The sequence below is a fragment of the Artemia franciscana genome, chromosome 1 (assembly GCF_032884065.1).
Source record: "Artemia franciscana chromosome 1, ASM3288406v1, whole genome shotgun sequence".
Lineage (NCBI taxonomy): Eukaryota > Metazoa > Arthropoda > Branchiopoda > Anostraca > Artemiidae > Artemia > Artemia franciscana.
The window spans coordinates 49,344,348-49,632,705 of record NC_088863.1 but is presented as its reverse complement, the minus strand read 5'-3'; the positions used below and the strand labels follow the sequence as shown (position 1 = coordinate 49,632,705).

Below are 288,358 nucleotides of genomic sequence, written 5' to 3'. Positions count from 1 at the left end.
AAAAATACCCCTTCCAGCTAGCCCTTCTTTGTCTAATGTATTAATCCCGTGGAATATTTTTGAATCTAGACCTTCAGGTGACAATAAAGAGCAATATCAAATCTAAAAATCGTATAAACCTTGCTTTTGGGTGGCTTACGAGCTTGCCGTCCTGGCCAAGTGGGTTGGTGCGCTGGATTCGGGATCCCTTGTCTGAGAGGACGCGGGTTCGAATCCCAGTGTACCCAATCCTGCAGTTTGGGACGGGGGTCAGTGGCACGACTCTGTCAGCTTAGCCAGAGTCGACCCAGCTCTAAATGGGTACCTGGAGAAATCTGGGAAAGGTAAACAGGAAGGGTGTGCCTAAGCACAGGATGGCTGGCCCCAAACCCCCCATTGCACTTCCTGGCTGAAGGGCCAAGAAACGTAGATCAGCACCGCCGGTCCGGACTGTAAAGTCTAATGCTGTTTCCTTTACCTTACCTCCTCTTTTTTTTACGAGCTTGACCCTTAAGGCGCATCTTATTAATTTTTTGTTCTGAACATTCAATTTTTAGACATAATTTTTTGGGATTTAGAAAATGTAAGAAAAACTGAATTTATCATCTCTCTTTTGTGTGTATGTATGTGTATGTGTTTGTTTTATTAAAAATGATTATGCATGTATATCAGTTAATATGAAAATAAACATTATTATAAAAATTTCAGCTTTATAAAACCGTGCCATTCCAAAAAGGTAATAGCTAATCATTCATTTTCCAGATTGCACTTGAAAAGTCCTATAACGCAAACAGACAGACAAACATATGCACACACACCTAAACACACAAACACCATCAAAATATTCTTTTTTTGGTTAATAAGAAACAATTTCAAAAAGAAAATAATTTCTCATTCTGTTTTTAGGTTAACCTAGTGACATTGTCGCCACCATCAAGCCAGGGGGCCAGCATCCTCTTTACTTAACTCCTTGCATCATCTCTACCGTTCAAAATGAAGGTTATGGTGGACAAAGTGGCGTGGGACAAGAAATTTATGTAAGCCCCCGTGTTTTGCCAGACTTTTATTTAACCTACTCTGCCTTGCACAATGTATATGTTTATAGGGCAGAGTTTGGGGATACATTCAATTCAGTTACGGCAAGAAGCATCATGCCAGATCCGTTAGACATAGTACACTCCTATGCAGGAAAGATTTGAACCCTTTGTGAAGGACTAATTCGAGAAGGGGGTGAGAGGGATATCATTAAGGCATCCGTCGCGCAAAATATTACGCATCTAAATGAAAAGTCAGATGAGGTGTATTTGCATTGTGTGCAAACTGAAATGCAAGCACTTCATTCGGACTTGCAAAATTTTGAGGCTCTATTTATGGATAGTATTATAAAGAAACTGGATAAGTATAGTGAGAGGGGTAGTGGGTCAATGGTGTTACGTATTGAGAATTTGGTTGTTAATATGGGTAAATTTAAAAAGAATTTTATTTTAAGAGATGGGAGAGGAAGGCAAATTTTATGAAATATGATAAAGATTTAAGGGGGCGTTGAGGTACATAATATTTTCGCTTTCATACAGGACTTCAGTGCTTCAAACATGCATTTCTCATGGCAGCTCACAAACCCTTGAAGATCAATGCTATTATTAAGACACATTTAGACGGTTTGGCAATGGCGTGGGGGTAGGGAAACACTTCTACAGTAGATTTTAATTGTTTAAATGGTCATATCCGGTAACACTTACAGAGATAGTTAGCTTTGAGTGGAATAATGAACATTTTAAGGTTGGTGTTATTGCTTTACAATATGATATAGAATTTGAGGAGGGTTACCGCAAAGATAATAATGGGATATGATATCCAGTGAAGTTTCTGTCCATTGAATTAGGGAAACACTGGGTATGGCTTCTTTATTAGCCTGCCACTGAACCCAATTCAGTTGAACGTTTTTTCCAATATCAGATATTAGTCGAGTTTCTGATCAGGAGACGAAGGAATATTCCCGCCATTATTGTCCAATATGTCTTTCTAGATTCTATCCCAAGTTTAAGTTTTTAGACTCCTATAGTTTAATCCCCAAATCTCTAAGTCAATTAATTCAAGTACAGAAAAGTGACGATTTCAATAATTTTTCTCTCCTGAAAGAGCGCTTTCTAGATAATTTTTTATTAATATGCAAGGGAATATACCGGTATGAATACTACAACTTCAAGGCTTCGTGGCTTCATGAGAGGAAATTATCGTCCATTGAATCACTTTATGATTCACTTCACAAGCATCAATGAACTACTGATGACTATGAATTTGCTAAGTGGACTTGGGCTAAGGGAGGTTGTAAAATTGGGGAGGATATATCTGGCAAGTAATATATCGACGTTGCAAGATATTGTATGTAAAAACACGGTTGAAATCTGTGAGGAATTTTGGTTGGATTTAGGTTTATTATATTTGAATCCTTTTCTTGTATTGGATCTAATTCTTAAAATCATTTAATAAGAAATATGCTTGATCACCGACAAAGATCTGCATCTATCTTTAGAGAGATCAATGAGGGGTGGGTATGTTTTCCATGGAAATTGTATCCTGAAAACTGACCCGACTGGACAAACCACCAGATGCAGTTTTTCTGTATATAAGCTCTCTTTATCTGTTGGCAATATCTTGTTACTTTCTGCCGCGTTGTAATTACAAATGGCTTAAAAATCCTTGTGTTTGAAATTCATCCGATATTACCACTGCTGAGGAGACTGGATCGCAAAAATAGTTTTTTTTTAATGATGGTGATATACCAGTGGAACTTCATGACTTTTTATAGGATTTTGTTTTCACTTGCATAAGAAGACCGGTGACAAAGGGTTCCTCAAATCTCACATAATATTTCTTTGGTTGAGGATGGGTGTGTGCAATGTACACCTTCAAAACAAAAATTTATTACCGGTCTTCATCCGAAACAGAATATTGTTTGTATATCATGTTCTTTTAAGATGGATGTTAGCCAAGAGTTTCAAGGTGACAACGATACACAGAGCCTTCCAATTCGACCAAAAGCAATATTTGAAAACGTTTATTGACACCTCTGTCAGTGAACGTTTAGAAGCAAAATCTAAGGTTGAAGAAAACTATAAACACAATTTAAATTCAGTGTTCTGTAAAATGTGTAATATGTAAGTGCAATAGGAGTCTTTGTGACGATGTAACTGACCAAAAAGAATCTGTTCGAATTTTTTTCAATTTAAACTTCACATCATTTACCATCATAGACTTCAAAATGGCTCTTTTTAGTTGGTAAAAAAATTTATTTCAAATAAAAGTATTGCCGTGGTAGCGCAATTATAGAAATCTTGAAAAACTCATATTTGAATTCTTTTAAAATGTGTCTAGGCACCTATGGCAGAGGGACGGACAAGTTCAAGTATATTAAAGGGATACCGTTTCAGTTTTGCTAAAAGTAAACCTAAAATTTATTTGAAGATTTGGAAAAATGTATGCATATTAGCTCTTTAATAGACTTTACCAACTGGGATGAGTAAGTTTACCCGGAGCAAGTGAAGCACCAGACCCAAATAAATTATTGGTATTATTAGAATTTGAGTCGAGGAGTCACTTGATTTATGGTGGTGTGCTGGCAGGCCCAAAGGTTTACTGTCTGCAAACACACAATATGAGGAAATCAAAAATATATACAAAGAGGTTCCTAGACACTATGTGGAAGAAAATTTTCATGTGATTGTTTATAGAAACTCTGTGGAAAGTCATCTAGTTCCAAGAGCGAAAGGCGTGGTGATTCGCTCTTTAAAATTAAAAAGACTACACAGTTAGATTTGTAAAAAATGCCATGTCACCTGTATCGGATAGAGTCTATGTATATATTAGTGGTGTGACGGTGCTACCCCATTGACATTATATACATTCAGACCGAGATGTATGTCCAGAATATATAGACATCATATTGATCTGGTAAAAAAATGAATAGATGATGGGTGGAGGAGGGATCCGTTTTTATATCCTTAGGTGGGAGGGGGTCCTTCTTGCTCATATAAGCTGTGTTTTTTTTTAATTTCTTCAGCGATTTAGGGCTGTTGTATGTCAGTGTTTTTGGTATGTAGTTGAATGAAGGGTAGTAAAGTAAATGTGATAAGGGTAGTTTTTTTTAAATAATCTTTTGTAGTTCTTTTATTGTAAATAAAGAAAAACATGAATTATTTTTAGTTCTGTTTTCTGTTCTCGGACATAGGAAATTATTATTTATTCAATGGATAGATGCATTCCACAGATAGTTGTATTTTGATATTGGAGCAGTATTTATCAGTTTAAAGCTTCATTCAGATCGTTTCTTTGTAGGCCGTGAACGTCTGGCAAAACTGTGATTTTAACAAAAATAATTCAAAATCGTTATAAAATATTTTTAGAAAATCCAAAAAACATTTCCCATTGCAAACAATGTGTCCTGTAAGATTCCTAATCAAACTCTGGGCTGATCATTGATGGTTTAGCTCAGTTTATTGAAGAATGGACCCAGGAGATGTTACAACTGTTCACTCTCCGATCTCATCATGATTTTTATAACCCTATTTCTACACAATCTGTTTAATTAGAGCCAAAATACGAGGATACTTGCTTTGAATTGTACTTACTGTATCATCTACAGGGTTATTCGTTATTCAAGTCCCCTTATGACTCTAAACAGTCAAATATATCCCAGTGAACCGAAATTTCTACTCTTGGCAAACAATCAAGCTACAAATAAATATCATGGTTATATTCTATTGGATATCAATCAGAACAGACCCGAGGATTTACGTGTAGTCACTGATATTTTTGACAAGGAAATTACCTTATGTTTTCTAGCGAACGGTAAAAAAGGCTGGTAGTTACCATCATGACAATGAAATATAAAAACAGACATCTATTGTTTGTCCTGGATAATTAAAAAAAGTGGCTTAGAGAGGCCAAACTCAAATATATTATATCAGAGATTTGTATAAATTTAACTGAAGGCAAAGTTTGACTACCCAAAGTAGTTAAGGAACAGATTAAGCAATATTATTCCTTTATAAGTGCCCTAGCAGTAGCAGCCAAAATAAAGGACACGATTGTAATAGAAAACGCTATCTTCCAGCGGCTGGTAGCTTCTTTACACCTTTACTGCTGATAGTTGCAGGACATGCAAACAGTTTTTCTAGAAAAAAAACTACGAAACCCAACAAATTGACTCCAAAAAAACCCTCCCTTTTGCCAAAGGAGCATTTCGAGGACAGTCTCCGTAAATTCATTAACAATAAGACAATTTCCAACGATGAAAAATTAATTTTGCTTCAAAATGCACTTCGATCAATCGACAAACATAAACCCTCCCGTGGCAGACCACTCAATGTAAATGTCATTGATCACAAAAAGGAAATGACTGAAAATTCTGACATTTCACTGCCAGTAACACCAGCACCAAAAGAAGATTCATCATTGACTAAAAATTTGACAATTGTTGCAGACCTGTTGCCTCATTCCTATCGTGAGGACTGTAAAAGACTCTAGACTTATCTCGTAGAGAGTGAATGTGTTCAAATTGATGCTACTAGGAATCAAGTTATAATCCAAGGCAAGACCTACATTCTATTTGATTTTGACAAGTTTGATCAAACGAAATGTTGAAGATAAATTTTGACGAGGAACGTATAATACAAGAGGTTTGTAGCCCATATATTTTAATTGTACAGTCACTTGCATAAATTTTGAAACTCGTCAAACTTCCCAAAGAGTCTTATTGGCAATAAGCATATTTAAAAACGATTAATGGAATTTAGTCAAATATCAAAGAGATTTTAAATCATTTTGGGAAAATACTAGCACACCAAGTAATAATGAGGATTTGACGAGAAACGGGGACTCAAGCGAAGGCACCATAACATCACTGAATCATCCTTACATGTCACTACGCATAAAGCCAGTGGACACTTCACTACGTGTTTACGTTCAAAATGGTTTAAGTTTTGAAATATGTTTATGGGAATATTTGTGAAGTGGGAAGTTCAAATTCACCTACCACACTTGGTCAACTGGACTTGAAAAAAAGCTAGCGGTATTGTATTTACAAAATGGATAAGGTTACACCCTACAGCGTAATTATAGTTCTCAGTAGTCAATACTGAAAAACTAAAGCTTTCGAACTAAAGCTTCCCCCTTGCAAATATTACAAGCAGATCTATTGACTCTAGATTAGATCCAGCGGTGTTGAAATGAGCCATTCAAGTATTGTCTGCTTACAATCATTGTTTTTAGTTGCTATCCATATGCTATTCCGTTGCGGTAAAAGAGAGGTAATGAGGTTTCTATAGCTCTCGAATCCATCATGTGTGAAAGCACAGGATGGTTGGTCCCTAGCCCCCTATTGAATTTCCTGGCTGAAGGGCCAAGAAACGGAGATCAGAACCGCCGGTAGGGACTGTAAAGTCTAATGCCGTATCCGTTACCTTATTTTTTTACCAAACGGATTGGGGTAGTAAGTTTGCTCTTCTTCCTGTAAAGAAAGCTTTTATTGAAATATATGCTCTAAGAGAAGTGGTGGTTATCGTAGTTACTGATGGTCAAAAAGAAGTGATGAAGTTGAAAAAGCTCTTGAATCCATTATTGAAGAAGATTGTTATAGGGATATTCAAACGGAGAGAGGAGGTGAATTCGTTAATCAATATGTTGAGAAAGTTTTATTGAAGTATAATACAATGTTCTATACTAGTTGTAGCTCAACAAAGGCAGCATTGACTGAACGGTTGATACAAACTATTCAAGTTTTAATTTCAAAATATTGCGTATTGAAAAATACTGCTGCTTTAATTGTTGATTTGTAAAATATACAACTCAACCTCTCTGTAGCGATTTTGAGAAAATATTCTTGACATTTTTCTGAAACAATATTCCATCGATGGGAGGGAAGTGAAAAAAGTTACAATCCAATTATGGTGATGCTGTTCGAATCCACCAAACTACTAATGTTTTTTGTCCACTAAAATTTTTACCAGAATTATAGAAGCTAAACCCATAACATATCGTCTACGTAAAATGAAAGATGAATTTTTTGAAACATGAATGGTTTTCGAAACATGAAGCATGAATGTTTTTGCAAAGGGGAACTACTTATCGTCCAACTGAACTTCTTAAAGTGTCCTGAGTCATATAAACTAAACCATAAAATAACGTCTACTTGACGTTAAACATGGTGAGATTCTTGGTGGTATTACGATTACGAATTACAAAAAGTTAAAGACAGTGGAACTTATCAGATTGAAAAGATATTAAAGAGGCGTACTCAAAGGGGTAAGATACAGGTGCTTGTTCGTTGGCTAGGATACAACTCTGATTTTGATCCTGCTGAAGATGTACTCTGATATCTGCTTGTACTCTGAGATGTACTCTGATCAACTCTGATTTGATATCTGCTGAAGATGTACACGATGCCGAATAATTTCTATGTGACACTTCCATCCAATTTCTTTGATTCCCTTCACAATAATTTGAATAAGACAAGGAATTTTTCGACAAAATTTCCCCCATTATCACATTTAAGAGAGGGGAAGTATGACGTTGCTTTTGTCGAATCCATTCTCAAAATACATATGCTATCCTGAAAAAGACTGCATAAATGAGATACAAATTAGAACACGCAATTGGTCATTCTTTTTTTTTTACTATGAATGGATAGAAGCACTCAAATCTTGTGAATAAATCTATATAACACTAAAATACAAAGAATTTGGTAGTATGACTGATTTGTGTCTTAGAATCTATAGAAATGTCTCTCCTTGTAAGAATGGTGCATTCCAATCTAACTATTCAATGGAACATAGCAAGCTTTGCAATAGGTTATCCATTGACAATGAAATGATTCATCTCAATGAGCCTGAGAGATGCTCTTGGTTTCAAACAGAATATAATCAATCGTAAAAATTCTGGAACTATCACCGGGATTGATTGTGTTATTCTTGCACACTATGCAGACTTTTTTGAGACATCGAGAGTTGACAATAGCAATGTCCCCGAAAAAACAACCACGGAAATGTTCATCACTACAATATAAGGAAGCTGCAGTATGTTCCTGTAAATACTTCGTATTTGGAACTCTGCCAGTTCTCATTAAGACAGGAATTAGGGGATTCCTTGGCTATAAAAAAGGTCTAGCTGAGATTACATGTAGTTTTTGAATCATTCAACAACGAGATAGATAATAGAAAAAATACTTTTGTTTGTCAGGATGTGGATTATTATGCTACTGCTCTCAGCCACGACAATTGAGTCATGAAATGGATTATTACAAAGGTCGTTCGTCAGTGTCGGGATATGGTTTTGGCAGTTGGTTTGCTCAGTTGTTTCGCTCTGCACTACCCCATGGATAAAAAATATATTGCTCCGGTTGCCGCAGATTTTGTATCCTCTATACTACACAATTTGGGGGCTGGCAAAGATTTTAAAGAAAATGTATTACAAAATCTCAGCTCCAGCACACGATCCCTTGGCGAGCGATTGAAGTAACGACCAATGAAAAAGGTTTAAAAGGTCGGGAAACACCTCATCGCTCATCAGTCTCTACTCAGGTCAGACACGAAAGACATCACTCTTGTCAAAGAAAAAACGAAGCCAAGAGAGAGAAAAAAGAGAGAAAACATTTATTATTAAACAACAACAAAACAGTAATAACAGCAACCCCAAAAAGTAAAAAACTTGTCCGAAGGGGTGGCAAAAATAAATTAGAAAATATTACAGGACAAAGAAAAAAAACATTATAAAACCAATAGTACGACCTAATCGACACCAAAAGCCTTTCAACAAAAAAATTCAACAATACTAATAGAATCATACCCCTTGAGGCAAGAACAAATTACTAAATTTTTTATTTGCAACACCCCACTCCAAAAACAAAAGAACTAAAATTCATACTTAGTAGAAAGTATTTCTTTTATTTCTCTCTTGAAAATAATATCACTATAATCTTTTAAACTCTGATCAAGATTATTCGAACTTCTAGTCCCCCTATGAAGATCAGAAAACGTCGACCGAGTCAAAACAGTCAATGGAATATTAATCTCCCCAGAATACCGAGTGTCATAATTATGGCTCATGGATCTCAAATTAAATAAAGTGTCAAAAAATTAAAGATTTTCACCCTGATGTAGCCCAAAAATAAAGAAAAGTGTATGTAACTCTCGTATTTCTGAGGCTGGTAGTATTCTTATTCGCTCGTAGACGTTCCACACCGAATCCCGGGGTTGAAGGCCAACCAACAAACGAAGAGCATTGTTTTAAAGAGCTTTGATGGGCCGGACAACGGAAGCAAATGTACCAAGTCGAACGCTACTACAATACAGAATATACGGACGGACTATGGAAAAGTAAAGGACACATAGGAAATATGCAGGGAAAAAATGCTTAATTTTTCTCATATACCTAAGTTACAAGACAAAATTTTGCTCACACAGTGTACATGAGATTTGAAGATAAAATCTCATCAATATAAACTCCCAGGTACTTAATCGACAAAGCACGCTTTAAAATCTCGCAATGCGTTGGAATTTTCATTAATCCAAGAACAAAAACAGGAGATCGAGAAAAAATGACAAATTTTCACTTACCAAGATTAGTCTTAAGTCTTTTTACCCTTAACCAAGAATGTAACCTATACACGTTATCTTTCAAAGGTGTCAGGAGTAATTCTCCAGTCTTTGTAGCACTGATAGCCACTGTGTAATCCGGAAATAATTACACAGTTTCATTCTGGAGACTTTTAGTCATGTCACTAACGCTGAAACAACAATTATGGATACAATTAGGCACATCATTAATAAACAAAATGAAAAAATCGGGCAAATAACATATCCCTTTGAGACACCACAACTGACAGGGCGTAATTCAAATCTTAAGTAGGTCATCTCTACAAACTGGTACCGGCTACTCAGGAAACTCCATACAAAAATTAAGAGCTTTACCTTGGATCCCATAAAACTCCCACTTCTACAAGAGTAGACTATGGTCAACTGTATCAAAAGCCTTCATTAGGGCTAGAAATACTGCACCCACCTTCCATCCTTTGTCTAAAACCATACTAATAATACTTGTCAAACATATCAATGCATCTTCCGTCTTCCTATTCTTATGGAATCAAAACTGACTAATTTTCAAAATATGAAACTTCACAAAAAATGTTGTGAACCGAGAACTAAAACATTCTTCAATCAGACGAGAAATAACTGGCAAAACTGATATTGGGCGATAATTACTAAAATCATTTCTTTCACCACCTTTATAAACCGATGTCACTCTTGCATACTTTAAGCAATCTGGAAACTTACCTTGTCTGAAACAATCATTAATTAAAGATGTTAAAATACTAGATACAGATGAAAAAATACATTTCAAATTTTTTAAACTCGACAAGTCACTACCAGACGAACTATTATTCATGGCATACGTGGTATCCCTTATCTCGTCCACGGTAATCAACTTTAGATGCAATAATAAATCTATAGAGAGCGGTAAAGTGGATCCAAAAGGTGAGTCTTCCGGAAATGGGGAAAACGTATCGGCTATTTTTAAACCTACTGAAATAAAATGATTTGGAAACAAAATTGTAAAATCATCTGTAGCTATGGTCTCATTTACTATCACCTCAGATTGTAGTATATTAGGAGTCTGACCTATAACACTGCAGATTATTTGCCAGGTCTTCAATGATTTTCCTTCAGCTTCCTTAAATTTAAAACTAAAATACCTCTTTTTAGCCTCGTGAAAAAAGCTATTCAAAGCATTACGGAAAACACGGTATTGCTCTTTATTTTCATCGGTAGACTGTGCGTCTTGTAAATTAAACAATATATCTCTTAAATTTGTTTTCTGAAGAAGATCTTGTGTTATCCATGGCTTCTCTCCATTATTTTTTCGCCCTTTCATATTCTTAACAACTCTCACTTCCTTAGCGTTTTCCAATAACTTACCATAAAAAGCGTCAATTCACAATTTGCATCATTTTCCTCTCTAAGCAGGGACATCCAATCAACTTGAACTAAATTATTATTGAGTTTTACAAGGGCATTTTTATCAAAAACTACAGACCTTTTACTCAAGTCAAACTTTAGTCGGTTATTAGTAAATACCTCAAAATCAGCATAAACACCAGAATAATCAGATTCAACTTTTATAACAACTCTTGGGGACCTAAATGGTACATTTGAAAATATTTTTCCAAAAGTGCAGTGGAAGTCCTGGAAAATCTAGTCAGAATGTTAATTGTAGGTACTAAATCAAAAGACAGGCATAGATTCAAAAGTTTAGTAGTCACCGAAGACTCGATATCTAACATGCTGATGTTGAAATCTTTCAAAAAGGAAAAAAGGTTTATTGCTAGATTGCACTTTCGATCGTTGTTCATGTAAAATCTCAAAGAATTCTTGAATTGAACTAGAGTGAGACCTATACACAATTACTAAATATGCATCAACATTATTTAATCTAGCTTCTAGGACTAGTGTTTCACACACCATTTCGTTTTATTTGCGCTGATCATCATGGATTTTAACGTGCTAATCTTCACGTACACAGGCGGCAAGTCCCCCGTGCTGACGTAGCTCCCAGTTCTGTGTTATTAAAATGTACCCCAGTATATCCAGAAAAGCAGAGTTATGATCATAAAGCAAAGTCTCCATTAAATCTAGAACATGGAAGAAATTAGGAGTAGCTAACCCAACTAAAATATCAAAAGTTGGGTTAAGGCCTTGGAAGTTCAAATAAAAACCTTAAAATCATTTGATCCACCATGCTGACACCTAAGATCATTAAAATCATGATTAAATATAAATCTAGTATCTTCAGGGGATTCAGAAGACAGAACAATAAAATCCAGATTTTTATTAATACATTCATTAAAATAATCATAAAAGTTTACCCTCTGATTTTCCAAATTAACTATGCTATGACCCCCAAGAGGAATAAGAAGTTCTCTAACCACTATCTAATAAGGAACTAAATGGTCTGTGATGTCGAATAGGGTGAATACCAGTCGCAATTAAATACACGCTCTCAACTCTCGTAATTACATATTACAAAAATAATCCAAAACGAATCACCAATCCCTTTTAGCAGCACCTAACCAAGCTAAATATTACGAAAAAATTAAATTAAGTTACGACCGGGAAAGATAAAAAGAAAGAAAAGAAAATAAATATCATATCATTCGAACTCACACTTAAAAAACAGTATAAAAAACACTAAATATCACATCTGATAGTACTACAATAAATAAAAAAAATAAATAAATGACCAAATAAAGATACAAAAAAACAACCAACATTGTTCACAAAATAATTCACTCATCCTCATACTTTACTACCCTCATACATGCTTTCACAATTTATAGGCTATTCTGGCATCAACATATCTTTACTACTTATCATTATGTTTCTTAAAAATCTATCTGGAAAATGCTCAGACATATACTTTTCCACGGGAGCGTTTACATGACGCCGAATGCACAGAAGAGGGAGTACCGACTTTGAAACCGAAATGGCTGATTCACAGATTTGGCAGTCCATAATTTTCTTTTTAACTGCCAATAATTTCCGACGAGTCTCTCTAACAGAAAGTGGCCTATCATCTGTCAAATAGATATTAGAAAGGTTTATCATAACTTTTATATATAAATTTTTATCGTTTTTCAGAAATGTCAATCGAATCTCTGCATTATGTGTCTAAACTTTCATATATTCTTTTTCCTTTCCATATTCCAAAACTGAGTAATCTCAAATAAGTTCATAGCCTAACCCATCTTTGATGACCTTTTCGAACACCACTTTTGCTGATGCCGCGTCACTCGCCAAAACGTTTCACAAAATCACATTCTTACGCGTTTTTATACTTTCTACCAGCTGGAGCTTTTGCTTAACTTTAGACAACTCTGTTGTTATCTTCACATTTTCACTAGCCAAAACCGAGGTTTACAACTTCAGATTTGACGCTTCATCTTCTACGGCAGAAAGTTGCGGCTTCAATTCAGAAATTTCCTTATTTGAATCTTTCACTGATTTTTCAACTTCTGTTAATCAGTTTTCTACTGCTTTCATACTAACCGCTAGACCCTGTAAAGCAGTTGAACTGCCCTTTACGGTTGCTAAAATTATAGCTATGCTGTCAGCTAACGATTTTATTGACATTTCTTAAACCGATAGACCTGGAGACATTTGAAATGTTAGAACTGTCAAGCTCCAGCTGCTCCTTAGGTTTTTTTTTTGTCATTCCAAACGAACATCTCAAATAAATTCAAAATAAATAATCAAAAGAAAACGATCACCTAGAAAGCTCTTTTTTACCCACATGGAGCAGGACATGCAATTTGCTTTATGGGGCGTTAATTGAGCTACTGCGAGCAGCTAAATTTACAAACAATCGGCCCTTAATTTGTAACTTCTCCTCTACAATAAACGATTATCTTGACATTATTAACCGATTTTCCCATCTCTTCTCCCTCCTCATAAACACCAGGCAAAACTTAATAACTAGGTTTGGATGCAAGTAAAGCTACCTGTTCGAATACATTCAAGAAATTAATAAGAGTCTCAAAAGTGAAATGTCTAAAGCCTTGATAAAACCAGTCAGACAAGTTTTACACTAATCTGACTTACACTTTTTCAATAAATATTGTTCTGTCCAAATAAAACTTTCAATAAGTCCAAATGAGGTGTTATCGCACTGAAGCTTGAATCGTTACTCAACAAGTTAGATCGAAAAAAATCTCCTTTCCTAGACTGAAATGACGTATCTACTCCCTTTGGAATCCAATCCCACAGTGTAGATCCTCGGTGTAAAAGATGACTACAACGAACAATTCTTCCCACATTAACCACTCTCTGAAAACATATATTTTCAAATGGATTTCAATTAAGGCTATTTCATAGATTTATCGGCCAAGTTTGTTGATTCAAAAGTTGTGGTGAGGAAAAAGTTTTCTAATAAACGTCCATCGCTACCGACGGATTATCCTTGAAAATCTTATCGTACACAATCTGTTTGTCTACATAAATAAAACATTGGTGAGCACTACCAACAATCTATCAAATTATGCAAGCTACATACAATTTATCTTGATGAATCAAAAGTCCATAAGAAATTGAGAGGTCTGGCGATGGGCTATGATTATAGATTGAATGCTGATACTGATGGTGAACTCACTTGGGCTTTGAGCAAGGAGTATCATTTAGTTGTAAAAGCTAAACCTTGAAACATTTAACATATCTCAATGGATGTCCCTAATGTCAAGACTGGCATAAAGTTATAACTCTTCCCGTCCAATTTCATTTTTAGAAAAACACTCAATGCAGCATCCAATGCTAATGTCAGTCTCACCTCGGCAATACAAAAAGTTACCAGTTCTGCTGCTTTGGCAATTGAAAAATTAAGAGCCAGTGGAAATAATATCAAACTTCTCGTTCCTCACACTAACACAAATTATCAACATATTGCCACTAGTTTAAGTGCCTGCACCGAGTCATTTTTTTTATCAACGGTGAAATGCTTTTAAAAATTACTTTGTCATTTGTAAAAAGTGCCAGTATCGTTGGACGATGGACGAGTTTTCCGCATGAATTTGAGATATTTGGACTCTCCTCTGTTGTGTGTAAAGTAAATGGAATTCCTCTCTACAATTTACTCTTTGGTAAATCCTATAGGACCCTCATTTTACTAAGCTTGTCTGGTCCTCAATATATGGGTATTGTCTGAACGGGCACTGTAAGTTTAGAGTGCAGCTTTGCCGAACCATTGACGTAGAGTGTAGCATTAATCTCACTGAATCAATTTGAAACCTATTGGGAAATTCAAAAACCCCTGATGGTAGTGTTCTATTAGACTTGGCGCCATGAACATAAATCAAATAATAGATGTATTTAACTTGTATCCATATATATCTAAATATAAATTCTATTGCATACCATCAGAGTTTATTGAACATATTCATAGTGCTATCAATACCATTATCATTATTAATAGTAGTCCGTCGACCGTTTAGACAGGGCATTGATTGTGAATATTTCAAACGGCGAAGAATATAGAAGTTTTTGATCCTTTATGTCTACTAAATGCCTTCTACACACCTCACAACAAAAACTTCCTTGAAAGAAGTGGGAAATCTATTTTTCCAAATTGGAAGCAAGTACCAGATTTATCAACCAAAAGCTATGGTTCTCATGCATTCCTATATTTTATTTTTCAATGTCACTACAATATTTACAATGAATTTCTCAAAACTTCTGTAGACAATCTTCGATTGAATGACTTTATAGTAGAAAATACCCTGTCCTACCTGTATAACATTGATATCATTGCCCTAAGAATGTTGTTTTTTAATAATATATGTAAATTTGTTTATTAATAAAACATATATGTTAAATAAATACTCTTCATCTTTTAGTCTTCATCTGTTAGATTTCTTCTTCTTCTTTGTCATTTAGGTGGTCATCAAAAACGATTAGTGGTGACAGGTCATTGGGACTCAACTTGTGCTGATCTTGGTGTGCATAGTCAGGGTCCCATTTTCTACAATATAATGTAACTTCGTTTGTATTATACCCCTTTGTGAAGTCAACGATACTACTATGATTAATATTGTAAAATTCACATGTTTCAACTTGCTTATTTGAAGTAATTTCACACACGGTATTCTCATATGAGGAAACACTTTCTGTAATAGCCAAATAAAAGCCAGAAGGTTTATAATCAGGACTTTGATTATCCTCACAATGTTGACGTAGGAGCCACACTCTCTGTGTGGCCAAATTCTGGAGAGTGGCCAAATTTTCCTTCCCAGAATAAACTTAATAAACTCTTAAAAATAAACGGAAATCACGTTTAGGGTTTTTAACAAGCATACCATGGTAAGCAATTCCCCATTGATCACAATTAACATAATGACAATTAGTGACTGACACTGATTGACACTGACCACGTAAAATAACACCTGACAAGCAATATTTCCAAGAAATATTCTTATAGCCAGAAGCTCAGATAACATTGTTTGTCACAGGAGTTGTGGGATATTTGTGTCACAAGTATGGTGGGATATGTTTGTTATAAGAATGGTGGGATATGTGTGTCAAAGGAATGGTTTGATATGTTTGTCGCAGGAGCCATTGAAGGAATACAAGAGGATAGTAACACCAATAGTACACTGGGAAAGGGCTGTCATCGGATCCAAAAGGCCATACTACTGATGCTAAAAGTAAAGATCACCATCTAGTAGTATGTACGGTTGATTTAAATAAGAAATTTAGGAGTGGTGACTACTTTCTGGTTATGGTGTTATGACGTCAAGTTATGACGTTTGTAGACTCCAGGCTGAAAATTTGAGAGCTCCTTTCCAGGAACAGTCGAACTCTAAGCTGGAGAATTGAAAATTTGACAATGTGAAATATGGATGGAATTGTTTTCTGAAAACAGTTTGTGAAGTCACTGATGGTGTCTTAAGGAAAAAAGCTAAAACACAGCTAGGAATATTAGTCAAAATATCTTATGTTTAATAGAGAGGAGGAGGGGCTAGTAGAAGATTTATTTGAGTGATGGATTATACGAAAATAAGAGGAATGTAGAGGAACTAGAGAAAATATTAAAATATGAATTAAGAAGGGGTTGAATGGAGGCTATGGATAAAATTACCGAAGATCTGAAATATCCAGCCAGATGACATAACAGTAAAATACTGTTCTGACGTGTTAATAAATTGAGTGGCAGTCGTCAATCTGAATTATCTCATTAAAAGATGGGAACGGGGTTACAATTAATTGTTAGGAAGGTGTTAAACCAACATGGGCTTAACAGCATGAGAATGTGCTAAACCTTGATAAAGTTACAGGAAAAGATGTAGAGAAGAATGAAAACGTTTGTGACACTTCGGACGTGAAGAAAGATTTATTTTTATGAGAAAATTTAGTGGCAGTATTAAAGGGATTAAAAATAATAAGGTCCCAGATGCTGATAGTGCAATAATTTATTTTTTTAAATATGGTGGATGTGAGGCTTGAGGAAAGCTGCAGAAGATTATGAATTATGGATATGATTTATGAAAAAGCCAACTCATAAAACCTATCAATTTGGGAAAAAATTTCTCCCCCCCCCTAAGAAAGGTGGTAAAGAGTGAGTGTGGTAGTTATAGAGGCATTAGCTTGGTTTCCTTAGGAAGCAAATTACTTAGTATAATGATACTTTTGAGACTTAAAGATAACGTAGACAAAATTCTAAGAAAAGAACAGTTTGGTCTTAAGAAGGGGAAATGATTAATTAATATAATTTTCGCTCTTAGACTAATAATTGAGAATGTCGTGAGTCATCAAACCTTTTACTCCTTAGTTTTATAGATCATGAGCAAGCGTTTGATTCAGCTGATAAAAAAGCTTTAGCGATGGTCCTTTCTTTGTACTGTGTACCAGGTGAAAATAATAAAATGATTAGTGTTATATAAGAGAATAACATTGCTACGGTTAAGGTAGGAAATGACGTTAGTAGCTGGTTTCGTATTAAATCAGGGATTATGTCGGGTTATATAACAAATAATCTATATATGTAGGGTTATATAACAAATAATTCTTAAAAAAAAGAGAGCTTTAAGATAAGAATTTCCTTTTCTATGAAAGGCTGGAGATACGCAATAAAATATTCTGAATAAACACCGCCAAAAAAAGAAGAAGGTTGTAGGAAGCGGAAATATTTGAAATGGCAGCAAAACTTGTCGAATATCAGATATGACGGGAAAAAACAAGCGAAACTCTTTTGTGAGGATCTGAGAAAAATTATTCCCCCTTCCTCGCGCATAGAACTTCATGTTGTCTTACTCCTTTCTAAAAAACTATCTCTGAAAGTTTCAACACCCATTGTGCTAACTGTGCTTTTTTGTTTCTTTTACATGTTTAATATATTTATAAGTAAAAATAAACTAAAGTTTCCAATAAACTAGTGCTCTTTAGAGTTACAGACACTTGCCAATTAAATTGGCATATAGGCCAATAGATGAAAACAGTCATAAAAAACAACCGAGTCACGCCTCAGAAAGAATCTTATAGAAAATATCTTGGCTTCCGGTTGAAGCTTCTCGCCTATTTTTTTGCCGGAATTTTTGCAGATAATAAAACACGAAACAAACTCTAAGTTTTCAATTGAGATTACCCATATCACATTGGAGTTTTAAAGTCTTGCTAATTGCTGTCTCAATGAAGAGTTTCTTTATTTATTATTCTAATTTTGCCGAGCAAAACTTTCTCTCACGGTCTTCTGATCTCACGCCATGCACCCATAAATATTTTCATCTTAAGATTCCAAACTGATGAAAATCGAAGAGTTTGTGCACACATGTAAACTCCATGTTTCATATTCTTCTAATGATGTGATGTTTATGTCTTTTACAAATTGAAACATGGTAGCTTTCAATAAGTGTAATCAAACGCGGAAAATATTCTTTTTTTCTTTTATTCTTTTTTTTTTACTGCGACTGTTTGGTTGATGTCTCTGTGCCAAGGTGCGATTTTCGGGTTCTAAGTGACTGTTGCACATGGCTGCTCATCATTTTCCTTTATAGGTCAGTTCGTTTTTCCACTTTTGTTTCTTTTATGTTTCTCCCTGCACTCCCGTTTATAGAGTTTTACAGGGGGGGGGGGTATATGATAGCGTATATGCTTTGATTATTTAATGTTGTTTGACTATCATATAGGGATAAATATCTATCTAATAAATCAAATAAAGAGAGTTAATGAGTGAAATAATGTAACTTGCTGTCATTGTTTAGAGAAATTAAGTATATCTCAATAATAACTTTATAAAAAGCAATAGCCGTCAAATCATATTAAATTAAAATTTGTCATGAGAAAACAACAGGAAAACAAAGAGCTCAACTGTAAAAATATTGCGACTAAAATAACTTATTTTTCTCTTTTTTGGCTTAAGATATCATAATAAAGAACCAATCAGGTGTTGCGGTCATTTCAGTGGCTTAAAATTTGAGATAGAAACGACAAGTAAAGAGGCAGGGTTATTTGACTCCTTTTCTAGCATATACTTAAGCAATAATATGATTAGCCTTAAAATTTACGTCACAAAAAAAAATAATCAAACTCACAAGACAAAAACAGTTCTTAGAATAGATGCATTAGTGACTTTTAGTTCTAATTTAACATTCTAAAAGGCACTGTTTTGTCCACTATCTCTCCTTTCGCTTCCACTTCTTGACAAAGTTCAGAAAATTAATGCCTTAACTTTTGAAATACCAATTGATTATTTTTAAGATAAAAGCCTAATTAGCTGAAGCAATATTTTTAACCGGTAAATCAATAAATGAATCGCCAATTTATTTTCCTTATATTCGAAAGCATTGGATTAAAAAAAAGACTGAAAAATATGATTGCATATTACGCCGACGAAACTAAATTCATCTTTCCAAATAGTGCACCATATAAGAGGAATATCCTAGAAATTTAAGTTGCATATATTTTTCTAGTGATATAGTGAAAAAGGTATAAAGGATTGAACAGTGTATTTTGTTTTTAGTGAAGTACAAATAACACATTGTCTTTTATGGGATTTAAAAGGGAGGTTCCACCTCTTGAAGTGTCTTTTGCTTTGTTTTGACATGATTATTTTTCTCAATTACAGATAGTTTTAATCGTTTTATTTTTTCCTTTTATATTAAATTCTTTTTGTCCCGATTTTGATTTATTGCATGACTTTATTATTGTTTGTTTATGGGGATAGCATTGATTTTTGGCCTTCTTTGTATTTTTCGAAATTTATTTAAGAAATATTATATTAAAAAATAATGAATTGAAATCCATTTAACATTATCGTAACTTCAGAATATGTCAAAGAGTTGCGAACCTCAACTTCGTCCCGAAAGGATGGATTTTGATTTATATCATTTTTATGATGTTGTTACTTTAGCAATGCACCAACTGATGAAGGTTCAGACATTCAAAATATCATCATGTTGACTATTTTATAGTATTCTACTCATCAGCTAAGTACATACTTCTCTTTTCACTTTGGCTGTTTCTTGGAAATTTGATTTATTGAGACGTCTTTTTCGGCATCTTTCAACGTTTCTCAATTCCACCCGCATACGTTAACGAGGTGCGTCGAGACAAGTGTCGTCATTAAAGTCAAGCCCAAAACAAAGGGCTGCAGATTTTTGGCGGACTTTCCACCTGTTTCAATTTCCAAAGGGTTATTGAAGAAAAACTCATTTTGCTTGATGGATTTTAGACATGGAAAAATAATTCTGACGGAAAAAGAGTGAAAAAAACCTAATGATGTTCAAATTGACATGTGGCTGTCTTCAACGGCGCTGAGAGAAGATAAAAAATACCGACGTTCCAATTTTGCTTCCACAACAAAATAGCGATTTATATTCTGAGCATAGGTCTGAACAAAAAGGTGCTCACAATACTAATAATGCCAAAAATTGCTAACTTTTATGTCACGCTCACTTGCCCCCCTCCTCCGAAATTTATCCACAGGGGGTGGGATTATTCAAAAATGAAAAATAAAGGGAGCCACATTTAAATAATTCTGTAATTGTAAAGGTATTCGTAATTTTCGGAAAGACCTGAGTCTTAGGGCCTGAAATGTTTTGTCTTAATTTAATCTTTGTTTAAGTTAGGCTTAAATCGAAGGTGTTCTACTTAACAGCCCCAAGTTCGAAACGGTTAAACTAATGTAATTGGAGAACCACGTTGACGATAAGCAAGATTGATAAAACCCTTTAGACACATTTTGGAGCATTGTATTTTGCCAGACATGTTCATGGAAGCAAAGAGTATTGGTAACTCATAAGAATGGAAACTGGAGCTAGTGTAAAAAAAACACCTTTTAAGCATAAGGCATTTTTAAGCCTAATTAATTTGCCATGATTTGTCCTCATCAATCCTAGGCCTACTAATAATTAGGCCTAGTAATATGTAGTACGCCTAATTATATTAACAAGGCAATTAGGCATAACCCTTTGCCATCATAGATAAATAGGCTATGCCTTATATATGTCTTTTAAACAGTAGATTAGCCTACCCTAAACAGCCAAATACTTGATTTTTAGGACTTACACAGAAACTTCACCTTTGAGTGATATAAATATACATGTCAGGCCCAAAGAGCATGGGACTCAATAGGGACTCAGGAGTTTTCAATACTACTTGTTTAGGCTTTTTCCAATTATCCAGTTCGACTTCAATTTTTAATACTTATTTATAGACATTTTATTGATTTCACCAGCCATTACACTGTGTCTGGCGCTTGTAGTTTTCAACTCCTATCTTTCATGTTAAATCGCCGAAGTTTCTACTCTTTCAGTTTCCCATGCTCTTTGCACGGAAGTTGAAATCATGGTTGCAATGGTAGCTGCAACCTAGTGAAAAGAGTACAACAGCCCATAGTAACTCAAAGTTAAAAAACTCGTTTTGGAAAAAACCTGCCTAGAGAAAAAATTTTCCTCTTACACTGATTCAGGGACGGTAACTATTATTTCGGTTCGTCTTAAAAGTAAAAGTTTATTGCAAAAAGAAAATTTATGGTGATTTTGAAAAAAATAGCCTGAAACCTATCAAAAGCGGTGTCAGATCAAACTAAAAAGTATACCATTAGAATCAGCTTGGTCGAATACATATTAGAGGAAAATTACAGTCCCCCTCCTTGAACAACCAGGAAAATTGCTCTTTTGTATCTTTAGCACTGATGTGTCTCCCGGTTGTTGTTTTTTTTTCAGGCCTAGCGGGTTATAAGAACATCATAGAGAGATACTTAATGGCTCATTCAAAAGCTATTTCTCATATCTAAGTGCTTTTTACAAATTCCACCACCTGCAAGTGCCATGTGGCACTAAAATGGTTATTTCTCAAGGGGTGGTACTAGCAAGATACCATAGCTGCCTAAGTAAATGACGATGTGTACACAATGTATTATTTATCATTACTATTTTTTGGGGTGTATTTTATACCAGGGCACTTCATATAAAAGGAGTTGCTCATTCAATTAGTAATTGCGAGTTCTAGTGTCCTTTTCAAAAGTCAAAATGGATCGGAGGGCAACCAACTCACCCTGCGCTCATTATTTACCAAAATATGTCCAATCAAAATTTAGAGATAGCCATTTTGTTCAAAGTAGTTGAAGGGTCCAGTGATTATGTGCCTGAAGATGATAAGACCTCCGGAACCCTCAGGGCAAGGTTTGTAAGTTGTGCCCCCGTGCGTATAAGGTTCATACGGAAAGGCTGGTCGTATAAATTTTGGGGATGCTCATTGGAATGAAAATTAGGAGTTCTAGCGCATTTATAAGGAATTGAAGTGGTCGGAGGGTAACTAGTCCCCCCCCCCTTACAACCTATTTTCCTTAAATGTATCCGATAGAAATTTTGAGATAGCCCTTTATTTAAAAACAGTTCGAAGGTCACATAACAAGTCCATTGGGGCTGACACAACCCCCAGAGTCTTCAGTCAAGGGCTCTAAGTTATGCCCTTAAGGTTTTTATGGAAGGGTTGGTTGTGAGAACTTTAGAGGAGGCTTATTTGATTAGAATTTTGAACTTCTAGCTCCCTTTTGAGAGGCAAAAATGATGAGGGGCAACTAGCCTCCCCCCTTTTTTGACACCCTCTTTTACCCAAATGCATCCGATCAAAATTATGAGATAGTAATTCTGTTCACAATAGTCCAAAGAGCATATAACCATGACTTCAAAGCGGACGCAGCCCCCCAGATCCCAGGAGAAGGGGTTTCAAGTAATACCCCAGTGCATAACATTTGTATGCTACCACTACTACTACAAATAAGACTTTTATATATTAATTCTATCACTATATATTAATTCTACCACAAATGCTACTACCACGACACTACTCCATTTGCAATATTGAGGGAAAATTTGAACTAAATCAAAAGACGCTATGTGCATGTACATTGTATAAAGAGCGTATCTCAAGAATGATTTGGGTGTTAAGTTGAGACTTTCAGAGAATGCTAAAAGAAGAATATCCTCTGACCAAAAGGCAATATCAATACTACTATCACTGATACATTTACTACTACTACCACTACTTCAACTACTACTTCTATTGCAATTACTTGTAAAGGCAATATATTAGTACCTCTGCTGCTACTAGTACTACTGCTATTACTATTAATACTACTACTAGCAATACCAGTATCACTAATGTAACTCATATTACAACTATGCCTAAGGGTATGATGGAGAAACTTTCAAGGAGTTTGGGGAGGGGTAAACTTAATCACAGCCAGAACATGATTTGCACTTTACTGAAAAAAGAAAACAACAAATGAAATTGGATTGTCCGTTTAATATACATGTACTAATATATATTCCTTAAATTTCTTATTGTTTTTATTTATTAAAGACAAAAATATGAAAATATTCAAGATGTGTTTTGTTTTCAGTAAAGTTCAATTTATGTTCTGGCTTTGAGAAGACATGGGAGTTGTAAGCTAAACCCATGTCAATTTTGCTCGTTTTGAGTTCGGGCTCGGTTCTGATTGTTTTGGGTTTCATTTATTCATTGATGCTGTTTTGTAATAGTCTTAGGCTTTGTAGACTATTTGACTTTACTTCCGCTAATTTTTTGTTTAATGGAGCTCTTTACTTTCCTTGGAAAAAACATATCCCGTGGAATATGTTTTTTAATTAATGATATAAAAAAAAATCTGTAAGAAGAACCGTGGTATAATCCGCAGTACGTACATCCAGGCTTAACCCAAATGAAGGGAGGCTACTGACTAGTTTTTACTTCCCTGCTCCTCGGGCCATCTTCTATGTTTGGCAGAAGAATCACAGAACTTTAGAAAATTTTGACGTAAAAATATGTTCTTTGAAGCAACACTTCCCCACCTACGAAACGGCCCATGGCCTTTCCCCATATAATAGTTAATTCATTATTTTACTTCATTGTGCATATTTTCATCAAATTTAGTCTGAGTCAACTTCCAGCCAGCTTCAAAATAGTCGTATACGTATACGTTTTTGTATGTATATTTTTAACAACAATGAAACAACGTATATAAATAGTAAATGAGAAACATTTTCATTAAAAATCGCTAAAAACAAAGCTCCTAGAATGACTTATACCCCTCTCCATGAAATTTTCAGGTGAGTTTCTTGATACCCCTGTCGTCTTTTTCACTCCTGGGCCGATAAGCATGCGAAAGAAACATTTCATGCCAAATAGAAGAAGATTGTCGCAGCATGACAACTGCACTTTTACCCCCTTCCCTCGGCATAAATAATAAAAGCGTAGATTAAAAATATTCACGGGAATCAAGATGGATTAGATTTCACTTTCACCTCTATAATAGTTAGTGCACAAATTTTATATCACTGAACACATAAAATTCATTGAAACAACTTAGAGATGTCCCAGAGTGTGGCTTTTCTTACTCTGCAGCCAGGAATTTCAATATATAGTTTCTTTTTACTGTTAAATCAATTGGCTATCTCAGAACTGTCAGTCGATGGCAACTTGACTTTTTGGCAAAATCTTTGTCTGGTGCCACAAAATGGCATATAATACCATATTCCCGTGGCAAAATCATTTGGTAATTCAAAAAAGAAAGCAGAACTTTTGATGGTCATTCAAATGAGCCTTCCCAAAGAGTCAAAAGATCATTGGCTCGATACGATCACTCCGGTAAAAACAAGAAACCAAACTCAGTGATCCATGATCTACTCCAAACCCTTCGACATGGCACATGTTCATTTATGTAAGTTAGAAACCTCAACAAAAGTGAATTTCTGATATGCGGAATCTAATAGTGTGATTTTCGTTAATATCACATGTCTGTTTGCAGTTGTTCTCCCCCCCCCTTTTTCCGAGAATCAGACAAACTTTTGCAGGCTTGTAGCTTTTGATGGGTAACTTTAGAGTTAATGAATTAATGTATTTCAAACCAGCATAAAAATTCAAATTGTAACGCATGCACTCTTATCAAGTTGTTTTTTTTATACCTTTAGTTACTGTTGATTCAAGTGGCTCCTTCATTTTTTACCGCAAAATGAAAATATTCATTTGATAGCTAATTACATAGGTGCAATCAGGACTAGGGGAGCCTGGGTGTCACATTTTTCAAAAAGAATAACATCATACAATAACATCTTACAAAAAATTTAAAATTTACAGCAGACTTGGGAGGAATAAAAAAAACTTTAGCCCCCCAAAAAAAGAAGAAGAACAAACTAACTCAGATAATACATTTGAATATACCTTTGGTTTATTTCTTGATTCCTGGTTTAAGCTTTAACATAGAGTGGTAAAAACTTGAAAAAATATCTTGGTACAATATTTTAAATTAAAGAAAAAAAATAATTGCCTCTCCTTTTCTGTGAACAATAACAGCTATATTTTCTAGAGAAATCAAATTGAATTCTTCCTGGCCTGAAACCCAATAGCTATTAGCTAGTCAGTCATTTTTCCCATTGAATCTAATGTTTTTTTTTTCTGAAAGTTGCAGTCGCCCTGGCATGAAATGACATGGTATATGTGGCGTAAGAAATAGTTCCTGTTTGTAAATTTAATATCAATTTTGGCCGGAATTTAAGCTCATAAAAATATTCAGAGGCAAAAATAGATATTGAACAGGATTAAAAGGGACTGGCTATGACGCAAAGCAACGAGAACTTAAGTGAGGGTGGGCTCGACGTCTCCTGAGATACTAAATTTTCAAAGTTTCGGCGTACTTATTATCTAAATTATCGGTAAAAATTGTTTTTATTTCCCCCGCCCCCTGGAAAAAATGTCTGTGTAAGTGCATTAGCAGTTCTTATAACATGTGGTATTCCACATATTATTACTTTACCATGGCACTGTTGTGTATACAGGTGCTCTGTTTGGGCTGGAAAAGGGGGAGAAGGGTTGAAGTAAAATGAAAAGTAGGTAAACTCAATGAAAAGTTAGGGAAGCATATAACATATTTTTTTGCTATGTTTCCTATCAAAAGTTTTGTTTAAAAAAAGTCATGTGATGTAAGAGCTAACAATTTTACCAAATCTAATATATAGGTTTTCCTTAGTTTGCTATAGCCAAGAAAAAGAGAGAAATTTCTCTCCCCTAGGGTTGAGAATCAAACGAGAGATTTTTTGCGTCCTGTGTAATTCTGTTTTTCATTAATGAATACTTTTCAATGTGCGCTGTTCATCCAAGCCTTAAATATTGCCTCAGTCTAAATTACAATATTTGTAAGAAAAGAGTGTGTCTACAATACATATATGGACGTGCACAAGAGCGTATGCTGAATCCATGAAATATGCAAATCATGATTAATATCCATAAATCGTCATATACAATTTACCATTACCGAGGATGTAGTTGGCTATTTTCATGAAACATCATGTACTGATTTATTTATTTCAAAAAAATGATGACCTCAGAGATAAACTGCTATTATAATCGAGATATGAAAACCATTTGCTTTAAATCAAATCGTTTTTTTTTCCTATCTGCATATCAAAATTTTAGGAGCGTCTTTTTGAGCCATAATTAGTTTATGAATACGGTCTACGGTATTAGTGATTCTTTTTTTATTTTAGCTAATTATTGAGTGTAAAACTCACGACTAAATATTCTCAATATCACCAGGGCCAGAATAAAGACGGGATTCTACACTTGAAGTTTACAGCACGAAAAATTGCCTTTAGATCCTTAGAAAGGGGGTTCCTGGAGCGGTTCACTACACGAAAATTAGGAATAAGCACAGTGGTTCTGACATTACAAAAAAACTCCAATTCCTTTAGGACTATTTATCGTCGATTCGTATCAAATAGTTCATGGTAACGAACTGTAGTAAGGAGCGACCCGGCTCAATAGTAAACGAAACCCTAAATTACGGAATTTGATGCTAAAATATACATCAAAAGAATCGGATTTTCATGCTGATTTTAAATATATTAAATAAAAAAAAACAGTTTTTTTTAACTGAAAGTAAGGAGCGACGTTAAAACTTAAAACGAACAGAAATTACTTCGTATATGAAAGAGGCTGCTTCCTCATCAACGCCCCGCTCTTTACGCTAAAGTTTGACTCTGTCTCTCAATTCTTCTTTTTAAAACAGTAAAAAACTTTAGCGTTTTAGAGAAAGCCATTTAGCCAAAAAAGGAATTAAAATTTAAATTTCATTTTAATAATTTATGTGTGGAGAGCCAAAATCAAACATGCATTAATTCAAAAACGTTCAGAAATTACATTAAAAAAAAACTAGTTTTTCTAAATGAAAGTAAGGAGCGACATTAAAACTTAAAACGAACAGAAATTACTCCGTATATGAAATGGGTTGTCCCCTCCGCAATCCTTCGCTCTTTACGCTAAAGTTTGACTCTTTACCACAATTCTGCTTTTTAAAACAATTAAAAGCTTTAGCATAAAGAGCGAGGGATTGCGGAGGGGACAACCCATTTCATATACGGAGTAATTTCTGTTCGTTTTAAGTTTTAATGTCGCTCCTTACTTTCAGTTAGAAAAACTAGTTTTTTTATGTAATCTGTATATAGAGAAGCACTTAGTATTACGATAGCATCTTAGAAGGAAGCGAACACCGTAATAGCAGCTTGTAATACATCTAGTCATTGGTTAAAATCCAAAGACTCGTAATGGAATCGCTACCAATTTTAACAGTAAAAAATTCCTAAGGTTCCCATTGCTTTTTGCAGACTCCATTTTTTTCTCTTTAATATTCGAGCCCACCTTCATATCAAGAGAGATATGAGAGTTTCAAGAGAGATATGAGATCTATGAGTTTCTCGACAATGCTAAATTAGGAAAATTCTTAGGTGTCTGAGTAGTTTTTCAAGTTTTATCTATGGTAGATTAAACCTAAAGTATGTTCAGTTGACCCGTGTCACAACCACATATTTTTCATTTCCGCAGGACTCCAATTCTTCGATTGTTTTGGTTTCTTCATCCTCTTCTACAAGCATTGCATTATTTTCGTCGGGTTTGTCATAACAGTTTGTCTTCACTTGTCAAGTTTTTGAACTAGAATTAGAAAGGTCATCTGAATTGTTTTCATCAACTGTTTCGACGTCTTCAGCCCCATCAGAAGATTCAAAGCAACCCTCCAAGAATGTTTATAATGGACGATGGATATACCGTGCAAAACTTACGTCTAAAAGTTGCTCCTTGTCTATGAGCTTTATTCCCAGTATTATTCCCCGAGCCATTCGCAACGCAGAAATCCTTTCCTGTCAGAAAAAACCCCTTGAATGTAGCTTGGAATGCTGAAAGAGTTTTAGTTTATTATGTTTTTATTCCCAGAGACACTTCATATGGAAGAAGTGATCGTATAAAACTTCAAATGGGTTTGTTTGATTGGAAATCGAAAGTTCTACTGCCTTTTTTAAGAGTCAAATGTAATTGGAGGGTAATCAGACCCGACTCCAATGCCCTTTTCCAAAAAATATATCCGACCACAATTTTTTAAAAAGGCATCTTGTTCAAAATAGTCCAAAAATGCAAATAACCATGGCTTCAGGGTCGGCAAAACCACCCACCACCCTAGCGGCAAGGATTGTAAGTTATGCAAGTTGCTCATTGTTAATATATTAGATTTTATACTGGGAAAAGAGGACATATTTAATCCTGCATCCCTAAAAAGCTTAAGGCCTTAGGGCGAAACTTTAAGAAAATGTTTAGAGGAATTCCAAACACAATCAAACAACACTATGTGCTTTCTGGTCGTCAAAAGGGAATATCAACAATGTCTAAGGAATGGCCGAGCATATCGAGTTCAAGCTTTTAAGGTATGTTGAGGGAATATTGAAGAGTGAATTAAGGTCATCCTTCGCCCACCCTGCTTTGTTTATTTTCCCCTCTCGTCAAAACTTATCAAAATTTTGAAATCGTTATGTTGTTCAAATTAGTCAAAAAGGTCTAATAACTATGCTTCCAGGGATGGCATACCCCCCTAGCCCCAAGCCAAGGATTGTAAATTATGCAATTCGCCCATTATTTACATACAGGATTGGTCATTAGGTAAAGTGAAAAATGTTTGATTTCGGGTATATCCAAAACGGCTAAAGGTATTATTAGAAAAAGGGGGGATCTGAAGTAGAAACTTCAGAGAATCTTGAGAGTATGTTGAACTATACCCAAAGGCACTATGTACATCCTGCTTATCAACTAGGTGGATCTGTAATATCTTGCTAATGGCTGAGGATATTGAGTGGAAACTTTCAGGTTATGTTGAGGGAGATGTTGAAAAGTGTTTAGAGGCCCCCTCCCATGCTTCTTTTAGCTCCCCTGCTTTCAAAAATAAATTTTGAAATGCCCATCTTGCTACAAATAGTCTCAAGGTCAGATAACTGTGTCTATAGATATTATCCGAGCCCCAAAGCTTTTGAGAAGGATCCTGAACACATTGGTTTCAAATACTTAAGGGGTCTAGTAACTATGCCTCCGGGGGATGCAATTCCTCCCACACCCTCAGGGCAAGGACTTCAATTTATGTAATTTTTTCCCGATAATTAATTTAAACATGCAATTTTTCCTTTGCAGGATTTATCATTAGAAAAGGGGGAATTTTTTATTCTGGGTGTGTTCGAAAATCATGGGAGCCGACCCCTGGCCCTTCCTCCATGACCTGACCCCAGAAAAAATTATTGACGGTATGTTATTCCAAAAATCAAGGGAGATAACCCCTGCCCCCCACCCCCTCATTGGCCAGCCACCCCCCGCACACACAAATGTATTAACTATAAATTATTCCAAAAATCATGGGAGCTGAATCCTGGGCTTCCCTTCATTGTCCGACTTCCCTCACTTACCTAAACACAAAAAAATTATTAAGTATATTTTATTCCAAAATCATTGAAGCTAGCCCCTGGCCCTACCACCATGCCCTAGCCCCCCTAAAAACAACAATAACAAATAACCTAACTAACAATATTTTATTCCATATATCATGGGATCCGACCGCTCCCCCTCTCTCCATGGCCTGACCCCCCCTCCCAACTTAAAATAACGATACTTCATTACAAAAAAAAATCATGGGAATTCACTTTAATTTTATTAACTCTTGGCATGACAGCTAATTTATTTTGGAATGAAAAATTACTTCGAAATACGGGATTTTGAAAAATTTGAAAATTTGGCAATAAAATGAACCGAAATTAATTAAAAAAGCTTTCCAAATTAGAAATCTTTTAAAGAAAAGTACAAGCCATCTTAAACTTAAGATCAGAAGAGACAGAAACCTACAATAACTCAAACTTCAAAAGACCACAAATTGCTATTACAGAATAATTAAAACCCAAAACGAACAGAAATTGAATAAACAGTCATAGCAAAAAACATACAACAGGTACTAATATAAACGAATAAACAAATATTAAAACGAGTAAAGCTTAAATTGAATATGCAAATTAAGTATAAAATGAACAAAAATATTTCGCTATAGAAGCATAAATGAAACCAAAAACAAACAGAAATTAAATAAACAATCATGGCAAACAAATATACCATATGTGCTAATATAAATGAATAAATAAATCCTAAAATGAGTGAAACTTAAATTGAATATGCAAATCAAGCTTGGAACGAACAAAATTCAATACAAACAATGGTTTGGTCTTTGCCTCCTTCTCTCAGTAAAAGGTCTAAATCCCACTGCGTTGTTGGCGCTTTGCTGGAAACTATATGTGTCTTGAACAGTCTTGAAAAGTACAAATACAAATAATTAATTTATCTGAAGCATTGTGGCTACATGCAGTTTAGCTTGATCTCTTCAAAATGAATTTTCTTTGGCAAAACCAGAAGGAGATTTGCACTCTACTGGAATTTTATTTTGAGCAACTTGTTTTTGTTTCTCATTGCATTAAAAAAAAATCAGATAACCAAGAAACTAATAGCCAACTAATAACCAAACATAATAACAAAGAAAACCGAAGAGAACAAATGAATTTGAATTTAAAGTAAAATGCATGTTGGTATTCATTTCTGAAATTCCCAAAATTTTGAACTTATTAAAATTATAAGCTACATTTAGACAAATAAAAAATATGAAGAAAAGAAGGGACTACGGAAATTCTACCAATATTTTGACATACATGTAGAATATATAGTGTAGAATCAAACAGTTTTTGGCAAAGATCTATAAGTCAGTAGTGAATTAGGCGAAGAGTAACCAAAGTCTAGAAAAAATTAACATTAATTAATACATCAAAAGACTTGGCTTTTATGCTGATTCCATGCATATGAAGCTGATTAAGTTTAATGTTACGCATCAAACACGACAAACCTGACAAAATTTGCTTGATTTTTGAAAAATGGGGAAAACTTCCCCGAGAAAAAAGCGATCGTAATGAAAATTACACTGTTAGGTTCAGCAAATTAAGCTCCTTTCTACAAAAATGTGGAATTTCGCTTTTTTTGCCAAAAGGAATATCACAGATTTATTTATTTTCACGGGGGAATTAAATATGTTTTATCCCCAATCCCTTATGTTCCAGCAGTTGTTCTTCAATAATGTTGATAAAATTTCAAACTTTAACGTAAAGAGGGATGGGTAAGGTGGGGGGCGCTATTCCCCTGCCTTTGAAATTTACGTTCGTCTCTGATTTTTATGCTGGGCCTTGCTTTCCGGAAGCGTCTTTTTAAAGTAACTTCATTTTTTTCTAAATTAAAACTCACCTGGAGTTTCAGGGTGGGGTCAATTGGGCCTTAAATTTTAAATTGATGTAAGGTCCTGTGGATTTTCTGTCTTTGAACGAATTATTTCAAAGTTTAAGTTTTGGTAAGTATCCACTGCTTTATCTCACTACTGCGTAGGCTATCGAGCTAATACTTTCGGGGGCATTTTTTTTTGGGAGTTGGGGGCGAGGTTGACTTCAAATTTATTGTTATACCTTTCATTCCAAAATTTTCTGTAAACTTATTAATATTTCCTCTCAGTCGTGTTGAAGATAGATACATTTGATGATCCATTTCACAGGTCTATTAAAAATCTAAACATGTAGGATGCATTGCCCAAAAGTTTTGCTATTTGTCTTGAAATATAAGTTTATTATTTGGTGTCGGAAACAGGTTCGTAGCTTATGAGAGGGGCGTAAATTACAAAAGAGTAAAATTATCTGCCTCAGTTTATCAGTTTATCCGTTACAGAGTTCCTTTGGACAAGCCTCAGTGATAATCCCTCCCTATCCCACCCTAGGGGGAAGAGGGGTATGGTGCTACTGGTGATTTTATTCTGTGTCGCATATCCAAAAGTACCCCAGATTAAACGTACACATTTCATATGAATAGGGCATCCATCTCCATCATGGGAAAATGTAACCCTTTTTGCTAAGAGACTAGGTGTTACACATTTTCGAGAAAAAAATTTGCATTTCAGGAGGCCCCACGTCTCCTGAAATACAAATTAAAATTTTTAACTAGCCCAGTCTTGCATAAGGAAAACAGATATTTGAATACGAAAAGGCAGGATTAATTGGATGCAAAACTGCTGAATTGAAGTTTGAAAGAGTGAGAGAAAAAAAAGAAAGAGATACATGTTCCATCTGCCGTAGGTTTTAATACTTTCTTCGCATATGCAAATTATATGGAAAAATATATTTTGCTTCCAGCGTGCTATGGATCTTACTCAAAATAATAGAAGCGATAGATGTCTTTTGTGTGTAACCCCTTTTTTAAATGAAATGGACCCCAAGTTATTTATGGGTTATCAAAGAAATAAAAATTATAAATAGAACGTTGAGTTTGTTCATCATAAATTATTTTAGGAACACAAAACTATCATCAGCGAATTAAATCTATTCTGTAAAGGCTGCTTCTAACTTTTCATGTTTAAGAGTTTCTTCTATCTAGAAAATATTTCCGATGATGAAGAGGGGCTACTCACTTACTGGGAACCACTAGTTTAATTCTTGATTAAATATTGTCACTCATTAGACAATTGTGCCTGTGTAACAGGGATCCCAGGGTTTGATCCCATTTGCCATAGGGCCGACGCAAGTCCCTTTGTAGTCAATGAGTGTCTGTAATCCATACACAAGACACAACCCTATAACGAGAAAAAAGTTTGGTTTATATTTTGCTTATCAAGACCCAAAATTTGTCTTGATTCAAACATTATAAAAAACATAAGATATTTCATTTTTCTTGCTCTGAAAGCTGATTTTGAAACTTTTTTTTTAGCAAGACTATGCATTTAAAAAATTCAAATCTTGTAGACCTACAATAATCTTTTAATGATAGTTGAGAGAATAGAAGTATTTGAGGTACCCTAAAAATTATGAGAACTGGTGTACAACAATCATGAATACATTACTTATCTCATTCCTCAAAGTCGTGCTTCAAACGGATAAATGTCTTGTCCATTTTTTCTGTTGCTACTTTGTAATACGAGAATACAACTCTTTTATTCGCCACTTGAATAGCGTTCGCTGTTGTAAAATGTCAAGCATTCCTTATTCGACATCGTAGAATATAATAAATATACATAAAATGGGCGATGTATTTATCCATAAGGGTGAAGGGGACAAAGTAAAGCAATGCGACTTTAGGAGTGAAGTAAGTAAAGTATCTATGATTGTTCTAATGTAATTTGCTGGATATTTTGGGATCTCCTACAAATTATATCATTATCTTAACTATGATTAAGCATTTTTCATGGAAAACGGGCTCTTCAGAAATATGTGCTTGACGGGGCTTTTCTCTACTTAAACAGAACGGGGAAACCAATATTTTCAAAAACACATATTTAAAAAAAAATTATGGTGCGTGCCAGCGAAGTTCGAGGTCAATTGGCTCAAAATTATGTGTCTAGCAAAAGACATCTACTATCTTATTTTATTGTACTGTAAGATGCAGTAAAAAATATTCCTCCTTTATGTTGACTTGACAATCATATATGATTGCTCTTAATAGCAGTTAACCCGGAACATAGTTACAACTGCATAACTATTATCTTTTGATTAAGTCCGGTTTTCAGTAAAAACAACCTGGTAAGAAATTTCAATCTAAATACAATGTTATATAAAGATACGTTTTTAAATGAGAAATTCCATTACCAACACGGAAAGCTCTCATTGTGCAACGAAAATTACGTAGTTTTTAGCTCATCAATAAGCATTTCAAATGCGTTGGTATGATTGATCGGTTTAATTTCTGTTGTTGGCTATCAATTTTGTCGGAATACCTCATGTTTTTCCCTCAAGATAGTAACAATGTATCTTTTCTTCTTTTTGTTAGCTATTCTGGTCTAGCGGAAACGAAATTAGATTTATATCCAACACATTTTTGTTTTTGTTTCAGCTCCGTAAATATGTACCAATTTAAAAAGGATTGCTGTTAATGGTAGGGCAAAATGAGCAACATTGTCAAACTACATCTACGAAAATTGTGCTAATTATTAAGGTATTCAATTGGAGATTCTTATTTTTTTTTTCATCAAAGTAAAAAAGAATGCAAATTCTTTTCATCGACACAACAAATACACGAGGTTTTGTGTGCACTGGATCCGTTAAAATGAAGTTGATGCAAATATTTTACTACCGAGTATAAACGAAGTTTAAAATAATACTGAAAAGGTATGTATAATTAATAGCATAGCTTTAATTGATAGACAAGCTTTTTGTTAGGTTTAGACTAAAGTTCAGTTCCACCACTCTACGTATTCTAACTGTAAGAGTCATTCTATCTGTAAAAGAAGAGAGTTCTAGAGAGGATATTGAACTAGCAGCATTTCAGGAGGGATTATTGGAGAGAAGGTCGATCAGGAGGGATTTTAGGTTTATTGGCATTTTCTTTCTAGCATTGTTTTTGGAATTTCCTGGGAAAATATGATGAAAATTCTAAGATGTATAGCCTACATTTGGGATAATTATATAACATTTTCAGAGTAAAGTATTCAACAAGCAACTCACCCTTGAGCCCGATCTGGTTTTCCTTGTGTGAATTTCACTTTAAATTTGGGTCCCAGTGTCGAAAACGACAATCAATTAAGAAATAAACTTTCCTCAAAGTTTTGCATTCCGATGTGCCAGAAAATTACTCACAAGTTTTGAAATTTATCGCTTACCCATTCGACATAGTTGTCTGTTATGATTTTGTTTAAAATGGATTTATACCGCTGAACTCGCACATTCCCAAACTTCGGTGGTGTGCCGAAAACTGTTCACCTCCGAATCTCATAAATTTGGATAATTCCCTCTTTTTCTGCAGAGACAAATGTCGATGGATATGATTTAATAGAGTTTCGCTTCATTCTGGGTCAATCGTGCCAAATATAAAGCGTACGTGACAGTTTCCCTTAAATTATACCTGTCACAAAATTCAGTTATTCTTACTTCTTTCCAAATCAACTTAATCTTGCTAAATTATGTTTGAGGGGCCCTTCACTACGTTGCTTTTTGTGTACCAGAGGCTTGGAAATAAGGACATGGTGGTTGAAGTAGAGCCAAAAGGGTGGCAGGAGGAAAATAAATTAGGACGGGAGGCAAGACTTTATGTGTAGATTACGATTGACTGTGAACATCCCCATTCTGTAGTGTCTATGTATTTGGACGTACTCCTTTCTTTCGTAAATCTAAAAGACCAAGTTTTAAACTAGAAATTTTAGATGCTGTTTGACGTAATATTCGTAAATAATAAAAAAAGCGAGAATTCGTGTCTGCTCTAATTTTTGGCAGATTTTAATGGATCCAAAAAATAAATTTCAACAGGTGCCATTTATTTAATTGAAATACTACATTTAAAAAGAACACACGAGTAAACCAACAAACTAAATCAATCTCGTAAGCTAAAAAAGGGATTGACTGTTCAAAGACACAAGCCTGCGCATCTACTGAAATGAAGACATTTTTGGAACCTCTCTCAATAACTGTATCCTTAAGAGTGGTGAATGTACGTTATTTTTATCGTTTATATAATATTAAATTTTATTTAAACCCTCTTAAGAGGGTTTCTGACATAACCTAGAGATATTGATTTATATTTATCCTGGAAGATTTGGCGTTCCAGGATAAATAAAATCATTATCACATTTAATACAACCCTCTTAAGAGGGTTTAAAATCTAATAGAGCTATAAACTTATTTGTAGCATTTTTTGTCCTAACACTAGTTATTAAATAAACACTAAGTTATTAAATAAAAATAGTTTTTTTCTACTGGAAGGAAGGAGCAAAAATAAAACTTAAAACGAAAAAATATATTCCATATATGAGGGGGGCTTTCCCCTCCTCAACACGCCTCTGTTTATGCCAAGGACTTTTTTTGTTTAATTTCCAACTGTTTTTTAGGTTATGGCAGAATCCTCCCTGTCTTGGAAATTTGTCCTGGAAATCCCCCATGATAATTCCCCCACGGAGAATATCTTCCATGGGAAATTCCCCCTCCTTAGTAAAAATACCCCACACAAATTTAAATTCCGTTGAAAGTTCCCCCCTGACAATGCCCCAGAGCATCTCCACATATAAAATGGAAATGTTAACGAATAAATAAGACTAATAAAACTTATTTCGTATATGAATTCTGGCAAATTCGCCCTGTGTAAAATTTTCCCCTGGAAAGACCAGGCTTCGAAATTGGCATCCCAATGGGACATTGTCCCCGTAGAAAGTCCATCCCCAGAAAATCCCTCCCTGAAAAATGTCAGAATCGTTTCCAGTAGCAAACATCATATATAAACAATGGGCACATTTCATAATGTATGGCCTTTGCTCCGGGGGCTTTGCGGGGGAGGGGGTCAAGTCATCTCCAAAGACGTAATTGTTGGACCTTTCAACTATCGTAAACAAAATGACTATCTCAAATATTGTTCGGACGACTTTTGGGAAAAAGGGCGTGGTAGGAGGGCTAGTTCCGCAACAAATTTTTCAGTCACTTAAAAAGGGCATCAGAACGTTTACTTTCCATTCAAATGAGCCATCTCTTAATCTTTTAGGACCATTGGCTTGATAAGATGTCTCCTTGGAAGAGCAACAAAAAAGGAAAAAAACAACAGAAAACAATAAGAAATGCGTTTAAGAAAATCCGTGACCTTTCTCCTGGCAAAAAATACAAAATTCTACATTTTTTAGGCGGGGTTTGAAAACTACAGTGGGGTTTTCTGATACTTTGAATCTGGCGGTGCAATTTTCATGATTCCATGACTTTTGGATGATGTTTCCCCCTTTTTTGAAAAGCAAGAAAATTTCTCAGGCTCCTTTCTTTTAATGGGTAATATTAATATTGATGAATCCTATGTATTTGGAATTAGCATAAAAATCCAATTCTTTTGATGTATGTATTGTTATCCAAATTTCATTTTTAAGAGTTTTAAGCATTATTGGGTAGAGTCGCCCCTTACTGACAGTTTGTTACCACTAAATTGTTACTACTGTTACAGTTTGTTATCACTGAATTCATAATATTTTTATTTTTTTTTATTTTATATAATAAGTTAATTCAGTAACTGCAACTATTATTTCGATTAATCTTAATAGTAAAAGTTTATTTTGAAAACAATTGTAAAGGAATTTTGACAGAACCTGAAGCCCCATGAAAATGACATTGGATTGAAATAAAAGGAACACCGTTAGAATCGCTATTGTCGAAAATCTCTTACAGAAAAATTGGCAAGAAATTAGTGGGTCAAATTTCTGACTTTAACAGCTTTATTTAAAATTTGAAATCCTAGTTTAAAACTAAATTTAAGTCTTATTGTCTAATTTTCCTGTTTCTTTTTCGATCTATATAATCATTCAATGATAATTCGTTACTGAATATTTGGCTGAAAGGCTTATTTAACACTTGATCAAAATTGTTTATATGAACATTTTTGTCTCTTAAAAAGAAAGTCTCAATTTTTCCTTATCATGGCTGCAGCAATACTTTCAACCTACTAAGGAGCAAACCAAAGCCCCCACACGGCACAGCATTAACAAAGGAGCATTCACAAAATGGCATTCACAAAAAATTCAAAAACAAGTTTTTTTTTGGAAAATTGTCTAGCGAGCAAAACTTGATATTTTTAGTTAATTCAGTAACTGCAAGTATTATTTCCATTAATCTTAATAATAAAATGTTATTTTGAAAGCAATTGTAAAGGAATTTTGAACAGAACATGAAGCCCCTTGAAATAGCATCGGATCAAAATGACAAGAACACCGTTAGAATCGCTATTGTCGAAAATCTCTGACAGAAAAATTGAAAAGTTCCAAAATAGTGACGGGAATTTATTAACCCAAGAAATTAGCGGGTCAAATATCTGACTTTTAACAGCTTCACTTAAAATTTGAAATCCTAATTTAAAACTAAATTTAAGTCTTATTGTCTTATTTTCCTGTTTCTTTTTCGATCTATACAATCATTCAACAATAATTCGTTACTGAATATTTGGCTGAAAGGCATATTTAACACTTGATCAAAATTATTTATATGAACTTTGTCTCTTAAAAAGAAAGTCTCATTTTTTGTTTACCATGGCTGCAGCAATAGTTTCAACTTACTAAGGAGCAGACCAAGGTCCCCACACGGCAGGGCATTAACAAAGGAACTTACTTACTTACTTGTACTTGGGTCACGTTCAAGCCTTGTCCAGGCCCATCGTGGCATCCAGAATTTGTCGACATGCCTCTCTCCATTGCTCTCTTTCAAGTGCGATTGGCTCGATCAACTGGATCCATTGTCTATTCCATCGGTGCCCGTGCTTCTTGAAACCTCCCATTGGCTCGAGGTCGGCTCTAACTGTTGATAACCATGTCTTTTTTTGTCCTCCAGGCTTTTTCTTCCAGTGCGCAAGGGGTTGGCATTTCAAGCACTGTTTGCTGAACGAGTCATCCGGTCGGCGCAGTGTATGCCCGAACCATCGTAGACGTCTCGCTTTGACAACATCAGAGACAAGTGGTATATCACCACATCTTCTTCTAATGACATCGTTACGGACGCGGTCAGAGAGACGCAGGCCAAGAATACAGCGAAGACACTTGTGGTGGAAGACATTCAGGTTATTAGCTTCCCCCGCTCTGAAGGGCCACGTTTCGCAACCATAAAGAAGCACAGAGAGGACCAAAGCGTTATATATCCGGAGCTTTGTTCGAAGGGAGATTTCATTTCGTAGCCAGAGGCACTTCCGAAGCTGGATGAATGCTGCCCAGGCTGCGGAGATGCGGCTTTGTATTTCGCTTAGAGCTTCGCCCTTGGGATTTATTAGGGAGCCTAGATATTTGAAATTCTGGACGTCCTCGATTGGGATGCCATTCAATGTGATTGGAGTTTCATCTAGCCCAGAGGTGCGCATCGATTTTGTTTTCGATTGGCTGATCTTTAGTCCAGTAGCAAGGGATCTAGCAGCAATGTCGTCTATCATGAGCTGTGCTTCTATTATCGACTCAGCCAAGATATCCACATCATCAGCGTAATCAAGGTCTGTTATTGATAGTGCTGGACTGATTGTCACACCTTTGTATTTGTCAAGAGTCTTCATGATCTGGTCAATGACAAAGTTAAATAAAATAGGCGATAAGGCACAACCCTGTCGCACTCCTTTGTCAATTGATATTTCTTTTGAGATTTCTCCGTCAGCTCTTATAAATGCCCTCGTTCCCACGTAATACGCCTTAATTAAACGGACTATCTTTTCGGGCACTCCATCATCCCTCATTGCATCCCAGATGGCAATTCTCTTTACCGAGTCAAAAGCCGTTACAAAGTCGATAAAGACTTGTATTGTTTCCTGCTGGTGTATAAGGCGGTGTTCCAGGATCTGTCTCAGGCTAAAAATATGATCGCAACATCCCATACCAGGTCTGAATCCTGCTTGATTTGGCCTCGTCCGATCATTTCTAATATTTCTGAACCTATTTAATACTATTATTATGAAAACTTTTGCAGAAATGGGTATCAGGGAAATTCCTCTATAATTTTTACAATCGGCTCGATCCCCTTTCTTAAATACAGGAATTATTATAGAGGTCCTCCACTCTTCAGGAATGTATTCGTTGACCCAGACATCCGTGAGTAAGTTGTGGAGCTCGTCGATAGCCGCTTCCGGAAGAGCCTTGAGAAGTTCAGCTGGTAATTCGTCAATGCCAGGGCTTTTATTATTTTTTAATAGTTTTACGGCATGAATAATTTCTTCTCTGCTTGGAGGGGCGATATTGCAATCCTTATACACGAATGGTGACTCAGAACTGCTGTGGGATGGAATGGGTTGGCTGTGGTCATTTTCTGATGGGTGAAGAAGCTCCTGGAAGTGAGCACGCCATCGTTCGATGCGATCTTCTTTGCTCGTGAGAAGCTTGTTCTCCTTACTAAGTAGCGTGGGGGTAGATCTTTGCTTCTTTTTCCCGGTTGATTCTCCTAGGAGCTGGTAGAGTTTCCGTGAATCATTGCGTGCAGCAGCTTTTTCCATTTCACAGGCTACATTAGACCAATATGCTTGTTTGTCTGCCTTAGCAGATTTGTGACATTCTTGGCGGAGTGCTTTAAAAGAGGCAGAGTGTTTATCAGTCATTTGTTTCTTCCTTAAAGAGAGTTCTATTGTCTTCTGAGAAATCCATCTTTTGGATTTTTTGTCCCTTACTCCGAGAATTTCTGTAGCTGCCTCTTTCACTTGATTTCGGAACTTGATCCAGCGCTTTTCTATATTTAGTGATGGGTTAAAATTATCTTGCTCGGTCATGGCACTTGTCTCGGTCTCAGAAATTGCTTGATTGGTCTTAAATTCTCGGTCATTATCTTGCAACGCCGTGAAACGGTTTGTAAGTTCGAGCATAAAGGTCTCTTTGATTTCAGGGAGTTTGAGTTTCGTTGTGTCTAGGATGCGTCTAGGTGCAGATACTTTTTTGGAGCTGAGTCTGAATCTAACTTTTGATTTTAGTAATAAATGGTCGGATCCACTTTTTGATCCAGTGTCCGCCCCTCTGTATGCTCTCGAGTCTTTAATCATTGACTTCCAGCGACGAGAAACGAGTAAATAGTCAATTTGGGCGTGGGTTCTACCATCTCGGGATCTCCAAGTGTAAGTGTGGCAAGGTTTGTGTTTAAACCATGTATTAGCCACACTGAGATTATTCAGCATAGTAAACACGAGAAGTCTAACTCCGTTAATGCACCGGTCGCCCAAACCGTGGATGCCAATGGCCCATTCAGAATCGTTTAGTCTCGTGCCAATCCTGGCATTGAAGTCACCACCGATCACGAGGATGTCCTTACGAGGAATTTTATTCATAGTCAGTTGAAGGTCAGCATAGAATTTGTCTTTCAAGTGGTCAGGGGCGTCACGAATAGGGGCATATACAGATAGTATTGTCAGGTTATTACTCTGACCTTTTAAACGGGCCATCACAATTCTGTCAGACACTGCTTCATAGTCAAGGAGTCCCGATGCGATCTTGGGTGTTATGATTATTCCCACTCCTGCAAGGCCGGATCCATCCATTGGGCCAGAATTGAATAGTATGGCCTTTTTACCCGAAGGGGCTATTAGGTCAAGTGTCGTTTGTCCATTTAATCTTGTCTCTGAAACACAGAGTATGTCCAGGCTATATAAATAAAATTCTTCAGCTACGAAGGCTTGCGTTAGTGAACATTTGATGGAACAGAGGTTCCAGCAGCCGATATTCAGGCCATGTCTCCTTGATAGTATGGTAGCTAGCTCACTTTTCGACGAGGTCGCCAGCCTCGACGCATCGCTTAATGCCGGGAATTCCGTAGCCAAATTCGCTCTCATATTAGACATATTCAACATAATTCTGGATGTTTCTTGGGTATGATTAACCGCAGGGGCCCCAGTCCTGCGGGTCACCCGGAGCACGTTGGCCGTCACTTCGCTTGGCTTGAAGCTAGGTGACGTTTACACCCTCTCACCGCTTTAACAAAGCGGCGAACCGCATTAACAAAGGAGCATTCACATAACAGCAGTAACAAAAAATTCAAAACTAAATTTTTTTTTTAAATTGTCTAGCGAGAAAAAGTTGATATTTTTAGTTAATTCAGTAACTGCAACTATTATTTCAATTAATTTTAATAACAAAATGTTATTTTGAATACAATTGTAAAAGAATTCCGACAGAACCTGAATCCCCTTGAAAATGGCTCCTGATCAAAATGAAACATGTTTCAAACATGTCCAGGCTCAGAGGTGTACTCACGGGTTGGGGGTGGATGCCACACATACCTTTCACTTCACATTGACATTATCAAATTCTGAATTCAAATTCTGAGCACTTCACATTGACACTATCAAAAAAAATTTATGTACTATTGCCCCCCCCCCCCAAAAAAAAAAGGTTCAGGATTACGTGACAGACTAGAATATCTAAAAAGAAGTAGTTCTTTCCTGTTAATTGTGCTTTAAAATACAAGTACAAAATCAAATGTTTTTGTTTAGAGTAAGGACTTGAGTTTAAGAATTCAACTGAAGAAGCGTTTTTTAATGTTCCAAGTTCTCTGTTTTTCTAAGTAGTAAGATAAATCTTTCTTTGACACCAGTTCCGAAGCTCTACATTTATTCAAGCTTAGGCTTGTAATCAGAGGTACCAATTTACAAAAATGGAGATAGAGACAAGCGTTTATTTTTTTTTTTTTTTTAGTGAAAATATAAAAAAAAGATATTTCGCAAAATCTGGGATGAGGGCAATATTGTTGTTTCAGTAAAAATACTAAAACATTTAATACTAAAACATAAATAACAAATAAAAATACCAAAACACTTATTTTTGAAATCTAGGGAGGCAGTTGCCCCAGCCCCCAATATTCACCCCCTGCTTACTGTCCGAAAGAAATCCATCTAATGAAAATTTATTGGGTTATTCTGATTTTAAGATTTTAAGTATTTCCAAAAACTGGTATTTCTCTTTTAGACACCCTACCCTATGACCCAAGATGTGACCCGTTTTCTGTAGTGGAGACTCGGCTGATTGAAAAATCATTAACCAGATGCGCTGAGTCGACCTGGGACTGACTAAACATCTGAAGGCTAACACTCTCCGATCATGTATTAAAAATCAAGGTTTAAGATAGGAGTCTATTACCAAGTGCTAGAAGCCATACCTCCAGTTCATTCGAGGGATCTCGAAGGCTTCGGGTTGTCGAGCTGCTATAACCCAAACTAAGCGCTTTGTACAGAAAATATAAATTGTTAATGGTGTCTCCTCTGCACCAAAGAGTAGGGAAAGCTTATAAAATGGAAACTAGTACTAATGACGAGGAGAAATATCGCCAGTGCCGTCTAGCGTTTGACGACTTCATTTGACAAAAAACTGCTACGTTCTTGTCTTACCAGGTCTTTTAAAATGTAGTGGAAGGTACTGAAAGTAGAATCCTGCTCCCAGTAGGCCTGGCATTTTGAGTCAACTAACCTGCTTACCTTGTCAGAATATCCAAAGCTAACCTAGGCCAATTTCAGACAGACTGAAACTATAAGTTTAAATAGTTCGTGAAAAAGAAATGTATATTAATCATCACTTTCGGTAGAATTCTAGCTTTAATCCTACTGCACTGAAGATGCATCTTAGAAATTTCCAATTTTATTTAAAATTGTTTGCTTTTTAAGGCTGTTATTCAGACAGCACGCTATAATTAGCGCTTAAAGTGTTTAGCACTTATCATCTCATTTAAATAGCAGCAGTATCCCCTCACTGCAGATATATTTTGTGAGAGGTCAGATGTTCACTAAAACGATATTCGGATGTGAGGAAGTATTGAGGTTCCTAGACTTGCTTCTAGTAGGTCGTCTTTTTCTCTTGTTTATAGAGCTTCCAAGCTTTGGAACAAACTTAGTAAGGATATAAAGGATAATGGTAATTTTAACCAGTATAAATCTGATTCACGTATGGAGTTGCTCGGTAAGTATGCCTTCGAAACAGATTAACAATATTTTTCAGTGGGTCATTTTTCTATATTTTTCAATGTGTTGTTTTGGGGTTTTATATTGTAGTGTTTTGTTTGTTCTTTGTTGTTTTCGGTAAATGGTCTCATGCTCCATACTCTCTTTCTTTTCTTTTTTCGTCTTTTTTTATTTTAGCACATCTTCGCAAGCTCCGCTTTTGTTGTGCTATTATATAAAATTACTAGCTGTTGGGGTGGTGCTTCGCGCCACCCCAACACCTAGTTGGTGGGGGTGCTTCGCGCCCCCCTGTGCGTGTAAGTCTTTACGCGCCATATTAGTTGCGCGCCATTGTAGTTGTGTCCCTGTGTCCCACCTGTGAACATATATATATATATATATATATATATATATATATATATATATATATATATATATATATATATATATATATATATATATATATATATATATATATATATATATATATATATATATATATATATATATATATATATATAAATATATCTATATATATATATATATATATATATATATATATATATATATATATGTACATATATATATATATATATATATATATATATATATATATATATATATATATATATATATATACATATATACATATATATATATATATATATATATATATATATATATATATATATATATATATATATATATATATATATATATATATATATATATATATATATATATATATATATATATATATATATATATATATATATATATATATATATATATATATATATATATATATATATATATATATATATATATATATATATATATATATATATATATATATATATATATATATATATATATATATATATATATATATATATATATATATATATATATATATATATATATATATATATATATATATATATATATATATACTAGCTGTTGGGGTGGCGCGAAGCGCCACCCCAACACCTAGTTGGTGGGGGCGCTTCGCGCCCCCCCCCAAGCCCCCCCGCGCGCGTAAGTCGTTACGCGCCATATTAGTTACGCGCCATTGTAGTTGTGTCCCTATGTCCCACCTGTGAATATAGAATGATATATATATATATATATATATATATATATATATATATATATATATATATATATATATATATATATATATATATATATATATATATATATATATATATATATATATATATATATATATATATATATATATATATATATATATATATATATATATATATATATATATATATATATTATATATATATATATATATATATATATATATATATATATATATATATATATATATATATATATATATATATATATATATATATATATATATATATATATATATATATATATATATATGTTTTTAACTACGTAAAACTTGCGAATATACAACATTCTTTGCTGTCCCATTGTCTGTGCATATAAATAGATTGTCAGGTTTACCGACTCTTGAACATGCAACATATAATGGTCCATGGGAAAACAATCCGTATTCAGATCTATACCTCATGATTCTAATGATTGCCCTTGAGCTTTGTTGATGGTGATTGCTAATCGACCATTCCCTGAGTCGCCATCGTCATTTATATATCCCCCTGTGCACCCCGGCGTCCCCTTTGTAGTTATGTCCCTGTGTCCCGGTCGTCATTTATATTCCCTGTGTCCCGGTCGTCATTTGTGTCCCGGTGTTCCAGTCTGTGATTTCTCTGAGTGTCCCGGGCGTCATTTATATTCCTTGTGTCCCGGTGTCCTGGTCGTCATTTATATCCCCCTGTGCCCCCCGGCGTCCCCATTGTAGTTGTGTCCCTGTGTCCCGGTCGTCATTTATATTCCCTGTGTCCCGGTCGTCATTTGTATCCCGGTGTCCCGGTCTGTATATACATTCGTTTTTTAGTTTTGTTTTTCTCCTTTATTTTTTTCCTTTTTTCTTTTTTTTTTCTTTTTTAGTTTATTTAGATTTTTAGATTTTTTAGTTTTTTTTATTAGTTTTTAGTTTTTTTGTAGTTTTTACCATTTTTTTAGTTTTTTTAGTGTTTTTTTTTACTTATGTCCTGGTCGTCATTTATACTCCCTGTGTCCCGGTCGTCATTTGTGTCTCGGTGCTTTGTTGATTGCTAATTTATATTATATTTATATTTATATTTTTTATATTTATTAATATTTTTTTAGTTTTCTTTTTCTCTTATTTTTCAGTTGTTTCCTTTTTTTTAGTTTTTTCTTTTTTAGTTTTTAGTTTTTTTTTGTTTTTTACCTTTTTTTAGTTTCTTTAGTTTTTTTAGTTTTTTAGCTTTTTTAGTTTTTTTATTAGTTTTTAGTTTTTTTTTAGTTTTTGCCTTTTTATATTTTTTTCAGTTTTTTTTAGTTTTTAGTTTTTTACCTTTTTTTAGTTTTTTTTTAGTTTTTTAGCTTTTTTAGTTTTTTTCTTTTTAGTTTTTTTTGTAGTTTTTACCTTTTTTAGTTTTTTTTCTTCTTTTGTATTAGTGTGAAATAATTCAGTAGTTTTTGTTAGTTTTTTAGCTTTTTTAGTTTTTTTATTAGTTTTTATTTTTTTTGTAGTTTTTGCCTTTTTTTATTTTTTTCAGTTTTTTTTAGTTTTTAGATTTTTACCTTTTTTTAGTTTTTTTTTAGTTTTTTAGCTTTTTTAGTTTTTTTTCTTTTTAGTTTTTTTTGTAGTTTTTACCTTTTTTAGTTTTCTTCTTCTTTTGTATTAGTGTGAAATAATTCAGACGTCATATGCGAACAAACATGACGTCACCTGATCCACAGATCCACACACAGACAACTTATTTTTATATATATAGTTTCTTTTTTAGTTTTTAGTTTTTTTTTAGTTTTTTACCTTTTTTAGTTTTTTTTTATTTTTTTAGTTTTTTAGCTTTTTTAGTTTTTTATTAGTTTTTATTTTTTTTGTAGTTTTTGCCTTTTTTTATTTTTTTCAGTTTTTTTAGTTATTAGATTTTTACCTTTTTTTAGTTTTTTTAGTTTTTTAGCTTTTTTAGTTTTTTTTTCTTTTTAGTTTTTTTTTGTAGTTTTACCTTTTTTAGTTTTTTTCTTCTTTTGTATTAGTGTGAAATAATTCAGACGTCATATGCGGACAAACATGACGTCACCTGATCCATCCACAGATCCACACACAGACAACTTATTTTTATATATATAGATATATATATATATATATATATATATATATATATTTATATATATATATATATATATATATATATATATATATATATATATATATATATATATATATATATACATATATATATATATATATATGTTTTTAACTACGTAAAACATGCGAATATACAACATTCTTCGCTGTCCCATTGTCTGTGCATATAAATAGATTGTCGGGTTACCCGACTCTTGAACATGCAATATATAATTTTCCATCGGAAAAACAATCCGTATTCAGATTTATACCTCATTATTCTAATGATTGCCCTTGAGCTTTGTTGATGGTGATTGCTAATCGAACATTCCCAGTCTCCCCGTCGTCATTTATATATCCCCCTGTGCCCCCCGGCGACCCCGTTGTAGTTGTGTCCCTGTGTCCCGGTCGTCATTTATATTCCCTGTGTCCCGGTCGTCATTTGTGTCCCGGTGTTTTTTTCTTATTAGTTTTTTACTTTTTTCTCCTTTTTTTTAAGTTTTTTCTTTTTAGGTTTTTTCTTTTTTTCAGCTTTTTTTGCGCCATATTGGTTAAGTGCCATTGTAGTTGTTTCCCTGTGTCCCACCTGTGAATATATATATATATATATATATATATATATATATATATATATATATATATATATATATATATATATATATATATATATATATATATATATATATGTTTGTAAAACTTGCGAATATACAACATATTTCGCTGTCCCATTGTCTGTGTATATAAATAGATTGTCAGGTTTACCGACTCTTGAACATGCAACATATAATTGCTCATGGGAAAAACAATCCGTATTCAGATCCATACCTCATTTTTATAATGATTGCCCTTGAGCTTTGTTGATGGTGATTGCTAATCGAACATTCCCTGTGTCCCGGTGGTTATTTATATATCCCCCCTTTGCCCCCTTGCGTCTCCGTTGTAGTTGTGTCCCTGTGTCCCGGTCGTCATTTATATTCCCTGTGTCCTGGTGTCCCAGTCTGTAATTTTGTCAGTCGACAAACATGACGTCAGTCAACCAGCAACTTCATGACGACATAAAGCTCAATCCATATAATGACGTCAGTCGACGCACAAACTTGACGTCAGTCAACAGACAAACAACTTATTTATATATATATATATATATACATATATATATATATATATATATATATATATATATATATATATATATATATATATATATATATATATATATATATATATATATATATATATATATATATATATATATATATATATATACTAGCTGTTGGGGTGGCGCTTCGCGCCACCCCAACACCTAGTTGGTGGGGGCGCTTCGCGCCCCCCCCAAGCCCCCCCGCGCGCGTAAGTCGTTACGCGCCATAATAGTTACGCGCCATTGTAGTTGTGTCCCTATGTCCCACCTGTGAATATAGATATATATATATATATATGGTTTTAACTACGTAAAACTTGCGAATATACAACATTCTTTGCTGTCCCATTGTCTTTGCATATAAATAGATTGTCAGGTTATCCCCCTGTTTCCCCCGGTGTCCCCGTTGTAGTTGTGTCCCTGTGTCCCGGTCGTTATTTATATTCCCTGTGTCCCGGTCGTCATTTGTATCCCGGTGTACCGGTCTGTATATACATTCGTTTTTTAGTTTTGTTTTTCTCCTTTATTTTTTTCCTTTTTTTTTCTTTTTTAGTTTATTTAGATTTTTAGATTTTTTAGTTTTTTTATTAGTTTTTAGTTTTTTTTCTTTTTAGTTTTTTTGTAGTTTTTACCTTCTTTTTAGTTTTGTTAATTTTTTTTTTTACTTGTGTCCTGGTCGTCATTTATACTCCCTGTGTCCCGGTGCTTTGTTGATTGCTAATCGAACATTCCTTTTGTCCTGGTCGCTTTCTCTTTGAGTGTCGTCATTTATTTTTTTCTTTTTTAGTTCTTTTAGTTTTTACCTTTTTTAGTTTTTTTTTAGTTTTTAGTTTTTTTAGTTTTTTACCTTTTTTTAGTTTTTTTAGTTTTTTAGCTTTTTTATTTTTTTTATTAGTTTTTAGTTTTTTTGTAGTTTTTGCCTTTTTTTTTAGTTTTTTGTCCTGGTCGCTTTCTCTTTGAGTGTCGTCATTTATTAGTTTTTTCCTTTTTTTTTTAGTTTTTTATTGGTTTTTACCTTTATTTTAGCTTATTTTTCAGTTTTTTCCTTTTTTTTAGTTTTTTTTTATTTTTTATTTTTTTTAGTTTTTTACCTTTTTTTAGTTTTTTTAGTTTTTTTAGTTTTTTAGCTTTTTTACTTTTTTTATTAGTTTTTAGTTTTTTTTTGTAGTTTTTGCCTTTTTTTAGTTTTTTCAGTTTTTTTTTTAGTTTTTTATTGGTTTTTACCTTTATAGTTTTTTTAGTTTTTTAGCTTTTTTATTTTTTTTATTAGTTTTTAGTTTTTTTTGTAGTTTTTGCCTTTTTTTAGTTTTTTCAGTTTTGACGTCACCTAATCCAGTTTTTTCAGGTGACGTCACCTGACACATCCATCCACACATCCATCCACACATCCACAGACAGACAACTTATTTTTATATATATAGATATATATATATATATTTATTGTTTTCTATAAATTGTTCTACTACTACTACTACTACTACTGCGACTGATTTAAAGGGAACCCTATCCCTACTTTTAACAAAATCCCTATCTCTGCTTTAAAAATATACCTACCCCTTCATTCCACAGCATCCCTATCCCTGGATTCCTAGACAGCCCTAATTTTAACGACAGCAGCAGAAGCCCTCGATTCCATGACAGCCCTATCATTGGTTTTAAAGTGAACCCTATCCCAGCTTTTAACAACATCCCTATCCCTTGATTCTACGACAGTCCTAATCCTGAAGTTCACGACAGCCCTATTTTTAAAGCATCCCTATCCCATAATTCCGCCAAAGACCAGCAGGTGAATGTTACGTCATAGACATCATAGGTAATTCTTGGTTTTGCTTTGTTACATCATAAAAAAAGTTTTCTAAGTGACAGACGTGTTAAATCTTTAGAGAACGTAGGAGGGGACCCACCAAATCAGGGTTGCCTAAGATTATTACTTAACAGAGAGTCCTTATAAACCTTAAACGTCCCGGCCAAATCAGGTTTCATTTGGTTGTTATGTAATAGTTTTTTTTTTAAACTTTTGAGGACAAGGGCTTGTTTACTTCATAATTTCTAAAACTGATCCTTAAAAAAACCTTCAGAACTTCTTTACTCCCAGGATTTCTTTAAATGTTCTTTCTAAAAACCTTCAAGCCCCCAATCAAATCATGATTTCTTTTTAAAAATCTTCGGCAGGCCACCCCTTAAGCAAGTGCACTGTTCATACATCATCCCAACATATTCATCCATATAAGCTATTCTGTTATAGTAAATTCTCCGCCATTTTCTGCATAAAGAACCGTTATAGAGACTGTTGATTTTATGGAACAATGGGCCCCGTTATTTCCCGGAAAACAGAAACCTCATCTACCAATAGTCTAACGGGGAACCTAAAATTCCATTGTCACTGGTGGGTATAAAAACGGCTATTACAACGGAAATTTTATTAATCTTGCTTAAGATTCTGAAAGTGTCACACCTTATCTTTTAAGAACGGAAATGTCTAAAAGATACCAACAGGTAAGCCTCTCAGTCTATATATACCGCACCAAAAAAGGTTGTCCATACCCAAATTTGAGCTACTATAATTCTCTATATTAGACGAACATCTAAAAACCAAATCCCCCTCCTGCTATTGCAGAGTTCGCATGATGATAGAATAGCCTTATTTTATCGCAAAATCCATTAAAAGCACATTCAAACAAGTTGATGAGAAATACATAAGTTGTGTTGAATCCTCAATAGTTTAAAGTACTATTTTCTGCCTGTAGATCATAAATTTCAGATCATAAATATTGTAGATCATAAATATTCAGGTAGATCATAAATAATTACCTTATGACAAGTATCAAACATACCGTCAAATAATTGCTGAACATAGACTCGCTTTTATACCATCTGTTTTCTTCTGGAAAATATTACCCTAAATTCTTAGATAAATATATTTTATTATTGGAAGGAGTGGATAATACTCCTTCATTATACTAAAAGGAAGCAAACAAGGGTCCTTTTCCGACAATAATAATGAGCCTGAAGCTTAGTGATTGTCAGGCGTATTCTATAATACATATTTCTCCTAAAATTCTAGTTTAGCTACTTTTTGATATCTTAAAAATGGGGCTATAAAAATGAGACGGGGATCTACATACTTGCGCTGAGAAGGTATTTCGAGGTGCATAGTAGAAACTATTTTATCACCCTTTTTATAAATAAACACTAAAATTCTCAGACGGAAGGACAATGGCAAATTCGTAAAAAGGCGTTCTTTGAGAAACTACGTGCACGACCATTGAAGCTGGATAATAGATATAGATTTGACAATGATAAAGAAGAGGGGTATGTCTAAAAGTTTAAAAGACGTTGTATGAAGATTTTGTAACTATATTATAGCAGGAATAAAAGCAAAGAAATTTAATTGAGTGATTAAAAATAATCAAGTAGATTGAATTCATTAATTTTCTTTAAAAAGTCTCTTTTATCATCGCGGGCCGTGAAAACTATGTTTTTTTAGCATTGGTATAGAAGAGTGGGGTGCAATTGAGTTAAAGTTAAATGGTTACATGTTGAAAATAAGATTACTTTTTTACTGCACGAAAAATCCCCCCTTAGACCAATGTTCCCCTCCCCAAAAAAGGGCAAAGGTATGCTATGTGACAACAACCGCCCTGCACTTTCTGGAGCCAGACCCTATACAAGGGAAAATTGGGGTCCCTCAATCACTCTCACGAGACCTTCAGTCATTGTCTATTCCGGACCTTCGAAGCCCCACATGCAAGGAAATGATGCGCCCCTTTGAACCCCCCAGCCCAATACCAGTGAAGCTGTCGACGCTTCTACGCTCCCCCATAAAAATACTGCCAATGGGTCTTCTACTCCCGGCTAAGATTGAGCTGTCGACCTCAGTTGGGGTGGATTAGTTTTATTGTCCCCATCCTAAAAATAATCCTTTCTGACAAGAGCGTTTGCTAAACACTAATAACTTTTTGCTAGCCCCTCCCCTCATCTTCTTAATAAGTAACTCATTCCTTTTAGTTTACTATAGGGCCCCCTTTGGTCTTGAAAGAAATGGACTTTTCACCATGCTTTTAGCTATTAGTAGCGTATAGAAAATTAAGTGTTATTAAGATAATGAATTCTACTGTTGAAAAGCGTTTTAAGGAGGAGATTTAGTGACGCTGTCCAATAGGTTTCCTTTTTTTTCATCTTAATTATGAGAGAAATTATTAGGGGCCCTCACTGTAGTTTTGAGGGATGACCCCCAGGGAAATAATTAAAAATAACATAAAAATTTTCAGGTTGATAACTAGGATCTTTGGGCTTAAAAAATAATACATTCTAGTTTTGAAAACTTTTTAAAGAAGAGATTTGTAAGTCCTTAGATTAATATAACTTTTTCACAAAAATAACAGGACCTAACCCGTTAGTTCTGAAGGCTTTGATTAGCTTTTGATAAGTATTACCTTAATTAATTAATTACCTTAATTTGCACTTCGGAGCAAATTAAGATCTGTAGATCTGTTGAATGCTCCTGAGTTGAGTCGGTGATGTCTCATAGCAGGTATGAGCAGGACGGAATGTCCCACTCATACTTCCAGTCTTTCGTGGCCCACTCTTTATCCAGTGCCTTCTTGAATGCTTCGGGGGTGGGGGCTGAGACAGTTGCTTCACACAGTTCATTCCAGGGGTTGACGACTCTGTTGGTGAAGAAACTTTTTCTGGCCCTGGTTCTGACTGACTGCTTGAACAGCTTCTTTGAGTGTCCTCTGGTGCACTGTGGGGGGCCTGGGTGGATGGGCAGGATCTTGGCATATGATGAGTTCAGCAATTTGCGGGTCATCATCATATCGCTACGGTTGCGCCTGTACACGAGGGTAGGGAGGTTGAGAGCCCGTAAACGATCTTGATAAGGTTTGTCTCCAAGGTTTGTGATGGCCTTGGTTGCTCTCCTCTGGACTCCCTCAATTAGCCTGACATCTCCTTTGTATGTTGGGAAGGCAGCGCACATGCCAAAATCCAAAACGGGTCTGACTAGTGCCTTGTAAAGTTTCAGGAAAACTAGTGGGGATCTGCTGGTAACTGTTCTTTTGATCAGACCTAAGTTTGTGTTGGCCTGGGACACGCTCTTGATGGTGTTGGCATGGAACTTGAGAAGGCTGTCAACGATGACCCCAAGGTCGCGTTCCTCTGTGCTGGTCTTGATGGGTGGATCGGAGTTGGAGGTATGTTCATGCATATGGTATTGGGCGCATGGGTTTGAGGATCCAAAGTGTAGCGTGCTGCACTTGCTTATATTGAACGATAAGAGCCATTTGTCTGCCCACAGCTGGATTTTCTGGACGTCTGTTTGCAGGGATTTTACATTCACTGCTCCAAATAGCTTTGAGTCGTCAGCATAGAGAGACAATTTGTTTTCCACCTCGCTGAATATATCATTGATGTAGATGTTGAACAGTGTAGGACCAAGAACAGTTCCCTGCGGTACTCCACTGATGACATCACAGGGCTCGGAAAAGACCTTTTCACCTCCAGCACCAAATAGCCTGACTCTCTGGGTTCGTCCTGACAGGAAGTCCATAAGCCAATTAACCAGGTTGGGGTGTAACTGGGCAGCAGTAAGCTTTTCTCTTAGCCTTTTGTGTGGGACTTTATCAAAGGCCTTAGCAAAGTCTAGTAAAACTAGGTCCACTGGCAATCCTTTGTCAAGCAAATCTGTAATGATGTCATATGTTTCCAGTAAATTTGTTTCAACTGACTTTCCTGGTTGAAACCCATGCTGATTAGGGGATAGGATATTGTTGACTTTCAGATGTTCCAGTATTGTATCATTGACCACTCTTTCAAGGATTTTTGCGACTACTGATGTGAGACTTATAGGTCTGTAGTTTTCTGCTTTAAGTCTGCTGCCTTTTTTGAATATTGGGGTCACAAAAGCAGTTTTCCAATCAGATGGGACAGATTTGGCATTAATAGACTTTTGGAATAGGTCAGACAGTGGTCCTGCGATGATGGTTGCCAGTTCCTTCAGCAGTCTTGGGTGTAAGTGATCTGGTCCAGCCGATTTATTCGTGTCAAGATTTTGAAGCCGTTTGAGGATGTTGGAGGGGTCGATGCTGACTTGCTCCATCGTTGTGGGGGCTTCATAGCCCGGGCAGTTTGGCAGGGGGCCTTCCGGTTCACAGGTGAAAACTGAAGCAAAGTGCCTATTTAGTTCGTTTGCTACATCAGTTATGTTGGTTACGGTAGTGCTACAGGGTTTCACCAGTCTGGAGATAGTTCGACGGGAGTGGTTCTTGCTAGAGACATAATTCCAGAATTTTTTAGGATTTGTCTTACTTTCTTTGGCAAGATTGGACTCCAGATTTTCGTAGAGTTTTCTGGTGAGGTTTCTCAGCTTGTTTCGTGCCTTGGTGAATTTTGTGTGTTGCTGCAGGTCTCCTGACTGCCTGAACTTTTTCCATGACCTCTTTTTCCTGTTTATTTCTCTTTTGATGTCTTTTGTCATGTAGGGGAGGGATCTAGGTTTTGGTTTGAAACTGGTCTTTGTGTGGGCATCCTGAGCTTTCAGTAAAACACCCTTGAATTTGGTCCATTGTTCGTCAACTGTGCCACTTAGTACATTCGGCCAGTCTGTAGTGGATAATTCATTTCGAATAGCAATGTAGTCGACAAACACTTTTTTGACTAGCTTGTTCTTAAGTACCTTCACTTTCAGCATGAGCTCTATAGTTAGGTGATCGCTTTTACCAAGGGGTGGTGAGTAATCAATACTTTGAACTAAGCTTTTGTCATTCAAGATAACCAGGTCAAGTATTGTTGGGCGCTGAAACAATCTGTATCTAGTTGGTTGGTCAACTATCTGGTGTAGGGAGAATTCACTGAGGCAATTTAGGAAAGGCTGTTGCTTGTCTTGTTCGGTTGGAGTGGCACCATATCCAAAACCGTTTATCCAGTTTATAGATGGAAGATTGAAATCGCCGGTAATAAGCAGATGTCCTTTGAGGTTCGAATTTAGTGTGCATATTATTTCTGCTATTGCTTGTTCGGTTACAAATTGGGATGGGGCTGAGGGACTTCTGTAGATGCATCCGATTCTGACTGTCTCTGACACATGGCTCCCTGGCACACATAGATCAAAGCAAACTGCCTCAACAAAGGGGCAAAGGAGAGGAACATCAATTATCTTTGTATTGTATCCTGCTTTAGCGAGGGCTAGTGTTCCTCTTTTGCAACCCTGGGACGAGAGATTTGAGAGAACTTGGTAACCCGGGATTTTCACATGGGAATCGTGAAGTTTGTTACTACTGTTTTTAGGGCAGACTTCAGTCAGTAAGATCACATCGAACTTTTTTGAGTCAATTAGGGTTTTTAGTTCATCAATTTTGTTGGGCAACTGGTCAACATTAGTAACACATACACTAAAGTCAGAACTTACGGTTGCTGGTTCTGGTTGGCTTCTGTCCAGTATGGTTTGTCTGTTGTTATTTTCACCAGAGTCACTTTCTTCCTCAACAGAAACAAAGCTCAAGTCTTCTTCTTCTTCCTGGGAAGCCTCCGCAGTTACAAACGAGTCTGACGAATTGTCACTAATAGTGTCACTAAGGGTTACATCAACATTTTTATTTTTACCAGGAAAAGCAGAACTAATTACACTATACACTAATGGTGGGGTGAAAATTGGAATCACACCACCATTGCTTCCGGGTTTTTTTGGACGATTTTGTTGCCCCTGATAACCAGATCGAGTTCACCGTTGGAGACACGATCACGCAGTTCTGCCAATAGTAATTTTCTACTGTCCCTGTCAGCTTTAACTTTGTCGTGGCGGAACTGTACAGCGTCTTTGTTATTTCTTCTTTCGTAAGACGTGTTCACAATTTTCCTGGGCAACGAAGGGTTGTTAACCGTGAAGACAGTTGGTACCGTGGTTTTGGGCGGATCTTGAGCAGACGCTGAAGAAGGTCGCTTATTCAGCCTCCTTACATTTGTGACAGTAACAAGCATGCCGTATTCTTTCTGTAGGAATTCCTCGATGAAGGCTTTATCGGCTGTGTTTTGCGCTTCAACTGACAGAGAAGGGTTGATTGGGACCCCGAATGCGATAAGATTGTTTTTGCGCCTTTGTCTTTCTCTGTCAGTTTGTAGCGCTTCGGCTACCTTCTTATCTATTTCACTGGCTAGTGTCTTTGAGATAGCTTGCAGGCCGTCGTCTAACTGCTTTTTTACTTCAGTCCGCATGTCATCCGTTGTGCAGAGTTTATCCATTTCTCTTTCAATGTCCCAAACTCGTTTTGTAAGACCAGACAGCATGTCTTCCATGTCGCTTTTGATATCCTCCTTGAGTTGCTTGGTTGAGTTTGCAACTATGGTACTGACAATGCTGGCAACGTCCTCCTTGCTTATGCCTCGCTTTTGGCGTGGGTCAAGTTCACATAGAGGACAGAGCCAGTGGAACTCGTTTCCCTCGCTAAGGTTATTGATAAGCTTGTATTTAGTCATTGGCATCTCGATACACTGAGTACACAACCACTTCGAACAATTGTCACAGTTCAAGGCGGTGGATTCTGGCGTAAGTGCTACCTTACAGGAGGCACAAATGTCCTCTCCGCTTTTCCGTGGCGAGATCATTTTACGTTTCGCTACACGGTACTGTTCTGCCATCTTCCGGAGGATTTCCGAGTTCGGTGAACAATAGGGATTTTCTCAAGTCCAAAATCACGGCTCGCGCCTAATTCAAAAATCAAAAGCAAACGTGGGTGCGCAAGATCCAGTGCGCATGCGCAGATGAGAGTGTCAAGTTTGTGGGCACGGATTCAGAACTTGGGGGACCTGTGGGAAGCGCGGATACTCAAATCACCTATCCCCAGCAGTTTAAGGATGGATATCCCGCCGGTACCAATACGGCTCTTCGTGTTTGTTTTCGCTCTCTTCTGCACAGGTTTCCCCAAATGCAGAAAATAAACGATTCAACTTACGTAATCTGTGGCTTTATCAAAAAAAATAAATACTTCGCAAATGTATTGTGGCAACACTGTATAGGTAGATAAGGAAGAACGGGAAGATGCGCAATTCCCTGGAGAATTGAAAACAAAATGAATTGCCCAAAAGTCTAAATATATCAGTCACAGCACTGAGGTAAGTCCCTTGAATCAACACCTAGGGTAACACAAGACCAAGGAAAATGCAAAAAACAAAGAAAAACAGTTTTATCTCACAGTTTAATACATATATATCCAGGGTTCAAATTTATTCAGCCACATGGATTTGTTATTGTTGTCATAATGATTTCCATATAATTACAGAGCCCTGACCCGTTAGTTATGTAGGAGATTTGAGGGTCCTAAGATAATAATTCCTTTTCACTACTTAAAATCATTAATACTTCAAAGGGATTAAAACTTTTTATTCTTTTCCCAAACCGCACCCAGAAAAGGATTTCAATTGCATTACTGATGATTTTGTACACTGACCTCTTTGGGACCAGAGTGGAGCAAACCCTAACAATGGACACCAGCAACCACTCAGTAAAGTCTTTTGAGATAATTTAGAACATTATAATATATGAAAAGTAAGTAGGGACAGCTTACGGGGTAATTATTGGTCATTAAATTTATAGCTCATAGTGTGGTGGGCTATGGAGCCGAAGGATCCATGTATAGAATAATTTTGGTCATTACACCTACAGGTAGTATGGTCTCAATGCATCCGAAGTCAACTTATGTGATAATTTCTGGTCATTAAATTCTTAACTGGAAGTGTGGTCTCTACACCCGAAGGGTCACTCTTAACTATTCTCTTTCAACCTAATATAAATTCTTTTACTGGATGGAATCAAGAGTGGTTCAATAAGCCAATAGACACTTATTATTTTCTAGGTTCACATACCAGCATTAACACCGCAATTTCATGACAGTACATGAACGCTCCATGAGAATAGTTAACATGATTTGGATTATAGTGGGGGGATGAACCAAGCTATTGTAACTTTTTGTAAATATTTTTGTAAATTTTGCGAGAGACCTTGACCTCTATAAAGACTATGAATGGGTTGAAAAGCTACCAGCAAGTGAACTTAAGAAAATACCTGCCCCATAAAGTGACGAGGAGGGAGTATGATAAAGTGGTGCTGGCTCACCCCCTGTATTGCTTGATTTGTATTTAGCCAATACAGATTTAAGCGATATTCATGTTTTTAGAGCTGATTTGGAGATCCCTTCAACACTCTTACAAGTCATAGTATCCATACGGATCTGTTGGATATAGCACACTTATATGTTAGCAAGACTTGGGCAGTTCTTCAAGATCACATTCGGAGAGCGTGAAAACATCCCTCGCTCAAAAAATTTTTTAATGAAAAGACGGGTAATGTCTACTCGATTTACTTGCGAACGGAGCTGTGGAAACTTACCTTAGACTTTTATAATTTTGAGGCTGTGTTTTCGATTGGATGGATAGTATTTATAATAGGAGAGAAATTTGTAATGAAGAGGGGAGTGGGTCAATGATTTTATTTACTGAGAACTTAGAGTTAAATGCAACGAAATTTAAGAAAGAATTTTTAAAGGATAGCGTAGGGAAGAAAAAACTTAGAAAATATAATTCAGATTTATTGAGTTGTAGAGGTGTATAATACTTCTATTTTGATATGGGTTTAGAGTGCTTCAAGTATTTAGTCCTCTTCACTGGGCATGGGCCCCGGAGAGATGATGTTAGTCAGACGTATTTTGAAAATTTGGCAGTTAAAGGGGGTGAGGAGCGGGCAGAGTTTACTAAAGTCAATTTTAGTTTCTTAAAGAAGGAATGTCATTTAACACTTAAGAAGATAGACATTTTTTGAGAAGATAAATTAACATTTGAAGTTTGGGGTTTCTGTGTGAGAAAACGATACAGAATATGAAGAGGATGAACTTAAAGATAAACAAAGAGGTAATATATTCAGTAAGGGCTCCGTCCATTGAACCGTTGAAACACTGGGTATTACTTCTTTATGCGCCTGCCAGTGAAACTGATGCAATTGGACATTTCTTTCTATTTCCACATATTATTCAGGTTTTAAGTGAGGTTTCAAAATATAATAAAGGGGGGCTTGCTGCTATTGTCCGACGTGTCTTTCAAGATTCCAAATAGAATTAAATCGAAAAAACACTCGAGGCACTGCAAGCGTAATGTGTACAAGTCCACGGAGATGGTTTCGGGTGACAATACCATCTTGCAATTCCAGAATTTCTGGAATTCACTCTTGCAGACTGACAAGGTTGAATTGGATATCGAGACCAAACTCCTGGATGTGTGCGATTCACCAAATTTCAATCATGTCAAAGAACCTTAAACCGTTGTCGTCTCTTTTGCTAACGGGCAAAGAGACTCGAGTAATACCATACAATTGATAGAGGTATTTCATCTATTAGGTGGGAAGATTGTGTGGGCGCAGCTATGGTTGTACTTTTTAAAACAGGAAATAAAGCAATTTCACGGCTGCGCAATACAAATTATCCAATGACTCTATAACCAAAGGTGAGTTTGCAAATAACTATAAAGATATGTGTTGGTTCTGCCAGAGAAAATTTTGATGAAGGTAGTGGGGATATTGCAGCCCATGAGTACGATCACTTAAGTAATCCTGTTTTATTAAGAGGGAGTAATTTTTTGGGGTGGCATATAAATCTTTAATGTAAATGTTAGACACCAATACTTTCTACTGGTTTCTATGCACAATTCCAATTATGTTTTGAAATTCATATTACCGGCGTTGGCACAATAGAAGAAAGGTAAAACTGTAGATGGCGTATGGGTAGATGGATCTTTTTCTTATAATATCTTACCCAAATCATCTGAGAAATTGCTGCTCTTAAAATTCAAATGGAAAATTTTAGAAAATGGTAATATGTACTTGAATAAAATCATTTTTTTATATTCCTATAGTTCCTTCCCCAAATCTTGAAGTCAGCTTATTCAAGTACAAAAAAGCAGCAATTTCAATAGCTTCACCCTACTCAAACAGCACTTTGCAGATGATGAAATGTATTATTTATTAACGTGCAAGGGCATATACCATGCTGATCATACGTTTGCTTAAAAAGTTGGGGCCAAAGGACATCCAACATATTTGAATTAAAATGAAATAGTTGTATTGAGGTTCTTTCAGGCTATTTCGGATTTGCAGATATATTGGTAAATCATCCAATATATTTGCTAGTGGTAAATATATTGTCCGATATATTTGATAGTTGGGAAATATATTGAATAGTACATCGGGAGAGTTGGAAAGTTCCAAAATATTTTGGAAAGTTGGACTTATTCTGCAAAATGGATTGAAATGTGTTTTTCCTAGGGTGGCTGTATCGAACCTGTAACGACAGCATGACAGCCAGAAAACACTCAAATTGTCTGCGGTTAGAAAACAGGTGACAATGAGAATCCATATAAAAAATCCCTCTGCTTACCGAGTGCCGGGGCCCAGCGGCTAAGCTGCCGAAATATATATACCACAGATTACGAACTTTCGAAATATTTCTCTGTGGTGCAAAGACTTTATGTGTTTATTTCATGCAGAAACACTTAGCCTGAACTATTCAGGGAATCCCTGTGCTTCAACGGGCAAAAGGTCTTGGAGCTTGAGATGACCGTTCAGACTCGCCGATTTTACGCATGCCACTCAATTTCCAAGGTGAAGGCCAGATTTTATTGTATTGTTGCTGTGCTAGCTGCAGTCTCTGATATATCTAGCAGAAAGGCAGCGAGTGAAGCAAAACGAACACTGGAATAAATCAACATGGCTTCTTTTGTCTCAACTTTGCATATAATGGTAAAAGTGTTAGACATTGTAAATTGTTTATCTGAACAACTTCAAATTGAAATTTGGATGATTCCTAAGGCACTTGCATTGATTTCTGGGACATGCGAGATACTGCAAAAGTGAAGAAATGATAACGAAAAAAAACTTTAGCAGAAATATAACCGAACTTTTGGCTTCACACGATATCGAGGAATCAAAGTCTCCTAAATACGAAACCAGTGATCGGAACAGGAGAAGTCGAGCCATTTCCTCTCGTCTCAAAGACTCTTTCAAATTCCACAACTGATAAATGCAACATCAATCAGCCAATCCAATCTGACTCCAGTATATTTCTGTACTTCGAGGTGATAGACCACTTTCCGAGCGAGATGGACTGGCGTTGAGGCAAAATATTTTGCGTCACAAAAGATGAGAAGTAGAGCCATTTCCCCTCGTCTCAAAGACAATTTCAAATCCAACAACTGGTAAACGCAACATCAGACAACCAGTCCAATCAGAATCTGGTAAATTTCTGTACTTCGAGGTGATAATCCGGTTCACGAAAAAGATGGAAAACCGTAAATATACTTCTTCTCGATACCTTATCTGCCTTCAACTCTTCAAGTTCTGATTTTTTTGAATCTTTGAAAGTTGAAAGAGTACTGTGGCCTTGTAAATTGATTCTCGATATCGATGACTATGTCCTACAATCCCAGATTCCTCTAGCAAAGTTATATCTTTGAAAATGTCACACTTTAAAAATTTTTTGATCTCCCAATTGGCTATTCTGCAGTGCTAAATTTGATGAAGCTAGCTGCTACCTCACCTTTGACCACTGCCAGTAATTAACGATTATTGTCGGCATTAGGGCATATGAAGCATTTATCTGCGATGGACAATAGAAAATGACAGACTCAGTAATCTCATAGTCATGGCCGCTGAAAAAGAAAAGAAACTGGACTTGGATCGATAAGTCGACGATTTATCCATACAGCAAAGTCACCGCTATCCGCTGTTTTAAGTATTTTTGCTCAACCTTGTTCTACTTTTTTTTTTATCTTCGTTCAAAAATGGAAAAAAATACTTGTAACTCCCTCTACATTTTCGTGAATTGGTGCCTCTAAAAGACCACCAACTTGGTATCTTTATTTTTGATCTTGCTCTAAGAATATATTTTATAATAATGAAAAATTTTGTCTGAATACAACACCTTTTTAATGTACAACGTCATTGCAATGACATCATGTATCGTTGTTTCTCTTTAAATGCATTTGAGTGTGATAGCACTCACATGAAAAAGGTTTTTTCTAAATGAAGGCTCTAAGGTATAGTCAGCTGAATGGTACACGTCTTGCCCGTGACTCTCCAAAATATTGCCATGCTCCATGGACGGTGCATGGGCCCCATGCTGGGAATCACAAATCTAAACAACTGAGATAGTATACCAAGCGTCCTTTTAGCTTCAAATATAGTATCTCACTAATTCAAATTGCAGTTCCTAGATAACTAAGAAACTTGATTCCCGGTAAAAATTTCCCCACTCTTGTCAAACTGGTTTGGCTTCTGAGTGAATATTCTCGGACTCATGAATTTGTTTCGACATGTATATGGATTAAAGATTTTTCTTTGTGTGTAGCAATGCAATCCAGGTTACTGTATTTACTGCATTCTCTTTTTAAAGCCTTTTTTTTTAATAAAGTCTTTCAATAAATATAATTTCCCAGAGCAGGAAATTTTTTGAATCTAATATTAATTTTTTGTTTCTTTCCGTTGCAGCTCTTCTCCTTCATATTCACGGTTGTATGATTTGTTATAGGTGTTTTGAGAGATCCCTAGTTCTAAATAAGTTTAGTAAAACCTTGAAATTCCGTGGCTTTATGTATTAGCAAAGTATTTCACCCACTTCAAATATTTTGGAAAGAAACAACAAAATTTCCCAATAACATCTTTCTAAGTAGAGTTAAACACAACGTCAATGTATTTCACCTCATTGTTACTTTTCTTGATTTATGTGATTATTCATTTGTATTTACTTATTATCTTTGAGAATGATTCCTTCCCCACCCAAACAAGTTTAGCAATGTACAAATCCTTATCATTCCTTAACTTGACCTTCACTCCTTCCAACAGGCGCGGTTTGAAGCGGCAACATTCTGAACAAAAGACAAGCTTTAATCCACCATGCTGTCGAAAGGATTTATTATTTTGATTTTTCTAAAACAAGGCTCCAATAATTTTTATTAAAGGATTATAATGGCAATGCTTGACACTTTTGCATTGAATAATTTTGAATCGAAGTACAGACTAGGCTTGTCTTTCTATCTTTGGGAATGATTTCTTCCCTATCAAACCGAGCTTAGGAATGAGAGCATAAATCATTATTATTCCTTTGCTTGAACCTGTTGCAGAATAGTGGATTGATGCCCTTCTTGGAAATACAGAGCACCCGGGTTCAATTCCCGCTGCAGCAGGGTTTGGCGACAGACTTGCTACTTGTTCCTGTAAAAAACACCCGGTAACTGTAACGTCGAATCGACACTCTATGCACCAGTAATGGATCAGGAGGCTCTTTTTCCTTTTATGCCATCCTTAGCTTGACTTTTACCTCTTGCGAAAGGAGGCTTTGAGCCGGCAACCCTTTGGACAAAAAACATGCTTTCATACACTATAATGTCGCAAGGTACTTATTAGTTTGATTTTTCTACAAATCTGTTCAAATAACATCGATAAAGGGATTATAATGGTAATCTTTGACACTTTTGAATTGACACATCATGAATCTTAGTACTACTACTACTACTAATACTACTGATAATAACTCACTGTAGAATCAAGCCATCTGAGGCCAACACAGCTACACACGCTCCTCTTCCAACCTAATCTATTCAAGGCCTCCCTCTTTACACCATCCCAGGAAGTTCCCTTTTCCCTTAAATCTTTTTTATAACATCCTCCCAACCCAGACAAGGAAGACTTGCTTTTCTCGTAGGCCCAGACGGTTGGCCAAAAAGGAAAATCTTCGGCAATCTGTCATCCTTCCTCCGCAGAATGTGGCCTAGTCATCTCAACCTTTCTTTCATTATAGCCCTAGAGAGCGGGATTGAACCCTATTTTTCATACAACATACTGCTTGAAATACTGTCAGTCAGCCGGTTGTCCAGAACAATCCGTAGGCAATTTCTCTGGAAAACATCTAGTAAATTTTCATCTGCTTTTCGGAGTACCCATGCTTCAGAGCCATACTTGACCGTTGTCATCACTGTAGCTTTCAGTATTCTGATCTTGGTTTGCAGACTTATCTTTCTATTCTTCCAAACTTTTTTTTTAACTGTGAAAGAATACCCTGAGCCTTAGCTATTCTACTTTTAACATCTTCACTGCTCCCACCGTCTTTACTAATAATACTACCAAAGTAAGTGAAGCTGCCAACCTGATCAATCTTTTCGTTACCCAACGTTACCGTTTAATATTCACTTATTCCTAGCCTTAGTGACTTAGTCTTCTTAACATTAATTTTCAAGCCTAATCTAGGAACCTGGATTCAGTACAGACTAAACTATGTTTTTAATTACAAAGAGAAAGAAGCCTGTGGTTTTTTTTAGTTGGAATATTAAGATAAGGTCCTCAATAGGGTACTATACGAATATGGCACCATACGATTATACAATCTACAATTATGACGTCATTCATCAAGCTTGTACATGAAAATGTGTTTTTTGTAAAAATCTATTCCATTTTAAAAATAAATTTTTAATTACACTAGATGTAGCAATTTCATTTAAAATCATCCATTAAACAGCTCTCTATTATTTTCCAGTGCCCTGCTAGCTGCCGAGAGGGAAAAAACGAAAAAAAATATGCCGTCGTTGCAGAATATCGTACTTGGAGCCACTTTTGTTTTTCAAGCCAATGAATTGTCCTTGTTATTCAAGCAAAGTTGCCTATATAAGAGTACTATCGGGGGTCCAGTGGCTTCGCCGCCGAGCCCCAGCTCGGCACGTGGCAGGCTTCTATGTATGGATTGTCATTGTCCCTGGTGTCCTATTGTAGTTTTTTTGAAAGATATTTGATCATTAAAGCAAGTCCAATTTCTAACAATGATATTTACTAAGCTTCAAAGTTTTGGTTTTCTTTTTTAAGGTTTTTGAATTCTTGTAATCCCTTGTTTTTTAATATTAATTTTTAATTTTTTTTTCTTTTTTAGTTTTCTTTTTAGTTTTATATTTTTTTTTTTTTTCTTTTCTTTTTTTCTTTTTATTTTTTTGTTGTTGTTTACCTTTTTTCAGTTTTTTTCTTCTTTTTTTATTTTCGTTTTCTTCTTTATTTTTAAGTTGTTTTTTTCGCGACGTGCCCCAGCAACACGTGTGCAAGGTGCTAATTTTTAACTGCATAAACTTGGGGATATACACCTGGTAATTCCTCTGATATACTCTGGTGATTCCTCGACACGCATTCTTTTTTACTTTCTTTTTCAGCCGCAAGCCTGGTGTCGTGTTGCTCTTGTAATACATCGAAACGCTTTCTTTTGGTAATTTATCTCTGAGCCGCAAGCCTACCCCCCCCCCTTAAAGCATCACGTACGCAAGTCGCTAATTTTTAACTGCGTAAAACTTGTGAATAAACAATATTCTCTCAGCCCCATTGTTTGTGCATATAAATAGATTGTCCTGTTTATCGACTCTTGAGCATGCAACATATAATTGTCCATGGGAAATACAATCCGTATTAAGATCTATACCGCAATTTTCTAATGACCTCGTCATGGAAAGGCAGTGTGGTCTTCGAAGTTATCTACGTCGAATATTCCCTGTGTCCCCGTCGCCATTTATATATCCTTTTTGACAGCCTGAATGGACTAAATGTCTTTTGGTTTAGTTCAGCCTCCACCTTCACATACCCAGAATTTTCAACTTTAATACGCTTAGTCGTTCCCACGATAGTATAGATACTTTCTTTTGGCGACCTTGATACACGTAAGGTGATTTGGTGCAGTCTAATTATCCTCAAAATTACCAGAGGGTTTCAGGAAATGTTTCTCTGCATACTATAGTATCAATAGTATCTCACTAAGTCTCTCTGCATAGGGTATACATGTGTCTTTAGTTTAGTTGTAACTCAACATCCTTGATAACATCATTTGAAAGCTTCAACTTAATAACAAAAAATAGAACATTTACCTAAATTTTTTTTTGTTTAAACATTTTTGCAGACCACGATTGTTAATAAAACGAAGTGCTAAAGAAAAGTGTAATCTTATCATATTTTTAGATCAACTGACACAGGCTGCGCCCATTTTAGGAGCTAAACGGCTAATTGTCCATAAAAAGAGTTTGATAATCAAATCCAAAAGGCTTTTTATTGTGATAAAATGAGTAGAACTAATCAAGAGACAAAAGACGAGCACGGCTTGAACTAAAAATACTCATTTGCATATCTTATTAAAATGCGCGTTCTCTTCATAAATTAAATCACTTCTAAATGGCATAATATGTTGTGGGTGTAAAACGCATCATAAATTGTGATCTTGACATTTTGGTTTCAAGTTGAATAAAGGTGGTGTAAACAGAATTTAATTATTCTTTACCATTAAATACTATTTTACACTTATAGCCAGTGTCGTTCGCTTACAATGTAAATCTAGTATTCTAGGCGAAAAGGTTTACCTCAGAAATTTTTTAAGAAGTTCTATTTTCTTTTTTTTGTACTTATGTCATATACCAAACACACTCAAGAAGTAAAGTTAAGTTAATCATGACAAAATATACCAAAACATGATGAAAATTTGATACTTTCATTTATGTAATAATATAGTTTGGTTTATAGATTTGCACATTAGGAGGGTGGGTAAAGTAACCCAACCTAAACTTACCCCTACCCCCTAAGGTGAAAATATATGCCCCAAATTATACAAGTCCAATACATTCTTTTATCAGAAAATAGTTTGAAAAATCTGGCTGTAAATTTGGAACATGTTGTTTTCTCGGAAGTTTTCAAATGGAAATGTGCAGAAAAGGCTTATTATTTGTTTATGGATATATTTTTAGCTGAGTTTGGTAAATGTTGCCCCTTAAAGAAAGTTAAAAAGAAAAAAAATAACCTTAGGAAAGTATGGATGACGACTGGTATCCTTGTTACTGTAAAAATGAAGAATAGACTGTATAAAGATTATTTAAAAGACCCCACGAATGAAAAACTCCTGACTTTCAGAAATCGGCTGAATAAAATTAAACGTTACGCTGAAAGATCTTATTATGAAAAAGAGTTTGAACAGATAAATGGAAACAAGAAGCGGACTTGGATTAAAATCAATGAGTCACTGGGGCATAAAAAGGAAAAGGACCAGATTAAAATGATGAATTTCAGTGAAAGAATTGTCAATGATCCAAAAGAAATTGCGGAAAATCTATGCAAGTATTTTTCAGAGGAAGGTTCTAAGCTGTGCCATGAAGCAGTTAAAAGATCAAAAAGTCCACCAGTCCCCAAATTTAAACCTCGTCATGTTACTTCTGAATTCCTTTTCAAAATATGGTAATTCCAATGGTGGCTATATAAAAAGTGAAGGATCGCTCTAAGTTCGGAATAAAGCGCTAAGAAAAGTGAGTAAAGCGCGAAGTAGAAGAGCCAATCCCATATAATACCAAAACAGGCAAAAAGTAGTTCAGAGTACTAAAAGTCCGAAGACTACAAGAAGTAGCTCAAGTCCGCAGGTCGAAGCGCAAACTTGCGCCCTCAACAGCGTGCAAAAAGCGCAAAACTGATGGAAAGTTTGAAGAAACTCCGGAAAAATTGGTAATGTAGTGCAAAGTATGTAGTATGGAGCTCAGTGTGGAGCTTAAATAGAGTCACTTGAAAATCGTATTGCAAAAATGGAAGGTAGACTTGATGAATATCAACAAGAAGCTCAGCTTGATTCCCTTGTATTTGTAGGGGTCTACTCCCCCCCTATGGATATTTTTTTATATTCTGTCTGTCCCCGTATTGCAAACAAATTTATTCATATAGGTTAACCTTGCGTTTATAGTCATTCGAAAACTGATTATTTCCATATTATCTGTCTGACCAGTTGAATGGCATGAATCGGTTGCGTCAGTTTGAATCTGACCCTTTTCGACTGAAAGATACACTTCGCGATGGAGTAGCAAATGATTATTTTGTAATTGATTTTGATTGCAAAAGATCGAGTAAATATATTCCAGTTACGTCGTCGTTATGGAAAAAAAGTGAGAATATTCTTAGTGTATGTCATTGGAATTGTCATCTAACTTTAAGTTATAATGATATCTTGCATTTGCTAGATCTGACTAATAGCTACTTCGATGCTATACGTTTTTGCGAGACTTTTTTTTACTTCTGAGCACTTTCTGCCTTTTTGCAATTTCCAGGTTATCAATTGTTTGTGAAAAAGTGTGAGCTGATGGATAGGGGAGGTCTAGCATTCCTGGTGAAAAATGGGATACTTTGCCGTCCAAGCGGGGATGTTGATGTTTGGATAGAGGGTAAGGTTGAATCGCTTACTCTTGAACTGGCTATTAATTAAAAAAAAAAATATTGTAAGTGAGGTTTATAAACCACCAAGTGCTCGTTTGGAGGATTCCACGGAAGTATTTGATATTTTAATGAGAGCTGTGGCATCTAGCCAGTTGGATTTTATTTGTATGGGAGATTTTAATTTTGATTTGTATGGCTTACATGCTGATGGCTGATGGTTACATATGATGGTTTCAAGTGATTTATTTTCCCTTGTTGGGGTCCCGACACGCATAACTAGTCATTCAACAACTATAATAGATAACATTTTTGTGAGTTCGAAGTACCTGAAATCTGGTGCTGCTGATGTTCTGGTATTCCCATGTTTGAATCATCTCCCAGTTTTAGCTCCTGTGCCACTATAAATGCCAAGGAGAAAAGATAGAAAAAAAGCAAATGCGGCAATTGAGGAAGCAGAATATTGAAAAACCTTGCTGAAGAAATTATTACGGTGTCAGGGAAACCAGTTTTTGATGAGACAGTTGATGCATCCCATGCATTTGATATTTTTATGAATATTCTCCAGCCCATATATGATAAAACATGTCCACTAAAAGTGTTGAGGAAAACGAGGGAATCACTGAGAAAGTCTTGGATTACATCGGGACTTATTTAGATGATTAAGAAGAGGAATCTACCGTATCAGAATATATGTTTGAAGAGTTCAAAAAAATAAGAAATTAAGTGAATACCTTACCTTGATCTTGTGTCAAGAGTTATTATGAATCGAAACTAGGGGCAACAAAGGGGGACTCAAGGGGAACATGGAAGATTTTAAGGTAAGTGTTGGGTAGTTAAAAAAGAAAAATACGCCAATTTCACTAATTGTGGATGGAAAAGTCTACGAAGGCAAACAGAGCATTTTGAATCACATTGGTGCCCACTTCTCGACGATTGGTGAAGTGATTCAAAAGGGAGACCAGCCACTCAGTCAAAGAACAAGTGAGGAAGCTTTCATTGATGATAGAGGCCTGGAACTAATAATGGAGGCCAGAGAAACGAATAACCAGGAGTTGAAAGAAATTGTAAATAGTATTAAGTCAAACTCTTCAGGTAATGACGGTAGTAGCCTTAAGACCTTCAAGCTTATTATGGTTTATCTCTTACCATGCCTTGTTTACTTGATTAATTTATCACTAAAATTGGAAGAAATCCCGAAAAAACTTAAGGAGGAGCGAGTGATTCCTCTACACAAAAGTGGCTCAAAGACTGTTACGACTAACTGGAGACAGATTTCTCTTCTGTCGGTTTTCTCGAATTTATATAAGAAATTATACATAAAAGGCTTTATGCACATTTAAAAAAACATGGTTTTTTAAGTGATGGTCAGTTCGGATTCAGGAAAGCACATTCTACTGTTAATGATTTGCAGCATTTTTTGATTTTCTGAATGCATCAATGGAAAATTGTGAAATGACTTAATCGGCTTTTATAGATTTTAAAAAAGTGTTTGAGACGGTTGATTTTGAAATTTTAATTGATAGGCTAAGGTCGCTTGGAGTCAAAGGTAGTATTTTAAAGTGGTTTGAATCTTATTTGATAGGGAGGTCGATACGTGTATGTTTTGATAATGTTATATCTAAGAATTTTCTATAAATTGTGGTGTTCCGCAAGGTTCTGTTTTGGGTCCTTTAATATATCTTGCATATTTAGATACTATGCAGTTTTATGTTCCGGGCGTTGTTAATATTTCTGTCGCTGATGACACGGTATTGTCAGCTGCTGCAATAAATACTGATGATATTGTGGAGAAAATTAATCAAGCTTTAAGTCGTCTTTTAATTTTTACAAAGATTAGCTGTTTATCAGTGAACGTTTTAAAAACTAATTTTATATTCTTTAGTAGGAAAGGAAGTCTAGTTGATTTAAATGGAAAAATATTTCTTTGTAATGGGCCATTGAAACAAGTAGCTGTGGTGAGATGCCTTGGTTTCCAGCTGGATCAAAATATGAGTTGGAAAGCACATGGTGATCAGGTGGCAGCTAGGGTATCTAGAGGGCTTGGTCTGATTCGGAGTTTGAGAAATCAATTACCTCGTTCTTTCCCTTTTAAATCTTTGTCATTTTATTGTCATGCCTTATATCTTTTACGGTTGTGTGATATGGGCCGGTGAGATTTTATACAAGTTTTAAACGTGTTCAGGTTTTACAAAACAAAGTTATTAGACTGTTAGGAAATTATATCCATGTTGAAAATGATAGAGTTAATTGTTATAGGAAACTCATGATCTTTAATGTTAGCCAACTCCATGATTATCAACTTGCTATATTTGTATTTCAGAGTATTTATGGTTTGTCCCCTGAAATTTTTTGTCAAATGTTTACAAGGAATTCTTCATATCGAAGTTATAAGACTAGAAATATGGATGATTTGGTATATGAGTGTTGCAGCTCTCAGAGGGGAAGTTTTGGTCCCTGGTTTGCTTGACCAGCAGTGTGGAATTCTTTACCAATGAGTATAATGTTATCTGAAAATGTTAGCCAGTTTAAGAGTAGACTGATGAACCATCTTCTGGGAAGAGATTAAGTAAATAATTTAATTGGGATGGCTTATTCAGTTGTTTTTTAAGTATGATTTTTTTCTCCTTCTCTCTCTTCTTATGCTTTGTTTTCCTGTTGTTTTCTTGTTCCCACTTTTTTATTTCATTTTGTTTCATTTTTGTTGTTGTTAATGTTGTCAGTATTGCTGCTCATTAATGTTTAACAGCCACTACTAACAAGTGTTTGACTTTCTAAAGTGGCTGATGTGGTTCTTTTGTACATTGATGATATATGTATAATAAAAAGTGTCTCTCTAAGGAAGTCGAGCGATCGCTTGTAGCACCTTTGCAATCGCTGAAAAGTGCGCTAAAAGTATAAAACTCATGTGCTTGTTACAAAAAGTTCAGACTTGGTAGAAACATGATTTGAAATACCTAGGATTGAGTAGTTTTAAAAAGAAAATAAATCTGTAAGCCAGAATCCAGTCCTGGCGTGTCTTAATTCCTGATTCAAGTGCGAAAGTAGAAAAATTAACAAAATATTAGTTTCTTAAAACAAGCGATAATTCAAAATAATATGAAATATGCAATACGAACCAGAATTAGAGCGTTTAGCAGAGCCCACGACGCTTAATGACACGAAGAGAATGAAAAATTTTGAACAAACATAGAGACCTACATGGCACTTTTTTGAAGATGCACAACCAAAAAAGCAATTTCTGTTTTTCTACTTTAGCTAACTTGTCTTGATTGTTATTGGTATTGGAAAAGGAAACACAAATAAGCAATAACTATCAACTAGTATGGGACTTCGCTGAGTTATCAGATCACAAGCTGAACAACCGAGATTACAAGACAGGCTTAAACCTTAAAAGGTACATTAAAATACATAATACATAAAAATTCATTGCACTTGGCAGGACAGACTGGGGATAGAACATGGGGTAGGGCTGACCATCCTCATCCCTTGGGCAATGGGTCCAAAGCCCATTGCTAGTCCTGGGATGGGTTGGCAGGGTCCTAGTCCAAAGCGCATCCTGGGTTGGTGAAAGTCTGTCCATGGACGATCCTTATTTTGTGAACTGATACTTCCTCAACGTGTTTACCGACTCTTTCCCACTGGATGTGTCATATACAAGCACAATGAACTTTTTAATCTGTGCAAATTTGCTTTCAGTGAGCTCTTGAGGAGGAGAAGACAGGTGGTTGAAGACAGTTTTGTGGCACTGTGTGCTTCCCATGCCTTCCAAAACCCTCCTTTACCATGCCACAGGAATGCGGACACATGGTCTCAGCCACTTAGATTATGAAAAAAAAAATAATGACTGCACCTTTTCCTCGCCAAGTACATTTGTTAGGTCATGAATAGGAATGTAGCAGAAACTCTTCCCTTGGCTGTAGGCTACGTACTGTTGCTCAACCCAAAAGAAAGTACTTTGCGATGAGCAGAACAACTACGTCTGAATCAACTGTTCTGACAGTTACGAATTTCATGTTGCAGTGCGGTTGATGAAGGAAGCGTAGAACTATCCTGCTATCTCCCTCCTCGTGTTTGATATAATGAATTTTATCCAAGTTAGTTGGAATAGTACTGCTTGCAATCATTTGTTACCAAATGATTGGTAACAGTGTCGCATATTTTGTTTACCATGAACTCAAATAGACTCTGCTTGTTGTCTGAGCACTAAAGGAAACTAGTCCATTTTCGGAATTGGCGTTCTTTCTTCAACTTTTGCCCAATACATAGTCTTACTGCGTTTTTCTCGAGTAAAAGTTTTCAGGCTGTCGGACTAGAAAACGTCAAAGATGACTTCATCTCACTGTTTTTCATTTGTGCTTACAAAATTATTGGCAGATTTCTCCTGTGACATATTCACCAAATGTCTTGATTTTTGGTTTTATAGGGAGCACCATCAACATTCTTGGAATCGACGTGAGGTTTCTCGGTCACAACTTAGAAGATCAAGCTGTGTGCAGAGTCACAATATCGGACTTCGTGGCAAATCTCAGATTACTCTGATCAAAGATTGAAAGAGGGAAAGGCTGGTGCTTGCGTTTGAAAAACTCTTCCAAGTCAGTGCCTCTCGTGTTGCAGCCAGTATAGAGTTTTGCAAATAGAGCAGAATCTGTCTTCGTGATCTGAAGGATCGATTTTGAATTCGGTATCAATGATCGAATAGGATTTGAAAATAATGGCATCTTGTTTTGACGTATCGATGCCTCAATAGGCTTTGTACGTTTTACAAAACGTTCTTCCACAAAAGTATCATGCTAGGATTTGTCAACAATTTTAGAGCAATCGCATGACTTCCTACCCATTATCATTTACGTGCTTTTGAAACGCATACTCGAGCTGCTTTTTGTAAATGTAAGACTTCTAGTATTCTAAAATATGTTTTCGTCAGTTTTTTTATTCCATGGAATTTGCGCTTCCATTTGGCGCTTTACACGCTTTCATTAGCATTCTAGCGCATACTTCAGAGTGATCCTTTGCTTTTTGTAAGGCCACCATTGGCATTGCCATATCTTACATATTGCCACAACGTATTTACAGAAATTTTGATGCTTTTGTAGGGAGGCTGGTAAACTTACGCTTTTTTAGCCCTTCGGGTGCTTTATAGGGGGGCTATAGAGCAATTGTTGAACTTCATACCAGTCACCATTGGGTTCCCATATTCCTTACTATATTTCTACTTTTTCTAAAGTTTCTCAAAACGTTCCATCAGTCTTGCGCTTTTAGAACGCATTTGAGCACGAAAATACGTGCTTGGACAAATAAACTCGAGCTGTTCTTTTAACAGTCGAACTTCTAGTACTCTAAACTATGTGTTTTTTCAGTTTTGGTATTCCGTGGAATAGGTGCTTCCATTTTGCACTTTACTCACCTCTTTGGTTTTCAGCCAAAATCTTTTTAGCTTTTGGCTGAATAAAAAGCAAAGGAGTGCTTCAGAGCAATCCTTTGCTTTTTATTCAGCCAAAATTGAAATCTTCATATTTTAAAACGTATTGTTAGAAGTTTTGATGTGTCTATATAGAGACTGGTAAACTTACACATTTTTTTTAGTGCTTTTGGTGCTCGTAAGAGTGCTTTCGAGACTCCGTTTGACGTGTTTCCCGTCACCATTAGATTTCCCGTGCTTTAATCTATAGCTCCACCAACTTTGGTGTTTTTTTGCAGGAAGTGCACGATTCTGGTGGTATTTTCCACTATTAGAAATATTTAGTTTTAAACAGTTCAATTATATGGAACAATCCAGTTCTGTGTCAAAGGGGATGTATTTTGCGCAATTTACTTTTTAAGGTGCTGTTTGTCTATTGTTTATCATAGTGCTGGTGTTAAATGTAATCAATTTCAGTTTTTTCTACTAAAAATTGATGAAAAAGGCTACTGTGACAAAAGATGGGTAGAAGGACATATGGCGGGGGGGGGGGGGGGGCTCAGGGCGTGGCCTCCCAGATATTTTAACCTATTTTACATTTCTCGACAATATCTATTCAAGCTATCTAAGGAATTTGATGCCATTATCCCCCCTCCTAAAAATAAATATATTGTCAGTGCGTAGTGATAGGAGATAAGGCTGATTAATTTTATATTTTAAAAGCAAATTATGATTGTCAATAGGCAAGTTCTAATAAAAACACTATCCTAGTACAAACACCAAAATAAAATGAATAATCATTCTTTTTTAATCCAAAATTTTAGCGTCACGATCATTAATTGAGCCCTTCGATTGCGAAGAATTTGGCAGACATATAAAAAAAAGACATTGTTGAGCAATCTGAAGTGTCTGGCTGATAAGAAGTGACTAGGTTTTAAGCTTTAATATAAAAAGTGGACATAGGTTGTTCCTTGCATGTCCAGGCAAAACTGGAAGTGCATTATCCAGACAAATAACAATCTGCCGGTTTTTCGATATAATCTATGCTCCTTTCCTTAACCAGTACCGTATTCATATTGCGTATATTTTCAAGGCCAATAAATGAACTCCGGGGTGCCAATATATTTTAAGATTCTATTTGTAGAACCTTGCTTAAAGTTAAAAAAAGCTTTCATATTGACTGTCATTCAGTAAGGTATGGATCAATTTAAAGATGCTATGTCAAACAGATCAAAGCTAATTGGTATGGAAGAAGAAAAGAAAAAGATAAAAAAAAAATTTTCCGAAATTTCAGTTCCCACAACGGTTGTTATTTTTATATGAATTCTACTAAAGATTTAAGAAAAAAACATATTTCTATCTGGATATTGTTAAATCCTTTGAAAACCAAACTTATTAAACCATTTGACAGTCTGGACAGTCAGGAAAGGTTCTAAGGAATCAGGACCACCCGTATTCATCATGCCTCTTTATAGGGTGAGTTAATCATGAATTCCGTCATCCAACAAACATCGGAAATAACAAAGTTACATTTTCAGTTAACTCTCCAAATTTAGTGTTCAACAGTAATTTTCAAATTTAAAAATACTATCGTTATTTTACATACGGGTGAAATTTTCCGTCGGGGGACGGAGGATGAGTACCATGGAGGGGGAAATTTCCCATATTAAAATAAATTTGATTCGCATACGTTTTCCCGACTCTTTGCGTATAAAATTAAAATAAACTATTTAGGTAATCTATATAAATGCATATTAAACGACAACCTCAACCTGGGATTAGGGTTGTTATGAAAACATGACGGTTGAAAAAAATTGATTCGTATCTATCAAACCTTACTTAATAATGTCTTTCGATTGAAGGACCCAATTCCAAAATAAAGGAGATATGGTAAGGGTAGCTTTCCAAGGTGGAGGGGGGGGGCTTTCCGCAGGAGGAGGGGAATTCTCGCGAAGGGTGAGATTCTTAGGAGGAGAATGGTGCGCGGGAATAATATTCCAGGAGAAATTTTCACATACTTATATTTTTGAAAATGCGGCCTTTATTAATACGTGGGGTAGTTTTCTGCGTGGGAGAATTTTTTGGAGGAATTCTTTCCTCGGGGGCATTTAACTTAGAGGTGTATTTTTCTGCAGCAAGAAAATGTTTCGGGGATGAGAAGGATATTCATGGATGTCTTCTCTTTTAAGATAGCAGCAAAGCGTAAAGGGTAAGCTAGTGATCTTGTAAAGTCTAATCTGTACTATATATCTGTCACTGACTCTTAAGAATTAAATTAGTGCTGCTACACTTACTAAAATAATTGTGAAACTTCTTTGTTGATGCACATTTGAATTTGAATTGCTACGTAACACGATGATAAAAAAATTTTCCTTACTCTGAAAAGGTAAAAACGCATTTTGAAAAAACTGCCTCGTGGAAAATCTCCCTTCAAAACCAATCAGCGATTGAAACGTCCATTTAGAATTAAACCCCTCAGATGACGATAGAAATTAATCGTCCGTAGTCTAATTTTTTGGACACGAAATGGCCTCTTAGATTTGGTATTTGGAATGTACGGACAATGTGGCAGCTCACCAAAACCGAGCAGGTCCTGCAAGAAGTAGCTGCCTATAGTACTGGCATAGTAGTACTGTCAGAAATGAGATGGACTGTTTTCTGGAAAGAAACACTCGATAATGGCCAAAAAATAATCTATAGTGGATCCGAAAAGAAAGGATAAGCAGGAGTAGCAATGTTAACGTCCCGAAAGGCAGCGAAATCCCTAATCAGCTGGACTCCTGTCAATGATAGGGTAATGCTTGCAAGGCTCCAGAAACACCACATTAAAGTGACTGAAGTTGCCTGTTATGCACCAACGAATGATTCTGAAGAGGTGGTTAGATAGCGTTTATATGCCATTCTTAACTCAGTCTACAAGGATATAGCATGTCATGATATGGTTATATTTGCCAGACACTTCAACGCCAAAGTAGACAATGATAGATCCTACTGCCCAAAAGTACTTGGCCCACATGTTTTTGGCGACCGAAATGAAAATGGAGCTGTACTTATGATTGGTGGAACACAGTTTCGTCACAAGAATATCCACAAGTACTTTTGGGCCTCCCCTGACGGCAAAACAAGAAATCAGATTGACCACTTTCTTATAAACAGAAATGGCGATCAGGTCTCCAAGACATAAGGACACTCAGAGGAGCTGACGCTAGCTCAGGCCACAGTATCTGTATTGCAAAAATTTTTCTCAACCTAAAGACCCCAAAAAAGAAGACATACCCGTTGATGCCCCTATATGACTCTGATAAGCTTGCTGAACCAGATGATAGGAGGAAATTCTTTTTTAGTCTCCACAACATGTTTGAGGCTCTTAGGCATCTTGATGGAGGAGAGAGACGTGGCCACTGTATGGAGTAGATCAGTAATACTATCAATGATGTTGAAGAGGAAGTAATTGGACATAAAAAGAGACAAAAAGACCGGTGGATCTCTGATAAAACTTGGAACTTGACCCGTGAAAGAAAAACTCTACTGCTTAGCACGATATGGTTCGCTGAGGTTGTTCCGAAAGAGAGGATACGCAGTGCCCTTGTGAAACTGTTCAAAATAGGTTATGGTGTGTGAAAACTGGAGAAGAATCAGTTTGATCTCTATTCCGGGTAAGCTTCTTGTCCTCACAATTCATGCACCGTATCCAGCCAATGATCTACAGGCATTTAAGGGGCGAGCAGATCTCATTTTTGCAATACGAATAATGTTATAAGAGACGAACAAGTGGATACAGAAGCTATATCTAATTTTCAGTGACTTCTGGAAAGCTTTTGATTCTGTCCAATGAGATGCAATCTGGAAAATCCTCAAGTACTACGGTGTCACTGACAAACTCGTAAGGCTATTTATGGCCCTGAATGAGAGCACAGAGTGTTGCATATAGATCAGTGAAGACCCAATCGAGATATTTCAGGATGATCTCAGTATTAAAGCAAGGATGTGTCCTTTACGCTTTTTTCTTCACACTTGTGATAGATTACATCCTCCGCATGTAAAAATTACGGAATCCCAATCAAAAGTGAAAAGAGGATTGCAAATATAGATTTTGCATACGATATTAGTCTTCTCAAATCAGACAAGCAGAAACTCAAACAGTTCTAGGATGTCGTGAGAATAAATGCACTACAGTTCGGCCTCAAGATAAATGCATCAAAAACTAAAGTTATGGCTGTCACGTGATCCCCCTTAATACATAAAGTGCAGCAACGAGGATGTAGAAACAATTTTTCAGTTTAAATGTTTAGAAATCACAGTGGAGAACACAGGGGCAACAGACAAAAAGATCCATTCTCGCATCGGACAGGCTATTAACTCGTTTACCAGGCTTAAACAGATTTGGCGCCCACAGAAGTTCTCAAACCGGCTAAAACGTAGAGTTTTCAACAGTAATTTTCTCTCAGTTATGCTATGTGGAAGCGAATGCAGGAAGTTAAATCAGCAGGAAGAGAAGAGACTCCAAGCCTTTGAGAACAATTGACTGCGAAGAATCCTCAACATAAACTGGACACAAGGGAAAACCGAAGAACACGCTACGCCGAATATACCAGAGGGACCTTTTCAACACGAATACATCCATAAATATCCATTGGGTAGACGTTATGGCAGCAGTCAATTTGAGGGACGACAGATTTCTCCTTGCGGATGTCCTGGGTGCCTCTGGAGGCACAGGAGGGTCTAAGGTAAGGTAGATTGGGCAATTGTGAACAATTGTTCTGGAGTTCTTTGTTTACACTGAGCACATTCTTGGTAAGATTCTTTTCTACCTTTCACTCTCCCCTTCCGTGTGATGTATCCAATAAAAAAGGTACTTATGTATTATACCAGGCACATGCAAGAAGTTTGCTGAATGTAAGATCTCAGAAAACCAATTTCATAGCCATAAAGACAATATACAGGAGACAGAATTCAATTCAACTCAATTCAATCATATATATTTAAACAAAAACATATAGTAACATGTACATAATCTGCCAGGAAAGCACAAAAGTGCTTGACTATGGCAGGAACTTAACTAAAGAATAATAAAAAAATCAACTAACAGAAACAACGTATCAACTGGATTTATCAAAAAAAGAAAAAAAGAAAAAAAAAGGGGGGTGAAGAAGAGAAAGAACAGAAAAAAATAAAAGAAAAGAAAAAGACAGAAAAGAGGAGGACCGCACGATAGTCAAATCTAAACAGTTTTTCTGTAACAACCCTTCACTGCTCGCTTGAAGGCAATAAGGTTATTTGAGTTCCGGATTTCCAAGGGGATTGAATTCCAGATAGCTGGTGCAAAAAATCTAACTGAAAAAGAAGCTCTTTTTGTTGACGGTGTCTCGTGGACAATGTCACATGAATTTCACGTTTCATAAGCATGCACATCTCGATTTAAAGTGAATAAATTTTCAATTGACGATGGAAGGAGGTTGTTAAAATGTTTAAAATAAAAAGTTGCAATCTGAAAAATCCCTAGTCGTTGACACATCAAATATTTTAGTAAGTTTGAAATGGAGGTTAATGTTATCTGAATGCTGAAGAGGTGATATAATTTCAATGGCTTTATTTTGAATGATTTGGAATCTCTTATAAAATGAGGTGAAGTTGCTTGCCCATATAGAGCATCCATAAGACAAATGGGTGTGAAAAATAGAATGATAAATCATTTTCAGGTTTTTTTTAGGGAAACGGAATTTAAGACGGCGGAAAACTCCAAGGGACCTGGAAAGTTTGTTACCAATCAATTTAGTATGTTCATTCCACGAAATATTCTCATCAATAATAAATCCAAGATATCTACAGGTTTTTAGTCTATTTTTAATATTATTTTTACAATTAAATTGAGGTCTGTTTGGACTGATCCAGTTCTAGAAAATAAAATATAGTTTGTTTTACCATAATTTAGTGTCAAATACTGTGAATCAGCCCACGATATAAATTCAGTCAGAGCAATTTCCATTTTTTTAGATAAAGAAGGTAGATTTTCACATGCAACAGAAAGAAGTGTGTCATCTGCAAATATTATGAAATTAGCTTCGGATAAATAACGTTTTAAATAGTCAATATAAATGCGAAAAAGCAGTGGTCCCGTCATTGAATCTTGTGGCACTCCAAACGGTAAAAGATGGCACTCTGATGTTGCATTTGCATTTTGTACAACTTGAGCTCTATTAATAAGATACGAACGAAACATTTTAAAGCCACATTATGTACACCAAAGGAGTTAAGAATTTGGAGTAATTTATCATGATCAACAGCGTCAAATGCCTTTTTAATGTCTAAAAGTAAAGCTGTGGGTAATAGGCCTTTATCAAATGCATCATTCACCCAGTCAACCAATTTAAGAATTGCAAGGTCCGCAGAAAGTACTTTGAGAAAGCCAAATTGGGTATCACATAGAAGATTCTGCTCCTGGAGGTAATGATATATCAAACAGTTTGTGGTAACGAACTGTAGTAAGGAGCGAACCGGCTCAATAGTAAACGAAACTCTAAAAAACGGAGCTTTGATGCTAAAAAATATATCAAAAGAATCGGATTTTTATGCTGATTTTAAAAATATAAGTTTCATCAAATTTAATCTTTGTCATCAAAAGTTACGAGCCTGAGAAAATTTGTCTTATTTCATAAAATAGGGGGAAACACCTCCTAAAACTCATAGGATCTTAACGAAAATCACACCATCGTAAAAAATGTCAAGGTCCAATCTACAAAAATATGGAATTTCGTATTTTTTGCCAGAAGACAGATCACGGGTGCGTGTTAATTTGTTTGTTTGTTTGTTGTTTTTTTTTTCCAGGGGTCATCGTATTCACCAAGTGGTCCTAGAGTGTTGCAAGAGGGCTCATTCTAATGGAAATGAAAAGTTCTAGTGCCATTTGTAAGTGACCATAAAAACTGGAGGGCACCTAGGCCCCCTCCCACGTTCATTTTTTCACAAAGTCAATGGATCAAAATTTTGAGATAGCCATTTTGTTCTGCATAGTCAAAAACCATAATAACTATGTCTTTGGGGATGACTTAATCCTCCACAGTCCCTGGGGGAGGGGCTGCAAGTTACAAACTTTGACCAATGTTTACATACACTAATGGTTATTGGGAAGTGTACCGACGTTTTCAGGGGGATTTTTTTGGTTTGGGGTGTGGGATTGATGGGAGGGGGCTATGTGGGAGGATCTTTCCTTGGAGGAATATTTCATGAGGGGAAAGAAATTCAATAAAAAGGGCGCAGGATTTTCTAGCATTACTATTAAAAAAAAACTATGAAAAAAAACTATGAAAATATATACATAAAAAATTTTTTTCAATTGAAAGTAAGGAGTAGCATTAAAACTTAAAACGAACAGTGATTATTACGCATATGAGGGGCTCTAAAAATATTTTAGCATAAAGAGCGAGGTATTTAGGATTACATAAATATTTCGCTCTTTATGCTAAAGTATTTTTAGTAATTTCAACTATTTATTCTACGGCCTTTCTGATTCAGGGGTCATTCTTAAAGAAATGGGACAAAACTTAAGATATAGTGTGAAGAGTGAGGTATTAACGAGGGGACAAACCCCCTCATATATATAATCAAAAATATAAGAATATAAAAGTTTGTTACGTAAGTTAATTCTTAAGTTACGTATATTTTTTTACTAACAAAAACGTTCTTTGAAAATTAAAAGTTCTAGTTGCCTTTTTAAGTAACCAAAAAATTGGAGGGCAACTAGGCCTCCTTCCCCACCCCTTATTTCTCAAAATCGTCTGATCAAAACTAAGAGTAAGCCATTTAGCCAAAAAAAGAATTAATATGCAAATTTCATTTTAATTATTTATGTACGGAGAGCCAAAATCAAACATGCATTAATTCAAAAACATTCAGAAATTAAATAAAAAATACTAGTTTTTTTTAACTGAAAGTAAGGAGCGACATTAAAACTTAAAACGAACAGAAATTACCTCGTATATGAAATGGGTTGTCCCCTCAGCAATCCCTCCCTCTTTACACTAAAGTTTGACTCTTTGCCACAATTCTGCTTTTTAAAACAATTAAAAACTTTAGATCAAAGAGCGAGGGATTGCGGAGGGGACAACCCATTTCCTATATTTCTGTTCGTTTTAAGTTTTAATGTCGCTCCTTACTTTCAGTTAAAAAAACTAGTTTTTTTTATTTAATTCTTTTATGGACTACTTTCTCATAAATCTTCGAAAAGAAAGGTAAAATAGAAATGGGTCGGTAATTACAAGGTTCATTTTTTGATTTCCCTTTGTGAAGGGGTAGCACTCGGGCTAATTTAAGTCTTTCTGGAAAAGTTCCCTCTTCAAGTGATAAATTAATCAGATGAGTCAAAATAGGAATAACCACTGTTTTGTTGCTATAACATCTTTTAACGATTTTTCATCTACTCCACAGGAGTGTGATTTCACACTCATAATTATTTTATTTACTTCATTTTCATCACAATTTGTAAAAAGGAACTCAGAAGTAACATGACGAGGTTTAAATTTGGGGACTGGTGGACTTTTCATCTTTTAACTGCTTCATGGCACAGCTTAGAACCTTCCTCTGAAAAATACTTGCCTAGATTTTCCTCAATTTCTTTTGGATCATTGACAATGCTTTCACTGAAATTCATCATTTTAATCTGGTCCTTTTCCTTTTTATGCCCCAGTGACTCATTGATTTTAATCCAAGTCCGCTTCATATTTCCATTTATCTGTTCAAACTGTTTTTCGCAATAAGCTCTTTAAGCGTAACGTTTAATTTTATTTAGCCGATTTCTATACTCTTTGAAAGTCCGGAGTTTCTCATTCGTGGGCTCTTTTAAATAATCTTTATACAGTCTATTCTTCATTTTTACAGTAAGAAGGATACCAGTCGTCATCCACACTTTCCTAAGGTTATTTTTTTCTTTTTAACTTACTTTAAGGGGCAGCATTTATCAAACTCAGCTAAAATTATATCCATAACAAATAATAAGCCTTTTCTGCACATTTCCATTTGAGAACTTCCAAAAAATCAACATGTTCCAAATTTAAAGCCAGATTTTTCAAACTATTTTCTGATAAAAGAATGTATTGGACTTGTATAATTTGGGCCATATATTTTCACCTTGAGGGGGGGGGAGTAGGGGTAAGTTTAGGTTGGGTTACTTTACCCACCCTCCTAATGTGCAAATCTATAAACCAAATTATATAATTACATAATTGAAAGTATCATATTTTCATCATGTTTTGGTGTATTTTGTCATGATTAACTTAACTTTACCTCCTGAGTGTGTTTGGTATGTGACATAAGTACCAAAAAAAGAAAATGGAACTTCTTTAAGAATTTCTGAGGTAAACCTTTTCGCCTAGATTTACATTGTAAGCGAACGACACTGCCTATAAGTGTAAAATAGTATTTTATGGTAAAGATAATTAAATTCTGTTTACACCACCTCTTTTCAACTTGAAACCAAAATGTCAAGATCACAATTTATCATGCGTTTTACACCCACAACATTTTATGCCATTTAGAAGTGATTTAATTTATGAAGAAAACGTGTATTTTAATAGGATATGCAAAATGGGTATTTTTAGTTCAAGCCGTGCTCGTCTTTTGTCTCTTGATTAGTTCTACTCATTTTAGCACAATAAAAAGCCTTTTAGATTTGATTATCAAACCCTTTTTATGGACAATTTTTATTTTAGCTCCTAAAATGGGCGAAGCCTGTGTCAGTTGATCTAAAAATATGATAAGATTGCATTTTTCTTTAGCACTTTGTTTTATTAACAATCATGGTCTGCAGAAATGTTTAAACAAAACAAAATTTAGGTAAATGTTCTATTTTTGTTATTAAGTTGAAGCTTTCAAATGATGTTATCAAGGATGTTGAGTTACAACTAAACTAAAGACACTATGTATACCCTATGCAGAGAGACTTAGTGAGACACTATTGATACTATAGTATGCAGAGAAACATTTTCTGAAACCCTCTGGTAATTTTGAGGATAATTAGACTGCACCAAATCACCTTACGTGTATCAAGGTCGCCAAAAGAACGTATCTATACTATCGCAGGAACGATTAAGCGTTTTAAAGTTGAAAATTCTGGGTATGTGAAGGTGGAGGCCGAACTAAACCAAAAGACATTTAGTCCATTCAGGCCGTAAAAAAGGCGTAGCTGCCATATTTCAGGAATGCTAAAGGTATTCAGTTGAAACTTATGTGGAATCTGGGAATGTTGAACTAATTCAAAAGATACTATATGCATCCATGTTTTTAAAAGGGTGCATCTGCAATATCACTGGGACGGCTATGGGTTGAAACTATCAGTCGAAACTATCATTATAGTTGAATCTATCATGGAAAGCTGACTAGGTTGTTAAACTAAATTAAAAGAAACTATTGTATCCGGATTGTCAAACGGACGTACCTGCAATATCTCAGGAACAGTTAAAGATAAAAAGAACTGTCTTTAATAAATAGGCTCAAAATGAATTTGTTTATCAAATGGGCACCAATTATTGTCAGTATTGTTGTAAAATTGATCGATCAATATTAGTTTTCATTCAAGGTTACAACCAGATGGGGTAGTAGGGGGAGGGAGTGGGTCTGAGTAGCTTCAATCCTTTACAAGTTCAACTAACTTTCAATCCATTTGAACAATATTCGCTTCCCTCTCTCCATACATCCAAAATATTACTATAAATGTACTACTTAATTTTTTTGAAAAACTCTGCCCAAATTGCGAATAGCAATCCAAAATCTTAGTTCTTGAGCCTCATATTGGAAATACTGACAAGATTTTCCTTTATCATTCAACCAAACAAACTCAGTCAATGTATGAATCTCGGTTTAATCTGTAATATTTGAATTTGAATTTGATCTCTGAATCAAGCCTAAATAAACATTGTACAATAAGTTCAAGGGGCCTTTTAAATAGTCTAAAGTTTTCTTCAATTTTTAGATTAAATTTAAAAAATAAGATATAATATGAAAAATTATTTATCAATTTTCTGTTCCTATACCAAAAAGGAAGATAAAGAAAATATGTACAAAAACTGGAATAAGCCATCCGAATATCACTAAAATCTTTATTCCTAAGCATAGGATAAAGCCCAGAAAGGTAAAGAGCAGAATGATCGGAAAAAGTAGAATACAGGTTTCCAGGGACAATGCGATTATATTTGCCTCGATTAGCTACAATTTTAGAGTAACCACCCTGGATCTCTGTTTTAGCATCCCGGACGGCACATTCACGAAAGGTTTCTCACTCCAAAACGCAGTGTTGCAAGAAAAAACTTATCGCTTGAAAAAATAAAAAAGAGAAAAAACATGGCGTACAAATTAAAATATCTTTCAGATATAGCCTATAACTTCCAGCTTTACTACTGCTGAAATAATTACAGTGGAAATCCCCTTGAGAATGGCACAGCTGCAGACACTACTCTTCTGCCCCAAAGGAAGGAAGATATCACATTCAAGGGAGGATTCCAGGGTGCAAAACTGAAACACCAGGTTGTATATTATTTGCTCTACTTCTCTTCCAACTTTAGATATTGTAAAAAAAACAACAACAACAAAAAACAGAAAAGAACACGAACAATAAGAAAGAAATACAAATCTAATGTTAACACTATAGAAAAAAAAACACACAAAATGCTATATTTAATTTGGTTTATATATTTGCACATTATGGGGGTGGGTAAAGTAACCCAACCTAAACTTACGTTTACCAATGTTCATAGAACCCTTTCTGTGTTTAAATTTTACCAGATAGCAGAGCGCAATTTGTCTCAAAACTAGTTGCTTAAAATAGATTTTATCCATCGTAATACCTATGATTTGAATTTAAATATTATTTTAATACTGTTCACTGGATTATGCTCAACATAAAACTCAACTCAAGCTTGGACGACAGATTTTATGTTATTTGTTATATGCTCGTTCGTTTTTGGGTATTTTAAAAAATAACAGCCAGAAAACTTGATTAAACAAGAATAATAAAAAGAAATCTAACGTCAACGCCATAAAAAAAAAAAAAAAAAAATAACTCAAAATGTTATTTCGGAAACCTTCGTGAGAGAGATTTATATTTATTAAACAAAAACAAATTAACATGAGTGTTAACGGCCACCCCGAGAGGTAAAAACAATTAACAACAGGGTTAAACAAATTATAAAACGAGTAATACAAAAAGCACATCCTAATCGGCACGACAAACCTCACAACTGGACAAATTCAATTGTACTATTAAAATCATACACCAATAGGCCATAATAAGAAATTCAATTATTTATTCACCCCTCCCCCCGAAAAAAACAACTAAATAGCTAAAATTCATTCATAATAAAAGGGATTACTTTACTTTATCTATTAAAAAAAAATATCACTATTATTTTTAATACTTCGATCTAGATTATTCCAACGTCTAATACCCCAATGAAGCACAGAAAACGTCGACTGGGTCAGAATAATCAATGGAGTTTTAATCTCTCCAGAAGATCAAGTATAATAATTGTAGATCATGGATCTCAAATTAACTAAACTTTCAAAACATGATAGATTTTTACTACATTGTAACCTAAAAATAAACAAAATATAGCTCAATATAACTCTCGTATTCCAGAAGCTGTCAACACCCTTATTCACTTGTAGACGTTCTGTACCGAATCCTGGGATTGTAAGCCAGCCAACAGTCGAACAGCGTTATTTTGAAGAACTCGTACTGGCTGAACAATGGAAGCAATTTTACCCAGCCATACGTTACTAGAGTAAAGTATAGATGGATGGACAAGGGAAAAATAAAGGAAGCTTAAGACACAAGCAGGGAAAAATAATTGAGTTTTCTTATTATAACTAGGTTACGAGACAAAATTTTACTCACAGACTGTACATGGCACTTGAATGATAAAATTACGTCAAAATGAGCCCCAGGTACTTAATCGATGAAGCACGCGTTAAAATTCCACAATGTGTTGTAACTCCATGAATCCAAGGATAAAAAACAGAAAACGAAAAAAAATGACAAAGTTTGACTTACCAAGGTTGATCTTAGGGCAATTTAACGTCAACCGATAACTTATCCTATCCATATCATCCTTTATCGATGTCAGGAGTAATTCTTCCGTCTATTCAATGCTGATAACTACAGTGTCATCCGCATATAATAAGACAATTTTATTCTGGAGACTTTTAGTCATATCACTAACACTATAACAACAATCTTTCATACAGTTAGGTAAAACTAGATTTACGTTGCATGGGTATCATAAGGTATTGCGGCAACGTTTCTTCGGCTTCACCTTTGTTTCCTCGCTTCGATTAAAATCTGAAGTTGTTAATCTGTAAGGATCTTAAAATTGGATCTTATATCTTATTAAATATCAAAATTGCATCTTAGGATCTTAACATAAATACTAGGTATACCAACTCGCAAAAGTTACAAGCCCTTCATTGCAACTAGCAAAAGTAGCAAAACCCTCATCACTGAAGAAGATTGTAGCCTAACAACCGATTATTACTTACAAGTCCCCTGCATGTCTTGCCACTGGAACCAAATTGGTCTTACCATCAAACACACCGGAAACAAATAATAGGCACACCAACTAGAAAAAGCTGCAAGCCCCTCATTGCCGAAGATGATTATGAGCTAACAGCCGATTGTTCCTTAAAACTCCCTTATATGTCTCACAATTGGTATAGGCCTATTTTTGTTTTCAGTGTGTACCTTACTACTGAAATTTTCAACCCCTTTAAACTTTCAAACTGGTACATCTCGTGAAGGAATTTATATACCAAAAAAGGGATGCCATATACTTTGATCAGCTCATCAACAGCTATTGAATACCGTCGAAAAAATCTATTGTTATTGATTCAAAAGTTGACATTTTTGCCATAGGCCAAGTTTCTAACATCATCAGTTAGAAATGAGCAAAGGATAAACTGTAATTTCCTTAGCAATGAGAGAACTTTTAAAATTTAAGAGGCATATCTGGTACAATTTCTCTACTGCAATCCCAAGTGTGAAAAAACGAATGATAAAGTCAGCTGAAACCACGAACAGAAATGTGTAGAAAGAATAGATGGCAGCACTTTCGAACCCGTGGGAAAATGCCCCTTTTTTGTTTCTGTAAATTTTTCTATTTATCACTCAAAGAAGATATATTGGCTGTGGGGCCGGGTAACTGCCAAATATACTTAACACTCATAGATTTTAGTCCATCTCCAATTTGAAACTGGTGCCTGCCTGCTTGCCTGCTAGAATGGAGATTTCCACTCGAAAGTAGAAACATGGTTCGATGAAACGAAAGCTTAATTGCATAACTTCAGATAGTTCTCTCTTACATAGGCAATAAAACTCCACTTCACTTCACAGACTATTGGCTCTGGCTCAAGGACAAGCAAAAACCATCCTTTTTGGTCCCAGGCAAGAGTTCTACGAAACTTTCCAAAATGCAAAGTCATATTCATCAATCCGGCCTAAGGTTCATACTTTCCGCAAATACTAAAGAGGCTAGATCCTTACCACTTTCTAGGAATAAGCTAAAATCGGGGTGCAAGGAAAAAAAAAACACGACAAAACCAAGGTATTGCTCTCACAACACAATGAAGATATAAAGAAAAAATTAACATGCTTAAGTGGATTTTGTCTCCAACGTAATGAGTTTGATATTAAATTTAAGGCCGTGATTAAGTGAACTTGAAAACATCGAAGTTCAAAATTAAAGCTAGGGTAGCCTTCTGTCTCTCAATTCTCTAGAGACCGTCGATTGTCAAAATCCCTTGAAATAGCACTTATTCATTGGCGGATATAGCAGGTTAATTATACCAGCTTGACAATCCGGTCTCTAGGGTGATCTGAAACGATTCTTTCTGGCAAAAATCTTACAAAAATTTCAGGTAGCTGAAAATATTCAATGGGACCGTTCGAAAACAGGAAAATACATCGAAAAATGGTTGCAATGATCTTACAGGTTATTGTCTTCTGCTCATGATAGTACCGATTTTGTTCTAAAAGCAATATCCTTCATAGAATACACTTTTGAAAAGGAGCTAGATATTTTCTAAGATTTCTAATCAATTAGAGTAAATAAAGCAATATCCTAGCAAACAGCTTACAGCATCTTCAAAAAGCTACGGCCTGATATTAAAAGCGGTATCTTCCGCCCATGAATACTTGAGTACTTTTTGAATATAAATTTTCAATTTTAACATGACATTTTCGAGTTCCATCAGTTCTCTTAATCACGGCCTTAAATATCATTTCAAAAATATTCACAATTTGGGTCTTAATCTGGACTTGTTATTCAGTTTTAGATGAAGGTTTTTACTACCTTGAAAATCGGTTGTTTTCTATAAACGTAAACATGAGCTAAAGGTCGATTTTGAAGACCCCAAAGAATACAAAGAAGACAAGTCACATCTTAATCTGTCTTTCCATAGATAGATTTTTACATAGATCGAAGATCTACCTTAGCTTTGGCAACAGGCTTAAACTCGGTTTGGTTCGCAGGCTACTTTTCATTGACTTTCAGACTTTTCGATAAGGACCTACACCAACCTTTTCCCAGTGCTGAAAATAAAAGAAGAAAAAAAAAATCAGCCTTTTGATTTGAAGTATGGTTTTTGATTTAAAACATAATGTTTAGCCAGTGCAGTTTTAGGACGTACTTTATGTTTCGAAAACAAAATTCCACAGTCTCGAGTAGTATTTTAATCCGTTGCAGGAAATTTGATTTCAAAATTAGGAAATAATTTCAGAAGATTCTTCAGAAATCTTTATGAATCAGTACTAAGTTCCGGTATGAGATTCAAAGAGCCATCCTTAAGCCCTATCTTACCATGTCCTGCTTTTCGGAGGGGAAAATGTGGGCGTAGTTTCCGGATCGCCCCAGGGTAAAGTGTAGGTTCTGATACTGTTCCTAGAAGATTTATTCAAAGGAACCCAGGATTTCTTCATACATAAACTTGGTGTAAATGTATATTATTTTAAGCTTTTAAATGCTTTTTTTATTACAGGTTTTACCTTGTAAAATTTTTTTCCATATTTTGCCTCTTAATTCTATTAAGGAAATGTAAAAGACAAATCAATAATATTGCCATCACCTCTAAAGGTCGTCTCTGGCATTTTCACACTTCTGTATTTCACTACCATATTCACATGTTCTGGAAAGTTTATTCTTCGCTCCCCTACCCCAAAGTTCCTGTGTTTTTATGACACTCTTTAATTTAATCTTTTCTAAAAAATGAATAATATAATATTTTACTTTTTGTACATAAATAGTGAGATTTAAGTTTAAAACAATGTAAATAAAAATAGGAGATATAACTTTTAAGAAAAAAAAACTGTACGTCAATGTTTTTCACTGATGATTCTTCTTCCCCAAAAATGTTGTGTTACGCTTGAAGCAAGTATTCCGAAAGAAGAACACATACAAGAATCAAGGTAAAAGTAGCCAAAATCAAGCTTGCCAGTCTTCCAAGAAGAAATGACGATAATGCAGAATCCTTAGAAATTACCCAGTACAAACAGATATAGTCCAGATAGATATCGATACAGCTATAGACCCAAAGAAGAGAAGCAGTATAAAAGCCAGAATAGGTGAAATAGAAAAACAACATTTATTATTATTTTGGTAAACCTTATCATTATGCTATCAAAATATCTTACCAGGGTACGAAATAAAGGCTTAAGTTAGCCAAAAGAAAATAATTTTCGACCACAGAACATACAATTTTTTGAAAGCCATAAACACACTAATAGGTGGCAAGCAATATCTGACACAAAACATCTTACAGGAAGGGGAAAATCTTTCTTAATTTCTACACCCTTTCTAAAATTTAGTATAGGAAATACAGAATTTGTTATCGGGGCAATTCTATCTAGGAAGGCACTCGTATCCAAGCTTAGTAAATAATCAGGTTTTATTCAATGGATAGTAAACCTAAAACAATTGATGCTATAATAGCATTTTATCGTCAGTCGGGTGTCAAAAGGCCATATCTCCGTAAATTGAAAATTTTCCGGAGAGCAAAAGAATTTGACACCTTTATTTCCCCTCCTATAACCGCAAAACAAAAGAGGAATGAAATGTAAAAATATATTCTGTCAATAACGGGCTAATCGAAAGCAAAATTTCAGTCCGAACAATTGGGAAGTGAGAAAGGACCTTGCAAATCTAGAAAAAAAAGGAGATACGTCATTTTGGACCGTTCGAAATATCATAAAATATTACAAAACTTCTTGTTTTGATTAAAAAATGCTTAAGGATATTAAAAAAAATTGAAAACAATTGACACTCACCACATATGCTCGACTTCCTTGCCAGTTATGCGCTCATAGTAAGACCATGACACAGGAGGCACTTCATGGTGCAATTAAAGGTCAAAGTCAAATATATTCCGTGTTTTCACTACCATAACGGAGCTTTCTTAGGTCCTGTACCTCAGGATCGCCGGCTTTTCTTCTTGGTCTAATGGACCTAATCAAATTGAGAGTCTTGTAATCATTAAAAAATTCATGACTAATTAGCTTGCAGTCGTATTGAGAAAAAAACAACATAATTTTTGAAACATTTAATTCAGCTCATTTATCCGAAGATATAAGAAATCAAATGGGAAATATTTTCCCGGAGCATACATGGATCTTAATAAGGAATTAAATAAAAAAAACTAATTTTTTTAGCTGAAAGTAAGGAGCGACATTAAAACTTAAAACGAACAGAAATTACTCCGTATATAAAATGGGTTGTCCCCTCCGCAATCCCTCGCTCTTTACGCTAAAGCTTTTAATTGTTTTAAAAAGTAGAATTGTGGCAAAGAGTCAAACTTTAGCGTAAAGAGCGAGGGATTGCGGAGGGGACAACCCATTTAATATACGGAGTAATTTCTGTTCGTTTTAAGTTTTAATGTCGCTCCTTACTTTCAGCTAAAAAAAATAGTTTTTTTTTATTTAATTTCTGAACGTTTTTGAATTAATACATGTTTGGTTTTGGCTCTCCGCACATAAATTATTAAAATGAAATTTGTATATTAATTCTTTTTTTGGCTAAATAGCTTTCTCTTAGTTTTGATCAGACGATTTTGAGAAATAAGGGGTGGAGAAGGAGGCCTAGTTGCCCTCCAATTTTTCGGTTACTTAAAAAGGCAACTAGAACTTTTAATTTTTAACGAACATTTTCATTAGTAAAAAATATCGTAACTTAAGAATTAACTTACGTAACAAACTTTCATAACCTTATATTTTTATTATGTATACGAGGGGGTTTGTACCCTCGTTAATACCTCGCTCTTTGCACTAAATCTTAAGTTTTGTCCCAATTCTTTAAGAATGACCCTGAATCAGAAAGGCCGTAGAATAAATAGTTGAAATTACTAAAAATACTTTAGCATAAAGAGCGAGATATTTATCTCCTCCTAAATACCTCGCTCTTTATGCTAAAGTATTTTTAGAACCCCTCATATGCGTAATAATCTCTGTTCGTTTTAAGTTTCAATGCTATTCCTTTCTTTTATTTGAAAAAAACGTTTTCATGTTTATTTTTCATTGTTTCCTTATAGTAATGCTAGAAAATAATGCGCCCTTTTCCTTGAATTTTTCTTCCCCCATGACAGATTACTCCAAGGAAAGATCCTCCAACATAGCCCCTCGCCTCAGCCCCACCCCCAAACAAAATAAAATCCCCCTGAAAACGTCTGTACACTTCCCAATAACCATTACTATATGTAAACACTGGTCAAAGTTTGTAACTTGCAGCCCATCCCCCAGGGATTGTGGGGGAGTAAGTCATCCCCAAAGACATAGTTATTATGGTTTTCGACTATTCTGATCAAAATGGTTACCTAAAAATTTTGATTCGTTGACTTTGAGAAAAAATGAGCGTGGGAGGGGGCCTAGATGCCCTCCAATTTTTTTGGTCACTTAAAAAGGGCACTAGAACTTTTCATTTCCGTTCAAATGAGCCCTCTTGCGACGTTCTAGGAGCACTTGGTCGATACGATGACTCCTGGGAAAAAAAAACAAAAACAAACAAACAAACAAATAAACACGCACCCGTGATTTGTCTTCTGGCAAAAAATACAAAATTCCACATTTTTGTAGATAGGAGCTTGAAACTTCTACAGTAGGGTTCTCTGATACGCTGAATCTGATGGTGTCATTTTCGTTAAGATTCTAAGACTTTTAGGGGTTGTTTCCCCCTATTTTCTTAAATAAGGCAAATTTTCTCAGGTTTTTAACTTTTGATGGGTAAGACTAAACTTGGTGAAACTTATATATTTAAAATCAGCATTAAAATGTGATTCTTTTGATGTAGCTATTGATATCAAAATTCAATTTTTTAGAGTTTTGGTTACTATTGAGCCGGGTCGCTTCTTACTACAGTTCGTTACCACGAACTGTTTGATAAAGGCGATTATGGTTAGACTCACCTTATTACACCCAAAATAGATACAGTAAGACCACCAATCAAAAAGCATCCTTATAAAATGCCACATCACTTATGTCCATGGCTCGATTAACAAATCAAAGAAGCGGAAGCCCAGGGAGCTATTAAATAAGGGGTTAGTGAGTAGTGTTTCCATTAGTAATAGTAAGAAAATAAGACAACATATCAAGATGTCGTTTCGATTTTAGAGCTTTAAATCCAGTATACATAAACGATGTCGTAAAATACAAAAAACAGATACGATTTGAACTCATTAGGAGGGTGAAAATTTTGCTCCTGTTTTGAACTGATTGCAGAAAATAGCAAATAACTTTGAATCCTGAAACTAAGCATACAGCAATAGATATTTTGGGTGACGATAGAACATTTACTTTTGGGTTATCATTTATTCCCAACTGTTTAGCAGACTCATAAATTTAGCCCTGGCAGGGTTGAAATTTAAACCCTAAAATTATCAAGCAATTGTTCAAAATTGGTCTTCCTTGGTCACATGGTAAATGAAGGGACTAATTCACATAATTCATATAAAATGAAATTAATCGAGCAACTTAAACTGAAAACAAATGAAAAAAGCTGTAGGTCTTTTTGTTGATAATTAAGTCATTTTCGACGTGTTTTAAAAGATTATACCACTATTGCAAAGCCTTTAACTAACCTTTCTAAAGGATTAGGCTGATTTGAGTTCCCACCAACTGCAATACAGGTGCTAGAAAAACCTGAGCCTGAGCTATTAAACGCCCCCGTGCTCAAACTGCTAAATCTTTCGCATGATTTTTGTCCGCAAACAGACGGATCAACAGTAGGAATAGGTGCCGAACGAAGTGCTAGTGATTTATATTGTCCTCCAATCTTTGATAAAGTCAAAGCAAACTAGGATATTTCAAAGAAAGTAGCTGGCTAAGATAATCTTTCTTTCTTTCCTTGTTGGGTGTTTTAGTCCAATTCATTTATGGGCTCAATTGCTCTGTGGAAAAAAGGAAAAATTTTTCTAGTAAATAAAAGGAAAAAAATTCATAAAAAATAAAAAATAGTTTTAATTTTATTTTCTTTAGCAGTGCTGGTTCAATCTTCTTCACAATTCAGTGTTTCGCTTCAACTATTGCAGAATCATCAGTAGAAATAAGTAACCTAGAATTCTTCTTATACGTCTATCGGCTGCGCCCAAAAGAAGCATTCGATCGAGAGGAGAATTGTAAACTAGCAAGAAGAATAGAAGCATATGGTAAATTACAGTTTGAACAACAATGAAGTACGCTAGGTATGCTTAGAATGTCCATAGAAGTGACCACTCAAGGTATCCAATTTTAGTTTGCCGTCAAGCAAAATGGCACCCTAGACATCCAGACTGAGGTGTAGAAGAGTTATTCAAATGCTAAATTTCTTTTGTTATTAAGATATTGAGAGACGGGAAAGTCTCTTCCTAATGCGAGGAGTACTATAATAAGTAGGATCAACAAAATTAAATACTCTAATAAAATTTAAATAATTTAATAATCCTAATTTTGAAATTTTAAGAAACAGATTATGAAGATTATATAAAAAAAATACAGGAAGCAGATGACATTTTGAAATACGCACCTCCTAGACATCCTATGGGATTGAATAAGAAATTGACAAAAGAGCCCTGAACTATGGCCCATGAAAGATCAAGCTTGCCTTGTTTATTGAAATTCACCGTGACAAAGTACTATTGGAACAGACAAGATTGTTTGATTGTAAATGTTGTTTATTTGTGCGTTTGTCTGTATGCCTATTAGAGCCATATACTTATTATATTCTTTGAGTAATACATATATTATCAAGGGATAACCTAGATTTTCCTTGTTGAAGACCATACAGAATCTTCGCCTAATCGTTTATCTTGCTAGCTTGGATCTATTTCGTAGCTAATGTCGGGGATATGGGACTACCTTTGGGCATAAAAATACCGTGGGCATCAAAAGAATTATGAAATTGAGATATTTTTTGACAATCTTTTTGAAAAATGCTTATTTTTATTTAATTCAACAACACCCTAAACATATCTTGACAGATTCACCTTAATTCACCTTGCTTAAGTAGTAGGAAGTCCTTGGATATTACTGATACGTCCTTTTGACAACCTGAATGTATACTGTGTATTTTAACAGTAGCAGTAGTAGGTAGTAGTAGCAACAGTATTAAGAGGAGCAGTCGGAGTTGTAGCAGCAGGATTCGTGGTAGTAACATGCGTATACTGTATTTTTTCAACATCCCCAACTTCAAGCCCAGTCATTTTTCACCTTAATACTCCGAGCTGTTCCTAAGATGTTGCTGATGCGCTCTTTTGACAACCTCCAAGCACATAGTGTGTAATGATTTAGTTCAACTCTTTCCTATATATTCCAAAATTTTTGCCTTCATGCTCCAAGCCTTAGTAGTACTAGAAGCAGCAGTCATAATATTAGTAGTAGAAGTATTACTCGTGTTAGCAGTAATAGCAGGAGCATTAATAGTAGCAGTAGAACGCAAATACAACCTTTTGGTCTGTTGAACATCCCCCTCATCAAACTCAGAAAATTACAGCTTAATACTTTAATCTTACCTCAGAAATTGTTGATACACCCTTTGGGTAACCTGTATGCAGAGAGAGTGTTTTAATTTAGTTCAACCCCTTCCTTAACATTTCCTGATATTTTAAGGTTAATAATCTTAGCCTTAGTAGTAGTTGCAATAGAAGTAGTTGTGGTAGCAGTAGTAGTAATAGTAGTAGTGATAGTAGTGTACACACATTGCCTTTTAGTCAATTTATCACCCTCAAAATCATTCCCTGAAAGCTTCACTTATATGTTCTTGGCCCTTTTTGGACACCTTGGGTCAAGCATGCCCCCTTTTCCCGACACCAATTACTATACGCAAACAATAAATGAATTACATAATTTACAGCTTCCAAGGAGTTATGGGGGTGTTGATATTATCTAAGGTAAACCATTGGACCTTCAAACTCTACTTAACAAAATACCTATCTCAAGATGTTTATCGGATGTATTTTGATAGAGAAAATAGAGGTGTAAGGGGAGGGCTGAGTGCCCTAAATATTGGTTTTCAGATACAAGTGAATCTTAGCTGAGTTCACCTGGGGGAGGGGGGGTTACTTCGATGTTATTTGTACTTTAAGTACAAGATTAGCAATTAGAATTGTGTCCTTCTTTTTGTCTTCGGGAAAAAAAATTTTCAGGTTGACTTGTGGAATGCTATTGATTTTATTAAAGGGTAGGGACCCGCTTGGAAGGAAAATAGTAGATATCTATTCAGGAAACCAAAATTATTAGAGAGTGTAAAATTTTGCAAAATATGTATATTTTATGTCTCATTCGGATAAGCAATTTTACCTTAGGTGTCCTAGGTCCATTAATCATGATAATATCCATAATTTTTGCTTAAATTAGGTAAGGATAAATTAGTTTGCATTTAAGCCTTTTTTAATGGACAAGGTATAATATCCCAAACCATAGATCTCCACTATATGAGCATTTTTAGTCTTGTGTGTTTTGTTTTAATTGATACTCTCTGACATATAATTTATGGGTTTTCATAGCTTGATAGTAGTGTCTTAAAATTCACTGATAAACGGGACCTATTCCGTAGCATAGAAATTCGTTCTTTTGGGTTAACACAACCTTAGAGTTCTGAGCGAACAACTAGATATGACATTGGTTTTACAGAGAAAAATGCATCTAAATCTGTACAATTAAGGATTCCGTTAATTTTATTTTGATGAGAAAGCTTTATTTTAACGGACATCATCAAAGCTTTTAGATTCTTATTCATGTGTCTAAAGCTCTCCCATTAAATATACAAGTTTGTTGCAAAATTGATATACGATACTTTAAAGTAGTAATTTTAGCCCATATTAAAAAATATCAGGTCTTCAATTATCTTAATTACTCTACTAATACGTAGCACTGGAAAAATTACTTTGCTAAGTTAGAATAATGAAATTGGGAGATGAGGTCTGTAAAATAGTATATAAATTTCTTGGATGTCAAGCTGATACATCCAATATTTATAATTATATATAGCTCAAAGCCTGGAAAAGGTTGGGAACATAATTTCTAAAATCTGCCAGTCATAAATTCCAGTATTACAACATGCCTTAATTTGAATTTGATTATATTTTTTACTTTAAGTCCTATCAAGATATGATTTGAATCAATGATTGGAATACTGCTTGAATCAATTTTTCTCAAATTTTACAGTGTCTGAAATCCACCACCGACGACACCGCAAATACCCAATTGAAATGGGTATTCCAATTGAAATGGACATTGAACATAAAGGAATAAAAACGCGAGGATCTTGTAAGGCAGGGAGCAGGACTCAAGAAAAATTATTATTAATGTGAATAGCAGCAGACTAGAAATTAATGATGATATATTACTTTAGGGGCGTGGGCACCAAGCCCTCCCTCCCACGCTTGCTTCCTTGGTAATAATAAAAATTTAATCTTAAGAATAAACATTTACAATTTATATTAGAACCATTGGATGAAAGCAATGCTATGAAACAAAGAATAGTACCATTTGATTCCTTACTTTATGTTATTTTACTAAATAATAGTTGTAATTTTGACAGTGCAGTCTCCCCCCCCCAGTATGAAGGTTGCAGATAATATGATTCTTTGTTGTTCGTCATCTCGTAATGCGTCTTGCTTTCTTAGTTAAAACGGGCTGGCAGCCTTCTTGATCCGTGAATCACACTCTGTCTAAGTACTTTCAATGGAATTCTTAATTAAAACTTTGCTTATAAATAGTCTAAAATTGTGAATAATAATGTACAATGAAAAAAGATTTGATAATATTATTAATATAAACATGCTGCACATTATAAGGTAAGAATCCTATCATCTTAGCGTTTCACTTTCGGTTTTGTACATACCCTTGAGTAATATCTGGGAGGGTCAAAGGAATTTTGATAGGCTCCATACCTCAAAATCCGTTCGGCAAAGCCTATGGGCAAATACGTGTCAAATGAAAAATTAAAACTCCCCCAGACTTAGATTATGAGTGTCCTAGTGTCATAGATTAAAAGTTCTATACTGAGTGTCCTAGATAAAAAGTTAATAAATTTTACAAGGTTTTGAGAATTCAGGGCAAGAAAATAAAGGTGGTTTGATAAGGGTGGTAAGGGCATTTCGAAAATTTAGACATTTTGAGATAGTTGAAAACCTGGAGATGAAGACGTTATCCTAGAATAGGAAGATGAAGAAGAAAAATTTCAAGAAGAATAGGAATATATGTCTGCAAATCAAGATTAGAATTTTGGAAGCCATGGAAACGACGCTTACCAAATATGACCGAGAAACATGGGAAAACCGAAAGACTGAGGAAGAGTTTTAGGTGTTTTCCTGAGGCATTTTCTAAGGACAATTTTAGGTACTCGTTTGAATGACCGTATGTCATACGAGCTGCAAAATATATGTGCCGATTTTGCTTTCTGGGGATATAATGAAAAAAAATTATGATAGTTAGGCCAAGTTTTACGTATGAAGGTTGAAATATTGCCGAAGATTGTGGTTTCTGGTCATGTTTTGGTCTTGGGCTAAGCAAAAATGTTGTCACTCAATGAACAGAGAATGGGTCGTGGCAAATGTTTGAAGAAACTGAGAAGTTTATAGAATGGGGTAAAAAGTGAAGCTTTGAATGGATTTAGTGGTTATGAGAGTTGTGTTGCTTTGCTTGCCTTCGTTTGCAGTTATACTGCATGTAAAACCAGTAACAGTGGTAGCAGTAATAGTTAGGTGTTATGTATCCGTTGAAGCTGCTTTTGAAGGAATTCGCAGATAGCTCTGATGGAATAATTTCCTTGGTGAGACAGCTCCAGAGCGACATACTGCAACAAGCAAAATTTTTTTCAACCAATCATTTTTTCATGGTTCTTATAAGAAGCTGATACCCCGTAATTATAAGAAGCTGTTCTTACTTTTTTTGTCCATTTTTGACTTGCTAGTTTTATTTTGGGTCTTCTGGAGTTGCACAAAGGAAATTCTGGAGTCTAGGCACATGGCAAGAAGCCATACTTTAAAGTAAAGGTTCTGTTAAAGGGGATGATTGAATCGGATGGAAGACTTCATTTTAAGTGAAGAATTGCGTCTCACATTTTAGAAAAGAAGCTCTGCATAAAATTGTAAGAACATAAGGATCGTCATCCTTCTCGATGACTTGAATCTCAAAAATGAAGTTGGCATGACTGCATGGGTATTTCAATGGCAGTGAGGCACCTCGTATGTTTTAATGGGTTGAAGTTAACCATGTAATCATTATACTACTTGCTAGTATAAGCAGACTTGAGCCGTCCTGGCCGAGTGGGTTGGTGCGCTGGATTCGGGATCCCTTGTCTGAGAGGACGCGGGTTCGAATCCTAGTGTACCCAATTCTTCAGTTTGGGACGGGGGTCAGTGGCGTGACTCTGTAAGCTTAGCCAGAGTCGACCCAGCTCTAAATGGGTACCTGGAGAAATCCGGGGAAGGTAAACAGGAAGGGTGTGCGAAAGCACAGGATGGCTGGCCCCCAACCCCCCATTGCACTTCCTGGCTGAAGGGCCAAGAAACGGAGATCAGCACCGCCGGTACGGACTGTAAAGTTTAATGCCGTATCCTTTACCTTTTTTACCTTACCTTTACTACTTGATAGTTCCTAGAATAACCATTACTGAAAGAATATAAAAGCAGTAGGACGAGAAGTGGCAGCATTTGAAACATGAGAAACTGCGTCATCAGGAAAGGAGACAAGGAGGATGTTCACTAGTTACATGGATGTATGTAAGGATAAAAGAAGGACAAATGGTTTTGCTCTTGGGAGCCCTCTAACTGATTTAAAAAGAGTTTGACGAACTAATTAGGCAATGTGCAAAAACCATTCTCTGCTGGTTATATAAACTACAATGAAAAAAAAATATTCGACATAAAAAGCACTAAGGCTAAAGATAAAATTAAAATACTTTAAGTATTGGAAAAGAACTAAAGTCTTATTGATAAAAATATTTTCTTTCTGAATTATTGTATGATTTTAAAAGATGTTTGAAATACATCCCGATTGAAAGAAGTATGAAAATAATGTGACAAATCTTCTTGATCTGCTTTACTGAACTAATATTAATGATAATAACAAAAAAAAACTAACTAATAAACTATTACTGATTTTAAAGCTTATAATCCTGCCGTTTAACTAGAAGAAAGCTTAAATTTAGATTTTTAAAATGAATTATTTATTTTTGTTTATTGGATTTATTACAAGCCAAGCTGTTTCGTACAAGCTGCCAACTGCTATTTCAAAAATTCTTTTGATTTGCCACCAACTCCCTTAAATTAACTCTCTTTTGACAAGAATCGAAATAGGTAAAACCTTGATAGGGGAATACAAGGTTACACTAAAAAAAGGCAACCCCAAAACAAGTTGCGAATTATTTAGGGCTAGGGTATAGACTTTATATGGCCCCAGTCATCATCAGATAATTACAGGATGTAACTTCTTCAAGAAAAGCTTCATGTAATAGTTAACCTGGAGACTTACAACTATAAAGAATAGATGACCAAAGCTTCCAGCATGATTTTAGATTCTTTGCCTGACATCTACGTAAAACTCTATCGAAAGCCTTTATAAAGTCAATAAGTAGTGTTATAATGTAATAAAAAGCTTGATAAAAAGCTTGATTGATATTGAGCCTTGTCGTTCTTAATGAAGTGTTCATTAAAGGATTGTTCTTGCAAAAAGGCAGCTGTACTACCTATGGATTTGATTCCATACGGACAATGCTGAATTCAGACAATTTTATGCAACAGGGGAAGTTACAACATTCATTACTCTTGTTACAATGATTTTAAAATCCAATAAAAGCCCAATAGGGGCCTTTTAACTTTTAAATTTAACAGTATTCCCATCGAATCATATTTCCTTTGACTTGTCTCGATTTGGCTTCTGAAAATGCATGTAATATTACTATTAAAAGTATTCTGAGTTGTGAGGTTTTTGTTCCCTTTTTTTCTCTATGAAATACTAAATTCAACTGCCCCGTACTTACTTTTATTTTCGGTTTACTCTTTTCTTTGCATTTTGCTAGAGATTTTTAAGGATTTAATTCTTAAGTTTCAACTTGACTTATTAGGTTTATACCATCGCTTTCGTTCAATAGATTTTTTATGTTCCTTCAATTTCAGGAGCCATCAATTTAAAGAATTCTTGTGCCGACCATTATGTTTAAATATTGGCTATGTTATATTTATATATTGAGAGTAGGAAAAAAGAGTAGCTACTCACACAGTCTGGATACTCGCTCAGTCTGGTGATAGTAAATCGATACCGTATCCACTTTGTAAATAATTTTATTATTGCATCATGTCTAATTTTTAATTAGATTTAAAATTTTATACTACCAGCATCTAATCAAAGATGGAATTGAAAGATTATGAAAATGTAAGGTTTTACTTCCGGGTAGGGAATGATGTCTCTGAATCCTTTTTTACCGATTCCTAAATTGCTTACAGGTTTATTTGTATTTGATTAGTAACATATTTTAATTAGTCAGACATTATAAATTATCTCAAGTGGCTCATAAACATATTCACAGGTTTTCAAGTTACTTTGCCTAATAGATGGATTCCAAATATAAGAACTCTCTTGATTAGAAAAATAGTGCTGGTGTTATGTAACATCCTAGGTCAATAGCAACTGACATCCAAGTGTTTGCAAACAATGTGACATTACTTATAGGAATGAAACTATAAAGAAATTATTAGTATATTGAGGATAAGAGAATGAACATACCTTTCTGTGGTGTGTTATTAGGGACGATTGTCTTTGAAGCGGATAGTTTACCTTCAAGGTATATTTTTTTCCTGTTTATATTTTTTTGGAGATACAACAAATGATAAATGGTCCAATAAGCAAAAATCACAATTTTTTTTTGAAATAATTGATCAATGGCTTCCACGGACGATTAAATTTTGGATCCTACATCAAACTAAGACTACGCCCATCGTAAATTGTATCTATTCAATATAGCACCGGTAAAAAATTGCTCTCAATGCTCTCAACGATTATTGAACATAAAAAAGAAAAAGGCCAGTTAAGATTGCACCCATGTGAGATTGTAGCTAAAGAGGTATGTTCTTACGGACAATTGCAGCCCTGGTAAATTGCACTACAAAAACCCATATGAATAATATATTAGGGAAAAAATATGATTAATTGAATATAACGGTAACTGAATAAATAATTTTCTGTGCTTCTAGACTCAAAATTTATCAAAATCGTTTCATGTTAAGCACCAGATAATGGAAGTAATTCTATTTCAAGCAAGTGGTTGTCTGTCTCATTATCAAATAGGCTCTTTCTCAAAAGCATATCGAAGCAATACCCATTTCAGAGGGTGGTTGTTCTTATCACATTGAAAAGGCATAGTAAGGCCTGTGAAGGCCTCTTTACTAGTTTAGTTGTAATTATTCTGGACCAACGTCTGATTTTTTTTTCAAGTCTGCGTTATTCTTACTCAAACAAAGTAGAAATGTCAAAACGTTTCTGAAGCCCAGCAAGTCAATATACAGCTTGAATCTTTAGCGCTGAGTTAAGACTTCAGTTGTTTCCCCACTGTGTTTCCAAATTCTTGTCTTCGTAACCTACCGGACTGCAGCCTGGACTTAGTTCGTTTTTTAACCAAGCAAGTAATTAGCATGTTTTTGTTCTCAAGAGCTGGTAACATGATCATTTTCCTTTTAGAAGTGATGGCGGAGGGGTAAGGGGCCTAGAAGGGTTATGTATAAAACCTATATCTCGAATTGGACGATTTTTATTCCCTGTAGGAATTTAGTTTTAACAAGGTGCAATATGCCCACCATTTCTCAGAAATTTTGTTGGGATGATCATAACACCCGAATCAATTGGTACAGCTGACAAAGTGTTATATTTATTAAACACCATAAGCTTTGCAAGAGAGGAAAAAATCTAACATATATCTTTAGAATTATCTTTTATCTGCACAACGTAGGTTTTTTGAGAAGTCGAAGAAAAAAAAATTCTTTTATCAAAGGATGTAATTTCCGAAAAATTTATCTGTCAAAAACGTATATTGTAGAAAAGGAGACACAATGTATTCGAAGATATGTGGACATTGCATGCGAAGATACGCATACTATTAGACTCTCAAAGTCTAAGCTGATTGAAAGTAACAGATAAGAAAAAGCGGTGTAAAAATTTAAGACTGAACGCTAAAATTGCAGACAAATTTCTTTGAGTACATCATCACCACCTAAGCACAAAAAAACACTGGGAATCTTGGACATTTTTGCTGAATAGTTAAAGGTACTGGATTGTATGTAAGGAGCGAATCAGGCCCCCCAACCCAAAAAAAGAACTATAGACACATGTATTAGTTGATCTTTTATGCTAATTACAAATGTAAAAAAAATCATTAAGTTTAATATTACCCATCAAAAGGTAAGAAGCTAAGATAATTTGCTTGATTTTTGGAAAAGGGTAAAATCACTCCCAAAATTCAATTAAATTTTAATGAAAATTACTCTACTCTGCTGCAGTAGTTTCAAGCTCTTATCTACAAAAACGTGGAATTTTGTGTTTTTGACACATAAAAAACACGGATACGATCACGGATAAGATCCCTGTTGTGATCTTATCAAATTAATGGTCCTAGAGGGTTGAAAGAGGAATTAATCGAACGAAAATCAAAAGTTCTAGTGTCGTTTGTCAACCAAAAAGACAAGAGAGCAACTAGCCCACTCTCACATGCTTTTTTCCCACATCCGATTTGTGCCACTGATCTTATTTTTATTTATAAAAAACTTGATGCTAGATTAGGTGCTGATGCCTGTCAACGCTTGGGCCCTTATCACCCTTTGGTTAAATTGTATTGATTGTGTTGTCTGTGTTATTTTTGTTTCTTTTTGTGTTTTTACTCTGTTTAAATTGTTAAAACCAGCGGTTAGAAAATAAATTATTATAGAAACACCCATAAAAGCCCTACCCACCAAAAGCTACGAGCCTGAGAAAATTTGCCATACTTTAGAAAATAGGGAGAAACATCCTTAAAGGTCGTAATTAACGAAAATCATACCATCAAATTCAGCATGTCAGAAAATCCTGCTGCAGAATTTTCAAGCTCCCGTCTACAAAAATGTAGAATTTTGTATTTTTTTGCCACAAGACAGATTTTATTTGTGTTTTGTTTGTTTTTTCCCCCGGGGGTGATTGTATCAATCCAATGGTCCTAGAATGTCGCGAGAGGGCTCATTGTATTGGAAATTGAAATTTCCAGTGCCCCTTTTAAGTGACCAAAAAATTAGAAGGCGCCTAGGCCCCCTCCCACGCTCCTTTTTTCCCAAAGTCATCGGATCAACATTTTGAAATAGCTATTTTACTCAACATAATCGAAAAACCTACTAACTCTGTCTTTGGGGACGACTTACTTCCCCACAGTCCCCGTAGGAGCGGCTGCAAGTTATAAACTTTGACCAGTGTTTACACATTGTAATGGTTATTGGGAAGTGTACAGGCGCTTTCAGGGGGACGCTTTATTTTGGGGCGGGAGGAGTTTATGTGGGGGGAAATTTCCATGGAGAATTTTTCATGGTGGAAGAATATTTCCATGAGGTGGGTGCAGGATTTATTAGCATTAAAGAAAAAAATGAAAACATAAATATGAAAAAAGTTTTTTCAAATGAAAGTAAGAAGCAGCATTAAAACTTAAAACGAACAGAAATTATAACGCATATGGGAGGTTTACCTCTTCCCAATACCTTGCTGTTTACACTAAAGCAATTTTGTTAATTTCAACTATTTATTCTACGTCCTTTGTGATTCAGAGGTCTTTCTTAAGGAATTGGAACAAAATTTAAGCTTTATTGTAAAGAGCGAGATATTGAAGAGGGGCAAACCCCCACATATACATAATAAAAACATACGAATATAGAAGTTCGTTACGTAATTTGATTCCTAAGTTACATGTATTTTTACTAATAACAAGGTTCGCAAAAACATTAAAAGTTCTAGTTGCCTTTTTAAGTAACAAAAAATTGGAGGGTAACTAGGCCTACTTCTTCGCAGCTTTTTTTCTCAAATCGTCCGATCAAAACTATGAAAAAGTCATTTAGCCAAAAAATAAATTAATATGCAAATTTTGCTTTAATTGTCCATTTACGGAGAACCAAAATCAAACCATGCATTAATTCAAAATGTTCAGAAACTGAATTAAAAAAAAACAATCTTTTTTAATTGAAACTAAGGAGCAACATTAAAGCTTAAAACGAACAGAAACTACTTCGTATAAGAAAGGGACTGTTCCCTCCTCAACGCCCCACTTGAGTTGAGAAAAATATTCAAACTTCAACGTAGAGAGCAGCCGCTTTCATATACGGAGTAATTTTTGTTCGTTTTAAGTTTTAATGTCCTTCTTTACTTACAGTTAAAAAAACTTTTTTTTATTTAATTTGTATATGAGGTGCATACCAGATCTTCCTCAGTTCTGGTTCTTTGCGCTAAAGTTTGAATTTTTGTCATAGTTATTCGAGAAAAATGCTTAGATACAAGAGCTGTTGAGTTTGAATGAAAAGTAATTTTAAGATTGCCCAGATAGCCACAACGTGAAGAGCGAGGGATGAAGAAGAGTTTGAAACCGGAATATTTCAGGTTTCTTTTAAGTTTTAGTGTTTTTTTGTTTTTTTTCATTTGGAAAAAACTACGATTTTGCATTTAATTCTCGTAATAACTAATATTTTAAAATATAAGAATCAAGTGGATCTACGTTTCAAATGTCTCCTTTTCTTTGTTGTACATACTTAATAGATTTGGCCACTCAGCGGCTCATATGGTCGCGTTATTTCCTTTTAGTTTTAAATCCTCTACATTTTAAATTATATTACAAATAAATACTATATAATTTAATATTTACGTTAAATTATTTATGTTATATCTATTAAATTTGCTGTGTGCCATATTTCTTAGTGAACAGGCTTTCTATTGTTTGCTTTCATTCCCAGCTGTGAGAAATTTTTCAAGAACTTCAATATCAACGAAAGTGACTATGATCCTGCATTATTGCCTGTCATACCAAGTAAGAAAAATGATTTTTAGTATACAAAATATTAAATATATTTATTATAGCTAGAAATAATTAGTGCTTGGATATTTTCAACCTAATGTTCCAGGATTTATTATTGTAAAGACAAATGTATTCCATTTCCATGTTATGTTTCTTTGACGAGAAATTATACTCTGCTTTGGTTCTGACAGTTATTAATTTTTAGCAAATTCTTTTGTGTACACACTTTATACAATGCTATGCTCAAACCTTGTCCAGGCTAAAGTTTAGAAAAGATTGATCGACAAATCGATTTTTTTTTTAAGGACTTTGTAAATATCTAAATTAAAATAGTTCTGGGTTTGTTTTTGAAAACTGGAATCTGTCACCTAATGCCATCTTTTTCATTATACTTAACTTAGAAGATCTTGTTCCCATATTTTTTTTAAGCACTGGTGAAACTAGGGATGGGCAGGGGGTCGGGGGGACCCTGGCTCCTAAGAATTTTTCTGAAGCCATCGTTTCGTATTTTTTTCGCTGTTTTTTCACTCTTTTTTCAGTAGACTTGTTAATTTGGTCAGTTTTTTGGCACACTTTTCATATAGCCCTTGTCCAGATTATTTATAGATCCACCTTTATATTCAAGCTGAATGTTTTGTTATTAAAGTCTTGTCTAGTTGAGTAGCTGAGTAATTGAGTTGAGCAGCTTAATGCGTAGTTGAATTTTTGTGTTGTTGATAGCTTAATTTAACAATTATAATAAAAATGATTTATTTCCTCCCCTGTACATACAAAAAAAGAATAGGCACACTATAGGAATAAATAAGAGAAGAAGATAAAAGAACAATCTTAAGAAGAAAAAAAATAATATCTACTGATATAAAACAAATATTGAGAGCGTTCACTTGGCAAAAGTCACAATTAACGAAACCAGGTCAAATCAACAATTTTACCGGATCGGCAACAAAAACGCTTCGAAAACTTATTCGTCAGTTAACAAATTTCAATACAGGCTACTGCGTAAAAACATATGTGTTACTATTCAACACTGGAAAAAATTATTATATTTTTAATATGTACATACAAGAACAAATGTATGCTAGACGAATGTAGAAAAAAAAGAAACGAAAAAGAAAGTAATGGAAAAGAAGGCACAACTCACAAAAAAAGACAGAAAAATGTAATATCAATAGGCATCCTAAATAAAAAGAGCATTCTGTCATCAAGCTATAAATAAACCCTAAAATCATATTTTAACACCCACAAAAATAATTTAAAGCTGTTCTTTTTCTTATCAAAGAGAAACCCACAATAGTATTAGATAGTTTAAAAAAAGGATCGAAATCTTTCCTATCTTTAAAAAATATTAAAACTAATATACCACACAGAGACATAAGTATTTCTATACTATTCCATATTGGAAGCTGGGTAACATGCTTTCAGAATCCAACAAAAACAGAACCGATTTATCGGCGTTCTGTTGCAGAGAAATATTGCCAGATGAGAGTCAGGGATTAAGCCAACTAAAAATTCCTTTATCTAAATGCCCCTTAACCTTGCCAAATAATCAATAAGTTCTTCTCAGCTGAACTTTCAGAACCCTAATGATAAGATCCACGTACCCTAAAGAGAGATACTAAACGGGAAGCCAAGATAGTTTAGTGAAATAGATGCAAGGATTTCTGCGGTACTGAATAGTGACATCAGCAGATTATTCGGGGCCAAAAACCACAAATTATATTTTCAAAAGGGGCCATAAAGAGTTCGATTTCGTTAAACCTGGTGTAAACACTATCTATAGCAAATTGTAACGTATGAAGGTCATCAGGCATAAGGAGAATGTTATCTGCGTGGGAAAAGTGATTTTGATTAGGCTCAATATTAAAAGGTGAGATTGGATGTAACGCGACTCGAATGGTGCTGTTAAAAATCGTGGAAATCCAAACCAATCCTATGTTACGCTACGATGATACAGCAAAACAGTTACTGAAATGCGGTTGACACCTTATTCCAGGAACCTAGTTGCAGCGATAACATATAGGCCTACTCGAGTACAGTGACTTCCGAACCATACACGAAATAATGCAATCTTGTACCAATTCTGTAAACGTTCAGAAATGAAAAGATTCACTACACTGCTTCAAAGAAACACTTATACGAGAATACCTAACGGAGGCAAGATACTTAACAATAGCAACAGTACAAATGTGGAGATGTTGTTTGATGTATTTGAGATAAAGGGTAGTTAAGTATGTAGCGTGTACATTTTGGACACCAATTAGGAGTCCCTTAAAGGAAATGTTCAGACAACAGACAATAGACTACTAGCACTGCTCCGCTGATAAAGTTGCGAATTCGGATATTGACAGAGTAAAAGTAAAGAAGTTACGGACGTAATCTAGCACAAAAAACTAGATTAACATTTCTTGTGGAGCTCAAGCTCAAGTTTCAGGAAATTGGAAGGAAAAATGAGATGTTAATGGATTAGAATTTGATAACGGTAGAGGAGCAATTTAAAGATATGCTTTCAATGCAATTGAGGATTAGCCCAAACATTTGTAAGTGTACTAATGCAGGGCCTTCTCATACTTGGCCTTAATCTATATAAGAAAGTAATTTATAATTAGAAGTGTTCACACCATGTGCATCCTTGACTATAAACTAAAACTCATGAAACTCTTTAGGTTGTTAGAGATCGGTATCTTTTCTCCATCCTCACGCTCGAGCGTCAATTCTTACTCTGGTTCAAGGCACTGAAATAGAATTCACAACTCTTAGCAAGTAAATGATTTCTACTTGATAGATATCTAAATCTAGGGACGACCTACTTTTTATTGTCCCTATATGGATGGCTGGAAAACATTACCTTTGGCAGTCTGTCAGTCATCATCCAGTAAATTTGTCTTAGCCATCACAAACCTTCTTTCATTATCACCCTAAAAACTGGAATACAATCAAATTTTTCGTTATGTTTGCTGTTTGAAATACGGTCAGTCAACTATCTGTAGTCAATTTCCCTGGAAAACATCTAACAAATCTTCTTCTGTCTTCCAAAGTACACATGGTTCTCAACTATGCTTGACCATTGTCATTATTGAAGCTTCCATTCTTTGTTCATTCTATTTTGCCTTGGTTCATTGACTTATCTTTTTAGTCTTCCATACATTATTCAATTGTTAAAAAAAAAAAAAAAATCCTGTGCCTTGACTACTCTACTTTTTACATTTTCACTGAATTCACTGTCTTTACCAATAATATTGCCCAGGAAAGTGAAGCTATCTACTCTACTGATCTTGACCCTATCCAAAATCACCTGTTCATCTTCTCCTATTCCTAGTCTACGTGACTGAGTCTTCTGAATATTAGTTTTTTCTTTTTCTTGCAACATGAACCCTCAAAATCTTAAGACTATATAGATGAATAGCTGTTGGTGTGGCGCTTCGACCCCCCAAGCCCCCACCCCGCGTGCATAAGTCGTTACCTGCCATATTAGTTACGCGCCATTTTAGTTGTGTCCCTGTGTCCCACCTGTGAGTATAGATGGATAGATATATGTTTTTAACTACGTAAAACTTGTGAATATACAACATTCTTCGCTGTCCCATTGTATGTGCATATACAAGGCCTTATATACTTATAATTACGTCGTATACAAACCATCTTTTTACAAACAGACAAACCTGCATACATTTTTTATTTATTTTTATATAGATGTAGATAGATAGATACATATACATATACACTATAAATTAGCTACTTTAAACTTGCGAATATACAACATTCTTCCCTGTCCCATTGTCTGTGCATTTAAAAAGATTGTCAGGATTACTGACCACCGAACATGCAACATACAATTGTCCATGGGAAAAACAATCTGTATTAAGATCTGTACCGCATTTTTCTAATGATTGCGCTTGAGCTTTGTTGATGGTGATTGCAAATGCTAATTGTAATCTTTTAAATTGAAAAGGCAGATCCGTTGGAATCATGGGAATGCGAGGAATAAGAACAGCCTCACCCTGAAAAGGCCCTGTCAAGATTGTTGCCTCTATTACGTTTTCCATTGTTTTTTTTTTTTTTACGGCCATTGTAGTCGCGTGCTATTGCAACGCTTTGGTGGGTTAATATTTCGTAACAGTATTATTGGTACGCCTATATTTAGTTGTAGCACGTGTGGTGGAAACCCTGGGAGATCCAGGGAATTTAAAAATTCAGATGGATAATTAACCGCTTCATTTGGTTCCAGAACTGTGTCGACTGACTTGTAAATTACTTCCTGGTCTCGAATCTTGGTCAAAATAACATTGTTGATTTCGTGGAAGTCTTTATTCTTGCTGCTAATATCGCTCGTTCACTAAGCCATTTATGATGTTTATAATTGGTTAGAATATTCAGAAATACCTTTTCAACTAATTTATTTTTGGACCTCACTAAATTACAGAACTCAGCAGGCAGTTGTATACATCCTGAAATTGAGTCTACCGGGAGCTTCCCGCTTCCAATTACCAGCAATTGATCTGAAAATGTTTGACATTTATAGTTAATTTTAATGTCTTTACGTGTGCCCATAAATTAGAATTTTTCAGGCAAGCATTCATTTCGTCCGCAGGGGTTGATCTAGGTATTATAGGTAATGTTGGCCTGAAATCTTCCGCAAGCAATATTAATGTAATCTCCAGAGCCTCGAGCGATTTTGTCTTTTTGCAATGTCTTTTTGCACAAATCTTTAATAATAACTAAAGTTTAGTTATAAATTTCTGATGTAAAATCAAAGGTCATATTTGACGTCTCTAACCATTTTCAATGGAGTATACCCTCGGCCATTTTCGCTTTATATTTCTTCCATAGCTCTGTAGGAGCTGAAGGAGAGCACGATGTTAGTATGATTACAAGCAATGCCCGAATTTGACTCTGAGTGTAGGTTTCGCACGCGTCTTTGATGCAGTTATCCCAGTGTTAGCATAAAAGAACCAATCTCCAATAAATTCAGAGCTTGGCATGCACTACGGTAAGTGTTTTGTATAGTACCGTTTACAGTTCTCAAATACTCAAAGGACGTCGGACCGAGTACAATCACCAAAGGTAGCCGGAGAAAGAAGCATTCATGCTGATTGGGGTGAATAGCGTAGAGTCTTCCCATCGAGGTATCTTTGAAGATGGTAGGTTGGCCGTCGAAAGGCTTACCCTGTTTTTGACGTTCAAATGATTTATTTTTTTCATTCCACGTTTAATACGAACATATTTCAGTATACAGCAGTTTTTTTTGCAAAAGAATCATTTTGACATAACGAAAAGAAATCAGTTAACTTTGTATCCAGTGGATTCAGGGCTCTTTGTTGCACGTTGGATTCCAAAAAATAAACACGTTGTCCATTCTGTAAATGTACCGCTAAGTGAACAACAGCTGGACTTCGGTCATTTATCGGAAGTTAAAGAATTCACCAAACAGCTTCATTACTGCTAATGTATCTTCCAGCCTGATATTGCACGATTTCATCGATATCACTGATTTCGGACTGCAGGCCAAAAACTGCCATGTCACCGCCTTGGTTGACGTATTTACATATGTATTTGATTGTCTTTACGGAGTTACAGTATTCAACGTTTATGTGAACATTAAATGTTTTTGGTAATAAAGGTGAATATGGAACAACCCACTGGTTATTTACTTCGTTGGTGGTACCGTTATGCTTCTTTATTATTGCTGTTTTACCGCCATACTCAGTAGATCTTCTTCTATATAGTGGGTAAGCATCATTGCCAGTAATTGTGTTAAGTACTAAAAGTCTAGTATATTGCTTTGTGCACCTTCCTTTGGCCATGCATGGTGATTTTTCATTTAGTGCACCGCAAGGTCCGTGTATCATATTTTTTACCACAATATCATATAAGCCCTTATCGACATTTTCATCAGGTATTTCAGCGGAAATCACATCGTCAATTTCACTAGAAGTAATTTTATCATTTAGCCAGATTAAAATATGTGCTTGTGGCAATCCTCGTTTTTGCCATTCCACTGAGTACATCCAGCATCGCACTGACCCAAACACTTTAAGTTTTACTATGTAGTTTATCAGTGATTTCAACTTTTGCCGGAAGACACGGGCCGTGATGTCATGTCTATGAACCGCCAATTGTCCTTGAAGTAAAAGCTGCTGTATCTCATCCCAAATTTGATTACATCTAAATGTAATCAATAAATCTGGAAGACCATAGAGAAGAACATACGCAATAGGATCTTGAGCATATTCATGCATATGACGGGAACTGCCAGCATGTGACGAAGATAAAATAATATTTTAAAATGCCGTCAATTGTTTTACCACTACGTCGTTGATATGTATGCAAAAATTGAATCAGAACGTTTGCTATTTATCCGTCTGAATCAGACCAAGCTCCGCTCTGAACAATGCATTCATTTGCGAAATGCAGTTGTAAATGACGGTAATACCACAAACGTTGGAAGATTAATGATTTTACCTTCGTCATATGCTGGCATTCCCCGTCACATGCATGAATATGGTCAAGATGCTATCGCGTATGTTCGTCTCTATGGTCGTCCAGATTTATTTATTACATTTACATGTAATCAATCTTGGGACAAGATACAGCAGCTTTTACTTCAAGGACAATCGGCGGTTCATAGACATGACATTACGGCCCGTGTCTTCCGGCAAAAGTTGAAATCACTGATAAACTACATAGTAAAACTTGAAGTGTTAAGGGGCTGTATGATATTGTTGTAAAAATATGATACATGGACCTTGCGGTGCACTGAACGGAAATTCACCATGCATGGCCAAAGGAAGGTGCACAAAGCAATATCCTCGACTTTTAGTACCCAACACGATTACTGGCAATGATGGTTACCCACAATATAGAAGAAGATCTACTGAAGATGGCGGTAAAACAGCAATAATAAAGAAGCGTAACGGTACCACCATCGAAGTAGATAACCAGTGGGTTGTTCCATATTCCCCATTATTATCAAAAACATTTAATGCACACATAAACGTTGAATATAGAGTACATGTAAGAGTATATGTAAATACATCAACAAAGGCAGCGACATGGCAGTTTTTGGCTTGCAGTCCGAAATCAAAGATATCGACGAAATCGTACAATATCAGGTTGGAAGATACATAAGCAGCAATAAAGCTGTTTGGCGAATTCTTTCATTTCCGATACATGAACGTAGTCCAGCTGTTGTTCACTTAGCGGTACATTTACAGAATGGTCAACGTGTTTATTTTTCGTAATATAACGTGCAACAAAGTTCCCTGAATCTACCTTATACAAAGTTAACTGTTTTCTTTTCGCTATGCAAAAATGATTCTTTTACAAAAAAAACTGCTGTATACTGAAGTGCCTTCGTATTAGACGTGGAATACTAAAAATAAAGTATTTGAACGTCAAAAACAGGGTAAGTCAATCGATGGCCAACCCACCATCTTCAAAGTTACCACGATAGGAAGACTCTACACCGTTCACCCCAATCAACAGGAATGCTTCTTTCTACGCCTGCTTTTGGTGAATGTACCCGGTCCGACGTCCTTTGAGTATTTGAGAACTGTAAACGGTACTATACATGACATTTACCGTAGTGAATGCCAAGCTCTGAATTTATTGGAGAATGACCAACACTGGGATAACTGCATCAATGACGCGTGCGAAACGTCAACTCCAAGTCAAATTCATGCATTGTTTGGAATCATTCTAACAACTTGCTCTCCTTCAGCTCCTACAGAGTTATGGCGGAAATATAAATCGAAAATGTCCGAAGATATACTCCATCGAAAACGGTTAGAGACGTCAGATATGACTTTTGATTTTACATCAGAAATTTATAACTACACTTTAGTTATTATAGAAGACTAGCTGTTGGGGTGGCGCTTCGCGCCATCCCAACATCTAGTTGGGGGGTTGCTTCGCGCCCCCCCCAGGCCCCCCCCGCGCGCGTAAGTCATTACGCGCCATATTAAATACGCGCAATTGTAGTTGTGTCCCTGTGTTCCACCTGTGAATATATATATATATATATATATATATATATATATATATATATATATATATATATATATATATATATATATATATATATATATATATATATATATGAATTTTTAACGACGTAAAACTTACGAATATACAACATTCTTGATTGTCCCATTGTCTGTGCACATAAATAGATTGTCAGGTTTACCGACTCTTGAACATGCAACATATAATTGTCCATGGGAAAAACAATCTGTATTCAGATCTATACCTGATTATTCTAATGATTGCCCTTGAGCTTTGTTGATGGTGATTGCTAATCAAACATTCCCTGTGTCCCCGTCGTCATTTATATATCCCCCTGTGCCCCCTGCGTCCCCGTTGTTGTTGTTTCCCTGTGTCCCGGTCGTCATTTGTGTCCCGGTGTCCCAGTCTGTAATTTCTCTTTGAGTGTCGCGGTCGTCATTTATATTCCCTGTGTCCCGGTCGTCATTTTTGTCCCGGTCGTCATTTGTGTTCCGGTGTCCCGGTCTGTAATTTCTCTTTGAGTGTCCTGGTCGTCATTTATATTCCCTTTGTCCCGGTCGTCATTTGTGTCCCGGTGCTTTGTATTGCTAATCGAACATTCCTTGTTTCCCGGTCGCTTTCTCTTTGAGTGTCCCGGTCGTCATTTATATTCCCTATGTCCCGGAGTCTCGGTCGACCTTTGTGTCCCGATGTCCCGATGTGTAATTTCGTCAGTCGACAAACATGACGTCAGTCGACACACAAACATGACGTCACTTGACACACAGACAACTCATTTTTATATATATAGATGTGTGCGTATGTATGACAAACAAACCTCTTCAGGATTTGGGAATGCCTTCACCTAATCGTACCGCTGCTGTTTCGACATGTGTAGAATTGGATCATGAACAAAGTTACAGTACGAGTGATCTATTGTCGTATGTACAAAATAACATTTCCAAATTAACGTCGGAACAAAAAGACCTTTATGATTCGACAATGCATTGTGTGGATAACAACGTTGGAGAAATTTTCTTTTTGGATGCGCCAGGAGGTACTGGTAAAAAGATTGTGATAAAACTGATTCTGGCATCAATTCGATCAAAAAATGATATAGCGTTGGCAATTGCGTCGTCCGGAATAGCCGCAACGTTGCTGCCTGATGGAAGAACTGCTCATTCCGCTTTGAAATTGCCTCCGAATTTGTATTCTACAGAAACTCCCACGTGCAATATTTCCAAATCATCTGGGATGGGTAAAGTATTGCAGCAATGCAAACTTATTATTTGGGACGAGTGCACAATGGCACACAAAAAATCGCTCGAGGCTCTGGATCAAACACACGTGCTACAACTAAAAATAGGCGTACCAATAATACTGTTAAGAAATATCAACCCACCAAAGCTTTGCAATGGCACGCGACTCGCCGTAAAAAAAAACAATGGAAAACGTAATAGAGGCCACAATCTTGACAGGACCTTTTGAGGGTGAGGCTATTCTTATTCCTCGCATTCCCATGATTCCAACGGATCTGCCTTTTCAATTTAAAAGACTGTAATTCACAATTCGATTAGCATTTGCAATCACCATCAACAAAGCTCAAGGTCAATCATTAGAAAAATATGGTATAGATCTTAATACTGACTGTTTTTCCCATGGAAAATTGTACGTTGCATGTTCGAGGGTCGGTAAACCTGACAATCTATTTATATGCACCGACAGTTGGACAGCGAAGAATGTTGTATATTCGCAAGTTTTACGCAGTTAATTTGTGTTGTATTTATCTATCTATCTATCTATATAAAACGAGTTGTGTGTATGCATGTTTGTTTGTTTTTAAAAAGAGCGTTTGCATATGACGTCATTATAAGTACATAAGGATTTGTATATGCACAGACAATGGAAAAGCCAAGACTGTTGTATATTCGCAAGTTTTACGTAATTCAAAACACATATATAAATCTATCTATATTCATAGGTGGTACACAGGGACACAACTACAATGGCGCGTAACTAATATGGCGCGTAACGACTTACACGCGCCGGTCGGCTTGGAGGGGGGCGCGAAGCACCCCCACCAACTAGGTGTTGGGGTGGCGCGAAGCGCCACCCCAACAGCTAGTATATATATATAATATATTATATATATATATAAATATTTATACATATATATATATATATATATATATATATATATATATATATATATATATATATATATATATATATATATATATATATATATATATAAATAAGTTGTCTGTCTGTCTGTCGAGTGACGTCATTATATGACGTCTGAATTATTTCATCATATACCAATTCAAAAACGAATGTATTCAAGCCGAAGTAGCTGAGTTGGTAAAGCGTTATGTTCCAGGTTCCAGGTCCGAGAGGTTTCAGGTACAAACCTTGGCTTTAGCATTAGTACAAAAGAAGAAAAAAAAAATTAAAAAGGTAAAAACCAGAAAAAACTAAAAAGAAAATACCAATAAAAAACTAAAAATGATAAAAAACTGAAAAAAAACTAAAAAAAAGGTAAAAAACTAAAAACTAAAAAAGAAAAACAAACTAAAAAAAAGAAAAAAAGGTAAAAACTACAAAAAAACTAAAAAGAAAAAAAAAGAAAAACCAATAAAAAAACTAAAAAAAACTAAAAATTGAAAAAGAAAAAAACTAAAAAAAGGAAAAAACTGAAAAATAAAGGAGAATAAGAAAACTAAAACCCGGGACACAGGGAATATAAATGCCGACCGAGACACTCAAAGAGAAATTACAGACTGGGACACTGGGACACAAATAACGACCGGGAGATATAAATGACGACCGGGACACTCAAAGATAAATTACATACCGGGACACCGGGACACAAATGACGACCGGGATACTGGGAATATAAACGACGACCGGGACACAGGGACACAACTACAAGGGTGATGCCGGGGGCACAGGGGGATATATAAATGACGACGGGGATACAGGGAATATAAATGACGACCGAGACACTCAAAGAGAAATTACAGACTGGGACACTGGGACACAAATAACGACCGGGAGATATAAATGACGACTGGGACGCTCAAAGAGAAATTACAGACTTGGACACTGGGACACAAATGACGACCGGGATACTGGGAATATAAATGACGACCAGGACACAGGGACACAACTACAAGGGTGATGCCGGGGGCACAGGGGAATATATAAATGACGACGGGGACACAGGGAATGTTCGATTAGCAATCACCATCAACAAAGCTCAAGGGCAATCATTAGAATAATCAGGTATAGATCTGAATACGGATTGTTTTTCCCCATGGACAATTTTATGTTGCATCTTCAAGAGTCGGTAAACCTGACAATCTTTTTATATGCACAGACAATGGGATATCAAAGAATGTTGTATATTCGCAAGATTTACGTAGTTAAAAACATATATATATATATATATATATATATATATATATATATATATATATATATATATATATATATATATATATATATATACATATATATATATGTATATGTATATATATATATATATATATATATATATATATATATATATATATATATATATATATATATATATATATATATATATATATGTATATATATATATATATATATATATATATATATATATATATATATATATATATATATACATATATATATATATATGTATATTTATATATATATATATATATATATGTATATATATATCTATATATATAACAAATGAGAAAAGACACCTTAGAAATAAATAAGATGTTGCAGTTACAGGTCACCAAAACGAGGAGAAGAAACTACCACCACAAGAAGTTTCGTTAAATTTATACGTACAGCATATCAGCAAGCTATCAGAAATGAAAAGGGTATGTTGTCTGTAAGGCTTTAATTACGATTAAATTATTCTTCCCGATGGTTACTCACAGTTTTCAAATCCACATAACCAAATTTAAGGGTAGAGGTGACCAACGCAATTCTCAAATGTTTGATCGACTCCTTGTTTAAAATAAAGAGTATCTTCAGTTTCTTTTGGTATTGTGTTTACTTCTAACTATTCTTGTAATTTTTATCTGAAAAACAAATTGTACAAAAGATACATCCGCAGACAATATTTGGTCCATCGCACTGCCGGTTGAAACCTTTTTGCACTAAAAAACTGGGCAAAAATTATTACTTACTTTTCTCCATAACAGTCATTCTCAAATTAAAATCATAATCATCCTCTCTGTTATATCTCTCGCCTCTCCACTCTCGAAAGTATGCACAAAATAGATTCAGAAGAAATGGAATTAGGAAGGGTTGGTGCATTTTTGTTTCTTATTAATGAGCTACGTTTTACAGATACAAAATCCACAGGAAACTGACAAACAGCAGTGGCAGACATTTTTGGCATTTGAAAATAATGAAACTTTTCGGACGTTAATTCGGGATAAGGATTTACCTTAAAAAATAAGAGAATATTCTTTAAATGCATCATTTGAACTTTTAACAGTGAATATCTGCTTTTAATATTGGATCACTGAGGATCTGAATTCAAGAAGCAAAGATTCCACTGCTCCTCTTTCATAATAAAACCAATCAAGACTTTAATGGGATTGTAACAGTAAAAGGACAAACAAAACTGAAAAGCATTTGAATTTTTGGCAACAAAAAAGAATTATTTGTGCATTACAACAATGGGAAATACGCAAATGGAGGCAACATAAAGAAAAGGAAAGATACAAAAATCTCGAATGAGGCAGCTCCTACGTTTTTTCTAAGTCAAATCTTTTCCCGCTTACATTTGTTTTGGTTTTGGCAGAAAAGAATTTGATTATCTTCGTTATTAGTTATGTTGGATTATCCGAGGCGGTGGTTGAAAGCCTTTGAGTAGTAGTTTCTAATGTTTATTTCACCAAAACTAACTTTAAGATATCTGTTCATGTGGCACCTCCCTTTCATTTTACAAAATAGAACAAAAACAAAAATATTGAGTACTAATACTAATGCATATATTAAACAAACTCTTATAAAGTAAGTGATTAATAAATTCATATTACTGTCACTTAATTAAATGACGGTCCTTTCCTGTTTTATCAAGTCTCGCTGTCAATGATGAAACAGCTGTACAACGATCCTTTATTAAAATCAAACGAACTTTGCTTCAATTCAGCTAATAGAGGAAATTCTTTCGCATAAATAAGATACTGCGAACAGTAGCAATACTTTTAAAGGCTTTTTTCGACAAAACATTGTTTAATTCATCCAAAATTGAATTAAACATAGAGTCAGAAAATTTTATTTTGAAGAAGTATTCAAAGATAATTCAATCACGTTTTCTTTCTCGTTAGTTGATAATTAAAATTCATCCTCCTCTTGGTCGATTAAATAAAAAAAACTAGTTTTTTTTAACTGAAAGTAAGGAGCGACATTAAAATTTAAAACAACAGAAATTACTCTGTATATGAAAGGGGCTTTTCCTCCTCAACGCCAAGCTTTTTACGGTAAAGTTTGACTCTTTCTCTTAACTCTACATTTTAAAACAGTAAAAAACTTTAGCGTAAAGAGCGGGGCGCTGAGGGGGAAAAGCCCCTTTCGTATACGGAGTAATTTCTGTTCGTTTTAAGTTTTAATGTCGCTCCTTACTTTCAGTTAAAAAAACCAGTTTTTTCTATTTAATTTCTGAACGTTTTTGAATTAATGCATGTTTGATTTTGGCTCTCCGCACATAAATTATTAAAATGAAATTTGCATACTAATTCTTTTTTTGGCTAAATGGCTTTCTCTTAATTTTGATCAGATGATTTTGAGAAATAAAGGGGAGGAGGCGTAGGCTGCTCTCCAATTTTTCGGTTACTTAAAAAGGTAACTAGAACTTTTAATTTTTAACGAACATTTTTATTAGTAAAAAATATACGTAACTTAAGAATTAACTTAGGTAACAAATTTTTATATTCTTATATTTTTATTATGTATATGAGGGGGTTTGTCCTCTCGTCAATACCTCGCTCTTTATACTAAATCTTAAGTTTTGTCCCAATTCTTTAAGAATGACCCCTGTATCAGAAAGGCCGTAGAATAAGTAGTTGAAATTACTAAAAATACTTTAGCATGAAGAGCGATGTATTTATCTCCTTCTACGTACCTCGCTCTTTATGCTAAAGTATTTTTAGAACCCCTCATATGCTTAATTATCTCTGTTCGTCTTAAGTTTTAATGCTACTCCTTATTTTCAATTGAAAAAACTTTTTCATGTTTATTTTTTCATTGTTTTTTTATAGTAATGCTAGAAAATCCTGCGCCCTTTTCATTGAGTTTCTCTTCCTCCAGGACATATTCCTCCAAGGAAAGATCCTACCACATAGCCTCTTCCCCTCAACCCAACCCCCCAAACCATATGTATCCCCCTGAAAGCGTCTGTACACTTCCCAATAACTATTACTGTGTGTAAACACTGGTCAAAGTTCGTAGCTTGCAGCCCCTCCCCCAGGGACTGTGGGGGAGTAAGTCATCCCCAAAGACATAGTTATTATGGTTTTCGACTATGCGGAACAAAATGGCTATCTCAAAATGATGATCCGTTGACGTTAGGAAAAAATGAGCGTGGGAGGGGGCCTAGGTGCCCTCCACTTTTTTGGTCATTTAAAAAGGGCACTAGAACTTTTCATTTCCATTAGAATGAGCCCTCTTGCGACATTCTAGAACCACTTGGTCGATACAATGACCCCTGAAAAAAACAAAAAAAAAACAACAAACAAACAAACAAATAAACACGCACCCGTGATCTGTCTTCTGGCAAAAAATACGAAATTCCACATTTTTGTAGATTGGAGCTTGAAACTTTCTCACTAGGGTTTTCTGATACGCTGAATGCGATGGTGTGATTTCTTTTAAGATTCCATGACTTTTAGGGGGTATTTCCCCCTATTTTCCAAAATAAGGCAAATGTTCTCAGGCTCGTAACTTTTGATAACAAAGACTAAATTTGATGAAACGTATATATTTAAAATCAGCATGAAAATTCAATTCTTTTGATGTATCTTGTAGCATCAAAATTCCGATTTTTAGAGTTTTGTTTACTATTGAGCCGGGTCGCTCCTTACTACAGTTTGTTAACACGAACTGTTGTATATATGGGTTTTGTATCCATGTATGTTTCTAAAAGTCAAGATTATCTATATCTTAAAAAACAGAATTAACCTTGTATTATGAAATAGGCAAGATTACTAAGTAAAATGATTAAGTGTCTTAAGATAAAATGTGTGGCAATGTAATTTTAATTTTATTTAATTTCTTTAGTCCAAACTTCCCTAGGGAGGTTCACTTCAAAAGTTGAACACGCTGCCTAAGATAAAATTAAGAAAATAAGCCATTTGGCCGACTTCGAGATGAAAAGAAATGCCAGCTATGATATCCTTCTGTCGCGAATATCGAAAGAGGCTGAAAGAACAGCCTTTTGGATATTCACGGATACACTTATTCTTATTCAATATGACAAAATAAACAACCAATATTAGTCGGTAGGTTAAAAAAGATGTTATAGAATTCAAATATGAGCCTAAAGAATTCACGTCTATGTTCTATCCTTCCACCTCCACTGTACTATCTTAATGATCTCCTGCCTTTGAAGCTACTGAATCCAGATATTGTTATTGGAATGGGATAGTGCTTGTGAGGACGTAAACAAGAAAAGGTCCATGTCAGAAGAATGTGGTCGCGGAAATTTCTCAACGTCTAACGAAGAACTTATGAGTGAGAATTACTTTATTCAAGAACTAATTAAGATCAAAAAGTTGTGGGCATCAAGCCATGGTTAATAACATAAAAATTCAAGAAAGATAGTCTGAGTGGGTGAGAGGCAAATCTGACATAAGCCCTTATTAGGATTGTATAAAAATGATGTCAGTTCATTTGTTGATAGATAAGTCTATTTATTACTTGTCCATGCGTCATTCTTACGGCAGAACTAAGGTAAATAGTCATAGCCATAGCCTGAGCTTTACTTTAATATGTAACATTAAAATTTTAATAGGGGGAAGTGAAATAAAGACATCACTTCTCCAAGATATAACCATGTAATCGAAACGTTCTCCCCCTTTAAGTCAAATCACACAGTAACTACAATGATTATTCACAAAATAGCCATTTCTCCCAAGGTAAAGAAATGTTAAAATACTATTTAAACCAGTAAAAAATGTCGTAATTTTCGTAAAGCATAAATTATTTTGACGCTGTTTAGAAATATAGCCAATTTAAAGATCTTTCCCCCTGATAATCCTCCAAAGTGGAGCCAATAATGGTCGCTTGTGAGATGTCACTTTCAAACAACATTTATTTCGTAGTGGATGCTATCGATAAATGTTCGTTATATGGTTTGTTTTGTTCTTTCTTATAAACGCAGCCACATTTCTATTTATTCCTAAGTCTAACTGTCTAACTGTTTATTCCCTACTATCTAAGCTGTGTTTATTATAAAAATAAAAGCTCCAATTACAATAGAGTAGATCACTCAAAGAAATAAAAAATCACAAGCTAAAAATCAGCAAGGTGTCGAACTCACTACAGCCATGAAATTTCTTTTTCATCATAAAGTCATCGAAGCCATCTGCTACAGTTCACCTAAGAGAATAGTAGACAATAAACTTTCAACCCAGAAATTTAAAGTAGACAAAAGTTGAAGGCCTAAAAAACTATTTTCAGAGAGTAAACCTTCGGAAAACCAAACGAGTCTTGAAATTTGGTCTGATAAGGCCAGTGCTTCCACTTTTCGCTTTCGATTTTCCCTATTTTGATTATGATTTCTCTAAGACTCCTTGTCTTAAGATTTCCATGGAATTTACATGAAAAGCCCAGTGCAATTTCAAATTATTACTTCTTTACAGACAATGATATCATATAAGACATTTTACACCAACGGAAATGTATAAAAATGACACATTCAAACAAGTATCATTTCCAGGGTTTCCCCCCGTGTAGTGTTTGCTGTAGTGTGTAGTGTTGCTGCCCTTGTCTTGAAGTCAGCGTCAGCTTTGGCCATCTTGACAGTTAATGTCAGTTGATGAACTCTTATTTTTGTTTTTCAACTAGTACTTGAATCAAAAAATGAGGCTAGGGTAACTTTCTCAATATTATTTCGAATGTCTGTTTTGGTCATAGTCGGGAGGCTTGACAAAAGCTCATCTAAAACATGCTAAAAAGTAACGAGAAAAAAAGTGATATGCACTTACACATATATGTGTACTTAATATTGCTACCACAAGCCTTCGAAACAAATGTATTTTTTCCGTACTGCCTCAACAGTTCTTCAACTAGAGCATCTCCCAAATGAAGCTCACTTACATCAGTCATTACCTGTGATTTCAATTCTCCGTCGGTTTTCTGGGGGAATGCTTTTCTGTTAGAACAGGGGGTCTCACAAATAGTAGTCCTGAAGTTTTTAGCTTTAAATTGTTTATAGTCCACGGTTCAACAAAAAAAAAAAAAAAAATAGTAAATATCGTCTTCAAACTTGAACCGGTTTTTGATTTCATTAGAACTATATGGTACTTTCATCAAGACTGGTAAAAAAGTCAGTGTTACCACGTGGGTCTTGAGAATCTTTTTTTTCTTGCATGGAAACGGTTGCAGCCTTTACCCATGTTTTTGGCTTAAAGGCACGGACTCACTTGAAAAATAAGAATGCAATTCAGTAGAAGAATCAACACTACGAATATAGTCCAGCTCTATGAAAGTTAGAAACAATATGATTTATAAGTTTGCAGAGACTTTCCTTAAGGAGTGAAGAAGCAAGAGCTTGGACTGAAAAACTGTGTTGAATTCGTTGGAGAGGCTAAGAGAGTCGTCTATGAATTTAGGGTCCGGCTTTCTTTTGAACTATCAAATTACTTTGTAATGTAAACATGATGGGGAAATTTGTTGTAGATTGGTCGTCAAGCTTGGTTTCTATGAAATACTCAACAAGAGCAACCCGTTGCTCAATTAGCCTCTTTACGCTGGCCTGAAGGCCAGCAGGTCTGTCTGGGGCAAGAAATCGATGCGCTTTGTATCGGAAGAATTTGTAAGTTTTGGCATACTTGTCTCGACTGGAAAGGCTTCTAGAAAAGTAGACGTAAATGTATGACACTAAGGTTTCTACTATCTTAAGAAAGGATAAACCTAAATAGTGAATAAGATAGTATGTGCAGTTTGCACTCCAGATGTGGAGCACCATGGCTCTCATTAGTGCAGAAGCAGATTATATCTTTGTGTAGTAGCTCCAAACATGACGTCATTTGTATCTGTACGAAATTCACCAATATTTTGCAAGGGAATCAATTGTTTCGAATAACTTGTTTGATGCTAAGGATGTGTAGAAGTAACGAAGAATTCTGTTGCAAAATATTTTTCGCTTTCTATTTTCCCAAAGTAACCCCAGCCAGGACCTGGTCTTTGGGGAATAGATTTCTCGGGAGAAGGGTGAAGATGCAATGGCAGATAATTTTTTTCCAAAAATTTGCAGATCAGCTGTTTGATTTTTTTTTGGAATGACTGCCTACAGTCAAAAGTTTTAATGCTTGTATTAACAGACTTAGTCTCAATTTTTTTGTTCGTTTTTATATTTTGCGTGGTCAGAATAGGCATTGTCAACTCAGATTTCCCGCAATACACATTGTTCAAAAGGAACTTACGGTAGGGTAGATAAGTCTTTTACTTTGAATTATTTGACACTCTTTTCTCTATCCAATTTTCAACATTGCTAATTGAACCCACTTGTCAGCAAACTTTTACTCCAATCTTTCTTTTCGGAATTTCGTCCAAAAACCTGCTTTCTTTTGGAGGACGTCAGCCAGGAGGCTGACGTCAGAACTGTAGTCATGTTAATCGTCCAGCTGTCTTTTGAAACTAATCTATATGTATAAAAATAAGTTGTCTGTCTGTGTGTCTGTCTGTCAGGTGACGTCATGTTTCTGTGTCGACTGACGTCATGAAGTTAGTTGTCGTCATTTTTGCTATGACGGTGACGTCATTAACGGTATTTAAGACATTTGTTCCCGGAAAAATGTTTAATTGTAAAATGACTGAAGAACCTACAATGGCAACAGCCGAGGAAGCTGCTGAAAGAGTTTATGCCAAAAAACATGCTGCTGATAGAGAAAGTAAGAAAAGAAAGCGTTCCGAGGAATCACAAAAACAGCAAGAAAACAGGCTTGCAGCTGATAGAGAAAGTAAGAAAAGAAAGCGTGCCGGGGAATCACAAGAACAGCAAGAAAACAGGCTTGCGGCTAAAGAACGCAAAACCGCGCAGTTAGATGAAAATCCACCTGGACAGCGAGAGTCAAAACATATCAAAATTGAAAATGATAGCGATGATGATTGGGTTTGGGATTTTGACTTGGATAAGGTCATCAATGCCTACCAGATTTAAGTTAAAAAACAAAGGTTCGTCGATATGTACTTCATAGTGACGCTGAAAAATAAAGAAGAAAAAGAAAACTGAAAAAAGAAAAAACGTAAAAAACTAAAAAAAAACTAAAAAGAAAAAACACTCAAAGAGAAATTACAGACCGGGACACAAATGACGACCGAGACAGAGGGAATATAAGTGACGGCCGGGAACCTCAAAGAGAAATTACAGACTGGGACACCCGGACACAAATCACGACCGGGACACAGGGACACAACTACAACGGGGACGCCGGGGGCACAGGCGAGATATATAAATGACGACCGGGACACAGGGATTGTTCGAATAGAAACGCCGGGGGCACAGGCGGGATATATAAATGACGACCGGGACACAGGGATTGTTCGAATTGAAATTACAGACCGGGGCACCGGGACACAAATGACGACCGAGACACCAGGACACAGGGAATATAAATGACGACCGGGACACTCAAAGAGAAATTACAAACTGGGACACCGGGACACAAATGACGACCGGGACACAGGGAATATAAATGACGACCGGGACACAGGGCATCATCATTAGAATAATGAGCTATAGATCTGAATACGGATTGTTTTTCCCATGGACAATTATATGTTGCATGTTCAAGAGTCAGTAAACCTGACAATCTATTTATATGCACAGACAATGGGACAGCGAAGAATGTTGTATATTCGCATGTTTTACGTAGTTAAAAACATATATTTATATATATCTCTTTTCACAGATGGGACACAGGGACACAACTACAATGGCGCGTAACTAATATGGCGCGTAACGACTTACGCGCGCGGGGGGGCTTGGGGGGGCGCCAAGCGCCACCCCAACATCTAGTTAGACATAATTTTAAGATTGTTTGAGTCTAAGTTGTACACAAAATTTTTCTTTTTTGAAAAAAATTCATTTTCAATTAGGCTTACGACACGCCAAAACAACGAGGAAGAAGAGATTATTTTTATTTTATGACATAATTGAACTTGGCTAAGTACTGCTCCCTTTGGATGGGGAAGCAGTGATTGTGTATAAAGCGAAACAAAAATACCTTTAGGAGTATGTTACATGTGCATTTTAGATTAATTGAAAGAGATTTTCATATTTTTATAAGGTTTCTTTATGGAGAGTAGAACCCCTAATGGATACCTATAGAACAAGTGCTTAATCATACAAGCTATATCTTTTCTTTCTATCTGACTTTTGTCTTAGCTTTTAAGTAACCTTAGCCACTGGTAAGCCTGATGCCCTTGGTCCAATGCATTATTTTAAAAAATATAGGGACCAAATTTATCCCTTCAGCCAAGGTTTTCGGGTGTGGTCCCTACTAGCCTGAGCTTCAGGCTGTGGGTCCACTCCTTCCATAGTGGTGATTTTGAATTTAAACAAGATTAACATAAGTCTTGCCTGCATTTACTCTTACCTTTTGCCTACATTTAATTATGAATAACCTTAATAATTTTGTTTTTAAATTCTTCGTTGTTGCAACCCCAAATAGAGTACCTTTGATAAAAAAATCATATAACGTGTTCACTGGTGACCTTAGTCAGGTTACCAATGAATGCGTTCCATAAGTTTTTTTTTATTTATTAAAGGCACCTAGTGCTCTATTTGAATATTCCCCTTTGGATATAAAGATGACCAAGGTAAAAAGAAGTAAGCAGCATATTGAAAAAATCACAAGTGTACAATTTAGGTTCAAATCCTCCAATAAAAAAAATCAGGCTTGAAAGAAAAATAAAATTAAGCTCGTAAAAAATGATACAATAAACAAGAGATGAATAAATTGAAGCGGATAATATTGATTGATGCAATTACTATAAACTAGCAAATATTTTGTTACATCAGTAGCATACACTAATCAAAGACATTGTTTAAAGATAAATTAAACCATAAGTAGCCTAAATTCATAAATACGTCCTGAATGACGACGACGATTGATTAACCGTCAACATTTTACTTCTTTTTATAAATTATGCGCTGATCTTCGGTACTTAGATCAGCACTGCAACATCAGATTTTGAAGAAAACTGATCATATACAATCTGGGATAATTTTTCAGCTGTAATTAAAAAAATAATATTCCTTCAAATATTCCTATGAACCTTTGCTTATCTCTAGACTTGCCTGAATTCCGAAATACAAAATAATTGTCCCTAAGAGAAGTGACTCCTGAAATAGGGAGAAATCCCTAAGAGTGCAATCCTAGGATAAGAAAGGATAAACAGACCCTTTGGGGATGAGGAAGGTTAATGAGGTAGACACATGACCCGTTTAGTCCATATGGTTGTCAGATTCCGATACTTCTAACTACTTCTGTGTTTTATATGTACTTCCATACCACGCTTGATTTTTGAAGTTCAACTTGAATTTTAATTCAGGAGATTACATTGGATTTTTATATCAGACACTACTGGATTGATCAAAAACTCAAATCCAAATCAGTTCGTCCCTACAGAGTTTCTACAAGTCAAAAGCAATGTCTCTGGACTCCTGACACTTATTTTCCTGAATCAAGAATCCTTACATATCCAGAAAATTCGTATCTTTCAGTTAGACAGAACGGGGAAATTCTCGGAAGTGATATGTAAGTCTAATCCATATACTAAAATAAGGGTAGAGCTCTTATTTTATGAAGGGCGAACCTATTATTCTCAAAGAAAATATTTTCTGCAAATATTAATTTGTTAATTAATTTGTTAATGTGAACCAACAGTTATTTGGCTCTTTTAAGTCAATTTAGTGAATTCAATAAAATAAATTAAATATGATCAAAACTTAAGTTTGGACTTTTATATACTATTGATAACACGATCTAACAGTTTCTAGTTTTTAATTTATAGTTTAGAAAAGAAAATCATAGAATGACGGAGCATAATACTTTTTGTTGCTGAGCAGCAACAATGTCCTTAACTTTCTTTACTAAGTTGTAATAGTTTGGTAAACGAAATTTTCTTGCATAACAAAAAATTTACTTTGTGGCTCCATGGTATAAAGCTAGTATTTTTAGAATGCTTTTAACATGTTTGATAATATTTTTTTTACTGGTGAATTGCAGTTATTAGTGACTTCTCTAAACGGATTTTGTATATCACAAAAACACTTTTGGCATTGACGGTAATCGCAACTTATTTGGCAAATATGGTGGTTATAGTATGAGAGATAGATAAAGCGGAAGGGAGAAGTCGGAAGGCTGTTAAATATTAAAACAATTTTCTTTAAGTTTTCCTATATTCTTTTTTTGGCAATTCCTTCCTCCCCCTACCCAAGAAATCCTGCATAATTACAATGTAGCTTAGAAATTGCAAACTGCTTGAGCGGGAAGGACCTAACTTACGCATAGTAAAGCTATGACCTCTTAGAAGCTGCTTAAATACCTTTGTTTGAACATGAACTTGGAAATAACTAAGAAGGTCTCTAAAAAAATGATTGCTTAAAGTTATTTTCCTCTCAATGCAGTTAGACTAATTTTTTTGTGTTACCTCATTGAAAGACAAGCCTCTCGTAAAATAATCAACAATCTAGGAACTAGATTTATACATTACGAGCAAAAAAATAAATCGATGACAACCACCAGTCATTTCAATGGCATTCAATCCTCATGAGCTAGAAGGCTTGAGATCTCTTTCGCTCAAAAGATCCTATCTCTAAATATAACTGACCACCCTATGCTTGGGATTCTAAAACTTTATTGGCACCGTAGAACTTAAGGTTGTTGGATCATACCAAAATACATCAAATAAATCAAAATACAGAAAACATTGGATGTAGTGTTAATCCCAGTCTTCAATAAGCACATCTACTTCCTTCTGATTGATCATTTCTCTCCGTGGATCCATTTTTAAGGTGACACAACAAACATGTAGAAAGACCAACTGCTTTAATTACATTAGACACTTAACGCATTAGAAGAGTAGCCAACTTAAAAGTTGTGCTATACCACCCTCCCTTGAAAAATTCTTTTTTATATAAAGCTCATTTGTTGATTGCTTCTAAAATTGATTTTAAAGTGAATCTTTTTGTTAATGAAAATGAAGAGCAATATTGTAACGTGAAACAAAGAAAAATTTTACTTTATGCAATGGATGTCTGTCTCTGTGACTTAAAATAGAACAGTTGTGGGCATCAAGTCATGGATAATCAAACAGATCATGATAACGAACTGTAGTAAGTGACGAACCGGCTTAATAGTAACCGAAACTCTAAAAAAGGAGTTTTGATACCAATAGTAACATAAAAAAAAAAATATATTTTCATGCCGATTTTAAACATATAAGTTTCATCAAGTTTAGTCTTACCCATCAAAAGTTACGAGACTCTTAAAATTTGTCTTATTTTAGAAAATAGAGGGAAACACCCTATAAAATTCATAAAATCTTAACGAAAATCACACCGTCAATTCAGCAGATCAGAGAACCCTACTGAAAAAGTTTCAAGCTCCTAGCAACCAAAATGTGGAATTATGTATTTTTTTTCCAGAAGACGGATCACGAATGCTTGCTTTTTTTTCCAGGGGTGATCGTATCGACTCAGATGTCCAAGAATGTCGTTAGACGGCTCATTCTAACGGAAATTAAAAATTCTAGTGCTCTTTTTATGCGACAATCACCTAGGCCCCCTCCCACACACATTTTCCCCCAAAGTCTCTGGATCAAGATTTGAGATTTCCATTTTTTTCAGCTTAGTCGAAAACCTAATAACTATGCCTTTGAGGATGACTTAATCCCCCCCCACAGTCCCCGGGGATGGGCTGCAAGTTACTAACTTTGACCATTGTTTACATATAGCAATTGTTAATTATGAAGTGTACAGACTTTTCAGGGGGACTTTTTTGCGTTAGGGCGGGGGTGGGTCGAGGGGAAGAGGTTAAGTGGGAGGATCTCTCCATAGAGGAATTTTTAACTGGATATTCACTTTCAACTGTATGTAATTAGCAGCATTAAAACTGAGAACAAACATAAGGTAATCCGTATTTAAGGGGGGTTCGTCTCATCCACAATACCTTGCTCTTTACGCAAAAGTATTCTTAGTAAATTCAACTATTTATTCTAAGGCCTTTGTGATTCAGGGGTCATTCTTAAGGATTTGGGACAAAATTCAAGCTTTGGTGTAAAGAACGAGGTATTGACGAGGGGGCGTACATATACATAATGAAAACACACGAATATAGAAGTTTGTTACGAAAGTTAAGGGGTAAGGTACGATTGTTTATTACGTTCGTAAAAAAAAATAAAAAATCTTGTTGCCTTTTTAAGTAGCCAAAAATTTGGATGGCAACTAGGCCTCCGCGCCCATCCTTCTTTTTTTTTATCAAAATTGTCCGATCTAAACTATGAAAAAGCCATTTAACCAAAAAAATTAATATACAAATTTTGTTTTAATAATTCATGTTCGGTGAGCCAAAATCAACATATGCATTAATTAAAAAATGTTCAGAATCAAATAAAAAACAAGTTTTTTTAACTGCAAGTAAGGATCGACATTAAAACTTAAAATGAACAGAAATTATTCACCACACTCTTTACGCTTAAAGTGTTTTATTGTTTTAAAAAGAAGGGTTGTGAGAGAGAATAACAATTTAGCGTAAAGAGCAGGACGTTGGGGAGGGGTCAACCCCATTTATATACGGAATATTTTCTGTTCGTTTTAGGTTTTAATGTTGATCCTCACTTGTAGTTGAAAAACCTTTTTTTCATTTAATTGTAGAAAAAGCCAAGACATAAAGTCCAATTGAGTGAGAGGCATTTCTGGCATTAACCCCTCTTATTAGGATTGTATAAAAATGATGTTAGTTCATTTGTTAATGCATATGTTTATCTATTATCCGTCCATGCGTCATTCCTAGGGTAGTAGAACTAAGATAGATAGTCATAGAGCTAAGATAGTCATAGAACCTATAGTTTTGCAAGTGTTTGGTTAAATGGCACGGGTAAACGCTGGCATTAATTGTGCCTCTCTTATTGGACCAATACTTGTTTGCTATCTTTGAACAAGTCACGCCTGCCTAGAGTCTCTGGCAGGTTGACGAAGAGTTCAAAATTGACATAAGACCATTAGATGCCCTTTAAATTCTCTCTCTTTATGCTAAAACGCGACTAGTATTTTGGAATGCAACAAATAAGGCTAGCTAGCAAAGGTGAGTGATTTACTTGTCGAATATCTTGTATTTCATATCAGCTGAAAAATTATTTCTGAAGCAAATTAAATAAATTAAAAAATACTTTTTTCTACTAAAACTATGTGGCAAAGTTAAAGTATAAAAAGAACAGATGTGAGGGGTTGCCCTTACTTTAATATTCCGATCTTCATGTTACTATTTTAATCACTTTCCGAATAATATCTATTCATTGCCTCAGCTCAGTCCAGCATTCTCAGCCAATTTGATTTTTCACTATTTTTTATTCTATAGTAACCCTCTCATATAGGGTCGGTGCATTATCAGCAGTGGTTCCGACTGCATATTTTAAATTAATTAATTAAGCATATTTTGTTTTCCTCAGCTGCCTAGTCTGAGGTTTCTACCATTTTACTCACTATTTTGGTATTTTTGTTGGTAAAACTACCTGAGCTTGTGAAAAAGCCTAGACAACCAAACCCAAGACACAAATACGGACTGTCAACTAAATAGTGGTCAACCAATATTTCATTCTTTTTTTGCTAGCCCAACTATCTTAGCTTATAATTGGGTTCACTTGCCTAACATTCCAGGCAGACAGGAGGCCCTCTTAGGCTTCAGACGCTTATTCCCCTTGCACTTCCAGTCAACTTTTTGTTAACCTAATAATAAATTAACTTTTATTTAGTGCAATTGTCTAAGTTTATCTGTTGAATCAATGGCCTTGTCTGACACTCATTGCATAATGGCCCAATTTTGACTTTAGGCGCTTGTTTGCCTGTTATTTCACGCAAATTAACAGTCCTGTGTCAATTTTAAAACTTGATTCAACCTGTACAAGACCATAGGTAGATGTGCCTTGTTTACCTCTCATTCAAGGCAATCTAATGGTCCTATGTCAATTTTGAACTCTTAGTCAACCTGCCTTAAACTCTATGCAGGCGTGACTTGCTAAAAGATAGCAAACAAGTATTGGTCCAATAAGAGAGGCACAATTAATGCCACCGTTTATCCGTGCCATTTTACCAAAGACTTGGAAAACTATAGGTTCTATGACTATCTTAGCTCCATGACTATCTATCTTTGTTCTACTGCCCTAGGAATGACAAATGGATGGATAATAGATAAACATATGCATTAACAAATTAACAAACATCATTTTTATACAATCCTAATAAGAGGGGTTAATGGCAGTATTACCTCTCACTCAATGGGATATACTGTCTTGGCTTTTTTACAATTAGCCATGACTTGATGCCCACAACTATTCCATTTTAATTCAAAAATAAAAATTTACTGCTCTTTGCTCAAAGTAAGGAGCAACACAAAACTTGAAACGAACTGAAACTATTATATATGTAAAGGGGGTTGCCCCCTCAACCACACTTCGCTCTCCATACTAAAAATTGTTTGTACTTTTTAAAAAGCTTGTTTTTATTATGGTTATTGTGCTTGTTTTGGGGCTTTTAAACCCTTGTGTTTCGGGAGTCGTTATTGAAAAATTGGGAGAGTGTCCAAGCTTTAGTGTAAAGAATGAAGTGTGTAGGAGGGAGAAACATAATTTTCCCTTTAACAAAATTTCCACTTCACTGAAAAAAAATAACAAATTAAAGTGGATTGACAGTTTAATATGCGTATACTGATATTTATTCCTTAAATTTTTAATAGTATTTATTCATTTAATTTAATAAAGTGAAAATTTTTAAATATATTTTTTCTCAGTAAAGTGCAAATTGTATTTTGGCCTTGAGAAAGCATAGGGGGTTTTTAGCCCTAGCCGTATTAATTTCTGATAGTTTTGAGTTTGAATCGGAAATTAGTTTTAATTTCTGTTCGTTTTTGGGATTCATTTATTTGTTGATGCTGATTTTGGTTGTTTTAATCTTGGTAGATTACTTGATTCTATTTCGCATTTTTTTTGTTTAATAGAGTTCTTTACTTTTCTTTGATAAACTCATTTTCTGAAAATAGCTTTTTTTAAAATTAATTTCTGTTTATTTTATGCTGACATAGCCTGTTTGAGGAAAAAGGAAATACTAGTTTCAATCTTTTGTTTGTTTTTGGGAATCTATACTTTGACCTTCTTTTTGTATGCTGAATAAAACTTTTTCAACTATTTTTAAAAACATACACCATATAAAAATCCTTACACAAATAGTAGTGCTTATTTTAATTGTATACATCCTCTAGTTGACCTGTAAAACAAAACTCAATACTGTTCCTTAAAGATCTATCTACGTGTTTTGACATCCTGGATATACTTACACTCTTTTGATTTACTCACATTTTAAGACCAGAAGTGGGACTTGAAGTATCCTTGAAAGTTTGAATTTAATATCCTCAGTCGTTCTTGGGGCATTGCCGAGATGTCTTACTGGCAGCCAGCATACACACAGTACAGTTTGATATAATTTCAAAGGAACATTGGGTTTTTAAGCATAATGGGCGAATCGCATAGCTCTGGGGATTGACTTACCCAACAACCCTAGATATATAATTGTTAGACAGTTCAGCTGTGCTTCACAAAATTTCAGTATTAAAATTTAGATCAGAAGTGTTTGGAAAATTATGAGCTAAAAAGGAGGGCTAATTGCCCTTCGATGGCTTTTGATTCTTAAAAGGGGACTAGAAATTTTTACTTCCAATCAAATTTAGTTCCTTTAAAATATCAACGATATCACTAGCTACGATAGAGCAGCGCTGCCTATGATATTGCTAAATCCGCTATTAATCCCTGCATACACATAGTTTTCAGTTCAATTCAAAATCCACTTAAATGTTCCCTAAAAGTTTTAATTTAATGCATTAAGTACAACAGCCATAAAAGTAGCATTAAGAGCATACACATAGTGTCTTCTCGCTAGTTCGAAATCCAACACATCTTACCCAAAAAGGTAAAACTTAATAATTAAAGCCATTATTTGTGGTATTGGTTTGTCAACCTTTTGACACTTTACAATCATATTTTGTTTTGATTTGGTTCAATATCCGCCTAAACATTTCTTGAAACTTTACCTTAATACCCTTAGCTTGTGTAGTAGCAATATTTTTAACAGCAACATAGCAGTAGTAGCAGTATTCAGATAGCACCTTTTTTTTTTTTTAACAATCCCCTTCAAAACACGATGAAAGTTTTTGAGCTTAATACCATCAAGGGTTACTGAAGCGTTGCTGAGGCGTCCTCTTGACAGCCCATGTGGGGACACTGTGTGTTTCGATCTATTTCAACACTGTTTCAAATCTGCCCCAGATTTTCGCCTTAATACCTTTAGCTTTAGCAACAATAGTAGTAGAACCAGTAGTCTCAGCCTTACTAGCAGTAGCAGTAATAATAATAATAATAATAATAACAATAATAGTAGTTGTAGGAGCAGAAATAGTAGTATAATGATGCAAATGATGTCCTTTGGTTAGTTTAACATCCCCCTTAACAAGCATTTTAAGTTTTAACTTCAGACACAAAACTGTTCCTAAGATATTGCTGATATGCCCTTTTGACAACCATCTTGCTGATTTCATGTTGTTATGCTGTTTACCTTTCCCCTTAAATAATCTATGAAAATTTCTCCTTCATATGCTTAGGCATAATAGTTGTAATAGTAGTCACAGCAGCAGTATTAGTACTCAACTTCGTACAATAAGCCCTTGCAATGACATTGTCAAAACGTCCTTTTGATAACCTTCATGTTCTTGTTCTTGAAATTTTCATATTAATACTCTTAACCTTAAAAGTAGTTGCAAAAGTAGTAGGAGTAGGAGCAACAGTAATAGCAGTAGTAAAACTAGTAAATGTGGCGGTGGTAGTAACATTAGTAGTAGTGTGAGCATTTACCCTTTTGATCAATGGATCTTCCAATTTAAGCGTTCTCTGAGAGTTCCAACTTAATACACAAATCAATAGGCATACTTAACATACGCTTCTTTACAATCTAAATTCACACAGTGTTTTGTTAGTTCGAAATTGTTACCAATATTTTCTTCGATTATACCTTCATTCTTCATAGAATAGTACAAGTATTACAGTAGTTGTGGTGGTAGTACGAGAAATCTTGTTTGAGAGTTCATACTGTTAACACCTCTATTGGATACAATCTTGATACAATCTCATTACATAGTAAGACTCAATTGTGATTCCCTATGGACTTCTCTTAATCAACATTGAATTTGAAAATATTTGAACTTAGATTATTTAGCTATTTGATTTCCCTATGGACTTTTATTGGAAATATTTTCAGAATCAGAACAAGAATTATTGGCAGCTAAATGTGTTGCTAAAGCAACACTTTGGTTTTGTCGCTTTTTTTCTCCTATGCCACCGATGTCGGCTTATTCCTGGAAAATGGTAAGGGTCTAACCTGTGCAGTTTTTACGGAAAGTGTGGACCTCAGGCCAGATTGATGAATATGGCATTACATTTTGGAAAGCTCCGCAGAACTCTTGCCTGGGGCCAGAAAGGATGGTTTTTGCTTGTCCGCGAGCCAGAGCCTGTGGTGTGCGAAGTGAAGTGGAGTTATGTAGCCTCTGTCAGAGAGGGGTATCTGAAGTTGTGCAGCCAAGCTTTCGTTTCATCAAACCATGTTTCTGCTTTGGAGTGGAAAGCTCCGTTCTAGCAGGCAAGCAGGAAGGCCTCACTTTCAAATTGAAGATGGACTAAAATCTATAAGTGTTAAATATATGCGGCAGTTACCTGACCCCACAGCCAATATATCTTCTTTGAGTGATAAACAGAAAAATTTACCCACGGGTCCGAAAGAACTGCCGTGATTTTCACTGGGTTTATCATTTGTTTTTTCAGACTTGGGATTGAGGTAGAGAAATGTTATCCGATGTACCACTTAAACTTTAAAAGTTCTGTCATTACTAAAAAAATTGCAGCTTATCCTTTGCTCCTTTCTAAGTGGTGACGTTAGAAAGTTAGCCTAGGGAAAAAAAAATCAACTATTGAACTAAGACAGATAGATTTTTTTCGACGGCAAACGATAGCTCTTGATGAGCTGATCAAAGTATATGTCAGTCATTTTTTGATCCAAAAATTCCTTCATGAGATATACTAGTTTGAAAGTTTCAAGGGGTTGACAACTTCAGTAGTAGGGTACACATTGAAACCAAAAATAAGCCGATACCAACTGTGAGACATGTAGGGTACTTGTAAGGAAAGGTCATTTGTTAGCTCATAATCATCTTCGGCAGTGAGGGGTTTGCAAATTTTGCTATTTGGTGTACCTATTATTTGTTTCCAGTGTATTTGATGATAAAGCCGAGTTGGTTCCAGTGGTAAGACATGTAGGGGACTAGTAAGTAATAGTCGTCTGTTAGGCTAAAATCATCTTTAGTGAAGAGGGGTTTGTAACTTTTGCTAGTTGGTGTAGCCTACCCATACTCACTGTAACCTAGAATTAAGTGTTTACGCAACGGGTACAAACGATAACGTAAAACAACGAGGCAGTTTCCTAATAATTAATAGAGTGTCATCTATGGTATTTTGATCCAGAAAAGTTAAGGATAGCTTTATAATACCAGCTAGATCATATAAGATAGTGTTTCAAGTTTTCGTCCACCACGATGTCTACGATTGAAAAGGTTAAAGTTCAACTGGCTGCAAAGTTAATTTAGTCCCTTCTTTGGATATTCTTTTGTTATTATTGTTTTTCCAACACTGAGGAGTAGCCTTTTATCATGTGATTACTGATCGCGTTCTTCTTGAATATAACATTTTAAAAGCATCGATAGGCTGACAACTTCAGCCTTTATCCGATAGCAAAGAAACAAAACCAAAGTGTTGCTCTCGCAACACTTTATTCGGCGAAGCCGGACAAAGGTTGCCGCAACACTTCACGTTGCTCAAGCAACGTAGGTCTAGTTATTATTGATTTTGGACCTATTAATTAGTTGTATTACCAGTAAAATTTACATTGATTATGATACGAACCACAGCTACTTATGTCTGCCTGGGTGTGAGAGACCGTGTGGGAAAGGTGTGACGAGTCAGTGATCGAAGTGCCTTTTGTTATTCCCTCCCCCATGAGATGGAATCACTCCAGTATTAGGGGAAGAAAACCCTAACTGGAAACGTAGCTTATGTTTTATGGCTTTTGTAACTGAGCACCCTGTTGCTGATACTCCTACATAGTTTGTCGTTAATTTCAACAATATGTTTTCCTTGCCTTTGGAGAACCCACCCCCTTAAAATTGTCCCAGTAGTTGTGAGAGATGCCTTTGAAAAAATAATTTAATCCTGGAACTTGAAAAAAGGACCCATAACATGGAAATAAAACTTGAATCTCAAAAGAACTCTAGTTTTCCACACATATGCCAAAAATACAAACTCAAAAAGTGTAAAGCAACAACTTACAATTTCGATCATATCGATCCTTGCCCTGTGGTAGCTTTCACCAACCAGTAGTGCATTTTTGCTAATATTGATTAAAACTGTCGTATTAATCATTTAGTGTCTCCTAAGTATTTTGACCGTTTGTCTCGTTTGAACCGTGATCCAGTATTCGATAATAAAATGCCAAGCCATAGTCAGAACGTTATTGGGGGCAATGCTTCAAGTAATAATCCTAGACCTGATTCGATGCCAAAAAACTTTTCGAGGCAAGGGGCCAAGAGTTCAGTCAATGAAGCCTGCTTTTTCGGTTCCCCTAACCCCAATCGCGCCCACGACAACCATTTTAAATACTGACATTGTATTACTGGATCCCTTTTTCGCGGTTACCGCGGGTCAGTTGGGCTCGGCGTATCTCTCCACTTCCCCTTGGTGCTTTTCCCCTTCCTCCTTCCCCAACGACCCTCAACCAAATCCCTAGATCTATCCTTCCTAAAATTTCAGCCTCCCGCATTTCGACTATAAGCCACGCCATCTCACTTTGTAACAGGTTTTCGCTATTAAAAGAAACTCATCTTGCGAATCGTTTGGACACAAGGAAACTCTCATCCCGGGCTCTGTCAATTTACCCCCAAATTTTAAAACTGAAACTCTTCCCTCCCACTTCAAAACCGGCTTAGTAGTAACACTACTACTGGGCAAATTGATCTGGAGCCTACCCGCAGCACCTCCACCCCTGAAAAAATGATAAGCCCCAGACACACCAGAAAGTGTTCATAGACCTCCTCACGCTCTAACTACTTTTTTGAATCGTTTTCCCGACAAAAAGGGAATTTCTAGTACTCATAATAGTAAACATAAGACTAATACACTACGCTACCATTTCCATAGGTTGTTATTAAGTAATGCAAAAAGCCTTAATTTTGAAAAACTAATTGAGCTTGAAATTACGCGGAATAAGCTAGCATCAGACTAATTTGTATAACCGAGTTCAGTCCTAAAACCTGGATACTCTGAAGACAGCTTATTTTAACGAGTTTATTAAACTCCACCCAGGTGATTATTACCTTGGTAAAAAGGATTGAGGGATAATGATTTTTTGTCGTGATAATTTGTCGCCAAGCGAAGTTCATGCTCCATGAATTAAATGAGCAATATGAATTAATGTTATTATATGGATTAATGTTAAACCAAAAGTTCTACCACGCCCATTAACTAATATAATTCACTGTTTTTATTAATTACCCTGCCAAAAATCGGAGTGGCGTAGAGAATTCTTGGAAAAACTCCATGCATCATCTGATTACCTCCAGTCTAAAAATCCAAACTCTGGGATCCTACTTACCGGTGACAAAATGAACTAAATAACAAGTCATCTTTGTGAGGAATCTAATTTAAAATAAATTGTTAATATCCTAACCACAATAGATGGTACTTCCCTTGACATCATTTGTACAAACATACATAAATTCTATCAAAGACCCAATTCCCTCCCACTCCATTTGGCGGGAGTTACCATTTTACTCCTTCGCTAAATCAAACAGTTCGTGGTAACGAACTGTAGTAAGGAGCGACCCGGCTCCATAGTAACCAAAACTCTAAAAAATGGAATTTTGATACCAATAGCTATATCAAAAGAATCGCATTTCAATGCTGGTTTTAAATATATAAGTTTCATCAAGTTTAGTCTTACCCATCAAAAGTTACGAGCCTGAGAAAATTTGCGTTATTTTAGAAAATAGGGGGAAACGCCCCCTAAAAGTCATAGAATCTTAACGAAAATCACGCCATCAGATTCAGCGTATCAGAGAACCATATTGTAGAAGTTTCGAGCTCCTATCTACAAAAATGTGGAATTTTGCATTTTTTGCCAGAAGGCAGATCACGGATGCGTGTTTATTTGTTTTTTTGTTTTTTTGTTTTTTTGTTTTTTTTTTTTTTTCCCCAGGGGTGATCGTGTCGACCCAGTTGTCCTAGAATGTTGCAAGAGGGCTCATTCTAACGGAAATGAAAAGTTCTAGTGCCCTTTTTAAGTGACCAAAAAAATTGGAGGGCACCTAGGCCCCCTCCCACGCTAATTATTTTCCCAAAGTCAACGGATTAAAATTCTGAGATAGCCATTTTATTCAACGTAGTCGAAAAACCTTATAACTATGTCTTTGGGGACGACTTACTCCCCCACAGTCCCCGTGGGAGGGGCAACAAGTTACAAACTTTGACCTGTGCTTACATATAGTAATGGTTATTGGGAAGTATACAGGCGTTTTCAGGAGGATTTTTTTGGTTTGGGGGAGGGGTTGAGAAGAGGGGGATATGCTGGGGGAACTTTCCTTCGAGAATTTGTAATGGGAGAAGAAAATTTCCATGAAGGGAGAGCAGGATTTACTAGCATTATTTGGTAGGTCAGTTTAGATATAAAAGTTTAAATATTTCAACTTTGGGCCAATCTATGGCGAACATACAGATGGAAGCTCCAAAAATCACCCCGAAAATTGACCACATGCCTGAAATTAGATTGTGCATATTAAAATGTGCATATTTGTTCAGTTGAACATCACTTTCATGATGCCCCGGAAATTTCGCCTTGACACGTTAAGCCGTTCCAAAAATATTGTTGATGTGTGCATTTGACACCCTTTTCATCTTAATACTCTAAGCTTTACACGTGAAATTAGCTACACTTTGATTTATGATAATATTTGCTTGTGTTAATTTTGAGATGATTATTGATCTTAATTTTTTTACTTAATTATTACTAACAATTAATAATTAATTATTCATGAATTAATTATTGTGGAGAGATAAAATAAAACATGCATTAATTCAAAAACGTTCAGAAATTAAATAAAAGAAAAATTAAACGGAAAGTAAGGAGCGACATTAAAACTTAAGCGAACAAAATTATTCCGTAAATGAAAGAGGTTGTCCCCTGCGCAACTCCTCACTCTTTACACTAAAGTATTTTTTTAATTTAAAAAGTACAGCTGGAAAATAATAACATGTATTACTTCAAAAACGTTCAGAAATTAAATAAAAAAAAACAAGTTTTTTAAACTGCAAGTAAGGAGCGACAGTAAAACTTAAAACGAACAGAAATTACTTCGTATATGAAAGAGGCTGCTTCCTCATCAACGCCCCGCTCTTTACGCTAAAGTTTGACTCTTTCTCTCAATTCTTCTTTCTAAAACAGTAAAAAACTTTAGCGTAAAGAGCGGGGCGTTGATGAGGAAGCAGCCTCTTTCATATACGAAGTAATTTCTGTTCGTTTTAAGTTTTACTGTCGCTCCTTACTTGCAGTTTAAAAAACTTGTTTTTTTTTTATTTAATCCGATACAAGATCATATCCACAAGCACAAAATTGATGTATTTAAGTATCGATCAATTACTGATAGTGGTCTACTCAAGTTTGGTACATGACTTTCAGAAGAGCAATGAGAAGATGTATTTGCTGCTGATGAATCGAATAAGAAAACCGAACTTTCCAACAAAAACTGATCAATAATTATGCAATTCATTCTCAAGAGGTCCCAAAGAAAAAATTATCGAATGATAAGTCGTTTATAAATGATGCAATAAAAAGTTTAATTCGACAAAATTTACGACTGTTCTGCCAAAGAAAAACTGAATAAGCTAATACAGTCAAGAAAATTAGTGGTGAAACAGTTAAAAATGATGACTTTAATCTTGATGTTCACTCTGAAACTACAGCTAACTCATTAAATAAAAACCTTGCCGCTTTTGTACAAACCCTTCCAGCTCTCTCATGCTATATTCCCCAAGCCCCACCCTGGGATGGGGCTTGCAGTAGCAGTCGGAGTCACTTAATATCAGAGGTGGTAATAATAAAAGTAGTATAGTTAGCGGTGCTAGTTGTGACATGCAAATATTACCTTTTTGTCAATTGATTTTCCCCTGTAGGTGTTCTCTGAAAGTTCTTACTTACTACCTAAATCCATTTTGAGGTAATCCTTTTTGACAATCTGCATGCACATAGTGTGTTTTGATTTTGCTCAAATTCCCCCTAAATATTCATGCAACCCTCAAATGCGTAGCCATCACTTTCAAGTCTTAAAAGGGAGACCTTCTAAATTTCAACCAAATAAGCCTTAACTAAAGTTTGTACATATGAATTTCAAATGCCCCCAGGGCATAGCTTACAACCCTTGTTCGCGGACTCTGAGGTTCTGTTTCAACCCCCATATCCTTGTTATATGACCTTTTGAAATATTTTAAAATCATGAGCAGGGGAGTCATTGCCCTCCAATCCCTTTTGACTAAAAAGGGTACTTGCCCTTTTAATTTTAAATTTAAGCATCTGGACACCAACGAGAAAAGGCTCCTACAGAAATAGGACGAAAAATATCGAACAATCCTGTCTCAAAATACAATATTCGTGAACACATGGATAAAGGGTGTGATATGGTGCTAGTTTACCTAGCACTAGCAGCAGTAAATGCATCTTCCAAAGAGTATTGCCTATACAGGCATACTTTGTATGCCTATACAGGCCACAGCACTGTCCCTGTTCAAGCTTCTTGTCTTGGGTCTTCACTCCCTTCAGCTCTCCCTAGTAGCACAGAAACGTGTCAGTCTTGTATTTATAACACATACCGTCTTTGAACAATTTAATTGTACTGATATATATATATATATCATTGATATATATATATATATATATATATATATATATATATATATATATATATATATATATATATATATATATATATATATATATATATCAATGATATATATATATATATATATATATATCATTGTTTTCATTTCATAAAACGATCGATTTTTCAGTTCTTATCTCGTAAATAGTAATCAATACTAGAGTTTAGTAAGGATTCTTAAAAAAATTGTTTGTGGGGGGACGATCGCCCCCATTGCCCCTCATGTATCCGTGCTTGAAAGTCTTAGCTAAATATTCCCTTAATCACATGCGGAAAGCTTCAACTTAGTACCATAAACCTCCCCTTAAGTTTTGTTGACACGTTCTCTTTACAACCTGTATGGACAGAGTGGGTTTTGGCTTTATTCAATACAGTTTCAATATTGCCGAAATTGATTGTCTTAAAAACCTTAGCTTTAGTAGCAGTAGTAGTAGTACCAGTAATAATATTAGTAGCAGACATAGAAGTGGTAGTAGCAATGATAGTGACAGTAGTGATAACATTAGTATTAGCATGAGCAGAAGCAGTGGTATTAGGACGTGAATATTGTCTTTCGGTTAGTTCAACATTCCTCAAAACAAGTTCTGTATGTTTCAACTTCACACACCAAACTGTTCTAAAGATACTATTGATAGTTTTATTTTTTGATAAACTTCATACAGACAGTGTGTTGTTGTGTAGTTCACTCCCCCCCCTAAATATTCCCTGAAAATTTCACCTCCATTCTCATAGGCAGAGTTGTAATAGTAGTCACAACAGTCATATTAGCATTCTTGAAACTACTTGTAGTATTAATAATAATTGCCCTAGTACTAGTAGCAGCAGTAGCACTAACATGTTGGATTTTGGTCAGTTGAGTATCCCTCTCATCAGGTCCTGGTAGTTTCAACCAAATAAATTAGTCGTTGCTACGACATTGCCAAAATATCCTTTTGACAACCTGTATATTCATGCATATCTTGAAATTTCCATTTGAATACTCTTAGCATTACATGTAGTGCAAATGAAGTTGTAGTTGGAGTAGCAGTATTAGTAAATGGTATAGTGATAGCAGTAATAGCAGTAGCGTACACCTACTGCCTTTTAGTCAATTGATCTTCCCCCAAACCATTCCATACCATTCTTAAGGTATGCTTTTTTGACAATCTGTATATACAAAGCGTCTTTGATTTAGTTCAAATATTTCGTCGATGTTATCTTCAATTTTCACCTTCATGTACTTAGACTTAAAAGTACTAGCATAATAGGAACTATGATGGTAGGAGGAGAAATAGCAGTAGCAGTTATGTTGCACTAATAGCAGTAGTGACAGCAGTAGTCGCAGTAATAATATCTTTAGTAGTATAATATATCTTTAGTAGTATCTTTAGTAGTGTTTATTTTGAATTTTGGTCAGTTGAACATCCTTTTCATAGTAAACTAGTAATTTCATCTTGATACAGTTATCCATTCCGAAATTATTGCTGATATACCCTTTCAACTCCGTTTTGACGCCATTCATCTTATAACTCTTAGCCTTAGAAGTAGTTGCAGATTAAGTCAAAGTTGGAGTAGTTCAAATGCAGTGGCAGAATTGGTAGCAGTAATAGTAGTAGTGGTGGTAGTGTAAGTTGTAACACGTACATAATAATTTTTGGTAAGTTCATCTTTTCCTTTAAGAATTCTCTGAAAGTTCATACTTAATACCCAAATCCGTTGCTGTCCCCTCAATCTTTCCTCAAATGTTCATTTCAATATCTTCAACCTTGGTGGCACTCCCTACAAAATCAGTAGTTATAGTTGTAGTACTGGTAGTTGTAACAGTTGCAGTGGTAGCAGTTGTAGTAGTATTTGCAGTAGTAGTAGCGTGCAAATTTTACCTATTTGGTCAATCACCTCAATTATCATTCTTAAAAGGTCTAAATCATTAATCTCAGTCATTCCTGAGATACGCTCTTTTGACAACCCATATGCATATAACTTGTTTTGACTTAGTTCAACACTCCCCTCAACATTGTCTGAAAGACCTACCTTGATGCTCTTTGTCTATTTGAAATGTAAAGGTCAAACCTGCACACTATTTTCAATAACATATACTATGGGTAAACAACGGAAGAATTGCCTAAATGACAGCCCTTGCCCTGTGGTTGTGGGGGATTAACCTCTTCAAAGACATAAAGGTTAGATATAAAGGACCTTTCAACTATGCTGAACAAAATAGTCGTTTCAAAATTTTGATTAGATGCGTTTTGGAAATGATGGAAGTTGGGTAGTGGCTGCTTTCTCACGACTCATTTTTTACTCTTAAAAAGGACACTAAAATTTCCAATTTTCAATCAAATGAGTCCCCACCAAAGCTTTCACGGCACATATTGCCTTTTGATTGGATGATCTTCCCCTCTTCTCTGAGAATTCTCTGAAAATTCCAACTCAATACTCAATTCAATTCTTGAGATAGGCTCTTTCAACAATGTATATGCACCTAATGTCTTTAGATTTAGTTCATATTTCCCTTCATTTTTGTAAGTGGAATAGTGTCGTAGTAGAAGTGGTAGTGGTTGTAGTTGTGTTAGTTTTAGAAGCAACGGTAAAATGCACATATTGCTTTTTTTGATCATCTCCCTTATCATTTCCCGAAAGTTTCAGTCATTCTCAGTGCCGCTGTTTTGACAATTTGTATGCACATGACGTGTTTGGATTTAGTTCAACACTCTACTCAACAGTCTCTGAAAGGCTGACCTGAATGCCATTCGTATTTTGGAAAGTAAAATTCAAAATACATACCTTCCTTAATAACATCTACTATGCGTAAACAATGAACGAATCGTCCTGAGAACTATAAGGATGTTGATATCCCCAAAGAGCTAATTACGGGATCTTTTAACCTTACTGAACAAAATAGCTCTAAAAGTTTTGATCGGATGCGTTTTGGGGAATGATAGGCTTGAGGGAAATGGTTGGCCTCCATTTGCTTTTGACTCTTATTAAGGTCATTAGATCCCGATTTCCAATTAAATAAGCCACATTCGATCTGAAGTAATTGCGACCAACTCCATATAAGCCTTATATGCCTTGGGGTATAACTTGCAACCCTTGCAACAATTTAACAAGCAAATAATTTGTCATGGTCCAAAACTAAAAAACCGAGGTTTTGAGTCCATTCTGTTTGAAAAAAAAGAAAAGTCACTTTTTTGCCTGGGCACCAGTGATTCCTCTTGTTGTTTTCTTATTTTCGTCTGCCAGTTGTAGAACCGCAACATCGTAGACAGATGCCTGAAATATTATTAAATTCTAATTCTCATATTCTGCTTTTATAAATTCGTCTTGATAACTCTGGCTCTCTTTGATGCTGTATCATACCAAAACTAGCCCTTACTAAGGCCCTATCTAAAGTAGAAATGCGTTTAAGCATACTAAAAATAATATTTAATTTCCATGATCGCAAACCCCTTACCTGCGTCTTACAGTCTCTCTCTTTTAAGTAATCACCTCTAAACCCCCTTAGTCAAGTCAAAAACAAAACGCAAAGCAAAACTGCCCAATAAAAAAGAATATTTATTTATTTTCATTATTATGAAAACAGTTGATGCCCAATTTGAATATGTTTCATACTATTAACCCTATAGTACCCTATATTATTTTTTATTCAATCTGCATATTTAATTATATTTGATTAGAGTTCTCCTAGTAACGTTAGGTACTTACTTCCTCTTCTTCAAAAGTCATACTCATAATTTTCAATAAATTATCTATAACTTCATATCAAATGCATTCGTGAAACTCATTTAGCACATCATCAGCATAAGGGGCTTTATCATTTTTTAATCTTTTAGTACTGTCACAGATTTGTTCTGACAAAATAAATCTTCCTTCAAATTTAAAATTTTCCCATTCTTTTCCATATCTTTTCCTGTAACTCCTTTATGGAGTTACTGGAGAGACACCATTAACTGGATTCACCATTTTGTTCAGTACAGTTTAAAATCCCAATTACTAGTCCTTGGAAATGACCCCCTCACAGCCTCTGGGGAGGGGGTCGAAAGTTAGGAAATTTGCCCATTTTTTACATACAGTTTTTGTTATTGGGGTGTACACAGATGTTTTCCAAGGTGAGGGATAACCTGAGGAGAGGAATATTTTCTACGGGGGGAATTTTTGTGAGGATGGAAGTGTCTAGCGGGTGAACTTTCCAGGGTCAATTTTACAGAGATAGGAGTTTGTCAAAATTTGACGCGAAATTGTTTTGTTTGTCTTTTTTCTCTTTGACGACTCAATTTCACTTGTGGATTTTCCATGTTCCAGGGGATTTCTGGAGAAACTTTCAGCAGATTTGGAACTGTCTGGAAAATTTTACGTGGGGGAGGTAATTCCTCGACAGAAATTTTCAATGCAGGAATTTTTCAGAAGATAAAAGTTTTGACAGGTGGAAGGAAGAGGGCGGTTCCAACATGATTTGAAAAACTATTCGAAAAAAAAATATTTTTTTAAGCAAAGGTTGGCTTAGGAGAACTCAAGACTCGTGATATACTTGGTGTCTAATAATTTGTTATTAAAACATTTTAATGGAGAAATGTTGGCAGTTTTAATGTTATTGCTGTGGCATTAAATTTTAAAGAATAAATAAATTTCTTAGAATTTGTGGATTATCAAGATTTAATACTTGAGAATAAAAAGGGGAAAAAATAAAAATTGTCTTGCAGCAATCAAAATTGCCTTGAAAACTGTTCCCAATGAAAAAATTACACAAATAAGGTAAAATCAAAAACGGCACCATAAAGAAAATATATCAGCAGAGAAAAAGTCATTTTCCTTTTCTAACTATTATGGGTCAGTTTAGCAGCTCTTACTGAATATGTTTTTCTTTTCTAGGATAAGTTTGACACCTCGATATAGTAACGACTTGCACCTTTATCCATTTGACACCCTTACGACAAAGATACGCATTGAAAGTTGTAAGTAAATTCTTACTTCAGTAAAAATGGCCTAAAAAATAGGTCGTATACAAATTTTGTAGTTGTAACTGGGTTTAGTGTCCTGGACTATTCACTTGTTGACTTTTATTTCCATGCAATTTATTACCAACCCTTTGAAGAAGGAGCTATTATCAACCCTTTTACTTAGAAGGAAACAACATAAATATTAAGACACAAAAAATCATGTGCACCGAAATAGCCTTGGAAATATATATATGATTACTGTGACAATTCACAATAAAATATTAGAGTTTATTTTTGTTGGTAAGTTTTTCAAGTTTCATTCGGCCAAATTTTGAAATTTTCATATCAGCCCTTTAAATCTAGAGAGATACTAAGGCAAGCTAATATGAAAATGCTCTTAAAATAGAAGAAACTTTTGTATATAGATTGTGTTTCGGTATAAAGAACTATTAAAATCTTTTCATGATTAAATAAAAAAAATAGGCTTTCTTTCCGAAATAAATTGCCCTTAAAGCTTAAAGCTGGAATAAATTGTGTATGTAAGGACTTCTCCCTTCCAAAATTGTGTATATAATTGTGTATGTAAGTAGTCCTTCCACAAAAAAAGATATGCTTTCGCCCCTTTTCAATACATAATTGTTGTTATTCTCCACAGAATGGCACAAAAATTCAGTTTAGAAAGATCGCTCTTGTTACACAAAAATAGGTCTGGTACTTACAACATTAGTCCAAGGGAGACCTCTCTCAAAGTTTTAGGACCTTGGGTTCAAGATGATTACCCCTAAGGAAAAAATTAACGAAATAAATAAACCTTGATGAATGGGGTCTATCGTGTTCCTCCCAGAAAATACCCCCACCACCGCGTTAAATCCCCTCCCTCCTGTACAAAAATCCCCCCATGAAAAGTTCCCTTCCAAAATAGGTACGTCACAAGTAAGTTCTTTCTTTTGATCTGAGCGTCATACAAAATGATTACTTCACTGTGTTGTGAACTCTTGTTGTTGGATTTTAAGTGCTATTTACAATGTAAATGCATCTCACCACGCTTCTTCTAATGCCTAAATGTAGCCTGAGCTATCTGTAAAACTTTTCTGATTTTGAAGTCTAGTATTAAATTTGAGCACTTTTTTTTGTTTATAGTTAGTTCACAGGTTAAATTCGTAAAAGTAAAATAGTATGTTGAATTGTGCCCAATGTATATTTTTTTCCATTTTTTATTTACGCTTCCAGACAATTTATGTGAAATTGTAGAGCTATTAGATATGTCCATTTCAGAAATAGGTATAAAATGCATCATCTAGTAAATTTAAAAGATTTAAAACATGATCTGTAATTATTTACACAGAATTGTTTCGATATTGACTAATTCAAAGACCCTAATTTTATTTCTAGACACCTATGGCAATAAATCCATAAATCTAAAATGGAAAGATGCTGGATCGTACTTTCTTCCATCATTATCAGCCATGGACTTCAAAGTGCACACGTCAGCCAGGGGTATAGAGACTGTGGACTATACACCAAGTAAGATTTTTAGTTTCTAATATTTGTATGTAAAGATTGAGAACCAAAATCTGAATGTCCCAGGTTCAAAGTAAATTACATAATTATCGAAGCGGAAAAATCATATAAAATATTATTTAGATGAAACTTAACAATAAAATTTCACTAATTGAAGCAGTACAAGTATTACTAAAACTGAACATTTATGCACATGTATTGCACAAACACCGTGTATAAATGCTTATATATTAAAATACTGCAGATGTTTTTAATCTCTATAGCTGGATGTGACCGGTTGGGCTCCTGGGCCCAAGGTGTGTCCACGCTCATATATAGAACTATTTCTCTATATCATTCTTTTCATTTCAGAAAAAAGGGAAATGAACGTAAAGAGATTCCATAGCTTATTTTCATAATTCTAACTGTAAGGGATTAAAATGAAGTTATTGTTCACTCATTGAGGTTTGTAAGAAACAAAACAGATCTACCTGATGTAAAAGGCATTCAGAGACGCTGCATTGACTATCTACTCAAATGGCAGTTGTTATAATATAGTTCTGAAAACAAACAGAGATGGATTCTTCATTGCATTTCCTACTGACTTCTACTCGGCTGATCATACAAAAATATCAATAGTCACTGTAGTAAGGAGTGGCCCGGCTCAATAGTAACCGAAACACTAAAAAAGGAATGTTGATACCTAAGGTTACGTCTAAAGAATTGCATTTCCATGCTGATTTTAAATATATCAGTTTCATCAAGTTTAAACTTGCCAATCAAAAGTTACGAGCCTGAGAAAATTTGTCTTATTTTAGAAAATAGGGTGAAACACCCCTTAAAAGTCATAGAATTTTAACAAAAATAACACCATCAGATTCAGCGCATCATAGAACCTTATAGTAGAAGTTTCAAGCTCCTATTTAGAAAAATGTGGGATTTCGTATTTTTTGCCACAAGACAGATCACGGATGTGTGTGTATTTGTGTGTTTTTTTTCCCCATGGGTGATTGTATTGACCCGGTGGTCCTAAATATCGCGAAAAGGCTCACTCTAACGTAAATTAATTGTTCTAGTGCCCTTTTTAAGTGACCATAAAATTGGAGGGCACCTAGACCCCCTCCCACGCTCATTTTTTCCCAAAGTCACCGGAGCAAAATTCCTAGATAGCCATATATTCAGCATAGTCACAAAACCTAACAACTATATCCTTGGGGACAAATTATTCCCCACAGTCCCCATGGGAGGGGCTGCAAGTTACAAACTTTGACCAGTGTTTACACATAGTAATGGTTATTGAGAAATGTACAGAAACTTTCAGGAAATTTTTTTAGTTGGGGGGGGGGTGGAGTGTAGGGGGCCATGGGAGGGACTTTCCATGGAGGAATCTGTCATGGGGGAAGAGAATTTCCATGAAGGGGGCGCAGGATTTTTTAGCATGTTTTTAAAAGAGCAATGAAAAAATAAATATGAAAAGGTTCAACTGAAACTGAAAGTAAGGAACAGCATTAAAACTTAAAACGAACAGAAACTATTACTGTTACGAGGGGTCTACCTCCTCCTAATATCTCGCTCTTTACGCTAAAGTAATTTTATTAATTTCAACTATTTATTCCACGGCCTTTGTGATTCAAGGGTCATTCTTAAGGAATTGGGACAAAATTTAAGCTTTAGAGTGAATAGAAAGGTATTGACGATGGGTGGAACCCCCTCATATACGTAATAGAAACATACGAATTTAGAAGTTTGTTACGTAGTTTGATTCTTAAGTTATATATATTTTTACTAATAAAAACGCTCGTAAAATTAAAATTTGTAGTTGCCTTTTTAAGTAACCAAAAAATTGGAGGGTAGCTAGGCCTACTCCCCCGCTCTTTTTTTCTCAAAATCGTCTGATCAAAACTATGAGAAAGCCATTTAGCCAAATAAAATAAATTAATATGCAAATTTCGTTTTAATTATTCATTTGCGGAGAGCCAAAATCAAAACATGCATTAATTCAAAACGTTCAGAAGGCAAATAAGAAAAAATAAGTTTTTTTTAACTGAAGGTAAGGAGCGAAATTAAAACTTAAAAAGAACATAAATTACTCCGTATATAAAAGGAGCTGTTCCCCCCTCAATACCCCGATCTTTACGCTAAAGTTTTTCACTTTTTAATAAGTAGAGCTGAGAGAAAGAATAAAACTTTAGCGTAAAGAGCGGGGTATTGAGGAGGGAACAGCCCCAGGAAACCATTCCTCTATCTTTGAATTGAGTTTCAATTTTCCTTACCCAACCGTAATCCCTTTCTTTTTCAAACAACGCCTGAAATTTTCAACTGTATTCCCAAAGCTTTTTCAGGACACCAAGAACAAAACATGCTCAACCTTTCCATTATAAAATCTATATGCAATAGTAGAACAGATTGCATAACTTATGACTGTATTGCAAGGGTTGTGGGAGTACCTCCAGATACATTTGCTATTGTCCCTGCAGAAAAATTTGCTGAACCTTTCAACTAATGTAAACGGAACGGTAGCCTCGGAATTTTGACTGGGTGTCTTAGGAATTTTAGGCATTGAGGACGAATAATGAGCATAAAAGCAAAGCACTTTACCCTCCGACTACTTTTAACTCTCAAAAAGGGCACCGGAACTTTGAATGTTCTATTTCAACAGCCGATTTCTATTCCTAAGATACTAGAAATATCTCTGCGTAAAGTTTTTTATATAATCACTAAAGTTTCGATTAAATTATCTAAGACATTCCTGACTTATTGTAGACATATGGTGTCATCCCATATGGTGTCATTTGATTCACTTCAAAATCTACCTCAACATTCCATCGAAATTTCATCTTAATACCCTTACTGTTACCAAGATACTACATATACGCCGATACTTCGGTAACCTGGATACGCATGTTGCTTTTTTTCACTTACTTCAATATCCTCCGAATCAATCCCCAAAAGTTCCGAGTTAATGCCCAAAGCTACCCCTGATATATTTTCAATGTGCAATGTAAAAACCTAGTTCCTTATAGTATTGAACCCTATATGTCAGGAACCCTATATCAGGAACCTTAAGCTGTTCCTGAGATATTACATATGTGCCATTTTGGTAACCAGGACTGGTGTTAAGCTCTTTTGTTTGTTTAAAAAGCTGCTTTGACTTAAAAAAAGAAAACATTAACACAGTCTCCACGATAGGGATCCATTTCTTAAAAAGAACTTGGGAGAATATCAACACAAATATGAACAAAGTTGTAAACCAAATCCAATCTTATACCTTAAAATCACAATCTAGGAAGGGGAATGGGAGTAAATAATGACTTCGCCAACTCAAGTAAACAGCCAAAACCAATCCAGAGACATCAATTCCATAGGAAACTAAAAAAATGAAAACATGAAGATATTGTTAATTATTAACTAAATATTCTCACATATCAAACAGTTCGTGGTAACGAACTGTAGTGAGGAGCGACCCGGCTCAATAATAACCAAAACTCTAAAAAATTGAATTTTGATATCAATAGCTACATCAAAGGAATCGCATTTTAATGCTGATTTTAAATATATAAGTTTCATCAAGTTTAGTCTTACCTATCAAAAGTTACGAGCCTGAGAACATTTGCCTTATCTAGGAAAATAGGAGGAAACACCCCCTAAAAGTCATAGGATCTTAACGAAAATGACACCATCAGATTCAGCGTATCAGAGAACCCTACTGTAGAAGTTTCAAGCTCTTATCTACAAAAATGTGGAATTTTGTATTTTTTGCCAGAAGACAAATCGTGGGTGCGTGTTTATTTGGTTTTTTTTTTTTTTTTCCAGGGGTCATCGTATCGACCAAGTGGTCCTAGAATGTCGCAAGAGGGCTCATTCTAACGGAAATGAAAAGTTCTAGTGCCCTTTTTAAGTGACCAAAAAAATTGGAGGGCATCTAGGCCCCCTCCCACGCTCATTTTTTCTCAAAGTCAACGGATCAAAATTTTGAGATAGCCATTTTATTCAACATAGTCGAAAACCATAATAACTATGTCTTTGGGGATGACTTACTCCCCCACAATCCCTGGGGGAGGGGCTCCAAGTTACAAACTTTGACCAGTGTTTATATATAGTAATGGTTATTGGGAAGTGTAAAGATGTTTTGAGGGGGATTTTATTTTGTTTGGGTGTGGGGCTGAGGAGAGGGGGCTAGGTTGAAGGATCTTTCCTTGGAGGAATCTGTCATGGGGGAAGAAAAATTCAATGACAAGGGCGCAGGATTCTCTAGCATTACTATAAAAAAACAATGAAAAATAAACATGAAAACGTTTTTTCAAATGAAAGGAAGAAGTAGCATTGAAACTTAAAACGAACAGAGATTATTACGCATATGAGGGATTCTAAAAATACTTTAGCATAAAGAGCGAGGTATTTAGGAGGAGATAAATACCTTGCTCTTTATGCTAAAGTATTTTTAGTAATTTCAACTATTTATTCTACGGCCTTTTTGATTCAGGGGTCATTCTTAAAGAATTAGGACAAAACTTACGATTTAGTGTAAAGAGCGAGGTATTAACGAGGGTACAAACCACCTCGTATACAAAATAAAAATATAAGGTTATGAAAGTTTGTTACGTAAGTTAATTCTTAAGTTACGTATATTTTTTACTAATAAAAACGTTCGTTAAAAATTAAAAGTTCTAGTTGCCTTTTTAAGTAGCCGAAAAATTGGAGGGCAACTAGGCCACCTTCTCCACCCCTTATTTCTCAAAATCGTCTGATCAAAACTAAGAGAAAGCCATTTAGCCAAAAAAAATTAATATACAAATTTCATTTTAATAATTTATGTGCGGAGAGCCAAAACCAAACATGCATTAATTCAAAAACGTTCAGAAATTAAATAAAAAAAACTAATTTTTTTAGCTGAAAGTAAGGAGCGACATTAAAACCTAAAACGAACAGAAATTACTCCGTATATGAAATGAGTTTTCCCCTCCGCAAACCCTCACTCTTTACGCTAAAGTTTGACTCTTTGCCACAATTCTACTTTTTAAAACAATTAAAAGCTTTAGCGTAAGGAGCGAGGGGTTGCGGAGGGGACAACTCATTTCATATACGGAGTAATTTCTGTTCGTTTCAAGTTTTAATGTTGCTCCTTACTTTCAGCTAAAAAAATTATTTTTTTTCATTTAATTCTTTTCAAGACACAAAACGAGTGACAGTTTCATGCAGAATCCAGGAGTACGGTCCATATCATGTTATAAGCTATAAGGGGCGGAATTCAGGCCACATTGAGGGACTGTCAGGAATATGTAAGCTGTTGAAAGGGGCGAGGTGAAAAGTCAATTGATCAAAAATAATAGATTTATTATTACAAAGCACAACAGGAAGGCTGCCATGCAATTCTAAAAATGTAAAAGGAGAAAACAAAATCAAATAACTTGATTTGAGTCAAGCCAGGATTTAAATATAATTGCCTGAGTAATAGTTTGTTTTATAATAAAGTTTTAAAAGTGGCTTCTGTGGCGAAGAAAAGGTGGACGTCCAAATAACGTAATAAAATGAAACAAATGACTCGACTAAGCTGTAGAAAAGAGGTTTGAGAACCAACTCGGTTAATGTGCTTTTTAGCTTTCTGAGGATTCCGAAATTCCTAGAGACCTTCCTTTTTATTGGGTTAAAATTATACTTAAAGGAAAGATGTATGACCTTTTTGAAAGGTTAATATGGTTTCTCTTGATTTAAATATTATCCCCAATAAGTTGTAAAAGATATTAGTCAAGCCAGGATTTAAATGAAGAACGGTTAATTGCCTGAGTAATAGTTTGCTTTATAATAAAGTTTTATAAGTTGCTTCTGTGGCGAAGAAAAGGTGGACATCCAAATAACGTAATAAAATGAAACAATTGACTCGACTAAGCTGTAGAAAAGAGGTTTGAGAACCAACTCGGTTAATGTGCTTTTTAGCTTTCTGAGGATTCCAAAATTCCTAGAGACCTTCCTTTTTATTGGGTTAAAATTATACTTAAACGAAAGATGTATGACCTTTTTGAAAGGTTAACATAGTTTCTCTTGATTTAAATATTATCCCCAATAAGTTGTAAAAGATATTATCTTTTATCAGATAAAATTCACTTTTATCAGATATTATCCTTGATTAGATAAAAATCACCAATAAGTGATTTTTGTCAACTTGGATGTATATACAATCACGACTGCCACGACATACACGACTGCCTGTCCATGGATTATTCTTTACGGTTGATTGTGTATGGCTATGCTGTTTGACTTATGTAATTGGATGAATGAGTAGGGTTAAGGCCTCATTCAAGAACTGATCTATATTAATTACTAAAGTCGGAAAACAGTCTTCTTTTCTCCTTCTGTTTTCTTCTTTTTTTCTTTTTTTATGGTGTATGTTTATTTCTGTGTTTGTGATGTTGCAATGGTGATCTTCCATTCCCTGGAAGATTTGACTTATTGCCCTTAGATGTAGGCCTACGTTAAATATTACACAAACACCATTTTGAAAAAAAATGAATGTTTATATATTCTTTTAAATTAGCTCAACATGCTCCAAAATTCCCTGAAATGTTCAATTAATTCCTTATCCGTTCCCAAGATATTCTAGAAACACCGGTTTGACAACCTAGATGTGCCTAGTGTCTTTTGATTGAACTCATTATCCCCTCAAATGAACGTTTCAATGAATACCCTAAGCCATGCCTAAGATACTGTGGATACGTCATTTTGGCGACTTGTATGTATATAAAGCTTTTTTTTAGTTCCATAACTCCTCAACATTTCCTGAAAGCTTCAATCTAATATCCTTAGCCTTCCTGAGATATTACGGAAAAAAAAATTATGACAACCTATATAAAACATTGTGTCTTTTAATTTAACTCAATTTAGACCCTCAATAATCAATAAACGTTTCAACTTCACGTCTTTAGTTATACCTAAAGTATTGCATACCCGCCATTTTGAAGTTAAAATGAACAACATAAACTGTTCGTAAGATTTTACAGATGCATCATTTGGCAAACGGGACGAATAAAACTTGTTTTTATTTATTCCAAATTCCTGTCAACATTCTTTTAAGGTTCCAACTTAACACCATTAGATATAATTACAAAATTGTTTATACACTATTTGGACCACCTCGATCAATATAGCAGCTTTTGATATAGATCAACACCCCCCAACATTCTTCAAGAGTTTCAATTAATATCTTTAGCCGTTCCAGCGATATTGCTGATATGCCATTTTGATAATCTGGATGAATGTAATGTCCATTAGTTTAATTAATTTTCCACCACAATATTCCCTGAAAGTTCAAATTTAATACCCCTAGTCGTTCTTAAGATCTCGCCAACACGCTCTTTAGACAACTTGGATGCACATCCAGCTGATATATTTGAAGAGTTCAAAAAAATAAGAAATCAAGTGAATACTTTACAAAGATCTTGTGTAAAGAGTTATTATGAATTAAAACTAAGGGCAACAGAGAGGGACTCAAGGGGAACATAGATGATTTTGAAGGAAGTGGTGGGCAGTGAAAAAAAAAAAGGAAAATACGCCAGCTTCACTAATTGTGGATGGAAAAGTCCATGAAGGCAAACAGAGCATTTTGAATCACTTTGGTGCCTACTTCTCGACGATTGGTGAAGTGATTCAAAAGGCTGACTAGCCACTGAGTCAAGGAACAAGTTGGAAAGCTTTTATTGATGATAGAGGCCTGGGACTAACTATGAAGGCCGAAGAAACGAATATTCAGGAGTTGAAAGAGTTTATAAATAGTATCAAGTCAAACTCTTCAGGTAATGACGGTATAAGCCTTAAGACCTTCAAGCATATTATGGTTTATCTCCTACCATGCCTTACTTCCTTGATTAATTTATCACTAAAATCGGGAGAATTCCTGCAAAAACTTAAAGAGGCGGGAGTGATTCCTCTACACAAATGTGGCTTAAAGACTGATCTGATTAACAGGAGACCGATTTCCCTTCTGTCGGTTTTCTCGAAGTTGTACGAAAAAGTTATGCATAAAAGGCTTTATGCACATTTAACAAAACATGGTTTTTTAAGTGATAGTCCGTTTGGATTCTGGAAAGGACGCTCTACTGTTCACGCTATGAACCATTTTCTTGATTTTCTGAATGTATAAATGGAAAATGGTGAAAAGACTTTATCGGTTTTTATAGATTTGAAAAAAGCGTTTGACACGGTTGGTTTTAAAATATTAATTGATAAGCTAAGGTCACTTGGAGTCACAGATAGTATTTTAAAGTGGTTTGAATCTTATTTGATAGGGAGGTTGATACGTGTATGTTTTGATAATGTTATATCTAATAAATTTTAGATAAGTTGTGGTGTTCCGCAAGGTTCTGTTTTGGGTCTTTTATTATATCTTGTATATGTAGATACTATGCGGTTTTATGTTCCGAGCGTTGTTAATCCCTCTTTCAATGATGACACGATATTGTCAGCTGCTACAAGAAATGCTGATGATCTTGTGGAGAAAATTAATCTAGCTTTAAGTTGTCTTTTAATTTTACAAAGATTAACCGTTTATCAGTGAATGTTTTAAAGCCTAATTTTATATTGTTTAGTAGGAAAGGAAGTCCAGTCGATTTAAATGGAAAAATATTTCTTTGTAGTAGGCCATTGAAACATTTAGCTGTGGTGAGATACCTTAGCTTCAAGCTTGATAAAAATTTGAATTGGAAAGCACATGGTAATCAAGTGGCAGCTAGGGTATCTAGAGGGCTTGGTCTGATTTGGCGTCTGAGAAATCAGTTACCCTGTTCTGCCCTTTTAACTCTTTGTCATTCTATTGTCATGCCTTATATTTCTTACGGCTGTGTGATATGGGCTGGTGGATTTTATACATATTTTAAACGTGTTCAGGTTTTACAAAACAAAGTTATTAGACTATTAGGAAATTATGTACACGGTGATAATGATACAGTTAATTGTTATAGGAGACTCATGATCTTTAATGTTAGCCAACTTCAATGATTATCAACTTGCTATATTTGTATTTCAGAGTATTTGTGGATTATCCCCTGAAATTTTTTGTCAAATGTTTTCAAGGAATTCTTCATACCACAGTTATGAGAATAGAAATATGGATGATTTGGTATATGAGTGACGCAGATCTCAGAGAGGAATTTTTGGTCCCAGGTTTGCTGGATCAGTAGTGTGGAATTCTTTACCAATGAGGATAAGGTTATCTGAAAATGTTAGGCAGTTTAAGAGTAGACTGAAAAACCACCTTCTGGGAAGAGATTAAGTAAATAATTTAATCGGGATGGCTTATTGAGTTGTTTTTAAAGTACTATTTTTTTTCTCTTGTTATTCTTTGTTTTCCTGTTGTTTTCTTGTTCCCACTTTTTTGTTTCATTTTGTTTCATTTTCTGTTTTGTTTTGTTAATGTTGTTGGTATTGCTGCTCATTAATGTTTATCATCCACTACTAACAAGTCTTTGACTTTCTAAAGTAGCTGATCTGGTTCTTTTGTATATTGATAATATATGTATAATAAAAAGTGTCTCTCTCTCTCAAAAACATTGTGTCTTTTGATTAAGCCCAGCACTCCACCCCCGTAGCACTCTCAAAAAGTTTCAACTTATCACCGTTAGCCCTTTCCGATACCAAAGATCACCCTATGTGAGACATACTTCACTTTCTTAGTTTTGAACCTACATATAGGAGATCGGCAACTTCCATAACTTGTGGCTCATACCTCAGGGTTTGGGGATAAAAAAAATGTCGGGGGGCATATTTAATGGATCTTTCAACTATTTGAGTAAAATTATTATCTCGCAATTTATATAGGGTGCTTTTGGTGTTAAGAGTGTGTTAAAATGGCGTGGGGGGGGGCTGGCTACCCTAAAATAACTCTGACTTGTAAAAGAGACACTGGACTTTAAATTTCTAATCTACAAAACTTCTATGATCACCGGTTGCATATGAAGTGGCTGGGAAAAGAAAAGAAACACAATATTAATAAATAGACACTATATCGCTCTTTGCTTAGGCAGTGCTACTGTGCTGCAGATGATATATATTTAAAACATACATGTTTTTAAAAAGGTAGTTTATATATTCGCTAAGGATACCACTGCTTAACCCATGCATAGTAGAATGATCGCCAGAATAAGCAGGTCTTTAAAAAACTTTCATAATTTTTCTATATATATATATATATATATATATATATATATATATATATATATATATATATATATATATATATATATATATATATATATACATACAGATATATATATATATATATATATATATATATATATATATATATATATATATATATATATATATATATATATATATATATATATATATATATATTCTGTATGCTCCCTTCAATATATCTACTCTAATTTTTTAATGAACTTCTTCCTCCTCTCGCGAAAGTAAACCCCTTTCGTATGTTCATAGCTCTTAGGACAGATTAACTTTCTGGGTGTACTATCAACGGTTTAGTCATTTTCTCTTTTTATTATTTTTGTTTGTTTCTTTATAGCGGTATTTGACGAGAATGATCCAGTCTACCAAGTGCTTTGGTTTGAGCTTAAGCTTAGAAGATCACCTTTAATTGCTTTAATGTCGATCTATTTTCCCGCCCTAATGATCGTCATGGTTTCGTGGCTTGCTTTCCTGCTACCAGAACCTGATATTGCTGCAAAGTTAAGCATCAGCATTACATCAATTTTGTCCTTAGTAACCCTTGCCTCATATGCTGACTCAAAACTTCCAAAAGTTTCCTACTTTAAAGGACATGATGTTTTCATTGGATTCTGCTTTGTTATAATGTTTTCATCATCTGTTGGTAAGAATGATATTATATGCTAGAAAAAAACTCACAAGTCTGATTCTCGGCTAGTTAGAAATATTCTAATTTGACTTTGGTCTAATTTTACCTATTTCTTGGATAGGATACTTGTTTAAATACGTAAAATACAGGTACGAAACCTACTGCATTTGGTTATTGAGGTCGGAAAATAAACATCTGCTTCTTTAATTTTATTATATCTAGTTTATTCTGTAAAAAAAAAGAGAGGCATCTGGATAATTTCAATCAACTTGGCCACACCCGAAAGGTACTACTGACAAAGTGGTCTTGTAAAGTATCAAAATGTACGGCAATGTTTCAAAGATTCTGTGTTGTTTAAGCACCAATGTACAGAGCAGCAATTAGTTTATAAAAGGTAGAAAATCTTCAATACATTTGCAAAACATTTTTGTTGTTTGTTTATACTATTTTATATGTATTAATATGATTCGATGATGCATGCCATTTAACAAACAGTCAACTTTAAAAAATATATACATAAACTAGCAGATGGCCAAATTTGGTTTGCTAGGCCTCACCAAAAAATCAAAATAAATTAATTGCCTTATTCAATGCTAATTTGTTTTTGAAAATACTTTATGCTTTAAGGAGTATAATGAGCACCATCAAGCTCGTTAAAGGCAAAATTTCCTCAGTTTCTTTTCAAAATTATTACTGTTTTCTCTACTCTAGCATTAATACCAGAAACAAGAGCTAAGAGCTCATATGGAACTTGTGACAAGGCCAGAAGAGCCAAGAGCTCATACGGCATTGATTCTAGCAAAATTCTAAGAATCAAGAGGTCGATTTAAAATAAGAGCTCTGAGACACGAGGTCCTTCTAAACATCAAAATTCATTAAGATCCGATCATCTACTCGTAAGTTAAAAATGCCTCATTTTTTCTAATGTTTCCTCTCCTTCCAGCCACCAGATGGTCAAATCGGTAAAACGACTTTATCAGGTCAATTCTTGCAGGTCCCTGACACGCTTACCAATTTTTATCGTCCTAGCACGTCTGGAAGCATCAAACTTGCCAAAGCACTGGATCCCCCTAACTCCTCCGAAGAGAGCAGATCCATTCAGGTTACGTCAATCACTTATCTACGACATTTGCTTATTGTTCCCACCAAGTTGCATCCCGATCTCTCCACTCTAAGCGTTTTCCAAGATTTCGGTTTCCCTTGCCCACTCCCCCCAATGTCACCAGATCTGTTTGGGATTTAAAATAATAATTCTGAGACATGAGTTCTTTCTAAATATCAAATTTAATTAAGATTCAGTCACCTGTTCTTAAGTTAAATATGCCTCAATTTTTCTAATTTTCCCGAATTAACACCCCCCCCAACTCCCCCAAAGAGAGTGGATCCGTTCCAGTTACGTCAATCACGTATCTGGAACATGTTTTTATTCTTCCCATCAAGTTTCATCCCGAACTCTCCACTCTAAGCGTTTTCCAAGATTTCTGTTTCCCCCTCCAACCCCCTATGTTCTCGGATCCAATTTGAATCGGAAATGGAGCATCTGAGACATAAAATGTATCATACTAATTTAGGCGTAAGTGCATTCACCTCTTTATCATCTAGGTTATTCTGAGTTTACCACTGGCATATAACTTCAAGCCCAGTCAGAACTGATTTAAAAACAAATATTTGGATAAACTTCATTTGCTCCTTAATAATTTTTCTGTCTTCAGACTTAATTTTATTTTTAATTTTAAATATTCAAATTAAAACTGTCTTTAATTCTAACTTAGCAGGAAGAACATTTCTCTATTCTCTACTGATGAACATAGCCATTTCTTTAAGATTGTTCATATTACCAATATCTATTCATTTGCTTATCTTTAGTTAATTTGTCTATTCTTTGCAATTTATGGTACTATTGCAATTATGCGATTGAAAAATGAAATATTTCATTTTGTCTTTACCACAAATATCTTTCTGTATATTGTTTTTTAGATACAATTGAAAAAGAATGAAAAAACTGAAAAGTTATTTTTATAATCTCAAAACCTAACTTTAGAATAACAAGAGTTTCATTAATATCTATGAACCATAGCCTTGACAAATATATAAAGGCGCAGGATATATAATCTAATACCTTACGATATAAAGCGTATAATTTGAAAATATGAAATCAGTAGTAATTATAGAAAAGTTGCCCTATGATATAAGTGCATAGAGATAACAGACTGGGAATAAGATGTACGAGCAATTACTTCCTGCAGAGTCAGTCTGATACCGACCAAAGATTCACTATCAAAAACATTGGGAGGGGAACAATGAATAAAAAGGACTCGCCGCCTGGCTAGTCATTTTTACCGAATAATTTGGGTGATATTGGAATTAAAACCATTTCGTTTTTGCTCTTTACCAAGACTTTACGTCATATATATATATATATATATATATATATATATATATATATATACATATATATATATATATATATATATATATATATATATATATATATATATATATATATATATATATCCGTCAGCTTCTTTCTTAATACAAATTTCCCTTCCGCGACACCCCCCACTAACAATTATTGCATTTAATACCAGTTCACCCCTTGCGATTGAAGACTTATTCATAGGTGAAGATTTCCTGTCTGAAGTGTCTTCAAAGGGCATATATTTCTAATTTTATCAAATAACAAACCAGTCCAACTCTAAGTCAGAACCCAGTAAATTTTAGAATTGACAGAGCTGCTTACTCTACATAAGCAAGCAATGGTCTAAGCAAAAGAAATGTTCAAAAATTATATCAGGCTGAGTTTATAAGAAGGTATTAGGTATCGTCCGTTAGGTGGATATCACAAGGTTTTCCTGTCTGGAGCACCTTTACCTGTATGGCCTGCGTGACTTTTCAGGAACGAATGCGCTACCATACGACATTACTTCCTCCGCAACATGGAAGCTCAGTATATTTTTTGGATATTATTAAATCAATTATCTTAAAATTTTTAATAGATACCTATTTGCTCTCCCATGGAACAAAATCGTACTTTGGTGCCTAAAAATTGCAGAAAACACAATTTTCCCATAGCACAATCTCATTAGTCACTTTAAAAACGCTCTAAAACATATAATTATATATTGAATAAGCCCTCCCCCACCTTTTAGGACATTTTTCTTGATACGATCACCCCTCTGAAAAAAGGACGTTTCATTGCGAATTCCACATTTTTGTAAATAGTAGCTACAACAGGGTTCTCACCCTTTTGTGAGGTGAGACATATAGCAACAATTGCTATATGTAAAAAATGGTCAAAGTTTGTAACTTGCAGACCCATTTTTTCCCAAAAATGGGAAAATATAGGTAGAATCCAGAATCTCTTCCTTCCTTATTCTGATAAATTCTTTTAAAACTGATAAATTCTCGGATAAATTCTAAGACATTTCAAAATTTGGTTCTACGGGGTTCCTAAGAATTTCGAGAGAATTATTTATTTTGCGATATGTCACAGCGAGTGTGTACTGTGTGCGTCAGGCATACGCCTACTGCACAGATAAGTCATTCCACATGTTTTAAGACCCTGCATGCCCCTGGATTTTTCCCCATTATACAGAGTCAATCATATATATATATATAAATATAAATATATATATATATATATATATATATATATATATATATATATATATATATATATATATATATATATATATATATATATATATATATAGGTGTTAGTAGGTGTTACTTAACTATAAATAATATTGGAAAGTTCATCCGGGTAGGTATGAGGTATCGTGATGTTTTCTTAAATAATTAGTTCAATCTCTTTTCAATGTATGTTTGTTGCAGTATTTTTTTTCACTTCTTTTGTGTATGTCGCCATGGCCCAATTGGGCTTTTCGTGTGAATAAATCTATCTAATCTATCATCTATCTATCATGCATAATTAAAGTGAAATTTACATATTATTTTTTGTTTAGCTAAATGGCTTTCTCGTAGTTTTGATTGGACGATTTTAATAAAAAAGGGGTGGCTGAGGAGTTGCCCTCCAATTTTTGGTCGCTTAAAAATGTAACTAGAATTTTTATTTTTTACGAACATTTTTGTTAATGATAAACATACGTACTTTTCGAATTAACTTATGGAACTAATTTCTATATTAATGTATTTTTATTACGTATATGAGGGGGTTCACCCCCTCTTCATTTCCTTGTTCTTTACACTAGAGCTTGAATTTTGTCCCAGATATTTAAGAATGACTCCTGAAGCACAGAGGCCTTAGAATAAATAGTTTAAATTACTAAAAATACTTTTGCGTAAAGAGCAAGGTACTGTGGAGGAGACAAACACCCTTATACACATAATATTTTATTTGGTTGTAAGTTTTAATGCTGTCATTACTTCCAGCTGAAAAAATTATTTGTTTTCTCATTGTTTTTTTTTTTTTTAATAATGCTAGAAAATCCTGCGCCCCCTTCATGGAAATTCTCTTCCTTCATGAAAAATTCCTCCATGAAAAGATCCTCCCGCGTAGCTTCCTCCTTGTGACCCACCCCCGCCCAAATCGAAAAAGTCCCCCTGAAAACATCTCTACACTTCATAATTAACAATTGCTATATGTAAAAAATGGTCAAAGTTTGTAACTTGCAGACCCATTTCTCCCAAAAATAGGGAAAATATAGGTAGAATCCAAAATCTCTTCCTTTCTTATTCTGATAAATTCTTTTAAAACTGATAAATTCTCAGATAAATTCTAAGAGATTTCAAAATTTGGTTCTACGGGGTTCCTAAGAATTTCGAGAGAATTATTTATTTTGCGAAATGTCACAGCGAGTGTGTACTGTGTGCGTCAGGCATACGCCTACTGCACAGATAAGTCATTCCACATGTTTTAAGACCTTGCATGCCCCTGGATTTTTTCCCATTATACAGAGTCAGTCATATATATAAATATATATATATATATATATATATATATATATATATATATATATATATATATATATATAAAAGCCTAGGCTATATAAATAGTCAACCCTCTTTTTGATGTATGATGAGTTGGGGATTAAACTCCTACCAGACGGTTTTCCAAGACCATCTCTCACCAGAGATGGATAAAGCTGATTCATAAATAGCAGCATTTATAACTGTAAAATGATTCACCAACGACAGAAAGCCCAAAGCTACTACCACCTGATTACCTTACTAAAGATGGCTATCAGATAGTCCAACAACCAAAGAGAAATAAGCGAGAGAGACCAGAAGATTCTCCCCTTCCCCAGTAGCAAGACAACCCCAAAAAAGATCTTCAACCCCAAGACAACCATCAAGAAACCCCTTTCCTTGCTTACTAGGTGAAATGTCGGCTATCCGGCCTTCAGGGGTAGATAAGGAGATTCACTTCTCAATAAAAGATATTGAAAAAATTCGTAAGAGCATCTTTGGCAAATGAGGTCTAACTCTAAAGTAAATGTCCTCAGATCAAGTGACATAGACATTTATTTGCAGAATAGGCAACTTACAAAACAAGCCCTGCAGATTAAAGAACTCCTTAACTTTGCAGTAAAGGCAGAAGACCAAAGAGAAGCAATCCTGTAAGGTGGTAGTATACAATATCACATCTGTTATTCAACAGAAGAAATCAAAAGCAGCTGTTGTGATGAGAGAGGAAATCAGCTTGAAGTCCTAGAGGTGACAAGACTAAAAAGAAAAGTATCAAACCAGATGTTGAAAGTAAGTCAGTTGTTTTAGTCCTTAAGCAACAGACCCCTCCACAAAAAGTTTTTGTGATGGGAAATCAGACGCCAATAAAGATATACAAAGAAAAACCAATGCAGTGCAATAAATGTTTTCCATTTGGACATACAGAAAATAGATGTTTAGCCACTGAAATTTTTTGCACGAGATGCTCTGAGAAAGATCATACTGAAACAAGCTGCACAAAATCAGCTTTTTGCAAAAACTGCGAAGGTGCACATAAACCAACAGAAACTACTAATTGCAAAGCATATGTAAAACGTTGCCAAATTTTAAGGGTAGCAGAGACCCAGTGGATTCCCATTGGACTAGCAGCAGCAATGATGAAAGAACTCCCCTTTCCTGGCCCTAAAGTAGCTCTAAAAACACCAACCTCTTTGCCTCCCATTCAAGACCTAACTTTGTGGCCCCTCTTATCTGGTCCTACAGGGCCGATTAAAAAACAACAGCAAAAAGATATGCTAACACCTCGAACCCTACCACTAACAGACCCACACCTAAACCTACAACCTCGATCTGAAAAGCATCACAAACCTGCAGGAGTGGACGTTCAGCCACAGAAATCCAAAATCAAACTTTGTATGCCTCAGTAGCATCAACCCCTAATTCAACCTAAGTTACTGGAACATCCAGACCAACAACCCTACCAGGAATTTCCCCAGTTACTCATCATCAAAATTACTCCCAGAATGCAAGATTAGGTGCCTTGGTGAGGAGACAAAAGAAAGATTGGAAGGAATGATGACACCAATTACTGTTATGGAACTTATCAACAGCAGCAACTTTCAGGAATCAGTGAAAGCTCTCCTGAAAATGGAAGTTATTAAAATATTCTTTGGCCCTGAAATTTCCACCTCTGCAAATAGTATATTTCAAGAGATGACCTCAAAAGCAAGGAACTTGGAATCAAAGCCATCCACAAGCAAAAAAAAAGTTCCAGTGACTCCACAAGCAAAATGGCTCAGAACAATGGCCAATTAAGCAATCACCCCACCACTTCCAAGCCCCAACAAAATGGCAGTCAATAAGCCTGCTGTCAAAGATTCAAAGTCTAAAGAACCCTTACAGTTCTTCAGTGGAACACGATTTCAGCAAATAAAAAGGAAATAGCTCAACTGACACAATTTATCAATAAAAGAAGGGTGGACATAATCTGCCTGCAAGAAACAAATCTAAATGAAGCCAAAAGATTGGAAATACAAGGGTATAAAATATACAGGAAAGATAGGAGCTCTTTAAGAAGGGGAGGAGGAGTTGCTATTCTTATCAGAGAACACCTTAAATATAGTAGCCTTATTAATATTAATCTCACCCAAGACAAAGATGTTGTTGGTATACTTGTAGAAAGAAATGATGGAAAAAGAATAAAAATATACTCGTATTATAACCCAGATGGAAATTTAGACATTTTTAGTAATATTGAAAAGCTAGTTACTTCAGGAGATGAGCTATTAATCATTGGGGATTTTAATGGTCATAGAAAACTTTGAAGTGATAAAAAGCCAAATAAAACAGAGAAGAGCAAAGAAAAAATTATTGAAGAGGGAGCAAACGTAATGGTATATACCCCAAAGAATTTAAACACATATTCTGGCCCAAGAAGTAAAACCACTTCCACTATCGATCTCCAGATTGGAAGCAGCTCCATAGGAGATACTAAAACAATTGAAACAATTGATGAATTGTTCACGGACCACTACGGGATATTAACATCCCTTTATGGGATAGATAGCATTTTAGAAGAAATCCCCCCTCAATTCCGAAACAGAAAAGCAAATTGACTAAGGTTCCAGAATTTTCTAGGGATACATAATAACATTGAAATAGATGCATGTCAGAATCCAGAAGAAGCCACCACCCTGCTTAACAATACCATTCTGAAAGCAGCTGACAATTTCTATACCTAAGACCAAAGGATTCAGAAAGACACTAGAATACCATCCACCAAAGCCTTGGTGGAACAAGGATCGCGAGGTGGCAGTCAGACAAAAGAGAGTAGCGCTAAGGAAAGAAAATAGGTCTCCTTCAATTGAAGGTCTTATAATTCTCAGAAAGGCAGAGGCTATTGTTAAGAGAACCATAGGAGAGGCAAAGAAGACAGCATGGCCCAATTTCTCATCTAACCTTGACACAAAACTACCTCCAACGAAAATTCACAACTTTATAGCCCGCATGAATGGCAACCGAATCAAAAGTCAGGAACAAGGTTACCCTCTGGAAAAGGATGGAGTCATCTTGCAAACTGAAATAGAAAAGGAAGAGACCCTTGGAGATGCTTTTGAGTACCCCGCTGAAGTTTTCAACTCCAAAGTACATAGAGGAGGACAACAACCCAAATCTTTGCCTTATCAAGATGACTTACTGAAACCCTTCACAAAAGATGAATTAAATATGGCAATACAGAAATTTGAAAACTCCTTCAACGCCTGGAACCGACAAGGTAGACAACCTGTGGTTAATAAAAAGCCCTGAAAATTCAGAACAAGAATATTAATGGTATTTAACCGGTGTTGGCCTAATAGTACTTTCCCATGGATATGGAAACCCACCATCATTAAAGCAGTTCTCAAAATGCAGAAGCCGAGCAACGACCCTAAGTCCTACCGACCTATTTCTATATTACCCTGACTGGGAAAATTATTTGAGAAATTGGTCTACAAAAGGCTGGAGTGGTTCATGGAAAAGAACGAGTTGATTCAGGCTGAGCTGACAGGCTTCAGGAAACATCACAGTACACTAGATAGCATAGTCAGATTAATTTTTTTTTATAAAAACAGTATTTGAAGGAGGAAAATATCCGTGGCAGTCTTGTATGATTTTGAAGGAGCTTATAACAATGTATGCCATAAAAATGACTTCAAAAATAATAAAGTTTGGATTCCCACAAAAAATAAGCCTTTTTATTGAAAGTTATTTAGAAGGGCAAACTTTAGAAGGGGAAGGAACTTTCATCCCCTCGATTAATAAAGCGTGGCCTTCCGCAGGGAGCAATTATAAGCACTCTTCTTTTCTCTATATTTATATCTGACCTTAAAACCTCCACAACCGTTGATATTAGAAGCATGTTTGCTGATGACCTACTAACATGCCACAAAAGCTCCAGCATAGAAGAAACCTCAAAATCAGCACAGATAACTCTAGAAGAAATTCACCAGTATTCCAAGGATCATGGAGTCCCATTGTCCACCGAAAAAATCAGGGTCATAGTTTTCCATAGGAAAAGAAATACCCCCACCAATCCAGAGATCAGGATAAGTGGAAGAACTCTAGAAGTCGCGTCTTCAGAAAATATTCTGGGAGTCCATTTTGACAAAAGGTTGACATGGCAAACACATATGGAAGCCACCAAAACCTCTTTTTTGAAAAGACTGGTTCTAATGGAGCGAATGGCAGGGGCCTCTTGGGGATCCTCTTCAAAAACTCTGATGGGTATTTATGAATTATATCTACGAGGGACAATTGATTATGGAATCCAGGCTTATGGTAACACATCAAAAAGGCACCTTAGAATACTTGAAACCCTCCAAAATTCAGCCATTAGGATAGCCTTTGGTCTTCCCAGCCATACTCCAGTTGACACCCTGAGGGGAGTTGCTGGGGTCCCAAAAATAGAAGAAAGAATGAAAATTGTAACAACAAAGTACTTCACGAAGATCCAAACTTTCGGCCCTAAGCATATTGTCACTTCCACACTTCTGGAAGACCTAAGAAAGCATATTCCAAAACTTCCCTCTAGAGTTAGGCTGTTCAAAGAAACTATTTTGAATTGGAGAAGTGAGACTGTGTCTAATCCTTTACATATGCCAGATTTACCCAACTTGGAGAATGGTTGCCCCTCAAGTCATTCTCGAGCTGATCCCTAATAGTTAGGATAACCTTCCAAAACAGTTAATAATTCAGCTATTTTTAAGGAGTAAACAAATGAGTTACCTAGATTACCTTGAAGTATATATATATGGATCGCTAAGAGAAGGGGAGACAAGTACAGACGTATTGATACTAGATTTTAATTTGAAGCTGCTCCTCAGACTTTCTGATGGCTCCTCAGTCCTATCAGCAGAACTGAAAGCCATTGAAATGGCTCTAAATACTCTCTTGCAGTCCCTCCCACCATCAAAAAAGTGGTTATTTTTAGTGACTTAAAATCTGCCCTCCAGCTGGTCTCAAAAATAAATTGGGAAGCCCCTGACTATGATTAATCAGCAATTAGGAATTCCCTTCTACAACTTTCCAGACAAGGAATAGAAATTAAGTTCCAACACGTACCCAGCCACTGTGGAATCAAAGGAAATGAGATAGCAGATGAGACTGCACATCAGACAGCAGATAGCAAATATCCAGAGTCTAACCAAAAAATTATAAGGGATATAATGAGGAGCAGGATTAATCGTATTTGGACCAGTTTATCTCCACAGCTCTCTTCCCCATTTCAATCTAGATTGACCAACAGTATACATTTTCGAATCCGAGCTGGGTCAGTTTATTTAAATAAAGAAAAATATAGAGCCAAGCAGTCACAAAGCCCATTGTGTAGGTTTTGCTACCAATGGGAAGAATCTCTCCAACATATTCTATTTGATTGTCAGGACCTTTTTCCTAAACAAAGAAAGCTTTTAGCTAAGATAAGAGACCAAGGCTTGCAGCCTACTGTAGCAGCACTACACTTTAAAAAACAGTTATCAAATAGTTCTACAGCCCTGATTTTCTCGGAGATTCTTGAGTTTCTAAATGATATTAAAGTTACCATGTGATTCCGTTACATTTTCAAATGAAAAAGTTAATGAAAATAAGCTAGCTCATAATGTAGATCTGCTGTGCAGAAGAGAGCGAGAGTGAGTAGGAAGAGCCGTATTGGTACCAGCCGGCCTCTAGGCCTTAAACTGCTGGGGACAGGTAACTCAAGTACTCGCACTTCCCACTAACCAAACAGAAGGGAGGAGAATATGACAAAGAAGGATATACCCTCATACAAATTCTGGAATTGGAACCTCGTGTCGAAAGCATTTTTCGCGGCCTGTTCTCCAACAGGAAGAAGAGGTCGTAACAGACAAGTGAAGTCCTTCGATCAAAGTATGACAAGAAGAAGAAAACAAAAGTTGGCTCTTTTGTACATGTGTCAGGCATCTTTGAACGGAAAACCAGGCCAATAAATTTGGAAGCACCTTGAGATGAGGATATTAATTCAAGGAAATTATTATTGTAGTAAAAATGGTGTAATGTTATTGTAAAAAAAGGGTAAATGCAGAATTATTACTTGCAAACTTTGTGTTAAAAAAACAATAAATTAATTCTAGATGGCACAAGAAAACCTCCAGGGAACAGGGTACCATTGGGCTATTGGTTGCTAAATTACTAGAATAGGGAAACGAAACTCAATAATGTAAATGAAAGGAAACTAATGATAATTCGTTGTTGATACCCTACCTCCATCTTTCCCCCATAAAAGTAAAGATCTCTTCTTACTATAAAGAAAACATGGATACCTGAATTCAGGAAAAATCACGGGAAATATTTTACAGAGAACCTGCTCTTTTTTACATAGGGTTTACCAGCACCATATCTACAGGGCTTTGCTGTCGTGCCATTTATATTACTTGTTAGTTTTCTTGTAGTATTAGAATCAGAAAGCTCCTTTCCCGACGTTAGATATGATTGTTTCCCAATTCTACTAATCTAAAACCCTTGCCTATAGATATTAATAAGTACCAAACTTAATACCGAAGATCCCATTTCAATGGGAACTAAGGGTGTCTATTCCATTATTCACTGAAAAGATCTGTTAATCAATTCAGCAAGATTTTGATCACTGTGAAAACTTTACTCAACCACTATGCAGCTAAACAGCCATTTCACTCAGCCCCATTTTACTTTAACCCTAGCTTAGCTTAACTCTCATGTAGCTTAACCTCCATTCAACTCAAACACATTAAAAGTCAACTCCTTTTTGACTCGGCTCAATTACTGACTAGCACTGACTAGAAGTTCTAAATTTATTTGATGCTTCGTTCACAGTTTCCAGCTTGTACCTTAAAGTTAAATATGATATTGTAATGATTTTGCAGAGATTAAGTTTTAAGTTAAATTAAATAAAAAACCAAGTTTTTTGAACTGCAAGTAAGGAGCGACATTAAAACTTAATTGAACAGAAATTATTCCGTATATAAATGGAGTTGACCCCTCCTCATAGCCTGGCTCTTTACGCTAAAGTTTGACTCTTTCTTTCATCTCTACTTTTTAAAACAATAAAAAACTTTAGCGTAAAGAGCGAGGTGTTGAGGAGGGGTCAAACCCCTTTTATATACGGAATAATTTCTGTTCATTTTATATTTTAATGTTGCTCCTTACTTGCAGTTCAAAAAACTTGTTTTTTGATATTCCTGTTTGGCATCTATGTGCGGATTTTGAGGTGATGGCAGTGGTAGGTTCAGATCACATGCCTGTTGGAGCTATTTTTGAGTTGTTTAGTTCTAAGAAACTAGCGACTAATTGTGATAGGAAGAAATAATGCAAGGAAACTGAGGATTTAGGGATTAGAATGGCACTGAAAATCACAGAAAAGAATGAGAAAAATTTTCAGAGCATGATGGCGAGTAAAGAAGTTCAGCAGGATTTAGAGAAATTTTTGGTTTTACTAGGGGATGGAAAAATAGAGGAGCCGTTACCATGACGAAATGATGTTGTATATCAGGTAGGTTCAAAGTTAAATTGCAGAGTTAAGAATGATATTAATAATGGATTTTTTTTATGATGATTGCGAAAGAAAACACCAGGAAGTTTTAAAGGCACTGCGGAAAGCGAGGGATAGCATAGGTAGTAGGGAAAATACTAGATTTTATATGAATTGTAAGTTGATTCGGAATAAGTATAAGAAAATGTTGAAGATTAAGAAAAAAAGAGCGAATAATGAAAAATGAAATTAGGACAGGAGAGCAACTGAAAAAAGATTATAGAGAAGGAGATATTAGGACTTTTTGGCGTGTAGTTGAAAATTCTATACTAGGAACAGAGGTTTTTGGTGGTATTCCAGCAGTAGATTCTTGACCTACATATGTAGAGGAGACAAAAAACGAAGTGGTTAGGGACCAAGGAGGAACTAGCTTAAGTTTAGATCTGGTATCTGCTTAGCGTGATGTAATTGATAGGCCAATACAAGAATGTGATTATGATTTGGCTGCTCCCATCCAAGTAGGTGAAGTTTGGGAGACAATGAAAGGAATAAGATGCGGGTCTGCTCCAGGTATAGATGGAATACCAACTGCACTTTGGAAGTGGGGACGGGTGTGGCTGCTGCCAGTTATAGCAGGAATGTTTTCCGGTATATTGAAAAGTGCAGAATGGCCCTTGTCTTGGGCTCCGTCTGTTCTAGTGCCTTTATTTAAAAGGGGGATAGATTAGACCATGGAAATAATAGAGATATAAGCTTAAGTAATGGGCTTATTAAGGTTTTTGCTTAGATATTATGGTGTAGTATAAATAATCGGATAGACCAAAATAGAATTTTATCAGATTCGCAGGCAGGGTTCAGAAAAGGCTATAGTCCTATAGATGAGACTTTTATTTTATAAGGAATGATTAGGAAACAGGTTAGGAGAAAAGAGGGCAGGCTATTTGTTGCATTTTTGGATTTAAAAGAGACGTTTGATGGAGTGAATAGAAGTTTAATGATAAAGTCGTTGTTAGCACTAGAGCTACCAAGCGCATTTGTTAAGATTATAGCATCTATGTATAATATAGTTAACTTTGTAGTACGGGTAGGCAAGGATTTCTATAGGGTTATTAGGAGTAGACTCGGTGTTAAGCAGAGATGTACAATTTTCCCAAGGCTATTTTCATTGTATATTAGGGATTTTGAAGACAATGTGATAGGTAGAAGCGCCCCAAAAATTAATCTTTCAAGTGCAAGTATTATGGCATTACTTTTTGCGGATGACATAGCATTAGTAGCGGAGAGTAAAGAACATTTGCAACAACTGCTAGATCTAGCATCTTCTTATTTTAGGAATAAGAAACTAGTATTAAATATAAAGAAGTCGATGGTAATGGTTTGTAGGAAAAGTGGAGAACAGATATACTCGCAGTGTCAGTTTACGCATGAAGGTAGGACACTAGACTACGTAGATGAATTTACTAGGATTGTTAGGTAAAAGTAGTATTAAGGTAATTAGGGATGTAGGACTGCTAAAGCATGTCTTTAATGCTAGGCTTAGATCGGCTTCGCATTACGGGGCGGAGCTTATGGGGTTTAATAAGGGATTGAATTTAGAGAGAATGCAGTTGAGGTTTTTTAAGCGTATGTTGGGACTTGGTAATAAGTTCAATGGGCTAGTACTAACAGGGGATATAGGAATAAAGTGTATGAGACAGAGTAGGTCAATTAGTATGGTTAAATATCGGGAAAGGGTGTCATCGATAGAAGATAATGGGCTAGTTAAACAAGCATTTTTAATGATGCTTCAAGATAGGGGGAAGGATTCGTGGCCAAATCACGTGAAGAATATATTAGACCGTGCAGGGCTAGGTAATTGCTGAGATGGTAGGGACTGTATCTAGGTTAGTTGCTAATAGGCTAGAATCTCAGGAAGGTCAGGTTTGACAAGCTGAGAAGGCCACGACGCCGTCCCATAGGATATATGCGGAGGTCAAGGAGAATGAGGCGAAGAAGTTTACCTAAAAATGGGATTGTCTTCGGATTATTTGATATGGGTAATATATGTAAGGGGAAATTTTATACTTCTTAGAGAACCTAGGAAATATTTAGGGAGAAATAGATTGACGGATGGTCCTTGCAGTTACCCTATGTTTGGAGAGATGGATGAGTCTTTGCAAAATTTTCAGGGGAATGTAGGGAGTTGAAGGAGTTGCACTTGGAAATATCTGGTTGGGAGGTTGGGGGGGGGGGGGAAGATTGCATTGCGGAAACTCTGAGAAGTAGGTGTTACTTAACTATAAATAATATTGGAAAGTTCATCCGGGTAGGTATGAGGTATCGTGATGTTTTCTTAAATAATTAGTTTAATCTCTTTTCAATGTATGTTTGTTGCAGTATTTTTTTTCACTTGTTTTGTGTATGTCGCCATGGCCCAATTGGGCTTTTCGTGTGAATAAATCTATCTAATCTATCATCTATCTATCATGCATAATTAAAGTGAAATTTACATATTATTTTTTGTTTAGCTAAATGCCTTTCTCGTAGTTTTGATTGGACGATTTTAATAAAAAAGGGGTGGCTGAGGAGTTGCCCTCCAATTTTTGGTCGCTTAAAAATGTAACTAGACTTTTTTATTTTTTACGAACAGTTTTGTTAATGATAAACATACGTACTTTTCGAATTAACTTATGGAACGAATTTCTATATTAATGTATTTTTATTACGTATATGAGGGGGTTCACCCCCTCTTCATTTCCTCGTTCTTTACACTAGAGCTTGAATTTTGTCCCAGATATTTAAGAATGACTCCTGAAGCACAGAGGCCTTAGAATAAATAGTTTAAATTACAAAAAATACTTTTGCGTAAAGAGCAAGGTACTGTGGAGGAGACAAACACCCTTGTACACATAATATTTTATTTGGTTGTAAGTTTTAATGCTGTCATTACTTCCAGCTGAAAAAAATTATTTGTTTTCTCATTGTTTTTTTTTAATAATGCTAGAAAATCCTGCACCCCCTTCATGGAAATTCACTTCCCTCATGAAAAATTCCTCCATGAAAAGATCCTCCCGCGTAGCTTCCTCCCTGTGACCCACCCCCGCCCAAAGCGAAAAAGTCCCCCTGAAAACATCTCTGCACTTCATAATTAACAATTGCTATATGTAAAAAATAGTCAAAGTTTGTAACTTGCAGACCCTCCCCCGGGAACTGCGGGGGGGGGGGATTAGTCATCCCCAAATACATATTCATTAGGTTTCCAACTAAGTTGAAAAAAATGGCTATCTCAAAATTTTGATCCGGTGACTATGGGGGGGAATGTGCGTGGGAGGGGGAATAGGTTACCTCAAATTCGTTTGGTCACTTGAAAAGGGCACTAGAACTTTCAATTTCCGCCAGAGTGTGCCCTCTTGCGACATTCTAGGACAACTGGATCGATACGATCACCCTTGGTAAAAAAAAAAAACAAATAAACACGCATCCGTGATTTGTCTTCTGGCAAAAAATACAAAATTCAACATCTTTGTTGATAGAAGGTTGAAACTTCTACAGTAGGGCTCTTTGATACGCTTAATCTAATGAAGTGATTTTGTTAATATTCTATGACTTTTAGGGGATGTTTTCCCCTATTTTTAAAAATAAGGCAAATTTTCTCAGGTTCATAACTTTTGATGGATAAGACTACTTGACAACTGATGACAACTGATGGATAAGACAACTTGATAAAACTTACACATTTAAAATCACCATTAAAATGCGATTCTTTTGGTTTAACTATTGGTATCAAAACTCCGTTTTTGAGCGTTTCGGTTACTATTGAGTTGGGTCGCTCCTTACTACAGTTCGTGACAACGAACTGTTTGATTGAACTTTTTAAAGTTATTGTGGTAACGCTCCTTATAAATTTGTCGTAGGCTCACTTAATTCTCTAACTGAAAAATTAACATTCCATTCGATTTGCCATTAAATGCTCTTTTCAAACATGATAATCACCACCGTTTAAATGATGTCCCAGCTCCCTTAATGTCTGAATGCAAATCTGAATTATATATAAAATGTATGTATAAAATGTTTATTTTGTATGTGTTTATTTCTTTTTTTCATTTTTTTTTTTGGTAGGCCTATTTTTCATCTTTATGAACCAACTTTTGAAAAGAAACAAGAACAAAAAGTAATACAAAGGTAGACTCATCAAATTTTTGTAAATAGCTCAGGATTATATCCTAAATTACGGTGATTGGGAGTGGGACAGAATTGGAAATGTAGCTATTGTAATGCTCAGGAGCAACATTAAATGCCTAATCGAATATTAACTTTAACCTAAGTAATTCATTAAAAAGGCGATGACCTTACTTATCTGGCTAATCCCAGAACTTATACAAAATCAAAACAAAACTTTTAGAAATGCATATATTTGGGGCTAACCCAAGAACTTGTTCCAAATTGGAAAATAACTTTGAGATATGAATCTCTGTACTAGTATGCAGCAGTTTCTGCAACAACGAAATTTAGGTGCGATAGGGCCATGAGCATCAAAAGTTTGGGTAATTTCAAATATTTCAGGTTGAAGGATAACCTTTTGTTTTTTAGTAAGGGAGAGGGATAGTTTTGTATTAAAGTAACATAAAATGGAAATAACACTTACATAAATATCAACCAGTGAATGAAAAATTTAAGCAATGAATTTTCCTTTTTAGTAAAGTTTTACTATTTCTAACAAAACGGGGTGAATTACAGTTTCTAGTTATAGTCAGGGAGGCACTTGAGACAAATTTTTATATTTGAAGTTTGGGTGATCAGCAAGCAGCAGAATATTTAGGAATGCAATCTGATATAATCAATCAGGCTAAACTCGAAATTCAGCGTCATATAGTCGACAAATGAGTACTACATCCCCATTTCTTCAAATTCCTTCAAATATACTATAATTTATAGTGTTTAATAAAAATTTAGATCTACCTTGAAAATGTGCCTTTATATTATTTTTTTTATTGCTTTAATGTATTTTTATTAATTGACTTGGTAGGAAATTAATCGTTCTACAAAATAAGTAATCTAGAAACTATATAACCATTTAAATTTTTTAACTATTAGCGAAGACGTGGAGTGACCAAATTTTTCGATCGTATAACCCCAGGCAAATATCTAGCACGATTACGCCCTGTCTAGGTAGATCTCTATTACCTAGCTGAATAGAAAACTCTGTCAAAGCAAAATAATCTATGTGCGAGCATGCTGCTGCTTCTTGAATGGAGCCTGATGCAAGAGGTATAATTACTGATGGTAAGTTTTACGTGTGAAAATTGTGAATAAATAGAAATTTCAAAATCGAAAATCCAAATAAAAAAAAATTCTAAAAATGGAATAGAAACCCTTACTTCTTATCCTAAAATCTTATTCAGCCAGGAAAATGTGGGAAGATTTACCCAAAGCGAAATATGCAGGTGATAGCAAAATACAAAAATCTCATTTAATTAGGGTTTGCCATTTGATCAGAAGTATCCCATTATTTTTTTTACGATCTGGCTTCCTTGTAGAGAGTTGCCAACACAGCTTATGAATGTGTCAAATGACTCAAAAAAATCTAAACCAAGGTTTGATTTAAAAAACATTTCTCAGCTGCATATGACAATAATGATGATATGATTTTCCACTAAGATTTGGTACCAGCCAGTGGTTGTCCACTCTTCCTCTAACCAGGCAGCAGCTAAAGAACCCATTAAAACTTTCAAGAAAACTGTTGAAAACTAAGGCTAAGTTTCCACTGTTGTTACATGCAACCAGGCAGTGAGAGCAAAAAATCTTTCAGCATATTCTGACGTTTTCCTCAGAATGGATAGTTTCAATGACAATAACAAATAATTTATCGCGGTATATCAAAATAAATAGTCACAATTTATAAACTATAAATTAAAGTGAGTTGTGAAATATTGTCGGAATGATTTCCTATATCGCTGTGCTGTACCGGGGTTGTATGACTGTAGCTTGTTGCGGTGCTGTGTGTCGTGGTTGTTTTGTATAATATTCGTTGGTAGTATATCGCGATGCTTCTGTGATGAGAGAAGGTCATGTCTAAAACCCATTAGAAGTTGCCAAGCATTGTTAGACCTGATAGAACAAGATATTCTTCATAAGGTAACAGTGTATCCCCCAAAATCACTCGCAATGCACGCTTTTGTATTCCCTCAATTTTGTTAGTTTGATCTTTTGTGAGACCAGCGTGCTAGACTGGGCAGGCATATTCTTGAATTGGTCTCATGTGAGTTTTGTAGTAAGTAAGCATTGCATCTTTGCTTAGATTAAACCGGCGTAATTTTGCCAAAGACCTTAGTAGAGGGATAATTTAGGAAATTAAATTATTTATATGGTCGTCCCATGTCAATGTATCGCTAAAAATGACATCCAGAATTCTCATTTTCTGAACTACTGGTATACCAACTTCAGGTAAATCTGGTACCCTATGATTTAAAAGTGAAATCTTCATTATTTGTGATTTCGTTCTATTTATGGTTTTTTTTTTTTTGCTGAAAAATCTCGCTCCAGTGTCGTTACCATTTCCTGTAGGTCTAGGATTTCGTTTTACTTCAGTAGTACTTTCATTGTTAAATTGTCTGCAAACTTTGTGCAATCTTTGTGCCGCGTAGCTATCATGTTGCAAAGTAACAAGGATAGGGTAGGTCACTAGCTTAGTTCCCTGAGGTATACCACATGTAAGGGTCGTTGTATTTGACAGTTGGTTTTTGTATTTGGACTTCAATATTCATTTCAATAATTTAATGAACTTAATGGGTACGATTGGCTACATAATGACACGCTCTGTTTTAGCAGAGCTTATTTATGAGGCTGGAAATCCACTTGAAGGAACCACGAAGAAATTAATGAATGGAAAACCGTATTGTAAGGCCCTTGCTATTCATACCTTAGTTTTTGAGGCTCTCTCTCTTCTGTACTAGGGAGCTTTTGCAAATTATTGTATCGATTCAAAGGACTTATCGTGTATTATTTTTTCGATGAAATTGAAGTTTTGTAAACTATAAATATGAGATCCCTGAGGTTACAGCCAACATAATGTAATGGACCGGTCAAAGTGAAGAGGCGAAATTCAAATTCAATTCCATACCCCTCATCATGCAATAGATTCCACTATTGCTTTGAATGGAAAGACAAAGGGTAGATTGACAAGGATTACGATGAATAAGTTGGGACTTGTGAAATGGTCTTTAACTTTTCCTTTTTTGTGCCTCAGTCTCAGCTAAATTCAAAGAGAAACTATGTATTGTACCTTCCTATAACCCCACTCACAATGAAGATTACCCTTCCTATAACAGCAAAAAACATTTGTTTGCGTAAAGTGTGCTATGGAATCAAGGTTCCACCCTTTTCGGTAGAGTGATGAATATTTGCTCAGTATTCTTACTCTTGACATAGTAGGTAATGAGATTGCTGACAGTCTTCTCGATGTGCAAGCTAGTGTGCAAGCTATTGTCCACAGCTATTGGAAGTAGAGCACTTGAGTTGTGGAGATAAGGCTGTCCTTAGAAAAGTGAAGATCATGAGTAAATATCGGGTAAAACAAAAAAGAAAACCCAGACTTTTATAACAGTTTCATCAATGCTGAGCTTAAAACTGTCTAAAGGGTATTGTTGGGTACTGCTGATACTATACAAGCAGGGCTTCACCATCAGAAGAGTTTTGTTCGATGAGCTTCTTCTATATACACCTTCTATATCTGAGAAAAGTGCTATTACTGAGATGAATGTAGTTTGGTCAAGAGCCAAGTCAGTTCTCCTTGAGTATGTCAAAACAAAAGATAATTTTAATGAGTGACCTCTTATTGTGGGGATTATTTGGGAATCGACTCAATCAAGAGTTGAAAACTTAATGCCGTACATAAAAATCCATTGAAATATCAGAAACCATTGTGAGCCATGCAAAACAAACGTCTCTACTCTTGTGTCTTTTAACGGTAACTTTAAAGAGCTGCATGTCCTTGTAGATAGAAATGATGGGATATTTAGATATTGTGACACAAAAGGCTATATGATGTGCTTGAAGGACTGGATGGTTGCCTCAAGCACGAAGATCTCCTCAAAAATTTGCAGTGTTTCTAGGTATACACTCAAAACCAGATGATTAGAACTCGATTCTATCAAATTCCAAGGCAAAAAAAAAATTATTTAACTTTCATTTGACGATTTTGAAGACTTACCTTTTATGCTGCAAGCAGCTTTGAGTGTCTGCATCTCTGAAGGCTTTCAAGACCGGAAGAAAAGATTTATGCTCAGCAGAAGTGGAAGCATTGATACTGGCTTGGAACAGCGTTTGAGTTGTACCAGAAGGAGGTGGATACTAGAGCTCTATTGTACACGGACTACTCCGTGTACCGGTATCGGTATCGGTATCGTATATGTCGATGCAAATGACATACACATTGTTTTACTTTTGTTTTATCAATATAAGCTATTCCTTGGATACCAATCCAATTTTAAAAAAAACGAAAAGCTTGTTTCTGATTTCGTGAATATTCAGTGCTTGTGCAACAACGTTGCAGGAATTCACCAAACTATCTGCTTTCTTTTGTTTTTGTTTTTTCATTTGCCTTCTTCATACATTTTTGGGCTGTAATATGGTTGTTTTTATGTTCTCTAAGGGAATAGAAATTTTGGCTAAGGTTATCGATAAATGGGGATTGCAGGAATGAATTGCTTTAGGTTTGGAAGAGATAGAGAGGTGTATGTTGGGTACTTTTTTTGCAAGAACTCTTTCTTTAAACTTGTAGGAAAGTCATTTTTCCCTTCTCAGGTAAAAATCCACATCCTCTTACCTCTCTTTACCACTTTTGAATATATTTATACTCTTGAAAGCGGGGGCCTAAATATTTGCCGCCTTATTGACTCTACATTTTAGTGCTATGCTATAAGACGAAAGTCACTTTTTCTAGATCCTTTACATGTTCAAATGGACTTTCCAAGATGGCAAGGTTAGGTCAGTTGTGTCCACCCAATTTATATGCCTATAATGTTTTACCCCTGTGTACTGGTTTTGCAAGCGGTGTGCAGAAAAATTGTTCATGTAGGGGAAGTAGAACCTGTGATTTACTTTGTGGCTGTGGTGGGAAATGTTTAAATGCTTCTTATATGCTGTATAATCAATTTTTCTTGTTCTGTAGTTTTCAAAGTTTCTTCTATCTATAATTTAGACTCAGATGATAAATTTAACATGCTGAGATGGTATTTTTTATTGTTTGTTTTTTAAGAAGTAAATTGCGCAAAATAGCTAGGAGTTGCTGTTAGAAGCAGTCATAGCACAACTTTCTGCTATTCCTCAAATGCTTGAATATTTAAGTAATTTTTTTTACGAAAGAAAACTATAAAATTGCGGGTTTTAAGGTCATTAGAATTGTGGTGAACTCTTAATCAGTGGTTTTGATTACCATGGACCACGTGATCATTGTTGAAAGCTTTTGTAAAACATATTTTTTAAGGGAAAAAACCCGATTTTTTCAAATTTAGAAGATTAGCACCCCCGGTCGAATACATAATATTCATATTCGTAATCAGTACTATATATTACCCCACTTTTTCTACTTTGATCACCTAATAGCCAAATTTTTGGCGAAGGGATCTCTGACTTATATTATATTGTTGATTGAAGAAGGGTTGAAGTGAATGGTGGATGAGTCAAATAAGATTGACTTAAATGGAATTTGAGCTGCATGAGGTTCGGTTAAATGAAAGCTGAATTCTATGGAGTTGATTTAAATGGAGATTGAGTTAAATGGGGGTTGAGGTGCAAGGAAGGGGGGTGTTCTACAGGGAATTGAGTTAAATGAGTATTGAATTGTCGGAGTGTTTAGCTGCTTGGAATTGAATTGAATGGGATTTAGTGGAAACTGAGTTGACTTGAACGGGGTCGGAGGTAAACGGGGGCCGAATTGCACGGAGGTTGATTCGAACAGGGGTTGAGTAGAGCGAGGACTCATTTAAATGGGTTAATTTGAACGGAGCATAGTCAACCGGAGGTTCAAATGCATGGGACCGGTTTTTTTTTTTTTTTTTTTTTTTTTTTTTTTTTTTTTTTTTTTTTTTTTTTTAATACGTCCCTATTTCAAAAAAGAATAGACAATCTATTTCATCTAAGTAATGTGGTAACTTTGATTTTTTTTTTTATGTATATTCTTTTTTTTGCAGTCTTAATCCGTCGCAAACTATCTGTATTTCCAGAGAATAACTCTAAACACGCATCTAAGGAAATTGGTAAGAAAGTCAACTATTGGTTTCCATTTACGACAAAATTCACAGAGCCAACCGTGTTTTTTCTAGTATTGCTGAGTTTTAACTGTGTATATTGGCCAGCGATCATCCTCATGTCTGAGTATTCACCATTTTAGTCATACTTATCTCTACTAAGTGAACAGTATTGCTAAGTATTTAAATGTATAATAAAATATTTGGTTTAATTTGAATGTACTGTCAATAATGCTAGCCGTTCAATCATTCCAGACTTCCCTTGACCGAGAGAAACTTAATGGTAAAAGCGAATTCTAACCAAATAAAAGGGCCGAAAACTAAATTTACAAAGTAAATTGATACTTAGTGAAAAATATATTGATATAGTGCCCTGAGTAGAAAAAAGATCTACAATATCGCTCTCGATTAAGGACAAAGGGATCTCAAGGTTTCCTTACTTGTGAACCGTATTAGCAAAGCAGAAAACTGAAGCGTGCTCTTGAGATTTCGGGAGAAGGGAATAAATTTTAAGCGTAGGCTGACTTTGGGTCTGATACTTCAGAAGTTCACAAACCAAATATGGCGGCACATTGCGAATGCCACGGAAACTACGATAATTGTTAATGAAGCCAGATCAATTTCTTCGGAGTTCCAATGTTTGCACCTCCAGAACCTTCATTCCTCTCTGATATGTTAAATGCTTAATGTATTGGACAAACTGATTTGAAAAACTTAGAAAATTTACAACCAAGAATCTCTTTGACTTCCTTATGCATTACACAAGATTTTATATTGAGACAAAAACAAATTACTTTTATTAACCTGAAAGAAGGAAACTACAGACAGCCAAGGAGTTTCAAGAGTTGGATACTGTTTCTGAAGTGAAGAACGTAAAAACTGTTGAATTAATAACAACTAAGAACGGAGAACCAATCAACTAGTAGAAAGATGCAAATAACACAGAGTGAAAGCCATCAAAATATATGAAAAGATGTGTAGTTACAAAAATCGTCAATTTCTTATAAAGAATACTAAATTCAACGATATAATGAAAGCAGATTTAGGTAAATGGTAAATAACACTATTGTCATAGTCTCTGCTTAGTTTATAGTCTATCTATATGTATAGTCGAATCTATGTATCATTATTTGATCTTCTCATGCATCAATATGACAGGCAGTGCATTGACACGGTTTTATTGCTGAAGTAAAGATTTAAAAATTATTGCAGCTGGCATCAGATAAAAACTTAACGATAGCCACTTTTTTCAGCATAGTTAAAGTTCCAATAGCTAACTATACATCTTGGGATGTCTAAAACCCCCCGAAGCCCACAGTATAAGAGCAGTAAGGTTGGCAATTCACTTATTATTACTATAGGATAGGAAGGCTTGTGTGACCTCTGGTGTCCAAAACAGGCTACAGGAAAACTTTTAGAGAATTTTGAGGGAAGAGTTGAACTAAATCAAAACACTCTTTTTCTATACAGATTAACAAAAGGGCTTATCTCAGGAACGGCCTAAGGTATAAGCTTTAACTTTCAGAGAATGATGAAGAAGATTTTCAATTGAATAAAATGCAATGTATACACGCCACTACTGCGTTACATCTTTTTCTTCTACTACTAACTACTACTACTAGACTACTACTACTATTACTACTGCTACTTTAGAACTGCCACTACTACTAGTACTACCGCTAATATTACGACTACTACTTCCATTGAGACGCTACTAAGGCAAAGGGGGATATGGTGAAAATATTTAGGGAATAGGGAGGGGCAAGTTAAATTAAATCAAGAACACTGCCTGGATAAATGTTGTCACAAGGCTAGCTCAAAAGGGTATTTCAAAAGATTCAGAGGAATCACTTAGAGCAATAGTTTGAATTTTCAGGACATGATGAGCGGGATTTTCAACTGCCCAAAAGGCAATCTATGCATACTGGTGCTGCTACATATACTATTGCTACTACTGATATAGCTACTACAATTTTTTACTACTACTATTTTTCTGCAGATGATGAGGATAATTTCCCAAAACTGTACTTAATATCAATGAATTAAATGTTTGTTTTAACTGGGTATTCCAAACATGTTAAAAAAATTAGTTTTTAGTTAGTTATCAACGTCAATTAACATTAGAAAATCTTTACAGTTGACAGGTATAACTCACAAGGAAATTGAGGAAGAGACCCAAGAGCACTCCAGCAAAGTTAGATATGTTAAGTGCTCTTGTCCCAGATCCAAATATTAAAGCCAGTAACGAATTGATTAATTTCAATATATCTCATACTCAGGCTGTATGAGCAAAACAAGAAATTCCCAAGCAAAATTCTATCACTGTTACTGTTTTTTCCAGGAACTAAAGATAAAGGTCAATGCTAGATCCCTCTTATCACCATATATTTACGATAGTTCCTATAATTTCTTATATTTTCCATATAATTCTTCTATTTTTAGTCTTTTTTAAAAGTTCTTCCCCTTCCCTCTTCTGAAATCATTATATATATATATATATATATATATATATATATATATATATATATATATATATATATATATATATATATATATATTTATATATATATATATATATATATATTTATGAGGGAATGGGGGGGTGCTCTGCCAAAAGGTATTGATTTATGTAAATTAGCAAGAAAACAGAATTTCCGAAGGGGTTTCCTGTGTCTGGGCGTCTCCTCTCCAAATTTCTTATTATTATTATGTTCTACCCATATCACTAAATAATTTAGGACTAATATTTAGGCGTTCATGCACATTCTCCTCTATCTCCAATAATATGTTCTTGTTATGTTCTTATTAATACTATAGGAACACATAATAATAATAATAATGGACTACTTGTAAAGCACATTGGTTGCTTTGGTTTACGTTATTTGTTAAATAGATAAAAAAGTTTTTTCCACTGAGTATTAAGAGAAACAATAAAATTTAAGCATGAAAAGGTGGGATAGCCCCTCTCATATATGGATTGAATTCCCTTTGGATTGGATGCTGCTCCTTACCTTCAGTTGTAAAAAACTTCTGTTTTGAATTTGATTTCAGACTTATTTTGTAAAACATCCCCCACCGTCGTGGAAAGTGTTCTCGATTAAAAAATAATCTAGCACACGAAAATTCTCCTGTCTGCAGTAAACTTCCTCTTCAATGAAAATTCTGCCTGGAAAATTTTCCCCGGAAAATTCCCCCATGTCAAAGCTCCTCGTATATATAATTACGCTGCCAAAAGAGACAGTTACATAAATTGAATGAGTGCTATAGATTCCGGATTATACTTACATACACAATAGAAAAAGGGATTTCAAGAACGAATTGAACCATAATTTATTAACTTGAGTCCATAAGATTGTCATGATAAAGGACAAGGTTTTTCAAGTCCATGTTCTCACGCGTCTTGCAAAACAATATAAACTTGATATGGTGAAATGGTGATATGGTTGATATGGTGAACCACAGAATTCATTGGATTCAATACCAGTAAAAAGTGGAAAGCCAAAAACATTTCACCTTGATACACAGCATTCTAAAAACCCATTTTTAACCAGGACAAGAAAAAACGTCAAATCAATACATATCAGTAAGAACAATTATAGCAGGAAACACAATTGAAACACTTCTTGACTTTGACTTAAGTCTCCTGCCGGGCACTGCTCGGCGTAGAGAGTGACGTCTGCCTCCTCCACCCACTTCGGTCCATGGCGAGTATTTGCTCTTCGCCCTGTCTGACGTTTGCCATCGCCAAGAACTTGGACAGGCTGTCGAGGTCGCTTCCAACCAACTTTGATAGGGTCGAAGTCATAGATCATCTTTGCGGGTAAATGTGGTGGCATTCGAAGCAGATGCCCGAACCATCGTAAGATTCGCTTGGCTGCTTGAGTTGAAAACCGAGACTGCTTTGTGAGCTGCAAAAGCTTTTCATTGCTGACGAAGTCGGACCATCGTAGGCCCTCAATCCTCCTCAGGCTCTTTGCATGAAATATGTCTATTTTCTTGAGGGTTGCAGCTGATGCTTGCCATGTCTCAGCTCCGTAAAGCATCTCAGAGCCGACTAGAGCGTTGAAGATCCGCAGTTTCGTTGTGTGACTGATATTTGGTTTTCGTCAGAGGTGACGATTCAGTCTACCCATGACAGAAGACGCTTTAGATAATCTTGCCTGCAGCTCGGGGAAAAGTGAGCCATTTGAAGAAATTACGGAGCCCAGGTAGGTGAAGTCTTTAACAACCTCGATGCTAGTGGTGCTGTCCAGGCTAACTGGAGAGTCAACAGCAGGAGAAGACGGGTCTATGGCCATAATTTTAGTTTTGTTCCACTTTATATGCAGTCCTACTTTGGCAGCCTCTTCTCGCAGAATTCGGAGCGCTTCCAGCAGCTGCTCCATGGAGTCCGCCAGAATGGCCAAGTCATCGGCAAAATCGACATCTGAGATGGTATGATCTCCGAATTTGAGCCCAAAGCTGAGACGTGAAGTGGTTTTTGTCATAACGTAATCTATGATGACATTGGAGAGCTCCGGGGCCACTGCACATCCTTGGCGCACCCCTGTCGTGATTTGAAAGAACGGGCTGCGCCGACCACTTACTTGTACATAGCTCTCCGTCCCATGGTGTAGCGCCTTGAGAAGTCTGCAATATTTTTCGGGTAGGTCAGTCAACTCTAGAATCCGCCAAAGAGCTTTTCGATCGACTGAGTCAAATGCAGCACGGAAGTCAACGAAGGCAATAAATGCTTTCTGTCGGAACTCTGTGCATATTTGTCGAATCGTGAAAATCTGCTCGATGGTTGAACGATCTGACATAAAACCAGCTTACTCCGGTCGACGGATTTTTCGAATGATGCTCCGACATCGATCCAGCAGGACCATTGAAAACAGTTTGCCAGGGACTGACAGTAGGGTTATTCCCAAGTAGTTGGAGCAGTCGCTTCTCGAGCCTTTTCTCTTCCATAAGGGGATGATGACACCCTTCCGCCAATCCTCGGGAATAATCTCTGTTTGCCAGATTGTAGAGAACAGGGTGTGTAGAAACAGGAGCATTGCAGGACCTCCATATTTTAGCAGCTCTGAGTTTAAGCCACAGATACCAGCAGCTTTATTATTCCTGAGTCTTTTTACTGCATGTCCAATTTCTGAGGGGCTGAAAGGCTCATCTGGAGGAACATCTGTTCCAGGTCTTTGACTGCATGGTTGGCTGGGACTATCATTAGGAGGCGCAGACGGACCAGTATTGTTGAGGAACCAACAGAAGTGGTCCTTCCACCGCTCAAATCAAGAACTTTCGTCAGAGAGAAGTGCACCATCCCTGGACAGGACGGGACCCAAGGTGGGAGTTTTTTTTTCAGTGAGGTCTCGGAGATGCTTGAATAGACTGCCCATGTCTTTCTTTTTTGCAGCTAGCTCAATTTCATCGGCTTTCCTTGCAGCAAACTGGGTTCTATCCCGGTGAATGAGTCTGTTCCGCACTCCATTGAGCCTCCGATATGTGGTCATGTCCCCAAGAAGTCTTGCCTTCCGTCTTTACTCTATGACTTGCAGTGTTTCATTAGTTAGCCACGATTTCTTTGGATAACTCCTCTTGCCAAGCACTAGTTGTGCTGCTTCACTGGTCCGCAATTTAAAATGCTTCCAGAGATCTTCGCTGCTATTAAGTGAGCCAAGGGCCTCGAAGCGATTCGATATCTCGATACTGTACTTGTGGCGAGTATCTGGTTCCTTTAGTTTCCCAATATCTGCAGCGACGGGTTTTCTTTTCGATCGTTGTGCATGGAGGCGAAGCCGAAGATCGGCGCACACAAGCCTATGGTCCGCGTTTCCAAGCTCTGCTGATCTGTAAGTTCTGCAGTTCTTCACCAATGATCTCCAGCGTATGGAACTAATGACGTAGTCAATCATCTTCTTTGTACGACCGTCATTATTATACCACGTGTACTGATGAATGGTTTTGCGTTGGAAGTAGGTGTTTGCAATGTAAAGGTCTTGAGATCGGCACAGTTCAAGTAAGTGGAGCCCATTGTCGTTAAGTGGGTCGGGGATACAGGACCAACTGTGCCACGCCATAAACCCATATCATCACGCACTGTCGCATTAAAGTCGCCAGGAAGAAGAGTTATATCATGGGGGGTACTGTTGCAAGGCATCTGGACAAAGCAGAGTAGAAATCCTCCTTAGTTGCATCATCAGAATTATTGGTCGGGGCACAGCATACGATGACAGTCATCTTGCCATGCTTTTGTCCAAAGCGGGCCTTCATTAATCTGTCCGATACAGCTTCGTGTAAAAGTAAGGCCTTTCTTGTAAGGCTATTTAGTGCAAGGCCAACACCATTCCTTCTCGAGCTTCCTCCAGACCAGGGCAATGAGTCACTGTTACCTATTCGCTCTTCTCCGCTTCCGGTAAGACGTGCTTCTGTAACACCTGCAATTGACACTTTATTCTTGCGAAGTTCTTCAGAGAGAAGGTTCTTTGACGCAGGTGCATTCAAACTCAAGACGTTCCAGGTGGCTATTCGTAGCCCCCTTCGGTCCATAAGGTTTAGTCTGTCAGTCTTTCTGACGTCGTCAGCGTGTCCATTGACGCGCGATGATCGAGATCTTAAAAGGGAATCCGGGTCCGAGGCTATATTGTCACTTTTCGTAGCACTTAATTTTCGGGTGGACGGTCGCTAGCCCAACTGACCCTAGGCCTGGAATCTGATTAGAGCTAGGTTAAACCTAGTTACTCAGATTCCCAGGGTGGGCTCCACCCGCCACATGAGGTTGCGGCCGTCCTGATCGGAGTGTTTAGTTAGGGGAGAAGCCCCATATCCAGAGGCACGTGGTCAGCAGACAGAGTCTGCCTTATTCCGGATGAACTCCCAAACAGCTTCCCAAACAGCTAATTCGACCAAGGAAAAGAATATAGATATCTCTCAACATACAGAAGTCAGAATACGAATCAATACATCACACGCCAAACCAGCCATAAGGAAATCTTAAGAGATACCTTTAAGCAGGTAAATAAGTCCACAATAACTATAAATAGAAAAAAATCAAAATCTAAAAATACAAAAAAAAGACACACATACACAATCTGAACCTGCACAAAAACATAAAATGACAAATTCATCCACCAAGTACGGCTCAAACCTACCAAAGCTCATACATAGGAATTTAACAAAGTAATATTAAGGAAAGAACGTAAAAAAAAAAAAAAAAAAAATGATGAAACTCAGAATGTCAAAAATCCAAGCTACCGAGGTCAATAGAGTAACACAGACAATACAGAAAAGTAAGCCAAGATAGGTGAAAACGAAATTCATTAAAGAAATTAACCCAAAGCCGGATCTAAGTTTTTTCTCAAGGGAGGCAAATATAGACTTTACCGCTCTTGCCGTACCATCAGTACTCTAAAAACTGCACTTTTCATTTTGAGTGAAAGCGGAACGTATTTTAACCACTTCTGAAAGATGCAAAATATTATTGATTAAAAAACCCTCACTCTCTTAAATATAGCCCAACCCTAGTAAAATGGCAGCGGGTTAGGTTGATCGAATGTGAGGCGCAACATTCATAAAATTTACCCAGTAAAATATCACAAAAATTATCAACAAAACAGTTTGTGGCAACAAACTGTGAGTGAGGAGCAACTCGAATCAATAGTGACCACAGCTATTGTTTAACAACAATAGATGCATCAAGAGAATTGGCTTCTTATGCTGATTCCAAATACATAAATGAAGTTTAATGTTAACCATCAAAATCTAAAAGCCTGAGAAAATTTGCCTGATTTTGGGAAAAGAGGAAAACAACTAAAAAAATAAAATGGTTTTAATAAAAATTCCACCATCAGATCAAGCATATTAAAGAACTTTAGAAGTTTCAGGTCTCTATTTGCAAAAATGTACAATTTTGTCTTTTTTGCCAGAAAAAAAGACCACGGATGTGTATTTATTTGTTGGCCTTGTTTTTTTTTCTCAGGGGTGACGGTATCAAGCCAATGGTCATGGGACTCGTCAAAAAGGCTATTAGAAGATCTTATACCCCTCTTAAGTGACCAAAAATAAGCTACTATTGAACAACTAGCCCCCTTCTGTACTTATTTTTTCCCAAAGATGTCTGACTATAATTTTGAGAAATATATTGATCAGTATAATTTAAAAGCCGAACAACTGTACCTCTGGAGAGGATATGACCCCTATTGCCCCGGGAAAAAGGTGAACGAAATTTTGTTCATAATATATTCATATATATTTTTAGAAAAAATGGACGTGGGAGGGAGCTTTGCTGCATTCCAGTTTTTTGGGCGCTTAAAAGGGCACTAGAATCTTTAAGTTCCGTTCAAGTGATCCTTCTTCTGATGTTCTAGGACCGTTGGATCAAAACCATCATCCCTGGAAAAACATATTAAAATTAAAATAAACTCACATCCTTGATCTTTCTTCTGGCAAAAAAAAATACAAAATTCCACATTTTTTGTAGATAGGATCTTGAAACCTCTACAGTTGGCTTCGTTGATATATTGAATCTGATGGTGTGATTTTCATTAGCATTCCATGACTTTAAAGGGTTACTTCCCCCTTTTCTTTCAAAAATCAAGCACATTTTCTCTGGCTTGTAGCCTCTGAGTAGTAAAACTAAAACATAATGAAACTTATATATTTGGAATCAGTATAAAAAGTTAATTCTTTTGTTATGTCTATTGATAACAAAGATTTTGATTTTTAGAGTTTCAGTTACTATTGAGCCGTGTCACTCCTTACTTACAATTCAATAAAAAAAAAGTTTTTTTAACTGAAAGTAAGGAGCGACATTAAAACTTAAAACGAACAGAAATTACTTCGTATATGAAAGGGGCTGCTTCCTCATCATTGCCCACTCTTTACGCTAAAGTTTGAATCTTTCTCTCAACTCTTCTTTTTAAAACAGTAAAAATCTTTAGCGTAAAGAGTGGGGCGTTGATGAGGAAGCAGCCCCTCTCATATGCGAAGTAATTTCTGTTCCTTTTAAGTTTTAATGTCGCTCCTTACTTTCAGTTAAAAGACTTGTTTTCTTATTTAATTTCTATGCTTAAATTTTGTCCCAATTCATTAAGAATGACCCCTGAATCACAAAAGCCGTAGAATAAATAGTTGAAATTACTAAAAATACTTTAGCATAAAGAGCAAGGTATTAGGAGGAGGTGAGCCCCTCATATGCGTAATAATTTCTGTTCGTTTTAAGTTTTAATGCCGCTCCCTCCTTCCAGTTGAAAAAACTTTCATATTTATTTTTTCATTTTTTTTAAGTAATGCTAGAAAATCCTGCCCTCCCTTCATGGATTATTTCTTCCCCTTGATAAATACCTCGATGGGAAGTTCTCCCGACATATCCCCTCTTCTCAGCCCCTTCCTCAACCAGAAAATCACCCCTGAAAACGTCTGTACACTTCCCAATAACCATTACTGTATGTAAGCACTGATCAAAGTTTGAAACTTGTAGCCCCTCCCACGGGGACTGCAGGGGAATAAATCGTCCCCAAAGGCATACTTACAAGGTTTTTCGACTACGCTGAATAAAATGGCTATCTCAGAATTTTGATTCGTTGACTTTGGGAAAATAATTAGCGTGGGAGGGGCCTAGGTGCTTTCCAATTTTTTTGGTCACTTAAAAAGAGCACTAGAATTTTTCATTTCCGTTAGAATTAGCCCTCTCGCTTAAAAGCCCTAATCCTAATATTACTTACACTATTTTGCCAGGAACTATTTGAAACCAGACTTTTGCAAAAATAAAAGAAAAAAAAATGCCTTTAGGTGAAAATTCCGACACATCTGATCAACTTAGAACTATTAAAAATCTATCTGAATATCCTCTTGGCCTCCGAGATGTTACAATCACTGGTACTGCATTCTCCAGAAGATATATACAGATCACATACAAAATGAAGGGCTATCGTATATGGTACGGTGAAAGACCGAAATCTGATACATGTCAAAATTCACTGGTGAATGTCCGAAATTCTCTTTCCTCTGACTAGCAGAGCTGACTAAATCCAAGGAAAGAGAGAGAGAGAGAGAGAGAGAGAGAGAGAGAGAAGAAGTGAACATTCACTGGTGAATGTAGACGCTATTCAATTTTGGTCTTTCAGTTTCAGTGCGTAAAGTGCCTGGGATTAAGAAAACAGCAGTTCTTCACACATACCTGATAATCTTGTCAGTTTTCAGTTTTAATGTAGGTCTTCCCTTGAAATAAAAATTGTGATTTTCCATACAATTTCTATCTATGACTTTAAGTTTAGTTAATTATTTTGATGCACTAGCACGTCCACCAATTTCCTTGACAAGCAGTTAGTCGTCAACAAACTAGTATCAATTTTGCAGCTCCGTTAATTTGTTTCCTTGTCTCTTATAAATATTTACACGTATTTCCTTAATAACATTTATTTTGATAATATTTCTAAGTTACACATGTCTTTTTAATCGGACATACGCTATAGAACTACAACTTCCTGATTATTCTTTCAAATTAGGAAACGTCAATAATTGAAACGGATAAGCCTTAATGTTCCCTGTAAATCCTGAGATTTTTCGACAAGCCTACTGCTAAGCTTAGACCGAAATACAAGACGACTTTAGTTAGAACCATTAACTTCGGCCGACTCTTTTACTGAACCAGAATTATGATAAGACTTACTTTTTCTTAGGGTATGACCTTAACTTGCTCAAAGAACGAATAAAATCTTCCAATTTTCGTATATTTCAAAAACCTTTTCAACTCATTTTTCAGATCAAAATAAAATTTGAAACAATGTTCAAAACAAGAATTTTGGGACATGTATAAGGCTCTTTTGAACCGTCGAATAATAACAAAACTGTTGCCAAACGTTGAAACATTAAAATGTAAGACTGTAGAAAATAACACACCAAAATTGGAACGAGGATCATAAACCGTATGCATTGAAGGAACTTTCAAAGAACTACCAACAGTTGGAATCAATCTGAAGCATATTGCGACATAGATATTACAACTGGCCAATAAACAATATTAAAAACAAGCAATGAAAATACAAACACTGAGACTGTCGAAAAACTTCTAATTCGTAACTTGCAATTCATTTCAGAGACTTTTGACTGATCAAGCATACTACTCCTCGGCAAAATTGTGAACTTCCTTCGAACATGGACTAAAAAATAAACCTGGTGTTAGTACGGTAGGCCACGTAATGAGAGGCTTTTTTTGTAATATCTTGTATTTAAATTTTGAGGCCAATAGTTTTAGTGCTCACCAAGTAAATGGTCAATATGACTTAACAGCATTACTGGTATTTTTTCACCAGGCCACCTCATATGGAAGAAGTCTGCAGAGAAACGTTAGAGGGGGCTCAGTAGACCGGATCTGGAAGGTTCAAGTTTTTTTTTAATTTTGAAGCTGATTTGAGTACAATCCCCCATGCCATTTGAACTACCTCCATTCCCAAAGGCACATGAAGAAAATTTTGGGATAGCCATTTTTTTCCAAAACAGTCAAAAGGTCCAACAACTATGTCTTCGGGGATGGTGTTAACTCCAGTTACACTTTCAGAAAAGTCTGTAAGTCATGCAAGCTACCCACTGCTTACAGAATAACTTTTTTTTACTCCTTAATCCTCATTATTCCACTATTTAGACCATTTATTTTTTCTATATTATTTGAGAATTATTAATTCTTTCGTTTCTCTTAGCATCACAGTCTGTGAAGGGGTCCTAGGCTTATATGTTTTAGCACAACCAGTACATTCATCTGAAGCAGATAAGGTAGAGATTCGTATAAACAAACTTTCATTTACAAATAGATTGCGTTATCAGACAAAAAAAAATCTATTTCAGAATTAGTGTTAAGATACTGCCCGCCTTAAAAAAGCAGGGAATGCTAAAAATGGATGACTGTGATACGCATGTGTGGGTATGTACGTATGTGTGTTATTGCATTGCATTGTACCTATGTGTTACAGTATTGTTTAAGGTATATAATTATACGCTTCTGAGCGGTAATTGTCATTGAAACTTTCTTATTCTATTTTCAAACAGTTCGTGGTAACGAACTGTAGTAAGGAGCGATCCGGCTCAATAGTAACCAAAACTCTAAAAAATTAAATTTTGATATCAATAGCTACATCAAAAGAATCGCATTTTAATGCTGATTTTAAATATATAAGTTTCATCAAGTTTAGTCTTAGCCATCAAAAGTTACGAGCCTGAGAAAATTTGCTTTATTTAGGAAAATAGGGGGAAACGCCCCTTAAAAGTCGTAGGATCTTGACGAAAATGAAACCATCAGATTCAGCGTATCAGAGAACCCTACTGTAGAAGTTTCAAGCTCCTATCTACAAAAATGTGGAATTTTGCATTTTTTGCCCGAAGACAAATCACGGGTGCGTGTTTATTTGTTTGTTTTTTTTTTTGTTTTTTTCTTTTTTCCCAGGGGTCATCGTATCGACCAAGTGGTCCTAGAATGTCATAAGAGGGCTCATTCTAACGGAAATGAAAAGTTCTAGTGCCCTTTTTAAGTGACCAAAAAAATTGGAGGGCATCTAGGCCCCCTCCCACGCTCATTGTTTTCCCAAAGTCAACGGATCAGAATTTTGAGATAGCCATTTTGTTTAGCATAGTCGAAAATCATAATAACTATGTTTTTGGGGATGACTTACTCCCCCACAGTCCCTGGGGGAGGGGTTGCAAGTTACAAACTTCAACCAGTCTTTACATATAATAATGGTTATTGGAAAGTGTACAGACGTTTTCAGGGGGATTTTTTTGGTTTTGGGGGTAGGGTTGAGGGAGGGGGCTATGTGGGAGGATCTTTCCTTGGAGAAATATGCCATGGGGGAAAAAAATTCAATGAAAAGGGCGCAGGACGAATCTGGTCACGTTAGAAAAAAACGTCAAATTAAGAGCTTAATATACAATGCTGGGTGTTCGGAGCCTCTCTATTATGGAGTATAATTTGAAAATAACACAACTATACGAGCGATAAAACATATATACCACAACCATAACTACTGCTAAGAGATAACACAACTATAAAGCGAAAACAGGTGAAAACTAACGGGAAAATAAACGAACTAAGAGGTGGAAGGGGCCCAGAGAAAAACTATAATCCTTTTTCAATTTTGAGCCTAACTTCCGCAAAGGAGTAATAATGTCAGAAGCCCCGAAATACCGAATTATTTTCTTTTCAAACAGTTCGTGGTAAGGAACTGTAGTAAGGGGCGACCCGGCTCAATAGTAAACGAAACTCTAAAAAACGGAATTTTGATACTAAAAGATACATCAAAAGATTCGAATTTTTACGCTGATTCTAAATATTAAGTTTCAATTAATTTAGTCTTTGTCATCAAAAGTTACGAGCCTGAGAAAATTTGCCCTATTTTGGAAAAAAGGGGGAAACATCCATTAAAAGTCATAGAATCTTAACGAAAATCACACTATCGCATTCGGTATATCAGAGAACTCTATAGCAAAAATTTCAAGCTCCTATCTAAAAAATGTGGAATTTTGTATTTTTTGCCAGAAGACAAATCACGGGTGCGTGTTTATTTATTTGTTTGTTTTTTTTTTGTTTTTTCCCAGGGGTCATCTTATCGACCAAGTGGTCCTAGGATGTCGCGAGAGGGCTCATTCTAACGGAAAGGAGAAGTTCTAGTGCCCTTTTTAAGTGACCAAAAAATTGGAGGGCAAATAGGCCCCCTCCCATGCTCATTTTTTCCAAAAGTCAACAGATTAAAATTTTAAGATAGCCATTTTGTTCAGCATAGTCGAAAACCATAATAACTATGTCTTTGGGAATGACTTACTCCCCCACAATCCCTGAGGGAGGGGCTGCAAGTTACAAACTTTGACCAGTGTTTACATATAGTAATGGTTATTGGGAAGTGTACAGACGTTTTGATGGGGATTTTTTGGTTTGGGGGGTGGGGTTGATGGGATAGGGCTTTGTGGGAGGATCTTTCCTTTGAGGAATATGTCACGGGGGAAGAAAAATTCAATGAAAAGGGCGCAGGATTTTCTAGCATTACTATAAAAAAAACAGTAAAAAATAAACATGAAAACGTTTTTTCAAATGAAAGTAAGGAATAGCATTGAAATTTAAAACGAACAGAGATTATTACGCATATGAGGGGTTCTAAAAATACTTTAAAATAAAGAGCGAGGTATTTAGGAGGAGATAGATACCTCGCTCTTGATGCTAAAATATTTTTAGTGATTTCAACTATTTATTCTACGGCCTTTTTGATTCAGGGGTCATTCTTAAAGAATTGGGACAAAACTTACGATTTAGTGTAAAGAGCGAGGTATTAACGAGGGTACAAACCCCCTCGTACACATAATAAAAATATAAGAATATAAAAGTTTGTTACGTAAGTTAATTCTTCAGTTACGAATATTTTTTACTAATAAAAACGTTCGTTGAATATTAAAAGTTCTAGTAGCCTTTTTAAGTAACCGAAAAATTGGAGGGCAGCAAGGCCTCCTTCCCCACCCCTTATTTCTCAAAATCGTCTGATCAAAACTAAGAGAAAGCCATTTAGCCAAAAAAAATTAATGTACTAATTTCATTTCAATAATTTATGTGCGGAGAGCCAAAATCAAACATGCATTAATTCAAAAACGTTCAGAAATTAAATAAAAAAAACTAGTTTTTTTAACTGAAAGTAAGGAGCGACATTAAAACTTAAAACGAACAGAAATTACTCCGTATATGAAATGGGTTGTCCCCTCCGCAGCCCACGCTCTTTACGCTAAAGTTTTTCATTGTTTTAAAAAGTAGAATTGTGGCAAAGAGTCAAACTTTAGCGTAAAGAGGGTGGGACTGCGGAGGGGACAACCCATTTCATATACGGAGTAATTTCTGTTCGTTTTAAGTTTTAATGTCGCTCCTTACTTTCAGTTAAAAAAACTAGTTTTTTTTATTTAATTAGGCCAAGAATCTTGTAGGCTTCTCTTCAAAATTATCGAAAATTTTTATTTATTTTACTTGTTTACCTATTTAAAGTGTCCAGCGAATCACTCCCAGCCTATGTTTCAAACACAATTCAATAGCTTAGGATGAGCATCTTGTAGTAAACCCCCCCCCCCCCCAAAAAAAAAAAAAAAACACGGTTTTGAATGGGTTTTTCACCGCAAGTTTCTTTTAGCTTCTTATGTACTTCTAGTGTACCAGCTCCCTTCGTTGGTGGTCACCTTCCGGAAAATTCTCCTCATGCATAAAATTTCACCTAGATCAAATTACTCTCTGACTCAAATTTTCTACCTCTGTCAAGATACAAGGAAATCACTCAAACAAATATGCTCTAACACATTCATTTGAAAACTTGAACCTTGCTTAGTCGCTTCTTATTAGTCAAACAACAGTCTTTTGATTGAACTTGATGATGACTAGCCCCCAAAGACACCATCTTTACGTAGATCGCTGCAAAGACGCATTTGCAGTATCTCTATTATCTCAGGAAAAGCTAAGGATAATAAGTTGAAGATACTTGAAAATGAGTAGGGAGATATTGAGTCAAAACAAAAGGTACTATCCTCACTCCAGATGCACATAACAAGGGCGTATTTGCAGTAACTCAGTAATAGCGAAGTGTATCATGTTGAAACCTTCATGGGGTGTTCTGGGGGAAATTTTGGACATTTTTTTTTCTATTATTTGAGAATCAGTAATTCTCTCACTTCTCTTAATTCTTAATGCGATGATGTATGTGATTTTTTGTTTACTATTGTTTGTTTATTTATGTGACTAAATATTACTATCTATCAATCTAATCTCCTCTAATTTTGTACTAATTTTGACAATATATTACTAAAATGTGTCTGTTGATTGTTTTTTTTTCTTTCGTTTTGAAAGATAAGCACTCACGTATATTATTACATATTAAAACAGCTATGTTGTTAAAAAAGCCTATCCGGAGTATATAGGGAATGACTAAGGGTTTTATTGAAAACTTTGGAGGAATTTTGGAAGGAATATTAAACATAATTCGAACATCTTGTGCATTCAGGTTTCCGAAAGGATTTATCTGGAAAATCTCCGGTACGGATGAGGGTATAGATACACGGCTTTAGGGGTCCATCTGAATTTTTGAGTGAGTACTGAACGCAGAGACCAAGTCTATATATTCAAGCCTTTATTAGTCTATATCTAAGGTTTTAACAAGCTCAGAGTTTCTTAATCAATTTATCTTACTAATTTTCCGCCTACCCATCTAGCTGAAGTGAGACCATTGTTCAAGTTTGTTACTAAATTACGTTTAAAATACGAATAGCCATCCAAAGTCATAGTTTTTATGCATTCAAACTGAAACACCAAAGACCAGAAGAAATAGATGAAATACTAATTCCAGCTTAGAGCCAAGAGATATCATTATCAATAAAAAGATGGGACCAAAAACGAAGAAAACTACTATAGTAATTAAGTCAAACTAAAAAAGAACCAAAATTACCGCAGATAGAGATAAGATTAACACCTTCTTAGCCTATTAAAGACTAAAGCGTCTTTTGTACTTTACAGAAAAAAATATATATTTGATTTTTTTCTCTCTTATATTGTTAATAAATACAAAATTGACGTGACTTCAAAGAGCGAAGATCTTCATATAATCAGTCTGATTTTATTAATTCTTTTCAGTAATCTTGGTTAATAACATGTTTTTCAGTCTTGCTTTGTTGATACTATGACAAATAAAAACACATTCCATGAAATTCTCATTGTTTTCAGTAGAGTGCAAATGACACTCTGATGTCATTGAATCTGTAATTCCTTTTCGTTTTGGGCCTCATCTATTCATTGATAGTTTTTTTTTCTGTTCTTTACAGTTTGAGATATTATTTTACTTTATATCTGTCTGTCATCACCTATATACAACCCTTCACTTTTCTTTGAATTTTGTTTTGGAATGAGTTTTTTTTTGTTAATTGAGCATAGAAATGACAACTTGCCAGGAAACAGTATTAAAGCAATGAATGTTTAAGTTATATATGTTGCCGTGAATGTCCACAATAACTTTCTCCTCCTTAGATTTAGACCGCGTTGCCGGTCAACTTTCTCAATCTAATGTGAGGTTTGATGATGATAGGTTAGATTAGGTTAGATTTCGTTAGGTCAATTTAGGCTATGTTAAATTTTGTTTTTAACCAAATTTAACTTAACCTAAATTAACCAAACTTTAACTTTTACCATCATAGCTTGCGTAAGACTGAAAAAGCTGATTCGCAAAGCTACCAATCTTCAGAAATTGAACCAGATTTCGGACATTCACGGTGATATATATATATATATATATATATATATATATATATATATATATATATATATATATATATATATATATATATATATATATATATATATATAGCTAAAAACAAAGCCTGTGACTTTCACTTGAAATTCAAGCTAATTTCTTTAAAAAATGTTGTCCTGTTGTCTTGAGAGTAGAACCGAAGATTCCACGGCTACTAACCAAGACTACCGACCCTGAGCCAACAGAAAACTTTTTCATATCGTTTTATCAGACTTCGCCGTAAAACTCCTTCACCAGATTAATTTTTAAGACAGTTTTTGCTTATTCAAATCAAACTGAACGGGTAAATAGCTCATGCAACCCATGAGAAATAGAAGAAAAAGTACCGTAGAAAAAATAGAAAAAATTGTTACCATTGCAAATCGTTAAATATACCGTATTTCTATGCGTTTTACTTGGCATATTCTTTCACGCTTTAATCCTTATTCCTTAAATTCATTGAAGGAAAATTTCAGTAAAACGATAAATTTTTAATAAATTATTTTTGTAATTTGTTTTTCAGTATTTATAGAAATTATTTTTTCAGCAATCTTTTACAAATTTAGCTTTGGGTATGGCAATTTTTTTGGTATTTAGATTCATATTAAATTATTTTACTTCTACTACTACTCTGAATTCAAGGCGGCCTCAACTCCTGACAATTCGTACATAAGCATTTTTTGCTTTGGTGAAAACGATGGATAATATTAAGTTCAACAGTTTAGCCTGCTTACACCTGTCTATTTTTTAGAAGTATGAGAATGCTTCAACGCCTCAACTTGTAATATTTTTTTTGTAAGAGAATCCAAATTCTGTAATACTATAACTGTTAGCAAAAACAACAAACTTTCGTGACGGTTAACGCCTGGAATAACACTAGGTTCTTTAAGTAATGTATCATTTCCAAACTTCTGTTTTGTAGACATTCGGTTACCTTAGACAAAATGTATTCTTCACTTATCGTTCACCATAATACAAACCATAAAACGAGTTTTTTCTTATGTATACCATTTTGTTCAGTATAGATCAAAGTCTAATCTGAAACTTACCAACACACGAAGAGAACATCATTGCAAAGGAAAATCCAAAGAAGAGATCATGTCCCCGAAAGTATGACACCTTAGGCAATTTAGAATCTGCGTATGAAGTCAATGTGATGAGTGATAAAAGAGACGTTATTCCTATGCCTAGTTTAGCAGCAGTTTCCGAATCTGGCAGAAGGAATGCTAGCCATGAAGCCATAACAATCATGAGTGCGGGGATGTATATAGAAATCAAAGCAATCAAGGGGGATCTTCTGAGTTTCAGCTCTAGCCAAGCTATTTGAAACAGCGAGTCTTCTGGATCGATAGACACTGTAAGAGAACATTCCGAGTAAATATACACAAGGCTTGCTGAAGGTATTCTTAGTACGAACATACAATATCTTCTTTGCTTCCTCCTTTAGACCCACAGTTCCTATCCTTTTTTTTAGAAACTTTGTATTCTGAACCCTGTTATATCCGTAAAAAAGCAAGTTTCTGTGGGAAAACTTGATTAGCGATGCAGAAACAACTTTGTCTTCAGTAGTGTTTCAGTAATTTATCTAGGTAGTTGTAAGTTTTTAAGTGTTTGCTTCTGATCCACTTTTATTGAATTATGAACACACTTAGTCCTGGTAGAGACTTTGTAATTAGCAAAGTGTCTGTTGTGTTTTAAAATCTTTAAATTTCTCACTCACTTGGACTATCTGTCTGGGTTTTTTCCACAATTAGCCATGGGCTGATGCTCACAACCACTTGATTTTAGTTTAAAATCAGCGGATTAGTATGGTTTGGTATGGTTTTCTGTTTAGTATGTTTTTTTTCTGTCCCTCGTAAGAACATTTGTCAATTGCACCTATTTATATATTGCAAAAATTCTAGCCGAAGAGCAAAAAACTCTTTTAATTAACTCTTTTGCAACCCCAAACGAATGACCTGAGCAAAGACCTAAACAAATATACAGTCCCTAAAAGGTTCAACTTTATCTCTCGGCCTTGAGGCAGACAAAATTTACTTATCAAGTTATGTATAAAGTTTGGCAGCTTTTTACGGAACTTTCTCACTGAGTGTAATTTTTTGATAACAATGTTTGATCGCTTAACTTCATTGATATAGTATACAAAAAAAAGTTTACTCTTTCATGAGCATCCTAATGCAGCTGACTCTGAAACCAGGTGCTCTGAAGAAGCGGTTACGTGTTATTCATTTATATTACTTACGAGCCCGACATAAAAACAACCATTAAGACAGATCATAATAAAAAGTTGACAAAAAACGAAACAAAAAACACATATTTAAATGAAAAACAACAGTACACAAAAATCATGGAGGTAAATGAAATACATCACTGCTTTAATAATTACGCCCGTTCATTTCGGCAAAAACTCAACATTACGATAACGGTTTCCAGTTTGCCGGATATCTGAGACAATGGGTCTTCTATTATGAATTTTGTAAAGAATTGTTAATCCTATACTAGGAAGAGAAGCGAAACAGATGGGCCTACATAACAAATTTTAAAAATGTCAATTTTATCTTGATCTAATCAGTTTTTGTCAACAGTTTCCAGTAGGGAGTGGCATCCTCTGCTTAAGGAAGTGGAGTGGCAAAACTACTAGCTATTGCTAGCATTTGGTTAAACTAAAGTTTGTGTGAAACGGTAGAGATGAAAGCTGCTAAAATTTTAGATTTGAACTGATAAAAGAAAATTACAGGGTTGCTGGGTACAGAAGCTTATGGGCTGGCCGAGATACATCAGCTGAGGAAATCAAAGGAAATATTTCCTTCCCAAGACTTACAAATGGAACAGAGCAGCACCAGATTGTTTCCAAATCATTGACTGTCTAGATGTTAAATTTACGTAGAAATTACAAAATAAATTCATCTATTTAAATGAAGTATTCTTTAGAATATATTGTTATTCCTGAATTTTGTCCGCACGCCTCTTAACTCCACTTGTTATCACTAGTTCAGACATCTTTAATTTTAATTTTTTTTTTCATTGATCTTGTATAATAGCGTACAGGTTTGCCAATAAATTTTATTTCTTTTATAGGAAGCAGATTGTACCATTTTCAATTACTTTTTTTTACTGTTCAAACCGTCGACCACTTTTTTGAATATTTTATTTAATTTTTTATTAGGTCCTTTTCTAATTTTTTGCACTTTCAAGAATTTCTTTCTCCGCTATGTTACCATGATTTGCCTTTCAATTAAATTCACGCACAGACAACTTTACAGAATAGTTATCAAAAGAAAGTGTATGGACAACTTGAAAAACAGCAAGAAATACATTTAACATTTCAAATCTAGAAAAAAGGATAGAAAAAGAGCAATCAGGATCAGTGCATTACAGTGTTTGTAACTGAATAAAACCAACACAAAAGAAATACAAGACAGTAACAAGCATGGGTGGTAATAAAATTGAATACAAATACATAGATTGGATTTAGTTATATAAAAACTAAACGACGATTGGAAATAGCAAAAACAGAGACTGTGAAAAGTGATGAACCATCCACCCAAAAATGTAAAAATATAACCATTCATAAGAGAATTCCCTTTATTTACCGTGTGAATAGAAAAATATGAATCTTCTTCAAGACTCGCATGCAAAACGTTCTAGACGCTTGTAATCATAATCTTCAAGAATCTTAGCTGAAATCCCACCTCACTGTCTTTTGAAATCTTAGTTCAGAGAAAAGACGATCCAAGGTGTAAATCCCCTATATTATCATGACATTTAGGGCAGAAATTTGGAAATACCCATTTAATAGCGAAATTTAAAAATTAAGCCCCTCTCCTTAAATTTACCTCTTTGGAATACATTCAAATATTTTTAACTCTCCTCATATGTCTATTGTGCCAGATGTTAACTTTATTTTCTAGTAGTATTCTAGTAGTATTTTTTGGTTAAAAGAAATTTCAAACTGACATTTCATGTGCATTTAGTTAGTATGTTGAGGTAAAACGATGCTTTCTATATAATTTTCGAAGCAAAGAAACTGCATGAGATTATTTACTTTTGAATATTCTGAATTTGACTGATATCAGCACTGAAATCAGATTGTTATTGCGAAAAGTCGTGAAAATTCCATAGAAATGATTTAGATCGTTTTGCACCAGGTCCTACCTGAAAATCATTTACACCACCTAAAATCAATAGGTTAATCTTATGAAATTGCGTCATATTACTTGCGTGGTGGAATTCCGTATGTAAAATTTAAGACAAAAAAGAACATTAAAATACATTTTAAGCAGAGATTTATAAAACCATATCAAACAGTTCGTGGTCAAGAACTTAGTCTTACCTAACAAAAGTTAAGAGCCTGAGAAAATTTGTCTTATTTTAGAAGACTAGGGAAACACCCACTAAAAGTCATAGAATCTCAACGACAATTAGACCGTCAGATTCAGTATATCAGGGAACCCTACTGCAGAAGTTTCAAGCTCTTATCTATAAAAATGTGGAATGTTGTATTTTTTGCCTGAAGACAGATCACGGATGCGTGTTTATTTGTTTGTTTGTTTATTGTTGTTTTTATTTCCAGGGGTGATTGTATCGACTCAGTGGTCCTAGAATGTTGCGAGAGGGCTCATACTAACGGAAATTAGAAGTCCTAGTGCCCTTTTAAGGACCAAAATTGGAGGGCACCTTGCCCCCTCCCACGCTCCATTTTTCCCGAAGTCACCGGATCAGAATATTTAGATAGCCATTCTGTTCAGCGTAGTCGAAAACTTAATAACTATTTCTTTGGGGACAGCTTAATCACCCACAGTCCCAAGTGGAGGGGCTGCAAGTTACAAACTTTGACCATTGTTTACATATAGTAATGATTATTATGAAGTGCACAGACTTTTTCAGGGGGACTTTTTTGCGTTGGGGTTGGGGTGGGTCTGGGGGAGGGTTTTTTTTGGAAGGATCGTTTCATGGTGGTATTTATAATGAGGGAGGAGAATTTCTATGAAGGGGGAGCAGAATTTTCCAGCGTTATTTAAAAAAATAATGAGAAAATATTTTTTTTCAACTGAAAGTAATGAGCAGTATTAAAACTTAAAACAAAAATAATACATTAAGCATATAAGGGGATTCGGCTTTTCCACAATACCTTGCTCTTTACGCTAAATCATTTTTAATAATTTCAACTATTTATTCTACGGCCTATCTGATTCAGGGATCATTCCTAAAGATTTGGGACAAAATTCAGGCTTTAGTGTAAAGAGTGAGGTATTGACGAGGGGGCGAAACCCCCCATATACGCAATAAAAACACACAAATATAGAAGTGTGTTGCGTGAGTCAATTTGTAAGGTAAGTATGTTTATTAATAGCAAAAAAGGTCGTAAAAAATAGTTGCATTTTTAAGTAACTGAAAATTCAATGGAAACTAGGCCTCCTCCCCGACCCCTTTTTTTTCAAAATCGTCCAATCAAATCTATGAGAAAGCCATTTAGCAAAAAAAAAAAAAAAATATACCAATTCCGTTTTAATTATTCATGTGCAGTGAGCCAAAATCAAAACATGCATTAATTCCAAAGCGTTAAGAAATTCAATAAAAAAAAAAACAAGTTTTTTTTTACTGCAAGTAAGGAGCGACAGTAAAATTTGAAACGAAGAAAAATTATTCCGTATATGAAAGGTATTGTCCCCTCCTCAACGCCTCACTCTTTGCGCTAAAGTTTGTTATTGTTTCAAAAGTAAAGTTGTGGAAAAGAGTCAAACTTTAGCGTAAAGAGTGATGTGTTCAGGAGGGGACACCCCCTTTTATATACGGAATAATTTATGTTTGTTTTAAGTTTTAATGTCGCTCCTTACTTGCAGTTAAAAAGAACTTTTTCAAAAAAGGTTAAATCAGGGATTCAACTTTAAATGAAAAAGATATAAGTTCTTTCACAGTTTCTGTCATTAGTGAGCACCAACAAAAAATCAGCAAAAACTAAGAAAAAACAAACAGTACCATGCAACTTTAAAAGGCATAAATTTCTTTTTTGGGCGTAGCTGTCATTGGAAATCGAGACATTTGTGATATTTGAATTTTTGCCATAGAAAAATACTGGCAAGTTTACTTAGTCAGTTTTTCTTTTAAGATTTCTTCGTTCTTTTTTAATCATTTTCAAGCCCCATCAAAGAAACACTAACAAAAGTGTGATAATTGCAAAACATCTTACTGAAACCTGCTTTCGCATCAATCAAAACAAGTAAATAGTGTGGTATTCTGAATAATTTGGAGAATAACTTCTAAATATCACTGGACAACATCTTTTAATCCTAGTGAAGCTCATCAAAATTTTGATCTTTTTTTAGAGAAAAACCTGCAGCTTCTCATTTGTTTTAAAACCTGAAGCTCGAAACTTCAATTTTCTTAGGCATGAAATCGTAACAAATCATTTATTTTAAAAACCAGGCTTTGGGCATGATTTATCGCCAGAAATTTCTAGATTTAGTTTTTGTTTCTCATAATTACGTTATAGAAAGAAGTTTCATCAAGTAAAATTTACCAGTTCTTCTTTACCAGTTTCACAGTCTAACGTGTCAACCAGGGCCATGCCCAGGATTGCCTACATAAATGTTTAGAAATTCATTGTAAGTATAGTGACGACATCGAAAAGTAACATAAAATAATGGATGAAAACTACAGCTTTTGGTTGATAAATCTTGTACTCGCTTCTTTTTTTGAACAATTTTCTTTCTTCCGAAAGGAGTTTTTTGATTTGAGGCGTGTAGAATGCAAATGGTAGACCAAGAAGATCAAACAACTCTATATTCTTCGCTGTTTGAAAGATGCATAGGCAGTGTCCCATCTGCACAGTCGATGGACTACTATTAGTATTGATAATGTTATTGCTTGCACTATAAATAGGTTCAAGGAAGTCCAAAGGTATAAATTGGATATCCATTTGGACATATTTGGATCCAAGTTAAATACATCTATTATTTTATTTGTTTTCAAAGTGCTAAGTATAACAGAAAACTACCTCCGGGGGTAATTTTCCAGCAGGTTTCAATTGACTTCACGAGATTAATGCTACACTCTTCGTCAATGGTTCGGCAAAGGTACTCTCTAAACGTATAGTGCCCGTGGGGACAACATTCATATCTTGAGTACCAAACAAGTGAAATACGTTGATATCGTGAATTTTTACGAACATTTCATCGGTTATTCCATTTTAAAATAGTCAAGAATCTTGATCCAGGGATTACATTGTCAATTCATATGGGATCCTATAGGATTTATCAAAAAATAAATTGTAGAGAGGGATTCTATTTACTTTACACACAATGGAGGAAAGTCAAAACATTTCAAATTTGTTTAGTGACTTTGTAAATAATCCTATGGCATTGGTACTTTCTAAGAATGCCAAAGCGAATTATTAAAGGAATTTCACCTTTAACAAATTAATTAAGAGGTGGTGTAAATACTTGAAACTGTGGCAATATGTCATTGATTGGTGATTGTATGAGGAACGATCAATTTTATCTTACTTCTACTAGCTTTCAAGTTCTGAATTACCAGTGCAACAGAACTCATAAAGTGTTATTTTCATACATGCATTATTGCCGAGGTAAGATTCACATTTGCATCGGGTGCTTCATCAATTGTTTTCCTCAAACTGAAATTGGACAGGGCGAGTTGTAACTTTATATCGATCTTAACATTGGATGGCATTCATTGAAGATTATATATATGAAATATTTTATGATTTAGTTTACCAACCGAATGATACTCTCTGTTCACAACCCAAGTGAGTTCCCCATCAGTATCAACATTCCATCTATAATCATAGATGATCGCCAGACCTCTTAATACCTTATAGGGCTTTTGGAGTCATCAGTATAAATTTTAAGTAGCTTGCATAGTTTGATACATTGTTGCTAGTGCTCACAAATTTTCTATTTATGCAGATACATATTTGTCTAAATAAATTGTGTCGGGTACAATTTTCACAGGGTATTCCACAAGTAGTAGTGGGGCTTTGCAGTCTTCGTTGCAATAAATTCGAAAATATATGTATTCAGAGTTTGGTTGTTGTGGGCAGAATTGCTCATTGTTGCCATGTTTTACACTGAAATCTACACTTTCCGCATTGAAAATATTTAGAGATATGGTGACTGTGGGATGGGATTCTTTGATTAGAGTGATGTCTTTTGTTTCTGACCTGTGTAGAGAATGGTGGGTGATGATCAGCTTCTGAACTTTTTAAACCTTTTCCATTTTGATGTGAATTGAATCGGTTGCCAAGGTATTGAACACTGGACATAATATTTTGTGAAACATTTTCTTAACAATATGTGCAACCCCCTCCCCATTTTTGTAGTATATAGAATGCAAAATCCTCGAGAACCAAAACAATATAACTTTTAGCCAGGGGTAATGCAGAGTGAAACAACTTAGCAAACTAACTGCCAAGACTATAGTCCCACATTGGCGAACGACCTTTGTAATAGTCCATTCCATGATCTATTTTTCATGGTCTGCGAATAGTAACTTGGTAAACAATACCAGGATTAACGAATATATTTTTTCCATAAGCCATCTCGGTTTTGAATGGAACAAAAACTTAATCACAGCCAAGCCTTTTCTTTATGCAAAATGATCACCTAATTCACTTCTTAATGTTTAATGGCAGAGTTCCAAATACGAAGTGCATACAGGGACATGCAGAAGATGCTTTATATTGTAGTGCTCATTGTATGTGCTCATGGGTGGATTTTTGATGAAGAACACGTAGAAGGGGGATATTGGTATTACCGACTCTCGATGTCTCGACTAAGGATTCATAAGGAAATATACAATTGCCAGATGAGAGGCCGGATGATTAATCTGCAAAAATAACACGTTCCCTTCCACTCATGGTACCAGCACTTTTACCCTCGAGTATATTCCGGTTAAAGCTAAGAACATCTCTCAAGTTATCGCTTAGAAGGATCATTTCATTTTCACAGGATGAGCCAAAGTAAATCTTGCCATATTCCATTGACTAGTTAAACTGGAATGCACCATTCTTATGACCAGAGATTTTTCTATTGATTAAACAACCCAAATCAGAAATACTACCAAGTTCTCTGTATTTTAGTGTGACCTAGAAGTATTCCCCAGCGTTAATTTCTTCAGTCTATTCATAGTCGAACCTTGTATGTACAGACTTTTTACAGAATATTATATGTATTTTGAAAACACAATCGACAGGAGCAACTTCAAACTTTTCTTCGTTGAATATGATGGCGGGGAAGAGTTTGGTCCAAAAATCACTGGTTTTCTTCGAATTATTATATGGAGGATTAGAAAAATTGAACATAAACCTCACATAGAAATCATAGAGTATTATGTAGGTCTTAAAAAGATATTCAAGAATCAAAATCAGAGTTTATCCTAGCAAACGAATAAGCAACTCTCCCTTGTCCTTATGAGTACGACTCTTCAGGATCTTTTTTTGGATCAGATAAATTCCACTATATTTAATTTATTGCAACTCATAATCATAAAAACGACCAAGAATCTCATCATGTTTCATGTCACGTATACGATACCGTTACGGGTTTAGTGTCCAAGACTCTGGTCACTTAAAAAAATTTAGTACACTAAAGGAAGTTCCCCTTTTAAAAACATAAGCAGTTCGATTGACTTGAATAGTATCACCAACATTTAATGTCATCTTTTTCACCTCCATCCCTTCAGAAGAATATTGTTTATGAAAAATGTCAAGGATATCTTCTCGATGAATTTCCAGAGGGATAGAGCTGGAGAGGAATCAATGAGGACGTTGGTTATAAATCACCATGATTTTCCCCAAAATCATAAATAAAAGTAGCAGTATTTTTCATTGTATAATATCTGGAAATTAAAGTCAAATAGTTCTTATCAATCGTTCAACCATACAATACCTTTATTGGACTATGAAAATGATAGAGCGTTTTATTATATTTCAAAGAAAATCTTCTTTACATGTTGAATAACAGCTTCATTATCCCAGTCCGTTGAACCTATAAAAATCATGTCACAAGCTGGATTCAATAGCTTTAGCAACTTCATCACCTCTCTTTGAGCTCAATAAAATTACATGGATAGCTATCAAAACACTGATTGTAAGCAGAAAATACCCATACGGCTCAATGCAACGTCGTTGAATCTAATCTAGAGTCAATAGATCAGTTCGTAATATTTGCAATGGGGAAAAAGCATTAGTTTTCTTATATTGACTACCAAGGACTTTATGATTACGATGTAGGGTGTAACCTGATTCTTTGTGTAAATACTATGCCGCTAGCTTCTTTTCAAGTCCAGTGACCTGAGCAAGTGTGGTGGGTAAACTTAAACTGCCAAACTCACCAAAATTTACGTAAATATGTTTCTAACTTCAACTATTTTGAACGTTAACACGTATCGAAGTGTTCACTGCCCTTTTACATACTAACAGGTAAGGTTGATGCAGGGATATTAAGACGCGTTCACTTGAGTCCACCAACTCTGGTCAAATCATAGTTGTCGCTTGGTGTACTAATCATTCCAAAATGATTTAAAATCATCTTTTGATATTTGACTAAATTTCATTATTTGATATATGTTTATTATCAATAAGAGTTTTTGAGAAGTTTGAACAGTTTAAAATTTATGCAAATTATGTTCAAATGAAACAATTCTTTTATTGATTTCTATCAAATCTGATGTCAAATCAAGTAGATTGTAGGTCCTGCCATATATTATAACTTGATTCACTTTAACATCAATTTGAAGATACTCAGTTTCAACGATATAAGTCAAGAGATTGTTACGTTCCTCAAGGTAGGATTGAGGCACTAGGTCTGCAACACTTGTCAAAACATTAGAAAATGATGAATGTTCTTTAGGTGTTGGTTTTTTTGGTAGCAGTGGTGTTTAATTTTCAGAAATTTGAATCGTTTTCTTTCAGTGATGAATGATAATTATTTTTAGTTGTCTCTTATGGTAAGGTTGGTCTTTCGAATCGACAAAGTGCATGTTTAACCAAAATTAATTTTTCATTGTCGAAAATTGTCTCATTGTTAATGAATTTATTAAGATTGTCTTCGAATGCTCCTTTGGCAAAAGGACAAGTTCTATTCGAGTCACTTTGTAGGGCTAGGCCGTTTTGCGAGAGAAAAATGTTTACAAGTCATGCAATTATTAGCAATTAAAGTGTAAAGAATCTACCAGTCACTTGGAGAAGCTGTTTTCGCTTGAAATTATTTCCTGCGTTTTTACATGCTGCTGCTAGGGCAAGAACATCTGAACGATGTCGCTTTGCTTGTTGCTTAACTACTTCTGGCAGTGAACATTGCCTTCAGTTAGATATAAACAAAGCTCTGATTTGAAATTAATGAATTTACTGTTGACACCATGTTTGAGTATGGCCTTTCTAAGACGCGGGTTTGAATTACCTAGGACGGAGGATAAATGTCTGTTTTCATGTAGTTTTTAAAGTGTCATGATGACAACTAACGACCTTAAATTGCAGGATTTATGGGCCATTACAGGATTAATGGGCCAGTCTACGAAATATACTCCCTCCCAATAAAATGTTGTTGCTCCAACGATCATTGTCACTGATTAATATCCGTCATCCCCTACCCTCAACAAACTTCCATTTAAAAACCCAAAATATTTTTTATCTTTAATGGCCATGCCATCCTCTGGTGATAAAGTCATTGGAGAGGCTATATTGCGCAGCCGTGAAATTGACTTATTTACTGCTTTAATAAGTGATGTCATAGCTATGCCCATACAATTCTGCCACCTAATGTCTCACAAACCTCTATCAAGTGCATGATAGTACACGAATCTCTTTGTGCATGGATATATTAGACTGCAATGGGTTCAGGTTTTTTAACAATATTTAAATTTGATGCACAATACATTTCTATGAGTTTTGCTCTGCAATCTATGACCACCTTGTCACTCTGTAGGAGTGAATTTTGAAAGTTCTTGAATTGCAAGATGGCCTTGTCATCACTAAACATTTCTATGGACTGGTACACATGACGCTTGCAGTACCTCATCTAAGGTCCGAAAAAAATCCTAATTTCCCTAAAATATAAGTTACAAGCAAAAATCAAAATACTCAGAAGCAAAACGAAAAAATTCACCTCAAGGTTTAAACTCCCTTACCACCCAAAGGCAATATTTATACACTTTTCAGTTCTGATACTGCTTTTTACCGTCCCCCGATGGTCCAGGTAAAAAAATGTCCCAAGGATTGAATTCAAAAATTCAAGAATGGCTAGTAGGGAGGCATTTTTTTAAAGTTAATGACTATGCATGACACAGAAACATATACAATTAGGTAAATATTCTTTTTTTAGTTCTGACATTGCTCTTCACCACCCCCTGAAGGCTTAGGTTCAAAATAATCCATGAATTGAATTCAAAAGTTCAAGAATGAATTGTAGGCAGGGGCATTTTTAAGCTAAATATGACATACATACAATTCGGTAACTAAACGGATTGTATATTTTTTTTAGAAGCGAAAAGTGTATGAAAAACAGTACTCGTCAGCTAAGTATACGCCAAAACGTACATAGATCACAGTCCTATGGTATATCACAATCCACATCAAAGTTTCTTTTGTTAAAAATGTTGATATATAAAGTTCACTTTATGTGCTGATAATAACTTGGGCCATTCTCATTTTTTATATCAAATAATTGGAAAACAAATTAAAAGTCACCGGAACCTGAGGTACCTTACGCAATCGTACTGTGCGCTCGGAACCATTGCATTGTTTCATCGACACAATAAAATTGGCACACAAATGTATTTTTTTTATTGGAAAAATATTTTATGGTATTCAGAATGCACTTTCACCAGGAAACGTTCTTATCTCTACAATCAACTTGGTACGCAAATATTTTTTTTTCAGTGGAACAATATTTATGGTATTCTAAATGCACTGTTTTCAGGAAACGTTCTTATCTCTACAATAAAATTGACACGCACATAATTTTTTTTCAATGGAACAGTATTCTATGGTATCCAGGTAATAATTTTTTTTCACTGGAACAACATTTTATGGTATTCAGAATGCACTCTTTCCAAGAAACTTTCTTATCTCTACAATAAACTTGGCACGCAAATGGATTTTTTCATTGGAACAATATTCTATGGTAACCAGAATGCAGTGTTTCTTGAAAATGTTCTTATCTCTATGGCAAGATGCGAGCTTTTTTGACTAGAGTATAGGTGGATACAAGCGGCTAGCAGCTTCAATAGTACGCCGAGATAGGACTCTGCTTGTCGTTGTTGATGGGATACTATTGATACAGGATTCAATGTACGAAACTCAGCTTCGCCAATACGCAAAACTTAGCGTTGCGTAAAAGATCCGTAATACGCAAGGTTAAACTCACACAAAACTGAACAACGAAAAACTAACTCAGACCAAAGCCGTGTGTAGGGGAGAGGGCTTAGATTTCTGGGTTTAAACCTAAACCACCACTTCCCTCTAAAATCTTTGTCTGACTCGTAAAAACGTAACAAAATACATATGAAAAAAGATTTTGTTGCGTGCTTTGAAATTATTTTTACCCCCCTCCATACGCAAGAATCCCCCCTACCAGGAATCCTGGATTCGCCCTTCCTTAATGCCACACATAATCATACCCAGAAAAATTCAACCAAAGACAACTCTACCAAAACTAAATTCAACCCACACGAAACGACAACTCTACGATAGAATTCAAACCATTCGAGGATAAAACAGGTCATAATTCAACTCTTTAAAATACAAACTAGCATAGTTAAATATGAGCAAGTGATTTGAGGGGGGGCTCAAATCAGTTCAATGTAACGAAAAAAAATTAATCCTGGGCAAAAAGTCAGCACGTTATGATCAAGACACGAGGAATTTGTTGATTTGACGTATGCTGGTAGCAACTCATGACGAATTTCTGATGAGGGCACAACCATAAAGGTGTATAGCCATTGTCGCAATACGTGCGAAACAGAGGATAAAGACGATAAAAATAGTTATTATTATTATTATGGTTATGATGACACAAAAGTTATAACGTTAATAAAAATGACAATAGCAATAATAATTACGGAAATATTTTCGTCTACCAGGCTTTTAATGAAGACGTCAAAAATAAAACTAGCGGTATTATAGCAATTCCATTGATGATGACATTAGAAGCGACAATATTTGGACCATTTTCTTCATTTCTAACGGAATCCTTATTATTTTTATTGTTTTAATCTATTTCGTCAGCGAGGTTACTTGACAAGCAAAAAGGTCATTGTTGACATTATTATTGCTAACACTATTATCTTGTGCCATATACATTTTGAAAGTATTACCTATATACATCCCTCCAAAACTCTCGCTTGGCTTGTCTTCTATCCATGGCATAACGATTTTCCAAATAGAAGTGAAAAACCCTTGCGCTATTGCACAATTACAGGGGACTCTAGGTCTTTGACCTCAATGACTTCTTATCATTTTACGTAGCCTATGTGTGTAAGTTAGGAAAAGCAATTGTTTATTGAAAGATCAGCATTGTACTTATCATGGATGTTTGTTTAGTACCTTAAGATTCTAGAAGCAGTGAAATCATAAGACCCAAAACTGAAAATAAAAATGTATAAAAATAAATAAAATTATTTTATTTCATCCTATTTGTGCTATTCTTCAAATCCCAAACATGCAAACGTTCTTACTTCTTGAGTAGTCCTTCATAGAAATCCCATGAATTGCAGAATGAGCTTTAAAGTCGATTGATGATAATGACGGTGAATACATGTACCCCAGCCACTTGAAAGTGAGAGTATTGTTCCCATATGAATCTGAAAAAAGTACAAATTCTCAGACCAGGTTTAAAGAGATTTCGTAATTAAAGGTTGCTGCTGAATCGAAAATGTAATCTGAAAACCTTCATAAAGCTTGATTTGAAAGAGAATGAAAGTTTTAATATCACCTAAAACAACAATCAGATCACCTTATGCAGCATAAGAATTAGAATTAGAGTATGATATTTTAATACTTATGTAGAACACCCGGTAAAAAACAGAGAAAACATTCAATATATTAACGAGCAATAAAGTGTCCAGAAGTTAATTAGGAAAAACATTCTCCAAAAAAGAAGTTTTTCAAAGAAAATTAAAAACCCATATTAAAACCCAAAACAACAAGAAATAAAATCCAATAACAATTCAAACTAAAAACAGTTGGAAACTACCACAAACGGCTATTAGTAAAGTAAAGGCTATTGCATCAGTTATGTTTTACTGAAACCAAATATATTTTAAAAAAACCTGTATTGACAACAATGTAAAATCAAAATTTCTGTTAAACAATAATCTCGAATTTCGAATCGCTGATATTTCCTGAGGCTAAGATAATACTATATTAAGCATTCAGAATACATTCATATATTCTTTGCGACCTTTTTGATTCTCAGTATGATTTTATTCATTTTTCTGTCGATGTAACGGAAAAATGAACGACACTGCTCAATATACAAAAAGTTTTTAGCAAAGCATAAAAGAGGAAATAGCCTTTAATAAGCTTAGGTGTAAGAGGGTAATAGCCTAATTCCTGTTTGAGGTAGATAATCTCTTAAACCAACATGGCCTACAATAACTTAAAAAAAACGATCAAAAATGGGATTTTTAAAAGCCGAATGTTGTCCGTTAGTATCCCTCGATAACAAATCAGAATATTTGAATTTTGTGTAAATCCCAGATATTGGTGAACCACTCGCTTTGTGGTTGTTAGATATTTGGTTTGAATTCTTGTGATATTTTGGCTTTCATTGAATATTATTTCTCTTTTAATTTTTTGTTTTTTCATTTCTTGTTTTGATTTTCCGCGTTTTTTTTGGTATTTTCCTTGCTTATATTATAGTGTTCACACTGAAAAGGAGAGGTAGTTGTTTTCTCCAAAAATGTGCTTTGCTTGTTTCTTCAGTATTTTCGTTTGACCTTTAAAAACACCACTTTTGATTGTTTTCTATCTTTCTCCTGTCTGAAATAGCAGACACCCTGTACCACGGACTTGAATAACAGCTTTTTCAGACACTGCGCACGTATTTGGAATGCCAATGATCAATAGAAAACCGAAAGATTTAGGTGTTTGAGGTCAACAGAGCTACACACGTTAGACTCTTCCTTACAGTCTTCTCCCATCCTATTCTAGGGCAATCTGCTTTTTGTTTGTTTGTCGACGGTTTGCTGACAAGACGTTCTTACGAGGTTGTAGCGACTCAAGTTTTTAAAAGCATTTTGCCATGAAAATTTGTCATTAAGAAAGGAGACATGTACTTGAAACTGTCGGAGCTTTTCCAATAAGTCAACTTATACATGCAAAAGTTAGTTCTTGTCTACGTAAAAAAAAAAAAAATATATCTTACTCCATCTATGTTAGGGTATCTGCACTTTGAAAATGGCAAATAATCGGGAGTGATTAACTTTAATATTAAATTTTCCGATTCTAAGATTCATACAAATTTGCAATAATATAATCTCTATAATATAACGAAACAGCATAATGTAAGCGAGCTTTAGATGAAATATTTCATTTTCAAATAAAGTATGATAGACGTCCCTTATGTTTACAGCATAGATAAAATTCCGTATTTTGCTGGAAATTCGGTTTTCTAATAGTTACTGCATGCAGTTGGCTGGCTATTTGGTTTCTTTATTTTTATCACATTGATAATTGAAAAAAAAGAAAGTAACGTTTGAGAGCAAAGAGATAAACTTCCTAATAACATATGATAAAGATGTATATTGTTTGAGTTTTTTCTTTCAATGTCATTGGAAGTTAAACATCAGAACAAAAGATAAAACAGTTTTACTTTTATCAGACAGTTATATGGAAAAAAATTAAACAGAGACTTACAGCTTTCCAGTTGTACTCTTGTGGATAGTGTGTCAAAAGGGAATACATGTAAATCATTTTCGTATCTTGTAGCCAGACTTATCCTAAAAAAGAACCCCTTTATTTGCATGAAAAGAGAGGGCTTCGATGAAACGGAAGGTAACATTTTTTTCCTTAACATACACTTAAGACTCTAAATACAGCTTGAATTTTCAAAATTTCATTTTTTTTTCGATATCAGAATATTTGTAACATTAAATGTAGTGTTGTTCTCTAATATTTAGAAATTTGGTCGATAATTTTAGCTAGGTGTTGTATCATTTATTTTTAGAACATCTGGTCACCTAATTCTCATTTATTTTTTAAAATTTTGTCTATTTACCAGAATAATACATTGCGAGCATGTTGTGATAAAAAAAACACAAGATATTCTGTAGTAGATCATTATAAACTTTGATTTATTTCACCTTATTACAAATTATGTTTGATTTCATTAGTGAGTATATTTAAGTTACCACTATTCCTATTGTTTTTCAAATTGTTTTTATGTAAGTTTCCATACAGTTGAATCTCGAAACCCTAAGAAAAATAAGAAAAAATTGCATGACAAAATGATCTTCACTTTTACGGTCACATTGGACCTAAAATACGGAAGGACCTTCCAGACGAATTAAAACATATTAAGGAAGATTTAGATGTTTTAACTTAGACAATGATTAAGGCTAAGGAATGAAGAGTATGAGTTTTCTGATGTGTTTGAGGGTGTAGGTTTAGGTGTGAAAATGAGCTTATTTTTGAAAGACAGAAGAAGGATTTTTTTATATTATAGGGACAGTACCTTGGTGCTTTGAGCCTTTTTGTCAGTTGGTACATTAGGGTTCGTGCTTTTCGGTTTCGGATGACAAGAACGAAAAAACTTCTTTTTTCTTTTGTTTTTGTGGCTCTCATACATTTTTTAAGGAAGAATTAATATTATTATTAAATTTAGTTTCAGTTATATCGTGGTATCCTATACAAGCTTTTATCAAGAATGCTGTGACTAGGATTGTTATTTTTTTATACCAAAAGGAGCCTGCTTTCTTTGAATCTATTTCTCTCAAACATATCAATAATCCACCATAAATCAATTTTCATCAACTTTAAACAGTATACTTCAGTTAATTATATAGTTTCCAGCAAAGCTTGAATGACACTTTAGTCTTTTTGGGGTGTTATTGAGTGGAAACATTGCCATTATTTATAATGATTTATATCATTTTACGATAAAATCTACTATTCGGCTAAATTTCTTTTGATTTTAAACGTCGTTTTTGTAACCCGCTCATTCAAGGGTTGACGGCTAATATTAGTTAGTACCGTTAGTTTTTTGTCTTAATTTTCTCCAAATTCTTATTCAAAAAAAGTTTACTTGATATAATAACTGAAAGAAAATAAAGCATAACTTTTGTGTTGTATATTTTGTCGGACCAGACCAAAGATTCCAAGAACGTAGCTAATTCTAAGCAGCTTCTACATCTATGTTAAGTATATCTTAGAAGTGACGGCATTGTGGATACCATTGAGCAGGTAGGGAGATACACAATTGGAGCTTCATCTCCCTCAAGACGTTATGACGCATACTTGGGTCTTATGCAATACTATGGTACACGTGTAATCATATATTACACTTTTTTGCAACGCAATATGGCCTTGTTTACTCATGAAAAGGTGTTTTTTATATGTTACACAATAGAACTTGTTAGAGTTCAGGGATCGATAGTGAAGATGCAAACGTAGACGTTACATTATGCTTTTTTCTTTGTTTGTTTCAAAACCTACGGGTTTAAGGTGAAAACCCTTCAGCCCCCGCCCAAATCATGATTTCTTCGTTTCGAATGTTTAAAAACCTACGAGGGCCGGGAAAAACCTTCAGGGCCGTGCCAATCCATGAAACCTTTGATTGTTACGTAATAGGAGTTGTTAAAATTCAGGGGGTCGATAGTCAAGATGCAAATAAAGACGTTACATCATAGTTTCTTCTTTGCTTGTTTTAAAATCTACGGGTGTAGGTTGAAAGCGTTCAGCCCCCCTCCCTCCAAATGTATAATTCCTGTGATTCTCATTCTAAAACCTACAGGGGCCAGGAAAAACCTTCAGGGCCTCTCCAAGTCATGATTTCGTGGTTTTTTACGTAATAGGAGTTGTTAGAGTTCAGGAGGCACTAGCGAAGATAAAAGCGTACGCGTTACATTATATACTTATTAATTTTCAGTTAATTAAAAACCAACAGGGTTCCCCGTTGAGGGACCTTCAAGAACCTAGTACCTAGCAACCAATTCCAAACGGGTCCCTAGCAGCCAATTCCAACAGGGGCCCTAGTTCGCCTGTCTCCGTGTGTTTATGAGTGTGTGTTTGCCTGTCTATAATATGTATGTTTTTGTGTGTTTGCATTTCTGACTCTGTGTGTTTGTGTGTTTATTTTGTCTCTTTCTCACCATGCCTGTGTGTATGACTGTGAGTTTGCCTGTCTCTGTGTTACTGTTTGTATCTGAATTTATGTGTTTGCCTGTGTCTGTGCTTGTCTTTATGCGTTTGTATGACTGACTATTTTATATGTGTGTTTTTGTCTTTCTCACTGTGACTCCGTGCCTGACTGTGCCTTTTCATGTCTCTGTGCGTGTGTTTTTCAGGCTCTGTGATTGCCTTTTCGGGTTTGTGTGTCTGAATCTGTGTGTTTGTTTTTTTTATGGTCTCTCTCTCACCGTACAAGTGCTTCTTGCTGTGTGTTTTCCGGTCTCTCTTTTTGTCTGAGTGTGTGTTTAACTGTCTCTGTGTTTGTCTTTGTGTGTTTTTTAGTCGGAATCTATGTGTTGGTGTTTTTTTGTCTTTCTCTAGCACCGTGCCAGTATTTCGGACTGTTTGTTTGCTTTTCCCTGTTTGTGTCTGGGTTTGTGTTTGCCTGTCTTTGTATGTCTTTGCGTGTTTTGTGTCTGACACTTTGTGTTTTTTGTTTTTTCTCCCTCTCACCGTCCCTTTGTGTCTTGCTGTGTGTTTGGCTAGTTCTGTATGTAACCGTGTGTGTTTGCCAGTCTCTGTGTTTGTCTTTGTGTGGTTCTGTGTCTGACTCTGTGTGTGTTTGTATGTTAGTGTCTCTCTCTCATCGTGCATGTGCGTCTTACTGTGTGTTCACCAGTCTCTATGTTCGTCTGAGTGTTTGTTTGCCTGTCTCTGAGTGTGTCTTTGATTATCTGAATCTGTGTTTGGAGTGTTTTTTGTCTTTCTCTCTCACCGTGCCAGTGTTTTTGACTGTGTGTTTGCTTGACTCTATTTGTGTTTGAGTGTCTGTTTGCCTGTCTCATTGCATGTTTTGTGCCTGACTTTGTATCTGAATGTGTGTTTGCATGTCTCTGTGTTTGTCTTTGTGTGTTTGTGTATCTCATTCTGTTTGTTTTGGTGTGTTTTTGTCTTTCCCTCACCAAGCCTGTCTGTCTGACTTGTGTTTGCCTGTCTCTGTGTGAGTGTTCGTTTCTGAGTTTGTGTTTTTACCTCTGTCTATTTTTATCTTTGTTTGTTTGCGTGTCAGAATTTGTATTTCTGTGTGTTTTTTGCCTCTTTCTCTCATTCGGACTCCGTGTCTGACTCTGTTTTTGCATGTGTCAGTGTTTGTGTCTGAGTGTGTGCTTGCCTTTCTATGTGTTTGATTTGTGAATCTGTGTGTCTCACTCTGTGTGTTTGTGGGTGTTGCCTTGTTTCAGATTCCTGTCTCTGTGTACGTCTGACAGTTTTTTGCCTGCCTCTGTGTTTGTCTTTGTGTGTCTGATTGTGTGTTTTTCTGTTTTGTCTCTCTGTTACTGTTTCTGTGTGTCTGACTGCGTTAAATCCTGTTTCTGTGTGCTTCTGAGTGTATGTTTGCCTGAATCTTTGTTTCTGTTTATGTGTTTATGTGTCTGGCTCTGTGTGTAGGTGTGTATTTTTTGTCTCTTTCTCTCTCTCGCTGTGCATGTGTCATGAAATTGAGTTTGCCTCTCTCTGTGTGTGTCTGAGTGTTTGTTCACCTGTCTTTGCGTATGTTTTCGTTTGTTTGAGTGTTTCCCTATCTCTGTAAATGTTTGAATGTGTGTTTACCTGTCTCTGTGTTTGTAATTGTGTTTTTTTCTGTATCTGTGTGTTTGTGTGTCTTTTTTGTCTCTCTCTCACTGCGCCTGTGTGTCTAAATGAGTGTTTTTCTTTCAGTGAGTGTGTGTGTGCGTCTGAGCGTGTGTTTTTATGTCTCTGTGTCTGTTTTTGTGCGTCTGACTGTGAGTTTGCCTGAATCTGTGATTGTCTAAGTGTATGTTTACCTGTATCTATGTCTGTCTTTGTATGTTTTTGGGTCTCATTCAGTGCGTTTGTTTGTGTTATTTGTCAATTTCTCTCACCGTGCCTGTGTGTTTGACTGTGTGTTTTCGGTCTCTGTGCTTGTCTTTTGGTGTTTGTGTGTCCGACTTGGTGCGTGTACGTTTTTTTCTTGGATCTCCTTCAGCGTGTCTATGAGTGTGACAGTGTCTCTCCCTGTCTCTGTGATTAAATGAGTGTGTTTTTACCCGTCTGTGTGTTTAATTTTCTGTGCTTGAGTCTCCTCCTTTTCTGTGTTCGTGTGTTTCTGTGTTTCTTTCACTCTGCCTTTGTGTCTCACTGTGTGTTTGCATGTCTCTATGTGTATCTGAGTGAGTATTTGCATGTTTCTGTGTTTGCATTTGTGTTTTTGTGTCAGACTCGTGTACGTGGGTGTGTGTTTTGTCTCTGTTTCACCGTGCCTGTGAGTCTGACGTGTATTTGCCTGTCTCTGTATGTGTCTGAGTGCTTGTTCGCCTGAATCAGTGTTTGCCTTAGTGTATTTGTGTGTCTGATACTATGTGTTTGTTTATATTTTTGTCTCTCTCTCTCATCGTACCTCTGCGTCTGACCGTGTTTTTGCATGTCTCCTTGTGTGTCTGAGTATGTGTTTGCCTGTCTCTTTGTTTGCGTCTGTTTTGCTTCGGTGTTTGTATATTTGAGTGTGTGTTGCCTGTCTCTGTGTTTTTTTCTTTGTTTGTTTGAATGTTTTCCCGCCTCTGTGTATGTTCGAGCGTGTTTTACCTGTCTCTGTGTTTGTTTTTGGGTGGTTTTATGTTTTACTTTGTGTTTGTGTTTGTCTCTGTCTCATGTCTATATCTATATTTGTCTAAATCTATGTGTTTTTGTCTCTACCTTACCATGATTGTGTGTCTGACTGTGTTTTTGCCTGTCTCTCTCTGTGTCGGGGTGTGTGTTGGTTGTCTCTATTTGTTTTTGTGTGTTTGCGTGTTTGACTCTGTGTGTATGTGTGGGTGTTTTTTGTCTCTCTCTCACCGTGCTTTTGTGTCTGGCGGTGTATCTGCCTGTCTCTGTTTGATTGTGTGTGTCTGAGTTTGTGTGTTTGTCTATGTATGTGCTTGTCTTTGTTTGTTTGCATGTCTGACTCTGTGTTTGTGTGTTTTATTGTCCCTCTCACTGTGACTCCATGTCCGTTTGTCTTTATGTGTTTCTTTGTCTTTGTGTTTCTGCGTGTTCTTTAGTGCCCCTCCCAACGTGCCAGTGTTTGACTGTGTGTTTGCCTGTTTCTGTGCTTGTTTAAGTATGTGTTTGCCTGTCTCTGTGTTTGTCTTTGTTTGTTTGTGTGTCAAACTCTGTGCGTATATTTGTGTTTTTCGTTTCTCTCACCGTGACTGTGTGTCTTACTGTGTGTTTAAATATCTCCGTGTGTTTCTGAGTGTGTTTTGTCTGTTTCTGTGTTTGTATTTGTTTGTTTTTATGTCTTACTCTCTGTGTTTGTGAGGGTTTGGTATCAGTCTCTTTCATTACCTGTGTGTCTGACTCTATTTGTTTTTTACTATGTGTGTTTGTGCTTGTCTTAGCGTGTTAGCATGTCTGACTATGTTTTTGTGTGTGTTTTTCGTCTCTTTCACTGTGACTCCCTGACTGTGTGTTTACATGTCTTTTTGTGTTTTCTGGGTGTGTGTAGTGTGCATTTTCCCGTCTCTGTGTTTGTATTTGTGTGTTTTTGTCTCAGGCTTTGTGTGTTAGTGTTTGTATTTCTTCCACCGTGCCTTTGTGTCTCACTGTGTGTTTGCCTGTGTCTGTGTGTATCTTAGTGCTTATTTGCATGTGTCTGTGTTCTATTTGTTTATTTTTATGTCTGACACAGTGTGTTTGTGTGTGTTTTTGTTTCTATCTCACCTTGACTGTGTGTCTGACTGTGATAACATGACTTTTTGTGTTTCTGAGTGTGTTTTTACCTGTCTATTTGTTTTCCTTTCTAGTTTTGTGTCTCCAACTTTAGTTTTTAGTGTGTTTGCCTGTTTTTGTGTCTCTCTGAGTGTGTGTTTGCCTTTCTAAATGTGTGCAAGAGTTATGTCTTCGCCTATCTCTGTGTTTGTCTTTGATCGTTTTGGGTTTGCCTGTCTCTGTCTTTGTGTGTTTGTGTGTCTGACTCTGTTTGTTTGTGTGTCTTTTTTCTCTTTCTCTCATCTTGCCTGTGTGTCTGACTCTGTATTGGCCTGTCTCTGTCTTTGTCTGAGATTGCGTTTGCCAGTCTCTGCGTTTGTTTTTGTGTGTTTACCTGTCTCTGTGTGTGTCTGAGAGATATTTTTGCCTATCTCTGCGTTTGTCTTTCTACGTTTTTGTGTGTTGCTCTGTGTGCTTCTTTGTGTCTGTTGTCTCTTTCTCATCTTGCCAGTGTATCTGACTCTGCGTTTGCCTGTCTCTTTGTGTGTTCGACTGTTTTTTCCCTGCCTTTTTAATTGTCTTTGTTTATTTATATGTCTGGCTCTGTATTTTTGCGTGTTTTTTTGTTTCCCTCTCACCGTAACTGTGTCTTTGCATGTCTTTTTTTGTGTGTTTGCCTATTTCTGTCTATATATTTGTTTGTTTCCGTGTCTTTATCTTCACTTTTGAGTCTGTTTTGCCTCGGTTTATGTGTTTAAGTTTGTGTTTACCTGTCTCTGCGTTTGTATTTGTGTTTTGTGTCTGACTATGTTTTTGTCTCTCTCTCTCGCCATGCCTGTGTGTATTAATATATGTTTCCCTGTCTCTGTATTTGTTCAACCATGTATTTGCCTGTCTCTTTTTTTTTGTGTGTTTATGTGTCCAACTCTGTGCATTTGTTCATGTTATTCTCTTAGCTCTCCTTCATAGTGTCTGTGTGTCTGACTCTTTGTTTTTGTGTCTGTTTAGCTTCGATACTCGTATATCTGAGTGTGTCTTTTCTTATCTCTTTGTTTGTATGAGTGTGTGTTTGCCTGTCTCTGTGTTTTTCTTGGTTTGTTTGTGTGTCTGAATCTGTATGTTTGTGTGTATTTTTTGTCTCTTTCTCTCACCATGCCTGTTTGTCTGACTATGTGTTTGCCTGTCTCTGTGTGTGTCTGAGCGTGTTTTTACCTATCTCTGTGTTTGTTTTCGGATACTTTTATGTCTAACTCTGTGTGTCTATTTGCCTCTATCTCATATCTGCATCTATGTTTGTCTGTATCTATGTGTTTTTGTCTCTAACTCACCGTGCTTGTGTGTTGGACTGTGTGTTTGTCTGTCTCTGTGTGTTTCTGAGTGTGTCTTTGCCTGTTTCTGTGTTTTTTTGTGCTTTTGCTTGCCTTACTCTGTGTGTTTGTGGGTGTGTTTTGTCTCTCTCTCATCGTACCTTTGTATCTGACTGTCTATTTGCCTGCCTCTATTTGATTGTGTGTGTCTGAGTTTGTGTTTTTGCCTGTGAATGCACTTATCTTTGTATGTTTGCATATTTGACTAAGTGTTTTTGTTTGTTCTCCGTGTCTAACTGAGTTTGCTTGTCCTTGTGGGTGCCTCAATGTGTGTTTGGGAGTCTCTGTGTTTGTCTTTGCGTGTTTGTGCGTCTGCTTGTCGCTGTGCATGTCTGAGTGTGTATTTACATGTCTCTCTTTGTGTGTCTGGGTATTTGTTGTCTGTCTCTGTGTTTTTTGTCTTTTTTATGTCTGACTCTGTGTGCTTTTATGTTTTTTGTCTCTCTTTCACCATGCAGATACGTCTTAATGTGTGTTTTCCAGTCTCTTTGTGTGTCTGACTGTCTGTTTTCTTGTCTCTATGTGTGATTGAGTGTGTATTTGCCTGTGTCTGTGTTTGTCTTTATGTCTTATATGTCTGGCTCTGTATGTTTGTGTGTGTTTTTTGTCTCTTTCTCTCACGTGAGTATTTATCTGAATGAACGTTTGCACATCTCTGTGTGTTTTTGTATGGTTTGTCACTTTATCACAGTGTCTGTGTGTTTCACTCTGTGCTTGCCTGTTTCTGTGTGTTTTTCTTGTATCTGTTTGTGTATTTTGTCTCTCTTTCACCCTGCCTGTGGTTCTGACTGCGTGTTTGCCTGTCCCTATGTGTGTCCGAGAATGTGTCTGCCTGTCTCTATGTCTGAATACATGTGTTTGTCTGCGTTTTTTGTCTTTCTCTCCCTCATTGTCCCTGTGTGTCTGTCTCTCTGTTTACCTGTCTCTTTATGTGTTTGTCTGTCTCTCAAGTTTGTCTTTTGTGTGTTTTTGTGTCTCACTCTGTTTGTTTTTTGGTGTGTTTTTTCTCTCCCTTGCCGTTCCTGTTTGTCTGACTGTATGTTTGTCTGTCTATGTGTGAGTGCATGTGTCTGAGTTTGTCTTTTTGACTGTGTCTGTGTCTGACTTTGTGTGTTTACGTGTCTGACTTTGTATTTGTGCCTGTTTTTGTCTCTCTCTCTCTCTCTCTCTCTCTCTCTCTCTCTCTCTCTCTCTCTCTCTCTCTCTCTCTCTCTCTCTCTCTCTCTCTCTCTCTGTCTGTCTGAATATGTGTTTGCCTATCTCTGTGTTTGTATTTGTTTGCTTGTGTGCCTAACTCTGTGTGTTTGTGCTTGCCTGTCTCTGTGTATGTCTTTGTGTGTTTTTGTGTCTGGTTCTGTGTGCTTGTTTGCATTTTTTGTCTCTTTATCATCGTGCCTTTTATTTAACTTTGTGTTTGCCAGCCTCTATATGTGTCTTTGTTTGTTCATGTCTCTAACTCTGTGTTTTTTTGTTTTTTTGTTTCTCTCTCACCGTGATTGTATCTGACTGTGTTTTTGCATGTGTCTCTGTGTTTGTTTGCCTCTTTCTTTTTTCTAATTGTGTGTTTCTGTGTCTGACTCTGTGTGTTTTTTCTGTTATGCCTTGGTGTGTACGTCTGAGTGTTATTTTCACTGTCTCTGTCTTCGTTTCTTTGTGGGTTTTCCTGTATTTTTTTATGTCTGAGTCTGTGTTTACCTGTGACTTTGTTTGTTTTTGTGTGACTGACTCTGTGTATTGTGTATTTTTTGTCTCTCTCTCTCTCTCTCAGCTTGCGCTTGTGTTTGAATGAGTATTTTCCTGTGTCTGTGTTTGCCTCTGAGTTTGTGTTTGTCTGTTGCTTTATCTTTATGAGAGGGTTTTTGCCTATATCTATTTTTGTCTGTCTGTATCTGTCTGTCTAACTCTGTTTGTTTCTGTGTGTTTTTGTCTCTCCCTCTCACCTTGCAGTTGTGTCCGACAGTGTCCTTCACAGTCTTTATGTTTGTCTGAATTTGTGTTTAACTGTCTTTGTGTTTGCTTGTTTCTTTGTTTGTCCGAGAGTATGTATGCGTTTCTCTGTGTTTGTGTGTCTGATTGTGTGTTTGTGTGTTTTTTGTCTTCCTCTCGTCGTGTCTGTGTGTCTGACTGTGTTATTTCATGTCTCTGGTTGTGTCTGAGTGTCTGTTTACTTGTTTATCTGTTTCTCTTTATGTGTTTGTGTGTTTGACTCCGTGTCTCTCTCTATCTTTCTCACACTGTGCCTGTGTTTCTGACTATGTGAGTCTCTCTGTGTTTCTGATTGGTTTTTCCCTTGATCTGTGTATGTCTTTATATGTCTAACTTGGTGTATTTTTGTTTGTTTTTATCTCTCTTTCATAGTACCTGTGTGTCTGAATTTTTGTTTGCCTGTGTCTGAATGTGTTTCTGAGTGTGCGTTTGCCTTTTAATTTATTTGTATTTATGTGTTTATTTGTCTGACTCTGAGATTTTTTGTATATGTTTTGCCTCTCCTCCACCGTGACTGTGAGTCTGACCCTGTGTTTGCATGTCACTTGGTGTGTGTTTTCCTGTTTTTGTGCTTGCATGTGAGTGTTGGTTTGTCTGACTGTGCCTATGTCTATTTTGTCTATCTCTCTTAACGTGCCTGTTTGTCTAATTGTGTGCTTGCTGTATTGATATGTGTAAGTTTTTGTTTTGCCTGTCTCTGTGTTTGTCTTTGCGTTTTTGTGCTTCTGACAATGTGTGTTTATGTGTGTTTTTTGCATTTCTCTCAAACCATGCCAGTGTGTCTGAATGTGTGTTTTCCTGTTTCGGTGTTTGTGTCTGAGTGTATGTCTGCATGTCTGTTTGTTTGTTTTTAAGTGTTTGTGAGTTTGCCTGTCTCTGTGCGCGTATGTTTGCCGTTGTCTGTGTGTGTTTGCCGTTGTCTGTGTTTTTTGTGTGTGTTTGAGTGTTTGACTGTTTCTGTTTGTGCGTCTTTTGACTATCTCTCTCTCTCTAACCATGCCTGTGTGTCTGACTGTATGTTTACTTGCCTGGGTATCTCTGAGTGTGTGCTTGCCTGTCTTTATTATTGTCTTTGTATGTTTGCGTGTCTTACTATGTATTTTCTCGTCTTTTTTGTGTATGAGTTTGTGTTTCCCTGTGTCTGTGTTTGTCTTCGTATTTTTGTATTTCTGACTCTCTTTGTTTGTGTGTGTTTTTTTCTCTCCCACCGTGCTTGTGTGTCTGACTAGGTGTTTGCCCCTCTCTGTTTGTGTCTGAGTGTATTTTGCCTGTCTCTGTGTTTATTTTTGCACGTTTGCCTGTCTATATGTGTGTCTGACTGTGTGTTTGCTTGTCTCTGTATGTGTCCGAGTGTTTTTTCTGTCTTTGTGTTTGTCTTTTTGTGTTTGTCCGTCTAATCTGTGTTTTTTGTCTCTCTCTTTCACACTGTGCCCGTGTGTCTGAATATGTGTTTGCCTAGCTTTGCGTGTGTGTTTGCCTGTCTCTAAGTTTGTCTTTGTGTATTTGTGCGTCTGACACTGTGGGTTTGTTTTTGTGTTTTATCTCAATCTCTCTCTCATCACGTCTGTGCGGCTTACTGCGTCTCCATGTGTGTCTGAGTGTGTGTTTGCCTTTCTCTTCATTTGTCTTTGTATGTTTCTGTGTCTGACTCTGTGTATTTTTGTCTCTTTCTCATCGTGCCTGTGTGTTTTACTGTGTATTACCCTGTCCCTGGTTTTGTCCGAGTGTGCTTTTACCTGTCTCTGTATTTTTCTTTGTTTGTTTGTGTGCCTGACTCTGTTTGTTTTTGTTTTTTTCGTCTTTCTCTCACCTTGACTTTGTGACTGACTGTGCGTTCACCCAACTCTATTTGTGTCTGAGTGTGTGTTTGCCTGTTTCTTTGTTTGTCTTTATGTGTTTCTGTGTCTGACTCTAAGTGTTAGTATATGTTTTCCTTCTCTCCCTCTCATCCTCCCTTTGTGTCTGAATGCGTGTTTGCATGTCTTTGTGTGTGTGTCTGAGTGTATGTTTTCCTGTCTATGAGTTTGTCTTTGTGTTTTTGTGTGTAAAGCACTATGTATTTGTTTGTGTTTTTGTCTCTCTCTCTCTCTCTCTCTCTCTCTCTCTCTTACCGTGTCTGTGCGTCTGACTGCGTCTCTTTGTGTTTCTGAGTGTATTTTTGCCTGTCTCTTTGTTTGTCTTTATGTTTTTCTGTGTCTGACTCTGTGTGTTTGTTTGTGTTTTGTCTCTTCCTCATGGTGTCTATGTATATGACTATGTGTTTGCCTGTCTCTGGGTTTGTCTGAGTGTGCATTTGCCTGTCTCCGTATTCATCTTTGTTTGTTAGTGTGTCTGACTCTGTGCGTTTTTGCGTTTTTTGTCTTTCTCTCACTTTGACTATGTGACTGACTTTGTGTTTGCATATCTCTCTGTGTGTCTGAGTTCGTGTATGCCTGTTTCTGTATTTGTCTTTGTGTGTTTGTGTTTCTGACATAGTGTGTTTGTGTGTTTTTTTACTCTGTATCACCGTGACCGTGTCTTTGGCTGAGTCTTTGCATGCCTATTTGTTTGTCTGAGTGTGTGATTGTCTGTTTTTTGCCTCTATTTGTTTGTTTTTGTGTCTGACTCTGTGTGTTTGTGTGTGTTTTTTGTCTCTTTTTCATTATGCCTGTGTGTTTGTGTGTCTGAAACTGTGTGTTTAAGTTTTTATCTCTGTCTCACCGTGCCTGTACGTCTATCTGGGTGTTTTCCTGTCTCTGTTTGTGTCTGAGTGTGTGTTCACCTGTCTCTGTGTTTGTCTTTTTCTGTTTGTTTGTCCAACTCTGTGGGTTTGTGTGTGTTTTCGTCTCTCTCTCATTGTGCTTGTGCGTCTGTTTGTGTATTTGCCTGTCTCTGTATTTGTCCGAGTGTTTGTTTGCTTGTCTCCGTGTTTGTCTTTGTGAGGTTGTTTGTCTGACTCTGTGGGTTTTTTTGTATTTTTGTCTGTCTCTCAACACGACTGTGTGTCTGACGTTTTGTTTGCATGTCCCTGTGTATGTTAGAGTAGCCTCTGTGTTTTCCTATTTCTATATTTGTATTTGTGTGTCTCTTTGTATTGCTCTGTGTGTTTTTATGTTTTGTCTTCATCTCCATCCGTGTCCGTGTGTCTGACTTTGTATTTGCATGCCTCTGCCTGTGTAGGAGTTTGTTTTGCCTGTTTATGTCTATGTCTGTCTGTGTTTATGTTTCTGACAATGTGTATTTGTGCGTGATTTTTGTATCTCACCGTAACTGTATGTCTGACTGAGGGTTTAGATTTATCTTTATGGGTCTGAGAGTGAGTTTGCAGTTTCTATGTCTGTCTTCGTATGTTTGTGTGTTCTACTCTGTATGTTTGTGTGTGTTTTTTGTCTCTATGTCACCCTACCTGTGTGTCTGACTGTGTGTTTGCCAGTCTTTGTCTGTGTCTGAGTGCATTTCTGCCTTTCTCTGTGTTTATCTTTGAGTATTTGTGTCTTTGCTTGTCTCTGTGTGTGTCAGAGTGTGTGAGTGCCTGTCTCTGTTTTGTGTTTGTGTTTGTGTATTTGACTCTGTCTATGGATGCTTTTTTGTCTCTCTCCTATGGTACCTGTGTGTTTGACTGTGTTTTTGTATGTATTTTTTTGAGTGTGAATGGGTTTTGTTTTTCTCTGTGTTTGTCTTATTGTGTTGGTGTGTCTGACTTTAAGCATTTCAATGGGTTTTTTTCTCATTGTGCCTCTATGTCTGAATTTGTATCTGCCTGTCTCTATCTGTATGTCTGAGTGTGTTTTCATCTATCTCTATGTTTGTATTTGTCTGTTTTGTGTATGACTCCATGTGTTTGGCTTTTTTGTTTGTCTCTCTCTCACCATGCTTGTGTGTTTGCTTGTCTCTGAGTTGGTCTTTGTGCGTTTGTGCGTCTGTCTGTGTACTTTTGTGTTTCTTGTCTTTCTCTCACTGTGTTGGTGTGTCTGATTGTTTTAATGGCTGTCTCTATGTGTGTCTTAGTATGTTTTTGCCTGTCTTCGTTTTTATCTTTATATGCTTTTGCGTCTGACTCTGTGTGTTTATGGGTGTTTTGTCTCTTCCTCACAGTGACTGTGTGTCTGGTTATATATTTTCCTATCTCTGTGTTTGTCTGAGTGTGTGTTTGAATGTCTCTTTGTTTGTCTTTTTGAGTTCTTACGTGTCTGACTCTGCGTCTTTGTGTGTGTGTTTTTGCCTATCTCTTTCCGTCCCAGTGTGTCTGTCTGTGTGTTTATTGGCTTATGTTTGACTGCGTGTTTTTGTTTGTTTTTTGTCTTTCTCCCAACGTGACTGTGTGTCTGATTCTGTCTTTTCATATCTTTGTGTCTGCCTGAGTGTGCGTTCCCTTGTATCTGTGTTTGTATTTGTGTTTTTGTGTCTCTAACTCTGTGAGTTTGTATGTATTTTGTCCCCCTCCCTTTCACTACCTGTGTGTCTGAGTGTGTGAATTAATATCACCGTGTGTGTCTGATTGTGTGTTTGCCTTTTTATGTATTCATTTTTGTATGTATGACTCTGTATTTTTCTATTTGTGCATCTGACTCTTGTGTAATTTATTTTTGTTTCTCTCTCCCTCTCACCGTGCCTGTGCGTCTGACTCTGTGTTTTCCAACCTCTTTTTCCGTCGTAAGTGTTTTTCCCTGTCTCTATGTTTTCAAGTGTGGGTTTGCCTGTCTCTGTTTTTGCCTTTGTTTTTGTGTGTGTGTTTTGTCTTTCTTCCACCGTTACTGTGGGTCTGACTGTGTGTTTTCATGTCTCTGTGTGTGTCTGAGTGTGTGCTCACCTGTTTCTGTGTTTTTATTTGTGTCTTTGTGTGTCTGAATCTGTGCATTTGTGTGTATTTTGTCTCTCTTTCTTTCATTGCCTGTGTATCTGACTGTGTGCTTGCATATCTCCGTGTGTGTCTAATCGTGTGTTTGCCCGTTTCTGTGTTTGTCTTCGTGTGTCTGTGTTTCTGACACTTGTTTTTTTGTGTGTTTGTCTCACCGCTATTTTGTGTATGACTTTGTGTTTGCATTTTTCTGCTTGCATCTGATTGAGTGTTTGTCTTTTTCTGTGTTTGTATTTGTTTGTTTGTGTGTCTGACTCTGTGGGTTTGTGTGTCTGACTCTGTGGGTTTGTGTGTCTGACTCTGTGTGTTTGTGTGTCTTTTGTATTTTTCTCATTCACTGCCTGTGTGTCTGACTGTGTGTTTGTATGTCTCTATGTGTTTCTGAGTATTTGTTTGCCTGTCTCTAAGTTTTTCTTTGTGTTTTATTGTGTCTGAATTTGTGTGTTTGTGTGTGTTTTATCTCCATCGCACGATGATTGTGTGTCTTACTCTGTATTTGCTTGTCTCTGTGTGCTTGTGAGTGTGTGTTTCCCTTCCTTTGCGTGTTTACCTGTCTCTTTGTGTGTCTAAGGGTATAATTGCTTGTCTCTGTGTTTGTCTATATGTGTTTGTGTTTCTGACTCTGTTTCTTTGTGCTTGTTTTTTATTTTCGTTTCACTGTGCCGTTGTGTCTAACTATGTGTTTGCCTGCCTATTTGAGTTTCTGATTGTTTGTTTGCCTGTTTCTGTGTTTTCTCTGTTTGTTTGTGTATGTTATGTCTCTCTCTCGCCGCACCCTTGTGTCTGACTGTGTGTTTGCCTGTCTCTGTATCAGTCTGATTGTGTTTTTACTGTCTCTGTGTTTGTCTTTTTGTTTCGTCTGTCTGACTCAGTTTGTTTGTGTGTGTTTTTTGTCTGTTTCTCACCGTGCCTGTGTGACCGAATGTGTTTTTGTCTGTCTCTATGTGTGTGTCTTAATTTTCGTTTGCCCGTGTCTTTGTTGTTCTTTATCTGTTTTTATACCTGACTCTGCGTGATTATGTGTGTGTTTCTCTTTCTCTTCCTCTCTTTCTCGCAATGCCTGTGTGTCTGATTGTGTGTTTGCATGTCTCTATGTGTTTGTCTCATCTGGTGTTTACCTGTCTCTGTCTTTGTCTTAGTCTGTTTTCTGTTTGACTCTATATGCTTGTATGCGTTTTTTTTCTCTCTCTCTCTCTCTCTCTCACCATGCCTGTGTGCTTGATTATGTTTTTGTATGTCTGTGCGTGTCTGAGCGTGCGTATGCCTTTCTCTGTACTTCTCCTTGCATGTTTGTTTTTCTGATTCTATGTGTTTGTGTGTGTTTTTGTCTCTCAATCGTCGTGCCTTTACGCCTGACTGTGTTTTTTCCTGTCCCTGGGCGCGTATGAGTGTGGTTTTGCCTTTCTCTACATTTGTATTTTTGTTTTTCTGTGTCTGAATGTGGGTGTTTGTGCATGTTATTTGTCTTTCTCTCACCGTGCCTGTGTGTCTGACAGTGTGTTTACCTGTCTCCCTTTTTGTCCAAGTGTATGTTTGCCGGTCTCGTTGTTTGTCTATGGCTGTCTTAATCTGTGTGTCTGAGTGTGTTTTTGTGTCTCTGACCATAACTGTGCGTGTGACTGTGCTTTAAAACTGTACCACGCTTGCGTCAACTGTCATGAGTCATCATAATAAATGCTATTGGGAATTTTCTTCTAAGGTTGAACGATCGATTCTACTTGAAAAGGATATTTTTGCTAGAAAAGGCCTGAAAAAATTCTTATGTGTGATAATGTACGCCAATGGGTACCATTTTCAAGGCATTGTGTGGCAAAGGGATGGCATAGACTGGACATAGTGGGAATCATTAGCGTGAATTGGCATGGCGTACCACGAGGGAATAGCTTGAGAAAACACGAATCGATGGATTTAATGCATATTTTTATCATGAAAATATCAGGAAAATGCCTTAGGACAAGAGGCCTTGCCTGAGGACAAGAGGCTGCTGTTTGCCATCCATAGTCTGCCAAGTTTGCTTGAATTGCCATGGAGGGTGTCACGTTGGGGGTGGCTTGATAAAACACGAATTGCTGGATTTAAAGCATGATTTTATTATGAAAATATCTATAAAAAAAATTCCTTAGAAATGATAATACGTCTCACTGGGATGTGACAAAGCAGCCGCATGTTGTTACGGATGTGTAAATATGCTTAGTCTTGGCTCAAAGGAGTGTGGCCTTTTCAATTAAACCTCTCAGAAATATCCTAATGCAAAGGAAATGTCTATTTTTTCTTCGTTTGCGTGTCTCATTTACTAGCAAAAAAACATATTGCTAACTAGAAATTTCTATCTTATTACTATTAGAGTAGCTAATGAGGCTTCTGCTGCGTTAGACGTAGGCTAATACTTAAGGCTCACTCAAAACGTAATTCTGCTACTGTTTTTTCTTCGTCTGCAGGTTTCATTTGCTAGCGAGAAAAACGTTCTGCGTTCCTAGTTTCCCTCCTTGTAGTAAGAATTTTAAAATGCATGACCCATCTTGAACCGAATACAACAAACTTTCTCTTTTTTCTTCTTTTCTCTGTTCCGTTTACTAGCGAGAAAACGTTGTTTTTTCCTGTTGACTCTCCTTGCAGTAAGGAATTCAATATTTATGAGTCATATTGAAACGAAAGTAAAAAAGGTGCTGTTTTTCCTTCATTTAAGTGTTTCATTTGCTGACGAGAAAACGTTCTTTGTTTCTGGTTACTCTTTATATAGCAAGAAAAATCTAATGTTAATGAGCCATATTGAAACGAATCCAAAAAAAGTCTTTTTTCTTTGTTTGCGTGTTTTACTTACTAGCGTTCTTGGTTGCCATTCTTGTAGTAGGAATTTTAAAATGTATCGCCCATCCTGAACAGAATGAAAAAATTTGTCTTTTTTTTTAGCTTGTGTGTTTCATTTTTTAAGCGAGTTTTTTTTTGTGAGGTTGACATTTTTCTTCATATTATTGGTATTGTAAATAATGAGACTTCTGTTGTATAAAGTGTAATTTTTAAAGCCAATCAAAAAGGAAATTTCGCAAATACTGAGATTTACCTATTTCTAGTAATCGATTTTTTCTCTGCATGTCAATTATATCAGACCTAGGAAACACGCGATCAAAAGCTTGCGGATAACGGTAACAGGGAGAAGATTGATTCAAGCAAAAATCATCATGTTATGCGAATTGTCAGGATGTCGCTAAGAAATTTCCAGAAACAATAACAGAATTCCATTAGAAACTGTTTTATGAATGTAAATATTAGCAAGGCTTTCTTTGTATATGTGTCTAGCGCACGGTTTCATTGGGGGAAAATCTCTTTCGAATCCTAAAGCGGACAAAAATATTTCGATTATAAAGGCTCCCTGAGAAAAAAAAATCGCGAAAAAATAAAATCTTGAAGCAAATAAAATTTTGAAGAAAAAACACATTAAAGGAAAAATCTCTTGAAGTATTACGTACGTTTGCATCATCATTACGTAATACCCCTCATGTGTACTGTCATTTTGTTACATCCCACACGTTCGCCATCATTACGTACCAGCCCATGTGTGACCATTCATTACGTAACACTCCACGTTTTTGTTATCATTACGTAACAGTAACGTTCGAGCCTTCATTACGTAGCACCCAGGTGTGCACCATCTTTATGTAGTGTGCACGTGTGTGCCCTCCTTAGTTACAAGCAGTGGTTTTCCATCGGCCTTGAAGAGCCATGCCATGCGAGATTATGTCATTCCCAGTTACAGCCAGGGGTTCCCCACTTGACTGGTGGGGCCACCGTTGGAATCAGTTGGTAGGGTTCCGGTGGAATTGGCTCCTGAGGGGGCTCGATAAAATTGGTTGCTAGGGACCAAGGTGAAATCGAATGATAGGGGCCCCGTTGAAATTGACTGCTAGAGCCCCTGTTGGAATTACTTGCTAGTGTCCCCGGTGGAATTGACTGCTAGGGACCCGTTGGAGTTCTTTGCTAGGACCCCAGGTGGAATTGACTGCTGGAGTCCCTGTTCAAATTGATTGCTAGGAGCCTGTGGAACCGGCTGTTAGGTCCCCCTTTAGAACAGGTTGCCACGGAACGGCGTCTTGAACGTACCCACCGGTGAGCCTTGAAATTTCTCAAGTAATTGATAATCAAAGCAAATAAAATGTGATGACGATGGCACCTATGTTTGCATCTTAACTAGTGGGTTTTGAGGTCAGACAACTCCTATTATGCAGCAAACAAAGAAGTCATGATTGTGCAGGGGTCCTGAAGATTTTACTGGCCCTCGTAGGCTTTTAAACATAAGAACCAAAGAAATTAAGATTTGTGGGGGGCTAGAGGTATTTTTCCCTACACCCCTAGGATTTTAAACCAGCGAAGAAAAAAAACTATGATGTACCGACTACATTTGCATCTTGAATATCGGCCCCTGAACTCTAACAAGTTCTATTATGTAGCATCAAAAAAAAAGATTTACACAAGTAAACAAGGCCCTAGTACGTAGAAAACCAGGTAAAATATACTATTACACGTGTACTATAGTATTGCGTAATACCCAGGTATGTTTAATAGTGTCTTGAGAGGATAGTAGCCCCAATAGTATACCCCCTATTTGTCCAGTGGAACCCACAATGCCATCACTTGTGAAATCTTAAAGTGAAGAGATGAACAGTGGAAGCCTTATGACGTAACCATTATTTCGAAGCCTTTCTAAGCGAGTTCACAGATGATGTTCCTCAACCGATTGGTCCAAGAAGTTTTCTCCAGCGGTTTCTCAAGGTAAACTGTCTTCGTCTTCTGGACTTTTGTAAACTCCTCGTAAAGGGATGAACGGAAGGAGGGATGGAAGAACGAGATTTGCAAAACATTTCTTGGTTCTAATTGAGGAAAGAATTGCCAAAGTTACAATATTAAAAAATAGTTTAAATTGCTGAAGTAAGCAGTTAATTGTAAAAGTTTAGTTGTAAATTGTAAAATTACAAAAGGGTATTTTGAAAGGGCTGGCTTCTGTGTAATCAACATCATAGCAAATGGTACTGAACTACTCAAATTTAAGCGTATCTTTTGAATGCACATGTTTTTTTACAGATATATATATGAGGATATAAAAATACAGAATATACAAAGTTTGCAGCCAGGACCTTATCCAGAAATTTTCTTCGAGAGGGGAAGTTTACAAAAGTTTATTTTGGGGGAGGGGAGTGCAAAAAAAACTTAAAAAAACACATCGAAATTTATTTATATTCATTTTTGTTACGCTTTTACGAGTCGGACAAACATTTAAGGAGAAGGTTTTCAAACCCCTTACACCCCCCCCTCTGGATACGGCCTTATTTGTATTGTATATTGTGCAGCGTACCATTCTTTCAGATTATGTTGTTCAGGATGACAAACGTAGTGAACCAACACCACGGTTGTTTTATAAATGATACCCATTAATCTCGGTATTTTAGACCTTTAAATGGCACCGATAATATGGCACCAAAGCTGGAAGTAAAAAGAAATTTTAAAAAACCGGACTATCAATCTCAAACTAGAACCATAAGTATCACCAAATTTGGATTCTCGGGGAATATTTGTAGTTTTCCTCATTTTTGTCTGTCAGTTTTTCACATTTTTAAATGATCCCGTGCTTTCATACACAATGAAAGCCTGAACTTTTTATATGTTAGGATAATTCTCAAGGTTTAACTTGGAATGCTCTACATAAGTTGGCCTAAACATATATCCATCATAAGATGGAATATATAAAACAGAGCGCAGGATTAAGTAGGCTGAATTGGTCCAAATATGCTATTTGCGTTTCAGCAGGTTGTCTAATTAAAAACACTAACAGGTAACAAGGTATACATTCCCTTATAAGTTTTGCATATAGGACAGAAAATCGCATAAGAAAGACAAAAAAAAAACACCATTTCCTTTCCCATTCCACGATCATTCAAAATGTAAGAATTAGTATCGTTGTAAATGCGTCTCAGCCACTCCCCTCATGTTAAAACCCTATAGAGCCCTAGGCTTAGCACAAAAGTTTATCTTTGTGTGGGCTTAGAGTATTTTTTGCGCTTATCCTCATCAAGAGTTCGTTAACAATTCACAGAAAAGCCAATCAACAACACACAAACGAGTAATACAACAACAAAATGAGCAATCTTTACCCCGCATCCTTTGGTTATATCTGGGGCCAGTAAAAAAAGGCGGCCATTTATCGCCTCTCTATCCATAGGTCAAACAGTTCATTGGACAGCACATTAATTAAGGCCCATGCTGTTCGATTTTTGATTCGCCTGACTTCCCTATTTAAACATTAAGGAAAATGAAATAAATTTTCCACAACCATTGCCAAACTTTTTAATAATATGGTTTTTACAACGTGAGTCAAATTAGTCTCGACTAAACTGTCGAATATTACGGTGTGTTTGATTGATCTTATAGGGGTATATATCGCAAAACTACGACAGTTGCAACACAAAGAAGGAGCACTTTCTTACAGTCTGCTCCAAATAATTTTCCCATCAGGATCTACGTGAAATACCGATGCTTCAGGCTCTCCTGTAGATTTAGCCTCCATAAAGTAAATATCTGGTAACCACAAACAGTGTAATACTCCCTTTGGAACCCGTATTGGACGATTGGTTTTTGACTTCAGCCTGCGGTCCAACCACTGAAGCCTCAGGTAGAATGAAATCGTAATCTCCTGAAAACACAAACGCAAATTATGATGCACGGACAGGACCCCTTTGGATTTAAAGGTGTAATTGAAGTCTGCTAATTTGGGTACCAAAGAGTTTAAAGTTACCTGAACTCGAAGGTGTTGATTTACGAGTTTGGTATCCAGAAACAACTAAAAAAAAATGATGTAAAAGTATGATAATACCTCTACAGGGTAATGGTGGCTATTATTATTTTCTAAAACCGTTACACTAGGAGTAGGATAAAACTTGGGCAAGGTATTTTTGATGCACTACCCATAGCCCCTTGCCCCTCCAAGTTTCAACAATATAATGTAACAGGACATTTTTTGAACACATTTATTATTTCTAGAATGTATTCTTGGTTGTTCTACCTTGTACACAGGATGTTGTCTGTTTTATTCATTGGTTTTGTCAAGTTATTGTGTTTATCAGATGGTTATGGATCTCTTAATCATCTAACTACAAGGCCGGCTTGTGATCCCAAGGAGCGCCGGCCCGAGTATTGACGGCATAAAATTCGTGAATATAAATATCAGGGTAATAATAAAACAATTCAATACCAGTACTAACAGCAAATTCCATAATCACAGTACAATACTAACAGCAAATTCCATAATCACAGTATCAGTTCTAAAAGAAGGCAAAAATATTTGATCTTTTGGCACACATTTTTTACCTTTTATCACATTAAGCTAACACTAAATTCAAAAATATATTATTTTTCTTCTGTTTCACGATTTTGTTGTTTGTTTTTTTTGCGCCTTTATCATTCATACCGAGTCGGCGAGGGGAACTGTTGAACACTTTAAAAAAGCTTTTATGTATTCTTATTTGTAAGCTATAATTTTGTTGTGATTCGTAAAAGAAAAGTATGCATACATCTGTAATCTGGTATTTTTTGGAAAGTAGTTAGAACCGCAGGTCATCCTGAACAGGTCCCAGTCTTTAAATAAAACATTTTTGGTGCGTTTCTCACCATTCTTGAACGTTAGATTTTTTCATCAATTCGTGTGAATATAAAAAAAAATTAGTGGATAAACAATTTGGCGCTTAACAGTAGCGGATCCAAGGAGTCGGAGGGACCCCATCACTCCCCCAAGATATATTCTTGCACCGTCATTCGTTTTTTCCTCTTTTTTAGAATAAACATGTCAATTTGGTGCAATTATTTGCACCATTGTCGTATTGGGCCTGACAGACCAGAAATTTAATAAAAATTTTGGTGATATATTCCAAATTTGTTTATAAAGGTCTCTTTGAGTTTTTTGCCACAGAAAAAGTAGCTAGAAAACAAGCCAAAATTGAGACAAAAACCATTTAAACAATTTTAGCTTGCAAATAAACAATACCAAAGTAGAATTTCAAGTTTTGAAGTTATTTTGTCCTTCTAGTGAGTCACACAAAAATTTTTGATGCTTCTTGGTTTGACTGTAAAATCAAACCAAGTAATATAGCTTCCTCACTCGTCCTCTTATCGAAACTGCGATATACTTTTATTGGAATGACCCTTCACCCTATTCCCCCTTTAAATAAAATATGCGGTTAACTGTGCTTCTTAATAGTACAAATTAGCAGCGAACTAAATATTTTTCCTGTTTTTAATAAGTAACATTTGAAAAAACCTAAAATTAAAATATACTGCAGATTGCACAACAAAAAAGGGACATTAAAAAAGGACAATAATTAAAAGAGTGGGTCAGACAGTTACGAAAAGGTCTGGAACATAATAAATATAAGCCTACTTTGTACAAAGTTGTCATTTCTCTTGCTTCATTTACAAGCTTAGTAGGAATAACTAAAGAGATAAAAGTATTTTATGCTGACAGTAGAAAGGGTCGTACATTCTAAACTATATCGTTGTTTTTCCTTGTTTTTCTGGGGTAGCATTGTTATAGAAACTCTCTCTTAATAACTATATTTTTCCAAAAATAATAGTGTGTATTTTTTCGTGCAACCAGAAATACTTCATGCAAACTGACTTGTGTAATTAATTTCCTTTTTTGTATGATAGATTAAACATACAATTAGTTTTAGTTTGTGGCGAATGTTTAGTTAATCTAAGAGGTGAAACCTAGGAGTATATGTTACTACATAGTTTGTGTGAATTTTTTAGATATTTATACAATATTGTGCAGTAGGGTTGGGCGGAAATTCCTAAGAATTTGGAAGGGGTTTGCAGAATAATTTTTAGAATCTAGAGGAGGGCATTTTTTTAATTATTCCAACAAAAATACAAAAAACAGCTGCTTTTTATTGGAATGACCAAAATTGGTATTTCCAAAATCAAGGACAAAAGGGGGTTTGAAGGGGCGATCGCCCATCTCCAAACTCAGCCATGTATTGATACGACTACGATTGGGCAAGTCGTTACATAAATGAACTTATAATAATTTTGCAAAACTCGGTTAGCGAAAATAAAACACACATCATATACAGGAAAGAGAATTGTTTTGATGCATAAAAACTCCAGGCCTGTGAACTTTCACTCTTAAATTTAGCATGTGGCAATAAAAAAAAGCATGACCGGTGTTTAAACTCGGACATTCTCATTCAGAGATATTTATTTACGATATATGTTACGGTATTTAAATACAATATGTAATCATAATTCTTTGTAGTTTAATAATATTATAAAAACAATCATTGGTATTCAGAATATTTAAAAATTTGAACCCGGCAATAGTATTCTTATTTTGGGGATTAAATAAAAATAAATTTAACTGAAAGCGAAGAGCAGCAATAAAATTATTTTCCTGCGGGAGAAATTGTTAATTTCTTCCTCGAACAATACCTCCACCCACATAAAATCATTAGAAAATTCAAATCCTGCTGAAAATTCCTCCCTAACAATTCCCTCGGAACATCTTCAGTCTCAACATTTAAAATTGAGTCGATAAAGAAAAAGTAAGACAATACAGCTCAGCTGGTTACCAAGAACTCTTCGATCAGCGTTATACTTTGTTGTAACAGTTTTTTTAGCCGCATTTGCAAATAAGATAATTCATGTATTTAAATTATCAACGGACCTAGAGGTGTATTTTACACTAACCATCAAACAGTTCGCGGTGAATATCTGTACGTAAAAAACGACTCAGTCCAAGTGTCTTCGAAGACCACTATGCATTTTCATGAAGTAAAGATAACAATTCAAAGGGACAAAACCTTCTAATTTGACAGTGAAACAACAACAAAAAATATCTGGATATTTCGGTCATATATACAGTGGACGTCTTCAACAGATAAACTGAAGACGGTGAAGACGGCCAAAGAACATGTGGCCGAAACATCGAGATTTTTGTTGTTGTTTCACTTTCAAATAAAAGTGTTTATTTATTGAATTTTTTTTATTGAAGATTTATTTATACGTTTCGGCCCAATGGTAACTGAAGCTATAAAAAAAGGAATTCTGACAATAACTAACTTAATACACTAACTAACTAACAAAAATCCACCACGGAACCAAGTTGCCTGAGGCCAACAGGGCTACGTACGCTCCATCTATGTCCCAGTTTATTTAATGCCTCCCTCTTTACAACCTCCCAAGAAGTTCCCATTGCTTTCAAACCTTTCTTTATGACAATCTTTGTCAATCTATCACCCCCCTATCATGAGAATTCGTCAGTAAAAATGTCGATGCAATAGTCTTGCCTTAATGTTGTAACATTCTAAGTTCCAATTTCCAAATTCTTTACATCATTGAAATTATTGTGCCTTTAGGAAAATTAATAGTCCTGGATACCAGCACAGGATTGGGACCTGCAAATCTTCCCAAGTCTACACTACAGTGCTTCTGCTGGCTTAGAACCGGACAGCAAGAAGTCCCTTGGACCTCCAGTAGAAGAGGCTTTGTGCAATCCTGCGCCTATTTTGGTCACAACGTGGTTTTCAGCACTTGACAACGCTCTTCCATCAAGAAGAGTCGAAATCCTACACAGACAGTCTCAAGCTAATTACCTCCAACTCATTATATATTATTGCCTACAAATATTACCCCACTACAGCGAGGCAACCCATAGTAGATAAATTAGGTTGAAAGAGGTTTTTCGGCCCGAAAACACCCATCAAAACAAACCAAACCCAGTAGAAGTATCCATGAACCAAAATCCTGTTTGAATGCTGTGTCGTTTACTAGGCTATAATTTCCTCGAGGGGCACCACTCCTCAAGTGGGAATAGAGTTGAGCGCAAGATCCCCAGTCTTACGGGTACCCCAAAAGTGTAGAGGCAGTCCTTTGTAGAGGCTTGCGTCCATAGACCCGGATATTACACCTTGTTGCAGTTTTCCTTCTACAGAGAATCCTCCAACGATGATGTTCTGCATCACCATGTAATTTAACCATGTAATTGGAGAAGGTTTGTGTCTCGCGGGACGTGTGCACACATCGGTGAGCCCCTTTGAGTGACTTATGAGGGACCTTCTTCATCCCCCACCTGTATTTACTGCCCCAAGCGACGGTGCCCCAGCGTAGATTAGGGATAAATTTTTATAAAATTCCTCAAAATGACCTAACACTGATAAGTATATCAGACACATTTTGACCACATTTTGACACGTATATGACCAAAATATTATATGACCATATTTTGACCATAATAATGCAATACAAAAAAACATAGCTCAGAAGTAAAGTCTTTTTTTCTTCTCTCATAACTCTTTCGGTGCCTCAAGGCAAGACAGACTTGAACAAGAAAGAAGAGGAGCTCAAGTGAATTCGGCTTCAAAAAATTCTACAACCATCTAACATCTCAGTGATAACTAAGGTAACACTAGCACAAGTGTCATTGGTTTTTAGGCTATAATGTACATGGGCACTAGTAATGTACAAAAAGTTCATACTATGTTAATAAAAAGTCATTAACATCTTCAAATTTTTACTTTCCATTATTGATAAGTTTCCGGAACACCGAGCAAACGCAGTCTTGTGTGCTTGGGATTATCACAAAAGAGTATACGTTTTTTTATACCTGAAGCCTGAAAGCAATCGAGCATTTCTCATTACAGGCATTGCATACCATCGTTAGGTTTCATTAAAAACTACCAAATTTATATGCAGTTGCTGAGCAGACCCTGTTTTGTGTCATAATAGATCAGATGAAACTCTCCAGATTTTACGTTATGCTTTTGTGTGGGTGTCAGGAGGGATGGACGGGGTAAAGGGATTCTTTTTTTTGCTATGTGCTAATTTTTTTTCTCCCTGTCGTACGATAGGCTATTTTGCTAGTCGAACTATGTTTAGACTACAAAAAGACCCTTTTACCATAATTCTAAAACAAAACATACGTTTTAATTTCATTTGTTTAAGCCTGTAACAATTAACACATCAAAACAATTGGCTTTTAATGCTAATTATAAATATTTAGAACTCATAAAGTTTTATTCTGCCCATTAAGATGTACGAGCCTGAAAAAATTTCCCCGGTTTCGTATAAAGGTGATGGTCTCGAGTAAGGGGACATGAAAGTTCGCGAGACAGCTTACTTAAATGAAAATTAATAGTTCTAGTGCCGTTTTAAGTGACCAAAAAGACTAGATGGCGCAAAGCCACCTCTCCAAGTCCTTTTTTATCCAGAAACATAAAGTCGAAATTTTGATGTATCCACTTGATTCACAACTGTTGAAGACCCAATAATTATGCCTCTCAGGATGATAAGAGCCCCCCCCCCCATTACCAAGGGAGCAGCTGTAAGTTATCTAATTGGCCCGTTGTTTACACATAGTATTTTTTTTTAATGTAAGGAAATTTTTCAAGGGGAAATTTTCTGGGTAAGGGAAAAATTTTCCTAAGAGAGAATTTTCTGCGGGAGAAAGTTTACGGGGGAGCTTTCAATGGGAAATTTTACACGATAGGAATTTTCCAGAATTGATAGAGGAATTCCTTTATTTGTCTCACTTTCTCTTTCGCTGGTTAATTTTTCACGTGGAGAAAGCTTTCCGAGGGAATTGTCAGAGCGAAATTTTCAGCAAGTAGGAACTTTTCTGGGGGGATTTTTGCGTAGAAGGGGTAAATCCATAGGGGGATTTTCAACGAAAAAATTTTCTGCGGGAGAAGTTTTGTGAAGGGGGAGAAGTGGAGTTTTCTGTGGAAAATTTCCTTCGAGGTAGGATTTCTGGCAAGATTCGAAAAACGATTAAAAATTAAACAACAATTTTTTTTGTCAAACTAGAGTAGGGATATTTCCAGGGGAAGTTCTCAGGGGGGGGGGTGGATTTTACGCAGGAGGAATCTACTATTAGGGAAATTTTCTTGGGATGAATTTTTTGTGTGGGGGATTTTCGGGAGATATATTCGACGATGGAGGAAGGTAGATTTTCCGGCTTGGTTTGAATAAGATCAAACGTTAAATAAAAAAGTTCGAGCTTATTCAAAGGAAAGTAGGGAGTGATATTAAAACTTCAAATCAACGGAAAACTTTCCGCAACGTGTTTTCGCTTACATCAGCAGTCTCAAATTTAAAAAGAAAGGAAATAGACTTGCATGAAATCAAATATGTCAAAAGACTATTGAGAGGGGTATCTGAACAGCTGAACAGCACTTTTTGAAACTGAGTTAAAAATTGAAAAAAAAACAATATTTTAAATATAATATATGACAATCAACGGTAGCTCCATTCAAAGAAACCATTGGGAAAGCTACAAGTTATTTTTTTTTGTAAATAAAAACAACACTATTTCTCACCATTTCCATTTCTGATAATTTGCTAATATGCTGAATATAAAGAGATAAAGCCACTTCTTGAGGGGGTGCTATTTTACCAGGCTTCTTGATATATTCTGAAAAAAACAATAGCAAGTTCCAAATAAAGAGTGCATAGTGAAACGTATTCAAAAGACAAGGTTATTATGCGAGAGCTGAGTACAGTAATCGCACTAAATAGAAGATGTTTCCTATCTGCATGTTTTCATTAGTAACATGTTGTTAATTTTATAGGTTGAAACCAACCAGATTGTCGTAGCATAACAGGACAGTTACGTTTTATATTCATCGAAAACAAATGATTTTGCAACAAGCATATGGCTGCAAATTACTCCGAAATGAAAATATGATTTCATTGGTCCCAAATCTGTCCATTCAGAGGGACACAATTTCAATATTACTTAGGCTTTTTCTTGTAGAAATATTCTAAATTGCCTAAAAATTAGGAAAATTGTCCCTTTTTCAACAATTTTTATACCATATCCAATGTATTTTCTTTAAAAAAAACATTAGCACTAGATTTTGTAATTTTGGTTGGGTATATGAATAGAGCTTGATCTCAAATAGCGAGTGGAAGCAAAATTGTTATCTTTAGGTAATACATTAAAACGTAGGAGAGCAGAAAAGAAATAAACCGAAAATTGAACATAAAGCTTAAGCGTACACAAACTACCGACAAAACTAAAACACAAACATTATTTACCTCCTAGAACCATCTGATGTCTATTTATACCTAGAAATCAGGATTTACTAACATACTTCCTTAAGTTGCTCAAAAACAGGAAGTTTTTAGGAAGGTTTTCATTTTCGTTAAATTTGACATTGGTTTTCGTCTGTAAAAATTCAAATATGAATAATCTGTTGATTCTCAAAGAGAACTACACCTCCAAGCTACACCTTCTAAAGGGGTTTGACGCCATATGATTTTAGCTTATTCTTTGATGATTTGTTACCATAGTTTGCCTTTTATTATTATTATTTGGCGCCTGCTGTTCCCAAAACTGTATAACTGCATATGTAGTTGTACTTTATTCGAAGTTGAATTTTCTATCTCCTAGTTTTTTCATATATGGATGTTTGTTCCCACTTAAACAGCAAAGAATCCGATTTCATTTTGACTGTCCTTGGTAATTTCCTAATTCATTAGTTAGTGGTGTAAGATCCACTAATTCCTATTTTTTTAGAAACAGAGTCAGAATATTTGTACGAGTTTCTGGAACATCTGTGGTCTCAACAATAAGCAAAATTCCAGAGTGAAAAGTCTACAAGGGTTGTAGAGAAGCGGCATAGGTTTGAAGGTTATTTTTGCGTCAGTTTCCTGAATTGATAGTTACAATTACGACAATGCGTATTCATGTACAAGTTATGACCATTTTTGGCTATGATGTTGAAATTGGCCTCAATCAACCCGCTTTGAAAATTCGATCAAACAGTTCGTGGTATCAAACTATAACAAAAGAGTGACCTGAGCCAGTAGCAACTTAAACTCTAAAAACGGAGTTTAATGTTACCCATCAAAAGCTACGACCCTAAAAAATGGCCGTACTTTCAACAAAGAGGGAGGAATGAAAACCTAAAAAAGGTAAGCAACTTCAATGAAAATCACATCATATGGTTCAGCATATTAAAGAACCCTACTGAAGAGGTCTTGAGCTCCTGGTTACAAAAATGTAGAATTTTGCTTTTTTTTCAGAATAAAGATCACAGATGCGTGTTAGGTTTTTTTCCCATCGCTTATGGTATTAAACCAATCGTTCTAAAATATTTGTAGAAGCAGCACCAGCTTCGAAAAGAGCTTCCCCTTCCTCAACTCCTTTCTCTTTATGGTAAAATCTGACTTTTTGTCCAAATTCCTTAAGAACAACTACTGAAACACAAGGTCCAGTGAATATGAATATGGAATTTTTTTTAAAGCACTAAAACAACTTAAAACAACAAGCTGAGGGCCCCCAAATAGTTAATTTTAAGTTATAATAATACTCCAGGTTTTGAGCTGAAAAACAGCTTTTCAGAAATAAATTTGTAGAAAACTATGATGGCAAGAAAAGCTTAACTTGTAATTTTTATGTATTTCTTTTGTCTCTCAATGAAATTTTATGGTCATTTATTTAGCCTGTCTTTTTGAAAACAATAATATGTATAATTTGTAAGCTAGGCTTATATCGTGGGTATAGATCCCATTTTGAAATTTCTTTATCACTTTCCTCGACATTTATCATGCTTAATTTATCCTTTGGATATCATCTACCCGCTATTACGTCTAATAAAATAGGTGATAGGTAAACATTCCTAGTTTTTGAAGTACATTTCCCTGTACCTATTCTAGAAATACTTTTTCAACCTCTTATGTCTTTTGGCGCACTTTTGTACCAATAAAATATTTTGCCCCCATAAATTGCTCTCCGGTTCAGAGATAAGCCAATTTAAAACATTATATCCAAATGCCTTATACCATTATCTCACACAGCTTCCAATTTCTGTGTTCATAGCACAATTTTTTTCTCTATTCTTTTCGCAATAAAGGAGAATGGTTGATATATTAGCGCCAATATAAGGAAAAAACGAAAGGGCAAGATTAACGGTATAATTTTCATCAAGTTTTCTACTTCAAATGTCTTGCAATTGTAGATGCTCTCACATTTCTTGTAAGAAAAATATATTAATAAGATGAATAAATAAATCTGCGTAGCTTTTGCCCCCTTAATGAGGCATGTCATGTCAACAAGTCACCAAGGTGTCAAAGGTTACAGATCTATATATATTCCTACAACACTCTAACGACCCCCATACATTTCGCTTTTTTTAACTTTTTTTTTTAATATCTAAACAGCATAAAATCTGCGATAGGTACACACACCTCTCTCAATAATTTCAATTCACTTGACTTATGTCCCTGAGTCCTTATGAGTCGTGCTGGGGCCATCTACTTTACATATTTTGAAGAGGGAGAGCAGCCTCTTGAAACTTACACTATCTAATGCAAGTCCTCTCTTTATGTCACCACTGCAACTATTGTCCGATTTTAGTAGAACCCCTAGGCATGCGAATTGGTGACACGATTCAACTATTTCACCAGTGACTCTGATATGAACAGGAGCTGGGAGTGTCTGAGATGACTTTTGTTGGTGTTGCACGCATGATTATCATGGGAATAATGATCCTGCTGAAGCCATTTGCTGCATATTTTAGTTTCGAACCTTGAGCCTGTAATCGAGGTGCAGTTTCAAAAGCATATCGAAGTTGTCAGCATAAGCTAGAGTGTCTATGGAGACTCCGCTAATGCCCAGGACAACTTTATTTTTCTGGCATGGAAAGAATAGCGTGCAAGAAAAGTTTGAATAGTTGAAGACAAAGTATGCAACCCTAAAGCACACCTGAAGTCGTTTTAAACTCTTCTGTCTGCCCTTCCGGGGTCTGAACGTAAATGCGGTTGCTATCATGCATACTTTGGATAATGTTGATTAAGGTTTTGGGCAGACTATAGTGTGCCAAAATGTGTCATAGCCCGTTTCACCATACAAGATCAAGGGCCTGCTTGAAATCAATAAATGGCTAAAGGATTTTTTTATTGAACCCAAGATATGTTTCTCCAAGTTGTCTCACTAAAAAAAAATCTGATCCGTGGTAGATAGTCCAGGGCAAAAATGGGCCCGATAATCGTTGTTAGAATTTAGCTAGGTGGCTGGTGAGGTTAATTAGTCGATAGTTTTCGCAGTTGCTTCTTGGACCTCTCTTTTGGAGCGGTACAATTGAAGCTTTTGCTCATGCTATTGAAAAATTAGATGCTGTCCAAACGGCAACAGTCACTTTGTGAAGTATCTTTTCTAGCATTCTATAACCAACTTTAAGCAATTTGGTTGGTAGAGCGTCAGGGCCTGGGGCTTTTTTATTCTTGAGCCCGCAAATGGCATCTTTCGCTTCACTCAATAATGGCCGGGATCGCAAATCCATTTTTGGAAATCCTGACAGTACAGTAGGCTTGCACGTCTGAAGTGGATTCTTCAACATCGTTTTCCATCTTTCCTTGATAGCTTCAACATTGTCAAGAGGCCTATATTCTTTGTTCAAAATGCTAGTTGTAGAAGCTGACGTTTTTGTGGCGAGTTCCTTGACTGGTTTGTACATTCTGAGACTATTTCCTGACTTAGAATAATGCTCACCTGACTAGCATTTCTCTCGCTCGTAATTTGTGAGCACTGCTCATATCTTTTGTTTGTACTGTTTGTTGAGTCCAATTGTATATGTCCTTACTTTTGCGGTTTTGCTTCTTCCAGACCTGATGTTTCTGCTCACATACTTCAAGGATCATCTGTGATCCAGAGTTTCTCAATTTTAGATATTTGACGAAGAATCTCCTGGGTAGACTCGAGAAGTGCAAGGTTTATCTTCTCGACTAGTTTACCCAAGGCGTCAAAAGCTATTGGGTAATTGGCTGAATTAAGTTTGGGACTATGACTTTCCTTAAGTGCTTGTGTGAAAGCTGTACGTGTAGATGGTTCCTTAAGTTTTTCAATTCTGAACCCAGGAGCCTTCTTTTTATTTGCAAAAGAGTCTTGAGTGGAAGGTTCGTTAGTTTGATTGTTACCAGGATATGGTCTAAGTCAAGGTTACTTCCAGGCAGGGCTATTGTATTTGTTACAAATGATTTCCAACGTTTGAGACGACGATAAAATCAACCAAAAATTCTGTTTTTTCGTCTGGGGATATTCAAGTCACTTTCCTTCTGTTTCTATGTCTGAACATGGAGTTCGTAACAAAGAGTTCACTATCCGTGGAGATCTCAAGTAGTTTGTCAACTCGTGCATTCTGTTTTCTGAGCCCAAAACTGCTTAAGACATCGTGGCCTAACTGTGTTGTTTCCCCAATAATAGCACTAAAGTAACCCATCATTGTTATAAGGTCTTTTTTCGGTACTTTGTCAGCTAGAGCCTGAAGTTGTAGATAAATTTCTCAATACTTCACCTGGTTTTGAAGAGTTTGGGGTGTACACTTGGATGGTGGAAACGTTCTGTACTGTCGCTCGTAGCAAAATCATCAGGACACGCTCTGGGCCTGGTATTGTGGCTATAAGTGCGGATTTGGCTTTACATGTGAAAAAAACCAACGTCCTGTTGGCGTCTTCCGTCGCCTCTGCTGGAGTGTGATAGTTTGGTATCACTGCACCAATTTTCTCCTAAGCCAGGTGTGTGGGCTTCTGAGAGCCCTATGAGGTCACATCTTATCTTCCAAGTTCTTTGACCATTAATTCTTATTTCCCATGTTTTGCCAATGTTTTTACGTTTAAAGTGCCAGGATAAAATGGGGTCTTCTGAATTAGGATAGGGTTCTCTTCTCGAGCATAGTCAACCTCTATAGCAGTCGTCATAAATGCCGAAATGGTATTTTTTCTTCTGAAATCGTCATGTCGTCGGCTTCCCTGTTCGCGATAACAATATAATAAGATATTTTATTTTGGGTTTAGTCAGTGGTTCCAGACGCCGCATCACGATTTATCTTCAGTAAATTTATTTTATTTTTAACTCTAAATATACATGTTAAGGATGAATTGGCCCCCGAGATCCTTAACACAGTAAATCGTCCTCCAATTTCTCTAATTTTACAGGATGGATAACTACAAATGTACAATTTTAATAGCAAAAAAGAATAAAAAAACAAAGATCTAGAATAAAAGTTTTTAAGGAAAAAAAAATTCTGGACAAACCAATCGAATATTTCGGGACGACAGCTATCCCTTTCTTTTGCGATATCAGAGACAAGGGAAGAAAATGCCAAACAGATTGGTTAAGACAACTTTTTAAAAATTAAACTGATAAAACTAAACGACGCCGATATCCAACAGAAAAAACAACAGCAATAACAAACAAATAAAATCTAAGATTAGCTGAATAAAAAATTTAAAATCCAAACACCTAACTCCAAGATTGAGTGACTTCCTTATATTTACGGTTAGTCAGATCCAATACTTTCATTCGGTACTAGCCACACTGAAGGCATATATGAGTTATGTATACCTTTAGTATAAAGGTAAATATACCTTCGAAGACGACGCCAATATCCAACAGAAAAAACAACAGCAATAACAAACAAATAAAATCTAAGATTAGCTGAATAAAAATTTAAAATCCAAACACCTAACTCCAAGATTCAGTGACTTCCTAATATTTACGGTTAGTCAGATCCAATGCTTTCATTCGGTACTAGCCACACCGAAGGCATATATGAGTTATGTATACCTTTAGTATAAAGGCAAATATACCTTCGAAGCGGCCCTAGCAAAAGAATGACTGTTGAAAAATAATTTGATTCACCAAGTAAATGAACAAAATCAGTTATGGGCTACGTTACATATTGTGTAATTCTAATCAGTGCTTCTTGTTCGCAATCTCTTTTGGACACGACAGAACGGGGCTGCGTGTCATTTTGTAAATTTAGAAATTATTTTTCTTCCTTTTGACTCTAATTTTATTTCCATAATACCAAAACACTCAAACTCAAACAAGTTTATTATCAAACGCCTTAAACGATCATCCCGATTAATGGTAGCCCTTGGCGCCATAAGAGATAAGGCACTATACATTGTAATTACAGCCATACCATCGTCATACAAATCCATATGCAACTGAACAAAAAAATATGAAGCAAATATTGAAACTTGAAATAATACTGACAAAGTCATACTAAAGCCTAAATATTTAAATTTTTTACTTAAAAAACACAATAGAATAAAAATACAAAGTAAATAATGAAACTTGAAAAAAAACAGAACACATCGCAAAACCTAACAATCATGTATCTGCCACCCCCTCCCCCCACATAATCAATTAATCCCTCCTATAGTCCCATTTTGTTTTCAACTTCAGTTTTGTACATTAACGCCTAACATTTCCAAACAACCTCTTTAACCGTCTTCTATGGATTATGTATATTTTACTTTTATATGCCAATTTAATTTTTTTAAGAACTAATTATATCACGAAAGCTAAAATAGCTATACATGCCTCTTCAGCTCATTACATTTTTCTAAGAAATTAAGGGTTTCTTTTCAACTCTGATTTTAAAGAATAATCATGGTTCTCTCCCAAAGACCCCCTCAATGGACTCTCAATCTTCCATCTCTATTGTTTTCTTTTTTATGAATTATTTTTCATCAACATTAAGAAACTAATAATAGCTACCCCCCAGATCCCTAACAGACCTAAGCAATCCCCCTCCAATTGCTCAAACCCATCTATGATTTCTTATCCTTATTGTAATTTTGATTTTAGATAATAATTATACATCATCTTATTAAAAAACGTGACAGAGGCAAGCAGACCATCCTAGACCTATTTCTATAATCGCCATGTGAAATACGGAGTTTTATTATTATTTTTATTTTATATATTTAAATGTACCATAAAAGCTAAGACAAGTATTTAAAAAGATAAGAAAGATAAGATATCACGAAGGATGAGACAAGCATAAGAGAAGTATATCTTTAATTCTCTAACTCTTTACTCACCCCTAATATATTTAACTTTTTGTCGTCTCTAGTTTTAAATAATAGTTGTAATTTGGCCCTAAACACCTCTTAACAAACCTATAAGTCCAGAAACCACTTTTTAATGAACTTCTAAGATTTTATTAGCCTTAATTTCTAATACTTTTAATACCTAGTCCTCTCAAGATGACCAACATGCTTTGGCATTTTCCTCCCATCTCTTCAATCACTTCGTATTATTTTTATCCCCTTTTTTCTCCGATCGTAGTTGCTAGTAATACCTCGTCTTAGCAACAACGTTCACAGAGGTATGTTCACTCTATCCTTATCTCATATATATATATATATATATATATATATATATATATATATATATATATATATATATATATATATATATATATATATATCATTTTTATCTTCCACTTCAAATCAAATTAAATTATAAGATTAACTGATCTTATCAACAAACGCAACTTAGATACTTATACCCCTTCATGCTTTAATTCCTTAGAATCCATCAAAAATTGAAAAATACTTAGTTTTCTCTCGGCCCACGAGCATATAGCATCCGACATTACCAAAATATTTTGGTTCAAATTTTTTCTGTAACCTTTCAAGATATATTTACAAATATAGATAAATGCTGCGAAAAGTCAAAGAAAACGACTAACGTGTAGAATGAATATATGAACTCTTTAGTAGTTAAGTTTTATAATGAGACAGAACAAATGGCTTACCATAAAAAACAAAAACTGACGAGCTACAAAATAAAGAGTGTTCACCAAGAATAGACGATGCTTAAGACGTAAAAGAATTTATCTTTAGAAAGGAAAAAAACGGACAATTAGATGATATTGGCTTCAAACTAATTAAGATTAGGAACTAGATAGGCGTTTCAAATCAGATCAGTGGATTAATTTCTGATATTTGAGGATATAGTAATGAAACCCATAGTGTAAATAGCACACTTCATGTTTCAGGAAAAATGGAATTCAATTTCAAGAAGAGAATTTTGAATGATAAAACAATCAAAGAGAACGTACTTCCAATTGTACTAAATAGAAGATTCAGGGGAAAGTTCCCAGCAAAGCAAAGTTCACAGCCAAATAAATAATTATTTAAATCTATTAATGTAAAGTGTGTGCTAAAGTATTTTCTTTCAATTCTTGTTTATCCAGGTACATGATTTTTCATAAAGAAGGAAAATCTTATAAAACAAGATTTGTGCTAAATTATTTTCATGCGAGTCAGGTGTATGAGGACTGATACTGAAGAAAAACATTATATGCAATATATCCTGGAGTAAATTATACACTCATATATGAGCTCATAAAATAATGTAAGTTTCTGTGAACTAGGGAGCTTATATTACCTGGTGTATCAAGTTTAGGGCATGTATTGTCTTTTATCAGATATTATACTAGCCCAAAACTTAAATAAATACCTGCAACAATAGGAGTTACCCCAGGATCGTAGCCTCTTATGCTCAAGTTGAAAGCACCTGCAAGCTTCTCACAACTGTAAAAGGAATTAAACGTAAAGAAAAGTGAACATACGAGCTTAAAAGGACGTTGACTTTATCCTTAAGGGAAGTAAACAAAGGGCTTACGGGAATCACTTTTAGCTTTTCTGAAATCCCAAGGGTTTTAGAGAGATGTGGTAATTTTTGCAAAACTATTTATTTTATCTTTTGTCTTAAACCATGTGACATTGAAAATAAATCAGCCCCTGAATCCTACTAATAAAAAAATGTAACGAATAACAGGTAAATTGGACTGCCTTATAAAAACTGAAAATATTTCATCATTGAAAATCAATCAAAGTAAATGAATTTGCTTAAAAACAATGTATGCAACAAAAATATTTTGGAGAACCTTCATTTCAAATGTATTTTATAACTTTTTTTATTTGATAGCTCCAAAATTGCTAAGTAGAAAAATTAACTGAAAAACTCAGACTCCAAGATTGTGTAGAAACAAATTATTTAAAAAGCAGTTCAAGAAATGTTTTTAGTAAACCTTCAGAATATTTTTTTATCATTTTTTGCTAATAGAAATAGAAACAACTAATACAGAAATTTTTTTTTAAGAACACCTTTTTGTGAGGGTTTATATTGGTTTTAAAGAAGAACTCTTTCTTTGAAGGTTAATATTGGCTTTCCGACGTTAGTTCCTTTTGCAAAAAAGACAAGTCTTATAAAGAAAATGTTTTCATCAAGCATATCCTGTTTGAATGACTTGATGGAAAAAATTGGGCCTAGAAATGCTATGTTTCGAGTTTTGAGGTCTCAAAGAAAAATGGTGCAAATGACTGTTTTTTTTTTCTGGTTTTTCTTTGAATCCCAAATGAATGAGAAATAAACACAAATTGATTTTTTTTTTTTTTTATTGAGGTTTTTAATACAATTTTCCGATTTGATCCGATTTTTTTAACTTTTGCTTTTTGTATAGTCTTTGTGTTGATTATGCATACATAAATCCTTTCGCTTTGTATTTGACTTTTTGATGCGAAGTTTATTATAAAATAATTCTAGAACTGGAAGTTCTCTGGAAAATCTTCATTATGAAGCCAAAATTCTATTATCTTTAAGCTTCATTATATGATATCAAAAATGGATCTTTAGAGTCAAAGACAAAAGAAAATCATTTGCACTATTCAAAAAGGTGGAATTTATGCTTTAAATTTCTGCGATTGAACCTTCCTCTGAATTTATAACGCTAAAGTTTCCGTTATTTAAAAAGGAATGGCTCATCATTAAGGTCCTCTAGGCAATCTAGACTTGAATTACGAATGTAAATATTAGACATTTTGCCTAAAAATAATTTCTGAACAATAAATAATGAGCCTAAAAACAAAACAATAACAGAATTTGAACATGAAATAAATCCATTAAACGGATATTCACGCAAAGGATTGGTGTAGTAAGTCTCATTCTTGTCCAATATTTGTAGGCCTTTCAATATTTCTAGACCTTCTATTATTTTTAGACCTTCGTTGCATTAAAGAATAATTCGTTAAATGAAGGTAATGATAATATTAAAACTTAAAAGAGAACATAAATTATCCTGTATTAACGGTGTAGGACAATCCTCTTTATGTTAACGATAAATTATGTTTCAGTCTTAATGTCACTCTTTATTTTCATTTAAAAGGCAAATTCTTCTTTACTTCATTTATTTTAATTTTGAAATCATATCGAAAATATTCAAAAACATGAGGTGTTCTAACACACCCCTCCCAACTTTTTACATTAAGATTTTACTTTTGTATATCGATGCTTCAAGGAGGATAGCTAATTTGGTATCTCAACTTTTGAAAACCAATCATTTTTTGATTTTCCTCAATAAACCACCGTTTCCGCTATAAGAGAGGAGCTTTGGTCCTATATATATATATATATATATATATATATATATATATATATATATATATATATATATATATATATATATATATATATATATATATCCGTTCGCACCTCCCGTGCCATAATATTCAAAGGGTAACCATATCATACTCTTTAAAAGTCAGTTTTACCACAAAAATACTTAAAAAAGGGGTACTTTTTACCAACTGCATAAAAAAGGACTAGTTTTATGCTAGGTACAAGCATTGCTTATGAGAATGGGAAACTACATTAATGCCTACTCAAGAGTTCTCAAAATTTTCAGTCTTTAGTCAGTCTTTAACTTGTTCTCTTTGTTAATTTCACCCCCATACAGACCAAAATTGCTGCTCGCAGAACAGAAAATGTTATTAATCAGCACTTTGCTGGGGTGTGCTCTTTTTGGTTATTTAAAAAGAACACTTGATTTTTTAATTTCGGTTCTAATTAGCCCTCATTGAGAAAAGGCTGATTCTACTAAAATTGAATTCCACTTAGATTCAATCTAAACGGATTAAGATTAGATGGGCTTTGCTTTACGTCTGTTGAGTTTTAATTTCTTAAATTGTTCACTATTTGAACCTAATTGGCTGAATTTCACATGTTCGTCAATCACATGATTGTCCACTATGGGTTCAAGAATAGAACCCAAGAAGAACCCATAGGGAAACACCGTCAAGTCCCTTCAAGCTGAAGGTCCGCCAAAAGACTTGAAAATCTTCAAAAGAGTGGAAGAGGTAGTGCATAGAATTAAAGAATGTGAACAATAGACCGGAAAGTTAAACAAAAAGAATGTTAAAAGTGAAATATGAATCAGACAAATAAATGAAATCCAAAACAGAATCAACTTTTAAATTCTTCAAGTAAAGATTTTTATGACCTGCCGGATGGACTGCCTCGTATGTATACTCCAATTATCAAAATTATGAAAATTATCAGTTTCCTCATATCTAAGTTGTTCGAGAACTAATTCCAGCTTTACTGAATCTAGCTTCTGACTTTTCTTATGTATTTCTTGGTTGCTATTTGCCTTCAGAATATTTCCCAATGACTCTCTATTTTTGTTACGAAAGCTAATAGATGCCTCACTTTATTGAAGATAAACAGTAAGAACCTTTTAAAAGAGCTAGAAACAACTTTATGTCATTCTAGGATGCAGACGTTCAGGTTTTCCTAGTTTTCCAATCAGACATCCCTAAAAAGTATCAGCCTTTTGACTAATGTCGACAGAAATCATTTAATTCTTTTATATATAAATTTAGAGTATCATTTACGCTTTGCATTGCCTAGTATTAATAACAATACTTCGTATTACTTAATCATTCATTATACTCTCGTGGTTTTTTGTTTTTCTTTTTCTTTTTATGTTAGTGGTTAAACAGAGAGAAATTGCCGACCATAAGTCATTGTGTTTAGCATAGATGGAAAACCAACGAACTATGTTTTTGGGGATAACTTAGTCCCCCACAGTCCTATTGGAAGGAGCGGCAAATCACAAAATTTGACCATTGTTCAAATATAGTAATGGTTACTGGGAAGTGAACAGACGTATTCAGGGGAACTTTTCAGGGTGGGGGTTCGTTAGAGTATCTTTCCATGGATGAATTTATCATGAGGGAAGAAAATATCCATGAAAAGGACGCAGGATTTTCTAGCTTAATTTAAACAAAAAAAATAAAACAAATAAATAAAAAAAAATTTTCTACTGGAAGTAAGGAGCAGCATTAAAACTTGAAATGAACAGATTATTACGTATATAGAGGGGTTCGTCTCCTCCTCAATGCATCGCTCTGTACGCTAAAGTATTTTTAGTAATTTCAACTTTTTATTCCGCAGCCTTTGTGGTTCAGGGGGCATTCTTACAGAATCGGGACAGAATTCAAGCTTGAGTGCACAGAGCAAGGTATTGACGGGGGGTGAATCCCCTCATATACATAATAAAGATATAGGCTACAAATATAGAAGTTCGCTACGTAAGTTAATTTGGAAGTTACGTATATTTATTACTAATGAAACGTTCATAACAAATGAAAAGTACTAGTTGCCTTTTTAAGTAGTCAAAAATGAGAGGGCAACTGGGCTTCCTCCTCCACCCCCTTTTTTATTAAAATCGTCCGATCAAAACTATGAGAAAGCCCTTTAGACAAAAAAAAACAATATACAAATTTTATTTTAATTATTCATGTACAGTAAGCCAAAATCAAAACATGCATTAATTCAAAAGCGTTCAGAAATTAAATAAAAACAATTTTTTTTCGAATGAAAGTACGGAGGGACAGTAAAACTTAGAACTAACAGAAATTTTCTTATATGAAAGGTGTTGTCCCCTCCTCGACACCTCGATCTTTACGCTAAAGTTTTTTAGTGTTCTAAAAAGCAGAGCTGTGACAAAAAGTCAAACTTTAGCGTAAAGAGCGGGGCGTCGAGGAGGAAACAACCCCTTTCATATATGGAATAATTTCTCTTCGTTTTAAGTTTTAATTTAGCTTTTTAATTTTAGTTGAAAACAACTTTTTTTTTATTTATTTGTTTTATTTTAAAGACGCAAAGTATCTTTTAACTTTGTTCAAGAAAGTTAGAAACACAAGAATTATAGAGTTATACAAGAATTATTTGAGTAATAAATCATAAGAAAATGAAAGGAATGTAAAGAAAGTGGAGAAAGCGTTAAAACATGAATTGAGGGAGTGTAGGGAGGCCAAAATAAAATGGCCAAAGATCTAGAAGATGAAATCAGAAAGCATAATAGTAAAATTTCGTACTAACATTTTAATAGATTGAGAGGGAACTGCTAATCTGGACTTGTCCCACATATACATAAGAACAAGTCAAGAATCTTTGCCTTGTTCTTATGACAAGGAAAGAGTTAAAAAGTTATGAGTGGCAGAAGACTGTACTTAATCGTGATAGAGTTACATGAAAAGATACCGAAGAATAAAAAAGTAAGTGACACTTTAGATGAGAAGGAAGGTTTATTTCGTGAGGAAGTAAGGCTCAGTTGCTGATTGTGTCGTAAGTTAGTTATTTTTAAATATGTTTGGTTTGAGGTTCGAGATAAACCACTGAAAAGGGTAAGTACCTTGCAATTTTAGGTATACTCTGATTCAACCCCTCTATAAATAAAGTGACAAGAATGATTGTGGTAATCATTGAATCATCTGTTTGGCTTCAGTAAGAAGTTAATTTCTTAATACGATCATGCTTTTTAGACTTAGAGATGCTTTAGATCAAGTTTTAAAAGAAGATCGGTTCGTCGACCAAATTTAAGCACCTGGGTTATCAAACGCCGATAATCCTTAGTTTCATACTCCATTAGAAAGCGTTGGGTTTAGCTGATAGAAGATATTTAGCGAGGTTCTTATACTTCTATGTATACCAGTTAAATACCTTAAAGTGATTAGTGCAGGTATTAGGCCTCTGACTTGCTAGTACTACCTATGATTCCCGGTCCGGACAGTTTCTTATAAACTTATTCAAGATGCAGGTGCTTGTTTCGTAGTAGGGGATTTTTTGTTTACCTAATGTAAACTAACACATAATTCCGACGACACACCTATCCCACGATTCCCGCGAGATGCATACCCTGCCATTCTAACGATAGCCATATCCCACCATTCCTAAGACAGCCAGAATGTTTTATTGTTAAATATTGGTATAGTACACCTGATTGTTACTAAAAAGAGAATGTTTTCTAGAAGATGAAAGTGTTTGTTACATAATAGGGAGTGTTTTCTTCTAGAATCCCGCACGGGTCAGGAAAAAACCTTCAGGGGCCCCGCAAAATCATGTTTTCTTTGGTTGTTACGTAATAGGACTTGTTAGACTTCGCTAGTCTAGGTACAAACGTAGAGTTTACGTAATAGTTTCTTTAACAGTTTAAAGACCTAAGGATGTAGGGGGAAAGTTCAGGGTTCCCGCTAAATCGAGATGCAAACGTAAATGTTGCATCATAGTTTCTTTGATTGTTTAAAAACCTCATTGTTCAAAAAATACGAATAGATCTAATTTAAAAGGTAAAGGTAAAGGATATGACATTAGACTTTACAGTCCGTACCGGCGGTGCTGATCTCCGTTTCTTGGCCCTTCAGCCAGGAAGTGCAATGGGGGGTTGGGGGCCAGCCAACCTTTGCTTTCGCACAGCCTTCCTGTTTACCTTCCCCAGATTTCTCCAGGTACCCATTTAGAGCTGGATCGACTCTGGCTAAGCATACAGAGTCACGCCACTGACCCCCATCCCAAACTGAAGAATTGGGTACACCGGGATTCGAACCCGCGTCCTCTCAGACAAGGGATCCCGAATCCAGCGCACCAACCCATTCGGCCAGGAGGGCTCAAACGGATCGAGCGTAGGTTATTAGTCGCTAGTTCATTCCCAAAAACAGTCACGATCTAACAACTTCTTAGTGTGGTAAATTGTCTACCTAAGTAAATTAAATCCTTGCATCTAGTAAAAATGTAAAGCCGCCTTATATTTAAGGTAGACATAACGTAAAAATATTATTTGCGCAAGAGAACACTGCTTTTTATTCAATTCAAATTCTTTTTCCTTCTAAATACTCCTCCAGTTGATATTCCATTATTATTCTTCTTTATGTTTAATAAATTTCAAATATTTAAGGAACACTAAAACAGGCAATAGCGAAAGAAGCTTCTTCCACCCCTCTTCCAATTTTTCTCAATTCTTCTTTTTCACAATAGTTTACCAGTTCTTGAGAGGGGTAATACACTTTCGAGCATACCCCAGAAAAAAATTGCTACGGCTGTGCCTGCATTCACTACTTCGGAAAAATATTCACACATACTTTAAATTTGACATTTCAAGAACTATATTAAATCATCCTCTGCTCTGTTCAACTGCTCAAAGCAGTGCACTAGTTATCGCAGTTCACATAACATCTTCGAATTAAGTTTTAAATCACATTCTTGTGCTTTCTTTATCTAACCAGCCCCCTTGATAAAGACTGCAGGTTCTCATTTCTGCGTTTCGCAAATGAATATGATAAACTAAATTTTATTTCTGTTTATAAAAAATTCCTACCAATGCCCCCTGCCCCAATAAGGGCAAGACCATGCAATGAGGACACACAATGCATCCCCAAAGTCTGGAGACGACCTCTCTATCTCCCAAGCAAAGCGGCAAGAATACTGCCAGTTCGACTCTCATGTGAGATTGGAATACTGTGTCTTCATGAGCTGGCCCCAGCATACATGATGGAGCTGTAAGTACTAGTGAAATGCAAATCATCGATATTTCTCAAAAGCTTAGTGTTCTAGTCGTAAAAAAACTTAATTTTCTGTTAAACGATGAATCCATTCTTTTACAGATCAAAAAAGAGAAAATAAGAAGGATGTTGGGAACCTTGTTTGCTACCCCTGGAGGGGAGGGTTAATTGTGCTGCCCCATCTTCCAACATTTGTTTCTTTTCAGCTCGATAATAGGGATAATAGCAGGTACCCTGTCCGAAAATCTTGAGGGGCTTTGAGGTTCCCCTTGGCCCTAAGAGAAATAGCTAAAATAGTTCTTTTTCACCTGAATAAAGAGGAAACAGCTATGATTTTGCTGGTTCTAAAAGTAACGCGCTGTTTTAGCGATTAACTATATGTTTTGAAAATAAGATGTTTTTAACATTCGTTTTCTTGGAGGATAGCTTGAAGTTTCACATTTAATGTTTTTTCAAGAAAGCCTAAGCATATGAACAAAGTTTTAATAGCGTTTAACTATTGACAAGGGGCCATGTCCCTGCCTCTAAGAAGAGGGTCTGACAAACCTAAGTTAAAGATTAATCTTCTTTTTTCAGCTTTATATTCTTTTTTACATCTGAAAATCAAAAGTGTTTCAGGGCAAGAGCAATCTTTAGTCTTTTTTCAGGCTCCCATTGATGGTTTTAACCATATAATAGATGATCTGCTCGCTGATCTCCTTGAAGCACCACAAATGAACACCAACACCAACTTTGTAAGTATTTTTACGCCTCTTTGGAATTTTGTGATAACTAAAACGTAAAGGGGGCAACTTACCGCGATCTTAAAGATAATATGTGGCTGTTTAATTCTTCGCTGGTTGAATGGGGTCTTTAAAAACTAACGCCCACTTTGGGTTCATGTATGGAATAATTTCTGGCCATTACACCATTAGTTAGTATTGTGGTCTCTCTATATCCGAACGGCTACTTTGCCCGACTCAAAAAATTTTATGACTAATATTGTATTCTATTTCGGTATCTATTGTATCCTAAACATAAATTCTTTTTTAGGATGAAATCAAAACGGTTCAAAAGGTTAAATATTCTTATTATTTTTTTTAGGTTCATATACGAACACTAACAAATCTCAAGGCGCCTACATTGAAAACATATTATCACCATCATCGCAATTTCAAGAAAATCCATGTACAGTCCCAGAGGACAATGAACAAGGAAATCTTGAGGGGCTTTGAGGATCCCCTTGGCCCTATGAGAAAAAGCTAAAAAAGTTCTTTTTCACCTGAATAAAGAGGAAACAGCTATGATTTTGCTGGTTCTAAAACTAACGCACTGTTTTAGCGATTAAATATATGTTTTGAAAATAAGATGTTTTTAACATTCGTTTTCTAGGAGGATAGCTTGAAGTTTCGGATTTAATGTTTTTTCAAGAAAGTTTTTTCAAGAAACACCAACTTTGTAAGTATTTTTACGCATCTTTGGAATTTTGTGATAACTAAAACGTAAAGGGGGCAACTTACCGCGATCTTAAAGATAATATGTGGCTGTTTAATTCTTCGCTGGTTGAATGGGGTCTTTAAAAACAAACGCCCACTTTGGGTTCATGTATGGAATAATTTCTGGCCATTACAAAACATATTAAAGACAATATGTGGCTGTATAATTCTTCGCTGGTTGAATAGGGTCTCTACAAACAAACGCCTACTTTGGGTTCATGTATAGAATAATTTCTGGTCATTACACCATTAGTTAGTAGTGTGGTCTCCTTATATCCGAACGGCTACTTTGCCCTCCTCAAAAAATTTTCACACTAATATCGTATTCTATTTCAGTATCTATTGTATCCTAAACATTCTTTTTTAGGATTAAATCAAAAGGGTTTAAAAGGTAAAATGTTCTTATTATTTTTTTTAGGTTCATATACCAACACTAACGAAATCTCAAGGGGCCTACATTGAAAACATATTATCACCACCATCGCAATTTCAAGACAATCCGTTTACAGCCCCAGAGGAAAATAAACAAGAAGGGGATTTCAGTGTGGTGTGAGCCCTATTAGTATACCTTCCCCAACTTTGACTTAGACGCTTTTGTGAGAGATTTCCGCCTCAATCAGGAATTTTTAGATCATCTCTGGCAACTACCACCTAGCCAGGTCAAGAGGGTACTGGAGGAACAGGTGCAATCCCCTGAGAGTGATAGTGACAAAGTGGTCCTGACTCACCCCTTATATTACTAGATTTCTATTTAGCCGATACCACCTTGTGCAATATTTATGAATTTATTTTTGAGTTTGTAGACCCCTTCAACTCCTTTGCAAGAGGTAGTATTTATAAAAATCCAATAGACGTAGCTCACTCCTATGTCAGCAAGATTTGAACCCTTCTTGAAAAACAGAATCGGGAGGGGTAGGTAGTGATAGTGTAAACGAATCTATCGCTCAAATAAAGTTTTTAAATGAAAATTCGGGTGAGGTGTACTCACAGTACCTGAAAAATGATATGCAAAACTTCATCCAGACTTCCACAATTTTGAGGGCGTTTTTCAGAGTTGGTGAAATTTATTTTTAATAGGGTGGAAAATCGTAATGAATCTGGGAGTGATTCAGAGGTTTTATTTATTCAAAATTTAGATCTTAATGTTACAAAATTTCAAAAGGAATTCGTGTTAAGAAGCAGGAGGGGTAAGAGTTGAGTAAAATATAATGTATATTTGAAGGGTTGTCATGGTGTACAATGTTTTCATTACGACATGGGTTTCTAGTGCTTCAAGTACGCATTCTTTGTCGCAGCCCCAAAACCCCGGAGACATGATGCTAGTAGTAAATATTTAGAGGCTTTGGAAGCTAGAGGGCTGGTGATAGGGCAGCGGTTTCCAAAGTAGATTTTAACTGTTTAAAGGGATAATATCTTGTCAAACCTAAGAGGATAGACATTTTTAAGAGGGCTAACGAACACTTAAAGATTGGTGTTACAGTTTTTAAATACGATACAGTGCATGAAGATCGTGAACTTAAACATAAAAATGGGGTAATATTTTCAGTGAGGGTTCCTTCAATTGAGTCCGTAAAAACTGGGTAGACTCCCTACGAGTCTGTCACAGAGCCAGATTCAATTGTATATTTCTTTCCTAGTCCCACCATTAGTCTGGTCTTATGCGAGGGTAAAGGGAACAAACGGAGTGAATTCTATTATTGTCCAATGCTCCTGTTTAAACTCCGTACAAAGTTAAAATTTCAACATCACTTGAGGCACCATAGGCATCATGGGTACCAATCTGTGGAGACGGTTTCAGGTGACAAGACCTTCTTGCGGTTCAAATATTTACAAAACTCAATGGTGCACAGCGACAAGGTGACTTGAGATATTGACAATAAACTCATGAATGTGTGCCATACATTAAAATCGAATCGTGTTAAAGAGCATGAAGCCATTGCATTCTCTTATGGGCATTTTCAAAAAGACTTAAGTAATACCATGCAATTGGCAGAAGTATTTGAGATGTTGGAAGAGGAAGAATGTGTAGGTGCAACTATTGTTGCACTTATTAAAACAGCCAATAAGTCAATTTCACGGCAGTGCTACGTAAGTTATCCACCGACTCTAAGACCGGAGGACGAGTTGGCATATAAAAATAAATATATGTGTTGGGTTTGTGAAGGGAAATTTCTTGAGGGTGTTGGGTAAATGTTAGTCCACGGCCATGACGATTTAATCAATCTATTTATCTGGGGGGGGGTTGTAACTTTCGTGGACTGGAGAGTAAATCTCTAATTTAAACGTTAAGCAGCAATATTTTCCACTGGTTTACATGCACATTTCTAACAATAATTTGAAATTCATATTATTAGCGTGGGCAAATTTGAAAAAAATGTGAAGTTTTGAAGTTGCTGCTCTTAGAATTCAGATGTAAAACCTTATTCCAATTGATTCAATTACAAGAAAGTGACGACTTTAATAGCTTTTCCCTCCTTAAAAAGCGCTTTCCAGATCATTAAATGTATGATTTATTAACGTGTAAGGACATATATCCGTATGAGTACTATAAATCCACCCCGAGGCTACTGAAGGTAAAATTGCCACCCATCGAAAAATTTATAATCCACGTCCCGATTACCAATAAACTACTGTCGACTATGAACATTTGTAAAAATTTTGGGTCAAAGGAACATGAAGAAATGGGAAAAATTTGTGTAAACTGTACCGGGATAGTGATATGACGTTGTTGGATATTGTCCATAAAAACATGAACAAAACTTACGAGAAACTTAGGTTAGATTGGGGTATTTTTTTCAACCCCTCATCTGGCGATGGATTTAATTTTTAAAATCAGTAACAGAAAAATAAGTCTGACTCCTATTGTGGATCAGCACTTACTTGTAGAGAGATCAAGGAGTAGAGGGTATGTTTTTCACTGGGATTATATCCTGGAAACTGACCCAACTGGACAACGCAATGGTGAAAAGTCGAATAAGGTTTTTCTGGATATGAACTTCTTCAATCCTTCGGTATTGTCTACCGTGGGAATTACAAATGGCTGAACAATCTTTGTAATCCAAAGTTACTTGACAATTCCATTGTTTATAAGAATGGAATGCAAGGATGGTTTTTCAAAATTGATGATGAAATACCGGTAGAACTTCATGGCTCGGTAAATGATATTGTTTTTCCTTGAATATACAGACCGGTTTCTAGGGACTGACTGAGTCAACAAAATATTTCTTTGATTGAGGAAGGGGTATTCACCGGACACCTTCAATACAAAAGCTTATTGCCGACCTTTATCCGAGACGACATATTGTTGAACATCACTTTCCTTCGCGATGGATGCTGGCAAACTGTTTCAAGGTCACCAAGGCTCATAGAGCCTGCTAGTCTTAGAAAAATCCGTACTTGAAGAGGCTTACAAAAATCTTTGTCAGTAAACACTCTGAGTAAAAACAAAGGTTAAAGAGGAGATGAAAAAACTCATTTCAAATTCAGGCTTTGGTAGGTGTGCGAGAGTATGCACAATAGGAGTCGTTGTGATTTTGTAACCGACCAAACAGAATATACCCAAATCATTGCAGATCCAAATTTTACTTCATTCGCAGTCATAGACTCCAAAATGGTAAACCTTAAAAAGGAAAACCAAAAGTTTGAAGTTTAGTAGAAATTATTGAAGTTTAGAATGCATGCTGCTAAAAGAAAAAGTATCTTTAATGTCGATGAGAATGTATCCTACAATGTTACCTGAAAGGGAACACCATGACGAAACACAAGAGAAATACGGAACCAGGCTTGCGGCTCGAGGAGAAAGGTCCAGATTAGGAATGTCCAATTTACGTCAACAAAGGCGTGTCGAGGAACCACGAGAGCAACGCGAAACCAAACTTGCAGTTGACAGAGAAAGTAAAAAAAGGTGTGACGAGGAGTCAAGCAAAGAGTAACCAGACTTGTGGCTGAAAGAGAAAGTAGAAAAAGAAAGTGTGTCGAAGGAGCTACCACAGCAACGCGAAATCAGGCTTGAGGCTGACAGAGATAGTAGAAAAAGAGGGCTTGTCGCTGTATTATAAAAGCCATGCGTGGATAATCCTCCTACAATGTCACCAAAAAGGGAATACCAGGAGGAAACACCAGAACAACGCAAAACCGGGCTTGTGGCTCAAAGACAAAGGGTCAGATTAGAAATCTCCAATTTCTCGAAAAAACATTAAATGCGAAACTTCAAGCTATCCTCATAGAAAACGAATGTTAACAACATCTTATTTTCAAAACATATAGTTAATCGCTATAACAGTGTGTTAGTTTTAGAACCAGCAAAATCATAGCTGTTTCCTCTTTATTCAGGTGAAAAAGAACTATTTTAGCTATTTCTCATAGGGTCAAGGGGATCCTCAGAGCCCGTCAAGATTTTCTTGTTCATTGTCCTCTGGGACTGTACATGGATTTTCTTGAAATTGCGATGATGGTGATAATATGTTTTCAATGTAGGCCCCTTGAGATTTGTTAGTGTTCGTATATGAACCTGTCAACTGCAAGTTTGGTTTTGCGTTGCTCTCGTGGTTCCTCGACACGCCTCTGTTGACGTAAATTGGACATTCCTAATCTGGACCTTTCTCCTCGAGCCGTAAGCCTTCTTTGTGTGGTAAATTGTCTACCTAAGTAAATTAAATCCAATTTACGTCAACAAAGGCGTGTCGAGGAACCAGGAGAGCAACGCGAAACCAAACTTGCAGTTGACAGAGAAAGTAAAAAAAAGGTATGACGAGGAGTCAAGCAAAGCGTAACCAGACTTGTGGCTGAAAGAGAAAGTAGAAAAAGAAAGTGTGTCGAAGGAGCTACCACAGCAACGCGAAATCAGGCTTGAGACTGACAGAGATAGTAGAAAAAGAGGGCTTGTCGCTGTATTACAAAAGCCATACGTGGATAATCATCCTACAATGTCACCAAAAAGGGAATACCAGGAGGAAACACCAGAACAACGCAAAACCGGGCTTTGACGTCTAATTTACGTCAGCGGAAGCGTGTCGAGGAACTACCAAAGCAACAAGAAACCAGGCTTGCGGCTGACACAGATAGTAAAAACAGAAGGCGTGTCGCTGGATTACAAAAGCAATGCGTGTATAATCGCCTAGCATTCAAGTACTGCCCTTCCGATGATTATAGATTGATTCAAGATATTCAAACGGGACTATGTCTGAAGTTGGTTTCTATTGCAAAGCCTTGATATTTAAAGGTGAAACAATGGGAATGTGTAGCAACTCAAGAAATGTTAAGCTTCCTCAACTGGCTGCACCACCAGAGCCATTGAAAATTTTGCATACTGGGTATACGTCTAAATCGAAGCTTTTCTTATCAAACATCAAGAAATATAACTCATGTTTCCAAATGACGTCCTTTGGGGCCCAAATCGAAGATCCATGTCATTTTATGCCTACTTTCAAAGTAAAAGGACAGATTTATCATAGAGCAGGTTTCCTTCTACCATTTCCAGGTGAGTACCATAAATTTTTACAATTGTACTTCATCAGTGATGGCAATGCTGAATTGAATGGACGTTGTGAAATTTCTCGCGACGTTGAAAGGACTATCGTTTCACAGTTGCAACATCTTTTCCATGAAAATAACAATTTAGTGCCTCTGTTCAAAACAGTAATCCACAAAAGCTTCGCAACGGCACTGGACTTGCCGTAAAAAAAAACAATTGAAGACGTAATAGAGGCAACAATCTTGACTGGGCCTTGCGAGGGTTAGGCTTTTTAATCCCTAGCTTTTCCATGATTCCAATGGGTCTGTCTTTTCAATGTGAAAGATTGCAATTCCTAATTTGATTAGCATTTGCAACCACGATCAACAAAGCTCAAGGGCAATCATTAGAAAAATGCAGCATAGATCTTAATAGGAATTGTTTTTCCCATGGACAATTATATTTTGCATTCGCAAGACTCGGTAAACCAGATTATCTATTTTATATGCACAGACAATGGAACGGCGAAGAATGTTATATATCCACAAGTTTTGCACAGCTAAAAATTAGCGCTTATTCGTTGTATATACATATGAGAATCTCTATATAGAAGCCTGCCACGTACCGCTATATAGGGCCAGTTGGCGGAGCCTGCCCCCATATATATATATATATATATATATATATATATATATATATATATATATATATATATATATATATATATATATATATATATATATATATATATCCTCCCCTAAGGCAAGACCCTTGCCATGAGGTCTGTGGAAGGTTGTCATCCTCAAAGACATACTTTCCAGACCTTTCAGTTATGTTGAATGGCATTAGGTTGGGCATGGAAAGGGGGTCTACTATATCAGGCACTGTCTCTTTCAATTTCAAATCAAATGAGCTGATTCCAAAGTTTGTTCGACAACCAGTGGCTATTTCAAAATTTTTACCACATGCATTTTGGGAAAATACAAGGTGTATATGGAGAGGATTTCCAACCTATGATCACTTTGGATCTTAAAAAGGCCACAAGAACTTCTAATAAACAATCCAATAAGAACCTTTCAAATTTTATACAATCCTCCTTTCTATACTTACCTTGTATGCCCCCAGGGCATAAGTTATAACCTTTGCCCTGAGAGAGGAGGTTGTCATTGTCAAAGACATAATTTCTGGACCTTTCAATTACATTAAACAAAATGGCCATCAAAAATTCGGATTCCCGCCAGGGCATAACTTACAACCTTCACCCTGTTGGCTGTAGAGGGGTTGTTATCCTCAAAAACATAATTTCCGGATCTTTCAACTACGTTGAGCAAAATGGATATCTCAAAATTTTGATCGGATGTGTTTGAGGAAACAGAATCGAGTGAGATTTTTGCGAAGTTTCTCAAACAAAAAAGGGCCGTCTCAAAATTTCCATCAGATGCATTTCGAAAAAATATAAGGTGGTGTATTCACGCTCTGATCACTCTGAATCTTAAGAAGGGGATTAGAACTTCTGATTACCGTTCCAATGAACCCCTCCGAAGTTTTTGCGATCATCCTTTTTATTCATACATTATACACTGCCTGGGCATAACATACAACCCTTGCCCTAAGGGCTGTAGAGGCGTTATCATCCTCAGAGATATAATTTCCAGACCTCTCAGCTAAACTGAACAAAATGTCTATGTAGAAATATGATTGGATGTGTATGAGGAAATGGTTGGCACAGGAGGGGGTCAGTTGCCCTCCAATCACTTTCAATTATTTAAAAGAACACTATTCCTTTAAATTTCCGATTGAATGAGCTCTTTTCAAAGTTTCTACGACAACAAATAGCATTCTCATAATTTCTATCAGTCATTCTGGACAATACGAGGTGTGTGTGGTGGGGGGATTTCCACCCTCTGATCACTCTGAATCCTAAAAAAGGCACTAGAACATCTGATTGAAAATCCAATGAACCCATTCTAGAGCTTTTACGATCACGCGTTCTGTATATGCCTTATTTGGCCCAAGGGTATAACTTATAAAGTTTAGTCTGAGGGCTCTGGGGGTTGTCATCCTTAAAGAAATAGTTTCCGGCAATTGAAATATTTTCAATAATAGAAATTGAAAAAAAAATATCTCTTGTCACCAAAAATTTTGCCAGTATAAGTTTAGATTTGGAAAACACTATTCTTATTTAAAAACTATAAATTTTTTTAGAAAAACATCAGTGTGTCCCCTTTTTCGTTTTCTATTAACTTTTATAGCCTTTTTTACTTTAAGAACAATATAATTATTTTCAATCATTTTTAAACAAAATATCAGAACAAAACAATTGCCAAGAAGAGAAAACGAGGACTGTAACAGCTGGTGAAAGTTTTAAAAAAGTATACAAATATTTCGGTCAAGACATCTGCTTGACGGTCCTTAGTGCAGAATAATGCCGATAAAGATATGAGAAACAAAACCTTAAAACAAACAAAAAACTAAAATAAGATGACCTTTTTTACATAGATACTATCCGGTTTGACCCCCATTTCCTTCAATTTTAGGTGATATTTATCATTTTTTCCTTTGCATATTGTCCCAAACATGTTGTTTTATTTTATGCGTAATCTAAAAGTGACTTTTGATTTGGTGTTGTCTTTTTTTAGTTTTTTTCTCTTATATTTCACTTCCACCTATCAAGAATTTTTTAGAGTTTGATGTAGAAATATGAAATAAATATCTATATACATCTTGGAATGAGTTTTGTACAGACAGTTGTGGAATTAAAGATATGTGACTTATTTCCGTTCAATGTTCAAGGTTCTTTATTATAATAGCAATAACACTGCATCTTATTCTGGTATTAGATCAATATGAACAGTTACATAAACAACACACTATCTAATAAGAAAAATCTTTCAAAACTATCAATACTTCTCCCAGCTAAGATCAGCATCTTTTTTTAGTTTTATTCAGAGATTTGCACCCTTTTGTTGAACTCGGGTCATTATTACATCATCTCTTTCAAGTAATTCTTTCCCTTTTATTAGGAGACTGATGCGAAGGTTATTTAAAACTGGAGGTAGGTCTGCTGTATTAAGTATCTTGGACCCTTTGAAACCGATTTAAAAACGCTTTGGATCTCAAGTTCATTGCGTAATGAGATGAGAACCGATCTTATTTTTGGCCTTCTAAACAAGGTAACTCTGCTTGCTGGTTTATCAGGAAGACAATAAAATTTTGCAAAATTAACACTATCAGCTGCTAGGCCTAGTGTTATTTCAAAAAGACTTTCAACATTAGACTTGTTGTTTTGATCTGGGCGATCTGACGGTAAACCATGAATAATTACATTTATCTGTCTATATTCAAATTCGAATTCCAGTAAATTTTTTTCATGCTCATCACAGTAAGCGTTTTGAACAATAGAATCTTACTCAATAAATGCGCTTTTACTTCCTTGCGAAGAAGAGTTTGCTTTCGGCTCCATAATCTCAGCATACAAAGAGTCAAGCTTCTTTGAAACTTTAAACTCACAGGAGGATTGAGTCCAGTCTTAAATTCAGACTTTTGGTAAAGGTGTCAAAACTTATTTGTGTCACAACCGATATCATTTGTTACAATAAGTAGTCGCCTTGATCCGCCTTCACTAAACTAGAAATCCATTTGGTTCTTGTAGCTTAGTTCGGTAAAAGAGCGCAGTCTGTTGAAACTAATTTTTCTTTGCATTAGATAACGCTAAAATGAAAGTGTAAAATTTCACCTTTAATCAAGGAAATTTGCTCCAAAAAAGCAACTTCAAACTGCTGGAAAGTCTATTGAAAAGTTCAAAAACCTAGGTATCATCTTTTTGTCACCCTAAGCTTATTTTTGGTAAAGTTAAAATCACTAAAGATTTTTGATAATTTTAAGATGGTGATATAGATGTTGTTCTCTGTTTCAAGTTCACATCTACCTCGTAGAAGTTGCATAAGACATGTTTTGCTCTCCTCTTTGCCATCTCCTCTGCAAAAATCCATTGTAAATCTATTTAAAATTATTTAAAGTCGTAAAAGCAGATTTACCTTGTTCTAAGGCAAAACCTAGAAGGAATAGCTGACCTGGAATTAATAAAGGAATTACTTTACCTGGTAATAGAACTGTTTTTTGTACCACAAAATTGTGACTGAAAAATGCATTCAACCTCTCTTTTTAAAAGCCTATCATAATGAGTACTTGCCAAAACTTTGTTCATAAAGTGGGGATACTGTTATATATTTTAAAATCTGTCATTTTTGCCGTCTTTTTTTTTTCAATAATTAGCATAATTTCTGCTTCGAATACAATACTTAAAATCACTGCACGAGTAGGTACAACCACTGCGTTAACCAGCCAAGATTTAGATTTCGGTACATATCATGTCACTATTTTTACGCTATTTATTTAACCGAATGGTTTATATTAGCCAAATGTGCCTAAAAAGAATTGTATAACTCTGTTTTGAGTCGTTTAGTGTTTATGTCCAATTGACTTAGTAAGGCCATAATGCCACATCAGGAAGATTCACTGAAAATCTAAATTTTGAATGAAGCTAAATTAGGGTGGTTTCTAGGAAACATCAACATTGTGATGTAGCTGTAGGAACATCAGCATTTTGAAAGAAGCTAAAGTATGGTAAGACACACTTCAGAATATGCTGTAATACTGTCATTGTTAATATCCCATTTAACTAGGTAATACCAATGGGAGTAAGAGAGATTACTGCCCCTTAAGTTCTTATTAGAAAGTATGCATTGATCCTATTTCTTTATTTTTGTGATGTAATGTCTTAAGCAAATCATACTTTTTCTTAAACTTATATCAGAAAGGAAAACAAAATACCCCACCTTTGAAGCAATAGGTGACAGAGATTTTCTCAGTAGATAGAAAGACAGTTTTTTATGAGCTTTAATTTCATTGATTTTATTTTATTTCACTTATTTTATTCGGTAAACCTCTGCATATCTATTCCGAGAAATTATTCTACACTATCGACAATCACATTAAATTGTAATTTGTTTTTTAATATAGCACAGTAAAGAGACTCATCTTCAGAAAAAAATTTATTTTAACCATTCCATGTATTTGTGACATCATTCATATGATAGACATTTTTTCCAGTATTAAGGCCCTCAACAAACTTTTCCAAAGTCTTAACCTATCTACTTATTTTTTTTTCAAACAATATCAAAGTTATAATTATTCTTAAAACTGTCGTTAAAACAAATTAACCTTTGAAATATCTTGCATACCGATTTTCTGCATACAAATTTAATTTGCCCAAGTCGGAACAATTTGGAGTAGCAATGACTTGATTGTAATCTATTTTTCACCATCCTACTCAGCTACCAGCTTTCACAACTTGCTAAGATTGGGCAAGGAGATTACCATAAGGTATCCCAAAAGAATTCTGATTGTGTATACTGAGAACTATCAATTCTTGATTTTCTTTGTCCATAATTTGTTTTCCATATGGAATTTTTTTTACCTCCATAATATAATTAGGGGTAGCCTCCTTACACACTTGCTACCTCCATTCTCTATCAAATAGGGACTGAATATAACGTTTAATACCACTTAAGAGAAAAATTTTCCCTTTGAAACCTAGACAAGAGACTAAATCTATCCACAGTAAAATGAAATCCCACTCGAAATTCTTCAGAGCTAAGTGTTTATTCAATCTGGATCAATCTCGGGATGTTAGCCTATAGAAATCTATATCTAAAAATTAAAAATTTAATTCAAATGACAAATGAAAGCACAATCAACTTATTTGTGCAGGAAAAAATACTGATTCAAAAAAGTAGAACTGAGTTTCTGTTTCTGCTTTTGTTTCAGCTGTTCACCTCGTTGAGTAGCAATCTATATTTCAACATCCTTCTCAGATCCCGGCTTTCACTGTTTGCTAAGATTGGATAAGAAGAGCACCGTCCCCATCATACTTTTATAGTCAAATCACCCAAAAAAAAAACCTGTAATATCACAGACATTTATTAACAAACACAAACAAATATCTCCCCAAACCTTATTAATTTGTGGACCAAATCAAGGAAAAAGTTTGACAAAATCTTTTAAAATTATGAATGTCATCATAAACCCAAGCTGATTTCTCCAAATTCTCCAAAGTCTCTCCAGTGTTGTTCAACATTACTTTCTTCCTTGGTAAGTAGTAGCTTACGGTAACTTTTGTTCTCAATTTAACTGTTGCCATTACTTCTTCAATTCTAACTCCTCCTGTGGAGAGCGTTACTGCTCCACCAGCTTCAAGACTGTGCGGTGTCTCCTTAGCTGATAACCCAATTTCCATTGACTAGGTCTTTAGGGATCTATAAATAGTCGCATAATAGAGGGGATTATTAATTAAAGAATTGTCTCTTATTGTCCTAGACAGGAGCCCGTATGAAAGCAATAAACCACAGTCTGTCGGGAAACTAATGTAATCTTGCAAAGCTTGTACCGGGCAACATTTTTCATCATACGTAGGGGAAAGAGCAAAGGTATTAGAATTTCTCTGCCTCAGGGTTTTCCAAAACGTATGGGTAAACAATAGACCCTCTTTACACGGGAAAAAAGGATCTCTTTACTTTGAGTTAGAGCTAAATATCAGGCTCTATCTCCTCCAAAGAACTGTATAATAAAGAAGGCTATCTGCCATAAAAATTCTACGGCACCTGAATAATTACCCTTTTGTTTAAGCAGCATGGAGTTAGATCACCATACGAGTTGCCAACCATACCAGTTCCCAAATTTAAAAAGGTATCGCTTGTTTTGGAGTAACCGCATCTTGAGCTTGTCATTGGTCATAGCTCACTTCATAGTATATGGCTGGATTCCCTGAACTTCATTCCTCTGACCCGGTTTTGGTGCGGCCCACAGCATTGAAAATTACAGTGATTTTACCAATAAGGGAATCGACTGTCACTGCTACCAGGGTCCTTTTACATCCACAGTCTGATTGACGGGTCGCTAAATTTTGGCACTCAACATCATGTAATGACAGGCAGCCAACAATGGGGCAGTGCACATTTTCCCATGGGTTTTCCCTATTCAGCTCTTGTCCCTTCGGTTTTCTTATAATTACTTTAAAGTCCAAAATTTCCAGGGGGCTATAGCTTTCCCCTACCGGCGCCCAAGACACCTACAAAAATAATTTTTCTCTACTTACTCTGTCTAAATTTTCTTAATTAGTATTTCATTAGTTGGAATATTTAACCATACACAAGGGTAACTTTTTTAAATGCACAGAAAAGTTAATAGTAATTTGTAAATAGTAAAAAGGAAAATTAATAGTAGAGGTCTAATTGTAATTGCAAATTTTAAGTTTGAGTCTGATCTTGGAAAATAGGCTACTGCTCAATCTCGGACAAAGTATCTTAAAATTGAAGTATCTAATTCATGGACAATTTCAATCAGTGTCATCCGTTGTAAAAAAGAGTAACTGTATTTAAATATGCTTGGCTGTAAGATTGTAGTCAGGTCCAAGTTTAAGAACCTGTTGTCCTTGTTTAGGGAAGTTATATTTTAGTCATAACATTTGTCCAAAATAACACACTGTCAAAGTACAGGAGGTGGGGGGGCTACCCTAAATCAGCAGTCGGTGGATTGTTTTCTTATTTATTTGTTTTCAAGTGCAGTTTAGTATGGATTTTTCAGTATTATCAATAATTAGTTATTTTAAGTCGCTTTCCAAACAGTGGACCATCGAGCCACTGCTTTTGCAAGTTTTTTCTGTTTGTGATTTGGATAGGTTTGTTATTTTATTTACAATTTTTGGAGCTTAAGCAGAGGAATGGTGTCACATATGCATCTTAAACTTTAATGATGTTCACAATGCTACAGAAATTAGAGTTTTCCCTTTGGTACTTTCTTGGTAACGACACTTGAAAGTAGCCAACGATAAGAAAATCAACTTTTAAACAAAGGATTCATAATTTCCTTTTTAATACTGATTGATACGGTTAATGTATATTGCAACATTTGTTTCTACAAAAATGAGGTCATGATGTACAACATTTTAAATTTTTGAGAAACAGAGAACTTCTTTGTTATGGTAAAAATTGGACATTATGGTACTCAAAAACAATTTAAAGCCTGATTCGTGGCAAAAATAACCTAGGGACATAATCAAGCCAAAAAAACTGGAAAATATAGGCATGCCTTAAAAGGAGATGACTTACAGCCACACTAGTGACTCAGACTTCGGCGTTATCTCTTTCAGATTTAAATTCGATTTCGATGTTTAAGAGAGCGATCTTTGGATTCTCACAACTTTTTGGCTGCATTTAAAAACCACCTTACGAATGATTTTTCTTGAAAGCCACTCCTTGAACTAGCAACGTGTCCTAAATTAAGAAATAACGCTGATGCAAAACCATGTTAATACGCTGTAACATTAATACAATGCATAATTCTAAGTAATAAGATAGTCAACTTTCATTTGTCTCAATCACATCAAAAACCCTTGACCCTTAAAACTACTACTAACTTCACAATGCAATTAAAGGCCGTCCATGCTCATCAAATCACTACACATCACTACCTTCACCAGCACTATACAAACTCCCCTCTCTCCTATGCCTAATAAAGTCGCACCTTTTTAAATGTTTTTTTTATTTTTCTTCTCACCCTATTCAAGACATCCTATATTTTGTTTATCTCTGCTGGCCTGCCAAGAATGAAAACGGGAAGTCTAAAATCTGTCAGTAGGACGAATTTTCAACCTTTTTCTTCCTCCTTGCAAGTCTGGATTCATCAGAAAAATTAAGCGTTATCTGACAGCAGGTGAACGGCGCGGATGGTAGGAAAGATAACGACAAGCAAGTCATGGTACTGCTAAGTTATCTAAGGCCATCAATTGTGAATATGATTTTTGATAAAAAGAAAATTATATATCGATTTTAGAAAAGTTTTGATTAAACCCCTTCAAAAGAAGAAAAGGATGAGTTTACTCTTGATAAATGTGGGAAAAGATAAAAATACACTGATCACCATAAAATTTTTAGGATATGTTAAACCGTGACAAAATTGCAGGACTTAATAAAAAAAAAAAAAATTAACGGCTTGGAAGTGAAATAATATTTACTTTTGTGAAGAGGAGTTACGGAGAGCGGTGGGAGGTCAACAAAATAATAAGGCCTCATGTCGAAAAGAGGAAGCAAAAAGTGATTTTAGGAAAACATTAATGAAACTCCTTTATGAGAAAGGTGATAAGAGTGAGTGTGGTAGTTACAGTTGTTATCAAATTTCCGTAGCAATCCAGTTACTGGACACGACGGTACACGTGAAACAGATGTTGTAAATAAAGTTCTAAGAGAAGAAAAATGTAGTTTTAGGAAGGGGAGGGGATGCATTAACCGAATTTTGCACCAAGATTAATAATTGAGAAACGTCCGAAGTAGAAGACCTCAAGATATAGATCAGTCATTTGATTCAGCAGTAAAAAAGCTTTAGGGACAGTCAAATTCATTTTGTTGCATATCGGATGAGTACGTTGAAGTGAATTGTGTTATGCACACGAATCATACTGCTGTGATTAAGTTGGGTAGTGATATTAGTAGCTGATTTGGTGTATAATCAGAAGTTCAACAGTTCTTACCCCTGTACAAATTGACAGTTTTTATGGTACTTGGTATTTACTTGGTCTATTCGGAAAAATTAGAAAAGGTGAGGTATTTTTAACTTACGAACCGGTAATCGGATCCTAATGAAATTTGATATTTAGAAGGATATCGTGTCTCAGAGCTTTTATTTTAAATGCCAACCGGATCCGGTGACATTGGGGTGAGTTGGATGGGGAACCTGAAATCTTGGAAAACGCTTAGAGTAGAGGGATCAGGATGAAGCTTGGTGGAAAAAATAAGCACAAGTTCTAAATTCGTGATTGACACAATTGGACTGGATCTGCTCTCTTTGATGGATTTCCATTGCTTTAGCGAGTTAGGTGCTTCTGGACGGGCTAGGACGATGAAAATTGGTTGGCGTGTGTGGAACCTGCACAAATTGACTTGATAACTGTCGTTTCCCCAATTCAACCATCTGGCGGGGATTGGAGCGAGAGGCAAAATTTAAAAAATTGGGTATTTTTAACTTACGAATAGGTGATTGGATCTTAATGAAATTTGGTATTTAAAAAGACCTGATATATAAGAGCTCTTATTTTAAATCCCAATCGTATCCGGTGATATTGGGGGGAGTTGGAGGGGAAACGGGAAATCTTGGAAAACACTAAGAGTGGAAAGATCGAGATGAAACTTGGTGGAAAGAATAAACACAAGTCTTAGATACGTGATGGAAATAACCGGACTGAATCTGCTCTCTTTGGGGGATTTGGGAGGGGGGGTTATTCGGAAAAAATGGAAAAATTGAGGTATGTTTAACTTACGAACGGGCGACCGGATCTTAATGAAAATTTATATTTAGAAGGAACTCATGTATCAGAGCTCATACTTCAAATCCCAACCATATCTGGTGGCATTGGGGATAGTTGGAGGGGGAAATCGGAAATATTGCAAAACGCTTAGAGTGGAGAGATCGAGATGAAACTTGGTGGGCAGAAAAAGCAATTTTTTAGATACGTGATTGGCGTAACCGGACCGGATTCACTTTCTTTGGGGGAGTTAGGGGGGTCCAGTGGTTTGGCGAGTTCGGTGCTTCTGGTCGTGCTAGGACGATAAAAATTGGTATGCATGTCAGGGAACTTTACAAATCGACTTGATAAAGTCGTTTTCCCCGACTCAACCGTCTGGGGGGGGGGCTGAAGGGAGAGGAAAATTTTAAAAAATGAGGTATTTTTAACTTACTAACGGGTGATTGGATCTTAAATAATTTTTGATATTTAGAAGGACCTCGTGTCTCAGAGCTCTTATTTTAAATCCCCACCGGCATTAAATTTCTGATTTCCCTTTTAAAACAATGAATTGATTCTTAGGATTTTGCTAGAGCTCATGCCATATGTGATCTTGGCTCTTCCGACCTCGTCACAAATATCATATGAGCTCTTAGCTCTTGTTTTAATTGATAATGTACAAAAGAACAAAGTAACAGTTATAGGAGACCAAAGCATCAAATACGAAAGTACAGTTTTACTTGACTTAAATTATGCAGATGACTTCAGGGTACAAGCATAGTTTCAAAAAAAATTTTTAAGCAGACCAAGTCACTCAAGTTGGGAATATTTTGAAAATGAACAGGTGATTTTAGGCTAAGGACTGATAAACCGAGTCAATAGCTCCACTTACCTTAGCAGTGTCGTTAGTGACGATGGTGGATAGAGTGAAAAAACAACAAGTAAAAAGCCAAGACAAAGGGTATATTTCACCAGCACGAAAAAGTTTGAGGCATAGTAAGGTAAATTTGCAAGCCAAGATTAGAAACTAAAAGACACAGTAATGATGGCGAACTGTCAAGGATAATTTAAGGTGTTTGAATAACCATATATCAAACACTAAACTGTACAAAAATGTGGTTTGATCACACTTTTCATGACCATTAAAAAGAGGTGATTTAAAGGAAATTAGAAAGAACTTCAAATGTGGGAGCCAAGAGCGAGGTATTATTTTTACCACGAGTGAGGGTCTGAAAAGGCAATCGAGTCTGTAAATTTTTTCCAAGAGTGAAGGTCTAAAAGGGTAGGAAGAAGTCACAAGAAGTGACTTAACAGAAATTCGATAGGAGTTCATAAATGGGAGCCAAGAGTCATGGTCTGAACAGACTATTGAGTCTGTCCATTTTTTTCAAAAGTGAGGGTCTGAACAGACTACCAAGTCTGTTCATTCAAAAGTCATGCCGCTTGTACAAAACTGAAAAAGCTGATACACAAGGCTAATTGAATCCAAGCAGAGAAAAAAACAGTTTCCCGATTTCATCGGTGAATGTCGATATTAACCGGATTTGTGACATTCAAAGTAACATATAAATAACATAACATCTAACATAATCTATGCGAGACCAGGCTTGTGGCTTTACGTCAACAGAGGCGTGTACTAGATCAACACCAGTGGACGAAATTAATGCTTCAATGGACACAGTTATGGAATCAAATGGAATGGTTAACTATCCATCAGAATTTTAAAATTCGCTTGGATCTCCATAGGCGTAACAATAATCATTTTGCGAAATATTAACCCACCAAAGCTTAGCAACGGCACGGGACTTGCCGCAAAGAAAAAAACAATGGAAAACGTAATAGAGGCAACAATCTTGACAAGGCCTTCCGAGGGTGAGGCTGTTCTTATTCCTTGCCTTCTCATGATTCCAACGAATCTGTCTTTTCAATTTAAAAGATTGCAATTCCCAATTCGATTAGCATTTGCAATCACCATCAACAAAGCTCAAAGGCAATCATTGGAAAAATGGGGTATAGATCTTAATACGAATTGTTTTTCCCATGGAAAATTATATGTTGCATGCTCAAGAGTCGGTAAACCAAACAATCTATTTATATGCACAGACAATGGGACCGCGAAGAATGTTGTACATCAACAAGTTTTACGCAGTTAAAAATTAGAACCTTGAATATATGTTGCTTTAGGGGGGGGGGTCAGGCTTGCGGCTCAGAGAGATATTACCAAAATAAAGCGTGTATATGTATTACAAGAGAAATACAAAACCAGGCTTGCGGCTGAAATAGAAAGTAAAAATTTGCTGGATCTCCCAGAGTTTCCACCACACATGCTACAACTAAAAATAGGTGTAACAATAATCATGTTGCGAAAAATTAGCCCAGGCCGTTAAAAAACAATCGAGAAAGTAATAGAGGCAACAATCTTGACAGGGACTTCCGAGGGTGAGGCTGTTCCTATTCCTCGCATTCCCATGATTCCAACGGATCTGCCTTTCCAATTTAAAAGATTGCAATTCCCAATTCGATTAGCATTTGCAATCACGATCAACAAAGCTCAAGGACAATCATTAGAAAAAGGTGGTATAGATCTTAATACGGATTGTTCTTCCCATGGACAATTATATGTTGTACGCCCAAGAGTCAATAAATCAGACAATGCACAGACAATGGGACTGCGAAGAATGTTGTATAACCACAAGTTTTACGTAGTTAAAAATTAGCACGTTGCATACGTGTTGCTCTAGGGGGGCTTAGGCTTGTAGCCCAGAGAGAAATTACCAAAAGAAAGCATGTCGATGTATTAAAAGAGCACCACGAAACCAGGCTTGCGGCCGAAAGAGAAAGTAAAAAAAAGAATGCGTGTGGAGGAATTACCAGATGTAAATCCGCCAGTTTTACGCAGTTAAAAATTAGCACCCTGCACACATGTTGCTGGGACACGTTGCGGAAAAAAAAAACAACTAAAAAATAAAGAAGAAAAAGAAAACAAAAGAAAAGAAGAAAAAACTAAAAAAAAAGACTAAAAAAAGGTAAACATCGAAAAAAAACTAAAAAGAGAAAAGAAAAAACTAAAAAAAAAAAATTAAAAAACAACGAAAAAAATCAAAATAAAAAAAACGAAAAAAAAAACTAAAAAAAATCAGAACTAAAAAACCAGGGATTACAAGAGCCCAAAATCCTTAAAAAAGAAAACCAAAACTCTGAAGCTTAGTAGATATCATTGTTAGAAATTGGACTTCCTTTAATAATTAAATATCTTTGAAAAAACTGCAATATGAAAAGACAGCAAACTGTCTGCTTTTAGAACACAAGGGACAATGAGAATCCATATATAGGAAAGCCTGCGGCATGCCATGCTGGGGCCCAGCGGCAAGGCCGCTGGGACCCACTTGATATCTTATATAAATACGATGACATAGCTGTGGCAGCACATTTCTCCAGCAATGCTCTATGATCGGCTTCATTAGTCTTTTCAATCTGAAAGCGAAACGGAAAATTCAGCGCAAAACATGCTGCTAATTTAGACTTGTCACAAAGTAAATGCTGACATATTATTGATATATTTGTGACATATATTTACAAATGTACACATTAGTAACAGTTCCAAAATGAGCATCGATTTTGCCACAGGGGTCTACACGATAACAAAAAAAAAATTAAACTGCGGTGAAAAAATTTAATTTTCGTCTTTTTTTCGAACTCAAGCGTGTGTAAAATGTATTCATTTTAGATCTACATAGCCAAGGTATTTTGAGGAGAGAAAATTTGTATTATCTTTGAAAAAAAGAGGTTGAATAACAACACCTCCATTAAAACGTCTTGGCCATGTGAGAGCCTTCAGAGTAGCTTAACGGTTTTTTCAAAATATTAACTCTTTTCAAAAATTGAAAATTGTAGGACATTTGTTCTGGCCATAGCACAACCTAAACTGCCAACTAGGTGTCTTCTATCCTCTCCCTTTACAAAACTACAAAACTTAAACTTTTTTTTATATTATCACTTTTTCTACTACTGAAGAGAAAAATCTAGCCCTTGAAAAAAATTGATACTGCTTAAACAAAACTAGACAAGAGACTAAATATACCTACAGTAAAACGAAATTCCATTTGAAATTCTTGAGAGCTAAGTTCTCATTCAATCTGAATCAAACTCTGAATGTTAACCTATAGAAATCTATATCTAAAATATAAAAAAAAAATCAAACGACAAATAAAAGTACAATCAATTTATTTTTGCCATAAAAATACCGATTCAAAAAAATACGACTGAGTTTCTGTTTGTGAGTTTCTTCTCCTTTTCGTGAAGCATCTCCTTTTCATGTGTACTGGTTGGAGCGAGTCTCAGCTTCTTGACAAGTCGTGGAAAGCCGACAGGAAGTAAGGAAAAATGGAAAGGAGGAAATTAAGGGAAAAATCGGAAAGGGGAAACATTTCAAACTAGCAAGGTATCTTGGAGTGCACATTAACAAATTATTTAGCATCATCATTAAAAATTGAAAAGAAACTGCCCCTCCCCCGTGGTTTTGAAAATATGTTAAAATCAAACTAAATTTCTACGAAGCTGCCTCTAGATTATGCCCGGTAATTGTGTTTAAATACTTATCTAAAAACTCAACTTACTTACATAACCCAAAATAAGGCGGCATTGACTGACTGAACCCCTGGAAATAACAGTCACATTTAAAAAGGTAGGTTTAAATTTTAAATTCATTCATCTTATTTATGTAGGACTATTTGCTTTTCTCAGTGCGCTTTTCAATGTATATGATGTATTATATTCTAATGAATCTCTACTAAGCAAAGTAACAAGTTTTATGAACTTGAACTACCTTGAATAAGCTAAGGACATCATATGCAGATTTGATTTTAAAAACTTATCTATAGCCAAATAAATTCGAAACTAGGAGTTGGCAGCCTAAGACCGGTGGGCCACAGAGTGACCCATATACTGATTTCAGGTGACTCGCCTTAATTCCTAAAACCTGGAATGAATAAAAATCACTAACAAGAGATGAGAGACAGGAAAAAACTAAAAATGGGTATTTTGAACCTCAAAATTTTTGATTCAAATGCTTAGAAAGTAAATCAGGGGGTGGAACGGGCTTTGGATTTTTCATTTTTATTTGAAATGTTTCTTTTGTGGAAAAAGTTTCTTTCAAATACTTAGCATTAGTTGTCCTACATATGGAGATGTTTAAAAAATTATTAAAACACTTAATATACAAACACCCATGTAAGTTATAAAATTAAATTTAAAAATAAACAAGTTCTAAATGAAATTCGGGAGCAACATTAAAACTTAAAATGAACAAAATTATTCCGCATACGACGAAGGCCGTGTTCTCACTACACCTTCGAATTATACATCGACGATCCTGCACTTTAAGGTAAACAAAAGCTGAACACCCTTTTACCCTATAACGGTACCCCCACCCTATTCATGTCAGTAGAGGGGATAAAAGCATATAACGATATTTTAGGACTGCTTTCTGCAGTATCCATTCAGCATATTATCTCAATTTTTTCTGAGTGTCACAAAGAATATTATGAAATTTAATTGAAAGACTTTATAACTTTATGAACGGCTTTATAAAGGTAATGACAATTTTCATACCCCACGTAAAAATATCACTACGAACAATATTTTGGTTGTGTCCACGACTAGCGTTATAACAAGATGAACGATATTTTTTTGAATACAGGATTAGTTCTTTGATTTTACATTGAATAAAAAAAAAAACAAGTTTTTTTTTAACTGAAAGTAGGGAGCGACATTACATCTTAAGACCAACATAAATTACTCCGCATATGAAAGGGCCTGTTCTCTCCTCAACACCTCGCTCTTTATGCTAAAGTTTGACTCTTTCTCTCAACTCTACTTTTTAAAACAGTAAACTAAAACAGTAAAAGAGCACATGGTAACCAAAAGCTCAAAAAAGAAATGTTACTAAAAAAATTGTCTAGGGAGAAAAAATCACCATTTCAGTAAATTTACAGTTTCCAAGATAATTTGGCAACGCTGAAAATGGATATATCACTTGATGGATACATGGATACATCATAATCCTTAACTGTTTATGAGGAGCGACGCGACTCACTTGTAGGCGAAACTTTAAAATACGAAATTTTGATATCAATAGACATACCAAATGAATCAGCTTATGATACTGATTCCAAATGTGTAAGATTCATTTAACTCAATGTTATCCATCAAATGCTATAAGCCTGAGAAAATTTTCTTGATTTTCAAAAATGGGCGGGGGGAAATACCCCTAAAAGTCAAAACAAAAAGTCAGGTATATTAAACAAATAATATAGGAACATATAGGAAAAACCTAATTTAGGTTTTTTGTGTTGAAAAGAAAAATAGCCCTGGTAATAGACTACTGTAATCACAGAGACAAACTAGTCTTTTTTATTGTTCTTAAGACTACTGTCCCAATTTAACACTTTCCTCTTTTTTCCTCTTTCGTTGCGACAGTCCCATCGGAAGTCTACCCTTCCATCTATATTGAAATTAACAGAATCAGACATTCAATGTAAATAAGTTTTTATTTTAGAATTAACAGAAGGAAGTCAATACGTTAAAGAACCTAGGAATCAAGGGAGAAAAATCAACAGATATTTTTGGAAATTACTTAGTTAGATTTTGTATTTATAAAATCTCGGAATCTTTATATAAAATTTAAAGATTCCGGTGTGCAATAAATGGTTAAATAGATAAAGTTAATTATTTAAGTAAAGAATAAATGAAAGGATTAGGAATAAATTGATTGGGAATTAGAAATGGATTTAAAATAAAGGATTAGGCTAAAGTTAGGAATAAATGAAGATAAAGAAATGATCTTAGGTGGCAAGAAAATTGTCAAAATGGATGGTTTCATTTACCAAGGAAGCATTTTTAGTAGGAAAGGTGTATCTAGCGACGATGAAAAGTGGAATACCCCAGGCGTGGGTGTGGGGTAACTGGTTGAAAAAAGTTTGGAAGATAATGCATATAATAAATAGAACTAACATTAGGACGCTAGAAGACAGGGCAAAGACGGAAATCGAGTATGAAAGTGAAACATGAGCTCTTCGAGAGGCTGAAGAAAATATGCTATCGTATGTGTTTTCATAAGAATTGTCAAGCGATAATTTCAAATAGCCTACATGTTTGTCTAACGCATACAAAAAAAATAACCTGAATGAAAAATGTGATTGAAGGCCACTGTTTAGTCTATCCTGAACAAAATGTTAAGATAATCATGTCACGCTTTATGGATGAGATAAGTAGTTGACAAAAATTGCATTGTTTGGGAATCCAACTATGGCCAAGCGAAAAGCAGGACATGCTTGGATGAGCTTAGGGAATGAAATATGAAAGATCTAAAGGAGTTTGCTTAAGAAGAAAAGAAGAATAAGTGTTTAAGCAGATTAAATTCTCTGAAAAGATTAGGGGGGAAGGATGAGTGTTGGCTTTGTGCAGCGATGAACTGTTCGTAGTAGTAGAAGTAGCAGACATATCGAGTTTGGGAGAGTGCTAGGAAATGCCTATCTCAATATATTTTAAATTTTTGTCCATCTGTCTAGCTGCCACAATTTTACAACTTTGACAAGCCACCCTGAGGTTTTTGAGACTAGATTTTGTAATGTTGGTTATTAATAACAACACTAAGAGTGATATATTAATGAACACTTTTTCGACATAAATGTAAATATCTATTGGTAATATTGCTGTGTAAATACGTTACTGGAGATAAATCTGGATATTATATTCTACTGCATTTTTTCTATTATAAATATTTTCTTTTCTATTATAATTGTTTCTATTTTTTCTATATATAAAGAATAGGTGCAAGCATTTATTTTTTGATCACAGGTGAACTTGCTTCTCTAGTTTTGTCATTGATTTGTCGTTTCACATGATCTGGCACATCATCCACTGATATTTCCTTTTATGTGCTTGATCCTCATCATTGTACCTTTTATTCAATCAATCAATCAATCAATTTATTAATAGTAAAAGAAAAACTATTACAAAAGTAAAGCGGTTACTAGGCCCAAGAAACTTTGCTTGTAATGGACCACAGAGAACAAGAATAAAACACTTTTATAAATTATATATAAAAAAAAAAAAAAAAAAAAAACACTGGAACAAGACCAGGACATTTAACAGATAAAAGATTTAGAAGGAGGTTTAACATATAGCTGAAAATAATTTTAAAAGAAGAGAAGTTACGTACAAATTTGGATAGAAGTAAAAAGAGAGACAAAAATTATTGAACTGGAAAGACCCGACGAAATAATGCCTTTGCAGAAAGAAAACTACGGACATCCGAAGGGATGGAGTTTCATAATAGAATTGACTGATATACAGGAGACCTCTGAGCTGCTGTAGAAGATCGTTTGGGTAAAATAAATCGTCGAGAAGAATTACGTAAAGAAGAAAAGTACGTACCTGAGCCTTCTTCTTTTTTGTGTCCATCTTCTTCCAAATCCATATTCTTTTTTGTGTCTGTTTCGGGATGTCCTCTTCATAATCTGTCCTTGCATCTAATGAAACAAACCGATTAACTGGTTTGGAACCAAATCTCTGAGTTACATGATTGACATTTGAAGATTTAATACCGAAACACTTAACGACTTTAAACCTTGTATATTCGTAAGAAGCCCCCTTATAAGAGAATAACTTATTAAGAACCCCCCCCCCCAAAAAAGTAGGAACATATCTGCTCTTTAAAGAATAAGAAAAAAGAACGAAATAATGAAAACGGATGATAATAGTTTTCGGAAGATAGTTGGAAGAAGAGATAAGAAAGTCACGTAATCAAACACACAAGCTAGTAAAATACAATGCAACACTGGGAAGAGGGTAGTCACTCCAGCTAAAAAGGCACATCCTGGACACCCACCCTTACTTCCAAGAGAGTTTAACTGGCAACTGATTACCTCTTTTTTCATTTTCTGACTACAGGACCTTAGAAACTTTCCAAACCTCAACCAGGCGTTTATCCTCTATAAGAAAAATTTTTCCTTTGTTTTTCGGTTTTTATGTCCAACAGCAATTTTTGGATCGATAACTGACTTACTCATCGCGCATTGTTGCGATCTTAAAAGATCAAGCAAAATTTCCCCGGGAAGATTCCACCAGCAAAAACAACAATAGGATAAATTCGAATTTAAAAAGTCCGTTCTGAAATTGATTTATCTTCCTCTGGATAAGCTATTCCATCCTCAGATAAGTACATTTTCAGGCTATGCTACATACAAGATATCGCCCAAAAAAATTTACGCTGTGGTGAGTTGTTAGTAGTAATAGGAGTAGTAGTAGTAGCAGTAGTAATTTATATCGTACAGAAATTTCATCATCTTGTCTTTCTTTAGCATTTTTAAAATGTATTATTTTTTTTCCAAATTTCAAGTGACTCGTCGTAGTTCCAAAAAAATGGAATGAATAAGAATAACTTACAAGAGATGAGAAACATGAAAAAAATAAAAAGGGGTATTTTGAAGATCATGATTTTAAAGTCCAATGGCTTAGAAAGTAAATCTGGAGGAAGGCATTAGATTTATTATTTTTATTTGAAATGTTCTTTTGCGGAAAAAGCTTCTTTAGAATACTTAACATTAATTGTCCTACATATAGAGGAGATGCTTCAAAAACTATTTAAACATATATATATATATATATATATATATATATATATATATATATATATATATATATATATATATATATATATATATATATATATATATATATATATATATATATATATATATATATATATATATATATATATAAACGCTAAATATGCAAACATCCACATAAGTGATAAAATTAAATTTAAAAATAAACAAGTTCCAAATGAAATTAGGGACCAAAATTAAAACTTAAAATGAAGAAAATCATCCCGCATACGACGAAGGCCTTATTCTCACTAGACCATCGAATAATTCAGGGACCATCTTAAACTTTAAGGTAAACAAAAGCTAAACATCCTTATACCCTACAACGAAACCCCACCCCCTTCATTTCAGTAGGGGGGGGGGGTAAAAACATGTAACAATAAATTAGGACTCCTTTCTGCGGTATCTTTTCAACATATTATCTCAGTTTTGTTCTGAGTGTCACAAAGAATATTATGAAAATTAATAGAAAGACTTTATAACTTACCGAATGACTTTATAGAGGTCATGACATTTTCATACCTTACGTAAAAATATCAAGACGAACAGGATTTTTGTTATGTCTACGACTAGCGTTATAACAAGATGAACGATATTTTTTTGAAGACAGGATTTGTTCTTTGATTTTACATATGGTCCAGCATTCAAAGTTCGTTCCAGTGAATTGATTAAATAGTTTTTTTTTTACTGCAAGTAAGGAGCAACATTAAAGACTTATTAATTTCCATATACGGAAATTATTCCGTATATGAAAGGGGTTGTCGCCTTCTCAACGCCCCACTCTTTACGCTAAAGTTTTTCGTCCTTTTAAAAAGTAGA

The 288,358-nt window shown here is 35.5% G+C and overlaps 4 protein-coding genes across 4 annotated transcripts; 1 reads left to right on the top strand and 3 right to left on the bottom strand.

The window, feature by feature from the left end:
- Nucleotides 1–112,573: 112,573 nt before the first annotated feature.
- LOC136032740 (gamma-aminobutyric acid receptor subunit rho-2-like) lies at nucleotides 112,574–182,844 on the top strand. The gene is made up of 7 exons (XM_065713112.1): nucleotides 112,574–112,773; nucleotides 123,190–123,280; nucleotides 128,031–128,236; nucleotides 147,620–147,702; nucleotides 149,080–149,211; nucleotides 159,707–160,012; nucleotides 182,576–182,844. The coding sequence occupies exons 1-7, from the start codon at nucleotides 112,574–112,576 to the stop codon at nucleotides 182,773–182,775; spliced, it is 1,218 nt and encodes a 405-aa protein (XP_065569184.1). The 3' UTR covers nucleotides 182,776–182,844.
- Nucleotides 182,845–188,151: 5,307 nt separating this feature from the next.
- Nucleotides 188,152–188,691, bottom strand: LOC136032666 (craniofacial development protein 2-like). Its single transcript, XM_065712992.1, has one exon. It carries the CDS (start codon nucleotides 188,689–188,691, stop codon nucleotides 188,152–188,154), a length of 540 nt encoding a protein of 179 aa, XP_065569064.1.
- Nucleotides 188,692–188,740: 49 nt separating this feature from the next.
- LOC136032589 (uncharacterized) lies at nucleotides 188,741–189,160 on the bottom strand. The gene has a single exon (XM_065712886.1). The coding sequence runs from the start codon at nucleotides 189,158–189,160 to the stop codon at nucleotides 188,741–188,743; it is 420 nt and encodes a 139-aa protein (XP_065568958.1).
- Nucleotides 189,161–193,208: 4,048 nt separating this feature from the next.
- Nucleotides 193,209–258,976, bottom strand: LOC136032494 (gamma-aminobutyric acid receptor subunit delta-like). The gene is made up of 8 exons (XM_065712818.1): nucleotides 258,969–258,976; nucleotides 253,446–253,519; nucleotides 244,501–244,595; nucleotides 237,622–237,827; nucleotides 216,773–216,855; nucleotides 214,591–214,716; nucleotides 200,949–201,254; nucleotides 193,209–193,770 (listed from the first exon to the last, which is right to left on the bottom strand). Exons 1-8 carry the CDS (start codon nucleotides 258,974–258,976, stop codon nucleotides 193,580–193,582), a joined length of 1,089 nt encoding a protein of 362 aa, XP_065568890.1. The 3' UTR covers nucleotides 193,209–193,579.
- Nucleotides 258,977–288,358: the final 29,382 nt, after the last annotated feature.

Coding starts and splice junctions, on each gene's coding strand:
- LOC136032740 (XM_065713112.1), top strand. CDS start 112,574: ATGTATGCAAAAATTGAATCAGAACGTTTGCTATTTATCCGTCTGAAT. Junction 112,774..123,189: donor TATGGTCAAGATGCTATCGC/GTATGTTCGTCT, acceptor TATCATTTCCAG/GGTTTCCCCCCGTGTAGTGT. Junction 123,281..128,030: donor TGGCCATCTTGACAGTTAAT/GTCAGTTGATGA, acceptor ATTTTAATTCAG/GAGATTACATTGGATTTTTA.
- LOC136032666 (XM_065712992.1), bottom strand. CDS start 188,691: ATGGCGTGGCACAGTTGGTCCTGTATCCCCGACCCACTTAACGACAAT.
- LOC136032589 (XM_065712886.1), bottom strand. CDS start 189,160: ATGGACCGAAGGGGGCTACGAATAGCCACCTGGAACGTCTTGAGTTTG.
- LOC136032494 (XM_065712818.1), bottom strand. Junction 244,596..253,445: donor GGTAACTCCTATTGTTGCAG/GTATTTATTTAA, acceptor TGTTTTTTTCAG/AATATATCAAGAAGCCTGGT. Junction 201,255..214,590: donor TATGAAGGACTACTCAAGAA/GTAAGAACGTTT, acceptor GTTCTCTTACAG/TGTCTATCGATCCAGAAGAC.